The following is a 288358-nucleotide window of genomic DNA, read 5'->3' as shown; positions in this document are numbered from 1 at the left end:
CAGATTGCTCATGCCTTTCTAGATATACATGTCATTCCATGCAATGACACTCAACATGGGCTGTTCAGTGTCTGTAAATAGTCTGTATGCAGTAACTATGGTTCAGCAGTTCATCTTGCCGAAGCTCATGATTGAAGCTGGATGTACATTTGTATGAATAGTTGGTGGTACATATTAAATATATTTTAGTTGAAGTACTATCTTGTGGCTGCCTTGATTGAAGTAGAGTTACACACGTGTATAACATAAATATCCATTATGAGGGTTAGTCCATAACCCATGATATTCATATAATATCTATAGCGTCATTTCAAACACATTAGGATAGGATGTGGGTGAGGTAGCAGGGTAGGTCCGCTCAAGGCCATCCCACAGTAAGGCCAAGAGCAGAACTTTGGCCCTCTTCAAGGTATCTACCTACTAGGGGCTTGTATCTGCTTCCCACATCCATGCTTCATCTCTCAAGATTAATAGTTGATCATTATAGAGTTGGAGAGCAGATTGTAGCCGAGGCTTCTTAATTGCCCTATTTAAGCTCAAGAGCAGAACTTTTGCTCTCTTGGCTCCAGTGGCAGGCAACATGGACATCAACTCCGAGTGTCCTTTTTAGATGGCAATCTTCATGATTCCCCCTTTCCTTACACCTCCTTCCTTTTATACACGATGGGGGTTTACAGACAGACTTCTGGCACATGCCTTTTATGTTTAAGGATTGACTGATAATGCATAGGCAATATTAATGCTACAAGAGTAATTGTTAGATTACTAGACGCGGGTAATAACAGTTCTGAAATGCCAAGGGATGTGCTGCTTTCCTTTGCCAGATCTGGATATTATCATCATGTTTAATTCCTGTGTTTGCAATTCGCATGATATTGACAATCTCTCGGTCTGCTTCTTGTTGCTGATTGTTGTATTGGAGTCTTCCTTGATGAATGCTTGAGATATATTTTTCAGTCATCCCCATGATGATTATATTTGTTGTTGCAATGAATGAGTCTGTTCATGCCATATGCTCTGTTCTGCCCTTTAATGAGCAGCAATTTGTAATTGAGTACCGATTATTTATCCTTTGATTCACAGCACAATGTATCCCTTTCAATGCTTTGAATGAATCCTCCTCTATACTTTATTGCCTCTGAATCAACCTTTATTGACAGTGTAGTCCTTTCATAAGAACCCGAGACACCACTTTTCATATTTGAGAAAATATTTTATTCTTCAAATTGATCTTTCCTTGGATGTCCTCAAATGTAACTTCCTCCCCTTCATATCTTTCAATCTAGGGGACTCTTCATCATATCTGCCCTTTTGCAATGATCACAACTTTGTACAATGATCACACTTCTACCCTTTCTTTAAGAGTCACCTTCCTATTTTCTTCACATTCCTTCTATTAATCTTTCTTTAATTATTTTGCCTTCTTATATTTTCTTACCCCTCCACATGAACTCTCATTTTATATCTAATGTTAAAGGAGTTACAACCCTTACCCTTAAAGTTTAATTAATTTGTAATTATATTCTAATTTTTATAATTTTTATATTTAAATTATGTCATTATTATTTATTATTAAATCTTATTACAGGAAAAAAGCATTACAAACTCATATTTATATTTAGGACCTTGGAAGTAAAGTTTGCCGGCTCTCTTGTTTGGTTGAAGAAGTGGATCCTGCTACAGAGGGTTTAGGTTAGGAAAGCCGACAGATTAGCCCTCCTTTGATGCTGGAAATGATCTTGGTTGGGGCATTTTCTTCTTTCTGTTTCTGATGCCACATGTAAATCTCTTTATAAAATGTCATACGAGATGCATGCTTGAATGAAAGTTAAAAGAAAGCCTGAAGCTTCTTTTTTTAGAGGCACTCCTTTTATGTTACAAGTGTAGAGTAGCCATGCAAAACGAGAGTCCGCTATACTTTTGGATTGAGACTACTGAATTATTATTCATATCCTAATTTTTTTTTAAATAAAAATGATATTTTTATATAAATGTAGTGAGAATATATTTGTGAAGATTTTAATCATAAAATGGAGATACTGTTAAATAGAGAGTGGAGAAAATGATAATATAATTGTAAATATTTAATATAGAAAATGAGATTTAAAATTTTTTAAATAAAAATGATATTTTTATATAGATGCAGTAAGAATATATCTATCAATATTTTAAATGGAATATGCTAGATATTATTGATAATGGATATTTTAAACATAAAATGAAATCAATTAAAATTTTGCATAAATCACAATGGAATGAAATTTGTAAATTATATTTTGTATTCTAACACACCTTGAAGTTTCTCTAAGCTTTTGATCAATAGAAACAAATCTTTACAAAAAAGAAATCATAAAATAGTCTTGAACAAAAAAAATTTGATATAGAACAAGATAAAAGAACTAAAGCTCTCCAGTTCATACATTTTAAAATGTTGATAGAAGATACTAAAAAGACTTGTACTACCCACAAAAATTAGAGATAAAAATGAGAAAATATAGTAACTTTGCAAAATGATATGTTCTTATTTTCCATTGCAAGAAATATTTTATCAACAAAAAAGGATTGACAATTTTTTGGTAAAATCCGAGAGCAAAGCTCCCACATATAAGTCTATAGAATCAATTATATTAGTGATAGATATGAAGCCTGTTATGCTAGATTAATATTAATGATAGATATGAAGTTTGTTATCATAAATTAAATATAACCGAGTTTAGTGCCTTCTTGTGTTGGAAGATAAAATGCAAATAAGGATATAATAAAAAGATGAGGGGCAAAGAAAGAAGGCTTCCAATTTGTTTCTATAAAGTAATTGACAAGAGTAATGAAGTATAACTTAGGATTGAGTTTGGAGGGCAACTTCTAGCTAATTTAATTATTAATTAATTAAATATCATTATAACCGTGTAGTTGCACACTTTTGTACATGTAACAATGAGGGGATATATGTGATTCATTTTGTACATTTAAGAAATTTAGAGTAAAATAATAAACATAAATATGTGGAAAACAATAGAAGATGTTTTCCATATTAAGGAAAGTAGGAGACACCATTGACATAGATGACAAATGGCTTGGGAATTTTAAGGACACATTAAATTTATAATGTTTAGTTTTGTGTTGAAAGTCTAGAAACATTTATATTTTGGTAATGATGCTTTAAACATCGAAGGAATCTATGTTCATAATTTTATAACAGCAGAAAAGATGAAATATATGCATTAACTCATTTAATGTTCATTGTAAAAAGCCTGAAATAGAATAGATAAAACATGATAATAATTTATTGTAAGTTGGGGAGGTAACATGAGAGTCATTTCATTGGTGGTGTTAATTGAATAACAAAGAAATATATGTAGTGTTAATGGTGCCAAAGAATCCATTTGCAAAAAGAAATAAAATGTTTAACAAGTAAATTTAGTTCCAAATACTCTAAAGTATTTACACAAAACACAAGCAAACAATAACTCAATAGTTTGTTTTTTCTTTTTCTTTTAGAAAGGAATCATTGTGTTAGAATGCAAAGCAGATCATTTAGAAAAGTGATGTAAACTGGTACCTTCAAATAGAGAAATAAAATGTCAAATTTGATTGCTACAAATTACAAGTTTCATGTGAGAATGTTGTAAATAGAGAGGAAAATACACAGTTTATCCATCACACGCAAGACTGGCATCTTGAAACACATACAAGTTGATAATGTTTGAATATTGAAGCATCCAAAGATGTAATATTTGATTATTAAATACTTTATTTGTTAGGAAACAATAATTACAAACATGGATAATAAATCTATGATAGAGTAAGTTGTATAGAAATAGAAAGATTTTTGTTGTATACCAAATACAGTCTAATCATAAGGATAGTAGAAACTGCTTTTTTTTCTTTTAATTAGGAGAAAGTTTTGAAATCAATTAAAATTCTTAAGTTCTAATTTTTTATAAATCTCACAAGGGAAAGATAACACATAAGAACAAGGGTAGTGAAGCATTATTGTTAGTGAATATGATGAAATGATTGATGGTGTGACATATATGAACAATCATGACATGTTTTTTAATTATTCAATGTATATAATTGTAAAATTTTCAATCTTGTTCTATTATAAGCTAGCAAGTTTCATTTTTAGAAATTGCAATGAAGAAAATCATTGAGCACCTTGTCAAAATTTGGTATTCATGATAACTCTATAAAGTACAAAAATGTTTGAGAAATTTGCTTCCTTTCGAGTTAGAAGGTGGCTGAAGTTAAATAAAAAATCGTTTCAAACTTGCAAATTGTAAAAAATAATTTTTAAATTTTTAAAATGCTATGTATTCCATTCTAAAATGATTGACAAATCAACTATCCATATGTATGAATTGAATATTGGTTGGTGACTTTCTAGACTTTTCTAAGTAAATCGTCATGAATTTGTAAAGTTTCCAACTTTTGAAGAGTTAGCCATGGAGGAATATATTTATGCTACTAATAATCTAAAGGAAGCTAAACCCACAAAAAAAATGAATTAGGATATATAATGTACTTGTATAGTTTTCTTGAGAATTAGTTAGTAAAAGTGAAAGTAAAATTTAGTTATAGAATTTCTAGAAACATTGGAGCAATATAGTAATGGTTTGAAATAATGGTGCAAATTTTGTGTAGTTACATTTGTCTTTGTATTTTTGCATTGTGAGGGTAGTGATTTTGGTTGAATCGATGACAGTAGTTGTAGGTATGCTACCTCTTTCTTCCTAACAGTTGTGTAAGTGTTATTTTCCATTTTGTAGTACCTTTAAAGAGAATGGTGGGTGTATTCAAAGGGCATCAATAGATTTGACTCTCCATATTGTTGTAAATGTCAATCCTTGCCTTTATTTTCTTCTAATGTCTACTAGGGATTGTTTTAGTGTGAGTCCCTAAGATTTGTGTATTCTAATAGTCCAAGCCATAGCCACAATGGTAGTTGTGCATGGATGCCTCAAGTAATTGGGTTGATGCAAACATTGTTTGGATAGTCTGTATCCCATGGCGATCCAATGTAATTGCCATATATATTTTAGTAGATGTGGAGGGGATGAATTAGCATTGCAGACAATCAATGTAATTTGTCCTCATGATCTATTTGCAAGTCCTTTTTGTATCCATAAGTTTGTTGTTAATGTGATTTGTTGGCCTATACATAAAAGTACCTCTTGTTGAAGTTGATCATATTTAGTATATTTGTTGGACTTTTATGCAACAACTCTAGCTAAACTACAAGCTATTGGAAGGTTCAATTGTTTGAACATTCTTCTATTGTGTAGTTTTGTGAAGTCATTGGCAGCAAATAGATGCATAGCTATGTCTAACTCTTTATTTTGTTCAGAGTTTAACATTATGTTTGTCTAAGTCATGAGTGTGTCCCTATCATCTTTGAGCAATTGAGCATTTCTTATATTATGTAATATTTTCCAAAAAAATTGTTGGGATGTACTTTGTCCATTTTGGAAAAAAATTGTGTCCAAAGTAATTACAGTAGTAAATGTATGCCAAAGCATGAGTGATTTAGAGTATGAGACATATATTGGCCTATCCATTAAAGGTAGAAATTGGCCCAAGTCACCAACAAGAATGATTGTAATTCCACCAAAAGGTTGGTGTTGGTTAATGGAAAATGCCTCATGTAAATGATTGTCTATTTTCAATAGTATTTCTAGTCCTAAGAAGCTCATTTTATCTATTAGAATGTATTTGACATGTTTGAAGTATTCTTGGAGAGTTGTTAATGATTTCCTTTGTATGGGATGCATCTCTTTTATTGGTATCTAGAGACATGTTGATTGTTGTGGATTGTATGCTATATACAACCACCCCTCTAGGTGTTAGTGTGAGCAATGGGTTTTTGTCAATTTTTGCAACCTTGTTTATGCTTTGTCTAATGTACTCAATTAAGTATGATATTCTAGTGTTTTTTCATCCCTTTGATAATCAAGCATAGTGGCTCTTTTTGGAAGGGGTTCGTATGATGTTTAATGCATGGTTTTTAGGGACAAGTTGATAATTTTTATTTTTTGTTTTTGAGTGGATAGTTATGACATTTATTTATAAATTGCCTCTAGTTATAAAGGTTGTTGCAAAATCATTTAGGCAAAAAATGAATTCAACAATCCTTTAATACGAGACAAATATTCTTATGTAATTATGAAAGGAAAATGTAAGTACTAAGGCAAAGTATCAGTGCGTACGACAAAATGGGAAGCACATATGTAGAATTTAGTAGTAGATTTGGGAGATATGGAAAGAGAGGAACCTTTGGTCAAAATCTAGATAAGAATCAAGAGGACTTAGTTGATCAAATTGGCATGATCCTTGGATTCAGTCAATCAAATCAACATATTCTTGTCTTTTTCAATCTTTGAAATGAGGTTCTTTAGGACTATTAACACTCGATCTAATCCTAAAACCATGTGCATGTCACCACATCCTAGATGCATACAAAAAAAAGTGAATTTGGTTGGGTTGATGATGGTTTACCTAGGTCAAACCCCAATTTAGGAATTAACTTTTTAAATGGGATAAATTAAATTGGAAATAAAAACATGTTTCCATGTAGCATAGGCTAGATCTAGAAAATAATATTTATGTCTTCTTAGGCCTTCTTTGTGTTGAAATGTTCATGAAGATGTTGATGTTGACTTTTTAGAGTTGACTATATGAATTATTGATCATGGATGTCATCATGAATTATATAGATCTAAAAAATCTAGCCCTACTTCAACACCTTGGATGTCCCTATCATTTGAAGGGTTGAATTTAAGAGCAAGACAACATCGGATTATTTTTTCCTCTTCTGCAAGCTATTCATTACATAGTTAGAAAAAGGGCCTTGAGTCAGCACTCAAACCTTGGGTGACCTAGTCCTAGGATTCAATTACCTTGGGCAACATAGTCATCTCAAAAATGACTAAAATTGGGATCAAAGGTCCAAAATGCAAAGATGGAGTTACAACTTTACCAAAATGAGCATGATCAAGCATAGGAGTTTGTGAAAACTAAAATTAAGCCTAGATGAGCAAGAAATTATATGTAAATACAATTTATGATGCTACATCTATAAAGGCATGATCTATTTAGATCTACATGGATTGGCCTAACTAGAAGTAAAAAAAACTGTTTGAATTTAAGCACTAGATATGATGAAAAGGGATAGTCAAGGATATTCCTCAAAGCACTTCCTTAAACTCCACTAACATTGGTACATTCAACCTAATTCATTAGTTTCTTTTTTATAGATGTATCACATACTTTTTTATCTATATTGTGATCACATTCCTTCTAGAGTTTTCAATTGGTCTTTTTACTTGGAAGGAAACATATTACACATTTATAATGCACATTATATGTCTACATACTTTCTTAGTGGGAGACAAATAAAGAGTGTATTTTCATACACATGTTTCACTCATATTTATCACACATATGTAAGTATACAAAAGATACATATCTACTAAATTTTACATAGATCTCATTATTTATTATCAAAGTATGTCTAATTGTGTAAATACAAATGTATATCCACTAATGGAGAACACTATTCCCCTTCAAGTGTTTCATCCTTCTACAAAAGCTATCTTTTTGTTAAGGTGGACCGTCATTTTTCTAACAAATTTTTAGGTTTTTAAGGTTTTCTTAAAGGATAAAAAATTAGGGTTTATAGTTTGACTTTAAAATTGAGGTTTTAATTTTGAGTTTAAAGTTTAACCATAAATTAAGTGCTACATACTACTGTTACCAATGATTAAATTTGTAAGAAGTATTTTCTGAGTGAAATGAATATTTAAGTTTGATGGATTAGAAATATTATTTAGGTTTTATTACCAAATATTAAAACAATTAATATTCTTATGTAGGGATTGAAGAATATTGATTTGCTAGAAGGAAAACAAAATTTTGAAAACAAAGGGAAATAAATTGATGTTGAGAAAGTTAGAGATGAAATGAAGAGCACACGGGTTAGGAAAGAATATATTGACTCTACTAGGAAAGTCATACCAACCCCCAATGTGAAATCTTCATCAAATAACTAATAAGGTCTTAGATCTAATGGGGAAATATTAGTAGAATATCATGAGACCCAAAAAAATGGCATCATGGGATGATGAAATGGAAGATACAGTTGGAGATAGATTGTATATTGCTACATCTTGGATCACAAACAAAAATATTGAAGTTTTGGTGATAACTAAAGATTTATCAATTTACTGATTTGCAATAGCTTTGTTGAAAGATAGGATATAAAAGACAATTAATGATCAAAATTAGACATATCAAAAGGAGAAAATGAAGGTTTCATGACTCGTTATTCACACTATGACTTTGAGAACCTAAGCTTAGCTTTTTCATAGGCGATTTGGTGATTGATTAGTGCTACCAAACATATTGCTGAGAAACCTTGGAACTTTAAAAGCATTTGTCTCTTCAGAAATATTTTTGTTAGAGATTACAGATATTCAAAATATTCATGGACAAGCAAAGATATGAATTCAAGAAAAATCCTTATTAGTTATGGAAAATGATCCCCTTGATGCATTTTTTAATGTGTCGTACAATGTTCTTTATGTCAAAGACATGTGTGCATATATTCACTACAAAATTGGAAAGCTATGAGATTAAGAGATTCAAAATTAAATATTATTTGATGTCTTTTGATGGAATTTTGAAAGATGAGTATAAGAAATTGGAGGAAGCAAAATTTGCATAGTGTTAGGATTTATATGTGTTTGATGAACCATAATGGGTTCAAATTTTGTTAAGTCAAATTCACAACCAATTATTTTGGTTGGGTAATAAACCTATCAAGATGACAAAGGAGCTTATGGAAAAAGTTATTAGATTCAATGGAATTGGAGAAACCCTACTATTGAAATCATCAAAGAAGAGTGTGATTAAATAGTTGACTAAATCAAGATAGGACAAGAGAGTGATGATTGTAAAGATATTATGCAACTTGATGTGAAATTGGCATATACGATACTCGATTGTAAGGTATACAACAACTTGAACATAAATCCAATCTCAACAACAAACATACACATTACCTATCGAATGTTGAAGGGGGATGTAGAAATAGATGTATGTCAAATATTTAGAGATCAACTTATGGAGAATATTGCAAAGATAAAGAAAAATAAATCATATATATAGTCAAGTACAATTCACTTCTTGTTCACATTTTATTTGATCTCATGAACTACTTTCCTAGTCTAGATAAGATCACATGGGAGAAAGATACATGTGTTGCATTTCAAATCTAATATTGCAGGATCATGACTAGGTAACTTCTGAGATTCATGGACACTTTAAGATGTTTCAGAAATAATTATAGAAAAAGGAGTGGACATTGAATCACATTGCTAAAAAAAATGCAAATTTTGGTTTTTAAATAGCTGAAATTGATACATATTGTATGGAGGTAGTTGAACCTAGGACACTGTGGATAATGCTCATGGGATATGAAGTGGATCCCAACATTATCACTTCTTATTTTGACAATATGTTGAGTTGACCAGGTATGAGAAAACAAAGAGATTCAATACATACTCTGAGAAGTACCAAAAAGTCAAAGAAGAACTAAATGAACAAAGAAAGAAAAGGAAGGTCAAGAAGAGGATTGATAAGATTGTAGAGAAAGAAGGAATATCTAAATAATGAATAGAGTGGATTAGGGAAGCATCTAAAGAACTAGAAAAGAAAGTTTCTCCACCTATCACAAAGACTATGTATCCAGGTGACATCCACTAGGAGTCCACCAGAAGAAAAGAAGGCATCTACACCTTTAAGGAATATAAAAGTTGAATAAAAAATGAAGACCCCCAAGGAGAAAAGAGATAATTTTGATCCATCAAGGAAGCTACCAAAGATCAATAGCTTTGGTCCACCAAACAAGAAAAAGGATGAAGATAAAGTATCATCTACAAATTTCAATTAGTCAAAGAAGAAGATTTGTAGCAAAGGAGCAACAAATACAAATGTAGTAAGGAAAAAACCTACTAGAGTTGGTAAGAATTATAGTTTTACTAGAAAAGTCATTTATGATATCACAATGTTTGGTGTTTTGAAGAAATTGGTTAGTCATTATGATATGTTTGATGAGAAAGAGAAGGGAGAGATAGTAGAATCCATTATTACATATTTAAAATAAGTTTAGTAAACACTTGTTGAAGTAAAGAACTATATTCTTAATGAAATGTACAATATTCTTGAGGACAAAATATGAATAGCATTAGATGAAGATAAGAAGATCAGGGAAGGAGTAATTCTAAATATATTTGTGATTATTCATATCAATGATCTTGATAATATTCTTAACCTAGCAAAGAAGAAAATGAATACAAAGAATAGGGTAAATTGTTAGATAATTGGGGGGTTGAATCAGTTATGTTCAGCTATCCTACAACCCCTTTAAACACTTTAGTACCAATTAAACTTCATACACTTCAAAACTAATAACTCGGTGATCTCATTTAACTTCACAATTAACTCTAATTATCAATTTACACCAAATTGCCAACTCACTATTCTTGTTATTACTGAATATCATAAATATAACTTTACAATTACCTAGTTGTTACTGAGTTACAATAATGGAAAATACCATGAAAAAATAACTTGCAACCTAACAACATTTATACGTTTGGCACCAATATTTTTAACATGGAATCCATGTAAAGGGAAACCCCACCTAGGATTGGCAACCCAAATAATTTCACTCTTCTAAAGTGAGCTCCGGTAGAAGCCAACCTTGTTAAAGGTTTACATACACATTGTTAATGCAACCTGGTTAGAGGATTTACACCAAAAGATCATCTAGACCTTTTCACTCCTTGATCCTACCTAGAGTGGCCTACTCTAAAGGACTTATAAACATCACTAATTGATGTTACCATATAATATTTCATAGACTTATTAGGTCCGCTCATGATCTGTAAACTAGGATTTACAAGTTTTATAACTTATCCATAATATAGATTTAATCCTTGATCTAGGCAATAATTACATGGTATGTATTTTAACCATTTAAATTACAAGAAAATTTATGCTTTAAACATAATTAATCAAATATGTGTTTAATAATAATAAAAACTTAAGGAGTTGAGAGAATAAGAAAGAGTAGAAAGACACAAACAATTTGATATGAAGTTTTCCCTGTCAGGACTATGTCTTCAGATCCACTTCTCAATTTTGGGAACTACTTTATTAATGTTACCAAGTAAAACACCTTAATAGAACACCCAAGCTTTGAACTCGTTCATAGTCTCTCTCTTTACAATTTTGTTTGTATCATAACACCATGCAAGTTATCTTTCCTCGAAAAAATTCCCCTCTCAAGAATTACAAAAATTTATCTCCAACAATTTACAAATATTCTCCAAGACTAACTGCCTTCCAAGGAAAATAGCACCCCTTTTATACTAATTTATTTCCTTATTTGGTTTAAAACAAAAAAATTTAAAATAAATGTTTTTAACTTTTATAATTTCAAGTCATTCAAATAAAACCAATAACACTCCTCAAATAATAAAATCCAAACAAAACAAACTAACCCCTTAATATACATTGGTTTATAAAAATGATAATTATTGAAGTTGATTTTCTTTAGCAAACTTATAATTTTGGATTTAAAAGTTTGCTATGTTTAGGGTACGTTATATTTATTTTAACTACCCCATATATGGTGGGGATGGCCCAGGCTCCACACCCCACCAATCTTTGTCTTATCAACCATGTACATTTGAAAAAGCAATGTTTCCCAATAAACATACAAATTCATGAATGATTCAACGGAATAGGGGGTGAATGGAAAGCTAGAGGTTAGTGGTTCAAACTTGACAAAGACACATTTTTCTAGACGTGACTATCCTCTTTACAAATTGTACAATGGACCAATTTAAAAAAATTGAAAACATCTTTTTTTTTTGAAAATTTCAACATTTGAACTTCATGATCTACATAGTTTGTAGTAAAAAAAAACAAAAAAATTGGAAAAAAATCACCACATTTTCGTGAATCTAGAAAAAAAGTAATTTGACTTTGTTTTGTCTTTAGTGCATTTTATCTAGAGATTAGCCTATCCCTTTCTCCACTCAATTCCAAATGTGCCACATCATCATGTTGATAGGGATGATTATGCATGCTAATGTCATCATTGATATGTTTAGATGAGCCTAACTTCCACATACGATATCCATTTTTGACGAAACAGACACTATTGGAAAGCTCTTGATGAGCTCTTTAATTTGAAACCCATTTTTGATCCATTTTGAGATGCTTCAATCTCACCTCTTTTTATGAAGTGAACCCCTAGTTTGTTAGTTTGACCTAAACTTTGACCAAGCATAACTTTTGCAGATGAGCTCCTTTTTTACTCATTCAATTTGCACTAGGTTCAATTTTCAGAGCTCTTTATACTCATGTTGAATTTGAGAGATTTTGAGACTGTGAATTTTTGACTTCCCTAGATCCACCTGGATCAACTCAGTTAAGATATTTTTTTGCTACAAGTTTTAGAAAGTGATAGTTCAAATGATTTATTAGGTTTAGCACTACCTTGCTTGTTTAGATCTTTGTTAGATGTTTAATCTCTTTTTTATCTCTTTCTTATGGTTGATTCACTCCTTTACTCTTTCACTTTGCACTTAACTTTGCTTGATTTTCCTTGGATAGTAGTATGTCTACTTCCAAATTATTTTAGATTTTTTCACTTAACCACAATCATCAATCTCAGATTCATACCAAATATAATGAATCTAGACACTCAAAAAATACAACTTTCATAGAACTTTGTGCTCATCCTTATCCTTCTTCAATCTCCATCATCAAACCTCCATTGTATTTTTTCACCCATACTCTTGTAACAAACTTTGACTTTAGCCTTTGAATTTTTTAAACATTCTTTATTTTTATCTTAAGTCAGCCTTAGATTCCATTTTTATAAACTTTTTATTCCAATTTTTACTTAGTGAACATAATATTTATCTTAGATAATACATCACTCAGTTAACACTAAACTTTCTCTATTAACGTTGATCTTTAACTTGCTTTGCAAACTACTCGGTGACCATTAAATATGGTATTTAACTGAATTATCAACCTACTTTCTTTAGATCCTCTTTATTAATCAAATGATAAGGCACTCTATTGAATTAACATAATGTCTAATCAACTAAGACTTAACATCAATGACAATATAACAACTGATATGATTCTTTTACATATAGTCATAAAATTCTTAGCTAGATTATTAGTTGGGGCTAACAATCTCCCCCTTTAGCATTGAAGGAAACACATAACATATGATTTTATATTAAAAAATATTATATAAGCTAATCAAATGTATGCATTGAAAACAATACAACTATTCAACTCTCTAACTTCATTTAGGTTCTTTGCAATAGATTTCATCATCAGGTGTACTCAATCTGTATATTCAACAATAACAATTGTTAATATTTCTCCCCCTTAAGATATGATCTTCTTATGTTCAACAACATCATCATTTACTCTGACTTCATCAAAAAATTTATCTTTAACTTACTACCTTTGCATATTCTCTCCACACTTAGTCTTCCTCTCCTCTTCTATTCATATTCTCCCCCTATGACTTAATCTCTCTTACTGATTCTCTCCCCCTTTGAAAAAAATTCCAAAGGTAACTATAAGTTCCAATGTAAAACTTATAAAACCATGTAGATATTTTTGTGTCTTGCATATAGTGTTTACATCAATTTCATCACAACCATTCTCACAACTTTAAGAAAAAACTCCTAAAGAGTGAACACTTGCATCAACTCCACAAAGATATTTCAATTCATCCATGAATTGATGCAATATGCATCTTTTCTTAATGAATTTTGGATAGGGGAAGGAACCCCAGCTTACCTCTGTATGCGTGAATATGTGGCCTCTGCTAACACACACACTTCAACACGGTCATTGTATGCGGATTCATCTCGAAATGAACATTGGATTATTCATTCGAAAATCAGCCTGCAAAGCGACATGTTGCCTTCTATCTAAAGGGAATTGCTTGTCATATATCCTCAGATTCGAGGTGTTTAAGAAACCAGACCCTGTAAGAACGAAGGATTTAAAAAATGAAATTAATCTATATGATTATGCAGATTAATCTAGAATGAGAAATGCATTCTAATCTAAGAACAAGTAAAGGAAACTAGATTAATCATATGCATATTATGCTAAATGAAATTAAGCTAGAAAATGAATATGAAAGTAGGGAGCTCAAATGAATGCACAATCCAACAGCAATTTGATGCAAATTCTCATTCAACCTCCCTTGAAATGAAGAGAGGAGGGTCTCTTAAATAGACTTTCCTGGAATCCATCAACAGTTGAGATCGATTTTAATCAACGGTCAGGATTGAAGATGAAGTTCAGTCATAAAGGAAGATTCCCAAATTAAAGGGAGTTAACTGATATCTTTTGAGTAGAAAAAGGAGTTAACTGATTTAATTTGAGTAAAGTAAGGAGTTAACTGATTTAATTCCTTTTTTATCTATAGTGAACTGGGAATTTCCCTTTTTGAACTAAAGAGAGATTTTGTTGAGATATTTAATTTAATAAAATGAGATATGCTCTCATAATTAATTTTTCTATTTAATTAAATAATCCTTTAATTAATTAGAGAAACTTTTCTTATTTAATTAAATAACTTCATTTAATTAATTAAGAATGGCTTCCCATTTAATTAAATAACTTTGTTTAATTAATTAGAAGTAAGTACTCTATTTAATTAAATAATTTTGTTTAATTAATTAGAAATACCTTTCCCATTTAATTAAACAATTACATTTAATTAATCAAGATAGGCATATTTATTAAATTAAATAAATTTAATTCCATAGTACATTAGCCTTAGGATATAATTTAATTTAATTAAAGTATAAATACTTAATAATTAAATTATAATTAAATCAAGTAGGTTTAATGCGACTAATATGAGTACATACTATAGGAATTAAATAAGAAATATGATGAATACAGATTAGGGTTTTCTGCATCTGACAATTAAGTCAAGTAGCGAATAGCAAAATGAGAATTGCCTATTAGAATAGGTCTTTAGGATTTGTCAGAAATAGACCAGAATTGGTTGAGATGGCAATGAGCCAATTTTGGGGTATTACAACCTCTAGATACTCAAAAGCTTCCTTAGGAAATGGCTTAGTATATATTTATGCAATTTTCTCTTTAGACTTCACATATTCAAACCTAACTTGTTTTTCTTGTACTTTCTCCCTCAAGTAGTAATACTTGATTGATATATACTTTGTTATTGAATGCATCACTAGATTCTTTGATATATTTATTGCACTAGCATTATCAGAATAAATAGTACAAAATTATTTATCTCTTCTTGCATACCTTCTAACAATTTCTTAATCTAGACAATATTTAAACAATTGGTTGCAAGAACAAAATACTCATCTTCAGCTGTAGATTGTGAAATGAACTACATTTCTTTCTTAACCATGTAATTTGTCTTTCTCCTAAAAATAAATCTCTACCACTTGTTCTTTTTCAAACATTAATATTACCAATCCAATTTGTGTCAGTTTAGACTTTAAGTGTAAAGTCACCATCTTATTTATAACATAGTCCAAAATCTTCAATTCTCTTAAGATATTTGAATATCCTCTTGACAAAAATGTTGGAATTACAATAGGAAAGGTAAAATTCTGAGAAGAGCGGGTGGGGGGGGGGGGGGGGGGGGGGGGCGAGGTGGGGGTGAATCAATAGTTTAAACTTTGACCCATAAAACTTGCACCACACATCTATCTCATGCATTCAATGAGTAAACTAAAATAACATGTAAAGCATATACATCTAAATCATATGAATATGTAAGAATTCATACACAGAACACTAGATATTATTACCTAGAAACCCTCTAAGTGAGAAGGTAAAATTGGGGTGGGGATGACACCCACAAATCTTCACTACTACAACAATAAAGAATATCGAATGAAGGTTACAATGTTTTGACTATGAAACATGATCTACTCTGTGAAAGGTCTGCCCTATTAAAGGCTTACAGAGACTATTAGGTCTCACCTTGTTAGAGGATTTCAATAGCTTATTAAAAGTGTGCCTTGTTAGAGGACTTTAACTTACAACTAAGTAAGCACCCTGTTAAAGGATTTCATACAGCCTATTAGGACTACATTGTTAACAGATTTGACTGAAATCACCTATTAGAATGTATCAACTATCCTACGATTGGCACTTGCTTGCCTAATAGCAGATCACCTCTAAAAAATGTCTTCTTGATCCTTCTTGATCAGATGTCTCAATCCATAAAGAGTTCATGGTTTCATCCTCCTCAGGAAGACTTTTGTGGCTTAGGGTCAGGTATGAATCTACAACTGAGAATCATCCATTTTGCCACTTAATCCTTCTCATTTTTTGATTGGCTGCATGTAATTGCATAGGGAATCCAACTAGACATTTTTCGTTATCTCCAAAATATCTTAATATACCTTTAAGTTGGCTCAAAAATAGTTTACATAGTTGTTTGTGCCATTAAAAAAAAAGTATATCAAAACTATGTCACTTGCCATTTGAAGTTTCTGACACTCGGCATGCACTAATCTCTCTGTTGCGACTCAGCACCTGCATTGCTTAGTATCCACTGTTTACTCAACTCCTAAATCACTCAACATGGTCTATCTACTTAGCACTTGAGTGACTCAACACATGAGTGGCTTGACACTCATTGCAACTCAACATGGTCTAATATTTACATGTTGTGCTTGACATGTACTACTAGTTTGACATGAACTAAGTAAATAAGTTAAGTGTGTTGACACTCACTTGTCAAAACCAATTTGAGATCAACAATCTCCCCCTTTGACATGAGTGTCAAAAACACTTGAATATACATTAATATCCTTGATCTCTCGAGCATAACATATCCATGACTCAACTTATATACAAAACTTCACAATTTCAAAATTTTGCAATAACTTGTATACCTCAAAATTTGATAACTCCCCATGAGTTGATATATTTGTACTATAACCAAAAATCTATGCTCCTTCTAAGTAAATGTGTCTCTATTGATGCACTTTGAATTCAATACACTGATACTCTTTCATTTTTTTATTGCTCTCCCTTAGCTTTGTTAGTTTGTGGTGATAGACCAAGAAAGTACAAAAAAATTTGGGTCATGGCTGACGTTGTGGCCGATGTTGTACAAACTTAGGTTATTTACCTAGTTCATGCTAAACTAGTAGTACATGTTGAGCACAACATGTAAATATTAGACCATGCCAAGTCATAGTGAGTGTCGAGCCACTCATGTGCTGAGTCACTCAAGTGCCAAGCAGATAGACAATGCCAAGTGATTTAAGAGCCAAGTAAATAGTGGATGTCGAACAATGTAGGTGTATATTGACAACAAAGAGATCAATTCATGCCGAGTATCTAAGAGTTCAGGTGTCGAGTGACACAATTTTGACATATTTTTTTGTAATGGCACAAACAACTATGTAAACCATTTTTTAGCAGACTTAAAGGTAAATTAAGATATTTTGGAGATAAGGACGAATCTCTAGTTGGATTCCTTATGCAATTACATGAAGCTAATCAAAAAATGGGAAGGATTAAGTGGCAAAATAGATGAATCTCAGCCATAGATTCATACCTAACCCTAAGACACCAAAGTCTTCTTAAGGAGGATGAAACCCTAAACTCTTTATGAATGAATTGAGAGTGTAAGGAATTGAAGGAGTGAAGAGAGAAGTTTGCATGAGCAAACAAAGCATTCACGGTGACTTAGAAGTTATGAAGAAAGAGTGAACTGTAGAATCAGTTAGAGCAAAATAGAGGATACAGAAAAGGATATAGCATTGAGACATCTAATCAAGAAACATCAATAAGACATTATTTAGAGGTGATCTATTATCATATGAGCAAGTGCTAATCATAGGATCTATGTTGAGACATTCTAACAGGTGATTTTAGTCAAATCTCTTAACAAAGTAGTCCTAGTAGGCTATATGAAATCCTTTAATAGGGTGCTTAGTTATAAGTTAAAGTCCTCTAACAAGGCACACTTTTAATAGGGTGTTGAAATCCTCTAACAAGGTGAGGCCTAACAATCTTTATAAGCCCTTAATAGGGCAAACCTTTCATAGGGTAGATAATTTTTCATGGTTAAAATATTGTAACCTTCATTGGATACACTTTATTGCTACAGTAGTGAAGATTTTTGTGTGCCATTTCCACCCCAATTTTACCTTCTCACTTGGAAGGTTTCTGGGTAATCATATCTAGTGTTATGTGTGTGAATTCTTACATTTTCATATGATTTAGATGTATATGATTTACATGTTATTTTAGTTTACTCATTGAATACATGATATAGATGTGTGGTGAAAGTTATATGGATCAAATTTTAAACTATTGATTCACCCCCACTCCCCTTAGAAGTTTACCTTTCCTATTCCAATTCCAACAATTGGTATTAGAGCTTTGTTCTTTGAAAGAGAAGCTTTGAATTTTTGAGAAAAGATCTTGAAATGGAAATCTAAAAGTTAGGAAAGACTATTGAGAAATAGGAGATTGAAATACATATCATAATACATCAACTTAATCAAGCAAGAGAAGAACTAAAGCAATACTTGAAGAGAAGGAAGGAAATTGCCATTGCAGAGAATGGCACACAATACAAAGAGATAGACACTACTAAGCTACTTGTAGATGGAGACTCAAATGAATTTGATGCAATAGTTGTAGATCTAATGGAAAAGAATAGAGCCCAAGCTAAGGAAATCAGAAAACTCAAGTTAGAGCAAGAATCAAAAGCCATACTACTATATGAGGTAACTGAACAAAAGAAGAAAGCTATGGAAGACAAAGCCACGATTGAAGAAGACAAAAGAATTTTTTCCAATAGATTGGAAGAGAAATCAACAGAGCTAACCAAGATTTCCAACATGCAATTGGATACACTAAGTCAAATGATGAATGCCAACTATAACTTAAATGTCAAGGACATTGAGATAATTACATTGAAGTTGCAGAATGAACAATTGTAGAGTGACCTAAAGAGAGAAAAAGAATTCTTTTAAAGTTTCAACAAACCAAATGAAGCCACCAAATACTTTGAGCAATTATTGAGATCCCCTAGATCCAATAATGATACATCTAGACTGGGATATACAAGCATTGAAAAAGGAGAATCATCCAAAAGTGTAGAAGAAAGGAACAACAAAGGGAACAACTCCAAACCTACTTGTCATAATTGTGGTAAGAAAGGACATATTGCTAATGTGTGTAGGAGAAAGACTACAAATTAGAATTTCAAACCTAAGAACATGGTTCACTATCATAAGTACAACAAACAAGGTCATCAAGCACATGAATGCAAAACCAAGACCATGCATACACAAATATTTGAAGGATATTGCTACAACTGTCAGAAGTATGGACATAGAGATTTTGAATGTAGATCCAAATCCATGTGGTCATCAAATAAGAAAACAAAGGTAAGGAACAATGGTAACTCTTATAACTAGAATTATAATGCAAGATATAACTATCATTATTATCAAGAATATGGACATGTTCCTGAGAATTGTATTAGGACACACTTCATAGGTAATTACCAAAGGTGGTTGAGTCAAACCATGTGTTTCAACTATTTGAAGACTGGTCACATCAATAGGTATTGCCTAACAAATTCAAAGACACCAAGTAGTGAATTTGATAAAGGCAAAGGCAATGAACATGTTGAACACATCAGAGATGAGATGAACAAGTCATGGAAGAGAAAGGATGATTGCAGCACATCAAATGGAGAAGGGATCACTTCACCCAATGGGTCAAGTGATCACACCTCATCAAACTAGGAAATCAAGAGGTATGTGGGACTGATTTTTAAAGGCTATATCATAAATTAGTTCCAAAATGAGATAGTACTAAAAATATTGCATTAGCATGAATAAAGATGCAAGATGTTAGCAATTCAAGATAAATCTTTAATTTTTTCATGTTATTGTTGAGCACAAAAAGTTTTTTATATGTGCTGAGTGGAATGCTAGAAGATGTCGAGCTAGCAATTTGGCTAAGTTGATGTCAAGCTTTTAGTGGTTGCTGAGTGATTGAAATGTTAATGGATGCTGAGTGAGCCTGAAATTGGTTGATGCCAAGATTACAATTATGTGAGAACTCAACATTAAATGAAAGGTTTTCAAAGGGTATTAGATTAATTTTTAGCTCATTCTTCATCATTTCAAATTTGAGAAAGAGCAATCAAAAATTCATCCTTGATTTGTAAAATATTCTAGTAGTGATCTCACACCAGTTTGACATATTTCCTAAGGTGTTTATTTATCAAAAGCTGAGCTACACGGTGTAATTTTTTTAAACTCTAGTTTCACACAATGGTGTCTAGTTCAAAGAATGTTGAAGGCAAGGAAGTTTTAAATGTTAAATTAGTAAGTAATGATGTTAGGAAACCCATTTTCAAATCTATTCTTAACATTGTATATAAGTAAGACCCTTCTAGCGCATTGTCAATGATTCCACCAAATGTAATAATGGTACAAGATGTGAGAAAATTCTATAAGTTCAAGATTGGTAGCATTGGTAACATGGAAATCATGGATGCATACAACAGGTTATGTGAAAATGGTGTTTTAAAAGAAGAATTCAAAATTGTTGAGAGAAGGGATTAACACGAGCCCTAGATTTTCCACATGTGTTTTAGACATAATGGATAAGAATAGTGCTTAGCCGAACTCATGATGGTTCCTTATAGGTGGAGAGTGGACCTATTAAAATTACCAAGAGAATAATTCATAGGGTTATTGGCTATCTAACCCTAGATCAACCTAAGATACTAAGTGGTGATTCAAAGGAAGTGATTGAGAAGAATACTAGAGTTGTCTAGAATAAAAGAGGTATGACAATAGACACAATCATTGATCCATTGTTAAACCTTTTTGTAAGGGTTATATCACACAAATTCTATCAATCAATTAGATTGAATAGTGTACCTTGTATGGCTATTGATGTTGGATATAAGATTGTCAAGAAAGATCATACACATGATCTAGTAAAACTACAATTCCAACAATCTTCACCCAAGAGACCAGAAGTCACATTTTGAGTCTAGATAGCCAAATTTTTGCATCAAGTGCAAGACTACCAAAAATTTAGCTCAGAGTGAGAAGCATTTCAAGACATTGCTTCAACCACATAGTTAGTTAGTTGTATTGACAGCAAATGAGGCTAATATAAGAGCCAAACTAACTAGCATACAAGCAATCCTCACCCCACATATGAAAATATTGCACAAGGAGCTAGGCTATGCTAAAAGTCTACTGAAGAAAGACCCCAATCTTTCTACTTTAGATGGTCTATTCCACCTTGCTACCAAGCTTGCCATCCAACTCAAGTCATTGGATGTTGAATGTTATAACTAGGATGCAACCCTAAAGATACTACTGGATTTCCATAAATCTTTTTTGGAAAAACACACAATAAGTGTATATCCCATTTGACATAAGTGTCAAAAAGGGGGAGAAATATTTTTGGGTAGCATAAGAAAGGGGGAGCATAAGAAAAATAGGGGGAGATATATCATTGGGGAAGATATATTTTTGGGGGAGAAAGAGCAAAATGAGCAGATATAAGCTTGTTAGGATTAAACCACGGACAAAAAATAACACTTACATGCAAATATAACCAATAATAGAAAATAATGGATCACACAAAAAAGAACACAAGGCACCAAGATTTAATGTGGTTCACAAAATCCCTAGGCTACATCCACCAAATAGCAAGTTCAATTTTATTAATATCTAGTGATTACAACCTAATTATAATCTATAATCCCTTATAGCTCAATACCGTCCCAAGAACCAATTTCACATCACAACTTAATAAAAATACATAACCCTAAGCCCTTTTATACAAGTAATTTTACCCCACTTTAGGGTTACAACATGTCAGCCATATGTCAGCCACAACATCAGCCATGACCCAAAAAAATTTGAACCCCAAAGAATTTATATAGTATGTATAGTACTTTCCTGATCAGTCACCAAAAACTAACAATCTTCCACTTGGAGACTGATCAGACTCCACACTAAACAACAATCTCCCACTTGGAGACTTATCCTATAGCTATGTCACTACTCCATGAGGCTCCCACTGGATCAAACCACCCTAGACTCTATTGTTCTTTTATTCATGTTTAGTCTAAAAGACCAACCAAAGCTGAAGAGGATTTTAGCTTCTCCCTTGTTACTACCTTTGTAAACATATCTACTAGATTGTCATCTGTATGTATCTTATCTAGCTTTAATTGTCTATCCTCCAAAACTGACCAAATGAAATGGTACTGCAACTGTATGTGTTTGGTCTTTGAATATAGAGCTGAATTCTTTGCAAGATGAATGGCACTTTGACTATCTGTAAACAAATAATTATCCCTCTAAGGGTGTCCCAATTCTTTCAAGAAGACCTAAAGCCATATCATCTCCTTGGCTACCTCGGTAGTAGCTACATACTCTGCCTCTATAGTGGATAAAGCATTAACCTTCTATAACCTAGAATCCCAACTCATGGCTGCCCCAACAACAGTAAAGACATAACCTATAGTACTCCACCTAGTATCAATATCCCATGCCAAATCTAAGTCAGCATAGCTTTGTAAATCAATAGTAAAGCCCCAAAAGTGTAAACACTTATTAAATGATCCTCTCAAATATCTAAGAATCCATTTAACTGCATTCTAATGCTCAATTCTTGGATGACTCATATACCTACTAACAACTCCCACTGCATGTGCAATATCTAGCCTGGTACATACCATATCATACATCAAGCTTCCTACAACTAAAGCATAGGGTACCTTGGACATCTTATCCTCCTCTTTTTGTGTCTTAGGATACATCTCTTTAGTCAAATTCAAATGACCAGGTAAAGGTGTGCTAATAGCTTTAACATTCTCCATAGAGAAACATTGCAACACCTTCTCAACATAATCAGCTTGAGATAGGATCAATTTTCTATTTTTCCTATCTCTACAAATATTCATACCAAGGATTTGTTTTATTGCCCCCAAATCCTTCATAGAAAATGCATGTGCTAATTGGCGTTTCAACCCCTTAATGTGATCCATGTTAGACCCAGCTACAAGCATATCATCAACATATAAACATAAAATAATGTAGTTTTCATCATCCAACCTCTTAAAATAAACACAATGATCTGAATGACACCTATTGTATCCATTCTCATGCATACAACTATCAAATTCTAAATACCATTGCTGAGGTGCTTGCTTCAAGCCATATAAACTTTTCTTCAATTTGCACACTAAGTTCTCCTTACCTTTGACCGCAAATCCTTGTGGCTGAGCCATATATATCTCTTCATCCAAATCACCATTAAGGAAGGTTGTTTTAACATCAAGCTACTCTAAATGAAAATCTTCAGTAGCCACAAGACTTAACTGCACAACTTCATCATAACATTCAGGTTCATTAGCATCAGTAAGTAAAATTGAGTACAAAGAAGGAGAGAATCTTTGTAGAGGTCTAATTTTCTTTGTTGATCTTCTAAAATTTACCAATGTGTGTGGTTTTTTTTGTTTCAGTAGCTACACATCATGAGGAATCACTAGAACATCAGCTTTTGGAGCATCATCCACAACTACATAATCATCTTCTTTCTTCTCATGTTGCTGCAACAGATATTTCTACAACACTTTCTCATTGAATATGACATCCCTCATTGAATAGACTTGGGCACATGAGTGAATGTATTAATATGGATTTCTATGAAAGTTGTGTGTATGGAAAACAAAAGAGAGTGAGTTTTGTGAAGACTGAGAAGGAAAACAAAAAAGAGAAATTAGAGCTTATGCATACAGATGTATGGGGACTAGCTTAGTTATCTTCTCTTGGTGGCTTTCATTATTATATTACATTTATTGATGATGCAACTAGAAAAGTATGGGTTTATTTCCTTAGACATAAATATGATGTATTTCAAACTTTTGAAGAAATGGAAATGCTTGGTTGAAAATGGGACTAGTGTTGCACTTAGTTTATTATGTTTGATCTTTATGATGGATGTATATCTTCTATGATGATGTATCATGTGCATCATGTGATTATCTTTACTTTTATGTATCATGGATTAGAATAGGATGATGTATCTTATTTTACATATGTATATTCTTTTGAGCTTTTTCATACCTTGTGACATGTACAGTGGATGATTGAGCATTTGAAATGTAATGTATGAACATTGGACTTATCATTATTATTTCATGTGGATGTTGTACTAGATGGATTCATTAATGTTAGTTGTTTAGATGTAATTCAATGTTAAGGGATCTTAAAGAATGTAATTTGTTATGTATGTTATGTTTAATTTCAGATGGACATTGCTATTGCTTCCGTTATTATGCATAAGTTATATGTGGTAATTACTTTCATGTTAAAAAAATAAAATGCTACCAATCTTAGTGAAATTCTAGGTTAATTCTTTGGATCCCTTGGCGGGGCATTACATTTGGTATCAGAGCCCAAGTTTCTACATTGGGAGCTCTGGGTATATTTTGGAACAACTAAAACTTTGAACTATTAAGTGTATTTTTTTCAAACTTGAAACTAGGTGAACTGAAACAGAACTTGAACTGTTACTTGTATATTTTTCATACTTCAACACTTAGTTTCAAAATTGGAAAATCTTACTTAAACCTAAACATAGTAACTAAACTTAGCCTATTGCAAACATGTGCCTTTGATTGTAATAGTACTTTATATTGTTGTAGGATGGTATCTGGGACTAGGTCTTTTGTTAGAGGCCGTTAAAGAGGTCGTGGTCGTGGCAGAGCTATTAGTGTCCATGAGTCTGCCCACGAGGGATCAGCTCATGTAGAGAGCAGGGAAGATCTTGCACACTAGTAGGCAGCAGGAAGAGAGACATAGAGAGGACCAAGCTGAGTCTGAAGAGGTTGGTTTGAGATAGATAATGCAAACTATTCTAGAACATCTACCTCTTGTTCAAGAACAACCCAAAGTGCATCAGACTGAACAAGAGCATAGACCTAGGTCTAGGAGTCCTCAGAAGGATCGTCAGAGGTCCATTGTGTCCACTCAGATGAAGGATCTTTCAAGATCCAAGGTCAAGCCTTTCAATGGGCAAGGTTTTGGTTATGTGGCCAAGCAGTGGCTTATTTCCCTTGATAGGATTTTTGCATGCAAGATTTTGACAGCAATGTTAAGGCAAGATTTGCGATCACAAATTTAGAGAATTTTGGGGCCACTTGGTGGACAATTGAGGAGAAGAAGCTGGGAATCGATATGAGCAGTGTCACGTGGGAACTATTCTTAGAGAGTTTTCGTGAATGATTCCTACCAGAGGAATAGAAACAACAAAGGGTAGATGAATTTCATAATCTCAGATAGTACACTATGTCAGTGACCAAGTATGAGCGTAAGTTTTATGAGCTCATGTCTTTTTTAGGATTTAGTGAAAATTCAGCTCAGTTGACACAACACTTTATTAGGGGTTTGAACAACCATATAATTGGAGGTGTCAAGGTATTTGAGCCAAAAACCCTCAAGGATGTGGTACGTCGAGCTATCCTTGTTGAGCAAAGTGTCAACCTTGGTCAAGGAGGTTTTGTAGGAGCGCCAGCAGCTTTAGGATCTAAAGGCAATTACAATTCAGGTGGTAACAAGAAGCCTTCTTTTTCTAAGGGGAAACAGTATCAACAACAGTCTGAGTAGACACAGCAACAGAAGGGATTGAATTCTCAGACTCAAGGTGGTGGAAAAGGTTCTAATTCCAAGAACAACCGCAATGCTCAACGTAATAAACAAAATTAGCCCAATCATCCAGCTCAGAGTAGCCAGTCTTTTGCTAGCAGGAATAGTCGTCAGCAATCAAATGTACCACCAGCTTCGCATCAAGGAAGTAGATATTCACAAGATTGCTTTTCGAACTCGCTATGGGCATTATGAGTTCACAGTGGTACCTTTTGGGTTGACTAATGCTCCATCGGTTTTCATGAGTTTGATGAATGGTGTGTTCTGATCTTATCTGGATAGGTTTGTACTTTGTTTCTTGATGACATATTGATATATTTTAAGACTCAGAAGGAGCACGAGGAACACTTGTGGTTGGTATTGCAGTGTTTGAGAGACAATCAACTTTATGCCAATGCAGCTAAGTGCAAATTTTTCAAATCGGAGATTCAATATTTAGGGCATGTCATTTCAGGTGATGGTATTTCAGTGGATCCTGCAAAGATTTAGGTGATAATAGATTGGCCTACATCGACTAATGTGTCAAAGATTCGTAGTTTCATTTGTTTAGCTGGTTATCATCGTAAATTTGTCCAAAACTTCTCTAGGATAGCACATCTTATCACTTCTCTTCAGAGGAAAGGAAAGAAGTTTGTATGGACAGAGAAATGTGAGGAAGCTTTCCAGAAGCTCAAGGGGCTTTTGACCAATGCACCAATTTTAGCCATACCAGATCCAAAAGGTGTTTTCATGGTGTGTACAGATGCTTCTCTTGAAGGGATTGGGGCAGTGTTGATGCAGAATGGACGAGTGATTGCATATGAATCATGCAAACTCAAGGATCATGAGTTAAATTATCCTACGTATGATCTTGAGTTAGCAACAGTAGTTCATGCTTTGACAAGGTGGAGACATTTCTTGTTGGGGCACAGATTTGAGCTACATAGCGATCATCGTAGTCTTCAGTACATTTTCACCCAACCTAATTTGAATGCTCGCTAGAGATGATGGATGGAGTTTCTAGGCGAGTATGATTTTGGGGTTAAGTACATTCAAGGTAAGGAGAATATGGTGGCAGATGCATTGAGTCACAGGAGACATGTAGTATCATCGATGACTCTTAGTGTGGACTTGAGCAGTGGATTCTTCAAGCACTTCCTATGGATTCTTGGTATCAGGAAGTGTGCAGAGAGATTGATTCAGGAAGACCTTTGGAAGGTAGGTTTGCAAGTTATGTTTGAGAATCAAATGGCCTTTTAAGACATTTGGAGAGAATTTATGTGCCATTACTGGATGAGCTTCACACCTTGATTCTAGCAAAAGCCCATCATACACCTTACTCAGCACATCCAAGTGTCAAGAAGATGCATGTTGATTTGAGACGTTTGTTCTTTTGGTTGGGGATGAAGTGAGACATTGCTGATTTTGTGGCTAGGTGCTTTGAGTGTCAGAGAGTTAAGGCATAACATCAGCACTTGGCTGGACTTTTGTAGCCAAATCTCATTCCTTCTTGAAAGTGGGATATCATCTCCATGGACTTCATAGTATGATTACCTATGATTGTTCATTGTCATGATGCTATCATGGTCACCGTTGATCGGTTGACTAAGGTGGCACATTTCTCACCGATCAGGTCTTCCTACACAACAGCTTTTGTAGCTAATGTCTTCATGCGTGACATTGTGAGATTACATGGTATTCCTAGAAAGATCATTTCTGACAGGGATCCTATATTCACATCCACATTCTGGACATCGCTGCAGCATGGGCTTGGAGAGCAATTAAACTTCAGTTCGACATATCATCTGGAGACTGATGGTCAAATAGAGAGGGTGAATCAGGTTTTGGAGGATATGTTACAGATGTATGTGATGGATAGGCAGACACATTGGGAGGACTATCTCTACTTAGTGGAGTTTGCTTACAACAAAGGGTATCATAGTTCTATTGGCATGGCACCATTTCAGGCATTATATGGACGTCCTTGTCGTACACCATTGAGTTGGGACAACCTTGAAGATTGCATCCTATTGGGTCCTGAGATGCTTCATGATATGGAGCAATAGGTAGTGTGTATCCGTGAGCACTTGACTATGACACAGGATAGACAGAAGAAGTATGCTGATGCTCATAGGACTGATAAGCAGTTTGCTATGGGTGATAAGATTTTCTTGAGAGTGCATCCATGAAAGAGTCTAATCCGATACGGAAAGGGTTCTAAGCTAGCACCTCGCTTTGTGGGACCATTCGAGATTCTAGAGAGGATTGGCCCGGTTGCTTACTGCCTTACTCTACCACCCAGCCTAGCTCGCATTCATGATGTTTTCCACATTTTAGTGCTTTGAAAGTATATTCCTGATATTGTACATGTTCTTGATTGGAATGCATTGCAGGTAGAGGATGGGCAGCTGGCTTTGGAGCCAGTTCGTATTCTGGAGCAGCGGGAGTTGACCCTCAAGGGTCAAACCATCGAGCAGGTAAGGGTCCAATGGGACCCTACTGATGACTCTTCAGCTACATGGGAGGATGCAGCTAGATTGTAGGAGTTATATCCCTACTTGTTTGTAGGCTTCCAGGAGTAAGCCTAACCCAAAGGGGGGTGGATGTAGTGCCTACCCTCATTCACATCTTTTTCGAACATTGTTGCTATTATTATCAGACTATGTTGGACTAGTTTTATGTTGATGGATTAGTGGTATTGTTTTGAGACTATCAGACATTATGTTATGGATTCAGTGGTTACATGATGAGATCATTTAGACTTTACATTTCATGTATGCATGATGATCATTATATTGCTTTCAGTTATTGTTGATGATTAGTTAGATGGTTTATTATCTCATGTATTTTATTATGGATACTTACCCCATACTTGCATGTGTATAGTGTGCGTATTTTCATATTGTATGGCATTTTTGATATGGTTAAGGAAGGGAGTCGTAGTCACCTGCTTAGTCGAGATCTACACGATGCACCACTTCCCGCCATTGTCTATTTAGCTTAGCATTATATATATTGTATGTACATGCATAGTTTTTTTGTAGGTTGCAGTACTAGGTATCGACTTCCCTGAATTGCCAAGATGAGCGTACCCTATTATACTATCTCAATGATAAGAGAAGGGAGATAAATTCTCAAGTCCAAATCCCAAACCCTTAAACCAATTTTCCTAGTGAGGTAGGACAAGTATCTAGATATTTTACCCACCGAATGTGTTGGATAACATATTTTGTGATTTTTAACACTTTAGACTGATTTTGTGTGAATTGCTCTATGATGGGTTTTCATATTTTATCTTGGAGGTCTATGGTGAATTTTCTATTAATTAAGTCTTAATAAATAGATTTAATTAATTAATTATTTGAGAAAATTAATATAAAATATCATGATATTTGATATTTTGTTTATAATTAATTAAATGAGAATTAATTGAGGAAAAAGGAATTAAATAAAAGAAAATTAGAAATTAAAATTAATAATAATTATAAAATAATAATAAAGTAATAAATAAATAATAATAATAAAAGTTATAAAAAATTAAAATAAAAGTTATAAATATTTAAATAGAAATTATATAAAAAAGTAAATTGGAGTTATAAGCTTGCATGGGAATTAATGCACCTTTTCATTTCTCATATGTCAACAACATAGGGGTTAGTGCATCAATTAAACACATGGTGTCTACAACCCTATGGCTCATCTAGAAGGTTGGAAAAGACCCATGTTTAGTTGGTGACACCTTCTAGCTGTTTCTAGAAGCATTCTAGAGGTTTCCTGAGAGCTCTTTATATTCAGGCATTCCTAGAAGCTTAGACATAGCGTTGGAGAGCAATTGGAGCATTGGAGAACTTGAAAACTCTGAAGGAGGGAGGAGCTTTCTCTGCGGGTTTTCTGAAGAAGAGCGAATTAGCATCAGAATCTGGGTAGATTCTTGTGATTTTACTTATGCTATTTTCACATCTTGCATTCCCTGTCTTCTTCGTGTCTTCCATATGTCTTCTGAGATTTTTCCTATTTAAATTGTATGCATTCTCAATATGGGTAGTTAAAGTTTATTTGAGAATCTTATATGCATAGAAAAGAACATGGGGCTAGGGATTAAATTGTAGCCAAGCCATTAGATAAACTATTGAGTAAATTTTGAGATCAAAAGTTTATAGGAAAATTTTGAGATCTGGAATTTATATATTGTGTATATATATGTTTATATTTTTAAATCTGAATACATATATGCATATATATATAAATATAATTTTATATATATATGTGTGTGTGTGTCTGTGTGTGTGTGTGTGTGTGTGTGTGTCTATATGCTGTGATATTTGATTAAACTCTACACACACACACACACACACACACACACACACACACACATATACATATATACTTATATATATATATATATATATATATATATATAAAAACACATACATATGTATATATACATATATATTTAATTAAAAGTTGAATGACATATATTTCGTAGCGAGTGAATGTTAAATGCATCGCAATTTACATTAGAGGGAAGCATTTTTAAAAAAAATGCAATAAAAAAAAATAATAAGTAAATTTTGGAATGAGCGGGAGGGACTTATTTCCCCATCATCGTCGACGACAATGCCTATGTAGACTGCAGTACCATAGAGTACCTGCGGTCTGCAGTGTACCTGCGACCGCAGTGTGCCCTGTGATCCGTAGGTCATATATATATATATATATATATATATATATATATATATATATATATATATATGTTGTGACCGGCGGTTATTAAACTCGCCGTGTGTAATGTGTGGTTATCATATGTTTTATTAATTCAATTTTTTATGTAATTCATTTTGTAAATTAATAATTATATATGTATATGTATATATATATATATATATAATAAATAATTAATATATTGATAGATGATTGGAATTTAAAGAGTAATTCTTTAATAACAAATTATTTTATAATGTTGAGCAATATAGGATCAATTTAATCTTTTAATTTGGAAAGAGGAATATGAAAAGAATTTCAATTATTATTTTGAAAATGATGGGGGTCATTATCAACAAAATGTGTATACAAAAGACATTTAGAACATTTAAAAAATTGAGTCTAACGGTTTTTGGGGAGAAACGTTTATTTGTCAATACAATACATGGGTTAAGTAAAACGTGAAACTTCTCCACTTGATATTTAAATTGGAAAACGTAAACTGAGACCTTTACATTTAAATTCAAGTTTGTAAATTTAGCAAAACTAAAACATGTGTTTGCATTGTGTATTCTTTATGCTATTGTTTTGGGTTTTTGGGTTGACTAGTGTTGACCAGTTATAGGATGTCTACCAGAGGCTTGGGGGTTATGTGATTGTGATGTCATGATGATGTTTAATCTTGATCTTTATAAACCCAACCATGGTTATGTGATGGAATGCTCTATGTATGAGACACTTGACTTAACCATTTTTGGTCATTGATCAGTTATCCTTGGTTATTTTCTAGTCTCCATGATGGGACTAAAATGTGGATTTATTCTTGATGATGTCATGTTGTGACATGCTTGACTCAACCATTTTGGAGTCTTCGATTAGTATGATTGAGATATATTTTGGTTATTGAGAACCAATGGATACTTTTTGATTATCAGTGATACTTCAGTTGCCAATAGAGAGCTGTTGTGATCATGATTTTCTATGGATGCTTGCTCATGGAGATTTGATGCTTTTATGCATATTTGATGATTTTTATTATGGATTATCTTTTGTGAATTTGAGATTTATGATTCCATGAATTTAGGGTAGGATATTTGCATGTAGTGTCAAGAAGTGGCTTGCAATGGGGGCCGGGGCCCTAAGAGGCTGCCAGGGTAACTCATTATACGTTGGATTAATAAGTGATAACATTCACACCTAATACTAACTAAATGAACCTAAAAAGATAAGTGTTTTGGTTCTCGCCCATGCCTTGAGTGCTTGTATAGACTAGGATGGGAGTAGTGAGAACGCATGGTTGTGACCTTGCATTCCATAGTATGCCTTGTCAGTATGAGAGGATACTAGTGGCCGCATGAGATCAGTATGGACCCATGGAGTTTAGCTAACTGCCAAGGTAACTTGTACATGATACATGCGATGACACTTTTTCGCTTGCATAGTAGGTTCCTACATGTCATTGCGTGCCTCTAGGATTAGATGTCAGATTTTGTGTCTTGAACCTTTGAGTTAGTATGCTTTTAAGATTCCTGGGCTTATAGAGATTTATGCTATTTGGTTTTTGATAGCATGTTTGGGACTTGAGATTATCTCCTCAGCACAGTGGGAGTGGACCACTTAGGTACCACACGGTCGAGTGGTAGTGTTTTTCCACTCTTATCATTTGAGATTCATTGAGACATCGTGGCTGATGTGTCCTTCATGATGGTGGATATGTATCCTTTCATTAATGATTAGCATATGTTAGATGATGTTATCTTATGCTTATATTTGCATTACTTTCTACATATGATATAGTATATGTTAGGAGTGTCATTCCTACTATGTTAATACCAATGATCTCTTCGATGATTTGGAATGTTACGCACAGAAGGATGGCTAGGATCCACGATGGTCTAATGATGCTATTTATGGTTGGGAGGAATCGTGCACTTAGTTTATTATGTTTGATCTTTATGATGGATGTATATCTTCTATGATGATGTATCATGTGATTATCTTTACTTTGATGTATCATGGATTAGAATAGGATGATGTATCTTATTTCACATATGTATATTCTTTTGAGCTTTTTCATACCTTGTGACATGTATAGTGGATGATTGAGCATTTGAAATGTAATGTATGAACATTGGACTTATCCTTATTATTTCATGTGGATTTTGTACTAGATGGATTCATTAATGTTAGTTATTTAAATCTAATTCAATGTTAAGGGATCTTAAAGAATGTAATCTATTATGTATTTTATGTTTAATTTCAGATGGACATTGCTATTGCTTTTGTTATTATGCATAAGTTATATGTGGTATTTAATTTCATGTTAAAAAAAAAAATGCTACCTATCTTAGTGAAATTCTAGGTTAATTCTTTGGATCCCTTGGCGGGGCATTACAATTTGTATTAACATCTAAAGGATCTAGGATTTATTTTAGTGATAATTGATTCACCCCTCCCCTCTTAGTTACTTCTCTTGTATTTCCAACATTAAATATCAAGATATAATGGGTAATAAGAGGAGGGGGAAATGGTAGGTAGAAGACAATAAAAAAATCCATCGCTAGGAAACTTGTGTCATTAACTAAGAAAGTGGTACATGAGTGGCAAGGGAATTCAAATATTGACTCAACATAGATAATAAAGGAGAATCCAAATTAAGTCCTCTACCAAGAAGGCATCCATGAAGCATTTGATGGAACCATCAAGTTAAAGGCCTAAACCACCATTAAGGAGGTGATATCAATCTTATGACATGCATCATTGGTATGTTTTGATTGAAATACATATGTTACCAAACGATTAGTAGAAGGGTCCACATCGATGGCCAAATAAAGGGACATATCCAAGTATGGGGGGAGAGCCATACAATGTAAGGTAAGGTAAATAATAAACATTTAATTTCCTCCACTATATTATTATGGTAATGAACATAATATATATACTTTAATCATTTATTATATGCAATATAATATGCCATTGAATAGACAAGAACTATATAAATATAAATAATATATAATAGAATCAATAATTAATATCATTACTTATGGATTAAATGATTGAATGGATACTATATCATGATCTATGTATAACTTGGAGGAGGACATTCATTGTGAATTTCATAGCATGATCCAAGTATAACTTGGTGGAGAACATTTGTTATGAATGTCATATTATGATCCAAGTGCACTTGGTGGAGAATGATCCAAGTCTTAACTTGGTGGAGAACAATCCAAGTCATAATTTGGTGGAGGGAATTCATTAGGAATGCCATGGAATGATCCAATTATAACTTGGTGGAGAATATTAAGCATGAATGTTAAGCTTAGAATATTCGAGAGGGTTTTAATAATTTCTTAAGATCATTATAATGCATACATGATACATGCATAGAAGGATAACATAGTTTATTTTATTATGGATTTTCCAATTATCTTAACAATTATTAGTTGTCCTCATCTAACTCTAATAATGGGGACATTACAATGGTATTAGAGCATAATCCTACCATATTGTGGGGTTTTGGTTAATTTGCACATATAAGGAACAATGGCCAAACATCTAGCCCAAGAATTAAGAGGCTTTATGGAAAAAACTAATGAAATAATTGAGAACTCCAATAGTATACTACTTGAAGCAATACAAAAATTAAGAAGCAATCACAATCAGAGTGAAAGACGTAGTTCATAAAGGGATTATCATTCTAATCATAAGGAAAATGAACCCTGATAAATTTTGTTGGTTCCATGAGATAACTTATTGTAGAAGAAGATACAACTACAAATAGTGTGGAAGATGTTACATAGATATTGAATCCAAACATTTGACAACTTATCTCCTTTGAAGAATACTACAAAAGGAAAATAATAATAAATAAAAAGAAATCTCATGTAGATGAAGACCTTGAGGAGAAAGTAAATCTAGTAAAACTACCATGTTTTGATGGGCCAAGAGAGGAAACTACTCAATCATGGGTCCAAAGTTAGATACATGTCTACTGTATAGTCATATGATTGAAAAGGGTGCCATTAAGTTTTCCATACTTCATTTAAGATGATTGGACAACAAATGGTGGTACTACAACTATAATTCCTTAAGACTTAAGAAAATTACCACCTATAACAAATTCACACAAAAATTGATGAGTAGATTTGATCAAAGAGACCCTGAATGGTACTTCCAAGAGTTAACTCATCTTAAACAATAAAGGATAGTGGAAGAATTTTCTAGTTAACTCCAAGACTTTAGAATGATTCCAAATCTATTTTAAAGTCAACTCACTCATTTATTTATAGAAGGGCTTCAAGATACTATTAAAGCTCATGTAAAACCCCATGAACCCCAAAGCTTAGAAAAAGTCATTTGGAAAGAAAAGAAGATTGAATCTAATGGGCTCAAGAATCCAAAAACATCTTTCAAAAATAAGGAGTCAAGAAAGGACAATCAAGAAAAGAAATGTTGGTTGTGCCATGAACCATGAAATGTGGGTCATGAATGCCCAAAAAAAGACAATCTACTAAATAAATGATTATGTTTCAAATGTAAAGAACCATGGGAGCATAATCATCAATGTAAAAGAGGATAAATGAATAATATAACATTTGATGAAGAAAACCCCAAGAAAAAGACATTATTTGAAGAACAAGAGTGTGTGATATTAACTATTATTACTTAAGAGGATGGAGATAACCCCTTTGAAATCAAGGGTTCACTTTAAAGTTATCAAACCTACATTAGAAGGATTTATATTGCTTGAGACTAAGAAAATTTGAGAAGGGCAAACTATCATGAGCCCAAATGAATATATAAACATATTTCTTAAATGCATATTTAATGTTTTATCCTTAAAAATATTATAATTAATGTACCCAATGTTAAGTAATCATATACATAAAGAAGTTATCAAAACTAAATAAATTACTTATTGTATACACTTAAAAATTGTCAAGATAATTAATTAAATATTTTAATATTTAATTAACATTTTCCCTCTATTAACTTTAATTTTTTTAATTTTTTAAGTTAATTCACTTTCTACAAGTTAATTAAATATTTTTATATTTAATTAATATTATTCCTCTGTTAGTATTAATAAATTATTTAATTTATTAAACTAATTCACCTAAGTTAGTTACACTATCCTAAGTCTTCTAATAATCCTATTGACTTATTTAAAATTACTTAATTATCCACTCACTCAAATGATTGATTCTTCTAGTCCACCTAGCTAGTCCATGTCATGTGCCACCTCATAGGTGCACCAATAATTAATTTTAAATAGTAATTAAAAATCCTATTTATCCTCACCCATGTGTCCTATTTTATGGGGCTAAGAGAGGATATGTGTCCTTGATTAACTCAACATCTAAGACACATGTCTCTGGGTCATTAAGTCCTCTTTCTCTTTTCTTCTTAATAATAACTTTTAAAAGGGTATTGATTTCTCTAAGTTTGATCATGAATTGCATCACTAATTAAACTAATTATTATCACCTAGGACCTATGTTCATAATGTTTTATATGGGCTTATTAAACCAATAGTTTATCTATTGAATCTATTAAATCAAATAAGGTTGAATACTATGCAATATATCATTTTCAAATGTGTATTGATCCATGAACTATATTACCTAAATAAATATGAACTTGATCTCCTATTATAAATTCATGAACATATGTAATAACCTAATCTTTCCTTTGTTTCCATCATTGATTCAAAATACAAGGGTGAACCCACAATAGTGGGTTACACTTTTTCGGAGGAAGAAATTCCTCCAAAAATGTGCAACAACCAATTTTTTTATTGAAACTTTCAATAGAAAGTTTTATAAAAGTTTCAATAGAAGCTATTTAGTTTATATCAAAATATATTATGTGTGTATTTTCAATAGAAACTAGCTAGGTAGTTTCTACCAAAACTAGCTAGGTAGTTTCAATCGAAACTACCAAGCCTAGACTTGGTCTCAAGATAGCTAGCTTTGATTGAAACTTGCTAATTTAGTTTTGATTGAAACTATTAATAAAATTTCAAAAATTTAAAAGGCTCATATTTGACACCACATGTCATTTTTGGCAATGGAGTCTATAGTTTTGATCAAAAGTGTGCAACTACAAGCATTCGACTTGTCAAACTTCAAAAAGTGTATGGATTTTCATTTTTTTACCCTCTCTAATATTTTTAGTTAAATTTTATATATTTTTTGTATGTATTTATGTCTATATATCACACACACACACACACACACACACACACACACACACACACACACACACACACACACACACACATATATCATGTATATATAGTACATATCATGTGTATGAATATATATGTGTGTATGTGTGTGTGTGTGTGTGTCATTTACATATCGTGTGTGTAGATATATGTATATGTATATATAAATATGCATTCACGTACATATGTACATGTATATATGAGCATATATGTGTATATATGTATGTATATGTATGTATGTACATATTGTGGATATGCACATACTTTTAGATTTGTAATGTATAGACATGAACTTGTAATATATTAATTTTAAGTTCATATGTGTGTGTGCGCGTGTTTAAATTAACATGTATTAGTTTTTAATTTGTATATATCATATAAATACATACTACATGTATGTACATTTTATATGTTTAATGCAACGTAAATTCATTAAAAATATGAATTTAGTACTCACTTGACTTAAATTACACCAATGGAAAATTTGAAATTGAATGTACACAATTTTTTTTTAATACTTCACCAAAATTACACTTGACTAAAACTAAAAAATTTGAATAATAACTCTAAATTTACCAAGTGAGCACACAAGTACATATATAGTTCCCTAATTCATATAAATAACTTGCACATAATTTAGAACCCCTTAAAAAAATTGTATCATTAAACCATAATGAATAACATGAACCTAGGTCCAAGTTATGAGCCCTTTAAATGTATGCGTATATTTAAACTAGAGACCATAACAAGTTTGTAATTTAGAAATTCATGTGATATATGTATATAGATTTTTTGATATTTTGGGCCCTTAAGCCATCATTTTAAGATCACTTGAACTATATTTTCATGTGTATATAGAAATTTCAATAAATTAGATTATAGATTCTTTGAGCTCTAGGCTTTATTTATGAACAAATCCTAAACTAGGACCCAAGTTTAAGACATTTTATTTTAGGATCTCTTAATTTATTATTCAATCTAGTTTTGTATAACCTATTCATGTGTCCTAGTCCACCCATGTGATCTAGAATCTCTAGACTTAATCAACAATTATGAAGTTGTCGTGCACACACATGATATAAATTAACTAAGAATTGTAGTCACCTAAAAATGGTCATCTAGACTATTAGCTCCCTTTTCAACATTTTGGCTAAATTAATTTAATCACTTACCTAAGCCAAATTGCTAATAATCAATTTATTTGATTATAACCTATAGTTTGACTATGCTATCCTAAGTTCATTATTTGATTAAAAGAACATATACCATTTTAATTAAATAAAAGACCCCATTCTTCTAACCCACTTAAAGTGCACACATAAAGTCCTTTTTCTATTTTGCAATTAAAAGAAAAGGCTTTGTGACTTTTGTCTTATATGACAAGTCAACTTATATTCTATTGGTTGACTTGTGTGTGCACATGGATCACTCCTCTTTTTGAATTCTACCATTGATCATCCACCATCTTCATCTTGATCTCTACCATCCATACATTTTTAAAAGGGAGAGAGCTTTCCCCCTCAATCCATCCTCATTTTGAATATTGTTATGCTGCAGGTTTTCTAACAGGTTTCTTTTGAGCTTTGTGGAGAACTTCTATTTCTTATCTACATTCTCTCATACCATAGCATTTTAGCTTAGATTCATGTTGGATGTTAGTTTAGTTTCTATTTTGCAATAATCTATCGTACTTGGTGGGCCGACCTGGCGGGGTGACTTGGTGAGCAAACTTAAAGAGTCGACTTGGTGAGAGTAGTTGGTGGGCTGAGCCCGCCAAGTACTCTCACCAAGTCGACTTTGTGAGAGTACTTGGTGGGTCGAACTGGCGGGGTGACTTGATGAACGAACTTAAAGAGTCGACCTCACATAGCTTAATATTTGGATTGTAACACTCTCATCCATGCTTAGAATAGCTGCACTTTTCATATTCATTCTAGCTTAATCTTTATTTGTATTGCATCTTTGAGGAACTCCTTGGGACATTTGCATTATTGCATCTTTTCTTTGGAACCTCCCATTGCATGGTTTACTAGCAAGAAGAGTATCTCTAAGGCTCATTTGAGAGCCTTCTTATTCTTGAAATATACTCTCTTGCACTCTGTGGATAGGGAGCTCTAAGCCGCCATCCAAGCATTCCAAACTCATGGAATCATTTAGATAGAAGGGTTTAGAGTGGGCCACTTTCGAGTGTACATTTTTGGCGCCCTATCTAAACACCCTAAGTTAGTAACTACCTTTTTTAGCCGCTCAACTTCTTGGTGCAAGGATCGATCCTAGTGGACTACCCGGATCACCCCAAGATTTTACACTCACCATCTGTGTTCCCTTGGTTATGCTTATGGCATTTCCATGACAAAGCCAATATCTCTTGTGGGAAACCACTTGGTGTGAGGCAAAGGAGCATAAAGCGTGGGCCAAGTTGTTGAGTAATGAACCATGTCCTTTAGGTAGATATTGCTTGATGTGTTCTTGAATGAGCTAGACCTGTGAAAATATTTGGAACATACACATGATGATAATTTTAGGGATTTTTTTTAAGACGTCACATATGCTTGTATCATGCAAGGTTGCTTTGTCCCTGGCTTGATTTTTTGAAGAATACTCCATGTGTCACTATCTTGCTTGGAAAGAAATTATTTTTGAACATCAAATTTGCTATGCTATCAATTATTGCCAAACTTTGTCAACCAAGTCAAAACATCAAATGCAAATATTTTCTTGTGTTGCTTACTAAAGGGGGTTTCATCATTTGGCTATGATTTGTTATGTCTCTAGTGCTTAAACATGCTTAAAGTGGCTCTTTGGTCTAAAGTGCTCTTGGCCTTTTTGTCTTAATGTCTATACATGCTTGCTAGTTATCCTTTTGCTAAAATGGTTACCTTGATTTCTTGACTACACTCTTGGGTTGGGAAAGTTGTTCACTTGTTACCCTACTTGCTCTATCTATTTGGCTATTTTGGCATCTTGCCTAGCTATTGACTTGAGTCATTCATGTCATAAGTTTCTTGCACATATTTTTTGACAAGTTACTCTCTACTATCTTGGCAATTGAACACTCTACCTCCTATAGTTTCAACATCAAGTTATCTTCTAGACTATTTTATGCTTGGCTTTGCATCTAAAACTATGGGATCTAAACCTTGTGCTACCAAACTTCAACCAAATCTAGATGATCATGATATTCTCCATGTCACTAAAGAGTTTCAAGATCTATATGCACAATACAAAGAACTAGAAGAGACAAATGATCTTTCTTACCTTCATCTCTCTAAGCGCATGACAAAAATGAAGTCTAAACTTGAGAAAAGGTTTGAGGAGAAGATTGCATCGTTACATGAATCTTCCTTAAGGTCTTTATATGCATATGAGTCACCTTCTTTGAGGTCATCCTCTTCTTCTAGGTCTATATACTCTACTTCAAGACATCAAATGTCTTCATCTTCTAGATCTAAAGACCTCCTTAGAGAGAAAGCAAGTGATACCTCCTTTGAGCCTATGCCAAAATTTCATGATGGACCTATCTTTGATCAAGATAATGATGAAGACATGAATTCATTCTATTCACTTGAGAAACAACAAGAAGATCCTAGACATACTTCTAATAGAACTTTTGCTCCCTTGGAAGATTCTTATGATGACACTTTGCAAAAACTTCTTAGCAATAAGATCATCATGTTACTTAAGTCTAGCTCATATGTAAACCCATTATTTGATATCTATTGTGCTTATCATCAACATAATGAGCACAGTACTTCAGATTGCATTGAGCTAAAACATAAAATCCAAGATCTTATTGATAATGGAATTATTGATACCTTTAATGATTCATGTGGTGAAGATACTTCTCTTGAGCAAGATTACATTAATGAACCTATGTCTAGTAGCAGCTCTATTACATCTTCCACTTCTTCCAACACTCATGCATTTCTCAACACTTCAAAGCTTTCCAACATGCCTCTATCAAAAAAGGAACCTAATGCTTTCCACATTGACTATGTGTATCCTCAAGCACTACCTCTAAAAGAAACTCAAGCTAACCTTCACTTGGTTGCAAACCTTTTCCATGCTACTAATCCTAAACATCCTCAACCTTCATGTAGTACTATGCCTAATCCAAACACTACTCCATTCACTCTTCATTCTCCCTTGTCCTTAGAAGTGGCTCCATGTCAAGAGGACTCTGAAAAAGAAAAAGCTATAAATGTCAAGAAAGATCAAGATCAAGTACCCTTTCATGTCTTTCAATATCTTCCCCCTCCATATCCTATATCTTGTCCACCTCCTAAGTATGATGAAGATACCACTTCCATTATCTCCCTTGAGCTTACTGAAAATTATGAGAAAAGTTCTCTCCATATGCTATCCAAAGCTACTTGTCAAGATCAAAGTATCCCCTCATGTTCTACTTCTTCACATCCACTTCAAAATTGTGCTCAAGCTTCAAGTGCTTCTATTAAAAATGTTGTTCCTATCAAAGGTACTCATGAGTGTATTGATGGCTTTGACCATGTTGCTCACTCTAAAGATGTTGATGTCCCTTTTCACTATCCATTTGCATCTCCTCAGTCTATCCTTGGTCCTTATCCATCAAAGCTAAAGCCTTCAAACCTTCCATCTATATTGGGACCTTATGTTCTACCATCTCCTACATTTTCCACTCCTAACTCTCTCGTCATACCTCAAGATCAACAAAGACACTCATCCTTGATGAATTATCACTCATCTATCCATCTAAACTAGTCATATCATCCTTATTCATCCACAAATCTCAAGTTCTTTGGAAGTGAGAATAAACATAAGAATCCATTGAAAAAGAAAGATCACTATGTCCCATCTAATTGACATGTGAATGCCAAGAAGGAGAATGCACAAAAGAGACCACAAAGGTTCACTATTAAAAAAGCTAAATCAAAGAAAATATGGGTTCCTAAACCCATTATTGAAGAAATGTGTTTTGAAGTATCCAAAGGAAAATCTAAAGCTATATGGATTCCCAAGTCTCTTTTAAAAGACTTGAATATTGAAAATACTTCAAAGTTAACATTCAAGCTTCCAAAGGCTTCCATTCCATCTTCTTCCAAAATCTTCCTAAAATTATTCCAAAGCCTTCCACTCCACTTTTTTCCAAATCTATTCTACCACCTCATAGATCTAAACCTCAAGCTACTTCATCCATGATTCCTCCACCATTCCAATACCCTTAAAGGTGTGTGTTAATGTTTATCTTGTCCAATATTTCAACTACCCTCATGAAATTCTCTAAAGCTTACACTTACTTTCTATACATGAACTATTATCCTCCATATATTCTTCCTACAACCATTTCCCTTTCATCACCCTATCAACATCTTTGAGCATACCTTTCTATGGTCTTGGCTTATCATGGCTTATCTTTCCTATAGGAGCACTATCTAAATTCAAAAAGCTTGAGCTCTTTCTAAAAATTCAAAAAATAAAAAATTCAAAAAAAAATGAAAAAATGAAAATGTGCCTTGGTGAAAACCACTTCTTGTGGCACTTTGGTAGCAAAAGTAAAGAGAAATAAATTTATCCTGTGGTGGAAACTACTTCTTGTGGCACCTTGGATAAGTACCATGATGAAAACCTGGCAAAAAGGCATCATGCATAATTCTTCCATCATCCATCTATCCCCTCTTCTCTCTTTGATCTTGACAATGTTGAGCTATCTTTGCATATTGGCTATCTTATCCAAAAAAAATTCTATCGCTCACCCCATCCTTCTCATTCTCTCAAATCGTTCACATCTAGCCTTATTCTTATTTCTCTTTCCCATTGCTATACTATCTAGTTGACCCCTTGGTCTTGATCATAATAAATGAAACATGGTTCTCATAGGTCTCTTGACATGGCTACTCTTTTGGATTGCACGCTTTCATGCTATCTTACTCATTAGCTTCCATCGCTTATCTTATATGCTATCACACTTGTTGGCTTCACCACTTATCCTACATGCTATCTTTCTCATTACTTCCATTGCTTATCCAAAACATGCTTCATATGACTATTTCACCTCTTTCCCTAGCTTGGGTACTCTTTAGGAGTCAGTCCTTGAGGATCACTTTCACTTGCTTCATACTCCTTTTTCATCCATCTTTTCTTATCCATTGGCTTTTTTTTCCATCATTTCTTATACCCTTGCTAAACATTGGGAGAAAATGATGTGATCTTGTTTGAGGATTAGTGATCTCTAAAAACCTTCTAAAAAATCCAAAAAATCAAATATGATCCTGAAAAAAATCCTAAAAATTAGAAAATGTCATGAAAAAAGATCTTCTTCGTGAAAACCTAGCAATAGGCACTTTGATGTATCACCAAAAAAATCAAAAAAAAAAAAAAACCAAAAAAATTGAAAAAAGTTCTAAAAAAATCTATCAAGTGGTGAAAATCTAGAAACAGGTGCTACTTGAAACCCTTGCACCTATGTCTATCAGTCTCAATCACCTACTTTGCTACACATTTCCTAGCTTGGAATTGTTTCTTGTCCTCATCTCGGGGGCATAACTACTTAGCCTTTTTGAGGTATTCTTGTGCATTTGGGTTTCTTGGACAACTCACATAATAGTGTTTTTCAACACTTCCCCCACCTTGACATCAAGTGTTTTTCAACACTTTTCAGATAGTTTACCTATGGTCTCCGATGTCACAATATTTCTCACTATCAGAATCAAGTCTTGAAGAAATGGCCAAATGACTTACACACACGCACTTTAACACTTAAATGACTGAGCTATGCTGATCTTTATCTACTTTGTGTGCTGTCTATGATGATTTTTTTGCCATGTGTTCCCTCCCTAATAGTCTTTCGAGCATGTCATTGACTAGAAGACTGGGGGCATGGGACATGTTTTCTTGATTTCTACACTTTGTTTGTCTATAGTGTTGTAAGCATTTATGCTTGACCTATTCAACATTTTGACTTACAAATGTATCATCTTTGACTGTTTTGCAAGACCGCACTCAGGGTTTATCCTGGCGCTTATGCCTTAATACAGGTGTAATCCTGTTAAATTAAACTTAGGGAATCTAATCGCGTAGTTATCTTGACTTACATGTCTCTGATGCTTAGATTGGATTTCCACATACCTATCTAATATCGATCATATTCATATCCTCATAGTTATACTAGTGATGGTTGTATGATCTCATGATGTCTCTAATAAATGCTCAATGATGAAATTAAGAGTCTAAATGTTATGCGCTTCTTTCTGGTAAACCACTTTGCATATTAGCTTGCATTTTAGGTTCATTTTCTAGCTTAATCCTATATTCTTGCATATGGGGAGAGCTCTCTCTTCATCTTTTTTGTGGACATATCAGCTAACTCCTTTCATATATTTCTTTACTTTCTTCTTGTTCATGTCTTTTCACCTTCTTAATCTTTCACTTCATCTCTTTTCTATCTTATCATCACATTATATAAATTTTTGACCTCTTAAATAATTTCAACATCCTAGATTCATTTTGAAGATCGAAATCCAAATTCGAGTTCATCTTGATGGTCAAAATTGTCTTTCAAAATTCTACTTCTTCTGAGCAGTTAGTTGACCTTTCGAGGTCTAATCTCTTAATCATCACTGAGGCATCTTCATTTCTTCATGTCTTCATCATTTCCATACTTCATATCTACTTTAATTCACTGTTTCATGTCTAAAATCACCTTTCTACTCGTTTCGACCTAATTTTTATGATATATCCTTCAAGGTCAACTCTAGTCAAACTAGGGCATTTTATCAATTTTTTTTATAATCATTCTTGGGTTCTAATCATCTATTTGTCATCTTGGACATTGCTCTATTCTAATTTTCTCATGTCTAGCCAGTTTCTGCATCCCCTTACCTCATTTCAATTTCGATCCTGAGGGGGCAGAAATAGTCTATTACTGATTGTTACAACTATCTATTTCTTAGGAGCATTTGTTTGATCTTCTCACTTGTTCTCGATCTATCTACTTTGCTAAGTGTTAGAATTCTTCATGAATTCTGACATCATCTTTTCTTAGTGTTCAGTACTACCACTATCAGGCTGTACATTCAGAACTTGCTATCTATTTTTGCATTTCACTCTTCGAAATCAGACATCTATATCTACCACTGCCTACTTGGCTTCGATTTTCTTTGACATAATATGTTCCTAGATCGATCACACATTAGTCAAAGAGGGGCAAATGTAATCACCTAAAAATGGTCATCTAGACTATTAGCTCCCTTTTCAACATTTTGGTTAAATTAATTTAATCACTTACCTAAGTCAAATTGCTAATAATCAATTTATTTGATTATAACCTATAGTTTGACTATGCTATCCTAAGTTTATTATTTGATTAAAAGAACATGTCCCCTTTTAATTAAATAAAAGACCCCATTCTTCTAACTCACTTAAAGTGCACACATAAAATCCTTTTTCTATTTTGCAATTAAAAGAAAAGGCTTTGTGACTTTTGTCTTATATGACAAGTCAACTTATATTCTATTGGTTGAGTTGTGTGTGCACATGGATCACTCCTCTTTTTGAATTCCACCGTTGATCATCCACCATCTTCATCTTGATCTCTACCATCCATACATTTTTAAAAGGGAGAGAGAGCTTTCCCCCTCAATCCATCCTCATTTTGAATATTGTTATGCTGCAGGTTTTCTAACAGGTTTCTTTGGAGCTTTGTGGAGAACTTCTATTTCTTGTCTACATTCTCTCATACCATAGCATTTTAGCTTAGATTCATGTTGCATGTTAGTTTAGTTTCTATTTTGCAATAATCTATCTCACATAGCTTAATATTTGGATTGTAACACTCTCATCCATGCTTAGAATAGCTGCACTTTTCATATTCATTCTAGCTTAATCTTTATTTGTATTGCATCTTTGAGGAACTCCTTGGGAAATTTGTATTCTTGCATCTTGTCTTTGGAACCTCCCATTGCATGGTTTACTAGCAAGAAGAGTATCTCTAAGGCTCATTTGAGAGCCTTCTTATTCTTGAAATATACTCTCTTGCACTCTGTGGATAGGGAGCTCTAAGCCAACATCCAAGCATTCCAAACTCATGGAATCGTTTAGATAGAAGGGTTTAGAGTGGGACACTTTCGAGTGTACAAGAATAAGTTCAATTATGAAGTTGTCTTGCACACACATGATAGAGCTTAGGTTTAGAATTAAGATAAGGGTTTTGGGTCTAGCTTAGGATTATTATTCTAGGGTTAGAGTTTACATCATGGTTAGTACTTATGGTTAGAACTAGGATTAAAATAATGGTTAGGGTTCTAGAGTGAGTGTTTAGGTTAGGGTTTTGATTACACTTTTTCTTAGATTTCATATTAGGGTTTTATTGGGTAAATATTAGGCTTTTATTAGGGTTAATATATGCACACATACAACATTCAAATTTGAATTTTAGGAAGTAAAACACACATGTATGTTATATGTTCATTTCATGTTTAGGGTCCATATGTGCATGCTCGTTTTGAATGTTCAAAAATAAAATTCAAACTCATGTGTATGTTCATTTATGTTTTAGGACTTATATATATATATATAATAGATTTGATATATGTACATGTGCATTCATTTCAATATTTAAAAATAATTTTGATTCATGTGCATATATTATATGTTTAATTTCATGTTTCAATTTCTAGTTTGTTAAATGTCATTGTAATAAATGTCAAGTTTATTAAATGTCATATTTTTATTTTTATTTCATGTTTACACATTATACATGCATGCTACATACATTGGTCCACATGGAAAATCAACAACCTCCTATCTCCTTGAGCAACTTGTCCCCCTTGAGAAATAGCTTATCCCCATGAGTAGCAACCTATCCCCCCAAGCATTAGCCTATTTCCCTAGATCAATAGCCTATCCCACCTCATGAGCTCTATGATCACACTAACTAGGAGATTCAGAGACTTCATGAATCCCTAGCTTGTTGTGCATGCTCTAGTGTATATAGTAATACATGCTAGAGCATCTTATGTAGCCTTACATATATTTGAGATGAGGTTCATGGTGTTGTTCCATATTCTGCACTTACTATATAGTTTTTCCTAGTCTCTTCAGGTCTTACAGTACAACAGGTACATGGTTTAGTGCTCAAAGATAACCTAAAAAGGGAATGTTTCCCTAATGTAGGAGCATCCTTGGTTGACTATCAATTTTGCATGCTGGGTATGGAGGACTTAGTTAGTGAAGAGGTGGTACTCAGTCAATAATGAGTTGCTCTTGGTTGTCGAGCTAATAGAGGGACTTAGTTAATGAAGGAATTAGGCGATGCTTGGATAGTCAATAGATATTGTAATCTTGGTTTGCACTAGGAACTTGGTAGTAGTGTTTCTCAAGTTGGTTCGGTCAATGATAATATTATAATATAATTGAGAATTAATTATAAATAAAAAATATACTATGTAATAGTATTAAGAATAATGATATTACTATTATTATTATTAATATAATATATTATATGTCATAATGTTGTTATCAATATAATTACAAATACATTATGCACAAAGCAATATAATAATAAAGTTAGAAAAAATATTATTATAATATAATGTATGACATTACATTATAATATGAACAATAAAATAAAAATAGAGATATTATTTTAATTGCTAAAATATTATAGTTAAGAGAAAATAAGGAGGAATATAATGCTAGTTCTATAGAGACACATCCCTTCGAGCATGACCTAGCATAAGGCATAAAAGGTGAATTCCCTCATTGTAGAAAATATCATAAGATAGGGGACTTCTACAGTGAATAAGGAGAAGATACAAACATAGATTGAAAAATGTACCAAAGTTGAACAATTGTAGCTTTCCTTGGCAATCAGACACATACTCAAAGATAATTATTAGGAAAGAAAACTTACAACATCAACAAGGGAGAATTCAAAATGTCTTACCACAATCAATGAAGAATAATTGATGATGTCAGAGGCAAGGAATTGCACACACAAAAAAAATTATGTAAAATTGAATCTGATAAGAACTAGTATCAGTGAACACAACCAAATCTAATAAAATGGATAATAGAGACATAAGGAGCTAAACTTGTAAGACTCAAAATCCATGTGATCGATAGGGAGGACAAGCTATGCAGAAGTAACACTAAAAGCCACATTTTTAGAATGATCAAGAACCATGGTGGAGAAATTAGTAATAATCAATACTTAAACATATATAGTTAGCAATTTGCTAAAGAATGGAGAATCGATTTCATCAATAAAAAAATAATTTACTGCAGAAATTGTGTTACATATATATTATCAAATATTATATGTTTGGTAGAGCAATAATTATAGATTGACAAATAATTAGTTTTGGAATATATACACAATCTACAAATAAGGGGTATTGTGAATAGAGAGGTACGAATCCCATGAATGAGATGTATAAGATATAGCCACAAAAAGAGTACTAATCTATTTATAGCAATTGGAGAATATACCCACCAAGCAGAAAATGTCTACTCATAAAGCATTCAACCACAACATGGCAAAGAAGGTAATAACCAATGCTATAAAAATTATCGAGTAGTGTCCATGGAATCAATGAAAAGAGAGATTAGATAATGCCATAGCATAGAAGAAAATGATCTTACAGCGGGCGGAAGATGATAGAAGGGTAACCAAGGTTGGATAGAGCTGGATCAAGAAAAATATGGTAAAAGAAATATAAAATAAAATAAAATTTGTAAATAATGAATGACCCCCAAAGGGTTCATTACACTGGCAGAATGATTCATGGATGAATTTAACTAATGTAAGTCATGGCTTCAGTAATATCCAATTATCCCTTAATGTTGTTTCTCTTTACCCTTATATGGAGGATGAGATTATTTGGCATGCTAACCGTAGTGGGAAATTTAAAGTCTCTTCTATCTTTGCTCATAAGTATAAGAATAACCAACCCCTCTGGTCTCAAGCTTGGCTTAAGGGTCTCATTCCCAAAATTAACATTTTCTTTTGAACTCTTCTCCAAAACAAAATTTTGACTCTTGATAACTTGCAAAAAAGAGGTATAAATTTGGTTAACAGGTGTTCTTTATGCAAGAAGGGACTTGAAGATAGAGATCATATGTTTTTATGTTGCTCTTATACCCAAGAAGTTTGGACTGAGATTTTGAATTTTTGGGGCATGACATGGGTACTTCAAAACAATGTGGATCTTGCTATCAAGAGTTGGAGATGCCCCTCAAATGATCTTGATGCCCATTTTCTTTGGAAACTTACCCTCCCCCACCTTTGGTGGGGCATATGGAAAGAAAGGAATAACAAGATATTCAGAAATAAAGATCTTCCAAGATGGGTGCTTGGTTAGAATATCATCACAGCCTTCAAGGAAATTTTTATGTCCTAGAGGGACCCTGCTCAAACCTTCCAACTTGATCACCCTTTAAGTTCTGAAGGATCTAAGTTGAAAATTGATAATCCTAGATTGATTATAAAATGGCTTGTTCCTCCTAGTGGATGGATCAAAGGAAATTTTGATGGAGTAGCTAAGGGTAACCTGTGAAGAGCAAGATGTGGAGGTGTTCTTAGAGAGCATATGGGAAATGTTATTGATGTTGTTGTTGTCCCTATTGGTCACTCGAATAGTCATATTGCTGAAGCTACTACTGCCCTTTATACCACTATTTCAGCTGTCGATCTAGGGTACTCCAAATTATGGTTGGAAGGGGATTCTCTGAACATTATAAATATTCTTAATAATAAAAATTCTATCTCTTGGTCTATAGAGGCAACAATTATGAAAATCAAAACCTTATGTCAAAATTTTGAAAAGGTGGTCATTTTTGATACTTATAGAGAAGCCAATGGGTTTGCTAATTGGATAGCTAATCATGTAGTTCAAATGGGGAAAAAGATGAGGTGGCTTGATGACTTAAAAAAACATGTGGATCTTAAAGCGATTATTAATTATGATGTTATTCATTCCAAAGTGGGAAAGATTTGCTTGGATTAGAAATTTAATGATTTGCAAGAGTGGTCTTACGACTGTCAAATTACCATTCCCAAGGAGGTAAATTCATGTGAAGGCTATGCACTCTCTGCATGTATCCTCAAAATGGCATCCTCGATATTGTGTCACAAATAACTAGTCTCACTTCTACCTCTCTGCTATCAATATCTGGGTGTCTCTAGTTTTTTGTTTTCTTTGCAATATGGGAGGTGAACCAAGGAAGTAGGAACCCAAAAAATGTGATGATTGGAAGGCTAGGTAGGACGTTTGGAAGATCCTCCAGAAAGGGAAGGTGGTAAGCTACCTGGAGTAGTTGCATGGATTCAAACCCCATGTCACCACTACCTTCTTCAAAAACTAGGTGGACGAAAAAGTTACTTTACATGGAGTGTCTATAAAGCTTACAGAGTAATTCATTGCTGAGGTCACTGGACTCCCCATGAAAGCTATCAAGTTTTCAAAGCAAACCAACATTTCCAATGCAACCTACAAAAAATTCTCGAAGATGGAAGAAGAGGAATTGCTATTGGAAAAGAATGGTGACTTCTATGATGTGCAATAGATAAAAGGTATATGGCATAATGTGCTTGGTTGTTTTCATGAGTACTTCATCCTTGATGGAAGAAATAAAAGGGTGCATAAATTCCACTTTGTCTTCCTTAACCATTTCAGGTACAAGGATAGAATTTCCTTCCCTTTCTATTTGCATTTTTCTTTTCTCTAAAGTTTGAATGCCCATAAAAAGAAACAATCTCGACCTATATTACATGAAGGTCTAATTTTACTAATTGAGGGTTTTTGTAAAAATAAGTCCATTGCTTTGTCTCCATCCATTGGTAAGCATAAGAGTCCTAATCCCATAAAAGGTGAAATGGAAGAGAGTGGTAAAGAGAAAATTAAGGCTAAACTAAAACCCTTTAGCTCTCGAAGACAAATTGAGGAAGAGGATATAGAGGTGGAGAGCACTGAAGGCTCAGATAAGGATGCCCCCGAGGAAGAGAAGGGAACAGATGCTGGGGAGTTTAGCTCTAACCTGGATGGTTACCCAAATTCAAAAGACAAAAATGAGGATGGGAGAGAGGAGGATACTACTGAAGTGAATTCAGAATAGAGAAAGTCTAAAAATGAGGACACTCATATCGTGTCTGGGGGAGGTGATAAAGAGAAAGAAAATTTAATTGATGATCTATCCATCTTGAGTGAGGAGGAAAACATGGGGAAATCTTCCACTCCTATAAAGGAGATCGAGGGACATGATAAGGAGGGCTAGAGCCACCATATTCAAGTGGTGTCTAGTGAGGAGGAGCCATTGGATGGAGGGATTCATATTGATAAATTTGGCCCCTTACCACACACCACTACTGATGATGAGGGTGACTCCTCGGTGAGGGAAACCAAACTCTCCTTCCTTCACTCTGCTAAACAAAAAGTTGACTCTTTCCTTCAAGTCGATTCTTGGCTATATAATGAAATAATGTGGCTGAAGAAGAAAGTGGATACCTTGCAACAAAACTAGGAGGCTGACTGGGCTATTATTCATCAGGGAAAGTGGAACAAAAATGGAGCAAGTAACCTGAAGCATCTGTGTAGCTACGATGACATTGGGCAAAAGAGTTAATGAAGGAACCATATCTTCGAAGGGCCCAAGCAAGAGGACAAGATAGAGTTTGAGGAATAAAGCTTTGATTGCTACTACTTCTTTGGCTACTAACTCCATCCAAGACACGGCTAAAATTGGTAAGGAGGCTATGAAGATTATAACAGAACTGCAATAGTTTTTTGGGTCTTCTTTTCTAGTCGGGTTCCTATTCAGGTCCTATTTGCTGGCTACCACTTTTGGTTCCTATGTTTGGTCCTATTTTTTGGCTTTTAGTTTTTATCTTGTACTATAGGTTCTAGGTCCTTGTAAAACCTGGGTACTTTATCTTGACTTTTTTAGTGGTTTCAGGTCCCTGTAGAACCTGATGTTGGATCTACTTTGTAGTAGGTTTTTGGGCTCTTTCCTGTTGGATGGCTTGTTTTTTCCTTTTTTGAGGATGTGAAAGGGTTACGGGATCCCTTCAAAACCTGTTTTTACCATAATATAAAACAAGAAGATTAAAGGAAGTATTATCATCAACTTTTCTTAACCAAATAAATTCAATGCAAAATGAATACAACTATACAAGTCATGCACCATCTAATCATTTTATAAATATATGAGTGATTATTTCCTAAAACCATCATTAAAGAAGATAAATAATTCCTTATAGAACACAACAAAAAAATAAACAAGAAGGATTAGTTTGATGTAACCCACAGAACTATCCTCTAACTAATGGATTTACCCTATTATTTACATAAGCTTAGTATTTGTGTTTGATTCTTCTATTGTAACATATCAGGTCTATAATTTCCTATACATTGTCAACAATTAGATCAACACTGATGGTATCCATTGAGTTGAAGATGAGATAGCATTGTCCTGCATAGAAGCAAATATATTGGTTCCATCTAGTAGAGAACATGATACAACAAATGTATTTAAATTTTTAAAGGTGGACGTGCAAGAGTGGCTATTTGGCATGACTAGAAATCATGTGGGCTCTACCTATGCAGGTTTGAATCCTGGCATCCACACTCTACTATGATTTTGAAATTTTGTGGCATGTCATGATCTGCTGGCTATAATGAGGGGTCTTGGATAATGTTTCAATTGAGCTTTTTGTTTTGTAGGGAAATGCTCTTGAAATGTTTAAACATTATTAATATATTTGCACTTGGATAGAAACCTAGGTACAACCATACATTATTTGCTTATGATCTTGGGCTTATGTTAGATACAAACTCCATCTCTTGGAGGAGTTTTAAGTTTTACATAATTTTCATTTGATGATATGGTTGCAAGCTTTGGACTCGAATGTTTAGAAATTTTTGTAGTGAATTTCATACTCACATGGTCTAATTCTAGAGATGTTTACTTCTAAATGTAGCATCTCTCACAAGAGGTAAGCTGATTTACAAGTCTCATTTGTTGAAGTTAGCACTAAAAATTTGCAAAATCACATGATTCATAAAGAACATCCTTTATAAACCTTAGTTTCTTGAATTTTTTATGCTTTAATTTATTTCAAATAGCTTCTAATTCCTCTAGAGAGAATTCTACAGGTTCCTCCTGAAATTTTTTGGCAATGAAAGTGAGATCAATCTAGTAGGTGATGGGATAGAAGTAGCCAAGTTTTTAAAATGGAAATGGATGCAACCAAAGAAAGTTGTTGAACATGTGAGACATCTAGATTTTAGCTGAGGAATGGCTTGTGGTTGATCTCTAATTGACTTAATCTAAAGAGCATTAATATTTCTCCTTTATGTTTTGGATCAAGCTGTAGATAACAAGAGACCAGTTTATGAGTAAGTTCTTAAGACATTTGCTCCATATATAAATTCATAATCAGCTACACTATGTAAAATATAGGAATTGTGTAATCTACTTTCCTTCATATTCCACTACATCATTGTGTATAAAGATTTGACACCACATGATAATGTTCTTATTGCAAATGAGATTTTGTCATTTTGACAAATAAGCACATCAGTTTCAAAGTTGTTTCTATCTTCTAAAAGCATTTTATCAATATTTTCCTTTTGGAAAGGGGAATTTCATAATTTCTAAATGCTAGATATTATATGAGGAAATGTTTATAGTATCTCAGACATAAATTTCTTCATCTTTATTTATTTACTGGGATATAAACAAGACTTGTACATTCAAATACTTATCTTTTTCCTAAGAAATTGTTAGCATTTGTCCTAGATATTTGTTAATCACATATGGTGGTATCAAGTATAGGGATCATTCTTAAGCATCCTTTGTACATGGTCTTTAAGTTCAAGCTATGTAACTATATTACAATGATTTTATCGATTTCATTTAAGCTTGTGCTTTTTATCAGTCCCATTATTTAGTTTTTCAATTCTTTTTGTTTCGAAGTTCTAACCATAGCATTTATTGTCCAAAAAAATTTTAGTTTTCCCTTTTTGTTTCAAGATTCCAAGAAAAATATTACTTGTCCAACCCTGAGTGTCCACAGACACTATCTAGAGAATTGATTATGGTTTGTTATACATGTCAATTAGCTAGCCTAAGCCCTATATGCTTAGTTGGAAGTGGACCAAGGAGAGCTTCCAAAGAGTGATGATAGCTTAGTTAGCTATAAAATTTTGAAGATCTAAAAACCTATTGACTACATAACAAATCAAAGCCTAATTGGCTCTAAAATGCCAATGATCTAACAGGTATGTACAATAAATTAACATTGTCAACTTTTCTTTCCTGCAAAATATATCCAACTAGGCTTCTCTATGGCAAGTTGTTTTTGAACAACCGCTCCTCAAAAAAATATCTATAACCCTAAAGAGTTCCATGATAAACCTTCTTTTATTCCATTGATGGGACTTCTAGGAGAGATGATATCCCCCTAACAAGTCAATTGCCTAGTTGGCTACAATTTTCCAACAATGTTAACATCCATGCGATAAAGCAAAATGATTGGATCAAGTAAATAAAATGGCTCATGTGCTTGATATTTTGAAGGATCCAATACAAGAAATGTTGAAATTTTTAATGATCTAATAGAAGAAATGGTGTAGGAGCACCACACAACCAAGCACAAGTTGAAGTTTATGGAGACCTCAAAGACCCTCAATACAAATCAGGAGGATGGTAGCTGGGTCATCAAATCAATTAGAGGATCTTAAGACCTATAATGGAATTAAAATAATGCAATTCCTCTTCAAAAGAATTGACCTTATGGAATTTTCAAATAGAAGGTGAGTTGATTAAAATACCTCTAGTTGCTATTTGTGAAGCATGTTTCTCAGTAGACTTACAAAGCTGTCAATCAAATATGCACTTAGTCTAGGATAGGATTTCAAAGTTTTCAATATGAAAGTACTAAATAATGTAGTTCTTATTGGAGGTCAAGTGATAAATCAAAGAGGGAAATGTTGTACACCTTAATGAACAATATATAAGGCAAATTGAAGAAGTAATCACTTTTTGGAATGAATAGATAAAGAGAGTCTCATACACCAATTTGTTGTCTTGCATGGAGGTGACCTTAACAACTACCTTCATCTTTTTAAACTTCTATTATGTATATGAAATGCTAAAATGATTCAAAAATGTTGTTGTATCAGGTCCTTAATATAAATCTCCTTCTATTAAGTTATAATACAACAATTAGATATTATGGATGCAAAAAGGACTAATGGTTGGTTGTAATGGACCAAAGTTGTCCAAGTTTTAATAATATTCTTAATAAGGTTTCTAAGAGTTTAAGATAGGTTGGGGATGAGTCTAGGACTTTAGGAAACAATTAGGAAGAAGTCACATTTTCAAATAAAGCCATTTATGGTTTTAAAAAAATTTAGATTTTCAAATAATAATGGCTATCTTAGGGAACTATTATTTTGTTATGTTTTGATTTAAACATTCAACTCAATGCTAAGAGTTGGTTGGATTAGTTTTGGGAGTTATATTTGATCTGTAAACTCCTTGTTATGAATAACTTAGAATTTCAAGATTCACTAGGAAATGATGTTTCTTGTGAACTAAGAAAATAATACTTGATCTGATATAATAGAAAGATCGTAAATGATGTTTCTTGTGAACTAAGAAAATAATACTTAGAAATGTGGAAAATAACTAAGTAGAAAAAACATGCATTAGAAAGAACAAGAGGCAAAAGATTTAATTTCAGAGTTCACTAGACTCTGGCTACGTCTTCAGATCTACAAACTTGCAAAATCGATGTCATTATTATGATGCAAAACTTATAGTTTTGGGAGTTATATTTGATCTGATATAATAGAAAGATCGTAAATGATGTTTCTTGTGAACTAAGAAAATAATACTTAGAAATGTGGAAAATAACTAAGTAGAAAAAACATGCATTAGAAAGAACAAGAGGCAAAAGATTTAATTTCAGAGTTCACTAGACTCTGGCTACGTCTTCAGATCTACAAACTTGCAAAATCGATGTCATTATTATGATGCAAAACTTATATATCACCATGGCCTTCAATGGAGTTACAATATGCCTCTCACTTCCACACTATGATGACAAGAACTTGCTAGCAACATGTTCATGCATAGCTCCTTCACCATGTTTTACAATGCTAAGCAATAAAACTATAGCTCTCTCTCAATGGGCATTAAGCCTTTACAAAAATGGCTTTAAAATTCATGAAAAATCTCTCAAGGAACTCACCAAGCTTTTATCTCTCAAGAGACCACTTAGTTTACTTACAAAAAAACTCTCACTTCCCCAAAACTCTTTATCAAGAGTAAAATAACTCTCCAAGAATTTAAGAAATAAGAATACTTTCTCTTCTTACAAGAATTTTCTCCTTAGAGTTTTCTCATCTTTAGGATTGTCTTTCAAAGGAGAATAATTCTCCTTTTATACTTGATATTGGCTATATTTGGCTTAAAACCATATAACCAATATAATTACTATTTTCCTTATTTAAAATAACCAAATAACTCAAATTTCCCAATTTTACTACTATCCTTGAAAATGATGGCCCTTATAATTTCGGACTTACATTATAATATCCAAAATATAATAACCCATCCAAAATCATATCCAAGTAAATAACCTCCCTTTTTGGCTTTTATAATTTTAAACCATGCAAAATAAACCAACCCCTTAATAAATAACAATATATATCCCCTTTTTTTGTAAAATAATAATCATAATACTATATGGTTCATATAACCACATATTATATTTAGGAGTATACATTATTTTAAAACTTGTTATATTATTAAGAGCATAAAATGAGGATAATGATATCATGATGACATCATCAAAACTTGCATTTTTTCTCCAATTTCAAATGACTATAACTTTCACATATAAACTCTGTTTTTGACGAAACAAACACTATTGGAAAGCTCTGAATGAGCTCTTTAATTTAAAACCCATTTTTGACCACTTTAGAGATGGTCAAATTTTACCTTTTTAGTCAATCTATTTGACCAAATCTTTGACCAATAATATCAGGAGCAAACAGACTCCCTTTTGATGCACTTCAAATTGTGTTAGGAACATTTTGCCATAGATTGATGCCAATTTTGGGAGATTTTGAGTGGGTTGAATTTTTGAGGTCTTCAAGATCCACCTAGGTCAATATTGGATTCTTTTTAATAGAAAAGGGTCTCTATTACTAAAGATGAGAGAAGGTATCAAAATTGGTGTATACAATTTTGGGCAAATAGCAAGCAATAAACTATTCAAACATTGTAATTCCCATGATCTATCAATTCTCAATTTGATTGATTGAATTTAAAATGAATTGAAAAGGTTCTTAAATCATTTTATTTTACTTTAAATGTGCTTCCAAACATTGCAGTGACTCACTATTGCACCAATTACTGTTAACCAATTGTTTGTGTTTGAAGTATGTTGTTGCAGTAGGGTTTAGGAATAATTCAGAGTCATTCCATGAATACACATGTCTAATTTTATGGAATGGAAACTATTAAATTGTATTATAAATGATTGACCAAGCATTTTCAGAGTTGGATTGAATAGAAGTGATCATAGTGAAGAACAGTGAAGGAAAAATAATGAAAATGGTGGATCGGGTATAGCAGTGGCTAATCTAGTCAAACAAGGAGTGTGTTTTATGTTTGGGAACATTATGTAATTTTTGTTAGATGGTGAATCTATCTTCAATTTTTTATAGGAGAATGTAGAACCAAGAGATTGTGGAAGCCCTAGATAATAGGGTTTTAAGGCATAAATTGCGGGTTTTGATGCTCCAGACCCTTTAGAGTTAATTCCTTTTGCATATGGCAATTTTAAGGCATAACTAGTTACTATCTAGTATTTGGGCTTGATAGGATGTCATTTTTTGATACTTCCTTTGGAAAATTAGTGATTTCCATGCATTGAGAACAAGGGTACAATCATATATAATGGTATTGACACAAAACAAGCATATGAATTTTTTTGATATGTCATAGAACATTGAAAAGGGTATCTATAAATACCATCACCTTGTTAGGTGTCTTGGAAGAAGTCTAAGTTATTTGGGTTTTTCTTCTGCTGCTAGTCTACTAAATAGGTTTTTTAATAATTTGAGGAAGAGTTGTGTGGATTGGGGGTATTGTAATTGAATTGGAACCTTAGAACCCTTGAGTTTATAAAACCAAACCATTCATTTAGGAGTCTTGAAGATAGTCTTGACAAATCAGATCCTTGAAGTATTTGATATGATTGATAGGCTAGAGTGCCTAAACCTCTGAAATTTCCAACTTTCATTGTGTTTTGAATACCACCACCCTACTCAACTACATCAAGAAATGTTGAAGGATAACAAAAAATGATATATAGATGTGAACTAGAGTAACTATAGCTGATTCAAATTGTGGACATAAAGCTTAAACTACACATTAACTAAAATTATGAGAACTTGTTTACATTAATGTTATTCATTTGAAAAAAGAAATATTTTACTATAGATAAATACCATTTTATGATAGTGAGGTTGGATAATGAAGATACTAATATCATTTTTCTATCTCCTTTTAATAGTGTTTTCTCTTTGCTATGGGAACCCCAATAAAATAGGTACTGTTAAAAGGCATATTATGGCCCCAAGCAAGAAGATTAGATAGAGAAGTTGAGGCAAATTTTAATATGCAATAATAGATTGGTCATGATGTCAATTGGTTGGACTAGGTCCTAGTCAATATGCAAGTAGACCTCACAATCTCCAAACCAATATATACTATGATGGGCTCATGAGTAGAAGTAAACTAATTATGACCGACCCAATTCTAGTTTCTACAGACTAAGATCAATTTTGGGAAAATAGGTATATATATTAGTGGACCTCACAATCTTCAAACCAATATACTATGATGTGCTAATTGTCAGAAATACTAGTGACCCACCCAAATCTAATTCCTAGATACTAAGATGGATTTTGGATAAATAGATAAATATAGAAGTTGACCTCACAATCTCCAAACCAATATACCATATGCTGATAATAAAAAAAAATACACTAATTATGAACCACCCAATTCTAATTTGTGAAAACTTGTGTATTTTGGGTAAATAGGTAAACCATTCAAAGGAAACTAGACTTCCTCATGTTTCTTCTCCATGTTTGAAAACTCAAGAATGACAATTGGTTTAAAGATAACCTTAAATGATGTGTGACTCAGAAATAGGGGTGGAAGAGGTGGAAGCCTTTCTATTGGAGGATTCTAAAGAAGAGCTACGTTGAAAGGGAACCAAGAAGGGAAGAACTCACATTATGGTACCAATCCCACCAAATAGATCCCTACCCATCAATAGTACCAATGTCACTTGTGAAAATGAATATGCGAAGCAAAATATTAGAAGTATAATAAACTAACCTTGAATGCATATAAAAACTTTGAGCTAATGGCCTCCACAATCATCTAATAGTAGCACCTTTTGATAGTTGATTTCTCATTCTAACAAAGAGGGTAAATTAAGCATCAATAAAGATAAGATTTCATGATCTAGAATTTAAGATCATGCTATAGAAAGTACATCCACACTTGTTATTACAACATATGTCACATTAAATGTAGTTATAAGGGCACTATGAAATCAAAAACCATAGAAAATGAACATGAATTATGTTTGAGTAAGACCATTCTATTGAATTCTATAAACTTATATGCAAACCTAGAAAGGTATTTAAAATTAGATACAAAAGTAACAAATAAAACTAAACATACCCCAGCAATGTTATCAAATGAAGGCTACATTTAAACATTGCATACTCACACACTGATTTCTTTACTACTATCTTTGAATAGCAATACCAATTGTAAACACCAAAAGAGATAGAGGAGATATTAGTTTAATAAAGTTGGAATATGGAGATAAGTTTACAAGTCTTTCCTTGGTATAAAAAAACAAAGTAAATGGGTTACCTTGGTTTGGATGCAATAATGAAGGTTGCTCCAATAGTTCTCATCCAGTATGGTTTACAGATTTCCTATGGGGTCAAGGTTGTTCAAAGCAACTATCAAATAACTACTACAAACTAGAACACTAAGGAGGGCTATAAGTACCTAATTACAAATAGCTAAGACCAAAGACAAACATATACTCAAAATAAGGACTATTTTTATGGTGGCATGTGGACTGCAATACCATCTATTATCATATGAGAGTTAGGGTAGGAGAGAAATAGACACATTTAAAAAAATAAAAGGATAGGATAGGAACAACTTATCAACAAGATGGAGGCTGCCATTATCAATATTATGAGTAATAGAATATTGAAAATGCAAAAAGTGGTAGAAAAGATGACTTATTGGGATGAGAAGATGAGGGGTAAATAGATTTGGGTTTTACAATTCCTTGGTATGTTAGTTTGAGCTTCACTTGGTTTTGAGAATACTATAATATTATCTACTTAACAAGGCCAACCACATGAAGGTGGAAGCTCATCTGGCCTCACCTGCTCTCCCTAAAATCAATCTAAATTACCCATTATCATCTAATTACATACTTCATTCATGCATTCATTCATTCATCCATTTATGAACTATAACATTCAATCAATAAAATTACATAAAATTCATTAATATATATAAAATTCATTAATACAAAATACTAACATTCATTAATATGATATAATGCTTGCAGGTAAACAAAAATAGGGGTGAGTCAAGGTTTGGATGTTTTAGTCAAGTAGTTGATGACTACTTCTTATAATTGGCAGGTCAAAATGTCATGAATTTTCTCTATGCTAATCTAAGAAGGAAAACCTAGTGATCTCTCATGAAGAAGAAAAATGAGTAAACACGCACATTACATCTACAAAAAGTGTTGCATAGTGAGTTGGCTAGAAATGTTTCATAGTGAGTTGCAAAGATTTGGATTACACCACATTGAGTTATCTTGTACCACATCAAGTTGCAAAGGTCTAGTTCTCAAGACTTCAAAATCAAAGTGTGTCTTAGATTCAAGGATGGCTATGTATGTAAATGATGTTGATTTGATCCTTGTCCCATTCTACCAATCAAAGGAAGCCATGTACATGACCATGCAAATGCCTTTTGATATTTTTTGTCATGTGATGTTTTAATAATTAGTTAAGAGGTAGTTTTCATTAGTTTTTTTTGGATCTACCAATTACAACAACTTTCCAAAAAAAATCATGTTGAATGCATGGAATGTTATCAACCAAAATAATATTTGGTAATCATTCATTTAGTAGGAAAGAATGATTTGTTTGCAAGGCTAAAACCTTTATAATGCAATGCATTATTGTGATATTGAAAAAATTATGAGTCTCTAAAATACTAAAATTTAATCAATCTTGGAGAATCTGAATGATTTTGTTTTTTTGTTTTTTTACTAGTGTTATGTTTTCTGTAACTGTTTGAGCTTATCCTATGTTTTCTATTGCATTTTCAAAATCTACACTAAATTTGATGTCACTTTTCTAGTTGATGAGATCTTTGGGTTAAACCACCTACCTCTTCTCTCAGCTTCCTCTCCTCCATCAATAGAGCACAAATTAAACAGACTCCAAGCTCCAAAGGACTCTAAATTTTAAATGGAACTGCAAGAGGCAACTCATGACATTTGAGTGTTGGTAGTGTTATTAGGGATTACCGCAATACAATAATAAAGGAAACTTCCAAGAAACTCCCACCTAGAACAAACCATAAAAGAGAGGCAAATACTCTTCTCCATGTTCTCCTTTTGGCTAAATCATGTATCATTCAAAAGATTTATATTGAAAGATACTGATTATTATCATCCTTTGTATGCACAAAAGGCATTCAACACTGGAGGCTTAATAACATTATGGGAAAAGCTTGGGATATTTAAGGCTACTTTCCAAAATAAACTACTTCCCATTGCTACATGAAGATAACAAGGTGTTAGACCTTTAATCTAACATTGGTATCAATGAGAGAGTATCTAATTACTAATGAAAACATGTAGAGTTAATCTCATTGAGTTCTTTTCCATTCACCAAGTCTAAGTTTAGATGGTTAGCATTCTTAGAGATAATATGGGGGCATCAAGGCAACATTAAAGGCATTGATTAGAAAGAAAGTGAATATAGATAACTTTATTAAGGATTTAGGTGACAAGATAGAAAAAGCCACTAGGGCCATCAAGTTCCTATGGTATTGGGTTCACTAGTCAAGTTGGAGAATGGAGAAAATACTACTTCCTCCTTTAGTTTAGATAGCATAATTACAACATAGAAACTTCTTTTACTTATTAGGTGTGGAAGATAAACACTCAACCTCTCCAATACACATGGGCATACAACAAATAGAACTACTCATTTTGATTGCCTGAACTAGCATCAATTTTGAAGAAACAAGACCCAATTTGCTACATGGAGTTAGAAAAAAAATGAGTTCTTCCATTTGATTCTCAATAGTTTACATTATGAAACCAAAGAAGACTTCACCCTCTTTGAAGTTATGAACATTCCTTCTCTAACATTGTAGACCAATAAGGTACTTCTGTATGATAGTGGCAATACAATTCATCTAATCTTCTAGTAAGTTCCATGAAAATTCAATGTAATGCTTTCGAGTGCTTTGTTATCTCAACTATTTTCTTTCCTTTTCTTCAAGTAGACAAAGAAAAACTAAAAAGTCTCAAAGATTATCTTCCTTTGAGTTTGGATCAAGTTTTACCACTCAAGTTGTTGTTGTATTAAGAACATTTAGTTCATCTTTGCCACCATGCACTTCTTATTTAGGAGCATTTAGGAGCAAATTGTAGTTTGTCACACCATTAGAAATAATAACAAACATCCAGTTTTGGCCTACAAACTCTATAAACTTTACCTTATTGAATTTTTCCATCAAATTCACACCAAGATTTTCCAATGCTAGTTGAAACCCATATAAGCTCAAGTAAGTAGAATATTGTCTTATATAAGGACATACTTCTCCTATGAAAACATTGTCTCTTTTGAAAAAACTTATTTACTAACTTTAAAATTAGTTGTATGTTTCTTATGTAATTCCATGAAGCTTGTAACATTGATAAATAAATTGAAGTTAAAAATAAATATGATCTATCACTTGAAGATGCTTGTTATCAAGGACCCTCTTAAGCTCTTGCAACATTCTAATTCCATCAGTGTCAATGTTGGCCATAGCTTCAAGAATGAAAACAAAGGAGTGCATCATTTAAATGTAGTTTAAACTCAATGTGCCAGAATTTAGAGTATGTAGAGTTTATTAGATCATCTAAAATCCCCATCAAAAGGTAGATCATGCTAAAAAAGTTAACATATTTTCATATGAACTATTTAAACATGCTTTGATTTGTGCAAGTAGATCATTTAGAATCACATAAAATGGTAGATGAAGCTTAAAAAATTAATATAATTCCATATTAACTACTTAAACAAGTCAATTAAATCTGACCCATGTGACACTAAATATCAAATTGGGGAATTGATTCATCTAAAGGAAACCTCTTTCATGGGGTGATAAAAAATAATGAGATTTATGCAAGTAGAAGAAATGGGTGGATTTCACAACTTACAAGACATATCCAAAATAACATACTATAAAATATCTTCTTTAACCCAAAGATCCTTTTCATCCTCTATCCATCTCATCAGTTTGTGTTCAATAGTAGATCATGGCATGTAAATATGTGTGATATAGCCATTTTTTCTATAAATATACTTTATGAAGATGAAATATATTGGAGAATCTATGCATAAAATGATAATTCTTGGAGCTCTTATGGCATCTATATACTGCTCAATATCTATGTATATATTGTGGTGTTTGGGATATTTCCAAGAGCTACAGTACGAGGCCTTGAAATGATCATTATCAATCTCAGTATAGAAATGGCCACCTACAATGAAAGGAAGTAAACTTTGTTGAGTAAAGCAAGTACTTCATTACTTATTTCACCAATTTATTTTAAGAGGTACAAAATTAAAAACTAACACTTTCAAAACAAATGTAATGTATACTTCTTTTTTCATGGGTACTTGGCAATGAAATAACAAGAATTATCAACATACTATTGTGATAAGACCTATCTCAATATCTCCAAAGACTACTCCAAAAAAAGCTCCTATGTAGACTAAGAAATCAATTGTGTCCACTTGCTAGAGATGATAAGCTCTAGGGATATCAATTAATCCAAGCATGTCTGAAATTATAATGGAAGAAAGGACTACAAGGGGAGTGTAATGAAAGAGTGGAGTTAAGAAGAGGAGAGTTAACATCACTCCAATGAACATCACAATGTTTGATACTACTGTCTTACAGCTAGCATTGAAGTTTATAGCTAACCTTGAAAGGACACCTAAACCTCATGAAAGCAAGGCTATTCAGTACTAAAACACAAAAACTTTAATGCTATACTAAGTTCAAAACCTAAAACTTTAGGATTCCAAACAAATAAGAAGCCCGAAGACTTACCCATTGTGAGGTAGTAGGAGAAACATGAACCTATAATGTTCATAATGCTAATGGCAATCATCTCCTTATTACCATCAATATGGTAGTTCTTAATGAGCCCAAAAGTTCTACCAATTGCTATTCCTTCCTATTTTTATGTCACCCAGATTAGTCTAAATGAATATGACATATGAAGATATCATGAGAAATGGCCTTGAAGGAAACACTAACCTAATAAGGGAAACATCATTCAACTGCCTGCTATAGTATAGTCAGATCGGGGGCCTACCTAGGTATATCTTCTTTTGCCTTTGTGGTATGAGTGTTTATGTGAAGCACCCAGCTTTCTTGGCCACATAGAGATAGGGAACCCAAGAAGGGACTGGGCCAAATGCCTACCGAGAATTGGCTGATAGCCTAGACATTTAATTTTTTATGATGGCCAAGCATTCAAAATAATTATAGGCTCCAGTAACTCATTAATAAAAAGCTCACCTCTACCTCTAACTAGGAAAGGTCCTGTAAACTAGATAGTATAGAACCGAGAAATTTTTTTTCACCCATTATAAAGCTTTGTCTTCATCTACAATTTTCTATCATAAGTTTTCTCCCAATTGTTTGTCTTGTCTCTTTATTTCTTTTGTCAATTCCAACAGATAATTTGTTGTTTCTAAACATCTAACTAATGGAGTAGTAATTAGTAAGAGTTGATTAATATAGGAAAGTGTAAAAATATGTGTTTGATTTTCACTAGGGTTCATAGATCAAACTTATAGTAAACAAAAACATAAGTGAGCTACACTTTATTGCTTGAGACTAATCTACCTAACCTATGTTATTTTTACTAAGTTAAGTCTAGATCCAAGGCTTCCTTCTCATTTTTGGTTGGCTGTAAGAAAAAAACTTGAGCCATGTATATTCAATTTACACCCTATTTCAAATGTTAATGAAGGTTTTTAGATGTAAAAAATTGAAAGAGAGGATTATGCAAAATGTTTCAGCCATATGCATTTAATTTACACCTAGTTTTAAATGTCAGTGAAGGATTTTAGATTTAAAAAGTTGAAAGAACCAAATATTGTCTTTAATAAAGAGAGCATGCATGAAAAGGGGCACTGAACGATCTAGACTATAGGAAGATCCCCCCACTACTTCTCATTTCCAATTATCATTCAAACTCTTTAGCTAGTGTGAAATCTATGATGAAGACTTTTATTAGGGTTTCTTTCGATATAGAGTCCATACATAAAACATAACATATATCATAAGATGATATAGACTTTAATATTAAGCCTATTAATTAACTAGTTCTTATATGTGCAAATACCTTCAATAATTTAGATGGGAGCTTGGTAAATGTTTCAGTTATTATGGTTCCTGGGCTAAAGAGTAGAACAAAGTCATTATGGAGGAATCACTGAAAGCATCCAGCCGCTTCCTACTTCATAGTTATGGCATGAAATATCACAAGTAAAAATGATCAAAATTAGTAGAGCTAATGCAAAATCCCATGAAATCACTAGAGTTCATCCTCCCACAAAATCACCAAATGTAATGAAAAATTTATTAAACTCAAATGCATGCTTGAGCATCTTTATCAAAATTTTAACTTTGGATAATTTCAACTTGTGAGAACTCATGTTGTTCGTCAAAATTTTGACCAAAGTAGGAAATGTATTTTTTTTGCAACCAACACGGGAATGAAAACAAAAAATAAGGAGGATTTATAGCTTTGGTCAAAAAATTTGGTAGACAAACGGGTGCAATGTACTAGTACTATATCTATTACTACTTACTTGGCTTCTATTTTCTTTGATGTAATGTATTCCCAGATCGATCACAAATTAGTCAAATAGGGGCAAATGTAGTAACCTAAAAATGGTCATTTAGACTATTAGCCCCCTTCTTAGCATGTTGGCTAAGTTTAATTAATTACTTAGCTAGAACAAATTTCTAATAATCAATTAATTTGATTATAATCTATAGTTTGACTATGTTATCCTAAGTTCATTATTTGATTAAAAGAACATGTCCCCTTTTAATTAAATAAAAGACCTCATTCATCTAACCCACTTAAAGTGCACACATAAAGTCCTTTTCTAATTTTCAAATTAAAAGAAAAGGATTTGTAACTTTTGTCAATTTATATTCTATTGGTTGCCTTGTGTGTGCATATGGATCACTCTTCTTTTTAAATTCCACCGTTGATCATCCACCATCTTCATCTTGATCTCTACCATCCATATGACTTTAAAAGGGAGAGAGCTTTCTCCCTCAAAGGATCCACACTCTTGAGTATTTTTATGCTACGAGTTTAGTATTTGAATTCTTGAGAGCTCTTTGTGGAGAACTTCTATTTATTGTCTAGATTCTCTCATCCATGGTATTTTTAGCATATGGCCTTCTAGTCTAGTTGCATGTTAATGTAGTTCCTTTACAATAGCTTATCTCACATAGTTTAATTAGCATGAATGTAACACTTTCATTTCTTTATCTTAGTTGCATTGTGCATTTCATCTTAGCTTACTTATTGCATGTTCAAGAGTTCTTTGACACTAGCATTCTTGCTCTTGTTTAAAGAATCTACCATCTCATGGTTTACTAGCAAGGGCTATGTTCCTAAGGCTTAGCTGAGAACTCTCTTTATGCTTATTTGTATGCCTCTTGCACTCCATGACTAGGGAGCTCTAAGCCGCTATTCAAACTTTCCAATCTATGGAATACATTGGATAAAAGGGTTTAGAAAAGTGCACTTTTCAATTGTAAAATAGGACCATGAGCTCTACATCTGTAGATATTGTGGATAGATGACCAAGATAGCTTTGGGTAAGACTAAGTAGTGGAGAGGTTAGTTGGATGACCTAGTACTAGTAGTATGGTAGCCATGGAGAGAGATTAAGTCATGTGATGACACTCAAGTGAAGCTCCACCAAATGTTTGCATCCTGGCCATTGATTGGTCACTCGATCCAGGTGATCAAGAGATTTCATCTAACCCACATGTGGTGACAGCACAGTCAGCCACAAGATATCTCATAAGAGTATTATACCTATGGTCACTTTACCTTAGATGTGGAGAGAGGATGGTATGTTAGACTAGATGAGGGTAGATCTATGATCGATGCAAGCTCAATTTTTGTAACTTAGTGGGATTACTTGGCAATGGTAGTAGATGGGGGCTTGACTCCTGTACCTATGAAATGTGGCCTTTGTTACATCACAAAAACTTCAACATGGTCTTTATTTGTGGATTCATCTTGGAATGAACATGAGATTGTTCACCCAAGATTAGCCCTGTAAGCCAACCTATTGCCTTCTATCTAAAGGGATTTTGCTTATTATATATCCTTAGATTCAAGGTGTAAGCAACCAGACCCTCTAAGAATGAAAGATTTAAAGAAATGCAATTAATCTATGTGATATGTAATTACTCTATATGAAAGATGCAATTAATCTAAGAACATGTAAATAAAACTAGATTAATGATATACATTTTAAGAACTAGATGAGATTAAGCTAAAAAGTATGAATGTATGAAAATGTGTGAGAAAAAGTGAGTATGAAATTCAATAGCAATTCGATAGCAACAAGATTCAACCTCTATAATGAGGAACTAGGAGTTTCTTAAATAGAATTCTTGGAATCCATCAATGAGTGAGATCAACTTGGATCAATGGTCAGGATTGAAGCAAAGATTCAGTTAAGATGGAAACTTCCTTGTGCAGGTGAAGTGAATTGTTTCAAATCTGAGTGTGATGAGTGGTTAACTGAACCTTTCATAAGTATGAGAGCAAGTTAACTATATTGTTTCCAATTTTGAGAAGTAGTTCACTCAAAGTTTCTATTTTGAACTAAAGAGTAGAATTAGGAAGAATATTTAATTTAATAAAATGAGTTATGCTCTCATAAATACCTTTTCTATTTAATTAAATAATTTTATTCAATTAATTAAAGACACTTCTCTATTTAATTAAATAATTTTGTTTAATTAATTAAAATAGACATATTTAATAAATTTAATAAATTTAATCCCGTAGTACATTAGCCTTAGGAGATAATTTAATTTAATAAATTATGAATACTTTAGATTAAATTAAATTGAAATCAAATAGGTTTAATGTGGCTAATATGAGTGTGTACTATAGGGATTAAATAATGAGTATGATGAATGTAGATTAGGGTTTTCTACATCTGACAATTACGTCAATTAGCAAGTAGCAGAATGAGAATTGTCTATTAGAATAGGTCTTAGAATTGACCAAAATAGACCAAAATTGGTGATCATGGCAATGAGCCAATTTTGAGGTATTACATTTTGCCCCTCTTTGAATGAATGTGTGAGCAAGACGTTCAATTCAAAGAAAATTAGAAAGCATGATGCAAGGATCAAGAAATGAGATTGGTTTTGAGATTGATGATACGAAGACCAATTGATAAGCTTTTAAGGACTATCTCTAGAGCAGAGCTTAATCCCAAGGAATCCAAGTACAATACTTAGATACCTAAAATTGATAAACATTTAAAAGGTTTCTTCAGAACGAAGCTTGACCTTTAAGGATCTAGATAGAAACACCTAGATACCTGAGATTGAAAGCATTTAAAAGATTATCTCCAGAATGGAGCTTAACCTTTAAGGATCCAGATAGAACACCTAGATACCTGATATTGAAAGGATTTAAAAGATTATCTCCAAAATGAAGCTTAACCTTTAAGGATCCAGATAGAACACCTAAATACCTGAGATTGAAAGCATTTAAAAGATTGTCTCCAAAATGAAGCTTAACCTTTAAGGATCCAGATAGAACACCTAGATACCTAAGATTGAAAGCATTTAAAATATTATCTCCAGAATGGAGCTTAATCTTTAAGGATCCGGATAGAACACCTAGATACCTGAGATTGAAAGCATTTAAAAGATCATCTCTATAATGGAGTTTAACCTTTAAGGATCCAGATAGAACACCTAGATACCTAAGATTGAAAGCATTTAAAATATTATCTCCAGAATGGAGCTTAACCTTTAAGGATCTAGATAGAACACCTAGATACCTGAGATTGAAAGCATTTAAAAGATTATCTCCAAAATAGAGCTTAACCTTTAAGGATCCAGATAGAACACCTAGATACGTGAGATTTGATAACAGATAGCAAGATCAAATTATAAGTCATAGAACCATCCCCAAAATGAGGCTTGATCCTCAAGAGTCAAGGTTTAGATAGTCTTGATACCTGTAATCAAATAATGACAAGATGAAAAAGATGCTAGAAAGAGGGAACAAGATGCCCCTAGTGATGAGATGCCCCGAGCAATAAGTATTTAATAATGTAATCATCCTGCCCCCTTGGGTGCAAAATTGAAAGATGACACACCGAAAATGTGGCATAAATTAGTAGAAGAAATTTGAGAATGTTTGAAGAAATTAGAAGAAGATTCAGAGTTAATTTGCAATGATTTTAAGGTCCTGGAGACCAAGTTTGACCAAAAGTTGGCTAGATTTGACCATAGTTGACTTGAGTTGATTTTTTCAAAAATAAATTTTGAAAACATGAAGAATTTTGAGTTGAAAAGATTCCAAGAATTGCAAAGTATCAAAAAAATTAGGATTGCACACGAGTTTGATTGCATTGATCCCAAAATTTTAAAACGCATTTTTGAGCAACTTAAGTGTGTCAGATTTTGAATTCTATCTCAAAAATAGATTCAAAGAAGCCAAAATAGCCAAGAGGGATGATTGATCGATCATTTGTGTAGTCATTAAGAAACATGATACTTTGAAGAGATCAACAATCCCTCATCACAGAAGGTGAAATTAGATTTGCAATTGAATCGCATGCTTATGCAAGTGAAGTATGCAATGCAAGACTATATTAAATGCAACCCTAGGTTTGGTTACTGAGCCTTGACAATTTATCATCACTGGACATAGAACAAAGATTGTATGTTATATAATTCCCACTGACATTGCAATCATGGGAATATGAATAGACCATACATTATAGGTTTGTCGAATTTAAATGTAAGCATTCGAGGCACAAGAAGCCAGAATGAGCAGAACATTTGTCCCTTTTAATATAGCAAGTTAACATAAGCATCAAAGCATAAATGCTAGAATGACCAGAATGTTGCTTGCATGAAAAACACACCAAACACACAAGAGATCCATCTTATGCTAAGTATTAGTATTTATTCTATCTGCAAGGACCCTTGTGTTTGTAACCTAAGACATAAGTGTGCTAGATATACATGTAGTGACTCGTACATTCACTTAATAGGATGAGTATTAGTATATACTGTAGCATGAAGAGTTCACTCCAATAGACAACGAGAAGTACCAATGTTATATATGTACTCATATAAAAGGAGTCGAGGTACACCTGGCCATCCAATGTGAGATGGAGGCTCTTATAGTGGACACCCCTCTTATAGGAATATGTCAACAAATTGAAACTAAACCCCAAATAGAAAGCAAAGAAAAGATCATGCCCCCAGTCATTACCTCTCTAATAAAAAATGACATCATCAAGTTGCTTGAGGGGACATGATAAAGAGAAAACAAAGGAAACAAAGAAAGAGCTTAGTATATCCAAACAAGTATGTCATTTTGAAATTATTATTTGTCATGGGATTGATGTTAGGTGTCAGTGTCTAGAACATGTTTGAAAGAAATCTCTTCAGTAAAGTGACAATAGTAGGAAGATGTAGTTAGAATGATTGGTGACTGAGGTCAAAGAGGAAACTTCAAGATGAAGAACCTAAAAAGGACTAAGCAACAGTAGATGGACATAGTTAGAATGACTAGTGACTGATGCAAGAGAGATTTTCCATAAAGAATTCTAGAGACGTGACCCAAGAAATAGTAGGCAAACATAGTTGAAACAATTGGTGACTATTGAAAAAGAGATTCTATGATGAGAATCTTGAAAATGAGGTATAGTGGCGATAGTAGGCAGACACAGTGAGGACCACTGGTGATTTTCACGAAGGAGATTCTATGAGGAGAATCTCAAAAATAGTGACACTAGCAATAGTAGGCAGACATAGTGAGGACCACTGATGACTGTCATGAAGGAGATTCTTTGAGGAGAATCTCAAAAATAGTGATACTGAAGGGTAATGCCCTCGAACTATGACAAGACTCAATCAATGGATACATGAGCAGAAAGCAAGAAAAGTAGGAAAACAACTGTACAGGTAGCTAGAAGATGCACTGCAAGATGGAGCATTGGGAACAAGATGCACCTGTTTACCAGGTTTTCACCTTTTTGGCAGGATTTTATTTTTTTTGCTACCATGATGCCTATTTCTAGGTTTTCACCAATGATACTTTTTTTTTTTCAATTTTTTTGTATTTTTCTCTTTTTGAATTTTTTTTTTTTTTGTATTTTTGATTTTTTTTCACTTTTTTTGGTGTTACCAAGGTGCCTATTGCTAGGTTTTCACCAGGGTAACAATTTTTTTCAGGACTTTTTTGAAATTTTTTGGATTTTTTTAGGACATATAGATATGTACAAAGAGGTACTACTATCAAATCAACTATAAAACTACTTTAGGTGGAGAGTGTTGATAGGTTCCTTTAGCACTTCTCCCTCAGTTGTAGAAAGTTGATAGGCGCTAGATCCATAAACTATAGTAATGATGTAGGGACCAAGCTAGTTTGGTTCAAACTTTCCTTTTTGTACTCACTGTTGTTGATTCTTAGGGTTCTCTTGTAGGATGGGATCACCCAGCTAGAAGTCACATGGCTTGACCTTCCAATTGTAGCTTCTTGCCATTCATTGTTGATATGCTCACAAATGATCAAATGCTACTTGTCGACATTCATCCAGTAACACAAGCTCTTGAAGCTGAGCTATCCTATAGTCATCATCAGTGATAAGGCCCTTCATAGATATTCTCAAGGTAGGAATCTCAACCTCTATTGGAAGCACAAAATCCGTGCCATACACCAAAGCAAAGGGAGTCGTGCCTGTTGGGGTCTTGATGCTTGTCTTATATGCCCATAGGGCTAGATTGATCTGAAGATGCCATTTCTCCTCGATTTATTAACTGTGTGATGGAGGATTTTGAGGATTGTCTTATTGGATGCTTCAGCCTAGCCATTACCCTGGGGGTAATAAATGCAAGATCTAAGCTAAAAGCTCATGATGGGTGCAAGAGAGAAAAAGACAAGAAAATAGAAATTCTCTACAAAAAGCTTTTTGTATTCAAACTCCTTCAAAAATTGGTCTTCAAACCTGCAGCATAACGATAGCATAATCATGGGTGTCTAACATGAGGAGAGGGCTCTCCCTTATAAAGGAAATTATGGAGGTGAGAGGCTTCTCACAATCAATATGGGATAATAGAGCTTGATCCATGTGAGACAAAATTCCACCAATAAGGAAAGAGGAGTGGTTGAGAAGAAAGTGGTGATCCATGTGAGACAAGATTCCACCAATTAGAAAAGAGGAGTGGTTGAGGAGAAAGTGGAAAGATAAATCCCACTTAGATCACATTTTTAAGTGTAGAGAAATTAAATAAAAAGAATTTATTTTATTTCCTTTTTTCATCAAAAGAGATATTTAAGTGGGATTTTTATTTAATTAAAATGGAGCATGTTCTTTTTAATTAAATAGAAGATATTTAATTAAATTAAAAGAGAGGTTTTTCTCTTAATTAATTAAATGTGGATGAACTGTTTAATTAAAAGAGAGGTTTTCTTTTAATTAAATGGGGATTTTATTTTATTTAATTAAAAGAGAAGATTTTCTTTTAATTAAATAATACTTGGAATAAAATGATCAATCTTAGAAATGAAATAAATCGAATTTGATCAAGAAAATTGATTTGAATTGATTTAATAAAATATTACAAACCATTGATTCAGAAAATTTGATAAATTGATAAATTGAATAATGGGGGCCCATAGTCTAGGCGACCGTTTTTGGGTGCATACATTTGCCCCTCTTTGACTAATGTGTGATCGATTTGGGAACACATGTAGTCAAAGAAAGAAATTGAAGTGTGAGGTCAATTTGGGATCACAAAATAACCCAGATGTGTGGTCGACTCAGGAACACATCAGGACAAAGAATACAAATAAATTTTAACTTGAAAAAGTCGAGGATAAAATTGATAAAACTGAATCAAGGATTGAAATTGATAATTACTGTTTGCCCCTCTTTGACTAATGTGTGATCAATTTGGGAACACATGTAGTCAAAGAAAGAAATTGAAGTGTGAGGTCAATTTGGGATCACAAAACAACTCAGATGTGTGGTCCACTCAGGAACACATCAGGACAAAGAATACAAATAAATTTTTACTTGAAAAAGTTGAGGATAAAATTGATAAAACTGAATCAAGGATTGAAATTGATAATTACTGCCCCCTCGTGATCGAAATCGAAATGAGATAGAGGAGAAACAACAAATTGATAAATTTGATCAAATCAAACAAAAGATAAGGTTCTTGATGTAAGATGAAAGATATAAGAATCATAGAACCAAGGTAGATCATCAAGCATGAAATATTATGCCCCAAAGGTGATTTAGAAGAAAAGAAGTGGGGAAAAAGAAAATGGAAGATAAAAGTTTGAAAGATATGGAAAGAAATAGAAATAAGAAAAGAAAATGCTCCAAAAAATAATCAACTGTTTAAGATAGAAATTTCGATTGAGATCATTAAAAAAAAAGGAAATTAAGATCAAAATGTGACCACAATTGATTAAATGTCCACAATAAAGATGAAAGGAGAACCCTCTCAAACTCATAATGTAGCCTAAAAATGCAAACTAACATGAAGTCTAATAATGCAAGCTACATGAAATGCAATGGTGTACTTGCAAAAGAGCAACTATAACATAGGATTTTGTGTTCATCATTCATTAGAGAATGTAAAAGAACTTATTTTCATCATTGGGCCATTATTAACGGACATCGAAAAATCACACAATCATCATGACTAGTTACAAATGCAACTATGAAGATATGAATGCGATTTATATTGGATTTGAAATGTGGAAAGATTCTAACATAAGCATCAAAGACATAAAGGTCAAGATGACTTCGATGTTAGCTTACCCAATTTAATATAGAAAAACTATGCTCGCATCAAGGCATAGATGCCAAGATGACTGTAAGAATGGTTGTGCAAAAATAATCAAGGATGATGTCTCAAATCTCCTAAGTATTTCAAGGGGACAACAAAAGACACTCTAGAGTTCAAGACCACACCCACAAGCAAAAAAAAACAAATAAAAACATGTCCCATGCCCCAAGTCCTCTAGCGATGCATCCCGGAGAGACTTATCAGACAAGGACACTCAACAAAAATCAATAATAGTCAGCACACAAAGAAAAGATCATGACATAAGTCAAGCATTAAGTGTTGCATTTAAAAATTTAAGTGTGTTAACTGATACTGAGTTCTGAGGACAAGGATCAAATGCTTGCAGGAAGGTAAGATCACATGATGATACTGGGTAAGACCAAACCAATAAGTGTTGAAAAACACTCGATGTCAATGGGTGTTGAAAAACACCATTTGCGAGGTGTCCTAAAGACTCACACATCTAAGAAACCAAAGCTAACATAGTTATGCCCCCTAGACAAAGACCAATTCCAAACCAAGGTAACAAGGAAAAGGCATGGTGGAGAAAGGCTAAGTGTCGAGGACATGTGCTAAGAAATAGGGGTGCAAAGGCCTCAAGTAGTACTCGTTTCCAAGTTTTCACCACTTGGATTTTTATTTATTTATTTATTTTTTTTTCAGAACTTTTTATAATTTTTTTGTATTTTTGGAATATATAATTTTTTTGGAGATGCATCAAAGTGCCTATTGCTAGGTTGTCACTAAGAAGATCATTTTTTCAGGACATTTTTCAAATTTTTAGAATTTTTACAATATATCATTTTTTTGAATTTTTTAAAATATATCAATTTTTTTGAATTTTTTTTTCAGGATCAATAAATATGTACAAAGATGCCCCTAGACAGAATGGGCATTAAACTCTTAAGCAAGATAACATTATGCAGTCCCAATGTCTAACAAGGTGGAGGACATGATGAAGCAATAAGCTAATGGATATTATGGATAAGCAAGGAGTGTATGAAGCAAGTGAAAGTGATCTTCAAAGGTTGACTCCTCAAGAGTACCCAAGCTAGGGAAAATTTGTCATGCAAAGAACATTTGGACAAGAAATGAAAGGCCAGTATAGGATAATTCAAGAAGGCATAATGTAAAAGTGGGAAAGATGCAATCCAAAGGAGTAGATATGTCAAGAAGCTTCATAGCATCATATTTTACTCTTTTTTATTAGATCAAAACCAAAATGGTAAATGGGAAAAGGATAGCGAAAGACTAGAATGAATGGAGGAAAATCGATATGAAGGCTAAACATGAAAGGAATGAAAACAAGATCATAATAAGATATCTCAAAAGATAGCCAAATGTTTGTCTATAGGTCAACATTGTCAAGATCAAAGAGAGAAGATGAAATGAATGAAAGATGTAGAAGAACTACGCATGATGCCTATTTGTTAGGTTTTCATCATGGTACTTATCCAAGGCACCACAAGGGAGTGGTTTTCACCATAGGATGAATTTATTTCTCTTTACTTTTGCTACCAAGGTGCCTGATTACCAGGTTTTCACCAAGGCACATTTTCAAATTTTTTATTTTTTTTCTTTCTTTTTTTTTAAAATCTTTTTCAATTTTTTTTGGAAGAAGTCAAGCTTTTGAGATAATGCTCTTTGAATGTTTAAACCATGATATACAAAGGAATTCAAATGATATGCTCAAAGATGCTAATAGGGAAAGGAAGATGGGAGACAAAAATGGAGGATATGGCTTTATGCGAAGTAAGTGAGATTGAAAAATGGAAATGAAGGCAAGATCAACGTCAACACACACCTTGAAGGGTGGTGAGAGGATGGAGAAAATGTGAATGAAGGAATATGGGGAGTGGATAGAAAAGGTTGCAGTTTAGGCACATCGAATGGAAGAATGCTTTTGGAAGAAGATGAAGCGGAATTCTTTGGAAGCTTAAATGTCAAATTTAATTGTTGTTCAACATTAGACTCTCTCAAGAGATATTTTGGAATCCATATAGCCTTAGGCTTCTTTTCATTTCTTTTTGATGATTCAGAGATAATATCTTCAATGATGGATTTTGGAACCCATACTTGTCTTATAATTTTTTTCTTAGATATCTCTTTTGACTTAATGCCCCCATGTCGATTAGAGGAGACATGGTGGTCTTCTTTTTTATATGGATTCTTGAATTTCTTCTTTTTCTTGTATTGACCATTCAAGTTACTTCCAAAAGAATTAGGTCTTGTGGAAGAAGAAGGATGATATGACTGGTTTAGATGAGTGGGTGGATGAAAAGGATTCAAGAATATGCATCTACGTTGATCTTGAGGAAAGATAGGAGAGGGAGGGACATAAGGACCCAAGATGGAAGGAAAATATGAAGGATTTAGTATTGGTGGGGGAGGTCCAAGGATGGATGTAGAAGATGCAAAAGGGTAATCAATAAGTTCATCAACATCTATATCACAATCAAGGACATCAACATCTTTAGAGTGAGCATTAGGATTTTCAATAATATCATGAACATTTTTAATAGGAGAAACTTCATTTATAAGAGAACTTATAGCTTGAGAAGACTTAGGAAGAGTAGAAAGTGGAAGAACATGGAGTGGTAGAACAAGAAGATGGAACACTTTGATCTTGACAAGGATATTTAGATAGCATAAGTGTAGAGTTTTTCTCTTGATTTTCAATAGGCTCAACTTTGGAAGTAATAGCATCATTTTTAATAACCTTAATGAAAGTATCATCTTTGGAAGGAGAAAGTGTACTAAGGCCATTTTTATTGTCAATAAGCTCAGTGGTGCCAGCAATATCTTGATCTTGCTTAGGAGAAGACTTAAGACATGGTGGAATGAATGAGAAAGGGTGTAAGGGATCAAAAGAACCATGAAATGTATCAGAAACATTGTGAAAAGGATTGGAAGACATGGAAGGTTCTTTATCTTGATCTTTTTTTATATTCTTTTCTTTATCATTTTTAGAGTCCTCTTGACATGAAGCCAGTGCTAAGGAGAAGGAAGCATGTTGGAATTGTATGGAAGACTTTGGAATAGATGATGAAGGACTAGCTGAAGTAGGCATTATAGTGCATGAAGGCTTAGGCTCTTTAGGTTTAGCATTGTCAAAGGTATTTGTAGCCAAGTGAAGGTTAGCTTGAGTTTCTTTAAGAGGTAGCCCTTGAGGATAACTATAGGGAACTACATGAAAAGCATTAGGATCTTTTTTGGATGAAGGATTGGTAGGAGATTTGAAAGACTCTGAATCTTTAAGAGATGTATGGATAGTGGAGGAAGTAGAAGATGAAAGGGGACCATTAGAAGACAAAGGTTCAACATTAACATGATCTTGCTCAAGAGTGTAATCTTTATTTTCAGCATGAGGTTTCTTAGAAGAGGAACTCTTATCCCATTGATGTTGTATTTCAGCACAAAAAAATGCTTTCTCTTCGTCAAAAAATGCAGATTTATCATTTAGGTATTGTTCACAAAATTTATCAATGTTGTTTTCAAGATTTGATTCATGTGAATTACCATCAATATCTTTTCGTGACTCATCCCCTTTAAGCACAAGCATAGGACTAGGAGGACTTTTAGGAACTGTAGGAATGTAATAATCATCATCATCATAATCATTGTCACTATAGGCATTGTAGATAAGCATGTCGCAAGACTTTTCATGTTGTTCATTAAGATCTATCTCAATAAGAGGAATAAGACTCTTGGTAGAAGTAGAAGAAGAATGATATTGTGAAGAAGAAGTAGGTGAAGACCTAGATGGATGATATTTAGAAGAATCATGGTAAGATTTAGAAGATGAAGAATGTGAATGATATTTAGAAGAAGCATGATAAGACTTAGAAGATGAAGAATGTGAAGGATATTTAGAAGAATCATGATAAGACTTGGAAGATAAGGAATTTGAACGATATTTAGAAGAATCCAGATAAGACTTGGAGGATAAAGAATCTATATGATATTTAGAAAAATCATGATAAGACTTGGAAGATGGGAAATATTTGGAAGAAGGATATTGTGATTTGATCTTGCACATGATCCTAGCAAAGGTGTCTGATTTATCCATTTTTTTAATCACTTTTGTTGCAATGTTAGCATCCATGCATCTATTGGAGTGACAACACTTTTCAAATTCAAGAAGGAGGTGGATTTCATCTGAGCTCAAATGAGGATCCCTAAAAATATATCCAAGATCCATGGTTCTAGAAGAAGAAGAATCAAGTATGGAAGAAGAGAAAGAATGAATAGAAGAAGGTAGACTATATGATAATAGGAAGAAAAGAATCAAGAAGACATGAAGAAGAGGAAGAGTGAAAATGACAGATTAGAAAGACATGGAAGATAAAAAAGAAAGAAGACCAAGAGTCATTTTGGGAAATTTGATACCATTTGAGATCATTTGAATTTTGAGAAACATGTAATAGCACTTGTAATCAACATGAAAGAAAAGGCACTAGTTGATAGGATAACCCTAAGAAACGTTGGTACCAAACTAGGATAGTAAAAGCTCTCACTTGTCCAAAAGAGATGTGATAAGATAGAATTTTGCAATAGGTGTAAACCAACACTGCCACAGAGGTGCTCACAACTTTGGGTGAATACCCTAGCACATATGGACCAGGAGGATGATTGACCCAAATTATAAATAATTAAAATTGAACTTTGATGAAAGTGAATGGACAAGAGATTACTAAGACTCTCCAAGTGTAATATCAAAGGATCCAAGTGTATATCTTTCTCAATAAGGATAGTTTCTAACTTACCAACTCCAAACAAGGTCTCTTGTGAAATCAATGATTACTAATTCAAGAGGTCAAAGCACAATAACTCATGGTGCAAAAAGGCTTTTAACTATGAGAAAAGTAGCCTAATCCAAATAGGACCAACCTAGGGAGACTAGAAATAATGGGATAACAAAGTTATTCGATCGTAAAGTCTCAACTCAAGAACTTAGATTTTGTTCATTTTAAATATACAACTAGATGTATCAATAGATTCTTTATCATAAACCAAGCACGCTAGATAGAAAATAGGGATTTCAAGCAAACAGTCTTCAAACAATGAACAAGGGGCAAAGCAACCTTGCGCATAAGCAATCAAGTGACTTAGTTTATGCTAATCCGTAGGAGAGTTAATTGTTTATGTTCTCAAAGAGTTTCACAATCATTGCATACATCCCTAAAAAATAAAAGTTGGCCTCTCTAAGGTTTTTAGTAATGGTTTGACTCTGCAATTTTTATGATTCACAGGGGTGACCTCCAATCTCGGCGCACCGAGGTTTTGACACAGTCTGAGAACTTAATCTTCAAGAGCTGCTAGGGAGATTTGACAACCCATAATGAACCATACCCCATGGAGATTTCTTCAACGAGGACATTTATATAGCGATTGTTGCAACCACGACAGAAGTGGCTATTACCGCTTGAGGTTTCGTCCGCAGTTTGCCCTGTATAGGGATTGTCTGATATGGTTAACCCTCTCTAAAGGTGACTGACTCACAATAGTGGACCACAAGGGGACTTAGCTTTCAGATCCAAGGTTTTGACACCTTTTCACTTTTAGCCCAATCAAAGCAAGCAGATTAATCCGACACGCTAACTAAGATTATCTCAAGATCTATGATATCAACCCCTAGTGATCTGTCAACCTCTTCAGAGAAAGGATGCCTCAATCAACAAGTTGAAGATCCATCTATCTAAGAGATTCTCAAAGTATCCTCCCCACCTACAAGGAATCTGTCTTTGAGAGGAGTTTCACTAGGAACTCACTCCCTCAAGATCCACGAATAGTATTCATGGGGCCTAATTACTATGTGTGTACAGATGTTAATTCTCCAAAAGCAAATCTATGCAAGAATAATCAAAAAGCACAAGGTGGTACACTTAACGCTTTAACTAATACAAGGTGAGTCCAAAGATGTGGAACACTTAACCCCTCACATAAGCCAAAATGAGTCCACAACTCAAAGATTAGTGAGTTCTAGAAAGCACAAGAGGGTTGCCAAGTGGAGCACTTAACGTTTCTATCCTGTAGACCCCTCCCCTTTAATGTGGCACTGATCTTGCAACCACGGGGTGGAATGAGGGGCCGGTGGATTCAACGAGTCCAATAACCCAATATAGCTATCTAAATCTATCACTAATAATCAAGCTTGCTAAATAAAAATCAATGGAGCTTACAACCTAGTATCAATTATGCATGTGTTTGAAAAATAAAAGCATAAGAAAAACACACAAGCTAGACACGTGAGAGGTTCATTTTAAGGTTCTAAATCAAAGTGTTATAAGCCAAAGAAGAATATTGAAGTCCTCGCAACGCGCTTAGTAGATCTTACCTATTTTTAACAACTTTAGCACATTTTTTTAATGAAATCACAACTTGCTGCTATGCTGTTCCAAAAAAAAATAAAAAAAAACAGAAAAACTCAAAACAGTGAGCAGTTAGCAAAAAAAATCAGAAAAACACGAAAATCCCTGCAAAAAAAATACAAATAACCTAGTCAACATGATTAGACCTTTTTTTTGCTATGATTTCAAACCCAAAAATAAAAATTACAAGAAGAGACCCCTAATAAAAACTAAAGAGCTTTCGAAAAATGTAAGAAATTCAAAAAAACTTCTTCATTTGTGCCCTAGGGACCCAATTTTTCAAAATAGGCCAGATTCATCAAATTGAGTTTTTGATCTTTAATACGGCCTCAAAATTCAAAACACAAAGAAAGAACCACCCTTAGAATTCAAAAAGATTTCTGAAAATGTAAATTTTTCTGAAAAATATGCTAATTTGCGATCAGAAATGGCTTTTTATGAAAAATAAAGAGAAATTCATAACTCACGCAAATCATGTCAAAATGATCTGAAAATTGAACTGGGACATGTTGGGCACATAATCAACGCACAAAAAAAATTTTAGAACCAAAATCTAAGTGGTTCAAAAGATAAGATTGAATCTTTAAACCAACTAGATTTTTTGCCTGCAAACCAATCTATATATGGGTTGGCCTTAAAACCAAAGTGAAAAATTTACAAAAGCACTTGATTAGATCTAATATGCTGCTGTAAAAAACTAGAGATGAAAAATAAAAGCAAATGGAGCTAGAAACTTGATTCAAGCCCCATGGTGGGTGCCAAAAATGTGTGCTAAAATGTTGTCACACTTCTATGAATCATTACATGTAAGAAAACTCAAGAATGAGCCCTCACAAATTGATCCATAGCTCTCTACTCATAGAGTGCAAGGGTTTTCAATGGAGGCCCTCAGTTTGACCTATTTTTGTGCCCATGCAAGTACACCATGAGATGAGAGATTCAAAGAGGAAAAGCAAGAATGCTAGTCTCCATGATCTTCAAATATGCATGAAAGCAAGATCTAATCTATGAAAGAAAAATCTAATCTATAAATGCAAGATCTAAGCTAAAAGCCCATGATGGGTGCAAGAGAGAAAAAGACAAGAAAATAGAAGTTCTCCACAAAAAGCTTTTGTATTCAAACTCCTTCAAAAATTGGTCTTCAAATCTGTAGCATAACGATAGCATAATCATGGGTGTCTAACATGAGGAGAGGGCTCTCTCTTATAAAGGAAATTATGGAGGTGAGAGGCTTCTCACAACCAATATGGGATAATAGAGCTTGATCCATGTGAGACAAAATTCCACCAATGAGAAAAGAGGAGTGGTTGAGAAGAAAGTGGTGATCCATGTGAGACAAGATTCCATCAATTAGAAAAGAGGAGTGGTTGAGGAGAAAGTGGAAAGATAAATCTCACTTAGATCACATTTTTAATTGTAGAGAAATTAAATAAGAAGAATTTATTTTATTTCTTTTTTTCATCAAAAGAGATATTTAAGTGGGATTTTTATTTAATTAAAAGGGAGCAAGTTCTTTTTAATTAAATAGAAGATATTTAATTAAATTAAAAGAGAGGTTTTTCTCTTAATTAATTAAATGTGGATGAACTATTTAATTAAAAGAGAGGTTTTCTTTTAATTAAATGGGGATTTTATTTTATTTAATTAAAAGAGAAGATTTTCTTTTAATTAAATAATACTTGGAATAAAATGATCAATCTTAGAAATGAAATAAATTGAATTTGATCAAGGAAATTGATTTGAATTGATTTAATAAAATATTACAAACCATTGATTCATAAAATTTGATAAATTGATAAATTGAATAATGGGGGCCCATAGTCTAGGCGACCATTTTTGGGTGCATACAGGGTGGATTTGTGCCACCAAGTTGATGGCCCATTTTTGAAATGGCCATGTTGTAGTAGAGGGAATCAACTCTCTGGCTAGAGCATGGATAAGATTTCCATGTAACTAACACTACTTGTAGGACCTAGCATACTTGATAGCTTCTTGCTCCATTTTAGGCTAGTAGTAACTAGCTCTAAGGAGTTTGCAAGCTAGTGTCAGGCCATTGGAATCAACTCCACAAATCCCCTCATGAACATCAATTAGTGCATGTTTGGACTCTTTGGGTTCTAAAAACCTAAGGAGTGTTCCATCGAGACCTCTCCTATACAGATCGTTAGCAATAATGACATAGTGTGAAGCATTACAGATTAGATAATGTTTCTCATTCTGAGTTAGACCTTCTAGAATGGTTTGATTGTAGAGATAAGAATAAACTATGATTGTAGCAGGATGATTCTTGTCCAACAATAGAATAGATCACCTTAGAATTAGGGGTGTCATAGGCTAGGTAGTGTAATGCTTCCACCAAGAATTCATGTTGGAGGTCATTTTTAGGCCTCTGTAGTAGGAAGGCCAAAGTAGCCATGGCATCAACCACTTTATTATTTGCTCGTGGAACTTGTTGGAAGGTTATATGTGCAAAGTACTTCTTTAAGTCATGAACCATGCACTTTTAAGGAATTAGTTTCTCATCCTTTGTTTGGTACACATCATTAACCTGGTTAATGACAAGCTGAGAGTCATCAAAGATGTCTAACTGATCCACTCTCCATTCAGCCGCAATCTTCATGCCATTGATCAAAGCCTCATATTCAACAATGTTGTTTGTACAAGGAAACAAAATCTTGTACACTTTGGGCAACGAGTATCTCTGTGGTGTAATAAAGAGTAAGCCAACACCTAATCCTTATTGTGTGAAAGACTCATCGAAGAACATAACCCATGTGTGGTGTGTGAGTGTCAGAATTGACTCATCTAGGAAATCAATGTGCATTGGCAGAAGACTCTATATGGGTGCATTGGCCAGCTAATCTAGAATTGCCTATCCCTTAATAGCCTTGTGTTCAATGTATTGGATGTCAAACTCACTAAGTATCATAACCCATTTATCCAATCTTCTTGTGAGAGCTGCATTACTAAGCAAGTACTTTAGTGGGTCTATTTTAGCCATGAGCCTCATAGTGTGGGTGAGCATGTAGTGTCTCAACTTTTGGGAAGCAAAGACAACTGCCAAGCAAGCTTTCTCAATAATGCTATAATTTTTCTCATAAGAGATCAATGTAATAAATATCCCTTTCTTTTTTGTTATTATCTTCCTAAGCCAATAGGATTCCTAGGGATATTTCAATTGTGAGATTTATAAGAGCAAAGGCTTCCCATGGATAGGAGGCATTAGGATTGGTGGATTGACAAGACATTGTTTGATTTGTGTTAAGCTTTGCTCATAATCTTGGCTCCAATTGAATTTCACACCCTTATGTAAATTCTTTGTGAAGGTTGTGATTTATCCACCAATTGTGAGATAAACTTGCGAATAGATTGGAGCCTTCCTTGTAGTCCTCTCATCTGGTTGATGTTTTGAGTGGTGGTATATCCATTATTTCTTGTACTTTCATTGGATCTACCTCAATTCCTTTTGCAGAAACAATGTATCTTAGCAACTTTCCTGATGTGACCCCAAATGCCCATTTCTTAGGATTGAATCGAAGACTGAATTTTTCCATACAATCTAGGATGGGCCCCAAATCTTGTAGATGAGTATTTCATTTAGCACTTTTGACCAAGGTATCATCAACGTAGTCCTCCATGGTTCTATGCATCATGTCATGGAAAATTGTAGTAACAACCCACTGATATGTAGCACCAGCGTTCTTCAAACCAAATGGCATAACATTCCAACAAAAGGTTCCCCATGCACATGTGAAAGCCATTTTCTCCTAGTCTTCTAGTGTAATTTTTATCTAGTTGTATCTAGAAAAACCATCCATAGGTGAGTACATCTCATAGCCAGCCATCATGTCCACAATCATATCAATATTAGGGAGTGAAAAGTCATCTTTAGGACATGCAAAATTAAGATCATGGAAGTCTATACAAACCCTGATAGATTTATCATGCTTGGAAACTAAAACAATATTGGATATCCATTTAGCATAATGAATAGCATGGATGAAACCAGCTTTTAGAAGTTTCTTCAATTCTGCTTTGACAAGCAATGAAATGTGAAGATGCATTTTTTGAAGCTTCTTTTTAACTGGTTTGATGCTTGGTGCTATGGAGAAGTGATGCATGATAAGATCAGGATCCATTCCTGGCATGTCAGAGTATGTCCAAGCAAAATTTATTTTCTTCTCTTTGAAAAAGGAAATGAATTCTTCCTTCTCTTTAAGTGACTATGACTGTGCTAGATGTATCATATGAGGATGTTCTTCTGTGCCTAGGTTAATTGGTTGTGTTGACTCTATTAACGCTAATGATCTCTCCTAAAAGTGACTAGGAAGTGCATCAAATATCTCATCTATGGGTGCCATAGAGAGGTTTTCACCCTTGGATACATCTTTTTTTTTATAACTTTTTTGAGTTCAACACTTCCACGATGTGGTTTTCACCATCAAACCTTTTGCATTTTTTCTTTGTAATTATATGACTCAGATATTTGATGTCAGCCTTAGTCATGTTGACACTCTGCTCATTGATGGAAGACATTATAGGTTCAATAGCATTTAGGTAACAAGCAAGAGAATAATCATTCTGGAATGTGGGGATTTCACTAGATGCATTAGGGTTCCAGTCTATAAGCTTGGGATGTGTGAGTGAGAGAGTAGTGGCTAGTTCAATTACATTCACAGTATAGTCATTAAGTTAGAGTGTTCTCGATCAATTGAAAGTAGAACCTTGTTTTGCATCCTTGTAAGGAGTAAGTTCACCTTTCTTGATCATAAATTAATTGATGCAGATAGCTTGTGTGATCATGTCTTCAAAGGTATGTGGACCTTGAAGTTGGACTCTATATCCAAAATTAGGTAGGAGGTTATCAGTGAAAATGTCAAGCTTCTCCATTTCTAGAATTTTGTGGGAATACTTATTGTACAGTTGTCTCCACCATTGGAGGAATGTGAGAAAAGTTCTCCAACTTTCTGTTTAAGGCTGCATAGATCTCGAATATTGATAAGGTGTTGTATGTTATGAGAATATTACTGAACAAATAGATTGGCAATTTCATCAAACATCTTGATACTAGGATGTAAATGTGAGAACCACTCCAAAGCCTAACCACCTAGGCTTCTAGGGAATAAACACATGAGGTATGTTTGATCATGTATAAACAAAGTGCCAAATTCTCACAAGTGATCTTGGGGATTAGTGGTACCCAAATTACTTGTTTTACTTGGGTAGCTCTACGCCTCATGGGAAAGGCAACATGTTTATGCTTTTGTCAAATGGAAATGGACAAAGAGCATCTAAGGTGTATGTTTTCATGGGTTTCTCTTTCTCATGCATAATTTGAGCTAGTTGGTCTTGCATAATTTTCAATTGTTTCTGGAGTTTAGAAGTCTTAGTTTCTTCTTCAGGCATGATAATGGTTTCCACACTGAAATGAGAGGGTAGCTTAGCTCCTCTTGGGCAAGTTTGAGAAAGTACTTTTCTTTTTCTTCATTGAGTAGGATTCCCATGACTTTTTGAAAGTTTTTGTCTCTTTGACATTTTGTTGTGTTCAGGGAGTATTTCCACCTCTTCCTATTCCTCATTAGTTTCATGGTCTTTCTCTTTCTCTTTGTCATTCCTGGGTGGTTCTTGATGTTGACTATGACTACCATGTTTAGGTTCATGATTAGTCATTGTAGGAATGTGTTCAATTTCAGTGTGTTGTGTTTTAAAAGGTCCTCTAAAAAAAGAATCAAAAATCATGTTTGGTGATATAGGACCTCTACCTATCTCAGTATCTTCTCAATACAAAGGATTCCTAATTTGTTGCAGGTTTATGGAAAATCTTCACTAAATTTGAGGTGACGTGACAGGTGAGGGGGATCGTGAAGATGACTCACTAGCTGAACTAGATACAGATTGTGTAATGAAAGGTAAGTGGCCTCTTCCATGATTACGTCCCCTAGCATGGCCTCATCTAAGTCTAAGAGGATAAAACATGTTGTCACTCCTAGTTGTGATAGTCATAAACAAGGACAAAGGGCAAGAACCTAGACAAGGACTGCACTAAGATTGAGTCTCAATAAGTTAGGACAAGAATGCCATATACTAAGGCATGATGATTTTGATTTGAAGGCTAGAATAGCCAAAGGTTATGACTATTGTAACATGGAGTATGACAAGCACTAAGAAACAAGAATCCAAAGAAGTAAAAGGTAAGACTAGTCAGAATGGGGATCACAAATCTTTTTTTCAGCTAAATGCCACTATTCAAGACTATGCATGGATAGAAAAGTACAACTCAGTGCAGGCAGCTAACTGGATGAAGATCGTAGATTGGTCAAACTGACTAATTTGATAGTTTTAGAGCAGGATTTTGTGTGAAGATTCTCTGCAAGCCACACGAGGAAGTTCACAAAATCATGTGAAGACTCATGATAGTATTTTAATTTTGTGTGAGGACCTTTTCTATCTCATGTGAAGAAATGATATGATAGCTAAGATAAAGGCAAGATCTTGTGTGGTTATACACAAGATCTTGTGCGAAGACCTTAATCGGCTCATGCAAAAAAATAAATTCTCGTGCAAGAAAGTGCAAAAATCAGGACCAAATTAACGATAGTGTTGGATTTTGAAGGGATTTTCAGACTATTTGGACAAATTGGATAGATTTATCAGACAAATTTGATTGGAAAGACAGTGAGGTTAACTCAATAAGACATTGGACAATGTTTCAGGATTCAATCGAGGCAATGTGTTTGAACAAGATAGTGGGAAGCAAGCAATAGTCAAAAATAGTCATGCCGAGGGCAAAGCAACTCGATAGGATAGGGGAGTCTTGACCTTTGTTTGTTGTAGATAGTTTTGGACTTGTTTATGATTCGAGAAAAAACACACTTTTATCCCTAAAAACAAAAATTGGTAGAGAAGCCAAAAATGTTTTTCCCACATCTTATGTGCATGTGTGTACCTCACACAGCCATGTCACCCCCTAGAGGGTGCCCATGTTTTTGGTATATTCAAAGGACTCAATAGTATACATTGAACAAGTGCCCTTGTGTTAGGGGATGAGCATGTATACCACCTTCTGATGGGGACACAACCCAAGAACAAAATGGACACAACATAAAAGGGGAATTGTATTAACTAAAAAATAAGCTAGTACATTCAGTATAGAGAAAATAAACTTCAAAAAATGCCCTAAGGACTTACAATAGCATAAATGTGGAGATAATTTCTCCTTTTAGTACCTCCTCTCAAACTCCACTCCGAACTGCCTTTTACAATGCCAGAAATCTCCTTAAATAGACCCCAAAGGGTTAAGGACTAGGAGTACATTCTAGAAAGTGCTAGTAGGCATCCACCGACCAAATAGAAGGTTCTAGAAGTTGAGTTAGAAGTCAACACAAATCTAGAAGAACCTAGAAAGGGTCACCAAACTTTCTGGAGGCATAACTTTTGAACCGTAGCTTCGACTGACGAACCGTTTACATTTTCAAAAAGCTCTCAAAGAATTCTATATCCCTATGGACCAACTTCACTCATCCCCCATTTTTTGGCCCTTTTCAAGGTCATTTAATGCCCCTAACCTAACTTTGAAGCATTCTTAGGAGGTCTCCAAAACTTGAAAAATTGCAATAACTTTCAAGCCATTGGGCCTTTCGACCTGATTCTTTTTCTGGAATGTTCTAAATCATAGATACATTCATCTGGCGAATTGAAACCTTCTAGTTTACCAAAATGATGGCCCAATTACATGCTCCTATTTTTTAAGGATTTTCTAGCACACTAATAGTGGAATTGTGAGAGTTGGAACCTTTATTTGATCCAAATGGGTGTCCAAAAATGAAAACACATGAAATAGAAACTAAGCCTAAGTACATTTTTTTAGGTGAAATAGGACTGCCCTTATACCTCTGGATGCTCCTACATCAGACACCCAAGGTAGATTGAAAAGTGACCCTATCACTTTACGAATGGTAGAGGAAATCCCAAATAGGAAACCTCAACTGCTGAAATCCAAGTTGAGTCCTTGATCGGTCATCCTTTCGATTTGACCAAATACTCTTTATACCGCCTATTTCTAGTACTCCTACCCACACAATGATCTAGAATGTCTTCTATCTCCTCCTTCCTAGAAGAAAGAATTGGACATGGTTCTAACACCAGCTCCTCATCTGCACCATCATCATGATACTCTGTTAAATCTGCAATGTTGAAAATGGGAGAAATGTGAATACCATCTGGCAGCTCCACTTCATATGGATTTTCTGAGTCATGTTTCTTCAAAATTTTGCAGGGGCCAACTTTCTTCATTTTCAGCTTGTTGTAAGTACTAGCTGGAAATCTTTCTTTTCGTAAGTGCACCATGACTAGATCCCCTACTTGGAATTCCTTATGTCTTCTCCTTTGATCAGCCCTAGCTTTATACTCTTGACTCATCTTGGTAATGTGTGCCTAAACCTCCTCATGTAGACGCTTGATATGTTTAGCAAATTCTTTCGCTTCAGCACTTGTCCTCTCCCCTTGCTCTATCTTCCTCAATTCTGGTGCAATCCTTGGTCTATTCCCATATACAATTTGGAATGGTGATTTTCTAGTACTCCTATTTATAGATTTATTGTAAGAAAACTTTGCTCATGGTAGAATCAAATCCCATCCCTTGGGCTTATCCCCAACTAAACATCTCAGCAAATTACCCAAACTTCTATTTACCACTTCTGTTTGGCCGTCAGTCTGTGGGTGATGCGTGGAACTGAATTTTAGGTCTGTTCTCAACTTCTTCCACAATGTCCTCTAGAAATACCTCACAAATTTAGTATCTCTGTTAGAAACTATACTCCTTGGAAGACCATGTAGTCTTACCACCTCTTTGAAAAATAAGTCTGCAATATGGACAACATCATGAGTTTTGTGGCATGGAATGAAATGTGCCATTTTGGAGAACCTATCAACCACCACAAATATTGAGTCATTACCCCTTTGTGTCCTTGGCAATCTAAGAACAAAATCCATACTTATGTCCTCCCATGGCCTTGATGGAACAAGCAATGGCTAATATAGGCCAGTATTGTGACTAAACCCCATGGCAACTTGACAAACCTGGCAACTCTATACAAACTTCTTCACATCCTATGAAATTTGAGGCCAAAAATAATGTTCTCTAAGAATGGCAATGGTCTTATCTCGACCAAAATGTCCTACCATCCCTCCACTGTGTTTCTCCTTAATCAAATTTTCCCTCATGGAACTCCTTGAAATGCACAATTGACTACCCTTAAACAACATGCCATCCTGAATCAAATAAACTAACCACTTGGTTCTATCTACAACAATAGGTTCTTTACAAGCTTTCCATGCTTTAGAAAAATTAGGATCCTCAGGGTACAAATTCTTGAGTTTATCAAACCCAACTACTTCAACCTGCATTACTATAAGCAACAATTGTCTCCTACTTAGTGCATCTACAACCCTGTTAGATTTTTCACTTCTATGCTTCAACACAAATGTATAACTCTACAAGAACTCTACCCACTTCATATGCCTCTAATTCAATTTACCTTGGCTATTTAGGTACTGTAATGCCTAATGATCAGTATACAAAACAAATTCCTTTGGCAATAAATAATGCCTCCATTTTTTTAAGGCCTAAACTATTGCATAGAACTCTTGATTATAAACATAATACTTCTTCTTTGCATCATTCAATTTTTCACTAAAATATGCAATATGCTTACCTTCTTGGCTTAATACAGCCCCAATAGTGTTGCCACTGGCATCACAATCCACCTGGAAAACCTTTCTAAAATTTGGAAGTGCCAACATAGGTTGTTCTGTTACCTTCTTCTTTAGCAATTCAAAACTTCTCGCAGCTGTTGCAATCCATTTGAACTCTTTTCTATCGCCTCTTATTGTATCAATTAGGGGTGCACATATGCCACTGAAATTCTTAATAAACTTCTTGTAAAAACTAACTAGACCATGAAATGATCTTACCTCAGTAGAAGACCTTGAAGTAGGCCATTCCAAGATGGCTTTTACCTTCTCTGGATCCATTTTGAGACCTTCGAGTGATATAACAAACCCCAAATAGACTAACTCCCTTTTTGCAAAGATACACTTCTTCAGATTAATTAACAGTTTCTCTTCCCTTAGCCTTTCAAGGACACTATGAATATGCAGTAAATGTTCTTCCAAAGTCTTGCTGAAAATTAAAATATCATCCAAATAGACAATAATTAATTTTCCCAAGAACTTCTTAAGTACCTCATTCATGAGCTGCATGAAGGTGCTTGGGGCATTTGTCAATCCAAAGGGCATGACTAACCACTCATAAAGACCCTCCTTGGTCTTGAAGGCTATTTTCCACTCATCTCCTTCTCGAATCCATATTTGATGATAGCCACTCTTGAGATCTATCTTTGTTAAGTAATGAGCTCCACTCAAGCAGTCCACAAGATCATCCATCCTTGGCAAAGGAAATCAGTACTTGATGGTTATCCTATTTATAGCTCGAGAATCTATACACATCCTCCACTCTCCATCCTTCTTTGGTGCGAGTACTGTAGGTACTGCACATGGACTCAGGCTCTCTCAAATCAAGCCCTTCCTCAATAGCTCCTGAACCTATCTATTTAGCTCCTCTGTTTCAGTAGGAGTCATCCTGTGAGCAGCCTTGTTAGTAAAACTAGCTCTTGGAATCATATCTATCTGATGACTGATTTTCCTTATTATTGGCAATCCATCTAGAACATTATTAGAGATAATATCTCCAAACTCCCCTAGTAAATCTGAAACTTCAAGTGGTATTTCACTACTACCTTCTTTATCTTTCCTAGGAATCAAAGCATAGTACATATGTTGATGTTTCATGCCATCTAAAAACTTCCTTTCATCAACAAGACAAATCTTAGCACTGCTACATACCTTTTCACCTTCCTTTTTCATGGGCTTCAATTTGTGGCAAACTCCATCCTTTGTCAAAGAGTATGTGTTTGCATGTCCATCATGTACTGCATGTCTATCAAATTGCCATGGTCTACCCAAAAATAGATGGCAAACATCCATCGAAATAACATCACTGAGGACTTCATCATGGTAACTCCCAATTTTGAATTTCACTAAACATTGTTCACTTACCAGGACCTTATGATCATCTTTTACCCAAGCAATTCGATAGGGCTAGGGATGTTTCTCTCTCTTAAGCTTCAGCTTAGAGACCATCTCTTCTGATACCAAGTTATCAATGCTACCACCATCAATGATCACATCACAAAATTTATCCTCACACTTGCATCTGGTATGGAACAAACTCCTCCGTTGTCCTGGTTCAATCTCACCACTTAGTAGGACTCTTTCATTTACCAAGGTCTCTCCTCTTTCTTCATCCTCTGAATGTGATGATTGTGCATCCTCATCCACATGAGCAACCCTAGCTTGGCCCTCAGCTCTCCTATCTATCCTTCCTTGTCGTTGAGGGCATTCAAAGGCACAATGACCTTCTTCATTGCAATGGAAATAGGTACCATGCAAGCCTCCTCTTCCTTGTCCACATCATCTACCTCTTCCTCTTTGATTTCCAAAGTCTTGATCATGGGAGGGGTTAAAACCCTCATTCCTCTGGTTTTTGCTAGTACCCACATCTTCATTTTTCTTTTGGGTTTCATTGCGGCCTCCAGATGATCTACCGCTTCCCCTTCCTCCTTGACCGCACCCTCTTTGTCTTCCTTCAAACCTTTTATTCAGCTTCTCTTCAACTCGTAGGGAAAATTGGTATGCCTCTTCAATGATGGTCATTCTTACCAGACTTAATTCCTCCTGGATGCTAGGTTGCAACCCACTGATATAACGAGCAACCTTCTCTTTTTTTGCTTCTGCATGCCCTGCTCTAGTCAAGAGTCGGTAAAATTTCTCTATATATTCTTGGACTGATCTTTCTACTTGCTTTAACCCATGCATCTTCTTAAACAAATCAAGCTCATAGTCCATAGGAATGAACTGCTTCTTCAATTTGTCCACCATGCGATCTCACCTTGTGATCTTGTCCTTTCCTCTTCTGTTTCTTTCCAATTGGACCTCTTGCCACCAAATTTTGGCATGGCCTTTCAGTTTGGCTTTTGCAAAATTACCCCTATCTAGGTCTCTGATATCTTCATACTCAAAGTATTCTTCCAGTTCATTGATCCAATCGACCACCTCATCTGGTTTCAGATTTCCTGAAAATACACCCACTTCAATTGTAGGTCTTTTCCCAAACTTAGTAATGGCCCTAAAAATCCTTTCCTCTGCATGATTCAGAACTTCCCCATCAAATTCCCCTTCTAGTCCAATTTTATCTTCTTCGTTGTCATCCTCACTTTCATCACCTGCGGCCACAATTGTTCCTCTACGGAGCTCCTCCTGCAATGCTTGTACCTGCCTTTGGAGGGCTCTAACTTGCTCAAGATTAATAGCTCTGGCCCTTCTGCCATGCTCTCTTCAAGGAGGCATCTTCTTAACTTAAACCCACAACCAAACAGTCCTAGTGCAAACTGCCTCACAATCAACGCTCTATCTACACACTCAGGAAAACCTGCTCTGATACCACTTGATGGGGACACAACCCAAGAAAAAAATGGACACAACAGAAAAGGGGAATTGTATTAATTGAAAAATAAGCTAGTACATTCATTACAAAGAAAATAAAATTCAAAACATGCCCTAAGGGCTTACAATAGCATAAATGTGGAGATAATTTCTCCTTTCAGTACCTCCTCTCAAACTCCACTCCGAACTGCTTTTTACAATGCCAAAAATCTCCTTAAATAGACCTCGGAGGGTTAAGGACTAGGAGTACATTCTAGAAAGTACTAGTAGGCATCCACTGACCAAATAGAAGGTTCCAGAAGCTACGTTAGAAGTCAGTACAAATCTAGAAGAATCTAGAAACGGTCACCGAACTTCCGAGAGGCATAACTTTTGAACCGTAGCTCCGATTAACGAACCGTTTACATTTTTGAAAAGCTCTTGAAGCACTCTATATTACTATGGACAAGCTTCACTCATCCCCCATTTTTTGGCCCTTTTCAAGGTCATTTAATGCCCCTAACTTGACTTTGAAGCATTCTTAGGAGGTCTCCAAAACTCAAAAAATTGCAATAACTTTCAAACCATGGGGCCTTTTGACCTGATTCTTTTTCTGGAATGCTTTAAATCACAGTTACATTCATCTGGCCAATTCACACCTTCTAGTTTACCAAAATGATGGCCCAATTACATGCTCTTATTTTTTTGAGATTTTCTAGCACACTGATAGTAGAATTGTGAGAGTTGGAATCTTTATTTGACCCAAATGGGTGTCCAAAAATGAAAACACATGAAACAAAAACTGAGTCTAAGTAATTTTTTTGGGTGACACAGGAATGCCCTTATACCTCTAGATGCTCCTACATCACCTTCAAATGTCCAGTAGCATGCCTATGCTAATTTCTATAGGAGAGATTCTTCCCCCTCCTTGCACAAAGATTATGCCTCCTTTTAGAGTTGAACCGGGTGGCTTCTAACTAAAGGTTTTTACTTGGCTTCTATTTGTATTAATTCTTAGTAGCTCTGCAAGTGGAGTTGAGACCAATAGCCCATACCAACATCTGAAAGCACACACTACTGGCTTAGCAAGCCAGGGGCCAGTGCTGACCAGTGCATAGATAGAGCTTCCCCTTGATATGTGATATTAAGAATCAAGGAGAAGAAATTAATCTAGCTTTGGAGTCTTTTTCTTTAGAAAGCATCTTGATTATAGTGAGTTGGAATCTTTGGCAAAAGGAGTGTGCTCACTTGGGTCATTCTTGAAGGTTGGATCACTCCGACAAGCCCTCTAAAGGATTGACTCAAACTGGTGGTTTGATCGCAAGGGTCAAAGTTTCTGATTTCCCCCAAGGGGAAAGAGCATACTCCTCTACCTTACTTTATAGCCCAAACACACAAAACAAATTAATTATTGACTTAGCTTAATCAATCCAAACTTGCCTTTTCTCAAGATTCTAATTCCCTAAAAGGAAATCATCATCTCTTCATAGAAAAGGACCTGTAGTAGAGAACCACTAAGCTGCTTGCCTTCTTTGAAATGTCATTTTTCAGAAGTGTCTAGGTTTCTGATTCACCCTTGATCATGACCTCCAAGTGGTGAAGAGCATAATCCCCTATTCTTATGTCTTGCACCCTAGGAATTTCACAAACCCCTAATTAATCTATGTTTTGAAAGCAATAAATAAGACACGTTGTTTTGTGGGTTTAAAAAATGGTCTTCATCAAATGTATCTTTGGCAATCGTCATGCAAGAAAACCATTAGTCCATGTTTGAGTGGGTTGTATAAGGAATCTTTGATAAATCATCCTGCAGACAATAGTTAAGCTGCAAAAAATCAAAGAAACAGAGCAACACAGATTCCAAGAAAAGTATGTTAAGAAAATTGAGTAAATTGCAAAGTAAAAATGCTTGAAATAGAGGCTGTTGTTACAAGATTTCACGCGAGATCTCTAGCAAAGCTGTGCAAAATCTTTTTATGGCCTGTGTGAAGAAATAAGTTGCCATGCGAAGGTTTGTGTGCTCACGCACTTTCTTGCATGAACTAAAAAGAATCTTCACGTGAAGATTTAGAATCCTTGTGTGAAAATGGATTATCTCATGCAAAGATTCCTGAATCTGTACGGAACTGTACAGACAAAGAGCTTGAAAACTAATAAAAAAGTGCAAAGAAGACCTGAGAAATTGATTTTCTCGGCCCCACGGTGGGCGCCATAAATGTACCTGTGAAATGTGGCCTCTATTACCTCACAGACACTTCAACATGGTCTTTATTTGTGGATTCATCCTGGAATGAACATGAGATTGTTCACCCAAGATTAGCCTTGCAAGTCGACCTGTTGCCTTCTATCTAAAGAGATTTTTCTTATTATATATCCTTAGATTTGAGGTGTAAGCAACCAGACCCTCTAAGAATGAAGGATTTAAAGAAATGCAATTAATCTATGTTATATGTAATTACTCTATATGAAAGATGCAATTAATCTAAGAACATGTAGATCATACTAGACTAACCATATGCATTTTAAGAACTAGATGAGATTAAGCTAAAAAGTATGAATGTATGAAAATGTGTGAGCAAAAGTGAGTATGAAATTCAATAGAAATTCGATAGCAACAAGATTCAACCTCTATAATGAGGAATTAGGAGTTTCTTAAATATAATTCTTGGAATCCATCAATGAGTGAGATCAACTCGGATCAACGGTCAGGATTGAAGCAAAGATTCAGTTAAGATGGAAACTTCGTTGTGCAGGTGAAGTGAATTGTTTCAGATCTAAGTGTGATGAGTGGTTAACTGAACTTGTCATAAGTATGAGAGCAAGTTAACTAGATTGTTTCCAATTTTGAGAAGTAGTTCACTCAAAGTTTCCATTTTGAACTAAAGAGTAGAATTAGGAAGAATATTTAATTTAATAAAATGAGATATGCTCTCATAAATACCTTTTCTATTTAATTAAATAACTTTATTCAATTAATTAGAGAAACTTCTCTATTTAATTAAATAATTTCATTTAATTAATTAAAATAGGCATATTTATTAAATAAATAAATTTAATCCTATAGTACATTAGCCTTAGGAGATAATTTAATTTAAAAAAGTATGAATACTTTAGATTAAATTAAATTGAAATCAAATAGGTTTAATGTGGCTAATATGAGTGCGTACTATAGGGATTAAATAATGAGTATGATGAATGCAGATTAGGGTTTTTTGCATCTGATAATTAAGTCAAGTAGTGAGTAGCAGAATGAGAATTGCTTAAGAATTGATCAAAATAGACCAGAATTGGTGATCTTGGCAATAAGCCAATTTTGGGGTATTACAAACTCCAGCATACCGGCCACATTTTGTGAGTCATCCCTTCCCATGATTTACATATCTAGTTGGGTGGTAGTGCTTATGTAGCCAATGTTGGCATCATAGCGGTAGTGACAATAGCACCATAGCAACAACAACAACCACCACATCAACCACAATAGTAGCAACAACAAGGACCTAGATAGTATACCTCACAAGTAAAAATTCCTCCCTAATAGATGGGATATGATGCAAGTATAGGTGTTAGAGGGTTATCAGAGAGATGTCCACAAGGTGAGATGGGCACTTTGGGTGCCATCGACAGAGACACATGGAGATAGCATGTCGAGCAAGAGTAGCTAGCTGAGTACGGCAAGCCTAGAGTAGGTGATAAGGAGATGTAGGATCAGCCTACTCTTGATCCACATCAACATGCTTTGAGAAAGACTAAAGAGTGGCTAAGAGCAGCACAAAAACAACTAAGTGAGATATAGATACAACTAACAATGTGAGATATGTGCTTGGGGAAACGAGAGTGGGAGATCCAAGATTTCTACATAAAGCTAGAGAAGTAGTGAGAGGCAACTTGACTATAGAGTGCTTGCATAGCTTACTACTATGTAGAATACATTTTAGTAGTGCCTAAGGTGTCAGAGCAAATGCCCTAATTAACTAAGTATATGAGAGCATTAGATGGTGTATGGCAACTAGTGAGATTAGATGCCCCTCCTCCTCCTCCTCCACCTTTGGATGAGGGAGAAGGGAATACTTAGATTTTTCTCTTATGATTTTTTATTCTGGCTATCTATTGATTGGTGTACTAGCACCATTTTGTATCATTTTGAAATTGACAGTGTTCAGGTAGCACTCAATTTTATACCGATGTACACTTGACTCCATATATATGAGATTTTTGATTTGACTATCTTTGCATGTGTCACTTTCTCTTTTGTAGTTTTTTGTACATGAGATGTTAATGCTATTATTTATTGAATGCAAATTGATGAAATGTATGAATGTGGTGTAGATGAGATGAATATGAAAGTATGTATATGAAATGCAAAATGTGAAAGAATTAACATCTCATGCAAGTTGTAATTTTATTGATAATGACAGGTATCCTGTAAAGATCAAGAGTATGAACCAAGGAGTTGAATGCTTGTGCAGTCATGAAGAAACATGATACTTTGGAGAAACCAACAACCTCTCATGAAAAAGGATGCAAGTAAAGCAATGATAGAACTATGTAGTTATGCAAGCAGAGTATGCAATATAACCCTATAGGTTTGGTTACCAAACTCATAAATTATAATAATTGAGTGTTTAGCTAAACCCATAAATTTCATACAACTCTCACTAACATTTCAATCATGAGAATATGGATATGACACATGTCATAGTTTTTTCAAGATTAAATGTAAGCATTCGAGGCACAAGAAGCCAGAATGACTAGAATATTTATTTATTTTAATGTAACAAGGTAACATAAGAATCAGAGCATAAATGCTAGGATGACTAGAATGTTTCTTGCATTTAGACACACCAAACACACAAGAGATCCTTCTCATGCAAAGTAATCAGTAAATATTATGCCTGTAATGACCCTTGCATTTTTAACCTAAGACAAAAGTGTATTAAGTATACCCACAGTGACCTGTACGTTCACTTAGCAGGATGAGTATTAGTATTTACTATGGCATAGAGAATTCACTCAAACAAGAAGGAAAAAGAATCAATTTTACTTAAGTATCTATATAAAAGGAGTTGAGGTACACATGACCATCCAATATGAGATAGAGGCTCTTATAGTTGACACCCCTTTTATATGGATATTTCAGACCATTAGAGCTAAACCATAAAACAAAGAATTGATCATGCTTGCAATCCTCACTTCTATAGTCAAGAGACATCATTGAGTTGCTCAAAGGAGAATGATAAAGGAAAAGAAAAACAAGAAAAGAAAAGCTCAACATATCTCAAACAAGTTCAACATTTTGAGTTTAACTTTTGTGTCATAGGATTGATGTCAAGTGTCGATCTTCAGAACATTTGTAAAAGAAATCTCTTTAGTAGGAGGATGACAATAGATGGACTTAGTTAGGACAATTGGTGATTGATGTTAAGGATAAATCTTCATTGAGAGGAACCTTAATAGGAAATTGAGTGACAATAGATAGATGTAGTTAGAAAAATTGGTGACTGACGTAAAACATACCTTTTGGGAGAGAGATATTTGTGGTGAAGCAAGCGACAATAGGTAGATGTATTAGAACAACTAGTGACTAAAGCTTAAGAGAATTTCTTCATGAGGAATCTTTGTAGTGACATGAGTGAAATTAGGTAGATATAGTTATAAAAATTGGTGACTGACATGGAAAAGATCTTCTTCAAAATGATTCTTTGGAGTGACATAAGAGATAGTAGGTAGACGGTTAGAAAAACTAGTGACTGACACAGAAGAGATCTTCTTCAAGAGGAATCTCTAGATTGACATGAGAGATAGTAGGTAGATGCAATTAGAATAATTAGTGACTAATGGGAAAGAGATTCCTATGACACTATAGGGTGTTACCCCTAAGACTATGACAAGATTCAATCCATGGATACATGAGCAAAAGTAGAAAACAAAAGCAGGAAAGCAACTGTACAAGAGCCAGAAGATGTGCTGCAAGATGCAACATTTGAAACAAGAGGCACCTGTTCACCAAGTTTTCACCTTCTTGGTAGAGATTCTTTTTTTCTACCATGATGTTTCTTTGCCAAGTTTTCATCAATAAGACTTTTTTTGTTTTTCTTTTTTCTTTAATTTTTAATTTTTTTACTTTTTTTGGTATTCCCAAAGTGCCTATTGCTAGGTTTTCACCAAGATAATTATTTTTAGGACTTTTAAGTATGTATAGAAAACTTTTTAAATCATGTTAGCTATAGAACCTCTTTAGATGAAGAGTGTTGATTGGCTCCTTGAGTGATTCTCCCTTAGCTATTAAAAGTTGGTAAGACCAGATCCAAAAACTACAATAACTATGTATGGACCAAGCCAATTGGGTTCAAACTTCCCTTTTTATACCTATTTCTATTGATTTTCAGGGTTATCCCTCAAGACAAGATAACCCACTTAGAAGTCACGTGTCTTAACTTGCTTTTTGTAGCTCTTAGACATGTGTTTTTGGTAAGCTTGAAGATGATCACATGCCACTTGTCAACGTTCATCTAAATTCTAGCTTTTGAAGCTGAGCTATTTTGTAGTCATCATTAGTAATGAGGCCTTTCATGGAGATTCTCAAAGTAGGAATCTTAACCTCAATTGGAAGCACATTATCTGCTCCATATACCAAAGCAAAGGGCATTATTCCTATTGGAGTTTTGATACTAGTACTATACGCCCATAAAGTTGGATTAATCTTAAGGTGCTAGTCCCTTCTAGATTTGTTGATTGTGTGATGTAATATCTTAAGGATAACCTTGTTGGATCCTTTTGCTTGGCCATTACCCTAGGGTAGTAAATAGAAGAACAATGCTACTTGATTCTGAACTTTGAGCACAACTCCTTAAGATCCTTGTTTTAAATTTTCTCTCATTGTTATTAATGGAGGATGGTACACCATACCTACATATGATATAATTTATAATGAATAGAGCTACAATTTCTCCATTTTCTATAGAGAGGAACTACCTCTAGCCATTTTTTGAAGTACTTTGTAGCTGCGATAATGAGCTTGTGTCCATTTGAAGAAGATGGGTGAATCTAACCAACTAGATCAAAGGCCCATTGTTGAAATGGCCACAACATGATAGATAGAATTAGCTCCCTATATGGAGCATGAATTAGATTTCCATGGAGCTAGCATTATTTGCAAGACTTGGGGTGTATTTTATTGCCTCTTTTTCCATATTTGACCAATAATAATCAACTATGATAAGTTTGTAAGCTAGTGTAAGGCCATGAGAGTGAGATCCACAAATGCCCTTATGTACATTGATTAATGCACATTTGGACTCATCAAGTTCTAGATACCTAAGGAGAATTCTATCAAGACCTCTCCTAAACAAGTTGATAGCAATAATAACATACCATGAAGGACTACAGATAAGATGACATTTATTTGTTCTAGGTTAGGTTGTCGAGAATTGTTTGGTCATACAAGTAAGAGTGGATATGATGGTAGAGGGATGAATCATGTCTTATATTAGAATAGATCATATTTCATTTAGGTGAATTATAGGTAGGGTAGAGCAACATCTTCACTAGGAACTCATGCCAAAAATTATTCTTTGGCATCCATAGCATAGAAGCAAGAGTAGCCATTGCATCAGTCACTTTGTTGTTTGCTCAAGGAATTTGTTGAAAAGTGACATGAGAAAAGTATTTATTTAGATCATCCACTATTTTCTTATATGGCATCAAATTCTCATCCTTCATTTGATACACATTATTGACTTGGTTGATTATTAGCTATGAATTTTCAAACATATTCAATTCATCTACTCTCTAGTCAACTGCAATCTACATGTCATTGATTAGGGCTTCATATTTTGCAATGTTTTTGGTACAAGGAAATATAATCTTGTATGCATTAGGAAATGGGTACTCCTATGGTGTTATGAATAAGAGCCCAACACCATATCATTTTTGTGTGAAGGAACCATTAGAGAACATCACCCAAGTTTGATGTGTTAGTGTTAAAATGGACTCATCAATGTTCAGTGGAAGAAAACTTTGTATTGGTGTGTCTACTACTTGATCAGCAATTTCATATCCTTTGATAGCATTCCTTTCAACATATGTAATATCAAATTCACTTAGTATCATAATCCATTTAGCTAATTTCCCTATTAGTGCTACCTTATTAAATAAGTACTTTAGTGGATCAATTTTAGCAACTAGTTGCATAGCATGAGCAATCATGTAGTGTCTCAACTTTTGGGAAGGAAAGACCACTTTCAAGAAAGCTTTCTCAATGATGCTATAGTTTATTTTATAATAAATCAACATGTGACTCAGAAAGTAAATAGCCCATTCCTTGTTATCATAGCCTCTTAAGCTACCAAGATACCTAGAGATGATTCTATTGCTAAGATGTACAAAATGAGAGGCTTCCCATAGATATGAGACATCTAGATAAGTGGACTAGAAAGGTATTGCTTTATTTGTGTTTAACTCTGATCACTATCTTTGTTCCAGTCATATTTCACACCTTTATGCAAAGTCTTAGTAAAGGGTTGTGATTTATCCACCAACTATGTGATGAATCTATGAATGGATTGAAGTCTTCCTTGTAAGCCCCTCATTTGACTAATATTACAGGGTGGAGGCATGTCCATGATTTCTTAAAAAAAATTTGGATCCACCTGGATTCTTTTTGCAGAGACAATGTAACCAAGTAGTTTCCCAAAAGTGACACTGAATGCACATTTCTTGGGGTTCAATCTAAGATTGAATTTCTTGATATGATCCAAGATGGGTCCCAAATCTTGAAGGTGAGTGTTGTGTTTTTTACTCTTAACCAAGGTGTCATTGACATAGTCCTTCATCATCTTATGCATCATGTCATGGAAGATTGTTGTAACTTCCCTTTGATATGTGGCACCATCATCTTTTAGACCAAATGACATCACATTCCAATAGAAGGTGCCCCATGCACAGATGAACACAATTTTCTCCTAATCTTTTGGTGCAATCTTAATCTGATTATAACTAGAAAAATTGTCCATGAGTGAGTACATCTCATATTTTTCTATCATATCCACTATCATATCAATGTTGGGAAGAGGAAAATCATCCTTTGGACATGCTAAGTTTAGATCTCAAAAATCTTTACAAACTTGGATATATTTTTCATGCTTAGATACTAGAACAATGTTTGAAACTCATTTAGCATAGTCAATAGCTTGGATGAAACTAGCCTTGAGAAGATTCCCAATTTAGCTTTAACAATTAATGCAACATGAGGATTCATTTTTCCAAGCTTTTGTTTGATTAGTTTTACTCCTGGTGCAATAGATAAATGATGCATTATAAGATCAGGATCTAAGCCTAGCATATCTAAGTATATCCATGCAAAGTTTATCCTTTTCTCTTGAAAGAAGGAAATGAATTCCTCTTTTTCTTCTACAAATAAAGACTATGCAAGGTGTATCATGTGGGGTTGTTTCTTTATTCCCAATTGATTGGCTATGTTGGCTCTATCAATGCTAATGATCTCTCCTAAAAATGAATAGGAATTACATCAAATATCTCATCCTTAGGTGCCTCAAAGAGGTTTTCACCTTTGGATATGTCTTTCATTTTTACTATTTTAGGTTCCAATACTGCCACAATGTGGTTTTCACCACTAGACTTTATATTTATTTTTATTTTTATTGTGTGAATAAGATATTTGATGTCAGCTTTAGCCATGTTGACACTCTATTCATTGGTGGAGGACGTTACTAGTTTGACAATGTTTAAGTAGAAATAAAGAGCATAGTCATTTTGGAATGTAAGGACTTCACTAGATGTAGTGGGATTCTTGTATATGAGCTTGGGATAGGTGATTGAGAGAGATGTGGCAAGTTTTATGTCATTCATGGTATAATCATCAAATTCTTGGACAAGCAATTTGAGACTTAGTCAACTTCATCCAAAGGTGTGTTTGAATGCCTTTGAGTTCTAATGACATTAATCAAAGACTTGGTGACACTAGTTAGATGAGACTCATCTGACCTAACCCTAGAAGATTCACCTAATTTGAGCTAATTTTCATAAACATGAACTTGATCTATATCTTTGTTTGTAGTTGCTTTTGGGAAAGAATCAAATTTGTACTATCAAGAATCTATGCTAAATGGAGACATATTATAGAATTCTCTAGTAGTGATGGGAACCCATTCTCCACTTTCATTATCATCTTGATCTTTATAGAGGAATTTAAAAACTACTATATTACTAGACTCCCCTTGTTCCTATTGACTACGAGGAGTGCCAATAGTGTTTTCAGAAGAGTCACTATCAACATCCATAATGCTAACAGATGGTACAAAGTCATCAAGTTCTGCAAAGAATTCAGCAAGATCAAAATGAATTGGATAAGGATAAGTATCCTCATCATTAGAACTATCCTCATAATTATCCAACTCATTTTATAACTCATGTTTACATGAACTTTCAAACTCTGGTATAAATTTGTTAATCCCTAGATGAAAGGGGATCTTCTCAAAGCCTAGGCATGTTGTATCTTGAGACCTTCTAGCTATTTCTTTGACTGGATCAATCAAGCCATTATTTTTACATCCAATTAGACCATTCCCTTTGTAGCCAAATATTTTCATGATTTTAAGACCTAGACCATACTTTTTAGGAGTGATCTCATGAGACTATTCTATGAGATCCATTGGAGTTTCCACTATATATCCATACAATGATTGATCTATCTACATCTTCCTCCTCTAGAGGCATAGTAGCTTTGATAAAAGTACCATTGAATTTAGTCTAAGGTGATAGCACAAAATGTATCTTTGCTTTAGATGGTCTCCCATAATAATGGGGAGACCCAGGAAGAGATGTTAAAGATAGAAAAGGTTCTATGTGATACTTGCATGTTCTAGTTTCTATCAACTTGAGCAACTTCTTAATTTGTTTTAGCTTATCATCATGATGATTCCCTATTAGTAGGTACAAATCTTTCAATATATTTTAGCATGTTATAGGTGAAACTACTATTAGTAGGTATGGTGACTTTAGAGCCTTGGCATGGAAACTTGACACATTGATGGTAAGTTGAAGACACATCTTGCATCTCATGTATCTATGGTATCCCTAAAAATATATTGTATGCTAATGAAATATCAAGGACCTAACAAGTAACATCTCTTTCCATTAGACCAACTTAAAGAGGCAACACGACAAGAACTAGGGATTTATTCTCAACTTCATCATATGCCTTGATGGTTATTTTGTTATGCAGATAAATAGAATCTTTAGAATAGTCCAATTGCTTGAGAAAAGTAGCAGAATAGATATTTAGGCTAGCTTCATTATCAATAAGCATGTAATTGACACATTTTTGATGTATCATCACTTCAATGTGCAATGGTTGCTTATGTGGATGACCCAGTGAATTATCATCCTCTTTTGGAAAGGACAAGTAGTGAGGTGAGGTTAGGTGATCCACCATAGATTCAAACCTATCAAGATAAAGATCTTGAAATACATTTGCCTAATTGAGTTCTTTTTCGAGAATCTAGCTATAAGTAGGTGAGATTTTGAGTAATTCAAAGATCATTATTTGAGAACTTGTCTATTATAATTGGTCAATGATAATATAGTTAGTAATTGTAGAAGATGTTACAATTTTTGTACCTTTTCTAGATGGACCTGCAAGAGGATTGTCTTTGTGTTGATCTAACTTGAGAGATGAAGGCATAGGGTCTTTGAGGAGTATCTTGGCATAAGAACACATTATAAAATTAGCACAAGATTGTGATCATTCATGATCAATTCTAGGAGATGTAGAACCTCTTATGAAAAATGGTGTCTCAGTTTTGTTTTGTCCTATTTTCCTTTAACCATGATAACATCAAAATATTCAGGGTTGGTAGGCTCAAAAAAGTTGATCGCATCATCATCATAAGTGTATGTATAGTTGACCTTGTTATTATTTTTTTGTTTAGAGGTTTCTCCTTTCTCATAGGATGGAAATCCTTGTGATCCAAATTCTTGTTATGTCCATCCAAAACACTTTCACCATTGCCAATTAAGTCTGGAACTTTGTGACATAGGTTGGTGCAATTGCTGGTTTTTTGACCCTTATTCTAGTGGTATTCACAAAATAAAGTCTCATTCCACCATGGAGGTCATGGTTGTAGATCACAAGGACGAGAATTATCCAATGGATAAATGAGTTTATTTTGTGGCAAGGTCATATAGACCATATCCAGAGGTGTGTACTCTCATTTTTGGCATGTAACCCAAGATGAGTTCTTCATTTTGTTCACAAATGTCTTGTTATCAGGAGGAGATTTGTCAACAATCTTAGACACTTTGATGTTATCTATGAGATTGAAAGCTACATTAGTAGGTTTGGGAGTAATATTATCAATGATTTATCGTGGACAACCTCTTGATTCTTGTTCACATACTTGGATTTATCTTTATTAGAGGTAGATCCTTATTTGATGCCTTTATGAAGGGTTATCTCACCCTTTTTGACCATGAACTTCTCTATTCAGATAGCTTGTGTGACCACATCTTCGAAGGTGCATGGACCTTCAAGTTGAACTTTGTACCCAAATTCAGGAAAAAGATTATCCATGAAGATGCCAAATTTTTCTATTTTAGGAATCTCTAATGAATATTTGGTATGCAATTGTCACCACTTTTAAAGAAATGTGAGGAAAAGGTTCCACAATTTTTTGTTTGAGGTTACACAAGTCACATATGTTAACTGGATGTTGTATGTTGTGTGAGTACTATTGAACAAATAGGTTAGCAATCTCATCAAATGTTTTGATACCAATAGGAAACATTAAAAACCATTCCATGGCCTAACCATCTAGACTATGTGGGAATAAATGCATGAGATATGTCTAATTGTGAATGAATTCCATGAACAAAGCATCAAATTTCCTCAAATGATCTTGGGGATCAGATGTTCTAAAGTATTTATTCTACTTGTGTAATTCAACTCCTCTTGGAAAAGGAAGCTTTTCCGAACTTTTGTCAAAAGGGAATGGACAAATAGTGTCTAAGGTGTTGGTTTATCCTTGTCATGCATCATTTGGGCCAATTTTTCTTGCATGACCTTCAATTATTTTTGTAACTTGGATGTTTTAGTTTCTTCTTCATGTGTGATAATTGTTTCAATATTAAAATGATGGGGTAGTTTTTCTCCTTCTTGACTAAGCTTGAGAAAATATTTCTCTTTCTCTTCATTGAGAAATATATCTATGACTTTCTAAAAGTTTCTATCCTTACAACATTTTTCTATGTCTTTGGAAAGTATTTCTTTAGTTTCCTCATTCTTGTTAGTGAAAGGTTCTTTCAGTCTTTCATTCCTTTGGTAACCTTGTCCTCTACTATGCTGACCATTTCCTTGGTCTTGATCAACCATTCTAGGAATGTGGTAGGGTTCAGTGTATGTTGGTTGAAAAGGTCTTTTGAATAAGAATTTGATAGTTTTGTTTCGGGATATAGGTGTTCTGCTAGTTTTAGAATTTTCTTAATACAAGAAATTCCTAGTTTGTTGAAAGTTTATGAAAAACATTATTTGAACATGAGGTAGTCTAATTGGTGAAAGATATCATGAAGAATCCTCACTAGATTCACTAGATCAAGACCATTTATAAACTGGAAAGTGACCTCTGCTATGATTCCAACCTCTATCTCTACCTCGTCTAAGTCTATGAGAAGGAAACATGTTTCTACTCCTTGTGGAAACAATCATAGATAATGACTCAAAACAAAGTTTAAATAGGGATCACACTAGAACTTTATCTTAGAGTGAGATAAGTTTGTTGTATACCTAGGTATGAATAGTCAAAGAAATGGCTAGAAGAGTTGAGAGTTTTTACTATCGTGATGCAAGGTATGACAAATATAAGAGAGAAGAATAAGAAAAAAAAGTAAAGAGACTAGTTCATGTGTAGATCACAAGTTGTCAAATAAGTAAGAAGTCAGATTTGGACACTGTTGTAGCCAAAGAAATGACCAAGTGTTCTAGACATAGATTAGACTTGGATCAAGTTTTGAAGAGGGAGCTCACAATAGCTCACTATTTTTGATAATTTTGAATAGACTCATGTGAGGAAATGACTCTAGGGAAAGGAAACAAAGATAGTTAAGTGAGAAAATACCTCTAGTAGAGAAATTTTGATAGTTTTATGACAAAATCTCATGCAAAGATTCACAGAGAACCATGCAAGAAAGTACAATGAACTAGGAAAACTTTCATAACAACAATTTTAGACCTATTTTTTGCACAAGAATGTGGATAAAGCCACACGAGGACTTGATAGATTAACTGAAAAGACAAGATTGACACAAAAAGATAGTGTTTTGGCAATGTTTCATGTGAATATTCATAGACAATTATGTGAGGAACTATAGAGAACCCCAAGAGGAAATGTAAATTGATAGTTTTCTTGCCCAAAATTTTGCAAAACTACAAGTAAGAAAAGGAAAAAACTAACAAGATTTTACCAAACTTGAAGATATTTTCAATGGTTTTGATAGTTTCTGAATAGAGGACTAATAGTTTTTACAAGTTTCTAACAAATATCAACATTATTTTCAGATTTTGGACATCGTTTTGGTTTGCAAGTAGGCAATTGTTTTCAGACACAGGAAGCAAGTAGTAGTCACAAACAATCCAATTGAGGACAAAGAAACTTAGAAAGGTGGGGGATTTGTGACCTTTTATTTTTTTAGAAGATTAGGGCAAGTTTAAAGACCCAAAAAAGACAATCTTTGTCCCTATAACCAAAAATGGTAAAGGAAGAAAAACCTTTGTCTCACAACTTATGTACATGTGTTCACCTCACACAACCATTTCACCCCACTAGAGGGCACCCATGTTTTTGGTGTGTTCTAAGGACTCAATAACATATATGCTAAATGATCACCCTTGTGGCAAGGTTTAAGTGCTTATACCACCTTCCAACATCTAGATACATGTCTATGGTGAGTATCTATAAGAGAGATTTCCCCCCTACTTGCACAAAGATTATGCCCCCTTTCGGAGGTGAACTAGCTAGCAACTAACTAGAAGGTTTTTACTTGGTTTCCATTCATATTAATCCCTAGTGGCTTTGCTAGCAAAGTTGAGTCTAGTAGCCCACACTAACATCTATAAGTGCACACACTTGAATAGCGAGATTGGGGGTAGTGCCACCTAGTGCAATATATAGAGCCTCTTCTTGATATATGATATTAGAATGAAGAAGAGGAAATTAACATGGCTTTAGAGTCTTTCACTCTACAAAGCTTCTTTATTATAAAGAGTTGGAATCACCAAGGAAAGGTGTGTTCTCCCTTGGGTCATTCCCGAAGGTTGGATTGCTTTAATAGGCCCACTAAAGGTTGATTAGATTGGTGGCTTGAATCTAAGGGTTAAAGTTTTTGATTTTCATAATAGGGAAAAAAAATACTCCTCTACCTCATCACCTTAACCAAACACATAGAACATGTTCATCACCGAGTTAGTTTACCAATCCCAACTTGTCTATTCTCAAGATTTTAATTTCCTAGAAGGAAGTCATCATCTCTTCAGAAAAAAGACTCATTTAGGAGAACCACTAACTTTCTTGCCTCCCTTGGGTACCATCTTCCAAAGGCATCTAGGTTTCTGATTTACTATTTGGCATCACTTCCAAGTAACAGAGAGCATACTCCCCTATTCATTTATCTAGAGCCCTACAAAGTTCACAAGCCCTATTAAACCATGTGTGTAAGAAAGCAATAAAAAGACACAATGTTTAAGTGGGTTTGAATTCATTCTTTGACATGAAAATCTTTGACTAAGCATCATGCAATCAAATTTTTAGTAGTGCTTGGATGTTTGTAATAAGATGTCTTTGACACACAATTTGCACACCATTGTTAGGTTTTTGAAAATTATAAACTAAAAATAAAATGCTTTAGAACAAATGTTAGATTAAATCATCATGATAAAAAAAAAATTTGGAAATTACATTTTTACTTTACTAATGCCAAGATTCATGCAAAATTCTGCAAGACCCCGTGCAAGAAAAGGATGTGTATAGCGCAAGAAAATGCACAATTATACATTTTTTTGCATGAGAAGTATAGAACAGGGAATGAAACTTCAGTTTCTTCATTCAAGAAATAGATTTTTCATGCAAGAAACCATAGAAATGTATGGACAAAAATGAAAAAACATGAAAAATTTGTAGAATAAACAATAGATGACACCAGAAAATTAATTTCTTGGCCCCACAGTCGGTGCCAAAATTGTGAGTGCTAATTATGGGGTACTAATCAACCACACTTCAACATGATTCTTATATGAATAATCATCTTGGAATGAACATGGGATTGTTTTTCTAAAATAACCCAACAAGTCAATCTATTTCCTTTTAACTAGATTGATTTTTCTATTCACTCTCAGATCAAGAAGCTAGCAACTAGACATCTAAAATGAAGGATTTTAAGCTATATGAGATGCAAATTTAAATCTAGAAATAAAGAGAGCATTTTAATCTAAATAAATGTATTATTAAACTATATGCGATTAATATGAAAGAATAACAAAAATATGAATATAAATTTGTGAGTAATCAATTCAACATAAGTTTGATACTATTCATTTGCAACCTCTGAAATGAGGAATTGAGCGTCCCATAAATAGAATTCTAGAATTGATCAACAATCAAGATCAAATTGAATGAATGGTCGAGATTGGAAATGAGGTTTAGTTAGAATGGGAACTTCCCTATGCAAATGAAGTTAACTAATCCAATTATGAGTGTAATGGAGAGTTAATTGTTTCAATTCCTTTTCCAATTATAGTTCACTTAGAGTTTCCAATTCTAAATTGAAGAGAGAATCTAGAGAGTATATTTTATTTAATAAATTGAATATGACCTCATAAATAAATAATCTTAATTAATTGTATAATTAAACTCAATAATTAGAATGAGGATATATTTAATTAAATCAAATAAATCTAATTCATTAATGTATATTAGCAAAAGGGGTAAATTTGATATAATTAAAGTGCCATGACTTATAATTAAATTAAATTGATTAATAGGTTTACTTTTTCTAATTTGATTAGACTTAGGAATTAAATAGAGTATGTAATTAATGCGGATTAGGGATTTCATGCATTTGACACTTAGGTAAAGTAGAGATTGTCAAAATTAGAGTTGCCTAGTACAATAGGACTTAAGATTGATTAATAGACTAGAATTGGTTTAGCATGGAAATGTGCCAATTTTGGGGTATTACAATATATAACTATACATATGTATATCTATGTATATACATACATACATACATACATATATAGATATCTCAAAGGCATGACAACAAGATATAGATATCACAAGCGCATGGCAATGAAATGCATCAATCACAAGGGTATGACAATGAAATCCTAGATCTCCACTCATCTCCACAATCCATAAGATATCTCTCTATATATAGATACATACATATAGATACATACATATATACATACATACATATACATAAATACATATACATAAATACATATATATATATACACATACATACATACATACATCTACATATGCAATTTTATCACCTTGAAAAATTGTATTTGATCCTGGTAGCTAGGAACAACTGATTGTTCATTTTATTGTACCTAATCTGATGACAGTTCTACAAAAAGTTGTAATCAACCCAACTAATCAGCAACTAGACCAATTTAACTAGGTTATGGCTTGTTTCTTTCTAAAAATATCTACTATGATATATTTTTCTAAAATTTCTTGTCCATTTTTCCTAGTTTGCATTTTTTTTGTAGGATCTTGAGCTAAGCTAGTTAGGACGGGTTGAGTGAGCTTTATCATTTTATTATTTGGATTCTATAATATGGGCTTTGTTTTATCATTGGCTTTGGTCAAGTCATGATTTTAATGAAGTACCAAAGTGGTTTTTAGGGTGGAAATGACTATATAATGAAGAGGAAACTTGAAAACTTGAATGTTGAAATGCTAAAATGAAATCTATGAAATATATATATATATATATATATATATATATAAACATGACATAAATCATTCCCCATTTGTTTTGGTTGTGGAGAGCTATGTGTGAAAGAGGGTGGAGAGCTCTAAATGTTGATGGAGATTTCACTATCATTCCCTTTTGATTGTTGCATTTCATTACTGTGCCCTTGGTGGGGATCAGTGGAGACATAGAATTTTACTATTGTGCCCTTGTGATCCCTATGCCCTTTAAATCACTACAATATTTGGGGTCAAATTTTGATGGCAGTGTAATTTGAGGTGTTCAGGTCCAAATGTAGTAGTGCTTTCTCTATGATTTTCTTCAAGGGGAGAAGAGGTACCTATGCAAATTTTCTTTTATTTTCCTTCTAAATATGTATCTCTTTATATTTCCCCAGTAGGTGATTAGAGAATCTTCTCTTTATGTATATGTATGTGTATATATACATACTTACACATATGTGTGTGTGTTTTTATGTATGTATATACACATAAATATATATACATATGTTTATGTGTATATATATATATACATACAAACATACATATATAGAGATCACAAGGGCGTGACAATGAGATGTAGAGATACATATATACATACATACATATACACATACATATATACATACATACATACATACATACATACATACATACATACATGCATGCATGCATGCATCTAAATATGTAATTTTTCACCTTGAAAAATTATATTTGATCTTTACTCAATCACCAAGAGATAATATAATTTGTGAGTGTAGATTTCTGCATACTTAGTTTGGTATGAATAGTTTTGATTGAATTTGTCCGAGGAGAGTGAGTCTACTCATGATAATAATGGCTCCATGTATTGGGTCTTTAGAGGAGAGAGACTTACAGAAGATTAGATGTTGTTTATGGATATGGGATGATTTGTTTGTGTGAATGATTGATTGTGCAAGTTGAAAAAAATTAGGGTATCAGTTGCAAGTAATTTCATTAATTTGATAAGGGAATCATCATTGAAAGTGAGATGATCAAAATTTGCATGTCCATCCTTATGATATATGTCTCTATCTCATAATAGAAAATTACCTCAAGCGACAAGTGCCAAATTATAAAATATATGGAAAATTAGGAGAACACTCACCTATAATATTTTTGAAAGACAAAAATATAATAAAATTATAACTTGGTGGAAAAAACCATGAGCTATGCGGTTCCACATTGTGGCTATTCCACTATCTAGTATTAGAAACTCTTCACGTCAAATATGAAGATCTTGAAATTAAAAAAGATAAATATGAGAGATCTATATTTTTTTATTAATGCTAACAAATATACAGTCTAATTTTAAGAAAAATAATAGTCTTAACTGTATATGATTAGATAAAATAAACAAGACAACTAGCTATAGCTGTATAATTCTAGTATTAATGATTATGTTAAAAAAACATTCAATACAACAAGTATGAAGTAACATAAATGGATCATCTACTCATTCCTATTATTACTTAATGTGAATGTATTTTATCATTACCTAGATGATATTATGCATGAGATCTTTACTCAATCACCAAGAGATAATATAATTTGTAAGTATAGATTTCTACATACTTAGTTTGGTATGAATAAATTTGATTGAGTGCAAGGATAATTGCTTATGTGACTTCAAGACATGAATAATTAATTTGGCACAAGTCCTATGCAAGTGTGTATGTATCCATGTCAAGTAGTTCACATAATGAATTGATTTACATACATATATGCACATATGCATACAATCATCATAATCAATTATCCTTGAATCTGACCAAAGCTATTATATATGAACAAGAGATACATATTTAGAAGGAAAAGAAAAGATCATTAACATAGGTACCTCTTCTACCCTTGAAGAAAATCATAGAGCAAAGGCACAAAGATCACAAGGGAATGACAACAAAATCCTAGATCTCGACTGATCTCCACCAATGTTTAGAGCTCTCCACCCTTGTTTGGAGCTTTCCACCATCTTTCATGTACAACTCACCACAATCAATCGAATTAAATGGGGAATTATTAATTTTGTGTTTTCTTTTCTTTTTTGTTTATAATCCATAATCCACAATCCACAAGATCTCTTTATATACATAGATACATACATGAAAACAATAATGTACTTTCTAAGAGTTTACAATTGATCAACAAAATTAATGTTTTATAAGAAAACACATCTATAGAACTATTATCTCGGAAGAAAGAAAATGGTGTTGAAATAATACAAAAAGTGTTTGACACGAGAGGTCCTCAAGTGAGGGTGTTGACCAATCTTGAAAACTTGAGTACTAAAATGAAAGCTATCAATGATCAAACACCTATGCTAGTGTTACAACACACTATGAAGTTCATTTTAGATAAGGTAGAGGTAGATATTCAAAATTTTGATAATCAAAATTTAAGGCACAAGAGTGAAGGAGAAGGGGAGGCTTTAGAAAAGACTTTATGATAGAAAAAACAACTAGAAAGCATAGAGAATATTATGGGAGCCACTAGATAGAATTGAGGAAAGTGTTGTAGTAGGTACTATGACATTGGAATCACTTGCAAGTGTCTTTGAGAATTTATAGTCAAAATATCAAATTCTTATAAGAGTGTTTCAAGTATTGGCATAGTCTCCCAACGATGATCCCAAGTATCAAATGCTCATAAGAGTGTTTCAAGGTTGGGAACCACTTCAACATCCTTTGCATGGTTTAGAGGTAATATCATTATGGTAGAGGCTTTTGCAATGGAATGAACCTTATGATTATGGAATTTACATAGAAGCAAAACTTTCTTCTTCAACTCCTTACACTGAACTCTTCATTGAAGTTATTCTTCAATTCCTTGTATATGCAATTTTATCACCTTGGAAAACTGTATTTGATCCTACTAGCTGGGAATAGCTAATGGTTCATTTTATTTTACCTAATTTGATGATAGTTCTACAAGAATTTTTAATCAACCCAACTAATTAGCAACTAGATACTTTTAATTGGTTATGGCTAGTTTCTTTTTAAAATATCTTCTATGATATGTTTTTTGTAAAATTTCTTGCAAACTCTGCCCATTTTTTTGGGTCTACATTATTTTTGTGGAGGATCTTGAGTTAAGTCACTTAGTACAGGTTGAGTGATTTTTAGATTTTTATTATTTAGATTCTAGAATATGTATGCAGTTGGATCAATTTTTCCATTGTGTAACTAAGATGTAATAAGCACTTTAAAAAAGATATCTAAATATACATGTTAAAAAGGAGATGTAAAGAGACACATGTTTAGAAGGAAATGTAACCAACATTTACATACCCTTGAAGAAAAACATAGAGCTAGGGAATGGCAATGAAATCATAGAGAAAGGTCACAACATGACAACAAAATCCTAGGGCAAGGGTACAATATGGAAAAAAATTGCAGAGGAAGGGCACAACACTGAAATTGCAAAGCAAGGGCACGCCAATGAAATGTAGAGATATATCATAGGAATGAAATGCACCAACCTCATATGCATAATCACAAGGCTCATTCCCTTGGAAAATCCATAACCCAATTAATACATGTATATATATCAACTCGGCTAATAAAAAACTAGATGCATTTAACTAGTTATAGACTTTTTCTTTCTTAAAATATTTGCTATGATATGTTTTTGTAAAATTTCTTGCCAACTCAGCCCATTTTTCATGGTCTACATTATTTTTGTGCATGATCTTGAGGTAAGTCACTTAGCATGAGTTGAGTGAGTTTTATTGTTTTATTATTTGGATTTTGGAATATGTACATAGCTGGATCATATATGCAATATAAACTTTGAAAAAGATCTCTCTAAATATATAAAGAGATACATGTTTAGAAGGAAATATAAAGAAATACATGTTTACAAGGAAAATTAAAAAAAACTTACATGCATACCTCTTCTTGCTATTGAAGAAAATTATAGAGCAAGAGCATGACACAATAATTAAATTATAGAACAAGGGCACGACACGATGATGAAATCATAGAGCAAGGGCATGTCATAAAAATGAAATCGCATTTACATAGGTACCTCTTCTCTACTTGAAGAAAATCATAGAGAAAGGGCATGAAGATCATAAGGGAATGACAAAAAAATCCTAGATCTCTACAGGTCTCCACCAATGTTCAGAGCTCTCTAGCCTCATTCAAAGCTTTCCACCCTCTTTCACGTGCAACTCTCCACAATCAATCAAAACAAATGGGGAATGGTTAATGTCATTTTTTTATTTTTTTTAATAATCCATAATCCACAATCCACAAGATCTCTCTATATACATACATATATACATACATATACATACATATATACCTACATATATATATACATACATACATATATACATATATACATGAAAACAACAATGCACTTTCTAAGAGTTTACAATTGTTCAACAAAATTAATATTTTACAAGAAAATGCATATGAAAAATTATTAGCTTAGAAGAAAGAACGTGGTGTTGAAACAATACAAAAAGTTCTTGACATGAGAGGTCCACAAGTGAGGGTGTTGATCAATCTTTAAAACTTGAATGCTAAAATGAAAGCTGTCGATGATCAAACATCTATGCCAGAGTTAAAAAACATTGTGAAGTTGATTTTAGATAAGGTAGATGTAGATATTAAAAAGTTTGATAATCAAAATTTAAGGCATGAGAGTGAAGGAGAAGGAGCGGCTTTAGGAAAAGAATGAAAAAAAGTAGCTTTAGAAAGAGACTTTATGACAAAAACAATATCTAGACAACATAAAGGATATTATGGGAGCCACTAGATAGAATCCAAGAAAGTGTTGCAGTATATACTATGACATTGGAATCACTTGCAAGTGTCTTTGAGAATTTATAGTCCAAATATAAAATCCTTATAAGAGTGTTTCAAGTATTGGCATAGTCTCCCTATGATGATCCCAAGTATCAAATGATAATAAGAGTGTTTCAAGGTTGGGAACCACTTCAACATCCTTTGCATTTTTTAGAGGTAATATCATTGTGGCAAAGGCTTCTACAAGGGAGTTAACTTCATGATTATGCCATTTTCACAAAAGAAAAACTTTCCTTCTACTCCTTACACTCATCTCTTCACTAAAGTTATTATTCAATTCCTTGCATATGCAATTTTATCACCTTGAAAAACTATATTTGATCCTGCTAGCTGGGAACAACTAATTGTTCATTTTATTTTAAATAATATAATGACACTTCTATAGGAATTTTAAATCAACCCAACTAATCAGCAACTAGATCCATTTAATTGGTTATGGCTAGTTTCTTTCTAAAAATATTTGCTATGATATTATTTGTAAAATTTCTTGAGAACTTTGTCCATTTTTCCTAGTCAGCATTATTTTTGTGGAGGATCTTGAAGTAAGTCACTTAGCATGGGTTGAGTGAGTTTTATATTTTTATTATTTGGATTCTAGAATATGTAAGTAGCTGGATCATTTTTTCTACTATGTAGTTAAGATGTAATAAGCACCTTAAAAAAATCTCTAAATATACACATTCAAAAGGAGATATAAAGAGATACATATTTAGAAGGAAAGGAAACTAACATTTATATACCCTTGACGAAAATCATAGAACTAGGGAATGGAAAAAAGTCATAGAGAAAGGGCACAATATGACAATGAAATCCCAAAGTAAGGGAAAAACATGGAAACAAAATTGTAGAGGAAGTGCACAACATCAAAATTGAAGAGCAAGGGAATGACAACAAAACACAAAGATCATTAGGGCATGGCAACCAAATCATAGAGAAAGGGCATGATGATGAAATACAAAGATATATCATTGGAATGAAATGCAGCAACCAATCATGAATGCAGCAACCACATATGCATAATCATGAATGCAGCAACCACATATGCATAATCATGAGGCTCATTCCCTTGCAAAGTCCATAACCTAGTTAAATATACATATATTAACCCAGTTAATTAGCCACTAGATGCATTTAACTAGTTATGGCTTGTTTCTTTCTAAAAGTATCTACTATGATATGTTTTTGTAAAATTTCTTGTGAACTCAGCCCATTTTTCATAGTTTGCATTATTTTCATGCATGATCTTGAGGTAAGTCACTTAGCATGGGTTGAGTGAGTTTTATTATTTGGATTTTGGAATATGTATGCAGCTAGATCATATATGTAAAGCACCTTGAAAAAGATTACTTTGAATACATAAAGAGATACATGTTTAGAAGGAAATATAAAGACATATATGTTTACAAGGAAAATAAAAAACACTTACACACATACCTCTTCTCACCCTTGAAAGAAATCATAGAGCAAGGGCATGACATAATAATTAAATTGTAGAGCAAGGGCATGACATGAAAATGAAATCATAGAGCAAGGGCATGTCATGAAAATGAAATTGTAAAGCAAGGGCATGACAACAAAATATAGAGACCACAAGGACATAGCAACCAAATGCACTGATCACAAGGGCCACAACAACATTCACAACTATCCACCTCTTTTGCACACAACTCTCCACCTCTTCAGCACACAACTCTCCAAAAAAAAATGTTAAATGATTTTTGTGTTTCTTTTTTTGTTTTATTCTTACAAGGGCATCACAATTATGATGCAGACGTCAGTATTGCAATGGCATCGGGGATAATTGCAAAAAAACAACATGAAAATAACCACAAATTACACTTCCATCACAAATTTCTTTCATAATTCAACCCCAAATGTTGTAGTGATATGTCTCCTCATAGTCTATTCCTTCTTGCTATGAATATCCTTTTCATATAAGTCTAGCCTTGTTCCTCACAACTTCACCTTCCTCATTTATCTTGATTCTAAATACCCATTTGGTTCCTATCACATTCTTGTCCTTAGGTCTAGGAACTAACTCCCATGTATCATTCTTCACAATATGATGTAATTCTTCATTCATTGCTTGAATCCAATGATCATATTTACATGCTTTATCTATGCTCTTAGGTTCAACTTGAGATATTAGACATATCTCCTCATTTACTCTATTTCTTGTCATCACACCTTTGTTTTTGCTTCAAATTATTTGCTCAGGAGGGTGATTCTTTGTTAGATTCCTATTAGGAGTAGGAGTTGAGATCTCAACTCTTATCTCATCTCTACATTTAGATCTTTGCTCTTCAAACTAATTTCCATTCTACAAATCGTTGTTAGTCCCAATGTTAACTTCCACATTTTCATGGTTAACCTTTGGATCAACAATAGTTACCAAAGCTATCTCTTCTACTACTTCTTCATTAACTAGTTCAAGCTCATTAACTTTATCATCACAATCATTCAATAATATTTCCATACTTGCATTAAATTCTTCATCTTTATCAGAAAGAAAGCTCTTTCTACTTTTTCTTACTCTCATAGGACATCTAGATGAAAAATGACCAAATTCTTTCAATGTCCAACAAACAAAAATTTCCATACCTTCTAGTTCTCTTTTCATTAGTAGATCAATACCTTCCTTGATCTTCATGTTCTATCTATCTTTTCTTGTGCTTCTATTATTTTATATACAACAAAAGGATTTTGGATGAAGAATCTCAATGTTCTATTCTTTACACAAATCTAATAACTCACCAAGAATCTCCATCATCTAGGTGTCAAAATTTCCTCTATCTGACTTAGGACTATCATTTCTAAAATAAATCTTCTCTCATCTCTGAAAGCTATTAAGGTTATACTTCAAGGACTTGATGCTCTGATGCCAATTGTTAGAATATATAGTCCACTAATATAACTGAGGGGAGGGAGGTTCAATCAATTATCTAACTATTATCACAATTATCAACCTTAAACAAAATTAACCATATGATAAATATAAACTGAAATCACAAGAAGATACTCATGCATAATAACACCATATATGTTAACTAGGGAAACCCTTGATTAGAGGGAAAACCCCAATGGGGATGGTACCCACAAGATGCTATACTAATATAAATATTTCTTGCTAGAGGATGGACACTATTAGGAGTCTATGAGTACATTTAGTACATATGAGTCCCTATTAGGAGACTTTGAATCCCTATTAGGAGATTCCAACCCTATTAGGAGTTGTGTGAACCTTGTTAGGAGTTGTGGAAGATAGCTAGACCCACTACCTAAATAAATTCAAGGCAAAGACCAATGAACCCACTATCCAAATGATCTCTTTATTATTTCCTTGTAGAATAAAAGAAATGAAATGAAATGTACTTACATGCATTTAGTAAGCACTCTTCTCCTTTTTGTACTTCACACTTCATACAATTATCATAACATTCATGCTCTCTTTCCAAACAAGGAAAGCATCTTTCTTTTATACCATATCTTCATAAAAATTCCCTTAGTTGGCCTTGAGGCTTTCCCAATTAATTATAATAATATAATTAATTAATTAAAATTGTAATAGCATTGTTGGCTCATAGTCTATATAAAAATTCACATGTGTGATACTAGGGCTTGCATATCTTCTGACATCACCAATGGACTATGCTCTATCACTGTCTGACGATGCATCTTCTTATTACATCTCAAATGTAAGATAAAAAACAAATAGCAGGAACTACTTTCCCATTACCCTATCTCTAAATTTCTCTTTATAAATTAGGTACAACATATGTATGTATTTGACTTAGACTTTGTGCAATTGACCAAGTCATCAGGACATTGTGTCAAAAATGTCCACAACTATGCATACTAGATAATCAAACCATTGTCCATACCATTATGATATGTCTTCTACTCATCAAGTCTTTATAGAAACCATGTTATGTTGACATCAATGACAAACAAAGTCATGAATGCAACATGTCAACACTCTCCAATGCTTAGAATACTCTCCTAAAGTAGTATCATTAGCATTCATACAAACATTTCCATTTGATGAGAATGCCTTAGGAATGGAATTTGAAATAGGATCCTTTGAGTTTAGATGATAAATTGTAGTTTTTAGCCAACAAAAAGAAATCCAATAAGTGATTCTTTTATTTTATCACAACCATACAATTAACCTAAGCTAATGATAAGTAATTTGCAACATCAATAGTAAATCAAAAAGATGCATAAAAATCCAAGGAAACAAAAGGTGGAAACTATTTATAAGATATTGAACTCCACCATTTCCTTTGATGACATTAGCCTCATGATGTGTCAATGACACATGTCATTATAGGTGTTTGTACTTATTTTTCACTCTCAATGTTTCTAGTTCTTTTTTTCATAAGAGATATTGCATTCAATTTTAGTGTTCATGTCTTACCTCTTAGCATTTAGGGGGGCTATATTGGTTCTCTTCCATTCTTGGTTTGATGGAGTGAGCTATGTATTCAATATTTGATCCTATGTATTAGGTGATTGCAGTGGCTAGATACCTATGCATTTCAATGAGATTGATCATTTAATATATAGATATTCTTTCATTCCTATTTTTGGAGGCCATGAAGATACCTTCCAACATTTATTGATCAACTCTTGAAACTTATTCATCTCTACCTAGTCATGTTCTATACAGTGGAGGTTCTTCAGATCAACAATTTGATAGTGTTTACAACTTCATGCTTTAGTGGTTTTCTTCATGATCATCTTTTGTTCTTATCTTCTGGGATATTCTCTAGTTTGGAGGCTTTGTCAGTCCTTCACTATTTCCATTTAGCATTGTTTACATCTCTTTTTGAAGAAGGGTTTTCCCCATATGGTTTTCTCTATTTCTCCTAATTTAGAGACTTCGTTGTGCTTGGGTACCTCATCAGGCTTTGTTTCTAGGATCCAAATTTAATTTTAGTAGTAGTTTCTAGATTTTTAGCTACTCCCTAAGTTTATCTTAACAATGGGTGTTAGTGTAATAAAGTATTTTTCTTATCAATCAAATCATATTGATTTAATTATTAAGTCACTTATTATCTCTAGTTTACTTAAGCTAGACTTTGGGCATATCATAATTAATTCTTTTATTAATTATTATCATGCAACCTAAGTTTTACCTATTAGAATTTTGATCTCTTTTTATAAGGATTGATCTCTTGTAATTTATTCATTCACTTTTGATAATAGTAATTACTCTTTTTTCTCATCAAGAATGTCTCATCTATGGATCAAGGAATTCCAATCTCCATAGCTTTTTCTTCTCTCTTTTTATGATAGGTATTTGCATGTAGATGATTCTTGGGAGCTGTGGGGTTGATCCTTCATCAACTTCAACATCAACATCTTAAAACAGTTCTTTAGTGTCCACTTCTTGATAGAGAGTATCATTTTGTTGAATAATCATCTCTTTTCTTTTCTTTAAAAATTTCTTCAACTCCTCTCTAGATACTTCAAGCTGCTATAGTATGATTTGGATCTCAAGCATCTGATTTTTAATGATTTTTCACAATTTGTAAGCCTCTATCTCCAAGATCTTAACTATCAAGTTGTTAGAATTCTTCTAAGAGAACACAACTTTGATACCAATTGTTGGAAGCCTTATTGGGAAGTAAGATACTGAGAGTGGAGGGTCAATCAAGATATAAAAAAAATTTAACTACTTGAAACAAAATAAACTTACATTCACCATTTGCCCATCTCATATCTGGATCATAGAACATATAATCATAAACTATAAAAATGAAATAGATCTAAGTATTCATCACATCCATCAACATGAAAATAAATGTAAACACATAACACAAAGATGTGGTTACCCAAAAACCCTCCAAGGTGAAGGTAAACTTGGGGTGGGGGTGACACCCACAAATCTTCACAACTACAACAATAAATTATGCATGTTAAAGCTACAACATTTGATCACTTCTAGTGATCTACCCCATGAGGGGTCTACCATGTTAGGAGCTTACAATAATTATTTAATATACCTTGATTAAAGGATTTAAAATTGCAACTAAGTACACACTCTATTAGGAGATTTAAATAGGTCCATTAAAACCAATCTGTTAAGAGACCTACCTTGATCCATTTGTGAGAATGTCTTAGTACTTGATCCTTTGGTTAGCACTGTATTGCTAGACTATGGATCTTCTCTTTCCTTGATTGATTTGATCTCCTAATCTAATATACTCTATTCTTCCCTTCACTGTTAAGTTTCTCTATCTAATCATTGCTTCTAATCATCAAGCTTAGCCTTCCTTAATCTATCGTTGACTGGTCTTCTTGCACATACACTATAATCTTTATGATTTATAGCTTTATCCCTTCTTAAAAAGAAAATTGGAGAAGGCTCTAGATCATGATCAACAATTGATAGTTCTCCCTTTATTTTCTTAGTCCTTTTAATTTTTTGATTGGTTACTCTACATTCCTATGGATTAATGTCCTCTAACAAAATGTGTAAATACCTCCTTAGTTGTCTCTACAATCCAAAAATATTACATAGAAGCTAGAAAAAAAAATTACATAAGTTTTTGTGACATCACAACCACATATATTAAAACTAGTTTAGTCAACACTTAAATATCCTAATGCTCAGTCATAAATAATAGTCATGTTGTCCCTTGACTTCTGTATGCTCAATAGTAAATGACTCACTCAACATATACTATCTCTTCTTTTCCCATTTTCCTTTATCTCTACTTTGCATATATTACAACTTGGTCCATATTGGGGTGCTTGACATCCTTAGACTTATTCAGCTTATATTGAAATATAAACAAGTCCATGAATACCCAACCTTCATTAGTTGGCTCAGTCACACTGATGACCGACCAACTCTACCTAAAAAATGACTAAGTGTTAGACACTAATAGGAAACATGTTGTAGATATCAATGCCATCTTCATAAACTAATCCATAAATTATGGAAGAGATAAGATAAGGTTACTGAGTAGCTATTATTATTGAGGTGTTGATGGCTATAACAAGTTACTAAAAGCTCTTCAAGAGCTATTGATAGTTGTTGGTAAATAAAGACAAGAAGAACTATCTATTGGGAGCTCTTGGTAATTAATGTGCAACTTTATGGTGTGGATAAAGGCTCAAACAGTAAAATTTGATTGAAAAATTCTAACACTCTCCTTTTGTCCCAAGCTAGCAAAACAAACATACAGAATCATTCTTGATTAACTAAATCTAGATTCTTTCTAAGGTGCTAAAAATTTATAATAATTAAAGGCTTTTCTAAAATGTTTGCTAGTTGCTATTCAAACTAGAAAAATTCCATATTAATTTTAGCACTTTCCACTAACTTTTTAATAAAATGATATCCAATTTCAATATGTTTTCTTCTTCCATAATATAAAAGATTTTTTGTTAAATCTATTAAGGAAATATTATCACTACCTATTGTTCTTCCCTCTTGTTCTTCCTTTAAATCAACTAAGATTATTCTTAACCAAATAGCTTGATATGGTACTAGATTTGTTTCTATGTACTCAACCTAAGTTGTAGATTGAGTAGTTATGGGTTACATCATAGAAGCCCATGAAATTACACCAGAACACATATAAAACATATAAATGAAAGTGTTCTTTCTATCATCTAGACTTCCTTCCTAATCACTATCTATATAACCAAGTAGCCTATAATCATTTTTAGAAATATATAAAATATCATATCATTTGGTGTCATTCACATGGACTCATAATTCTCTTACCCACTTCCCAATCGATGTCTTTTAGAATTTCTATAAACCTGGAAATCAACTTAATGCATGCACTATGTTTGGGCTAGTTTTTGTTAAATATGTTAGACTTCCAAAAAAAAATTAAAATTATGTTGGATTCACATTGTTGCTAAAATCTTTCTTATTGAATTTAAGACCTACACTTGTTGGTGTTGACATTTCCTTGTTATTCAACATTATAAATCTTTCCAAAATCTAATTTGCATATTTTTCTTTTGAAATAAGAATACCATCATGTATTTATTTAACTTTTATACCTATAAAATATCTGAAGACTCCAACATTTATCATTATAAACTCATTCTTCATGTCTTCTTTGGAATCATCAATAAGACAAATATCATCCCCATTGAAAATCAAATAATCCACATATAAAAAAACCAATTAAAATTTTACCATCAACTACATTGATGTAAAGAGTAGGTTCACCATCACATTTTCTAAAACCATTACTCACTAAATATGATTCAATCTAGTTGTACATGCTCTTAGCACTTTTTTCATCCAATAAAGAGCTCTTTTTATCCTATAAACTTTCCTTGTAACACCCAACCATTGAACTCGAAAGGAAAAGAGTAATAGTAACTAAGTTTGGTGAATATTTATTTTTCATTATTTGTTTATCTAACTCTAGATGGAAGAGTCCTAATAGGTTCCCTATCATTTTTCTTTATCAACATTACTTAGTTTCTAAATTGTTAAGTTACAATTATATGAAGTATCTAATAAACTAGTAAACCCTAGTTTGTGAGTGGAAATATTATAATTTGACCACTTATGCAAGAAGGAATACTTTAACTAAAACATTATTTAAATTTTTATATCGTTATCTTTTCTTACTTTGTTCATTATTTACTAATGTATCCATTTGTCTTATATAATACTTTAGTGTAAGAATGATCACTTTCTAAATTGGATCTCATGTAAAACTCATTAACTTTTTCATTTTTGATAAACCATATAGACATTTTTATAGAAGTGAGAAATAATAGATTTCAAAGAAAAGAAGTGCAAGTAAATAAGAAAATATAAAAATCACTAGATACATAAGAGAGACACTAAATTTAATTTGGGTAAACCTTCCAAGAAAAAAACAACCATCCAAAAAACCCTAAGCAACTTTGTATCATAGTAAATAATTTACATTAAAAAAATATAGTTTTTACATAGGCTTAGATTTCCTTTTAATCAACTTGATTATCATTACCACAATTCTCACAAGCATTAATGAATATTACAAAACATAATATGATTCATTATCAAATTCGGTATGTTAACCGTAATAGTCAACCTACTTCCATTGTCCAACTATTAGTTACAATAGAGCTATCTCACATCACCACTACACTATGGACACTACTCCATAGTCTTCACTATAATGCCTTTTCCATTTGATCTTGTTTTTATAGTACTCGTGCTTTTAAGACCTCCTCGTCATACCACTTCACCATACCAATTACTATTGAACTTATTAAAAGACATATTATCAATCAATGGAAAAAAATATTTAGAAAGCTCAGTTAATAATACAACCAAGCTTTCCACCTGTCAGCATGCTTCAGTGTAGCCCAAGAAAAGTGAAAGTATCTATTGTTAATTGAGCTCTACCATATAGAACAAGTTCTTAGTGTAAATTGAGTCAACAGTGTGAATTGAGCTAGCAATGTTCACTAAGATCTTAGTTAATGAAGGCATCTAGGGTCACCTGAGTACTAGAGTATTACCCAAGCATCCAATGTTACCCAGGTGCTAAAATATCACCTGAGCTCACTGACTTTCTCAAGCATCAGTATAAAAACTAAGTGCATAGTGTGACCTAAACATTAACACTCAGCTGACTTGAAGGTGTTGTTGGTCTGAATTTTCGTATGATAGAAATCCTTTGCCTAGATATAGAAAATTCAGATTTGTCTCCATAAATTGATAAATGGGTTTCTAGCATGGTCATCCTTTTGTTAGCCTTTGAAAATTTTGTGATAACCCTATGTTTTAGTCCATTCATTTTTTTTTTCGAGTGTGAAATGTTTGAATTTTTTTAAAAAGATGAATATTCTATTGTCTTTTATCCTCTGTGCCCTTGAGCTACTTTTCCTCTCAGATTCCCAAGCCGTCTGATCTAATTAGATCAACCATTGTCATTTTCTCGCTATGAAAAAATGGGCACTCTTTATGTATAGATAGGTAGCGAGTGCCAAAAAGTTGTAAAACAGGACTATGAAGTGAAACACGAAAATTAGAGATTTGTGTTCTGGCCGATTGTCTAGTCGCAGACACCTGGCAAATGTTGTCAGAATGGAAAAAGGAACCCAATGGAAGTAGTCAGAAGTCGGCACCAGAATGATGATTATTCCAATGTCTCACAACCTCGCTATTGGAAAAAGTTTACATCTCATTATTAGCGAAGTAGCAAGGTGCCTCAAAATCAAAGGCATGATGGCATCAAAATTTATCAGTAACCATGATTTGTCCAGGTGACATGATTAGTAATAATTGCTATTGTCAGAAGCAATTGGTAGGAGCAATAACGATTTGATGGGTCCTAGTATTTTATGACGTCGAGATTTATTAAAATTGCTAGAGCTTTCTACCTCGCTATCAAAAAATTCTAGCATCTCGCCATTAGCAAATTAGTGAGGCACCATAAAATCAACCGCTGGTGGGACTTCTAGTAACGCGAATGATGACTAGGATTGAATTAAAGTCTTGATTGGGTGCTAGCAATGCAAAATCTCCTACGTCATCAATACTCTAGACCCATGCCCCATTGATCAAGTGTACAAGAGATCTTGATCATCAGAGCAAAGAAAAATCAATAGTCCTCACTATCTTGCTTTGAAAAGTTGCAAGTTGTTTAAGCTAAGTGACATAGTGAGTATGGGACCCACCACCTTTCCAGAAACTTCATGCAGTTTCTCCACCTTTGATTCAGTCTCAAATCAATGGCCATTGTTGTCTCACCATAAAGAGTTGCTCGAACAATACGTATAGCGAGGTAGTGAATGAGGACCCACCACTATTTTTCTAAGCAGTACATTAACATATCATGAGCAAGATCAAGATCAGATCGATGGTTGTCACTGCTTCACTATAGCAAGGTGCTAGTTCTTTATGTATAGCAAAGTAGCAACCTACTAATATGTGTCCTTTGTTACCAGTGGGTCCAGATAGAAGCACCATCAAGGAAAGAGTTGTGTACGTGGGTAATTTTCATTGGATCAACTAACCAACTTGTCAAGTGCAACACCTAGTTTTTTTTCTCCATATCCCATGATCGTAGGATTTTTAAAGATCGACAGTGTAGATTTAAATGCAGAATATGGTGCCACTCTATGTATTAATTAGACATGAAAGCTTCACATGTGAGGAAAAAATAGAGTATAATACAAAAGATTTCATCAGTTCGACCTTACGCGAGCAAAGATTTTGAGCTATTCCTAAGCAGAAGCATTTATTGAAGAAAATCTTGCTGGAGTTTGGCAAGCTTGTGAAGCAGTTTGTTTGTGGGAAAGTACTTTGATAATAAAAGGATTCATTTACAAAAAGTAGTAGTAGGCTACTTGAAAAAGTACAAGAGCCAAAAATTCAATTTGTTTCCTCATGCCCTAGATAAAATGAATAATTTGAAAAGCAAAGATGAATGGGCAAAGGAACTTGATGATTTATTCTATTTAAGAATGAATCAAGTCATTAATGAATTAGGGCATGCATGGTGGGACACAACAACAAAAGAAATGGTGAAGGCCCAAATATTCTTTGATTCTTTAAAACAAGAATTCATTACCATTAATAATGATGGTGAATATGTGCTAAAAAGATAGAGGGATATTTTGCAGTTCAATTGGCCAGATGATGCATTATTTGACAAGTCGATGGTTTGTTACCTTCAACTGCAGACCTGGGACCATAGGATGACGGTACAACTAAAGAAGGGGAAAAGGTAGAAGTTGTAATCACCTAAAAATGGTCATCTAGACTATTAGCCCCCTTTTCAACATTTTGGCTAAATTAATTTAATCACTTACCTAAGCCAAATTGCTAATAATCAATTTATTTGATTATAACCTATAGTTTGACTATGCTATCCTAAGTTCATTATTTGATTAAAAGAACATGTCCCCTTTTAATTAAATAAAAGACCCCATTCTTCTAACCCACTTAAAGTGCACACATAAAGTCCTTTTTCTATTTTGCAATTAAAAGAAAAGGCTTTGTGACTTTTGTCTTATATGACAAGTCAACTTATATTCTATTGGTTGATTTGTGTGTGCACATGGATCACTCCTATTTTTGAATTCCACCATTGATCATCCACCATCTTCATCTTGATCTCCACCGTCCATACATCTTTAAAAGGGAGAGAGCTTTCCCCCTCAAAATCCTCATTTGAATATTGTTATGCTACAGGTTTTCTAATAGGTTTCTTTGGAGCTTTGTGGAGAACTTCTATTTCTTGTCTACATTCTCTCATCCATGGCATGATGGCATTCTAGCTTAGCTTAGCTTTCATTTTTACATATAGCTTAAATCATATAGTCTAATAGTTGGATTGTAACACTCTGATCCATGCTTAGAATAGCTGCATTTTGCATTCTCATCTTAGCTTAGTTTTCATACTTGCATTGCATTCTTGAGGAACTCCTTGAGACATTTGCATTCTATCTTGTCTTTGGAACCTCCCATTATATGGTTTACTAGCAAGAAGAGTATCTCTAAGGCTCATCTTAGAGCTTTCTTATTCTTGAAATATACTCTCTTGCACTCCATGGATAGGAAGCTCTAAGCCGGCATTCGAACATTCCAAACTCATGGAATCATTTGCATAGAAGGGTTTAGAGAGTGACACAAATCAAGTGTACATTTTTGGCGCCCACCGTGGGGCTTGAATCAAGTTTCTAGCTCCATTTGCTTTTATTTTTCATCTTTGGTTTTTTACAGTAGCATATTGGATCTAATCAAATGCTTTTGTAGAATTATCACTTTGGTTTTAAGGCCAACCCATAAGTAAATTGGTTTGAAGGCCAAAAACTTAGTTGGTTTAAATATTTGATCATATCTTTTAAACCGCTTGGAGTTTGGTTCTGAAATTTGTTTTATAGGTTGAGTATATGCTCAAAATGTCTTAGTCCGATTTGCAGAGCATTTTGACGTGATTTTCAGGAGTTATGAGTTTTTTTTTTTTCATAAAAATCCATTTCTGATTGCAAATCAGCGAATTTTTTTTAAAAACTTACATTTTCAGAAAGGGTTTTCAATTCTAATGAGGGTTCTTTCTTTGTGTTTTGAATTTTGAAGTCTTATTAAAGATCAAAAACTCAATTTGATAAATTTGTCCTATTTTGACAAAATCGATCTCTAGGGAGAAAATGAAGAGATTTTTTTGAATTTCTTACATTTTTGAAAAGCTCTGTAATTTTTGGAAGGGGTCTCTTCTGTTTATTTTTATTTTTGGATACAAAATCATAGCAAACAAGTCCAATCTTGTTGACTAGGTCAAAATCAAAGAATAAAAATGAGAGCATTTGTGATTAACTTGCACTTGGTTGGAAGATAAATTGGATTTTTGAGGCAACTAACCACTTTTTATTGCAAATTTTTATGTTATTTCATACTAACTTGTGGTGCTAACAAGTTGTGATTGTAGGTTGCCATCCTTGTGAAAAAAATTGAAACATTGCATAAAAAGAACGCATGTCAAAGCTTCAAATGCACAAGGGCTACTAACGATTGTTTGCAAGGCTACCCAATGCATAAAAACCCAATTTTGTTTGTTCTTTACTTTTACATGTGTGGCATATACTAGTTGTGTATTTTTAGGCACATTAAAACTTACAATTAGAATCTTTTGGTGATAGGAGAGTATGCTCTTCACCCTTGTGGTGAATCAGAAATCTTGACTTACCATTTGGTTTTAAGAGTAAGAAGCAACTAAATCTTCTTGGCATGTTTTGGAAAAAATAATTGGAATAGGAGAGTATGCTCTTCACCCTTGTGGTGAATCAAAAATCTTGACTTCCAAAAGTTGATCCACTCTTTGTGTAGTTAGAATCCTTTAGAGGGCCTGCTCTCGGACAACTTGAGAGGAACGACCCAAGTGGGGACAAGCAAATTACCCAGCTCTTCCAACCCACTATAAACTCAAGGCTATCAAGGACACAAAACCTTGGTAGACGTAGTATTTATCTTCGCCTAGTGTGATCGCTTATGGGATTTCAACCATAGGGAGATCACTAGGCAAGAATGCTTAAGGTACTCTTGTGGTCGTGAGATCGGTTACTCATCGCAAAGTGAGGTGTCCCATAATTGGGAGCAAGAGGAACACTATGAATGGAAGCCCTATCTAAACATCCTAAGTTAGTAACTACCTTTTTTAGCCGCTCAACTTCTTGGTGCAAGGATTGATCCTAGTGGACTACTCGGATCACCCCAAGATTTACACTCACCATATGTGTTCCCTTGGTTATGCTTATGGCATTTCCATGACAAAGCCAATATCTCTTGTGGGCAACCACTTGGTGTGAGGCAAAGGAGCATCAAGTGTGGGCCAAGTTGTTGAGTAATGAACCATGACTTCTAGGTAGATATTGCTTGATGTGTTCTTGAATGTGCTAGACCTGTGAAAATCTTTTGAACATACACATGATGATAGTTATACAGCTTTCTTTTAAGACCTCACATATGCTAGTATCATGCAAGGTTGCTTTGTCCCTTGCTTGATTGTTTGAAGAATACTCCATGTGTCACTATCTTGCTTGGAAAGAAATTGCTTTTGAACATCAAATTTTCTATGCTATCAATTATTGTCAAACTTTGTCAACCAAGTCAAAATGCCAAGTGCAAACATTTTCTTGTGTTACTTACTAAGGGGGGTTTCATCATTTGGCTATGATTTGTTATGTCTCTAGTGCTTAAACATGCTTAAAGTGGTTCTTTGGTATTAGTGCTCTAGGTCTTTTTGTCTTCATGGTCTATGCATGCTTGCTTGTTATCCTTTTGCTAAAATGGTTGCCTTGATTTCTTGACTACACTCTTGGGTTAGAGAGTTGTTCACTTGTCACCCTGCTTGCTCTATCTATTTGGCTATTTGGGCATCTTGCCTAGCTATTGACTTGAGTCATTCATGTCGTAAGTTTCTTGGACATATTGTTTGACAAGTCACTTTAATCTCTCTCTACTATCTTGGCAAGTGAACACTCTACCTCCTATAGTTTCAACATCAAGTTATCTTCTAGGCTCTTTTATGCTTGGCTTTGTATCTAAAACTATGGGATCTAAACCTTGTGCTACCAAACTTCAACCGAATCTAGATGATCATGATATCCTCCATGTCACTAAAGAGTTTCAATATCTATATGCACAATACAAATAACTAGAAGAGACAAATGATCTTTCTTACCTTCATCTCTCTAAGCGCATGATAGAAATGAAGTCTAAAATTGAGAAAACATTAGAGAAGAAGATTGCATCATTACATGAATCTTCCTTAAGATCTTTACATGCATGTGAGTCACCTTCTTTGAGGTCATCCTCTTCTTCTAGGTCTACATGCTCTACTTCAAGACATCAAATGTCTTCATCTTCTAGATCTAAAGACCTTTGTAGAGAAAAAGCACTTGAGCCTATGACAAAATTTCATGATGGACCTATCTTTGACGAAGATAATGATGAAGACATGAACATGCTATTCACTTGAGAAACAACAAGAAGATCCTAGACATATTTTTGAGAGGACTTTTACTCCCTTGGAATATTCTTATGATGACATTTTGCAAACACTTCTTGAAACTAAGCTCATCATGTTGCCTAAGTCTAGCTCCTATGGAAATCCTTTCTTGGATGCTTATTGTTCTTATCATCAATCTAATGACCATGCTACTTTTCATTGTATAGAACTGAAACATAAAATCCAAGATCTCATTGATGATGAGATTGTTGATCTTGGAACCTCTAGTGACTCATGTGGTGAAGATACTTCTCTTGTGCAAGATTACATTAATGAACCTATGTCTAGTAGCAGCTCTATTACATCTTCCACTTCTTCCAACACTCTTGCATCTCTCAACACTTCAAATCTTTCCTACATGCCTCTATCAAATAAAGAACCTAATGCTTTTCATATTGACTATGTGTATCCTCAAGGGCTACCTCTAAAAGAAACTCAAGCTAACCTTCACTTGGCGGAAAACCTTTTCCATGCTACCAATCCTAAACATCCTCAACCTTCATGCACTACTATGCCTAATCCAAGTACTACTCCATTCACTCTTCATTCTCCCTTGTCCTTATAAGTGGCTCCATGTCAAGAGGACTCTCAAAAAGAAAAAGCTACAAATTTCAAGAAAGATCAAGATCAAGCACCTTTTCATCTCTTTCAAGATTTTTCCCCTGCATATCCTATATCTTGTCCACCTCCTAAGTATGATGAAGATAACACTTCCATTATCTCCTTTGAGCTTACTGAAAATTAGGAGAAAAGTTCTCTTCATATGCTATCCAAAGCTACTTGTCAAGATCAAAGCATCCCCTCATGTTCTACTTCTCCATATCCACTTCAAAATTGTGCTCAAGCTTCAAGTGCTACTATTAAAAATGTTGTTCCTATCAAACGTACTCATGAGTCTATTGATGGCTTTGCGCATGTTTCTCACTCTAAAGATGTTGATATCCCTTCCCACTATCCCTTTGCATCTTCTAAATCTATCCCTGGTCCTTATCCATCTAAACTAAAGCATTCAAACCTTCCATCCATTTTGGGGCCTTATGTTCCTCCATCTCCTACATTCACTCATAACTCATTCCTTAGCTCTCCTATAATACCTCAAGATCAACAAAGACACTCATCCTTGATGAATTTTCACCCATCTAAACATCTAAACCAATCATATCATCCTTATTCATCCACAAATCCCAAGTCCTTTGGAAGTGAGAATAAACATAAGAATCCATTGAAAAAGAAAGATCACTATGTCCCATCTAATCGACATGTGAATGCTAAGAAGGAGAAAGAACAAAAGAGACTACAAAGGTCCACTATTAAAAAAGCTAAATCAAAGAAAATATGGGTTCCTAAACCCATTATTGAAGAAATGTGTTTTGAAGTATCCAAAGGAAAATCTAAAGCTATATGGATTCCCAAGTCTCTTCTAAAAGACTTGAATATTGAAAATACTTCAAAGTTGACATTCAAACTTCCAAAGGCTTTCATTCCATCTTCTTCCAAAACTCTTTCTAAAAATATTCCAAAGCCTTCCACTCCACTTTTTTCCAAATCTCTTCTACCACCTCATACATCTAAACCTCAAGCTACTTCATCCATGATTCCTCCATTATTCCAATACCCTTCAAGGTGTGTGTCAATGTTGATCTTGTACAATATTTCAACTACCCTCATGAAATCCTCTAAAGCTTACACTAACTTTCTATACATGAACTATTATCCTCCATATATTCTTCCTACTACTATTTCCCTTTCATCACCCTATCAACATCTTTGAGCATACCTTTCTATGGTCTTGGCTTATCATGGCTTATCTTTCCTATAGGAGCACTATCTACATTCAAAAAGCTTGAGCTCTTTCTGAAAATTCAAAAAAATTCAAAAAAGAAAAAGAAAGAAAAGCAAAAAAAAAAAAAAAAAGAAAATGTGCCTTGGTGAAAACCACTTCTTGTGGCACCTTGGTAGCAAAAGGAAAGAGAAATAAATCCATCCTATGGTGAAAACTACTTCTTGTGGCACCTTGGATAAGTACCATGATGAAAACTTGGCAAACAGGCATCATGCGTAATTCTTTCATCATCCATCTATCCCCTCTTCTCTCTTTGTTCTTGACAATGTTGAGCTATCTTTGCATATTGGTTATCTTATCCATGATATTTTCTATTGTGCTCTCCCATTCACTCATAGCCTCTATCTTGAGCTTTATTTTTATTGCTCTATCCCATTGCTATCCTATCTAGTTGACCCCTTGGTCTTGATCATAATAAATGAAACATAGTTCTCATAGGTCTCTTGACATGGCTACTGTTTTGGACTACACACTTTCATGCTATCTTACTCATTGGCTTCCATCACTTATCTTATATGCTATCACACTTGTTGGTTTCACAGCTTATCCTATACTATCTTTCTCATTACTTCCATTGCTTATCCAAAACATGCTTCATATGACTATTTCACCTCTTTCCCTAGCTTGGGTACTTTTGAGGAGTCAGTCCTTGAGGATCACTTTCACTTGCTTCATACTCTTTTTTCATCCATCTTTGCTTATCCATTGGCTTGTTGCTCCATCATATCCTATACCTTGCTAGACATTGGGAGAAAATGATGTGATCTTGCTTGAGAACTAATAATCTCTAAAACCTTCTAAAAAATCCAAAAAATCATATATGATGCTGAAAAATTCCAAAAAAAATCATATACGATGCTGAAAAAATCCTAAAAATCAGAAAATGTCCTGGAAAAATGATCATCTTAGTGAAAACCTTGCAATAGGCACTTTGATGTATCACCAAAAAAATAAAAAATACAAAAAAAATTGAAAAAATTCCTAACAAAAATCTGTCAAAGTGGTGAAAACCTGAAAACAGGCGCTACTCTAAACCCTTGCACCTATGTCTATCAATCTCAATCATCCACTTCACTACACATTTCCTAGCTTGGAATTGTTTCTTGTCCTCATGTTGGGGGCACAACTGCTTAGCCTATTGAGGTATTCTTGTGCATTAGGGTTTCTTTGACAACTCACAAAATAGTGTTTCTCAACACTTCCCCCACCTTGACATCAAGTGTTTTTCAACACTTTTCAGATAGTTTACCTACAGTTTTCGATGTTGCAATATTTCTCACTATCAGAATCAAGTCTTGAAGAAATGGCCAAGTGACTTTCACACACGCACTTTAACACTTAAATGACTGAGCTATGTTGATCTTTATCTATTTTGTGTGTTGTCTATGATGATTTCTTTGCCATGTTTTCCCTCCTTAATAGTCTTTCAAGGATGTCATTGACTAGAAGACTGGGGGCATGGGACATATTTTCTTGATTCCTACTTGTGGGTATACATTTTTTGTCTATAGTGTTGTAAGCATTCGTGCTTGTCCTATTCAACACTTTGACTTATAAATGTATCATCCTTGACTGTTTTGCAAGACTGCACTCAGGGTTTATCCTGGCGCTTATGCCTTGATATAGGTGTAATCTTGCTAAATTAAACTTAGGAAATCTAATTGTGTAGTTATCTTGACTTACATGTCTTTGATGCTTAGATTGGATTTCCACATACCTATCTAATATCAATCATAGTCATATCCTCATAGTTATACTAGTGATGGTTGTATGATCTTATGATGTCCCTAATAAATGCTCAATGATGAAATTAAGAGTCTAAATGTTATGCACTTCTTTCTGGTAAACCACTTTGCATATTAGCTTGCATTTTAGGTTCATTTTCTAGATTAGTCTTGCATTCTTGCATATGGGGAGAGCTCTCTCTTCATCTTTTTTATGGACATATTGGCTAACTGCTTTCATATATTTCTTTACTTTCTTCTTGTTCATGTCTTTTCACCTTCTTAATGTTTCACTTCATCTCTTTTCTATCTTATCACCACATTATATAAAGTTTTGACCTCTTAAATAATTCAATGCACTCGATTCATTTTCAGGATCAAAATCCAAATTCGAGTTCATCTTGATGATCAAAATTGTCTTTTAAAATTCTACTTTCTTTTAAGCAGTTAGCTGACCTTTTGAGGTCTAATCTCTGAATCATCACTGGGGCATCTTCATTTCTTCATGTCTTCATCATTTCCATACTTCATATCTACTTAAATTCACTATTTCATGTCTAAAATCATGTTTCTACTCATTTCGACCTTATTTTTATACTATATCCTTCAAGGTCAACTCTAGTCAAACTGGGGCATTTTATTAGTTTCTTATAGTCATTCTTGGGTTCTAATCATCTATCTGTCATCTTGGAGATTGCTATATTCTAATTTTCTCATTTCTAGCCAGTTTTTGCATCCCCTTACCTCATTTCAATTTCGATCCCGAGGGGGCAGAAATACTCTATCACTGCTTAGGAGCATTTGTTTGATCTTCTCACTTGCTTTCACTCTATCTTCTTTTCTAAGTGTTAGTATTCTTCTTGAATTCTGACATCATCTCTTCTTAGTGTTCAGTACTACTGCTATCAGGCTGTGCATTTAGGACTTGCTATCTATTTCTGCATTTCATTCTTTGGAATCAAACGTCTATATTTATCACCGCCTACTTGGCTTTCTATTTTCTTTGACATAATGTGTTCCTAGATCGATCACACATTAGTCAAAGAGGGGCAAATGTAATCACCTAAAAATGGTCATCTAGACTATTAGCCCCCTTTTCAACATTTTGGTTAAATTAATTTAATCACTTACCTAAGCCAAATTGCTAATAATCAATTTATTTGATTATAACTTATAGTTTGACTATGCTATCCTAAGTTCATTATTTGATTAAAAGAACATGTCCCCTTTTAATTAAATAAAAGACCCCGTTCTTCTAACCCACTTAAAGTGCACTCTCTTGCACTCCATGGATAGGGAGCTCTAAGCCGGCATCCAAGCATTCCAAACTCATGGAATCATTTGGATAGAAGGGTTTAGAGTGGGACACTTTCGAGTGTACATTTTTGGTGCCCACCGTGGGGCTTGAATCAAGTTTCTAGCTCTATTTCCTTTTATTTTTCATCTTTGGTTTTTTATAGTAGCATATTGGATCTAATCAAATGCTTTTGTAGAATTATCACTTTGGTTTTAAGGCCAACCCATAAGTAAATTGGTTTGAAGGCCAAAAACTTAGTTGGTTTAAAGATTTGATCAAGTGAAAGGTGAGGAGATCCAAATCATTGACCCTGTCACTACTTAGACCCAACCAGAAGAAGAAGACAAGGATAATTTTTTACGTTCAACTGCAGACCTGGGACCATAGGATGACGGTACAACTAAAGAAGGGGAAAAGGTAGAAGTTACTTCCACAATATAGGATAAAGATGGTGAAAGCCCACAGGTGGAGGTTGATGTGCCATCATCAGAACAAACTTCATCATTGGTTAATTTGGCTGTTGCATACAAGGAAGGATCAGAATAAAGCCAACTCAATGACATTAAAGCAAGTTACAGAAGCCGACCCACCAAATGGAATGTTTTGATTTGGACATCTTTTGTTACCAACATTTTTGTCATTTTGTGATAGGTGTATATAATTTTTTCCTTGTAAATGACACTTGTCATTTTCTCTTAGCCTGAAGCTTGTTGCATCTCACACTATACAAGTGAGATTCCAGGTCTAGAGAAAGGGTCCAAATTCTATTTGTCTAAGTGATACTTAATCTATCTTTGGTCCATTATTTTGAATGAATTGGTGGTGTATTTTCTCTATCAGATCTTGAGAATACATAAATATAGAAAGATCTATTTTTCTTCTAAAGGTCATTCTGAGTCTATTGTAAATTGTATATAATTTTCAAGGAAAATGAATACAAATTATGAACTATCCCCATATTAGTTCTTTCTAAATTTTCTCTCCTTTTAATTACTTGGTTATCTTGATATTGTATAAGTAAAGACTTGTGCAATTGAATGCAATCCAGTTAGGTTGTATATCTGTTTATCACTGCTGTTAATTCAATGGATTAAGTAAAAGCTTTGGTGAATGTGATAAGGTTGCTATAGTAGTGGAAAGGGTTTTGAATGATAAATTCTGATAAGAATTGCTGATAAAATTTGTTGTAAGGCAACAAATTAGATCTAAGAATTTGCTATAGACTCTGAATCCCAATGGATTAGGCACTGATCAACTTTGATCCAGATGAAAGAGAAAAGTATCACAAATGGTTGTCAAAATGCAACATCAAATCAATTTTTACTTTTATTTCTTGAAGATTTTCAAAGTTGGCAAGTACTTGTCTGCATGGAATAGTTTAGCTTCAATTAGCCACTATTACTGAGAACACCTGCAGATCTATAGAAGAATTTTTGGTCATATATGTTATATGGGATGTGTTTATCAAGTTGTCAAGAATTGTGTGTGTATTTGAGGATTTGAGATGAGAATCAGAATGAAACTAAAAATAATCCTCATACAGTTTTCACAGTCTTGAATCATCCTTGGGTATACCCACCCTGGTTTTGCTAAGCCAGAAGAGTAGTAAACCACCCTTGGTTTAGTTGAAGTTTGGCCCAAATGCTTTGCACATGCAATTGTTAATAAGAATTGGCTAGTCTTTAGATTGTGTGAGTACTGTCATCTTGGTATTGAGCATTTTGTTGCTTAGTAGTTTTAAAACACCAACAAAATGGTGACTCTGCTGGGGAGTTGTCTGACACATCTATGAAAATTACTATAGTTTCTTTGGTCCTACTGTGTACATGTGTGCCAGGTTATCTAAGTTTTTCCTGTGGTTATAAGGGAATATTTTAGTGACAAATCTTGAGAATTTAAAGAGAGAATAGCCCAAGTACCATAGCTACACACTGATGTATCCAACCTATCCAAGTGTCTTATCTAACAAGCAAGAGTTGCAATCTTACGACATCAGTGATTGGTCTACGTGTGCTTGATATTTTTGTTTCTATTTGTGTGGTGTTTCCTTTGAGTCGGGAATAATTTTCATTGTGTATTTTCCCAAGAATAGGGTGGCGACTCAGTCAAGGTTTTGAAGCTAGTGCTTGTTTTAACAAAAGGTGAATATGGTTGATAAGAGAAAGAACACAAGAGCGTATATGAGAGCCAATCCTCTTGTACCAATGTATATTGATTTACCCCAAGGTGGTAGGAAGAACCAAAATAAGAAAAGGATAGATCCAAATCCTACATAGAAACCCAAAGGTAATGCATCCATCAATTCCCAGTATCAACCAGTATTAGGAAGAGAGTCTTCTTCACTCAGTTCTGAATCTGAAAGTATAAGACTCTTAGGAGGCATTTTTAGTACCCCATTACTAGATGAAAGAGTTTTCCAAGACAAAGATGTGTCTAGGGTTGGAATTTCTTCATCAAGGCCAGATCCCATAGTAGATATGAACTATAGACTAGGATTTAGGAGTTCATTTGATAATCCATTTAATCTCAGACCAACCCCATACATGGAGCCAAATCTTATAGATCTAGATGATCCTGCTGATTCATAAGCTACTTTTGTAGATCCTAAAGAATGCATTCTGAGATAGGAGTTTTGAAGAAATGGATTGTTGAGGAAGAAGCTAAGCGCATTCATCTTGAAAAGGAGAAGGAGCAAGCCACCTTGGATGCCATAATAGAAAGGGATTCTTTGCAAAGAAAGATGGCTACCTTGAAGGAGCATAATAAAAAGTTAGAAGAAAATACCACAACTCTCCATATTGATGTATTTGGAGATGTAGACAATCTAAGAGCTAAAGTTCAAGAACAAGAAAAACATCTAAATCAAAGATAAGAACTAGTTATTGCTCAAGTCCAAGCCTATAAAACTATTCAAGTGGACCCTATAGAGCCCACTGCAAAAGCTCTAGATAAAGGGAAAGGAAAAGCTATAGGAATCCAAATAAATGAGCCTCAAGCTATACTAAGAAAACCCATACAACCCTCCATGTCAAAATTAGATCTAGATTTGGAGAAGGCTAGAAAAGAGAAGGAAGATCTTGCAAAAGAACTTGAGAAGGTTGAGAATGAAGCTCAAGTTGTAGAAACTAGGAGAAAAATCCAATTCATAAAATCTAATTTTGCATTGGCTTCATGGCCCAATTTGTCCATACCACTTGCAACTCTTGAACCAACCAGTGGTCCAATAATCTTGACTCAGGGAATATCCAAATCTGCCCCTGCCTCATCATCCACTATTAGCACCCAAGTCCCCTTTGTTCAACCTCAACAATCCCAAGTTGCTCCTCTAAGACAAGCTAACATAGTGAGTACCTCAAATGTTCTTGGTTTCCAAAAGAAACTTGCATACCTGGAAAAGTATAGACAAATATAATTTACTAGTATTCTTGGTGCCCCACATCCCATATCATTTGATTTAAGAAAAAAAGTGGCTAAGTTCTCTAGGAATAATGCTGTTATTGGTGAAGAACATTTGAGAATTTTTATTGATATGTTGAATGATTATGAAGTTGAACATGAAGATATGGTAATGAAATTTTTTGTGCATTCATTAATTGAGGATACAAGGGATTGGTTTAGGAGGTTTCCTAATGATAGTATCACCTCGTGGAGTGACTTGGAGAAATTATTCAAGGAGCAATATGGAGACAACACTAATGCAGGATTCATGTTAAATGAATTCAAGAAGAATCCCAATGAGTCCACATTCAATTTCAATGTAAGATTCCAGAAAGGTATGTATAGATTATTTCAAGTTATGAGGTTAAATGAGGATGTCTATCTTACAATGTATTTCAATGCTTTTGATAGAAAAATGGCTTATCAATTGAGGGATAAGGATCCCAAGACTTTAAGGGATGCCTATAAAATTGCAATAAATATAGAGAATAATAGGAAGGCATTTGGAAAACTAGGTAGGAGGGATGATCCAAAGCTTTTTAACCCCAAGAATAATAACAAAAGGGAGGCTGATAAAACTCCTCTAGGAAAGAAGCCAGAAGAACCCACTATAGGCCAGGTTTTGGAATTTCTCAAGAAGATGAATCCCACTAATTTCAATAAGCCAAATGTTGCTGAGAGGAACCCTGTGAATAACAACAGTTTCAATAGGCATCCTAGAATACAAAATTACCCTTACACCACCCAGTGGAAAGATGGTAAGCCAATCCCCAACTAGACACAAAATGTGAAAGATAAGGGTACCCCAGATCCCCTGCAAAGGAACACTATGAATATGAATGATGATGTACCATGGTGTGTTGTATTTCAATCACCTCATTCTGCTAATTATTGTGCTTTTGCTCAGTCATTTGCCCAAGATCAAGGTGTGTAGCCTGAAGAAGGAAGTGAAGAGAAAAGCCATGATGATATAAGTTGCACTATGGTGAGCATGTGTGATGACCTTGTAGATTCTAATTCTGAGGAACCTAAAAATGATATTACCAGTTAGAGAATTGCTTATCATTTACATCATCAGCAAGTGCTTTTAGATGATGAAGGTTATGATATAAATAAGGTATGTGTTACATCCTCTGATGTAGGTCACATAAGCTTAAGAATGCCTTCCAAAGAAGAGATCAACAGAATCACAGCATAAATGATTTCTTAGGTCCATAGTAACTACAATTTGAGAAATAGAATAGTGAATAATGATGCAGGAAAGCCATCCAGTGTATTCATCAAAGATATCACCCATAAGATGAATGCTCAAAATAAGAAAGTCAATGTTGATGTGCCTAAGAGCAATGACAACAAGGGAAAGAAGTGGGAACCAAAAAAGAAGGTTCAGTTTAAAATAAATGAAACAAAAAAAATAATTGTGCAACCAAAGAGATTAGAACTCGATACTATCAAGCAAAAAATGGTGCCTATTTTCCAAAAGACTTCAACTCCAGGTACTCTTGTAAAACCCACTATTGTTGATATGATATCTATGTTTTCCCAGATTACTATAAAAGTGCCCTTGTCTGAACTTCTTAGAATTGAAGAACATAAGAGCAAGGCTTTATCATGGTTGGGTGGGATAGGAAACAATAATACTGTTGTAGATCAAACTGCTCCCCAACAAACCCCATTAGTAGTAGAGGAAGTGGTATCATATCCTAGATTCCCCAAATGTTTTTAGATGATTCCTCAGTGGCATTTATAGAAGATATTGACCCTTTTTTCCTCAGTTTGATCATAAAAGGGAAGACCCTAAAAAAATGTATGATAGACCTAGGGGCTTCTAACACCATAATGCCTTTTAAAGTAATGGAAGCCTTAGGGTTAAAAGTGGACACCAAGCAAGGCATATGTAGAGGAATGGATGAATGGATGCTAGGGAAGTCCCAGTCATAGGTACCATAAATGCTTTACCATTCAAATTAGCTACGTATCCTGAAGTAGAGTTAACCATGTTTATCCTCGTAGTGGATATACCCCCACACTATGGAATGTTGCCCTCTCACAAATGGAGTGTTGCAATGGGAGGAAGCCTATAGTGCGACTTAACCTATGCTACCTTCCACATTAGGGATAAAGCTACTAGGTTAAATAGAGAGCCAAGGATTAATCACATTTTAGGAGAACTTAACAAAGATGCCACTTGTTTCTTAGATACTGGTGTCAATGCTTTTAGAGCTGAATTGATTATTCAAGAAGTTGAAAATTTACCTGCTATCATTAAACATGAAGTTGAGTGTTGCACTAACTCACCAGTGTTATGGAAAATGTTTTTAGATGGGGTAAGTTCAAAAGAGGATGCAAGGGCAGGTGTAGTTTTTGTTTCCCTTGAGAAAAATACTTTCAAATATTCATTCACATTGAAGTTTTCTTGCACAAATAATATTGCAAAATATGAGGCATTGTTGCTAGGATTGAAAGTTGCCACACATCATGGAATTAAGAGATTACATGTCATAGGGGATTCTAAATTAGTCATCTCCCGAATAAAAGAAACTTATGCATCCAAGAATAGGAGATTAAAATAGTATAGAAATGTAGTTTGGGATTAGATAGAATCTTTTGATGCATTTGGTATCTCATGGACAGATAGGACTCAAAATAAGATGGCTGATTTGTTAGAAAATGTAGCAATCAAGCCTAAGGAGATATCATTTGTAGGAATATCTCAAATTGAGGTACAAAATAGGCCTTCCATACCTGATAACATTGAAAATTGGAAAGTCTTTGAAGATGACAAAGACATTACAAATTTTTTGTTAAATGAAGATAAGTACCATGGTTAGGAAATGGATTGCAGTGAACTAATTGAAACCATAGATGGTAAGAAAACCATTTTTGGTTAGGAGATTATGCAATTGAAAACCAATAACGTGCCTAAAGGGTTAGTGGTCTTGGAAAATATTTTTGATAACCAGGATAGAGTAAAACTAGGAGTTAAGGACCCTAAGCCTCAAGAATTAGAAGAGATAAACCTGGGTACTAATGAAGTTCCCAAAAAGGTTTATATTGGCCAAAATTTGCATGCTAAAATCAGGAAAACATTGATTGACTTGCTTAGAAAGTATAGACATGTTTTTGAATGGTCATATGATGACCTTAAGGCTTATAGGGAAGATTTGTTCCAGCATGTCATACCATTAAAAGATAATGTAAAACCTTTCAGACAGAAACAAAGACTAGTAAACCCTACCCTAGCTCCCAAAATGCAAGAAGAGTTGATGAAACTAAGGGATGGGATGATAATCAAACCAATTAGGCATTCCACCTAGGTTTCAAATTTGGTACTTATCAGAAAAAAAATTGGAGATATAACATTATGCATGGATTTCAGAAATCTGAACATTGCATCTTTGAAGGACAACTATGGATTGCCCAATATGGAAAGCCATGTTGTAGCATGTGACTAGTTTTGAGCTAATGTTAGTGATGGATGGTTTCTTTGGATATAATCAAGTTTTGGTAAAAGAAAGTGAACAATTCAAGACAACCTTCACAACCCCATGGGGAACATATGTATATGGAAGGATGCCATTTGGCCTAATTAATGGAGGAGCTACTTTCCAAAGAGCCATGGATGTGGCATTTCATGATTATATTGACAAATTTATGGTTGTATACCAAGATGACCTTATAGCATATTCTAAAAAGGCTAAGGATCATTGCAAGCATTTAGAAAAAATCTTTATCAAAGCTTTGGACTATGGAGTATCCTTGAACCCAAAGAAATGCACATTTGGGGTCATAGAAGGCAAATTACTCGGACATATAGTGTCCAAGGATGGGGTGAAAATAGACCTTGAGAGAGTAATAGTTATTGATAAAGTCCCCAAGCCAAAAAATGTAAAAGGAATTCAATCCTTCTTTGGCCAAGTTAATTTTCTTAGAAGATTTGTTACCAATTTTTCTGAAATCAGTAGACCTATCTCAAAAATGCTCAAGAAAGGAGCTTCTATAGATTGAATGGTGAGCCTTCACAAGCATTCTAGGATATTAAAACTGCAATAAAAAATGCTCCAATATTGAGAACTCTAGATTATTCAAAGCCTATGCATATCTTTTCTTTTGCATCCTTTCAAATTGTGGCTATAGTCTTGTTGCAAAAAAATGAAGAAGGGTATGAACAACCCATTTCCTTTTTCAGTAAGTTACTTCAGCCTTCTGAATTGAAATATGAGATAAATGAAAAATAGGCATATGCTTTAGTGAAGGTTGTAAAGGCTTTTAGGTGCTACTATCATTGTCTTTGTACCTAGTGCTATAGTGAAAGAAATATTTGCTCAATAGGAAGTATCAGGCAAAAGGTGTAGATGGATCAATAGGATCCAAGAATTCAATATTGAAATATAGATAACTAATTTGGTAAGAGGTCAAGGTTTGGCTAAACTCATGGTTGAATCTAATTTGGATGCAAATTAGATAAATGTGGCGGTCGATGACCTCAAATCAGACTTATTTGACATGGATCATTGTGATTGGTACACAAATGTTATATATTACCTGCAACACATGGAAGCTCCTCCACACTTTCCTGAAAATGAAAAGAGGAGTACTAAATTGCAAGCCATTAGATATATAATTGTCCAAGGTAGTTTATGGTGGATAAATTTTGAGGGAGTTTTTTTGAAATGTGTTGATCAAGAAAAGGCAAAAGAAGTCTTGGAGGAAATGCATGTTGGAGTGTGTGGAGGGCACTATATGGCCAAGACCACTACACATAAAGTGATGAGGGCTAGATTTTGGTGGCCCTCCCTTTTCAAGGATACCCAAAATATGATTAGGAAATGTGACCCTTATTAGAGGTATTCTAGAAAACTGAAGTTCTCAGGCAATACTCTGTTGAAGACCGTGGAGGTTCAAGCACCCTTTCAACAGTGGGGTATGGATTTCATAGGAAAAATTTTCCCCAAGTCTAGCACTGGCTATTCTTGAATACTAGTGGCTACTGACTACTTTACAAAATGGGTAGAGGCTATCCCCACAAGAAATGCAACAAGTAAAGTTGTCAATAACTTCCTACTAAATAATATTATCTCCAAATTTGGTTGCCCTCATAAAATTGTAATAGATAATGCAATATGCTTCAAGTCTAAGGAGTTCATTAAATTTTGTGATAAATATTGAATAACAAGGTCATCATCTTCTCCTTATCATCCACAAGGAAATGGACAAGTTGAATCCACAAATAAGAGTCTATTAAAAGTTATTAAGAGGACCTTGAATGATAACAAGAAAGCATGGGATTCGAAGTTATAGCTAGCAATTTGGGCTGATAGGGTAACTATGAAGAAAGCCATTGGTGTAGGGCCATTTGATATGGTGTATGGAATTCAAGCACAAATGCCTCAGAACAACTTGATGGGACTCTACAATTACATTCAGTTGTATGATGAAGATACTACAGATGAAATGCAAGAAAGAATGGATGAGCTGGTAGGACTGATAGAAACTAGAAGAGAAGCATCTCTTAAAAACCAAAAGTTGCAACTGCAAGTTAAGACACTCTATGATAGAAAAATTGTAAGCAAAAAGTTTGAAGATGGAGATCTAGTCTTAATGTGGAATGCCAAAATTAAGGATAAAGGAAAACATGGCAAATTTGATCCTATCTGGTTAGGCCCTTATTTGATCGAAACTACTTGGGGTGAGCATTCTCATGTACTCAAAGATCTATCAGACAATATTCTTGAATTAACAGTTCATGGATAGTTCTTAAAGAGGTATTTTTCTTGAAAAAATACTTATTTTTCCATGAATAGTAGTTTAGGGTTTTCTTGTCTGTGTATTTTTTTTCTTGTGCATAGTTTTCCTATGTGTGTTGTTCTCTTAGTAAGTGCTTGATCTGTTGGGAGTTTGTGTGTGGTCTGCTTCTCCCATAATTTATGAGCCCTCATTTGAATCCAAAGAATTCAATGTCTCTAGACAGAGCCACTATTGGTCTAAATTTTCATATGATAGAAATCCTTTGCCTAGATATAGAAAATTTAGATTTGTCTCCATAGATTGATAAATGGGTTTCTAGCATAGTCATCCTTTTGTTAGCCTTTGAAATTTTTGTGATAACCCTATGTTTCAGTCCATTCATTTTTTTTCGAGCGCAAAATGTTTGAATTTTTCAAAAAAGATGAATATTCTATTGTCTTTTATGCTCCACACCCTCGAGCTACTTTTCCTCTTAGATTCCCCAGTCATTTGATCTAATTAGATCAACCATTGTCATTTCCTCACTATGAAAACATGGGCACTCTTTATGTATAGTGAGGTAGTGAGTGCCAGAAAGTTGTAAAATTGGACTGTGAAGTGAAACACAACAATCAAATATTTGTGTTCTAGCCAATCATTCAGTCGCAGACACTTGGCAAGTGTTGTCAAAATAGAAAAAGGAACCCAATGGAAGTAGTCAGAAGTCGGCATCGAAATGATGATTATTTTGATGTCTCACTACCTTGCTATTAGAAAAAGTTTACATCTTGCTGTTAGTGAAGTAGCAAGGTGCCATGAAATCAAAGGCACGATGGCATCAAAATTTATCAGTAACCATGATTTGTCCAGGTGACATGATCAATAATAACTGCTATTGTCAAAAGTAGTTGGTAGGAGCAATAACAATTTGAGGGTCCTGGTATTTTATGGTGTTGAGATTTATTAAAATTGCCAGAGCTTGCTACCTCACTATCAAAAAATTCTAGCGTCTCACCATTAGCGAAGTAGCGAGGTGCCATCAAATCAACCATCGATGGGACTTCTAGTAACACAGATGATGACTAGGACTAAAGTAAAGTCTTGATTGGGTGATAGTAGTGCAAAATCTCCTACATCATCAATACTCTAGACCCATGCCCCTAGTTATCAAGTGTACAAGAGATCCTGATCATCAGAGCAAAGCAAAATCAACAATCCTCGCTATCTCACTTTGAAAAGTTGCAAGTTGTTTAAGCTAAGTGACATAGCAAGTATGGGACCCACCACCTTTTAGGAAACTTCATGCAATTTCTCCACCTTTGATTTAGTTTCAGATCAACGATCATCACTGTCTCACCATAAAGAGTTGCTCGAACAATACGTATAGTGAGGTAGCAAATGAGGGCCCACCACTATTTTTCTAAGTAGTACATTAACATATCATCTACAATATCAAGATCAAATCGATGGTTGTCACTGCTTCACTACAGCGAGGTCCTTGTTCTTTATGTATAGTGAAGTAGCGACCTACTAATACGTGTCCTTAGTTACCAGTGGATCCAGATAGAAGCACCATCAAGGAAAGAGCTGTGTACGTGGGTAATTTTCATTAGATCGACTGACCAACTTGTCAAGTGCAACGCCTAGTTTTTTTTCTCCACATCCCATGATCATAGGATTTTTAAAGATCGACAGTGCAGATTTAAACGCAAAATATGGTGCCACTCTGTGTATTAATTAGACATGAAAGCTTCGCATGTGAAGAAAAAATAGAGCATAATACAAAAGATTTCATCAGTTCCACCTTACGCGAGCAAATATTTTGAGCTATTCCTGAGCAGAAGCATTTACTAAAGAAAATCATGCTAGAGTTTGGCAAGCTTGTGAAGCAGTTTGTTTGTAGAAAAAATCTTTAGGAAAATATAGGGGGAAACAAGGATGGAATTCAAGTAAGTAAATCTACTATTATCTCTATAAGTGTTTTATTTTTATAAAGCATAACCAAAGATGCCTCCAAAGAAGGGATTTTCAGGTCAAGTAAATTATTTGGATAGAAATGTACATGATGACTTGCTTGAGTTGCTGCCTGAGTCTACTATAGAGACAATGCAAGTTAAAAGGTTGACCTCATTAAACCATACATTGAGGATAGCTGATGGATTGTATGACAAGGGTAATTGGGTTCAGGATGCTCAAAATTTGCAAACTAGTTTGAATTTGTTTAAAAAATGGTTTGCAGAAAGGAAATTGTATGCCCCACATGCCAATATATGGAATTTTGACTTGGGAAAGTTAGTTGTTCCTAGTGTATTCATAGATTATGACCTCCTTGAGGCCATGGCAAAGAGTTATGATCAAGCCACTAGGGTAGTGAGAAGAATAGATGGTGAAATTCTAATCACCATCAGCCCAGAAGAGATTAGAGAAGTTTTCTGTTTGGAACCTCTCACTAGGTATCATGTGCCCATTGATTTGATAGAATTAGAAAAGGAATATATGTCAAAGAAGGATGTAGTTAGACAAGGTGCACTGAAGGCCCACATTGGAAGAATTGGAACCCTACCAACAATAACATCATCCTCTAAAGAACCTTTTAAGAAATCATGCTTCAATGCCAAGGCAGTAGAGATATATAGGACCCTGTGTAGAGTTTTTGGAGAGGATGAAGAAGACTTTATTCTTGTGAGTTTTATGTATATGATCACTCAAATCTCCTCATTTAGTGTAGAAATAATTTTTTATTTTTCTTCCTACCTGGCTAATGAGATTCATAGTGGATTGGTGGGGATTGCAAAGGGAAAGATGGAGAAGGTTTGGGGCCAATACTCCTTGTTAATGCATATGTTTCTTTTTAAAGGTGTTACATACTTCAGTAAAGAAATGGTTTTGAATAGAGAACAAGAGGGAGAAGCATTTCTTGTTCAATTATGGAGTGCAAATATGATTGGGGAGGCAAAAAATGCTAGTTTTGTTAGATTTGATAGGTACTTTGCCTCCAAATTGAGATGCCTCATATTGACTGACAATCCAAGAATTCCTAAGGCACTAATGCATCTTGTTAGGCCTATGGACAAACTCCATAGTCTAAAAATTTCACATAATTGGGGAGATATCATCCCTTATTTAGTTTCAACTATCATCAGAGTTTATGGATTCAAAGGGACACCCCATGTACTACCTTACCAAGTGACCTTAAACGTAGGAGTGGCTGAATTTTTGTGGCAGTTGGGAGGAGTGGAAGAAGCCTCTTTGCACAAAAGGGAAACAAGATCAATTTTTCCCACTTGCACAACAGCCCACCAGTTTGTAATAACCAAGGAGGGTTGGGTCTTCCTCTACAAATTTTTGGATCAGTATAAAATGGCAGTATCTCACTCTCATTTTTGTGATGCAGAATATTTCTTTAATTCTGCTCTTAGGCATAGAATCAAGCTTCATCTAGTTCAACATGAATTTTATTTCCCTGAAGATATAATAAGGAATGAATACTCTTTGTAGGAGCAAGAAACAAAGAAAGAAAAGTGGAGAGTATATTCAAAAGTTTTGAATTTTATTAATTGTTTTCATAAAGATTACAACCCTCTTAGTAATGCTGTGACTACTGCGGATGGAGTGAATAAGCTTATGAGTACATTCCCCAAAATAATGGAGGTAATGAATGAGAAGAAGCAACATTTCGTTGATTCATTTCCAGATAAAGCTAGGGAAATGATGAGAAAATTGGGTTTCACTACCAATATAGGGGCAAGCACACTAGTTGTGCAAAGGAGGACATGATATACTATCATTTAGGGTCAAAGGCCCATTGTGAATAAAGGAAAACAAATAGTTGAATCTACTAGTGATGTTTTTGAAGAAAGACCACCTGAATCATCTCTTACGAGAAGAAAGATAATAAGGGAAGAGAAACCACATGATGAAAGTTACTCACCTTCCTAAACCCTTATGAGAATTGAGGAGCAGCTCACTGATGAGAAAATTGAACAAACTGGATCACGAGGGGGAGTCTTGGTTACCTAGGCAGAGATTGATGAAGGGAATCCCCAGGAGCCTCCCATGCCAAGTTTTGAGTTAACCATAGCTGATTTCAGGGGAACGCAATTAGACCCTATTTTAGAACAAGCCAGTTGTCAATTTTTGTCTGATGACAATTTTGTAAAATCTAGGGCTTTCCATCAGTTTGCTTGGAGGGAAAACATGCACAATTTTGAGGAAAGATGTAAAAATATGAGAACAAAGCATCCAGAAATGGATGAAGCCTCCATTCAGGATCAAATAAAGGAACAAATGATACAAGAATTCTAGAATATAACCCCTAAAGAGGGGAGATAGATGGTAAAGGCTGCAAATATTTTATTATTGCCCAATTGGGACATTGTTGATGCCTTGATTTTTAATTCTGTGTCAAATAATTTGGGATTGCAAGATCTAGATAGAAGGGAATTCTTGGGAACTACACTCAGTAATGACCAAGCTACTCTTGTTATGTGGTCATTAAAAAGAGGATCCAGGACTACTCCATCATAGCCTGATGATTCAGGACTAACAGGGAGTATCATTGTGAGGAGAGTTGCTGATACTTCACATGTACAAGTATCCTACATGAATGTGGATTATTCTCAATTTTCCTTGGCTACTACAGAAAAGGAAGGAAAGGAAATGATTGAGCTACAGAGCAAGTATGAAACAGTGGTGGATGCCTACAATAAAGAGGTAAAAAAGAGATTTGAGCTTGAGAACAAGCTATTGGGAAGGACCACTAGGCCAAGAATAACATACCCTTGCCCCCAGTTGAACCTTTCAAATCCACCCACCTCATAGAAATACTAGATACACCCCAAAAGCCATAATACTACATTGATGAGGATTTTGAAGAAGAAAAAGGCAAACTATGGGCCTTACATGTAGACAAGTAGAATTGGAATCCAACTATGAAAATAAACTAAGAAAAGCTCTCACATATTTGGGGGATAAATTTGAATGGCAGCTAATTTATGATCAGTTGGCCAAGGTGTTCTGGGAGGATTTGAAAGCTAATGATGAGGCTCTAATGCCTATTGTGAATAAATGGGTAAGAAGGGAGAAAGAAATAACATTTTTGTGTTTCTCTGTTATAGATGATTCTTTTGATCAAATTCAAAAAACATTTGATATTGTTTTTGATCTTGCTGACTTTGATAATAAAAGGATTCATTTACAAAAAGTAGTAGTAGGCTACTTGAAAAAGTACAAGAGCCAAAAATTCAATTTATTTCCTCATGCCCTAGATAAAAAGAATAATTTGAAAAGAAAAGATGAATGGGCAAAGGAACATGATGATTTATTTTGTTTAAGAATGAATCACGGCATGCATGGTGGGCCACCACAATAGAAGAAATGGTGAAGGCCCAAATATTCTTTGATTCTTTAAAATAAGAATTCGTTACCATTAATAATGATGGTGAATATGTGCTGAAAAGACAGAGGGATATTTTGCAGTTCAATTGCCTAGATGACACATTATTTGACAAGTGGATGGTAGACATGGCTCCTGGTGAATAGTTTGATGAAGATGAAAATGATAGTGATGAGGTGCAAGGTGAGGAGATCCAAATCATTGACCCTGTCACTACTCAAACCCAACCGAAAGAAGAAGACAATGATAATCTGTTACCTTCAACTGCAACACCATAGGATGCTGGTACAACTAAAGAAGGGGAAACGGTAGAATTTACTCCCACAATACAGGATAAAGATGGTGAAAGCCCACAGGTGGGGGTTGATGTGCCATCATCAGAATAAACTTCATTATTGGTTAATTTGGTTGTTGCATACAAGGAAGGATCAGAATAACAGCCAATTCAGCAACATTAAAGTAGGTGATAGAAGTTGACCCACCAAAAGGAATGTTTTCATTTGGACATCTTCTATTACCAATATTTTTGTCATTTTGTGATTAGTCTATATAATTTTTTCCTTGTAAAGGACACCTATCATTTTCTCTTAGCCTAAAGCTTGTTGCATTTCACACTATATAAGTGAGATTCCAGGGATAGAGAAAGGGTCCAAATTTATTTGTCTAAGTGATACTTAGTTTGTCTTTGGTCCATTATTTTGAACGAATTGGTGATGTATTTTCTCTATCAGATCTTGAGAATACATGAATATAGAAATATCTGTGTTTCTTCTGAAGGTCATTCTTAGTCTACTATGAATTGCATACAAATTTCAAAGAAAATGATTACAAATTATGAATTGTCCCCATATCAGTTCTTTCTGAATTTTGTCTCCTTTTAATTACTTGGTTATCTTGATATTGTATAAGTAAAGGCTTGTGCAATTGAATGTAATCTAGTTAGGTTGTATATCTATTTATCACTATTGTTAATTCAATGGAATAAGTAAAAGATTTAGTGAATGTGATAAGGTTTTTGTAGTAGTGGAAAGGGTTTTGAATGATAAATTTTGATAAGAATTGCTGATAAAATTTGTTGTAAGGCAACGAATTAGATCTAAGAATTTTCTATAGACTCTAAACCCCAATGGATTAGGCACTAATCAAATTTGATCTAGCTGAAAGAGAAAAGTATCACAAATGGTCGTCAAAATGCAACATCATATCAATTTTTACTTTTATTTCTTGAAGATTTTCAAAGTTGGCTAGTACTTGTCTGCATAGAATAGTTTAGCTTTAGTTAGCCACTATTACTGAGAACACCTGTAGATCTATAAAAAAAATTTTGGTCATATTTGTTATATGGGATGTGTTTATCAAGTTATCAAGAACTGTGTCTGTATTTGAGGATTTGAGATGAGAATCAGAATGAAACTAAAAATAATCCTCGTACAATTTTCATAGTCTTGAATCATCCTTGGGTATACCCACCCTAGTTTTGCTGAGCCAGAAGAATAGAAAACCACCCTTGGTTTTGTTGAAGTTGGGCCCAAATGCTTTGCACATGCAATTGTTAATAAGAATTGGCTAGTCTTTAGATTATGTGAGTACTATCATCTTGATATTGAGCATTTTGTTGCTTAGTAGTTTTAAAACACCAACAGGTGTAATTTGATTATTGTAAAGGCGCCTCTTATTTTGAAGTGAATTGAGAATAAAAATATTATTTGATGGCTATATAAGAAAGGTAAATTGTTTTCTCTAAATATGTGTTGACAATTGGCTAATAGTGATATAAAATTGTTTTCATTTATGGCAACACATGATGTACATGTGGATAGGAAACCTCAAAAACAAAGATACTTAGTGTTTGGTAATCAAAAAATTGTCTAAGTATAGAATTTGGTTTACAATAGTGTATTGTTCTATTTTTTATTATAAAAATAGATTTTATAGGGATCCTAAAGCCCAAAAGTTAATACATATCAAAAGGTTAATAATAAGCAACAAAATCCTAGCCATAGGCCATACATATCAAAAGGTTGATAATAAGCACAAAAGCCCAGCCATAGTACTATGACCAACGAAAAGGCTAGAACAAAAATTAGGAAAAAAGCCAAAAACCAAAAACTACAGAAACTAGATAGACCAAAAGACAAGAAATGAAAAACATTTGTTACTCCTTCATCTTTCTTTCCATCTCCTACATCATTTCCACTGCTTCATAGGCTTTCTGGGTCTCCTCAACCATATGCTCATGCTTCTTCTAACCCCAAGTTCTTGAAGGTAATGTCTAAAGTCATGTCCTCATCCATCCTATCTCTGGCTCTATCCTTTTCCTCATTATCCTCCAAGAAACCACTAGCTTTAAGCTTTCTAGCAAGAGAAGAGATATTTTCATTAAGAGAAGTCATAATTGGCAAACCTATGATTGTAATTTTCTAGATTCTAGATTCTTTTTTCCACCAATCTAAGGCCATCCCCCTAATCTATCAAATTTCCATTTTCTAACTTCTTCCTTTGGTTTTCCAACTAAACCACTCTTTCTTTAACCTCTTCTAGTTCATGGTAGAGCTATTTAATTGACCTAAAATTTTCTATCATATTATTTCTAGCATTATTTATCAAATTCACGCCACTTTTCCTTACATTATCAATAATAGCCACCAGGGTTGGATCAATGAGTTCTTCCATCTAGAGCTTTCCCTCTTTACCTTCAAGGATTTGAGGGTTCATGGTTTCTCTCACTGTTCCTATTTTTGATATTCTAAAATTAAATTTTTTTTAGGGCGTGCACCTATCCTTTATAATTGTCTCTCCACTCTCATTCTCTATCTTCTCCTTGTCATGTTTCTAAGGAGAGGAAATTGGGAAAAGAGGAACGGATTTGATCTCTGGCCCAGGATCCATTTTCTTCTCTAGGGACACTTCCTCCTCCTTAGACCTCCTCTTTTTTTTGTTGTTGGCTTCTCCCTCTTAACATCCTCCTCCTCCTTATTCTCTTCATCAATATCCATCCCATCCCCTTCCCCATTATACTCCTCATCTCCTTAACTACTAATATTAAACCCAATTCCCCTGGCACATTTCCTACATGGGGCTTTAGATGATGAAGGCAATTTCTTCTCAAAAGCCTTGACCTTCTTTCCTGATGAAGGGTTAGCATCTTCATCCTCTGAACTTATACTCTGAACATCATCCATGTTAGATGAGAAGTTTGAACTCCTTGTCTCCTCGAATGCTACAACTTCTTGGGTGGGGGTTTTTCTTCGAGATTGAGCCTTGAAATGATCATAAATCAAAAGTATAAAACCCTCATATAGGGCTGGATTTGAAGTGGGCTTTTTCTTGTGCATAGAAATATTCTTATACATGGAGGTATATAAACAAAAAGAAAAGAGACCTTAATCCCATAACAAAAATGATTGAGAAAAATAAAATGGTGTGTCCTAACTCTATCAAATCTCACTTCTAAAGATATATAATCAATAATAGCCCTCAAAACATACCTCCATAGTTTCTTTATTGAATCCATCTCATAGTATGTTTTGCTCTTGACTAGTTCCTTCTTTTCTTCTGTATTTTTTGCAAAATCTTTCATAGCATTCACAGACACCTTCTTATCTCTGTAAAACTTCAATCCTCCATTTGGAATTTTAGTTATATGAGAAATGATGTCTATAGTCACCTAGTACAAGACCCCATCAACTTTGACTCATCCATCTTTACACCAATTTACCTTAAGGTTAGTAATCATAGGGTCATAACCATGCAGCTTGGCTATATATCTAGCAATTCCTCCCTTTTCTAACTTCTCCCACACTTTAGTACTTTGCTTCCATTTTTCAGCCTTTCCTACTAGTTCTTTCTTGCTTCTTTCCCCCAACCTCTCTATAATCTCAGCACTAACAATTCTCATAAACTCCTTCCTTTGAAACCCTTTCTCAACCCTCTAAAAACTCTGGTGGAAACTACTTTAATTCTCACCACTTTGTCTTTCAATACCACTAAAATGGTACATACAAAAAATGACCCATAAAATGTGTTGATTTGACACTAATAACATCATCCAACTATTCCATTTGTATTTACCATTATTACACTTCCCTACACCCATATTCACATTTATATCCATAATTATCTTTGGATTTCCCCCATACTTCCCTAGATTTTTCCCAACTCAATTAGGCTTTTGCACCTATTGGAATATTCCCACCAGTATTCCAAATCATCACCATGTGTTTCTTTGCTGCCTCATTGGCAAACCAATTAGCCACCAAGTTTGCCTCTCAATATTTATGACTAACGTGGATGTTGTCAAATTTACCAAATGTTAAATATATTTCTTCAATAATGATAGCTATTGTCTAGGATGGTTGGATAGCCCCTTTAATACACCTAATGATATTATTTGAGCTCCCCTCCAACTATAGTTTTTTAACTCCCTTATCCAAAGCTAACTTTATTGTTTGGAGAGCTGCACTAGCTTCAACATAATGGTTTGTTCGATGTCCCAGTGGATAAGAGAAAGTAGCAATCCCTTCACCATAACAGTTTCTTATAATATCTCCACATCCCAAGGGACTAAGATTCCCTTTTGTTGTGCCATCAAAGTTTTCTTTATGCCATCCCTTATGTGGGAGCTTCCGTTTCACTTCATGTCTTTTAGTGCTCCTATCCTTTTCCTTCTCCTTTTTCTTAACCCCATCTTCAGTGTCTTCCCCCTTTCTAATTTGGTAATTTTCCTTCATATGCCTATTGATTTTATCTACCAAAATATAAGTAGGTTCCTCCCTATCTTTGAATATCCTATTGTTTCTTTCCTTCCAAACTCCCCAATAGAAGTGAGGCAATGACCAAGTGCTTAAATCCTACAAGTTTGAGCCTTTATACATGTTATTCTATTGCCTTGTTTTGTTTATAACATGTTGCAGACATCATATTATGACAAGTAAAGTTATATAGAGATATTACACATTTTGGTGATGATGTGTATAATTTCAAAAGTTTGTACAGACTATACAGAACAAAGCTAATCATGTTTTGATGATGTGGGATAGCGAAATTGAAGAAAATAATTACTTCTCCAATTAGGGCCAACATCCTAGATGTTTACTCTAACTTGAAAAGTTGAATTATGGTCTTAGTTGACCCAACAATAATTTGTGTAATGGCATGGTATTTATACAAAGAACTTCTTTCAATGAGGTGTGGGATTATGCTTGTAAGTGTTATCTTTTAAGATTGCAAAGTGAGCGAACTTTTGTGAAGGCAATATATGCAAATTTTTATATGAGCTATTTGGTGATCTAAGATTGAGTTGAAAAGATCAAAGATCAAACAAGGAAGAAAAATAATAGTAAATTACATGTTTGAGCAGTGAGCTCTTCTTATAGTTGAAATTTCATGTTTGGGCAATGGGCTCTTCTTTCAAACATTATACTACAACTCCTAATAGGGTTGGAATCTCCTAAGAAGGATTCAAAGTCTCCTAATAGGGACTACTTATATTGAATTTTCTTATTGACTCCTAATAGGGTCCATCCTTTAACAAGGAACTTATATATTAGTATATTATCTAGTGGGTACCATCCTCACCAGGGTTTTCCCTTGGCCAAGGTTTCCCTAGTTAACAAAATATGGTGTTATGAGTTATCTTTGTGCATTATTACTATTACTATTTAGTATTACTTTATATCTTTGTTATGCATGGTTTAAAGTAAGTAATAACATCCAGTTGGCAACTAAATTTTTTAGTTTACTGATTCACCCAACCCTCTCCCCTCTTAGCAATCCCTATTTCTAACAATTGGTAGCAAAACATACTTACTTTGAAAAGGCTTAGCAACATAAGTAAGATCCCTATGGATATGGAACAGTTGATGAAGAACCTCAAAGAATCTCTTCAACAAATTGATCTCCTTACTAAAGAAAGAGATAAGTTGAAGGATAGATATGAAGACTCCAAAGTATACATTGGTTAATTGAAGGAAAAGATTGATCATCTAAAATAAAAGTATGAATCTACTAGATTTGGAGGTAGTGATGATGACTATTCAAAGTTAAAGATAAAATATAAGATCTTGAAGCATGAGTTGAAGATTTCAAATCTAAAGTTGACTTTGAGAAATGATCCTACCAAAATTGAATTTGATTTAAAGACTAAAAATATAGATTTGAGAGAAAATCTAGCAAAGAAAACATATGAGTTTGAAACATTGAAAGAAGATCATGAAGAACTCCATAAGTACAATACTATTGTGAAAGGTGAATTGACATAGTGAAAAAGTAGCTTAAGAAGCTTTATTCTAGCAGAGAAAATCTTGATGATTCAATGTCAATACATAGACCTACTTATGATAAGACTAGTCTTAGTTGTCTAGTCAACATGTCTGCAAAGAAACCTGAGATGAGATTAGATTCAAAAGAAAAAGACAAATTTGATGATAGGATTAAATCTAGTCAATCTTGTGAGAAACCAAATAAGTTGAGAAAGACAAGGAAGTTAAAATCTTGGATGAACCAAAGCAAGTAAAGACTCTCAAAGAAACTAGGTATGAATTTAGAGGTAAGTGCTTTTTATGTAATGAAATAGGTTGTATGAAAAGAAATTGTACTAATAAGTCATTTAATCATGTTAAGGACTTTTACTCTCATAATTGTCATGGTATGGGTCATAATATAATTGATTGTAGAAAACCTAAGTATGATAATGATAGAAGAAATAGTAGAATGTCTAGAAATACTAACCCTGTAGATAGAAGAAGATCTAATGAAAGAAAATTTAGAGAAAGAAGATCTTATGGAGATAGAAGACAACTCATGTGTTATAAGTGTAACAACTTAGGACACATTGCTTGGAATTGTCATGCACCTAATAATCAGAAAAATATTAGAAGTAGAGCACCTATATGTCAGTTATGCAATAACTTCAAACACAAACTGAAGTACTACAGAATGGACAAAATTTTTAGAGATAGAAGGAATAATGGAAGAAACTTTGGGAACGAAAGGAATGATAGAAAGAACTAAGAAAGGAAATTTGAAATGAGCAGAAATACTAAAGAACAAAGAAACATTGTGAGTGAACTTTATGAAGAACTTAATGAAGCATTCATGAAATGAACAAATATCTCAAAAGAAAATTTAGATGATGATGAGATAGAAAGATCAAAGTCAATTGTTGAGTTTGATTCAATTAAGTTAAATTAAACATGTTCACAGCATCAGAATTTGAGAACTTTAGTAAGAAACTAAATTAGAGGTAGCAAAGTTGGAAAAAGGTGTATCTATTTGTGTTTAGATGGTACCTAAGCTTGTTTTTAATTTGGAGCTCATCTAAACAAGTTATGATGAAATTTATAGTTACTGATATTACAATAAAGGTTAATTCTACAACAAAAGATTAAAAGTATGTTTCTTCAGAGAATTTTTTGATGCAAAGTCTTGAGGATGTTTGTCATGATGGAAGGAGACTATAGCAAACCTTGGATGACATTTTAAGATTGGATAGATGATTATAAATAGTTATTTGGTTATAGAACATAATTTATAGCTTTTTCATATTTGTGAAGTACGCAATTAATGCAAGTTCAAGTTGATGGATAAATGGAGTACAAATTGAATTTTACTTCATTACAAACACATTTGAAGTGAAGAGCATTCATAAGTGACTTGTTTGAGTGATCTCAAAGAAAACCCTATTTTTAGAAAGAGGTATTTTATCATTTTTTCTACAAAATTGTTTGTTAAAAGATATTGTTTATAAGAATCATGGATATTTTAGTAGTACATAGTGTTGAGAATGAGGATAGATCTAAGTTTAAGATAGCTTCCATAAAACCTAATGATGGAAACCTTAATTTTGCATTGTATATCACTCCAAACAATGTAGTTTACCTTGAAGATGTAGAAAATCATTTGAATTGCAAGTTTGAATCAATTGGTAGTGAATATATGAATAAGGATATGGAACTAGTCTTTAACCATGACATGATAGTGAAGCCCAAATTTGAACATATAAAGGAATTAGACTTGTTTAAGTATCATTTCTGTCATGAGTTAGATATAGATGAATAGAATCAAATCATATTGAGTAGGATACATGATGGAAAATTGTGGATGCAAGATAATATAGTAGACATTTTTGTCGACCTTATACATGAGGTAACTAGTCTTAGTAAACAAGGTAGTGTACCCATAGGTGACAAGATGGTTAAGAAGAAAGTGGAAAGTTTCACTAAAGTAATATACAATGGAAAGGCTATGGCAATCAAATCTATCAAGCAAGATAATGTGAGATTTCTTAGTAGAATTATTGCTTATTCAGTTTTTGGAAGTTCTAAAATAGATGAACTTTTAGTAGGATTCATATATGCAACATATAAGATATGTGTTGAAAAAGAACAAGTATATCTGAGTAAAATTCTAAGAATGCAACTCTTAGAAAACCTTGAAAAGATTAAGAGAGCCAAGAATGGTGTGTTTAGATTCTAGTTATTGATAAATCACATATTCTTCAATGTGTTGAAGAGATTCTCTTACTTATTAGTAACAAACATAATGAGTAGTGACAAATGTGCTATGGAAAAGATTTCAAAGGTATGCAAAAGACATCTTGAAGAAAAAATATAGGATAATGGAAACCTAATTACAAGGACTTTTCATAATGATATGAAATAAAGATTTAGAATTTCTCCTACAATTTGGATAGATTCAAGGAAGATATTTGTAGATTGATTGATATAGATCATACATATATTCAAGCAGTGGAACCCTAGGAGATATTTTTAGATCATTTGAGCTATGAATTGAATAATGATGTTGTAGTCAGTTACATTGATTTTTTGTTAAATTCAAAAAGAGACAAAGCATAATATAGATTTGGTATGTATGATGAGATCATTTGGCATGCCCATTAAATAGCCTTGGAGAAGGCATCTCACAAGAAGATTGAGTCAATCATGAAGAAGGTAGATAGAATGATGGAGAGTGAATTAGAGGCTATAAGACAAAAAATGAAATAAGGTATTCTAAACATACAACCCTTGTAAATATCTATTGCTAAGACATCTTCGAAATAGAGCATTCCATATGCAATAGTGTCTGATGTTTAGCCGAATGAACATAAGAGAAATTCTGAAAGATTAGTTGAAGCAATGTGTACAAAGACAAAGAGAATCAAATAGATGGCCATAGGACTTGGAAAGAGATAGAAAAAATTGTTGACAATTGAGTCAAGTGATGAAGAAGATGAGGAATAGGAAACCAAGAAAGCAGAAAAGATGACTCCACCTAAGCAAGTGGTAGGTAAAGCTTGACAACCCTAGAAGTTGAAGATTGAGAAGATTAATACAATGATTGCCAATGAGGGGAAAAAAATTTAGTGAGCAAGTTTTATGATTTATATAATAATTTTGAGAAGGATTAGATTGGTATATCTATTATGAGATATATCATAACAAATGATCTAGGTTTGAAGGATATTGAAGGAGTAGTGAACCAGAAAGTCTATGAGAGACTTATAAATAAGAAGAATCTTGCAAGAGAAGAAGACCTTGAACTTTAGAAGTCTATGCTAAGAAAAATTTGCAAGATTGATGAAATAAAAAGATTGTTGAATAACCTCACACCATACTTGAGGAATAAGTTGAGGCCATTCTTATTCATGGTTGTTGAGAAGGATAATTTGAAAGATAAGATAGAAAAAACTATTAGTGAGATGTTGTCAGAGTCATAGGTAGCATCTCCTTTAGCTCCTAGATCCTCAAAAGTGTCAGTAAGACTATAAAGATTGATCAAACCAATGTTACTCTTAACATTGATGATACCAATCCATTTGGTGGTTTCAAACCAAATGTACTAGACACTAAAGCTATTGAAAATAAGTTGAAACAAATTGAGGAAGAGAAGAGGCTATTGGAAGTTGAAAACAAGAAGATAGAGGAAGCCAAGCATAAATTGTTTGAGAAAGACAAGAAAAGAAAGGAAGATGAAGAAAATGGAAGAATTGAAAAAGAATAAAGGAAAAGGAAAACTAAGGAAGAAGAAAAGAAAAGATTAGAAGAGAAGAAAGAAAGAGAGGAAAAGAAAAAGAAAGAAGAAAAGAAATAGAGCGAGGATGAGACTAAACCATCTAGTTCATCTACTCCACTCTCTCTTGCTAGTTTAGCTACTAATGATGATCATCAAACTAATTTGATTTCATCCTTATCTAAACTTATATAGAAGAATAAAATGGTGAAAAGTTTGTAGATCATTAATGCAAGTGACAAATAGCTAGCACAGTACTTTGATAGTACAACACACTAAGTCAAATCCCAAATAGACAGCACAAGTAGTGCTAAAATCTTTTGATGAAGAGCTCACAAACTTATTGAATGTTGTAGAGTAGAAGGCTCAAATTTCCCATGATGCTAACTTGTGTAGCACCATCTACCAGAATATCAAGCACAACTTAGTCAATCTTGATACATGCACAAAAGAACTTTGGAAATGTCAATAGGAAGGGAAAGCTCTATATCTTAAGTATACCTTATCATACAAACTAACTAAAGACTTGGATAGTTAGATATAGAAAAAGATGAATGAGCTAGAGGCTTTATCTAACTAAATCCAACATCCATCTAGCAAAGTTGATGATTTTGAGAGTTAAGTTGCCAATGTTCATAGTGAGATCATGAAATTAGAACTTCAAAAAGATCAGATATCGAAGAGAATATTTGATTTTAGAGAATCCATTACTCTAAAACTATCTTTTATTGAGAAGTAGCTAGAGGAATGTGTTAAGGCCAAGGACATATATACAAACTTTTTGTATTTAGATATCACTGCAATTGAGATTGCATCATATGCATTGTGTGCAATTCTCACATTAGTTGAGTCTACCAAAGAGACATGGACCAAAGGTATGGATAGTTTGAAGACTATTTTGTGTGCAATTCTCACATTAGTTGAGTCTACCAAAGAGACATGGACCAAAGGTATGGATAGTTTGAAGACTATTTTTGATGATTGTATGCAAATTATTTTAGCATAAGGAAGGACAATAGTTTTTGGATAGAATCTTGACATTTTTACCTTTGTCATTGATGTGAAAGGGGGAGAGATTCATGAGAAAATTGTATATATGAGATTGATGGGAGAGATAGAGATACAATGGAGAGATGCAAATGGAAATTTTAAAAAGTGTAAAGTATATTGTAAAGGGGAGCATATGCAAAAACTTAACTAATAAATGTAAGGTGTTATTCACTTTTATTTTTGTCTCTTAGCAAATTTTCCCTATGTTGTTGAAATCAATGCCAAAGGGGGAGATTGTTTAGAATTAGCTAATAGTGATAAGTAATTGTTGTCATTTATAGCAACACATGATGTACATGTTGATAGGAAACCTCAGAAATAAAGATAGTGTTTGGTAATCAGAAAATTGTCTAAGTATAGAATTTGGTTTACAGTAGTGTATTGTTTTTTTTATAACATGTTATAGACATCATATTATGACAATAAAAGTTAAATGAAGATAGTATACATGTTGATGATGATGTGTATAACCTCAGAAGTCTATATGGATTGTAAAAAATAGAGTTAATCATGTTTTCATGAAGTAGGACAACAAAATTGAAGGAAAGAATTATTTTATTTACAAAACAATTACTTGCCCAATTAGGGTCGATATCCTAGATCTTTACTCTAACTTGGAAAAGTGAATTATGGTCTTAGCTTACCCAATAGTAATTTGTGTAAAGGCATGGTATTTATGCAAAGGACCTCTTGCGATGAGAAGGTGTGGGATTATTCTTGTAAGATTGTGAAGTGGGAAAACATTTGTGAAAGTGATATATGCAAAGTTTTATATGAGTTGTCTAATGATCCAAGATCAAGTTAAAGATTAGAGATTGGACAATGAAGGAAAATAATAGTAAATTACTTGTTTGAGTAGTGAGCTCTTCTTATAGTTGAAATTGCATGTTTGGGTAGTGGGCTCTTCTTGCATACATTATACTACAACTCCTAATAGGGTTGGAATCTCCTAGTAAGGATTCAAAGTCTCCTAATAGGGACTGCTTATACTGAATTTTCTCATTGACTCCTAATAGGGTCCATCCTCTAAAAAGGAACTTATATATCAGTATATTATCTAGTGGGTGTCATCCCCACTGGGGTTTTCCCTTGGTCAGGTTTTCCCTAGTTAACAAAATATGGTGTTATGAGTTATCTTTGTGCATTGTTACTATTATTATTCAGTATTACTTTATTGCTTTGTTATGCATAGTTTTAAGTAAGTAATAATATCCACTTGGTGACTACAATTTTTAGATTATTGATTTACTTCCCACACCCCCCCCCCCCCCCCAAAAAAAAAAAAAAAAAAAAAACCCCTATTTCTAACAACATGCAAGTAGAAAAAGGAATAAGTATGAATGAAAAATTATATGAGAGAAATGTAACCAAGTGGAGCAAGCAAATACAAAATACAAGAAGCAGATAGAGAAGAGTAATTAGCAAGCTACCAAGTAGTATAAAGGCTAGAGAAGAGACACATCTATCATAGTCAAGTGAATACAATCTTGAAAGGATCTATATCAGCAAGATCAAGTTGCAAACAAGGATCATCCTACTGATTGCATCCTAATAGGTGCATCAGGAAAATCCTCTAACAAGATGGACCTAATAGTCCCTTGTAAGATCTCTTAATAGAGTACATACTTCATTTTATTATAAAATAATTTCACAAGGTGGACCTAATAGTCCTTCATATTACTAATATAGTAGATCACTAAAAGTGATAAATTGTAAACCCTAATAGCCCAACTTTATTACTAAGTAGTGAAGCATTATGGGTTTCATCCGTACCTCAATTTTACCTTCTCCTTGGAGGGTTTCTGGGTTACCAAATATTGTGTCAAAGTCTTATGGTATTGATTTATTTATTGCTTTATGATCATGAATAATAATAGATTAGAAAATTTAATAAAGTAAAACAAAAGTATTCTAAGTGAAAAGTTTTAAGTGGTTCTTGATTCACCCCCACCCCATCTCAATCACTTGTATGCCATTACATTTCCAATAATTGGTATTTAAGAAAGGTTCTCCTATTAGAGGATTAACATCTTGAGGTAAAGATTAGAGGAAATGGAAGTGTATAAATTAGAGAAACCTATCAATAATGACAAACTAGATCTACATATTGCATTGGAACAAGTCAAGAAACTCAAATCAAAGAGCAACTCACTCACTTTCTAAAAAGAAGAAAAGAATTGGCTATAAAAATGAATGAAAATCTATATATAGAAGAAAGAATAAAATACCTCTATGGATAAAGAAGTTTAGAAAAAGTAGAAGCATCCATAGTAGATCTAGTAGGAAGGAATGCCATTCTACAAGTAGAGATAAGAAAACTAAAAAAAGGGCAGGAAAGTCACTCAGTTAGACTATGTGAAGTCATAGAACAAAAGAAAAAAGTAGTAAATGACAAAGAAATGGCAGATGAAGATAAAATATTACTTGCAACAAGATTAGAAGAAAAGATCAATAAAACCCAATAGCTATCACAACATCAAGAAGATATGTAAAATCCACTAGATGATGTAAATCATGAAATCACCAATCTAAGAACAAAAAATGATAGACTCAAGAACGACCTAAGAGATGAAAAGGAACTCAATGATAGAAGGTTGAGGTCACAAGAAAGTGTGAATCAAATGTATGAACAAACTCTAAATAGACCTAATAGAACTACTAGCTTAAGGTATACTAATCAAGGAGAATCATTATACTAAGGAGCATAGAAGAACATAAAACCTACATATAGAAATTGTGGAAAAATAGGTCATACATCAAACCTTTGTTGGAGTAATACTACACAAGCCAAGTTCAAAGGTTATTTCTCTAATTTTAACAAGTATGGACACAAGGAAAATGAATGTATAACTATATCAAAGTTTGTAAGGAAACTATTTCACATGTCACAAGCATGGTCACAAACCTTTAGAGTATAAATCAAATCAATGAAATCCAAATTATCAACACTATGGAACCACACACAAAGAATTTATTGGTTGGGACTACAACATATGGGAAAGATGTCATATATGGGGATAATATGGCCACATCAAAGAAAAGTGTGTAAAAAATCACTTTAGGAAAAGACATACTAATGTGATATGTTATGTATGCAAAAAGATAGGTCATTTGGGAAGAAATTGTATGAATTAAAATACAACAAATTCTAGTGAAGAGAACAAAGGGAAAACAAAGGTTGAAGAGATTAAAACTAAAATAAATAAAAAATGGGTAAGGAAATTAGAGAAAAACACAAGCCAAGACAATGAAGCTATAGTCATCCAAACTAGTGAATTAGGTGAAGCATCCACATCTAACTAAGCATTCAAGGAGATGGTTGGAACTATAAATCCAAAGAAGGTCCTACATTAGTTCTAGATAAGCAAGAAAGAACAATGAATATCTACATACTAAGATACATTGAAACAAGTGGAAGGAGCTATATTTTAATCGAGTTGAATTCTAGTTACAGTAAAGTTGTCAAGTACCACCATGTTAAAATGGGTTGGAAACTAATTTTAACTGAGCTTCATGATGGACAATTCATGTCAAGCTCAAGTTTGAAGACCTTGATGAGTCATCTCACCTACCATAGCATAAAGAATTTATTTGGCCCTAAAAGTTGAAATTTTTATAAAAGATGGAATCAAGGGTTTATTCAATCACCACAAATTCAAAGATCAATTTGAGCAAAGCAATTTTAGAACCCCAAGCAATCAAGAGGGATTTGTTTAGTTGTTGAGAGAATTTGTAGAAGTACATTTTAGGAACATTACCAGTCAATGAAATTCCTCATCCACCGATCAAAATGACATCCAACTCTAGTATGAAAGTGAAGAAGGATTTTGATATGTTGGTGAAGAATGTTGTCTACAAGGTACCAAAGTTTGAGTGTTATCCTATAATTGCTAAGAAGAAAGACCACATGGGAGCTCACTTGGTCATCCCACTAAAGGTACTATCAATCTATGAAATTAGGTCATTTATCATCACAAAATTCAGGAATTTGGTTCTTTTCAGCTCAATGAGGCATATAATACATTGTGTGAGAACGGAGTGTTGAAACCTGAGCATAGACATTTAGAAGTTAAGGGTTTGACTCATGCACTATACATGTGGAGGAATTTTCAAGTGAAGTGGATTAGATAAGTTTTGATTAGGGTTCACAATATGTCTTTCTGGCTTAAGAAACTAGTAAATATGATAAAGATGATCCATCAAGTCACAATTTACCCTATGATGGATAGACTAAAACCACCAAAATTCTATCTTGAGGTGAGATTGCAAAGAAAACCCTAGCTAAATCGAATGGTAGAGGAATGAAGCTAAACAATTTCACAAACATGGAAATAAAGTTTGGAATGCATGTAATTTCCCACAAGATCTATAGCTTGAGTATACCTAACAATGTACCCTATGAGGTAGTTGACCTAGCATACAAGGTTGTGAAGAATAATTTGTCCTTCAACCTAGCCAATTTGTAGCCAAGTCAATTAGGAAAGAACATGGAGAGTATTTAGGAATCAAAGAAGAATGTTTGTAAGTTTTCTTCTCTTCTAGTATGTTTATTTTTTCTATGCAAAAGTTCTTTCCTTCTGAGGGTAATGTGGTCTAGAGCAAGGATAGACCTATCATATACCAAATCAATGATTTCATCAACAATTTTATTAGAAAATTTTGATGGCATTATGGACACAAATTTAAAGAATTTTAAGGAAAATATGAAAAATAGATATAGGATTCCTCAATAATTGGTTGAGTAGTATGAACAAGATAGTTTCTTCCTAGTTGACTGTGATAATAGTCATAGTCAAGTAGTCATACCTAGTATAGCATGGGTAAAACCTTTGAGGTATGAAGTAAATGTTGATTATTCTAAGGACATCATTGAGGCTCTATTGAATGAGCTAGTTGATCCTAAGGTTATGTATTTTGGCACCTATGGAACAACCAAAACTAGAATATCTCTTGAGATAGATATTCCTCAAATTTTGTAGAAAGGGAAGAAAAGAGTGGAAAATATTTAGATAAAATTTGATAAGAAGGATGACCCTCTTATGCCCACCAAGAGAAAAGGAGAGGATGAAAAAGAAGGGGAGGAAGGCTAGGAAGAAGAAGAGGAAGAAGAACCTCCAAAGAAGAAGGGGAAAATGATCAAGTATGCACCAATAAAAGCTACACCTAAGAAGGTAGCTACCATATGATCACCACTGCTAGAAAGTCAAGGAGGAAATTCAAGCTTCAAGAGGGTGATGATGAAGAGGAAGAAGAAAATACACCTATCATCCAACTGAAGAAGTCCCCACTATCTTTTGGGCAACAATTGAAGAGATTGAATGAAGTGGCATGGTTAGATTCAAATATATCATATATGAATCTAGGAGCAAGGAGAAGAAGAAAAAGATAGAAGATGCTTTGGTTGAGAAGATGGAAAGATGGAAATATGATCCTAATGGGTTGAAAATCCAAGCTCTAGAAGTCTTGCTTAAGGAAGTGACACATAGATGGTCAAATGTTGTAAAGATAGAAAGAGACACTAGAGAATAGACATTGAAAAGTGTCATGCCACATTTCACTAAAGAAGAACTCAAGGAGGCCATGACGAAGCATGAAAACAAGCAAACTCCTAGATTCAAATATTTTCAAATTTTGTCAAATAATATAGTAGAGGTTGTTCAGTCCACAAAAAAGTTGTGGAAAATTTTTTTGAGGAAGAGAATATGGTAGATAATGATGAAACACCAGATGTGTAAACAATTGAAGAATTAGATTTAGAAATGATGGCAACAATAGTAATAGCCTCTCTACCCACTTCTCTAGGCAAAACCATTGTTCCATCAAATACAAAGAAGAAAGGAAGTAAAGAAAAGGACAAAGAAAGTCTTACCTCCACCCAAGTAGAAACTAAGTGGAAGAATCTAATTAGAGAAGCATGAGGACATAGTTGACAAAGGAAGCAAAGAACAAAGCAAGAATCAACTAAGTGGTGAAAAGAAGAAGGATGAAGACAAAGGAAAAGAAATTGTACTTTCTCTAAGTGCCAAGGGATAGGAAAAAGAAAAGTTTACATAAGATATTTTCCTCGATGAAGAGATTGCTATTCCATTTGACTAGGATCAGTCAAATATCTCTATTGAAAAAATGGAGATTTTGAGCAAACTATGAAGGAAAAGGGCTCACTAGAGAAAACTCAAGGGAGAAAAGGAAAGAGGAAAGGTTCTTGAAGACATCAAGGACATATTTTTGGATGTGATGCAAGTTGAGGTAAATAAGGCCCCTATCATTTAGAAATTTATTGACATTGCAGATAAATTCAATAAAGATTTAGATGGCCAAGATAAACTTCTATAGAGGGAAGAAAAAAAAATTGAGAATAAAGTTTTGGAAAATGTAGCCAAGAGGATTGTCATTGATCAAGTGGAATTGTCCACTCTTACTGCTACATTAGAAGGAGTTGTAAATAATATTGTCTCTTTATTTGAAAAATTATGTGATACATCAAATTTAACCAAGGAAATAAAGGACAAATTGGCCAAAATAGATGAAGACTTGAAGAACAATGCTAGTCAGTTGGCACTTGACCTGAGTTCCAACTCCAATCATTTTATAAAGGTCAAATTTTTGACAAATTTAAAGGCTAAACTACTAAGGGAGGAAGCCATTATTAGGGAAACTTTAATAGATATTCAAAGTATGGTGCTTCCCCACATGGATGTAATGCAAAAACATCTTGCACATGCAAAGACACTAGTTCATGATATAAATTTCTTAGTTGTAGATCTCTTGATGGAGTTATCAGCTTAACTTCAAATTGAACAACACATTTTGAAGGTATTGAAAGAAAATTGGGATAAAACTCTCTCTAGTTTTGAAAGTGCATCATGATTTCCTCAATCATTTTTCTATAAGCTTGTAAAGATATTTTTATGGCATTTATAACAAAAACAAGGGGAGAAATATAGAAGAATATGTACAGGGGAAACATACATGTATATCTATATATAAAGAGTATGTATAGATGAACAAAAATAATTTTGAAAAACCATAATTCATTCAGTTGTGACTAAGCCACAATTTTTCAGTTCAAACCAAGTTCCAGACCCAAGCATATGGAAGGGGGGAGTTTGAACAAAAAAAATGATTATGGGTTTTTTGAATTGATGACAAAACTACACATGATAAGTATTTTTTGTCACTAATGCCAAAGGAGGAGATTTTTGAACCTATGGAAAAAAACGTTGTCAATTATTGACAAAAAACTTAAGCCATTCAAGAGGGTCAATCAATAATATAACCAAGCTTTCCTTCAGTTAGCATGCTTTAGTGTAGCCTAAGCAGATTGACAGTATCTAGTGTTAACCAAGATCTACCATATGGAACAAGTTCTCAATGTAAGATGAGTTAGTAGTGTGAATCAAGCTAGCAATATTCATTGAGTTCTCAGTTCAAGCAAGGTATCCAATGTCACCTAAGTGTCAGAGTATAACTTGAGCTTCTAGTGTTACCTTAGTGCTAGAACATCACCCAAGATCATTGGATTTCCTAAGCATCAACATAACACCTAAGTGCACAGTGTAACTTGAGCATCAATATTCATCTGAATTGAAGGTGTAATTTGATTATTATAAAGGCACCTCTTTTTTTGAGGCCAACTTAGAAAAATAAATTGTTTGATGGTTGTAAAAGAAAGGTAAATTGTTTTGTCTAAACATGCGAGTAGAAAAAAGGAATAAGTATGAATGAAAATGAATATGAGAGAAATGTAACCAAGTGGAGCAAAAAAATATGGAATACAAGAAGAAGATAGAGAAAATTAATTAGTAGGCTACAAAGTAGTATAAAGGGAAGAGCACAGACACATCTATCATAGTCAAGTTATTACAATCTTCAAAGAATCTATATTAGCAAGATAAGGTTGGAAACAAGTATCATCCTACTGATTGCATCCTAAAAAGTGCATAAGGTAAATCCTCTAACAAGGTGGACCTAATAGTCCTTTGTAAGATCTCTTTAAAAAGTATGTACTTCATTATATAGTAAAATTCTTTCACAAGGTGGACCTAATAGTCCTTCATACTCCTAATAGAGTAGATCACAAGAAGTGATCAATTGTAAGCCCTAATAGGCCAACATTATTAGTATAGTAGTGAAGCATTGTGGGTGTCATCCCCATCCCAATTTTACCTTCTCCTTGGACGGTTTTTGGGTTACTAAATATTGTGTCAAAGTATTATGGTGTTGATTTCTTCATTTCTTTATCTTCATGCATGATAGTAGATTAGAAAATATAATAAAGAAAAAAAAAAGTATTCTAAGTGAAAACTATTAAGTGGTTGCTAATTCACCCCCCTCCCTCTCAGTCACCTGAATGTCATTACATTTCCAATAGTTACCATCTTCATTATACATTAATCTTGATAGTATACCAAACTAATTTATCTAAAAAGAATTAAACATGATTCTATAATATGCTTTATACTACAAGCTTTTATGGTAGACTCGTCATATGGTGAGCCCAATTCCACCTCACCTCCACTATATGATGGACTCACCATATAGTGAGGCCCACCATACTTTTCCACTCTAAAAATCTCCCACTTGATGTAGTACAAAATTAAAAAGGATAACAAGAATCAAAGGCTTTAAGCCCCACTGAGCTCATGCACCATTTGAACTTAACTATGCTCATCGTCTTTATGAATAAATTTGTAACATTCACCTATGTGTAAACCTTTTCTATATTTACCTTTCCATCTTTGAACATGTTATGTTAAAAATGATATTAATGTGTTTTATTCTAGCATGAAATCTAGGATTATTCACCAAACATATTGCACTCTTCACAAAAAATGTATATCTTCCTACATCAAAGCCAACATTAGTACACAAATGCTTAAGCCAAACCACTTCTTGACATGCACAAGTAGATGTCATTTACTCCACCTCAGTTGTCAATAATTCTACTAAGCTCTATCATTTTCTCATCCAATTGATAGCACCACTATTCACCATGAATACATGTTGACTAGAGGATCTTCTATCAATGTCCCCATCCCAATTAGTGTCCACATAGCTTTGAATGTAATTTGATCTATTTGATGCAACTAAGTTACCTTGATAGTAAAATATGTACTACGGCATACCCTTCAAATATATCAAGACTCTTTTCAAGACATCCCAATGTGTCTTAGCTAGATTTTTGATAAATCGACTTAATATTCCCACTCTTGGGTAATGCATGGCCTCATACTGACCATTGCATACATGAGGATTCCAAAAACACTTGCATAAGGTATCTACTTCATGTCTTCAACCTCTTATGGATACTTTGACCTATCAATAACAAAGAGCTTCATTCCAAGGAGTAATGGAACTACTTGCTTCTTGCAGTCAATCATATTAAATCACTCTAGAACATTAGTAATATTTTTTCTCTAGTTAAGCCAAAGTTTTTTGCTAACCCTATCCCTTCTGATTTCCATCCCTAGAATAAATATTGCTAGTCCTAAATATTTCATTTCAATTTCAAGGACAATTGAGATTTCAACTTTGAAGTACCTACAAACTATATATCATATACATATAGACCAACAATGAGTTTTTTATCACCTTTAGCTTTATAGTACACACAATGATTAGATCTAGATCTCGTAAAACCCAAAGGGAAAAAAATGTATTGTACTTTTGATACCAAATTCTTGGTGACTATTTCAAACCATAAAGAGACTTCTTTAGCTTACATACCAAATGTTCTTTACCTTTTCCACAAAATACTTTGGCTAGGACATATATATCTTTTCTTCAAGATCACCATGAAGAAATGCCTTCATCACATCCATCTATTCAATTTCAAAGTCATTTGTTTTTGTAAGTGAGAACAAAAGTATGATGGACATTATCTTAGCTATAGGAGAAAATATTTCTCCATGGTCAACCTCTTCTTTCTAAGAGTAACCCTTTGAAACCAATATTTCCTTGTAATTATTAATCTTTCCATCTATACTATAATTCTTCTTAAATACCCACTTACATCTAACAAGATTTCTACCTTGAGGTAAAGGTACAATTTCCCAGGTTCCATTATACTCCAAGGACTCAATTTCATCCTTCATTGCTTCCAACTAGGAATCTAAATTTGGCACATTAACATCTTATTTAAAAAATCCTAGGATCATCAAAATTTGTAAGAAAAGCATAGGCATAATTAATATTCAACATAGAATGATTAAACCTTTTCAGTGACTATCCATACCTATTAGGTTACCACCTCCCCTAAGTAGATCTCCTCATTTCATGTGGTGAAGCTTCCTAAGGTTCAACATAGTGTTTACAATCATGTTCTTCTTCACTTTTATGACTACTTGAGCTCTTCCAATCCTCATTCTCAAGAAATTTTGGAACCTCATTCTTAGGTTTATTAGGAGTCTAAAATACCTCCCTTCTAGAATAAAAAGGGATTTCAAGTGCTTCCTTTCTCTTTAAGTCTTCTTTGGATGCTCTAGTGAGATAGGTTTTATCTCAAAAAAGATAACACTCCTACTATACAATACATTTTTAGTGAGAGGGTTCCATAATTTGTATCCCTTCACACCAATGTCATACCCAATGAAGATTCATTTTAGCACTTTGTTATCCAACTTGGACCTACTTATTATAGAGTATAAGGTCTCATCTTATGCCTCTTAATTCCATAATCTACACATAGTTCTTCAAAATATGCATTGCAAATTTTTTCACTATTATCCATCCTTAAACCTTATAATATTTCTCTCAAAATAATTTTCAACAAGGCTTTTTAAATTCATTAAAATAAATTATCACTTCTAATTTTCTTTTCAAAAAATAAACCAATGTTCTTCTTGAATAATCATCAATAAAAGACACATCATATCTTGACTTAGACAAAGAAGGAACATCGACTAGACCAAATACATAAAAGTCAATATTGTCCAACAAACTAAAAGATTTTTTAGAACTAAAATAAAATTGAGTATGGTTTTTCTTAGCATAGATGCAATGTTCACATAAATCAAATTCAAGGTTACAATCAATCAACCCTTCAAACAAGTTTTTATTCTTCAAGGTTTTTAAACATTTCTCAGCAATAAGGAAAGGCCTATAATGTTAGAGCATTGTTTTCTCAATAAGAAGTTGATCTTCCACATCATTTACACCATGTCTTGCAAAATTAGTTTCATCAAACTTTACAAAGACATTATTACAACATATAGGTTTGGCATCTAACCTATATAGTGTTCCAATGCATTAACCCTTAGCTAAAACAATATAACCTCTAGTCATATTACAACCATCCTAGAATAATGTTATGTAGACTTTGACATCATTCAACTTTCTGATCGAAAGTAAGCTTTGAGCTAGATGGTATATATGAAGTACTCCTTCAATTACTTTTATTCTATCATTGGAAAAATATAATAATCTAACTCTTCCTCTTCCAATGATCTCCAATGGTGAATCACATACCAAGAACACCTTTCTATCATTGTATGGTTCATACTTTGAGAACCATTCTATACGAAACATCATGTGGAATGATGCTCCCAAGTCAACCAACCAAAAATCATTGGACATTGGTGTTGCTAGCTACTACAAAAACATCAATGTTAGTTTAAGAACATTTAGTGTTAAAATTATAGTTCTTCTTCTTCTTTTTCTTCTCCTTGCAATCTTTTTGGATATGGCCTTTTTGGCCACAATTCCAATGCTTCACCTTAGACTTCTTTCTAGGAGTGGAAAATGACTCCTAAGATTTTGACTTAGTGTCCTTGTTCTTAGCTTTGTCCTTAGATCTTCCTTGTATAATGAGATCTTCTTTGGCCACTTGATACGACTTCCTTTGTATCTCCTCTGATAGCAGTCCAACAATGAATTTGTCCATTTTTAAAAAGGTAGTCATGATTTCAATGAACATCCCCAATTGAACCAATGAGTTAGGAAATGAGCACAACAATAACATAGAATGCTCTTCTTCACAAAAAAACACTCCAAAAGTTAATTTTACAATCACCATATTGAATGAGTTTAGATTATTTGTCAAATTTGTTCCTTTATCCATCTTCAAAGAGTATAAATTTTTTCTCAAGAAAAGCTTGTTTACCAAGAATTTTTCTTGATAAATGTCTCCCAATTTTTTTCATAGGGAATGTGAAAATTTCTCACCATGAATATTCAATAAAATCAAATATGTAGAACTTGGTCTATTAGTCATCCAACCTTTTGATCTACAAGATCTCAATCTTCATGCCTTACATCTAAAGGTCTATTTCCAAACACAATAATCCACAAATCTTGATTAACTACCATATCTTCAACTTTAAGTTTCCACAACTCAAAGTTTGTTCCATAAAAAATTTCAATGTCAATTCTTCCTAACATACCAGCCATCTCAATTTACAAACAAACTTTGTAAAAATTGTACTAAAACGAAATTGACATAAAAAAAAAAAAAAAAACTTATGTAACAAGGATAAGACAACTATTTAGGATCTGATAACACTTGTAAGGAAATTATTGGTGTGGAAACACTTTCCAAATGTTGAAATGATAGAGAAATAAGCAATAATAAATTTCAAAGTAGAGATGTGCAAGTAAAAAATAATATTAAAAACACTAGATACATAATAGAGACACCAAATTTCACATCGAAAACCCTTCTAGAAAAAATCCACCACCCAAATATCTTGAGAAACTTTGTATTACAATAAATAATTTATATAGAAAAAATATGGCTTTTGCACAAGGTAATGGAAAATGGAAATTTTTATTACCACAATTTTTGTAATACAAAGTTATATACAAAATTATAATAATTTTTTGCAATTTTTATTACCATAATTTCCTTTCAATCAACTCAATTTTTTTTACCATAATTTTTTTAACAACAAAACTTCAGAGAGCAACACCACACTATGAATGTGCTACTCCATAGCTATGACCATATTGTATTCTTTGTATTGTCTTTGTTATACTTGCTAGTGGAATTGTACTATCTTTAATATGCTTCCTTTGTTGTATGATCTTATCTTTATAGTAATTATGGTTTACATACCTCCTTAGTGTACCATTTTAGTATACTAGTTACTATATTCATTCTACATGAAACATGATCCTACACCAAAGTAATTTATCTCATAAACACAAAACATGATTGTATGGTACTCTATATGTAGCAATGTTGTATGAAATACTCACAATAAAATGATCATAATTCCACCTCATCTCTATGATACTATAAGGCCCATTGTGCTTCATCACTCTAACACAAACATCTAGTTAATATTCCTTACTTATTTTGCTTATTTATTTACAATGATAACTATAATAACTTCAACCAAGAACAAGTAATTATTTCAACCATTTCCAAGTTAGAAAATAAGGTATGAGACTTGGTAAATAAAAATCACTTACTACCTACTTAACTTGTATTGATCCATTTTAATGACACATTAAGAAAATTTCAGTCTTCACATTGTTTACTAGCCATATGTCATTCAATAATTACTTTTACTCTACAATGTTATGTTATGATATCTTTTTAATTTTCTTAGAAAATAATAAGATACTTTTACACATGATAATATCCTATTTTTACCTTCATCGAACCATAAACATTAGGAAATATGTGTTATTACATCATAATGCTCTTGAAATATTACAACATGTTTATTTTTCACTTAATTTATCCTAGAGACATCCTTATACCTTTTTCATTGCTTTCAATGTATTATACATATACATATGATTTCAAGACCCCTTTTAGGAGTTCATATTACAAAACATTGCATAGATTTATTCCAATAGTAATGGAACAATAGGGCTTCAAGATTCAAGAGAGATTCTTCAACAACTACTCAAAAGGGGTTCATACAAATTCATCCATGAAACACAAGCAATAACTTAAAAATATTTTACCACCCAACTATGTGGAACTATAAATGGTTCATTCCCCCAAGCTAGGAGACAAGACCATGATCCACATCAATTTTAAGGAAATCAAGGGCTAGGGTTCACCCTTCCCAACATAACAAGCATGAAGATAAATCTTAACAAATATGATAACACAACATAAGGACAACTAGAGGCAATAAAAACATGAGTGATGGCTTAGGATACTTCTAGGTTAGTGTTATTGCATACTCCTCAAATGTTGGGATCAACCTCTTGAACCATTGGTTGGGATCAATCTCCTGAACTAATGATATCCTACCACATCCATACCTTATACAAAATGAGATAGGGTCCTAGTACTCCAATAGGACAAGTAGGGGTCAAATATCCAATTATCTTAATTAATCTTACACCCAAACCCCCATATCCTATTTAGTTTATTAATTTTTCTACTTAACTACAAAAATCACATGTAGAGCCAACTTATATAGGGTCCTAGTCTCTAACACATAGGATTCCCCCAGTGACTACTTCTGGGTCCTATAACCTATGGTGAGACAGTCACCTAATGGTATTTAGTTATACACACAAAAATCACAAGAGTATACATGTTTAGGGAACATTTATAGGGTCATATTTACCTAGGTCAATCCACTAAATCCTAACTCATCACATAAGAAATAAAATGCTCACAACATGTAACAAGCACTTTGGAAGCAATAATAGAATCATTAACATACATGTAACACATCTACAAGAAATAAATTACCTTCGGTAATAGAAGTACAAAATGAAAACATTGTGTACCAAGCATTAAATAATACTCCCTCCAAATAATCATCTAGAAAAGATAAGATTCATGCAATACACATAGGCAATTATATTACCAACTTATAAACCAAGTCACATTTACACTCTCAAATTTCATACATGTTAAACTTCATGTAATGCCCCACCAAGGGATCCAAAGAATTAACCTAAAGTTTCACTAAGTTTGGTAGAATTTTTTTTTTTAATCATGAAAGTAAAACCATTCATAACATTCACAGAAGCAATAGTAACAATACAAGTGAAAGTAAACATAGCATACATAACAGGTTACATTCTTCATGGATCCCTTAATGTTGAATTACATCTAAATTAACTAATCATCTAACATCACATCCTCATGAAATAATAATGATACATCCAACGTATTTTAAAAATATACAAGTGTCCTTTAAGTGATTACATTTTAGATTGCTCAATCATCCACTGTACATGTCATGTGAATATACATATGTGAAATAAAGTATATCATCATTCTAAATCTAATCCATGATGCAACAACATAAATGAAACAATACATCATACACGATACATCATTATAAGAGATAACTATAAGTAATCAAAATAAATATCTAAGTGCACGGTTCCTCCCAACTGTAAATAGCATCATTAGACCATTAGGGTCCTAGCCATCCCTCCGTGCATAACATTCCAAAATTTACCAAAGAGATCATCGGTATTAACATATTAGGAATGTCACACCTAAACATACTACATCATATATAGAAAGTAATCTAACATGCAAATAAAAGCATATAACATCATCTAACATATGCTAATCATCAATATAAGGATACATGTCCACCATCATAATCATGAATGCATCAGCTACGCTGTCTCAAATGGATCTCAAATGATAAGAGTGATAAAGCACTACCACCTGACCGCGTGGAACCTAGGTGGTCCACTCCCACCGTGTTGAGGAGATAATCTCAAGCCCCAAATAGGTTAACAATCACAAAGTATAAATACTCTCTAAGTATAGGAATCCTAAAAGTATACTAACTCAAAGGTTTCAATCACAAAACTGACATCTAATCCCAGAGGCACACAATAACATGTAGGAAACCTACTTTTTAAGTGGGCAAGTTTCATCGCATTAATCATGTAGAAGTTACTTTGGTAGTTAGCTTAGGACTCCAAGGTCCCTACTGATCCTTATGCAGCCACTAGTATCCTCTCATACTAACAAGGCATACTATGGAATGCAAGGTTGCAACCAAGCATTCTATCTACTCCCATCCTAGCCTGTACTAGCACTCGAGGCATGGGCGAGAACACAACAATTATCTTATCAGGTTCATTTAGTCAGTATTAGGTGAGAATGTTTTCACTTATTAAAACAACTTACAATGAGTTACCCTGGTAGCCACATAGGGCCTCGGCCCCCATTGCAAGCCACTTCCTGACACTACAAGTAGATAACCTACCCTAAGCTCATGGAATCATAAATCTCACAATCACCCCAGTCCCATACAAGCAACTGGAAAGAAATACCAAAAGATAATCCACAATAAGAACATCAAATATCCATAATAAAAGCATCAAATCTCCATGAGCAACTGAAAAGCATCCATAGATAATCATGACCACAACAGTTCTCTATTGGCAACTGAAGGTATCACTGATAATCAAAAGTATCCATTGGTTCTCAATAACCAAAATATATCTCAAAATCATACTGATCGAAGACTCCAAAATGGTCGAGTCAAAACATGTCACAACATGACATCATAAATCAACATTTTAGTCCCATCATGGTGACTGGAAAGTAATCCAAGGATAACTGATCAATGACTCAAAAATGATTAAGTCAAGTGTCTCATACATAAGAATCTCATCTTCACACAAGAAGACTAGAAAACAATAACAATCAATAAATATAAACATTTCATAGAGAATTCCATCACATAACCATGGTTGGGTTTATAAAGATCAGAATTAAGACATCATCATGACATCACAATCATAACCCCTGAGCCTCTGGTAGATGTCCCATACCGGTCAACACTAGTCAACCCAAAACCCAAAACAAATAGCATAGAGAATACACAATGCAAGCACATGTTTTGGTTTGCTAAAATTACATAACTGAATTGAGTATGGAGGTTTTAGTTTCAGTTTCCAATTTTAGATATTGAATGGAGGAATGTTTTGTACATTTTTCCTAACCCATGTGTATGTTTGGTAAATAAAAGTTTCCCCCCTATAACTCTAAAAAACCGATCTTCCAATTATCATAATGATATTTTGTTTATATAATTATTATTTGAAAATGACCCCCATCAAATTTAAATAGTAAATTTTGTGATGAGAATTTACCAATTAAGTTCATAAACATCTTTTCTTGATTAACCAAATCAATTAATTAAATCTATATTGTAAGACTGTAATATTACAAAATAATTTATTATTATAAAGAATGATCCTTTAATTCAAATCATTTATCAAATATAATAAATATTAATTATTAATAACATATATATATATATATATAATTATTAATATTTAATAATATTTTAAAATGTTATAAGAATCCAATTGTGAAAATCCAATTTTTACACACATGGAAACAAAATCACAAAATACATATATCTTAACATATTATAATGTATGTTATTGATAACAACCTTTAAAAAAAGAGAGGGCGATTTATAAATTATGCTGGCCACTGTCAAGTGCCAACTACAGTACTTTGCGGATCGTAGGTACATTGTGGTTGTAGGTACCCTGCGATCTCGCAAGCCTGCAATACGTAAGAGTGGGTATGGGATTCCCACCCCCCATAATGCAATATGATATATATATATATATATATATATATATATATATATATATATATATATATATATTTAAATTAAACGTTTTACAAAAAATGTTTTGTTATCCACTGTGATTTGAATTTTTAATTATATACTTTCTGTCACAATTTTAACATCCAATTTATTATATATATATGTATGTGTATATATATATATGTATATTTATATTTAAATGTATATATATATATGCAAAGATTTATTAAGCATTACATCGTAACGTATATATGTGTGTGTGTGTGTGTGTGTGTGTGTGTATGTATGCAGATCTGAATAAAGATGTCTTTATCTACACAATTTTAAAATAAAGGCTTTCAATTTTAAGAATTTCCATAAAATATTTGTTCTCCAAATTTACCCAATAATTTATCTAATGGATTTGGCTATAAATTTAAACCCTAGCCTTGTAATCTCCTCAGATCTACGCATTTAAGGTTTTCTCAAATAAATTTTAACTACCCATATCAAGAATGCATACAACCAAAATAGGAAAAACCCTCAGAAAACATTTGGAAAACACGAAGAAGACAGGAAGTGCAAGATGCAAAATTAACATAAGCAAAATCACAAGTGTTTACCTAGACACTGATGCTAATTCACTTCTCCTTAGAATCCATAGAGCAAGCTCCTTCCTTCTCCAATGTTCCTGAGTCCTCCAACGCGCTCCCAAAAATGCTCTCCCTAAGCCTCTAGGAGTGCCTGAATATAAAGAACTCTTAGGAAGCACCTAGAATTTCTCTAGAAGCAACCAGAAGGTGTTGACAACTAAGCATGAGTCTTTTCCTACCTTCTAGATGAGTCATAAGGTTGTAGACACCGTGTGCTTAATTTGTGCGCTAACTCTTGTGTTGTTGACATATGAGAAATCAAAAAGGTGCGTTAACTCCTAGGCAAGCTTATAACTTTTATTTTTAATTTTAATTATTTTATTTAATTAATTTTCTAATTAATGAAATAAAATAAATATTAAAATTTCATATTAATTTTTCATTAAATTAAACCATTAATTATATCTTTTAATTAGGCTTAATTAATAAAAAATACGCTAAAGACTCATAAAATAAAATACGAAAAACCCACTATAGAAAAAACATAAAAAATCAAACCAAAAGGGTTAATATCATGAATTATGTCATCTGACACATTCAGAGGGTACTCAACTCAGATACTTGTCCTAATTTCCAATTAGGACAAATGGCTTAAAGGGTTGGGATTTGGACTTGAGAATTTATCTCCCCTGTCTTATCATTGAGATAATGTGATAGGGTAAGCTCATCCTGGCAATTCAGGGAAGTCGATACCTAGTACCTACAACCTGCATAAAACCCACGCATGTACAAGCACAATATATGCTAAGCTAGATAGGCAATGGTAGGAAGTGGTGCATTGTGTAGATCTCGACTAGTAGGTGACTAAGACTCCCTTCCTTAACCACATCAGAAATGCCATCCAAGAACAAACACGCACACCATACACATGAAAGTATGGAGTAAGTATCCATAATAAAACACATGTGATAATAAACCATCTAACTAATCATCATCAATAACTGGAAATAATGTAACAATCATCATGCATATATGAAATGTAAACTCTAAGTAATCTCATCACATATCAACTAAATCCATAGCACAATATCTGATAGTCTCAAAACAATGCTACTAACCATCAACATAAAACTAGCCCTAAAAGAGTTTGACAATGATAACAAAAATGCGACCTAGGGGTAGGCATTACACTTCATTCCTTTCCTATTTATGTTTCTAGGTGAGATTGTGTGAAAGTTTCAACATCAACATTTCGAATCATACTCCATAATCCATCATCAGGATGAGAGAGCTAAGAAAAAATATAATAGGTTGCAGACCCAAACATACTAGAAAGAAAAGGAGAGGGGGCCAGGGAGGATAGCACACAAGTCATGGAGATAGTTGATGCCTATATAGAAACAAAATAAATCATATCTAAAGAATAAATGAGACTTGCATGCTGTCCTCCCTAGCCCCCTCTCCTTTTCTTTCTAGTATGTCTGGGTTTACAACTTATTATATTTTTTCTTAGCTCTTTCATCCTAATGATGGATTATGGAGTATGATCCAAAACATTGATGTTGTTAAACTTTCACACAATCTCACCCGACAACATAAATAGAATAGCATGGATTGTGGAAATTTGTTACAATTAATTCATACCTTTCATTTATTCTTTAGATATGATTTATTTTGTTTCTATACAGGCATTCATATTTTAAAATCATATAAAATAGTAACTAAATATATCACTATAATCACAGAAACTTAAAACTAAAAACACATAAATATATTTAGGAGTCCCCTTGCTTTTAGATCCTACCTTGATTCTCATAAATGTCCATTCCCAAAGCCTAACTCACGCTTTGTAACAAAACCTCCCAAATTATTCAAACATATTATTCGCATCATTGAGAAAAAGAAGATGTTGATCATATATTTTTATTTATTCACAATTTTTGTTTTTTGTTTTTTTTATTCCATTTTTCTAAAGACTAAATAATTTTCATTTCCCCATTTGAGTTTACATTTTAAACTACTTATATATGTGGTTAAATAGTTTCATTCCCCTTTAGGTGAAAAGACACCACCTTTTAAACAAAAATAATTCTAGATCAAGAAATTGACTTAGTTTAAGTAATATACTATCATTTTATGAGTTTTTAGGTATATTAGGGGTATATTAAGGCTATTTTAGGGGTATATAATAGATAAATTATCCAAAAATGATGTAAATACCCTCTCTAGTACCTCATAGCCCATTATTTTATGCCCATCATTTTATTTAGGTTTTGGTCTTATATTCTTCTACATGAGTAACACATATTACTTGTAACTTTTACTCTTGAATGCATGTATTAACCATCCTTTGTATATTAGGGAGATTTAAAATTTATTGAAGATTTTGAGTCCTAGAAAGAGATTAATTAGGTATTAGTTTTTTACTTTTCTTTTAAATACTTATTCATTCTATTTTACTCCTTTAATTTTCTTTATTTTAATATTCTTATGAATTTTTCTTTATTATATAAGTAGATTGATTAATCACTCACATAAAATTAACAAACATGTACACAAATAATTAAATAAATAAACTATTCCAATATGTCTATTTATACAGACATATATGTGTGCACCCATATATGGTCATATAAATACACCAAACATTTATCATATTTAATTACACAAAAATCCAAGTATCTTGATCATGAACACATAATTATAAACACTAGCATCCACTAATTAAACCATCAAATTAAATCATAAAAAAATAATCCCTAGATTAGGTGACTAAATTCCTATCACATTTCTAAGGATATAAGGGTGCCTATATGGATCATGATGTCATTTCCTTATCAATGAAAAACTTGTTCAAGGATTTTAAGGCAAGCTTAGACTTGTGTGGTCCTATGGAGTCAATGCTTGGTACCTGCACATGCCTACATCACACACACATACTCACTCATAAAGTGATAGGCAAGGAATGAGGAGTGTGATATCATGTATATCTCTTGTAGGAGTGACTACAACTATGTCCTCTCATCTAGAATAAATGCTAAGAAGAGAGTACATATACATAATACATGATGTATTAGATGGGCTAGCTTATAAATCAAATCATAATCATTAAATACAACAATCATATCCATAGTAATAACATCCATATAAACAATATGTCTAACCAAGGTACTAAATGCATAGTGTAAATGTGTTCAATAGCATGATACTAAAATAGAAGTCTAAGAAAAATGTATAGCATGATCTATATTTTAAATCTACACAATATGTTTAATCTCATAAGAGTTTTGTTTCATAATGACATAAGTATCATACAAAATATTATCTAATCTATGATACTTGATAAAGATCCCAACATCATATGTAGGCTCCAATCAAATAATAGTGTCACAAGGGTGATATTAAAGATACAATCATACCTTAACTATTAACATGTTATATCATAATAATATGTGGGTACTATCTCATCATGTATCTATTTGATATTCAATTCCTCAATCCTAATCAAATTATTGGGCCTTTTATCTCAGAATAGATACTTTCATTGATCTAGAAGGTTGTGAATGTAATACTAGGTCTGGTTGCTAACAAATACTTACCTTTTAAGGATTCACTCAGGCTTTCTATTAGTCTATTAGGGTTTCTTGATTCCCTAATCCCTAGAGAACCTTTATTCTATCCACTAATCATACTCTAACCTAGTTACACCAATAGTTAGGGCTAGTTCTATATACAAAAGCTTCTTGACACCTCATTGCTAAGCTTGCTCCTGTGGATACTTGACCAAAACTTTCATCCATGTAGTATGCTGACTTCTATAAATGGCCTTGGAATCCCCTTGACCTTATGGACACCAATCCTACAATTTGAAACCAAGTTCCTTGCCTATAAATAAATATTTTTAAAAATAGGGCTACTAGAATTAGCCCTCCAAACTGTGTTTTTTGATTTTAACTCAAGATTTCCCCAAGGGAGGTGGAAAAAAATCAAGATATTCAAATACCCTTTTGGGAAAAATAAAATATTTTGTGGGTCTCAGAACCCTGAAGTGTCCATACACCCCAAACAAAATTTTCAGCCTACTTTTGAGGGTTTCAAGAAAAAGCTAACTGGCCTGACTAGGGTATGTTATTTCACCCTCCAAAAATCATCCTAGAAACTTTTCCCTGATAATGATTTTACCTTACTTATTCCTCCTTTTGCACCAACTGATTTGAATTATCCAAACACTTTCAAACCCCAAAACTTCTCTTCTTGATCTGTGATCTCCTAAGCAAGTGCACAGACTTGCATCACCTTAAATTTGATTTCCATGATTCTTAAGGCCCCAAAAATAGTATACATTATATACATAAGCTCTGCTACCATGTCCCTTGAAACCATGAAGAACTCAAGGAAGGAGTTCATTGGAGAGTCATTATTGCTCAAAAACTCAAAACTGGAACAACACTACCTAATTTGAAGAGATTTTCAAAACCTAACTAAATGAATAATTAAAAATTAACAACTTTAAGATAAAAGTGTTTTACAATAATAAGAAACAAAAATGCAACACTAGATTGTCACTATTCAATCCATTTGTTTGTACACATCAATAAAATACAACAAATTGTCTGGAAAGACTGTACATTTACTTTCTTAGTTTTGCTTATTTCAATTCCCAACCATTGGGATGTCCTAGAATGATGATTGAATAGGTTTTGAAAGAGGTTTTAGGTGGTTGATAGAACCACCAGACTCATTCTTGCACTTTGCCACTTTTTGCCAAAAAACTTGTCAAGCAACTTTTCTGAAAAAATGCACAAACTTGACAACTTTTGGTATCTATGAGAAAATTTTCCCTCCATCTTGGAACCTCCTAACTTTCCTAGATGTGATCCAAAATGATATTTAAACATGATTTTTCCTCTAGAATATCAATATGCAAGATTTTAGGCAATTTTTTCCTATTTAACAATTCTTGCTAATTGTTGCCCAACTTGACAACTTTTCCTTCTATTTACTTCCTACCTCCTCCATGAGATGTTAAGAGTCCTTAACCACACAAATGAGTCAAATCACCCCATAGATGACAAGGTGGAATAAAAATACACCTTCTTCACACTTCTCAAGGTTCTAGCTTACTATGTTCCAAGCCACAAACCAAAACTTAGAAACACACCACAAATATATACCTAACACTCCTAACTTATTCACCATCCTATCTTGGCTAGAGTTAGTACAAGCCCAAAAATCAAACCAAAATTGAAAACTAGGCCTAGATTCTCTTGCACCATACTCTCCCAAACAAGAAGAAGCTAATACATCCTTGGATTAAGGAAGTTTGGATCAATACCCAACCTTTCAAAATTTGTCTCTCTTACCTAAGTGGCATCAACATCACCATTTCCCAACCACTAGATAAGATGTTCCAAGTAATCCTTGGCTCTCATCTTCTTGTATATTCTTGAATTCAATATTTTGGCTGCTTGTAGAGGTTAAGGAGGACTAACCTGAAGGTTTCCAACATCATGTAGGATCTCCTGGACATTCTGATCAAAAGATGGGTCAGGTCCTTTATAAGCAACCAAATCTACAACATAAAAATTGGTGATATTCCTAGGTCTACAAGTAGTTCAATCTTATATGCATTTTCAACATACTTGGCAAGTATTCTTGAAGGGTCCTTGCCATCTCATTTGGATCTTGTTTGTTTCCCCTTTTTGCAATCTTTATTTGTTTAGGTGTCCCATCACTACATCCCCAATTGAAAATTGTAAATCCCTTCTCGAGGCATCCACTTAGTGCTTAACTCTATCAAAATCATTGATTGTGCAAAATATTCAACATAACTATTACTTGGGCTTCCATATTTCAATTTTTTCAATTCCAACACTTCTCTAGGATGTAAACCATAGACTAGCTCAAAGGGACTTGTACTTGTGGACCTATTTATTGTACCATTATAGGCATATTCAGCTTCTCCAATGGGTTGATCCCAAGTCTTCCCATAATCCTTAGTAAGGCACCTTAAGAGGTTGCTAAGAATTCTATTTGTAACCTCCATTTAACCATTAATCTATGGATGATAGGAAGATCCAAAAGACAAGTTAGTTCATACTCTCCTCTGTAGGGTTTCCCAAAAGTGACTCATGAATTTGGTGTCTCTATCGACATAATACTCATTGGTAGTCCATGAATCCTAACTACCTCTTTGAAAAATAGATTAGTTATGACAAGCATCATGGATAGTCTTGCAATGTACAAAGTGAGCCATTTTACTAAATCTATCCACAATCACATAGATACTATCATATCCCTACCTTGTTTTGTGTAGACCAACTACAAAGTCCATGCTAATGCATTCACACAATCTACTAGGGATTGAAAAAGGTTGATAAAAACTAGAATTTGAGGGTGTCCTCTTGGCTTTCTGACACACTATGCAACTATCAACATACTGTCTAATGTCATTAGTCATCCTAGGCAAAAATAAAACTTAGTGACTAACTATTGAGTCTTGTTGACTCCAAAATGACCACTAAGTGCCCCATTATTCTTCTCTTGGATTCAATTTTCCCTCATTGATCCTCTTGGAACACAAAGTTGACTACCTTTAAATAATAGATTATTCTACAATGTATAATCAACAAATTCAACATGAAAATTATTTTTAAACTCTTTTCATACCTTGTAAATTTGAGAAAAGTCTTCATGATCAACACAAAGATCTTTGAAACTAGCTATACCTATTTGTTGGAATTGGATCTCTTGTACTGTGAGGATTCCTCTACTCAAAGCATAAATTGCTTTGTTTTGAACTCCCTTCTTGTGCTTGGTTATAGAAGAGTAGGCCTACAAATATTCCACCCACTTCATATGCTTTTTTCTTAGCTTGTCTTGAGAATTTAGGAAGATAAGGGCTTGGTCATTTGAATACACCACAAATTCTTTTAGAAGAAAATAGTGCCTCTATTTCCTGAGAGCTTAAACTAGAGCATACAACTCTAGGTCATAAGAGGAGTACTTTTTGTTGGCATCATATAATTTATCACTATGAAAGGCTACTAGTCTTCTTTCCTAGTTTAGGAATAATCCAATGGCTACATTACTAGCATCACGCTCCACTTGGAAGAGTTTATCAAAAATAGGAAGTACTAGGGTAGGTAACTCTTTTATTCTCTTCTTGAGATGTCCAAATGAACTTTTCCTTCATGCCTCCCTTGATTGTGTCCAACATTCACATATGCCATTAAAATGTCTAATGAACTTCCTATAGTACCAATTCAATCCATGGAAATTCCTCACATACGATGAAATCTTAGGATTAGGCCATCTTAGAATGGTATCTACATTTTCTTGGTCCATTTTTAGGCTATCTTTGCATAGAACAAAGCCTAGATATACTAACTCTTGCTTCATGAAATCCCACTTCTCCAAATTGATCATTAGTTTCTCATCATGTAATTTTTTAAAAACAATCTATAGATGTCTAATATATTCCTTTTTAGTTTTGCTAAAAATCAAGATGTCATCTAAATAGACAAAAACAAACTTACCAATGTAATCTGCCAACGCCTCATTCATCAGCCTTATGAATGTAGATGGAGCATTGGATAAACCAAATGGAATTATAAGCCATTCATGCAAACCTTCATTAGTTTTGAAAATTTTCTTCCATTCATCTTCTTCATTTATCCAAATTTGATGATAACCACTTTTCAAGTCTATCTTAGTGAAATACTTGGCTTCCCCTAAATAATCCATTAGATATTCAATTCTAGATATTCAAAACCTATACCTAATGGTGATCCTATTTATTGCTCTAGAATTCATGAAAATCCTCTACGTTACCCCCTTTTTAGGTTCTAAAATAGTAGGGACTACACATTGGCTAATGCTCTTTCTAATTAAGCCTGGTTTAGAAGCTTTTGGATTTGTTTGGAAATTTCCTCATTTTTTTGAGGAGTCATCTTATAGGTATCTTTATTTGGTAGGGTAGCTCTTGGAATGAAATTTATTTGATGGCTAACAAATATCTTTGGAGGCAAGGTGATGGGTTGTCCATCACTTGCTGTAAGAATTTGGTATAGCTTTGATACCATGTAAGAATTTGTCTTAAGGCAAGATTCACCCAAGATTGTAGAACTCAAACACAAGAAAAATTTTAGACCAAAAAGGGGTATGATCAATATATCAGAGTATGTCCTCATACATTGCTTTGTATTGTCTATACAAACACACCAGAAGTGCCTATATATAAAGGCCTCTTAGGAAGCACCAAGAATGTCTCTAGAAAGAGCCAAGAGATAAGATAAGCATGAAAACTAAGCACATGTCTTATCCATCATTCTAGATGATAGGATAAGAATGATGAGGTGTATCTCAAGTGGAGATGTTGTAGACACCATGTGCTTAATTAGTGTGCTAACTCCTGTGTTGTAGACACTATGTGCATAAAAGAGGTGCGAACTCCTACGTTGTCAACATGACAACTCACAAGAGTACACATACTCCTAGGTGAATAATAAATAAATATTAAAATAATACATTAATCTAAGTAAACTTAAGTAAGTGTAAATAGTAAATACTTATTTACATCAGCACCCCCCCTTAAGTGCAACTTAGGGGAATGCGCTTAAGTTCACATAAACTAAGATTAAATGCATGATGGGTCCTAGCTACTAGGCCATGTGAGGTACCCATGTAGATAATGAAATGAAATCTCTCATAAAGTAGAGAAGGAAGGAAAACCTCATGGGAAAAACCCTCCCCCAAAAAGAGAGATAAAAATGGGATGCATGGATGGATGGAGTAATCAAGACCCCCCCATTATGACATACATCAAGTATATAAAATAGTGAAATGGGAGAAGGACAAAACCCCCAAAGAGGAAAAAGTCCCCCCCAAAAAGGAGAAGAAGGAGATAAGGTAGTCCCCCCCTCCTAAAAGTAATGTTTCGATCAGTGAGTGTTGCTCCAATGTAGAAGTTGATCCATGACCATTGAATGATATTCCTCCCCTTTGGAAGAAACAATGGTAAGGGTACTTGTGAGATGCTTCCCCTATATGTAGAAAGAATCTCTATAATGACTGGTGTCTTTGAAACTTATTCAATGTCCCTGTGTCAATACTGATCATGGCTCCTTCCAAAACTACTGAGAAGAACTGAAAATATAGCAAGGATTGTTGCAGAACCTATTTCAAATAATAATCTATCTCCTCAAATGATAGAGAAACCTCTGACAAGTGTTGTATATAAGTGTCCACAATCACACCAACCTATAAAGATTGATCATGTAGAGAATAGACATGAGGGTCAAAGTGAGCCCTTGCAACAACTATAGAAGGATCATCCTCATCGAAGAGAAGTGGTATACCATCAAAGAAGTACTCCAAATCTATTATGTGTAACTCTATAAATAGAGCTAAAATGTCTGGCAAGAAGTCATCATTTGGAAGACAAATTGTACCCTAATCTAGTGAAGTACATGAATCATTCATTGTGGCAATAGATGAAGAATCCACCTCAAAGAGAAGAGGAATTTCATCAATGATGTCTCCCACATCTTCAATGTGAGACTCCATAAACAAACCTACAATGTATAGAAGGAAGTTGTCAGATGAAGGTAAAGTAGGAAGACATGAAGTGTCCTATTGCACTAAATATGAAGCATCTATGGCTAAAATATGATTAATAGGAGAAATAGGAGCATCTAGAGGTGTGATCTTATCTAGAATTGAAGAAATCATAGCTAGAGTGACTAGATGTAGAATGTCCTCTAGAGATGGAGGAACACATGGATCTCCATATGCTTCCCAAATAGACATCCAAATATCATAAGGAAAACTTGCCATTCTAAGAAGAGCAAAAGATTCCTTACTCATACTATTATATAGAAAGTGATGAAGGTGCAAAAGATGTGTCCAATTAAAATGTGGTGGCAATGAATAGAGATAAGGAAGCAATTCTTGATGGTCTCTTAGATGATCAAGTATCAAAGCACTCCATTTGTGATAGTTCCTTGTTGTCAAATGTGGTCTAATACTAGACTGACATATCTAACAAGACTCCATGAGATCAATCAATGAACCTCCCAAAAATGTAAAAGAAATCAAAGAATTTGCCCCTCCCCCCAAAGTATGATTTGGCAGTTGGTAGCCACTTGCCAATTTAGGGCCTATTTTTAAAAATAGTATTTCCATCCATAGAACCTATAATTTGATTCTAGAAATAGGAAGTACACAAAAAAATGCACTTTCAAAAATAATAGAACCTAATTTGGAGTCTAGATGAGCCCATACTAAGCATTTTAAGTGGAAAAAATTGAGATTTGCAAGTTGCAGAAAAATTCAAGAACATAGATCTCAAACTTATTGCACCAATGTGTAGATCACGAAATCCTACCCCAAAACAAAATGAAAATTGCTTGCAAAAAGGAGTCTGTATGAGGGAGATATCACTGTTTGAAAATTGCCTCTATAGTTATGATCCATTATGTTTACAAGATTTTTTTATCTTAGACAAGGGGATCTATTATCTCCTTTCTTCCTCACTTCCCATGAATTTAAACAAGGTGGTCCATTATATCCTATTCTATTCATCCTCATGACTGAATGTTTAGGTAGATTTGTGGAAAAATTTGTTCAAAAGGGGGTTTTTGTGGGTTAAGACCTTCTTCTAAGGATTTGACTTGTTCCCATTAGCAATTTGTGGATGATCTGATTGTGATGGGAGAAGGCTTAGTAAAAAATGTGAGAAATATCAAAAAGGCTCTTGAGGATTATGGGTAGGCTACAAGACAAATTATTAATTGGAACAAAAGCTTGATATATTTCATTAATGTTAAATGAGAATAGGCAAAAAATAATTAAAATAATTATGGGTTGTGAGGTTTGCAAGCTTTCAACATCTTAGCTTGAGTTACCTTTTTGTCTGGACTTGCTTGGTTCCTTCTGGAGTTCCTTGATAGACAAATTCCACTCAAAGTTAGCTAGCTAGAAAGGATCTCTCGTTAATTAGGATGGTAAGATCATGGTTATAAAATCCACTTTACAGAACATGCCTTTATATGATTTGAGTGTTTTTAAGATACCTAGGAAGTGTGCTCTAGCTATTGAAAAATTCAAAAAAAAAGTTATGGATGGGTATGGAAAGGAAGAAAAGATTAGACTTCATTACAATTGATAAGGTTTATATGCCCATCAAAAAAGGAGGCTTGGGTCTAAGAAAGATTAATAGCATGAATTAAATTTTACTTGCTAAGCTTATTTGGAGATTATATAATGAAGATGAAGAAAGGAAAGATATATGGAATGATAAATATAATAGGGAGAATCATAGCTTTAATATTTTCCTTTGCAGTGTGGATACTCTAATGGTTTTGTGATTTGGAAGTAGACTTAGAAAAAGAAAATAGATTATTAATAAAGGGGTAAGATGGAAGGTTGGAAATGACAGGACTATTCATTTTTTAGAAGACATTTAGATTATTGATCATGCTCTATGTGCTAATCAAAAGTGGAATGGATATATGGATCAATGCAAGACTATTTTTGGGACTTTTGTTGCTGAATACTGTAAGGAAACTCAGGTGCAAAAACAACTTCCTACACTAATCCCTTAAGGAAAGTATTGTGCAAATTCAAAAAATAGATAGAGAACAATAATATTGTAAACAAAATAGATAGATATTATGTAAACAATAATATTGTAGTCAACCATGAATACAAAAAAATAGATAGAGAAAGAAAACAATTAAACACAAAGATATGCTAGTGGGGAAAAGCCTAAAACAACCCCATCCCTCCAAAACCTACACAATGTATTATCTTCAACACAGAATGTTACAACACACTTGTAATGCAAGTTTTTTTGGGACATAGAAGACCAAATTAGTAGCAACATACCATACCAACTATACACTTTCTCTACCTCCAATCTACAACCTAAAAATGCTTATATCATGCATTTTACCTTTTTAGGGAAACTTTCACAGAACAACTGTATTATAGTGTTACCATTCTCTAGAAAAATAGGAACTGAATTTTTTTTTTAGGGTGATGCTTTGAACCCTACGCATGAGTTGGAGACTCGAGTGTATCGTCCTCAATGATCAATTGCCACATGCCTTCATGTCTTCACCCATCACCAAATCTTACAGAGATAGCTCTTACACATCATAAGAATCTGTCATAACTGTTTCAGCCATGATCTCCTTACACACAATTCAAGATGTTGACATATACAAGTGGAGTGACACATCAACATTCCAACTAGACATGTATACTCACACTTAATTACATTATTTACCAAAAATACATTTATGAAACAAATAATAAGAATATTAATTATACTAGGTTGAGACACCTTATTCCTAAAAATTACTAGGAACATGATAAATGGGTGAACCTATCTAGAGTGGATGAGGTTCTTAATGACCTTAACAAAAAGCTGAATGCTATCTTTTTAGTTCATGAGGAGGATGCTTTAATTTAAATATATAATCCAAATAGAAAGTTTTCTATTTCATCTTTGTATGGTAATACTTTTGAAGACTATTATGCACCTTATTGGGCGAAAGCTTTTTTCAAAGGCTAGACACCCAAAGTTAAATGTTTTTTTGGATCTTATTGTAGGATAAAATCCTTACTACTAAAAATTTAATGAAGAAAGGTATGTATCTTGCTAGTAGGTGTTATCTTTGTAAGGAAAAGGAAGAGTCAATTAACCATTTGACTAATTATTGCTCTTAGACAAGAAGGTTATGAGAGAGGATTTGTAGACTTCTGCATGTGGATTGGGTCTTTCCCCTTAGTATTCAAGATTTATTATTAGCTTGGAAGTCTCCTTCTTGTAATTCTTTGCTTATTAATTTATGGGATTTCATCCTTCTGTATTTATGTTGGGGTGTTTGGAAGGAAATAAATGATAGGGTTTTCAAGGGAAAGGGGATTTCTTCCAATCAAATATTTCATAAGATCAAACACATTGATATTGAGAATATTAGGATAACTAGGAAAGGTCAAGAGCCTTGAGATGACTAGGAAGCTAAAGTGATTCAAAATTGGAACTTGGAAGGGATCAAATTCTCTTAGCATGCTAGTATGGATTAGATTTTGTCAAGAATGAAAATGAGGATAGTTTGGAGGTTATGGCTATTCCTATTGGGGATCAAACCAATCATGTTGCAAAAGCTAGTGCAATTCTCTATGGTCTTTTATTTTCCAAAATGATGAATTTGGAAAAATATGACTAGAAGGGGATTCCCTTAATATTATTAATTATTTTAACAAAATTAATAACCCTTCTTGGACCATTCATCATATTATTTGCAAGGTTAGTAATTTGATTAATTCCTTTGTGAATTATGTCATCACTCATAATTATAGAGAAACCAATGCAATGGCTAATTGGACTACGAATGTGGCATGCAAAAGCCATACAAAGATGATATGGAATCATGGTGACAACATCCCTAAAGATAGGTTGTCTTTGATAGACAACATCGAGGTTAAAAGTTTACAAAAGAGTTTTAATAATGATGAAAATGACATTAAGGAATAATTATGAGTTGTGGTTTATGATTATACTTGATGAGACCACTCATTCATTACCACACAAATTTTGGGTATTTCAACATAATATAATACTTTGCTTATATTTTGATACAAAGATTTCTATTTTATCTATGATTATTAGGACTGAGGAATTTTTTAGTTTGAAGATGGGTGCTAAGAGAAAGATGGTTGAACTTGTAGGTTGCAAGGAATGGAAGAAGAAGACTAAAATTTGGGCTATTTTAGAACAAGGGCAATTTATAGGCTTCACGAAGAAGTTAAAGGGCAGTAATTCGGCTACCACTTGTCAATTGATCAGGACATGGAAGAATGGAAGCATCTTGGTGGGAAACTAGGGAATGGAATAAATAGATGACATTATCCCTAAAGTCACCAATCTCAAGTTGGATGAGATTAATTTCTACTAAGATAGGAAGCTGTCTGATCATGTTGTTGATGTGTTTGTGGAGAGGACCAAGGAGAGAAATAGGTTGGTGAAATTTGGAAATTCTTATTTTAATCCTCACTCCATTTCTAGACCTTGGAGCTTTGTGATGTATGTTGTTATTGAATACCTAAATAAATTTTGGGCATGATTTTATGTTGGTTAATCATTTTAGGCATAGGGTGCGAATTAGTTTCCCTTTCTACTTGAGGTAGTCATTGGATAATACCATTTTAGCTATTTAGAATGACCCTGAGAGGGATCATGCTTGCCATGAGGGTTTGATGGTGTTGATCATGAATCTTCTTAAAGACAAAAAAGTGGACAAGCCTTGTATCAGTAAAAAAAAATTGGAGTGTGATACTAAGGGGAGTAATTAGGATGAGGATTTTGAAGAAGAAATAAAGGACGAAGATGAGGAGATGTCAAGAAGAAGAGGAAAAACCTCTCACCTAGGAGATCATCTACTAAGAAAAGTAAGGGTAAGGAGGTGGATTATGATATGGAAATAGATTTCAAGGAGGATCTTGAGAAGGTTATAGGGAAAAAAACCAAAAGTAAAACTGGTATTGTTACCAAAACCAAGGGGAAGAAGACTGAAAAAGCCTTGAACATTCCCTTTGATGATGAACCTCTTATTCAAAAGAAGGTGTTGAGAGATAATAAAGTGTATTCTCAAGGGAAGACTGATGACATTGGTATCAAGGAGGTGGGTACTAAAAGAAACACTATGAATATTCATGAGGAAAACCTTAATTAGAGCAAGGACTATGATGAACACGAGCATATGAAGGGGATCATTGGAAACCTAGGTGTGATACAAAGGGATATTACTAGTATGAAGGAACAAATGTAGGATCTCAGGGGGGATTTTGAGCAACTAAGAAGGACTACTAGAGGGGAGAGGACTCTTGGTTAGGATCCATATAGACTCTTCGAGGTTATTGGTAATATGGAAGAAATCAAAAAATTAATGAAGAGAGTCCCACCTTTGGAAGTGAAGAACATAGCTAATGAATAAATGATGAAGGATATGTAGAGAAAAATGGATGCCATGGGAAACATAGTTGACAACATGCAACATGCTATTTAAAAACTTGCTGACCAGAGTTTCTCGATATTGAATACTATTGCGGATAACATCAAAGTCTACTAGACAAACTGAATCAAGAGAGAATTCATAGGTCTAAGGATAGGATAGAGGATCAAGGCCCCATTAAATGCACTAGAGCCAATTTAAACAAAATAGAGGTTGTGGAAGACAAATAAATTGATGACTTTAAGGCCTGTACAGTGAACATGAATATCCTTGCAGACTAGGCTACAAATTTACTGAATACACTATAGCTATCCTGGTGTTGTCTTTTTGCTGGGTTTTTTGGTGTTTTTCCCCTATTTGTTGTATTAAGGCTTTTGCCTTAGTTCATTTTGTTTTTCTAGTACTGATGCATAGTTCCTCATGGGCAGTCTTAGCTATTTCTATTTGATATTTTGTAAAAGGTTTCGAGTCCTTTAAAACTTGTTTTAACTTAATCAAAACAAGACATTTAGGTGGGATAAAAAAATGGGTAATTTTAGCCACATTGAGGAGAGATTGGATTGATTCATTTTTAGAGGAGATTTATCTTTTTTTAATAATCTTGTGTCTTCTGCCATCCTACCTTTGGTGGATTCTAACCATTTTCCAATTATATTGAAAAATCTTGAAACTCCTAAACTATCTAGAAAACATTGTGAGATAGAGAAAATGTGGTCATTAGATCCTAATTTTTTGAAATTATTAGAATCATGGTGGAAGAATGAAATAGTTGAAGCTTCCAAGGTTTTCTACCATATTTCTAGATAAAAATGATTAAAGGATAAAATTCTTAAAAGGAACAATAACCATGTTGAAAACATTTTTAGAGACAAGTCAAACATTGAAAATGAGATGTCTAAATTAAATGAAGTCATTAAAGTAGGGATGAACAAAGAAGAGTATTTAAAATAAAAATAAAATAAATATTAGTGAGCATCAAGATGTATTGGCCAAGAAGAAATCTTCTATAAATAAAAATCATGGCAAATTTGTCTCATTGAAGGAGATCAAACTACTATTTTTTTTAACAATAGTACATTAAGTAGAAGAAAAATCAATAGCATATTTAGAATTATGTCTCCTAAAGGAGAAAATATAGAAAAACTTTAAAATATGGCCAAAGAATTTGTTTCTTTTTACTTTAAATAATTAAATAATAGGGAATACTCAAACTTGGTGGCTCAACAAGAACTATTGAAACCAATTCTAAAAGTGATAACACCAAAGGAAAACAAGTTTCTTAATTATTAAATCTTCCCTATTTAAATTGAACTTGAATAAGTCCCTTAGTCTAGATGGGTTCCAGGCCTTTTTCTTTCAAAAGTGCTAGCATTTCCTAGGACATGAGCTATGGGAGACAATTAAGGCAATCAAAAATTAAAGAAATCTTTTCACCAAAATTAACAACACTTTAAAAGATATTATACCAAAGAAGTCAAATTAAAAAGATTTAGGAGACTTTGAACCTTTGACACAATGTAACATTATCTATAAAATCCTCAAAAAATCTCTAGAAAATAGATTAAAAATTTGCTTTCTAAACTTATTTCTAAGCAACAAACCAAAATTTTTAATGAATTGTTACATCTTTGATGGGGTTCTATTCAACCCCAACTAATAAAAATTTAATAACTCAGTGATCTCATCCAACTTCACAATCAAATCTTATAATCAATTTACACCAAACTATTAACCCACTATTTCTATTATTACTTAGTATCATAGCTATAACTTTACTATTATCTAGTATTTATAGAGTTATTGTATAAAGTTAATATCATGAAAATCAACTTGCATCACAAAAAAATTCACACATTTCATATCATTGTTGATCCTAAAGGCAATCTAGTATTGTTAGTTAGTGCAAAACACTTAGTTATTTACAAGGTAGAGTTATTCAGTCAACACTATGATTGAGTGATTCTATACATGACAAATAATGTTATGTAAAGGAGATACATATAATAAATTGTTTCTAAGTAGTAGCTACTATTGACAAAATCAAGTATCATCAAGTACTCCTTGGTTGTAGAGTTTTTTAGGAGGTAACATATAAGTTGAGTGATACGAAGGCTATGAAAGATAGTAGAAGCTAAGTAAAATTAAGGCCAAGGGACAAGAAGAAGAAGTAGCATGTGTTGAGCATCAATAAAATATTAGTGTCAAGTAGTTCATAGTTTTGTAAAAATGCTTAGAATGACACAAAAATGATGTAAACTATTTTTATCAAGATGGAAGCATGTTCTAGAAATTGAGGAGTTAATCAAGGAGTTAATTATGCATGTATTTAAGGATCATTAATCCCTATGAGAGGTAATAAACCAATCCAAAAATTATAAGGACTAAATAAAAAAAAGGGATGAATCTAGATCATTGATCATGATCTAGAAGCTTCACCAAATAGATATTTAAGGAGGCTTTGAGACCTAATTCTTTTTGGTAGTGAATTAGAAGTTTGGATAAGAATCTGAAGGTGAATTTAGTAAAGTCAAGTGTAAAAGATTGGTAAAGTGATTGAGTAGTGCAGAGAGAAGCTATTGAAGATTTACCATAAAGAGGTGATATCATATTATAAAGAGAAGATATGTCATCAAAATTCAGAGTGCATAGTGAAATATCAAGCCACTAATACATTTTAACATACGTTTCAATGTAAATCTCTTAATAGAGTGGTCCTAATAGGCCTATGCAAATCTCCTAATAGACTGCTCACTAAATGGTGTAGTTAAAATTCTTTAATCAAGGTAAACTAAATAAGTCTTGTAAACTCTTAACATGGAAAGACCCTCACAAGGTAGATCATTAGAAGTGATCAAACTTTGTAGTGCTAATAGACACACTTTATTGCTACAGTGGTGAATATTTTATGGGTGTCATCCCCACCTTAGATTTACCTTCACCTTGGAGGGTTTCTACATTACCAAATGTTTGTGTGATCATGTGTAGATCTATTTCTCATATCTTTTATTGATGAAAGTAGATACTAGATCTAATATTACATTGCAGTGAATATTTTATTTGATATAAGGTTAAGTTGAGATAAGGGTTAATGGTGAAGATATCAAATATGGTTTATGTTTAAAGCTGTAAATTTTTAAAAAAATCCTAATTCACCCCCCACACCCCCCTCTCGACATCTTATTTTCCCTATTTTATTTTCAACAATTGGTAGTATAGCTAAGTTCTCTAAGAATAAGTCTTACCACGTGAGAGTCAAAGATATTGGAGAAGGAAGCCTATAAGTTTGGAAAGGTTATTGAGAATCAAAAGATTGATTTGCAACTTATATTTGAGTAAGTCAAGGCTTCAAGAGAGGAACTAAAGAAATCCCTAAACAGGAGGAAGGAGATGAAAATTCATCAAAATGACACCTAATACAAGAAATAAGGAATTAAAGATCTATGTGATGAAGGTAGATCTAGTGAAACTGATGTAGCTTTTGGTATCTCTAACCACTATTGTCTATTAGTGTCAATTGCTTATTCATTTACAAGGCAGAGTCAAATGATCATTATTGTGACTGAGCTACTCCATATAGGCCAAGTCATGTACATAAGTAAGTACGTACCTAGCTCTATAAAAGCCAAGTTTTTGTGTCATAAAGTATTTTTGTATACAAGCCAAGCTCATTAGTGATTGATTGAGCAAGTCATTAGCAACCAAGATAGTTATGAGAATACATGTGCCAAGTTACCTAGTATGTACTTCTTGCATACATTATACCACAACTCCTAATAGGGTTGGTAGAACTCCTAATAGGGTTGGAATCTCCTCACAGGGATTCAAAGTCTCCTAATAGGGACTCATTATACTAAATGTTGTAATAGACTCCTAATAAGGTCCATCCTCTAAGAAGGTATATTTATATTAGTACATCATCTTGTGGGCATCAATCCCACTGGGGTTTTCCCTTTGATCAAGGATTTCCCTAGTCAACATATCCAAAGTAATTTTATATGAGAATTTTATTATGGTTGTTGTTTGCCTTTGTTGAATGGTTAAGTTTGTTTAAAGAAGATAAATATTTTAATTTTTTTATAACTGATTCAACCCCACACACCCCCCTTAGTTATCTCGGCAGATTATTTTTTCTAACAAGGAGAAGACTCAAAATCAATTTACAGAGTAAGATGAGAGTCAGGGACTAAATTTATTTTAATATACTTGAATCAGGGTAAATCTCTTAATAGTGTGGTCTTAATAGATCTTTGTAAATATCTTAATGAAGTCCTTACTTTTTTGTAAGTGTTAAATCATCTAACAAGGTGATACCTAAAAGTCTCTTAAGCTTTTAACAGGGAAGACCCCTCATAGGGTAGATCATATTTTATGATCACATTGTAACCTTAACTGATTAAATTTATTATTATAGTAGTGAATATTTGTGGTGTCATCCGTACCCTAGTTTTATCATCACCTTGGAGGGTTTTTGGGTAACAAATATTGTGTTATGTGTTTTATTTTCATGCATGTGATTAATCATATTTATATGTTACAATAGATTTATATTGTAAGTTTTACATGCAAAATTTATTGATAGTTGTGAATGAATTGGTGAAAAGTTAGAAAGTGTTAAAGATTATGATTCAGCCCCCTCTCACTATCTTGTTTATCCTATTTACTCCATAAATCAATAATTAGTATTAGAGTGCTGGTTCTCTGAAAGAAGCATAAAGGCTTGGAGATCAGATCTTGGAGATAGAGGATTTCAAATTGGACAAGACCTTTAACAATCAGGTGATTGACATTCAACCACACTACAAAAAGTTGAGAAGGCAAGACAAGATGGAAAGGATTCCCTAAAAAGGAGAAAGGAAATTTTGATCTAGATAAAACAATTTTTGTATGAAGAAGTTGAAACTAAAGGAACACATGAACTAATCAATTGAAATGATAAAGCATCCATTGATCTACTTGACAAGAAAAAATGACCGAATAAAGAAGTGAGAGCACTGAAAAGAGAACATGAAATCCAATAGTAAGAATGCGAAGTGAATGAACAAAGAAAGAAAGCTGAAGAAGACAATACTATGGCTGAAGAAGACAAAAGGGTAATGACTACCAAACTTTAAGAAAGGATATTAGATGTACAAAAGCTCACTAATACTCAACTGGACATGGTGAATCAACAAATTCTTGCAAATCAAGAATTTAATTACAAGGATGTGGAAATTGCAAATCTCCAATCACAAAATAACATATTGAAGAATGAATTGAAAATGTAGAAGGAATCTATGGAAAGATTCAACAAATCAAAAGAAGAAATGAAGTAGTTTGAAGAACTTATGAAGTCATCAAGCTATTCTAATGGGTTAGGACATTCATGCATTGAGAAAGGAGAATCATCCATGAGTGGATAAATGAGAAATGCAATGCCAAAGGACAAACCAACATGCTACCATTGTGGAAAACTTGGTCATACCACAAATATTTGTCAAAGAAAACATGATATGAAAAATTCTAAACCTAAATTTACTAGTTACTATTTTTACTACAAAAAACAAGGATATCAAATATACGAGTGTACGTTAAGACTAAGGAATACATTAGCTACACCTAAATTTGAAGGATATTGCTACAACTGTTAGAAATATGGGCATAGAGCATATGCATGCAGATTATAGATAAAACCCTACTAGACAAATAAGAGAAAGAATTATGCACCTTAAAATGCATGTTCCAAATATCACAAGTTTGGACATCGAAGTAAGAATTACAGGAATCAAGTACATTCAAAAAATTAGACAAAGAATAAAGGAAAAGGGAAAGTGGACATTGAGAAAGTGAGGAATGAAATGAACCAGAAATAGAAAAAGAAAATAGAAGATGGAAATAGTGGAGCTAATGGAATTAAGATCATCCAATCCAATGGAGAACGTGATTATGTCATCTCAAACTAAGCAAGAGAGGTATGTATGGAACTATACACTTAATTGATATGCCATACATCAATTCCTTACATAAAATGTACCACAAGTTCATATCTACATATATAAGATGCATAAGAACAAATTTGTGGTGTAAGGAAATTGCCTATGTTGATCAAGAATCGCAACATGGACTGAGCATTTCAAGAATGATGGAGACTGAGAAAAATGGAAGAGAACAAGCTATAAAATGAAGACCTAATTGAAAGACATGAACATTAACCAAGTCAACTGGCTTCCACTCATCTAAGTAGGAAACATTAATGGAGACTCTAAATAAATGAAAAGAAGGTGAATAAAAAACTTGAAAGATATTATTTCATACCTTACATTCAAATTTTCAAGAGCATAGAGTGATTTAGTGATTTTAGCAATCAACAAAAATTTCAAGGGAGATTTGATCAAGAAGCTTGAATGACCAGAGAATCTAAACTGTGCTAAGTATCTAGAGAAGAAAGAACTTCAAAACCCTAACTATGATCATAATATCTTCATCAATTGCTAGAATGAACCAAGAGGTTAGTAGAATTCAATTGGTGAAGAGTGATGCTTGTCCTCCACCTAATTTTTTTGTTATTCTAGAGATTTCTATGAATGTAGAGTTAATGTGTATTATCTTTGATACCACCTAAACTCATTATGATCAATGATGTCAGAAGCTATTATATGTGCAAAATTAGAGTAAGAGATTATGAAATCAAGGAAGCTTATAAGACAATATGTAATGAAGGAATCTTGAAGGATGAATTTGAAATTGTTTACGTGAAAGGGTTAACTTGTGCCCTAGAGTTTTTGATAAATTTCAAGATCGAGTGGATTAAAGTTGTTTTGAGAAAAATCCATGACATGGAATATTGGCTATAGAATGCACTAGAGGAGATCACAAAGAAAACCATACACAAGGTTACAAGTTATCCAACCCTAGACAAGAAAAAGACCATGTGATGTTTGAGTCATGAATAAGTTGAGGAAAACACAAGAGCTGAGTGGAATGGATGTGGTATGTCCATTACAAGCATTTATGATCCATTAATTGAATTTATAGTGATAATCATTGCTCAAAAATTCTATCAGTTGAGGAGATTAAATAGCGTGCCTTGTATGGTTGTGGATCAAGCTTAGAAGATTGTGATGAAAGATCATGAGTATGATCTTGCCCAGTTACAGAAGTTACAATTTGTAGAGAATCTATCATCAATAAGAAAAGAAAAGAATTCAATGTGTAAGTTTGGATCCCTCGTTTTTAATATTTTCATTTATATCCACAAGTGCTTCCTAGGTATTGGAGATGTTTTATAGGAGCAAGAAAAACTAGTGACAAAGAATATCAATGAGTACATTACTCAATTGGGAGAAAAGTTTGAAAATGTAATCAATGCTTACTTTGATGGATTTAAGCAAAGGATGAAAAGAATAATGAGGATTCTTAAAGAATTGATCAAAAAGTACTACACTTACACATTTTTTCTTGTTGACACATAAATTTTTTTTGTACATGTAGTTAAGCCAAGGAAATCTTGGTTACAGAGTTTTTATGGTGAGGTAGATAGTGATATAGTAAGTGAAAATATTGAGGCACTAATGAAAGAGGAGATAGTTGCCAAGTCTAAATCTTTTGGTAGATATGATGAAGCCAAAGGAAGGATACTTGTGAATATCAAGATATATTCCAAAGAGAAGAAAAGGAAGAAAATGATTGAAGACCTAGAAGCTAAGTTGGGCACCCTAGGCAAGGGCAAGAAACCATTGAAAATTACACAAGGTCTTGGTGAAGATGAAGAACAAGATAGTGATGATGGGGAAGAAGAAGAAGAAGATGAAAAGGGTAAAGCCCTAGTTGTTGTTATTACATTGAGAAAGAAGGCTCAAGAAACATGAAAGAAGATGACAGTGACACCTTCATCACCAAACAAGCCAAGGACTAGGGTAACTTCTAGTGTCAAGCAGTTTGCAAAGTAGAATGTAGTAGAGACCACTGAGCCCAGTGCCCATAGAACCAAAAGAAGGAGATTGATTAGAGGACCACCTATCACAAAGATAAATACTATTGATGAGGTATGTGAAACCTTGGGAAGATCTATAAGATTATCTAGTTTTAGATATGTTAGATATGACACACTAAATAATGATGATAGAAATAAAGTTTAGGAGGATATGGTAGAGATGATTGCAAATCAAAAAAATCTGCTATTGAAATAGAGATGAATATAACCAAAGATATTTATGATAGACTAGAGAGAAGACAACAATGGGCTGAAGTAGTAGAGAAATAGATAAGAACTGACACATTAGTCAAAGTCATCAAGACACATTTTTGGAATAGTATAGGAGCATTTGTTTTGTAAATATATAATGTTTTGATATCAAAAAATAAAGAGGAATCTATACAATATCAAAGTGAGTTACTATGGAAGAGAATTTTTGGGTTAGTAAAAAACCCTAAAGAGATAGACACTATAAACATCGAAGATAATTACAATAGTGGAGAAAGTTTAGGTGTTCCAAGTCCACAAGGCAGCATGTCCCCTATACATGTCGACACCCCAATACTCTAGAGGATGATCAATCAATGCTCACAAACATAGAGGAAAATGTTGAAGACAAAGAAACAAATGTAAATGATAATACTATTTCAACATCTCATATAGAGGAAGACAAAGAATCAAATAAAGATGAACTAAGTGTGACTATTATTGTCTCAAGAATAGATGCACAAATATGACCAAATGGTGACACCTTCTCACCCACTCCAAATGCAGTGCTGGAAAGAAACACCTCACCTAGGAGAAAGAGAAAAGCAATAAAAGATATTTCATTAGATATTGATGTTATTTTGGATAAAATCATTGAGATACAATGTAAAGCATATTTTTGTGGATGCTTTTGACATTCAAATTTTGACGAAGAAACACCAAATAGAAACCAGCTTGTAAATTTAGTTAAACAAGTGAATGCTAGATATATGGAGTCAAATAAGAAGCTAATGGATTGGTCAACAAGAATATTTGAAACCAAGGTTTTGGACAAAGTTTTCGTAACTATTACAAAGAATAAAGTGCTACTACAAGAAAAAACATAGGTTATGATTGAATTGATTCAAAAGGTACACCATTTGTACACAATTTTGTCAGATGTGCAAAAATTTACTCAGAATATTTCAGCACAAATAAATTCAATTAGACTAAGATGAAGTCATTTGACAACATTATTTTAGAGGTAGCAGGATCAAGTATTGATCACTACAATAATCTACTGAATGCTCAAGGCACATTGGCTGAGCTTCAGGTAGCCAACAACAATATGAGATCCAAATTGATCTCTATTTAGGCAATGATGATACCTCATTTTGAGGTCATGTAGAGAGAACTACAAAAAACCTAGGATCTTATCATAGAAGATCACAATTTATCAATGCCTAATATTTTAATTGCTTTGGCAGCAAGATTTCATTTGTAGAATCACATTTTGGAGGTAGCAAAAACCACTTGGGTTCATACACTATCCATGATTACCATAGTTCACATAGAATTTATTGGAACATATTTGTTTCTTTGACTCATTCAACCCTAGTAGCAATGACATATAGTGTTCAAACACAAGGGAAAATGAGATATGTATAGAAGGACAGAGATGTGAAGATGAGAAAAGAGAATTGAAAAGATAGAGTAATGTCAAAAGAAAGGTAAAATAAGAAGTACAAATATATAGTGTATAGATTTGAATAAAGATGAAATGGTTTTCTTATTCATTTTTGTATTGTTTTTACATTGTTCATAAGTCACAAAACTTAGGGGTAGAGCTTGTTATCAGATTATATTGTAACGATGTAAATATGACAAAGTTTTTTTACCACTAATGTCAAAAGGGGGATATTGTTGGTATTTCTAACCACTATTTTCTACTAGTGTCAACCAATTAGTCATTTACAAGTTAGAGTTAGATGGTCATCACTGTGATCAAGCTACTCTATATAGGCTGTGTCATGTACATAAGTATGTACCTAGCTCTATAAGATCCGAGTAAGTTTTTGGGTTACAGAGTATTTTTGTATATGAATCAAGCTCATCAATGACTAAGAAAGTCATCAATGATCGAGCAAGTTTTGAGAATACATGTGCCTGTAGATGCTAAAAAATGGCTTGCATTTATTGTTTAATCACTTTTTCGTACTAACTTCTCCCATTTTCTCATTTCACTAATTTTTATCTTTTGGCCAACTTGATTATCATTCAAGAATATTTTGAAAATGTCCTTCATCATTCATATCCCCTTTTACATCAATTACAGATCACTTCAAAACCAATTCCTATTTTATCCAAACTTTTTGTAATCAACCCAGAATCATCCCATGAATTAACCCAAATCATTCCAAAGCAACCTAAAATAATCCCAAATCAACTTGGAATCATCCCAAAGAAACTCAAGATCATTCCAAGTCAACCCAAAATCAGCCCCAATCAACCCAAAACATGTGAGATATCTCAAATCAATCATCATCTGTCAAACCCTAGGCATTGTCATATCTCTCAATGCCTTGGAAACCTATCAAATCTTATCAAACCCATTAAATCTAACCTTAGTATTGTCATGTCCCTCATCACTAGGTCAAATATGTCATTCTTATCATCTGCTCATTAACATTGGCAAGTCCCTCAGTGTTAGCTTGTGGTATTACCTAATCAATTTAATAATATTGAAAATTTATATCAATGTGACTAAGATCAACCCTATCAATAAATTTCAATCTTGTGTCATTTACAATGTCCATTAAATATCACATGTTCTTAATCCATGTCATTTGTCCTTGGCATGCTATCAATCTTAATCAGTTAATCATTTTGATCATGGCTTTGATCTACCCACCATTGTCCTAGTCAATCTACATAATCATCATATTTCATCAAAGGATATCACACATTTATATAATCAAATTGACCAACCATTTACTAATTTATACTATAGGATTAGATAATACATAATCTAATCCTATGTTAATTCAATCATTTTCATCACACATTACTAATTAGTCTTGCTAACTAGCTTTCTCAATTATTTGATATTTATTAATTAATTGATTCATCTTCGCAAACTATGGGAATTCTCAATTTCCTAAATCCTATTTTCCACTTCTAATTTCCATTTGTATGGATATATGAATTTTTAATTCAAATATTCCACCTATTCTTGACACATGGACATGATGCATCATAGATATTATCCCTACAGTTGGCTAGAATATTTCATATTTGATATATTTTATTCCTTACACATGTATATAATAAGACTCCATCACCATAGATACTTGGCTACAAGAGGCTTTGAGGTGTCATATGCACATCATATATTCTCCTCCACTTTTAGCCATGTTGAATTTCATGTTTCATAGAATCTCATACTTGGCATATTGTGTCATGGTTTTCATAGATATTCTAAGGAATATCATGCCAAGTTGCACATTCCAAGTGATAAATGTCCATTCTCTTATTCAATTGTCTCCTTTAGTGCGTTGGTTATAAATTGAGCCATCTTCCTCTTATTTTTGATCTCTTAGAACATATGAGGCTTGAAACCACACTTCTATTACTCTCAATAGAATCAACATAGCATTCAACTTTTCTTTGAATTGTATAGGCACTATAGGCAATTGGACCTACATAAAATGAAGAAGAAAGAAGGATAGGGGAGCTACAATTGAAGAGGGAGTTTGATTTGTTTTATTTCCTTTATGCCTCAATTGGCTTTCATGGTAGATTAGAAGAGTTTAAGTGTATATTTATTGAGTTTTTGTAGTTGCTCATAGTATGCGAGGTTCTAATCCATTTTATAGTCCTATAGTGTTGAGTTACTCAGTATGTACTGAGCATAATGAAGGTTGAGCAAAAACAATGCCGAGCATCAAGAAATAACAAAGGCTGAGCTACACATAGTTTACATGAATGTTGGGAATGGAATAGAGTTTTAGGAAAAATGATTACCAGGCTGGCTTGGAAGGGATATTTAATTTTTGAAGAGGTTATTATAGAATATTTAATACTATTAGAGGTTGTTAAAGAACATTTATAGTTTTTAGATCATTGATCCCTATGTTGTGTGTTCAACAATTAGGATGAAGAGACAAAACATGAATCATATAGAAAACTCTTTACAAAAATATTTATATAGAGATGATCTTAACCTAGATCATATAACATCAGAGAAGGAGATGAAGAGGGTTTATGTGTGAACATAAAGCTATTAATAGAAAAGGATTGAGATTAGTTTAGAAGTCATTGAAGGGTTCTATTATCATCTATTAGACTAAGTGACCTAGTCATTGTACTGAATCGAAAGGGAAAGAAAAGCATATCAAATTAGGGGAGAGGATCAATTAGCAAGGAGAAGACTCAAAATCATCTTATAGAGAAAAGTGAGAGTTAGGTACTAAATTAGTTTTAATAAACTTGAATCAGGGTAAATCTCTTAATAAAGTGATCTTAACAGATCTTTGTAAATCTCCTAATAGAGCCCTTACTTTGTTGTAAGTGTTAAATCCTCTAACAAAGTGAGACCTAAAAATCTCTTAAACTTTTAACAAGGAAAACCCCTCACAAGGTAGATCATATTTTATGGCAAAAAATTGTAATCTTAATTAGTTAACTTTATTGCTACAATAGTGAAGATTTATGGGTGTCATCCCTGCCCGATTTTTACCTTCACCTTGGAGGGTTTTTGGATAACAAATATTGTGTTATGTGTTTTATTTTCATGCATGTGGATGATTAGATTTATATGTTAGAATAGATTTACATTATAAGTATTACATGCATAAGTTATTGATAGGTGTGCATAAATTAGTGAAAACTTAGAAAGTATTAAAGATTATGAATCATTCCCCCCCAGTATCTTGTTTATCCTATTTACTCCTCCATAAATCAATAGTATAAATAGAAGATCTATTGGATAAGAAAAAAATTCTAAATGTAGAGCAGGAGCACTAAAAGGACAACATGAAATACAATCAATAAGACTTTGTGAAGTGATAGAACAAAATAAAAAGGTTGAAGAAGACAATGCAATGACTACAAAATACAAGTGGTAGATGGCTACAATTCTTGATGAGAGAATTAATGAGGTACAAATTTTTGACTCATAACAAATTTGACATGGTTGATTAGTTACTAAGTTCCAATCATGAGATTTATAGGAAGGTGGAAGAAATTTCAAATATGAGATCTAAGAATAATCAACTAAAACATAAATTTAGAAATGAGAAGAAACCTTTGAAAGAATGAATAGATCTAGAGAGGCTATTAGACAACTTGATGAACATCTAAAAGCACAAAAAAGACCGCATGACACTACTCGATGAGGTTATACTGAGTTCATATCATCTACCGAACAAGGAGAGTCATCAAATCATGGAGAATAAAGGTTATACTGAGGTTATACCAAGAACAAGAAGCCTAAATACTATCACTCTGGAAAATGAGGTCATACAACAAACATTTGCAGGATCAAAAGTGGTAAGTCAAATCCTAAACCTAAATTCAATTATAATTATTTCAGTTGTAACAAACATGAACATTAAGCACATGAATATAGATCAAATACCAATAAGACACAAGCTATGTGTAGATTTGAAGTTTATTATCATACATGTCAAAAGTATGGTCACAAGGCACAATATTGCAGATGTAAAGAAAAAAACAATTGGACACCTAAAGGTCAAGGCATAACACCTAGGCAAGGTAATATCATAAATTGGTATTACAATAGTTGGGTCAAATGTCAATTTTGTGGATAGTATGGACACATTGTAGAAAATTATGCAAAGATACATCTTAGAGGTAGACCATGATACTAGAGGAATTTTGGACCAGTATGTTTTAACTGTCAGAAGGTCAGTCATCTAAGTAGAGATTGTATGAACTGAGCACCAAAGCCTAATATTGAAGAGAAAAATGGAAAAGTAAAGGTCAATACTAAAGAAGTGAGAACCCAGATGAATCAAACTTAGAAGAAAAAATTGAACAAGAAAATAGTTCAAATAATGACATTGTGATCACCCTATATAATGGATTAGGTGATTCCACCACATCAAACTAAGAAAAGAGGTATGCATAGAACTATATTTCAAATTTCTTGGTCATACATTTATTCCTAGGATTGTTTGTATAAAGTTATAAATCAACATGATATTAGATGCATAAGGAAAATTATGAGATTTTAATCGGATAATGTATTTTGGTGCCAAGTTGAAAATTTGGTGATAAATGAGTGTGAGTTTTGGAGTCCTAAAGAGACCAAGACAAAATGTCAGTTATAACCAAGTTGTGGCATTGACCAAATGGAAGTTTGGAAGTGTGATGACTAAGTTTAACAAAGATGGTTGAGATAGTTGTAACTCACCCACTATATGTATGAAACATTGAAGAGGCCCTAAATTTGAATTTCCACACTATATAGTGAATTTTGTGAATCATTTTATGCACCTTGTATTCAAGTTCTCTTAGAGAGAATTGAGCTTAAGTATTTCATGAGCATTTGTGAAAGTTTGTTTTGGCTTTTAGTACGTGCCTTCGGCTACATAAGCAAGTTGTGTGTAGTTGTGTTGAGGGTAAAAAACATATAAGTTTTTGGTCAAACTCTAGATTAATGGAATGGCATCAAGTTGATCCACAACTAAGAAGAAGATGGATTTATAGGTTAGTAATTCATAGTTAGTTAGGAATGATGCATGTCCCCCATCTCAATTCAAAGCTTATCCTAAAATTATGATGAAGGGTGATTCTTCGAGTGCCTTGTCATCAATCCCACCTAGAGTTATCATGATTCATGATGTCAGATCATGTTATATATGCAAGATAGATGAAGTAGGAGCTTTTGAGTTGAGAGATGCATATGATAAGTTATGTGAGAATAGACAACTGAAGGAAGATCATAAGATTTTTGTAAAGAAAGGGTTAACACATGCCCTAAATTTTCCAAGAAATTTCAAAATTGAATGGATCAAAGTTATTTTGAGCCATGTGCATGACATGAAGTTATGGTTGGGGAATGGACTAGTGGAAATAAAAAAGAAGATTTTTCACCGTGTTATAAGCTACCATGTTATAGAGAGGGTTATGACCATTCTTTGTTAGGGAAGAGATATTATTGAAGCCAACACATTGAAAGAGTTCAACAATAGAGGAATCGAGATACCCACCATTGAAGATGCAAAGATAGAATTTATTGTCAGAGTCATTGTCCACAAATTTTATCAGTCAACTTGACCTGATAGTGTATCGTATGTTGCAATAGATTTGGGATGGAATTTTTTAAAGAAGGATCACGATAATGACCTAGTAGATCTCCAACCTGCCCAACTCGTAGAGAATTTTGAAAGCATGAGGATAGTGAAGAACAACCTACATAAGTTTGGATCTTTGATAGTTTTTCTTTTCTTTTATGTGTAAAACATGTTTGCTACCATTGGTGATTTTGTCTAGAATAAGGTAATACATTTATCTAGTAGATTAATGAGTTCATTAGTTAGATTGGTGATAATTTTAAAACTATTATGATGGTTACTTTAAAGAGTTCAAGAGGAAAATGAAGAATTGGTCTAGGATACCACAATCTCTAATAGAAAAATATTATGATGATATTGTTGGATGAGAGGGTGAGGGGTGTGAATTAGGTTCTTAAACTTTTAATTTCAAAACCAATTTCATAAATTCACACGTAATTCATCCCATACAATAGATCCACCATTAAAATTGTAATGCTAAAACATAAATGAAATACATCACATCCATAAAAAGTTCAACACATAACACAATGGTTTGGTTACCTAGAAACACTTCAAGATGAAGGTAAAATTGGGGTGGGGATGAAACCCAGAAATCTTCACTGTTGCAACAATAAAGTTAACCTATTAGGGTTACAATATTTGATCATAAGATATGATCTACCCTATGAGGGTTCCACCCTATTAAAAGGTTAAGAGGCTATTAGGGTTCACCTTGTTAAAGGATTTTATACTAACAATGAAGTAAGGAGTCTGTTAGGAGGTCTACATAGGTCTATTAAGACCACTTTATTGAGAGATTTACCCTATCTCACAATTAAAAATAACTAATTCAGTACCTAACCCTCCATTTTCTTTGTATGCTAATCTTGGGTCTCCTCTTTGTTGTATCTCTAATATGATCTACTAATTTGATAACTTTATTTTGTCCTTCATTGCTCTAATTGCTCTCTCTAATTTTCTTTTAAAAATTTTCTTCACTCTATCTTGCTCTGACAAATTAATTCTAGGGTTAGAATCCTCCTTAAATAGATGTTTAGTGAAGGATCTAGATCTTGATCAATGACTTACCCTTCTTCATCTTTTTCCCTTTCTATCCCATTTTCTAATTTATTGAATTGCATGCCTTTGGATCATTACCTTCTGAAAAGACCCGTGAACATCTTCTTAGCTAGCTCTACAAATATTAAATATCACAAAAAAGTCAGCCAAACTTCTGAAATAATGTGTGAACATCTTCTTAGCTAGCTCTACAAATATTAAATATCATAGAAAAGTTAGCCAAGATGGTTTACATACATGTTTGTGCCATTACAAACTTATATGTTAAAACTAAACTACTTGACACTTGAATGCTCTGATGCATAGTCATGTATACTTGTTCATGCTACGACTTGACTTCTATGTACCCACTTTCTTAGCACTTAATAACTTGTCAACATGCTTGGTCTCAACTATATTTGTTGACACATACATCTGCTCGGTCACTATTAAATACTTAAAAATCACTATCTTGCTTGGTATAAGAATTGTATGCTCAACCTTTACTAAATACCTTGGTTACAATGATGTCATTGTAATTTTCCTAGTAAATGACTAAGAGTTTGGACATTAATCAACAACATAGGGTTAGAGATCAATAGATAAATGTTTCTTGGGTAAACATTGATTTTACCTATACCTAATCTTTGTATCTTTAGTCGTGAGCTCGACTAACCTCTTTTGACTAAATATCAATTCATTATAAGAGGATTAGCTTAAAATTGTGTTCTTTCCCAATGTAATAGCTCTAATGAGCATGTAGAATCTTTTGTAAACAAATCTATTTTAAATATAATGAATTAATTGTTTGCAAAATTATTTTGAGCTATGTGACTATTGTAGAAAGCTTAGTTTGTCTATGTGCAAGATCTTACGAGGCTTTTTCTAATACTTTATGCTCCATTCTTCTTTTAGGCCATTGTAATAATTTGTCATTGGTTTTTATGTCTTTTGCTTAAATTTTATCAACTAAATATACTAGTTGATCCAAAATTGTATTGTAATTATTCAAATCTCTGAATTCAAATGCATCTATAAAATTATCTTTAACAATATGTAATACCTACCTTCTCTTTTGATCTCTTCTTAGCTATTCTTGTTTTTCCTTACAACTCAACAAGGTTTGTAGCTCTTGCATTTTCTCTAGTATAAGATTGTTCAAATCTTACATAGGTAATGTATTTACCTTGTTAAGGCTTAGTGACTCATCATCTTCCTCACCTGAATGAGTCACATCTTGAGATTGTGAAGGTGTATCACTTGGTAGTGATAATTACAACTATTTTCCCTTTTAACTCAATCTCAATTTGGGTGATTCCATAATAATGGGTTCCACTTTTTGATCAATTCTGACACTGAAATCAATATTTTTGCAACAAACATCATGTTCAAGTGACTATATCTCCAAAACTATAAATAATTTCAAGATGACATAAACTAGTGATTTTGAGAAGTTTGTTCCTACTTTGTAACCATATTTTTTAATTTAAAAAAAAAAAAAATTTATGTCAATTTTTTTTATCTCCTCTGAAAAGTGGTACATAATAAAATTCAATATTTTAAGGAGTGATAGTCCGTTTGACACACACAAATTTTTTCTAGAAATGATAATGAAGTAATTCTTTTAGTGTTAGATTTGTAACATAAATATCCAGAGGATGCATTTGGTTTGATTTATTTTGGTTGAATAATGTATAGTTTATGAAGTTTTGAAGTGACATGAACTGTAATTCAAACATACGTTCCATTTGACACAGATAATTTGAAGTCAATTTATCATAAACCTTTTTTTTTTTTTTTGAATAGAAAGGTATCTCAATAAGATAGTTACTACATATTTTTCAAAATAAATTTGACCTAATTTACTAATTTTCCCAAGGTGTCAAAGTCAGTTGATGTTCAATCGGTAATGAACCTTTAATGAGTTAAACTCATATTTGAAAGTCTTAATGATTAAAATATGTATTACAATTATAGTCATTCGAAAGCTTGCTCTAAGTAGCACATTTTGACATTTTTTATTTTATAGTAGGAGATCATTCCCTTGTAATTATGGAAGTCAAAAGAGCAAAAAAAAAAAAAAAAGGTTAAATTTTTTCTAATTTTGTGTGTTCGTGCGAACATGACATTCACACAAACATACCCTCCAAAACTTTGCGGCCGCTAGAAAAATTTACGTGTATGTTTGAGCGAACATGTCTATAGTCAACGTGTTCATGCAAATAGTCTTAAAAACTCAAAAAAGTTGGCATTTGTAAAGCTATTTTCCATCAACTTGACCGGTAGTGGATTGTCTGTCTTTGCCATGAATTTCATTCACAAAATCAAAGGCATCAATGTGGTAAAAAATTGTACATCTAAATTATTTATTTATTTCTTTCATTAGTGAACTTGTTTAACAGATACATTGAAGTTAAATTAAAAATTATTAACACATTAATGATGTTAAGAAATGTATATTCTTATTTTGTTACTAATGGTCTCCTTGCAGCATGTGGCAATCATGGGATGAAGACATGATCATAACAAACTACTAATGTTTGCTTTGTAGGACATTGTTGAAGACCATTGTGTGTTTGTCAAAACCATGTGTGTGGATTTATTAGATTAAATAACACTTCATTTGGTGCTTAAAATGAACTTTTTATTTTTTGTCTGCCATGTCTACAGTTTTTAAATCCCTAAGAGTTGCATTGGATGTATCCTCTCTCCTCGCCATTCGTGAATCTTGGGTGTAAGATAAATCTATGTAACTTCTATAGGAGGCCTGCCTGGGACCAAGATACTCGATATTGGATATGCTAGGGGATGACCTCAGAGCGGTAATGGGCCAAAAGCTAGGTCAACATTCTAGTCGTTATATAAAACTCGATTATGGTGAAAGTCATGTCGATGGTATTGTTGAGTGATAGCTCTCCTCTAGTACCCTTATGGTGCATCAAACCTCAGTTCTCGGGGCTGGGAGACCTTCTGAGGAAGTTTATCACTCACTTGCTAAATGGAATGCCCATACTAAAAGCCATATTTTAGTGGCCAAAATCCTTTCTATCCACTGGTTCAAGGGGTCACCCATGCCCGTGAAGACATCCTACATTCTCACAGTCCTTAGTAGAGACAACAGTCCCTTGGGAAGTCATGCCCCTTGAGACACAGATCTTGGTAGCCTCAAGAAGTGAGTGCACTGTAAGGGGGAGCTTGTGGTGCCAAGGTCCTAAGTTGTCTACTTTGGATACACATTGTTGAACTTTGGTTCAAGTAGAAATTCAATTGATATAGTCCTAAAGCCTAGGTTATGGTGTGATTGTTCACTTTTAGCAATAGCTATTCTTGTCTTAATGTGTCTTGTGTGTGTGTAAAACATAATCAAGATAAAAGCCAACATTCAAATTTACACCTTGGAAACTTGCAAAACCTTGTCAAAACATCAAACATTGTCAAAACCTTGTCAAGATTTCACCTAGGTTCAAAAAAACTTACATATACCTCTATCATTAGCATAATCATATTCTTAAATGTCATTTTAGACTTACCCTAGTGGTATATACCCCTCATATTACATTGTTCAAACCCTAGAATCATTTTCACTATCAAACCCTATCAAATTGTCCATCAACCAACTTGTCTTCTTGATCACCTATCCTCATTTTGAATAGCCTAAATGTCATTATCAACCCTAGGAAACCATCCCTTGCATAGTCCACTTTGCGTACACCTACCTTTAGCATCCTTACCAAGTCTAAAACATAACACTAACTTTGTTTTTGCATACCTTCAAAATGACACCTTGCATTTGCACTTGCATAACATCCCTAAACACTTAAAAATCACAAAAACACTCATATCTTGCATACCCACATCTTAATTATCAAGTTTTGACCTCTTTTACCAACTGCACACTTCATGGGCATAGTTGGTAGTTTCAGGGCGTAGTTGGTAGTTTTAGGGTGCACTTGGTAATTAGGTGTTTCATTCTAGGTTCTAGAACCCTAATCTGCACTTCCACACCTTGCATTGCATCCCAAGACCTTAGAAAACACTCTAAATCACTCAAAACACTCAAAATTTTCATTTTAGGCACCCTGCAACCCTATATTACCAATTGCAACCCTTTTTTATCAACTGCACACTTCAAGTGCATAGTTGGTAGTCTAGGTGTGCACTTGGGAGGCATAAAGGTCATTTAGGTTTCCCTCCACTGCATCTGCATTTTGAGGTATCATGCCAGCACTCACTAGGACACAACCTTTGGAGTTGTCAAATGCAATAATGGAACCTATAAGGTCTCATCAAGAATCAACCATCAAAATCCTCCAAGGTGCATTTGAACACATCAATGTTAATCCCTTGTTTGACGAGATACCACCAATTCCTAAATATCCCAAAATTACGTTAAGACTTGATTTTAGGACTCACATCATTTGGAGCTACATCATTTGGAGAAGAAAGAAGGATATGACAGCTACAAACGAAAGAGGCGATTTCTAACATTATGTTTGCTTCTTTTGATAGCTGATGCCATTTTCTTTTATGCAGCAATTTATTCTTGAAAAAATAGACTGATATGTTTCCATAAAATGAAAAACAATTTATTTTTTAGGAGAAACATTCTAGTATTCATACCATGTTATTTGTCTGTGATTCAATGATGGCTTAAGAAGGATTTGGTGCTTTTCCACTTGTAAATAATGTGACTCATAGATTTTAGTCATATAATGAAGAATATTTATGCTTTGTTGTAGATGACTGCATTCTATTGATTTCTGTCAAACAATTTAAAAGTACCAACAGCGACAGACAAATTTGTACAGTGATTTTTTTATTATTGCGCAAAATTTATCTTGAGGCAAGGGATAAATTTTTATTTTATTTTATTTTATAATGGGAAAAAAGAAAGGAAGGCAAAAAAAATATGCAAGGAAAAGATCTGATGAAGTAGAACAAAGAAATATTCAGAAGACTGTGGCATGTTATCATTGAATTAAACAAGGTGAAGGAAATGTTGAAGAAGGCTCAATAGAAGCAAAAGTAGTGCATATGGGAGAGAGGTCAGGAACACTCCCTATGAAATCTCAAACAATGAATGTTGAAAAAGGTTCAAATAATAGAAGTCGAAGAAGGGTTAGAATCTTTCCCTGTTGAATCTCAAACAATGGATGTTGGAGAAGGCTCAAGATCGGTCCCTGTAGAAATTCTAGTAACAAAAATTAGAGAAGGGTCAGGATCAGGTAGAGGAACTGGTATGGATGAACTCTTAAATATTGTCCAATCTATAAAGTATGGTATTTCCCATAAGAATTTAGATCATTTAATTAAAATGGATATAGATAAATTGAAAAAACTTGTAGCTAGTGTTCAACCATTAAATTTGTCCAAGAAAAGGTCAATGAAGAAGAAGATAAGAGAAATTATGACTTAATTTGATAACACAGAAACACTTAAACAAGCCCAGTTGCTTTCACTTTTGCTTACACAAAAAAATTTGCAAGAGGCATTGAAATTGTTAGTTGTAAACACAACATCAAAGAAGAGAAGATTTTCTAGCATGCAAACTAATTTGATTGAAAATGTTAAACAAGGTTTAAGAAACATAGGAAAACACTCTCGAACTAAAGATAAGTCTGTGGCAAGAAAAGTGATGTTGATGTTTGTTGTAAGTAAAAATATGTCTCAAAATAGAAAAATATCTTCATTTTCATCTGAAATGGGTTTTAGTAGGAAAACAATGAGACAATATGTTAAGAGAATATTATTTGTGGATGACAGTAGTATGAAGGGCAACTGGGCAATCATGTGTAGAGCACCTTGTTCTGATAGAATTGAAGAGTTATTAAAAATTTTAGTCATATCATTTTGGATTGATAACACTCATCCTTCATCAAATGGTAGAGATGTTATCAGGCATAAGATTGCACTTGGTCAATATGAACATCATACAAAACATTGGTTGGACACAACACAACATGAGTTATATGTGTCATTTTGTAATGAACATCCTAATGTAAAAGTTGGGCAAACATTGTTTGAAAAATTGAAGCCATACTTTGTGAGGTCAAACAAAGTGTTTGAAACTTGTTGTTGTCATCATCATATTGAGTTTGATCTCCACTATTAGGTATTTTGAAAGTTTATAGAAGACATATATGGTTTTCATGCTGGTCCTCCTAGTAGGAGAAGTGAGTTTATATCATCCATATTGTGACAACATAGATGATCCAACTGGTAAAATAAATTGCATCAAAGGATTATGTGAAACATGTGGTGAATTGGCTCTATTTCCTTTGAAAACTAAAAATATTGATGTAACAAAAATATTGAATTGCAAAAGTTACAAGTATGTCAAGAATGAAACAAAGTTGGGGAAAGAAACAAAAGGGTTGGAATATGTTGAGAGGAATTGTCTGTTCTAACATTTATGGATAGATTTAAGAAATTGATTCAACCTTATATTTGTCATGCATTTTTTGCAAAGTGGCAAGCACAACAGTTTCAAACTTTGAGAGATAATTTTCCACTTGGAACAATTGCATGAGTTGTTGATTTTGCAGAGAACTATTCATTTGTTCATCAGAAAGAAATTCAATCAGATTATTACTTTAAAAAGTAGGTCACTATTATGGTACATGTTTTTTTATAGACATACACAGTTAGATTTGGATGGTGTTCAGAGTATAGTTCAAGCACGAGTAATTATAAAGGAATATCATTTCTATATAAGTGATGATAAAGAACATGACATTCACTATATAGAACATTGCTCCAATACATTCTTTTCTTATTTGAAAGAAAGAAACATAAATGTTTGGTTTGATGGATGTGCTGCACAGTTTAAATCATCTAGACCATTTTATGCATTGTGTAGATATCATCGCAATGAGAATATAAAACACATATGGAATTTTTTTGAGAGTGTCCATGGAAAAGGTGAACATGATGGCATTGGAGCTTGCATCAAACGTGCTTTATGAAAGTATCAAATGAATTATCAAGGAGTTCATGTAAATGATGCACATGATGTTGTTGAATGGTGTAAGACTCATTTTTCATTAGATGAGGTCGGGACATCATCAACAATGAGTCAACATGCACCATATAAAGTCTTCTGGGAGATAACAGGTATGGATGTGTACATCTGTTTAACTTTTATGCAATTAAATTATAAAATTTTATTGTTAAGTTTTATTTTTGAATTTTTTGAAGTTTAAATTTAATTTTTCTATATTTACAATTTAACGAACTTTCAGGTGTTAATAGAAAAAACATGCATGGTTGCAAGAGGATAGAAAAGACACGTTCCTTACATTTAGTCATGAGTACAGATAATTGCAATTGGACATTGAAGACAAGAGAATACTCATGTTTTTGTGATAGTTGCATTGATGAAAACTATGAAGAATGCATCAATTAGAAACATGGATATACAGGTGCATGGATTTTAGTACCACTTGAAGTTACAGATACATTTGATAAAGAAGATGAAAATTTTGATGATATTACATTGATTTCTGATGATTATAATCATATCTCTGGATTGGTAAAAGTGGGTGAGTATCATAAAAATTAATCTCAACTTTTTATTTAATTATCAATTTCAACTATCTTATATATATTGTACACATGCATTCATGTATACTTATTATGCAAGAGATGTCTTTGCAGTGATTGTTGAGCCTGGAAATCATGAAGGTGTCAGTTATTATTTATTGCGATGTACTGCAGAGAGGACAAAGTTATATGACCCTGAAGAAAGTGATGGAATGTTGTTCCCCATAGGTAAATTATACATATACATGTACATGCAAATATATATATATATATATATATATATATATATATATATATATATATATATATATATATATATATATATATATATATATATATATATATATAGGTAACTTCATATCCGTCAAATTTTAAAACACTTAAATTTGTGGTACAGGTTCTATTGTGATAGAGGGAACATATTTGAAGCAAGACAAAATAGTCCAACATGGAATACACTTTGTTGATTATCAACCTGACAACAAGGTTTTATAATACAGCCACCTGGTCATTGCTACAGGGCTTTGTCTGCATCCAGTCAAACTTAAGTGTGTACGTCACAAGTGGAGACTAGATAGTGAAGATCATGAAAAAATATTGCATGTTATAAGTGTACATAATGGTTGATTAGACCTTTGAGATTTATTTTATAATAATCTAAATATCAACTTTGGTGAAATGTGTTTCAATTGTACTACGGTGAAATTGTGAATATCAACTTTGGTGAAACTGTGTTTTTAATCTGAATATGTAAGTCTCAGTTATCATTACTTTATTTTAAAACTATAATATTAATTGTACTATGGATGAATTTAATAATTTAACAACTTGATATAGATAGGCTAGAAGTTAGTTTGAACTTACACAATTTCATTATCTATGTTACAATTCTTAAATATCAACTTCTTTTCAAACTATTGAATTTCATCTTGAATTAAATGTGTTTAGATTAATTGTACGATCATAAGTTCTTAATTTTCATTAATTTATTAAAAAATAGATTGAATTTCATAAGTGATAAATTAAATTTATTTTTCTACTTAATTAGATTTAGGGTTAGGTTCAATTGTACTCATTGTTAAGAATGAAATTCAATTAGTTTTATAGTTATGGTTTAACAAGATTAGCATATAAAAAGTAAGAACTTGTTTTTAAAAAGAATAGTGTGAGACTACTTGGAATCCGATACCTGAAATAGCATCACTATAGAATTTCCTAGCTAAGAAAAGGGTTTCCCTTAATCATCTACGATTCTCCATACTCCACCTTAAAAAGTTCCAAGGAAACTCAAGTAGTTGCAAACAATAAATATGGTGATTTTGTATCATTGTAAAATAGAATGCATACTTTCTAAGCCCACGGAGGTCCTCCAAAAGTTATAATTAAAAACCATCCATTAAAGAAGATCCAAAACATTATTATTATGATAAGCTTCCACGAAAAACCACTTTAGAGTCAATTCGAAGAAATTCATTGGATGACTGAAAATTGAACTCTCGTTAAAAAAAAAGTATTTTCTAATTGTAGACCTTTATAAAACTAGTTTGAAAATGAAAAAAATTACTATTCTTAGTTAGGGTATGTAATCCTTTGATTTGACAATTTAAAATCAGTAGAGAACTTTCTATTCTGGTTAAAATCCTTTTCCATTTTTCAAGTAGTTTATTAATGTTGAGCTATTTACATAAAAAATGAGCCTACGCATTCATTAGGAAAAATTATTAGCTGAGGCTTTTGAGTGCATTATTTCCCTCACTTCCATCAAAATGTGAGGAAACTCATAAAAAATAGATACAACATAACTTAAATGTATCCCAAGTCTATGAAGAGAAACTTTTGCTCCACCAATACCAAAAAATAGAGAAAGTACTCTGACACCATTAGGATATAATGCTTTCAAGACTGATAAATGATATGCAACTATATCTGTTTGGAATGAATTACCCAAACAACGCAAGTGATCGGTTGGATAAGAAGTTCCACGAGTGTGATCTCTATCAAATCCTAATATAAGCTCTATCTCATGAAGCTCTAGAGGGACGAGGTCACCTAGCCCCACCCATACCAAATTCCACTCTTCACACTTTTGAAGTATATATTTTTGCACACTATCTTCCAGTTGCCCTCATGAATTTTGAATCATTACTCTCAGGTGATCAATAAGGACAGTGCCACATCATCTTGAGTCTATGGAATTCAATTTTGTCCTCTGATCCCATGAAGGCCAATACTTTTTTATTTGTAGAAGTGCTTCCTGAATAGTCATGGGAATTTCTCTTCTATTGGAAGGTTATGCACATACCCTCTTGCTGTTCTGGAAGCTGAAAAGAACATTGAGTCCACCAACTCTGGTTCAACACTATTAAATTGTTCGAATATTGTCTTCCAAATATCCTTCAATATAAAAGAATCATTCTCATAGTAGAAAAAAGGTGGCCCTTGCATGAACGCATTGATTTCCTTTGAACGCTGGCCAATAGGTTTCCCAAGAACTCCAAAACCAATTAGTTCCTTGGGACACAAATTAGGGACTACATCACATACTTTAAACATTGCTTGCTTGTCTTGCATACCCTCTATGTATTTTTCATACTTCACCACTTTCATTATCTATGTTACACTTTAAAACTTACACAAATTCATTATCTATGTTACAATTCTTAAATATCAACTTCTTTTCAAACTATTGAATTTCATCTTGAATTAAATGTGTTTTTAATTGTACGATCATAAGTTCTTAATTATCAAATTTAGTTTATTAAAAAACTATATAATTTAATAATTTAAATAAACTGTACCATGGATGAATTTAATAATTTAAATTCATTTATCATTTTTTTTTCAAACTAGATTGAATTTCATAAGTGAAAATTAAACATGTATTTTTAAAATTGTAAGATTATAAGTTCATAGTTATCATTTAGGTTAGTTTATTAAAAAACTATATATTTTAATGTTAGTTTATTACATCTACGGTCATGTACTCTTAAAGTTTAAATTAGTTTAAATTAATATTTTTTTTAATATTATATTTAGTAGAATTTCTCTAAAATAATGTATTGGCTTACCTAATTAACATAATTTTATCCACATAAAACTAATATTTATCTTTAGCGGGTTAGTAATTGATAATTTAAGAAATATGTATCTTTCTAACTTCCTACTAATTGATAATTGATATACATGTACACACGTCTCAAGATCATGTTCTATAGATATAACACAAAAAAATACACATATGTACACATATACACGTCTCAAGAATAAACATCTACAAATCTAATATATCTCTATGTATCTGAAATGCAAACTGTAAATCTCGAATAAATACACGTATGTAGAAAAATATAAAAAGTCATATATACGTACATGTGATGTTATCTAACTAATGAAATACTCAATAATCAAATAAATAGTGAAAGTACATGCATGTCATCAAGGAACTAAAATACACGTGTACATGTAAACTGGACCTCCAATATATAAATGCATCAAAAAACATATAAATTTGATCTACTACTAGAGGGACCCCTCGAGATGCATACAAACAGAACAACCCTCTAATCGAGTCTCCTATACATCCTCTCGCCAAGGTGCATCAACCAAGCCCTACAAATATATATAGATATATACATACATGTGTTAGAGTTCTATCTTTAAAACATATATATACATACATGCATCATGTACATGTACATTCAAATTAAATACAAACTTGCATATATATATATATATATAGATATATATCTAGTTTTCAAAATATTTAAATAACTTTAAACAAAGTATTTAAAACTCAAGTACCTGAGCACTACTAGGTGCCTCAATAGAATCATCTCTCTCATGTACATGATTCTCTAAACCAACAGTATGCGTAACCATGTGCTCAGCGACCTGTACCTACATGATTTATTACGAGTTAAAGATTAAATTATATATATATATATCTGAACTAAATTTTTCAATAAATGAACATATTTTTTAATTTCATATATATTTAAAATTAAAAATAAATTATATATGTACCTGGGTCTCTAGAGGTGGAGGATGATCAAAAGACTCTATTGTATCATCTACTGATGCACCTAAGCTATAAACTCCATGTCCAACTGCAAGTAAATCTTAGTGATGTGGAATGTGTAACTAGCTGGGTACATTTGGTGTAGAATCAGTGCTGCCAGGTCTGAACAATAGGTCCATGTATAATGAAATACCCAGGCTCGAACTAGTATCAATCTCAGACAGGCCTCGCAACTGCTCACCAAAATCATCAAGACCCTCAGTTGTGATATGGACATCTCCAACTCGTATGCTCAAGTCATCTGTAGAGTGTCATGAGTCTGGTGCCGAATGCTGTGAGCTACGAATAGGTGTATCATCTGTCACTAGTGTGGAAGCTTGTGTCTGTGGAACTATGTCAAGGCTCTGATGCTATCTAACAACATCCATCACCGAGTGTATTCGAATCCTCTGTGTATCAGAAATATAGCTAATAAACTGCAACATATCCTCCAAAAATTATAGTGCCATATGCATATGTGTCTACTGTCCTAAAAGACCATGAATATTGCTTGGAAGTGGTAGCCCAGTAGCTCTATATGCATCATCAAAGGAGGCACCTAAAGTGCTACTAGATGCTTATGAAGATGGTCAACCAAGTGGACAAGGATGTCAACTATGAAGATAATGACCAATAGAATTTGATGTGATACTAGGCACCGCAGATGCAATGTGCCCAATAGTGTCAATTGCTTCCCTTTGGGAAGCAATGATGACTCTATCTGCAATAGGCACATGTGCAGAAGTCATAGGAGGCATCCTCGGTCCAAATAACTATCTTAGATCTGTAGGTGGCAGACGATCTACATTGTGGTACTGGTCTTGATCTGCAATTCGACCATGCCCTTGTTTGCAATAATCAGGAATATCCAAGTAGTTGATGTTGAGCCCTATATGGAACTCAGCGTACATTTGATGTGCAAAACAAAGGGGTATCTGGTCATTATTAGGATAATGACCATATGCAGCTAAAAATTGTGGATAGATCATGCTAGCAATAATACGGTCTCTGCATTGTGTGACTCTGTAGCCTCTAACCCTACCTTGTGTTCCCTCATAAGCTAGAAAGAGCTCTCTCTAGATGATGTCTTTGGGGGCTACCCTCTTAACATCATCGAATGATACATTTCTTGAAACCTTAGCCCTTAGCTCCCTAGATATGGAAGCTAATATGGCATGAGTAAATGAATGGTGAGCTCTAAGCCTAGTTGTCAAATCCTGTAAACTCCTACATATCATAGTACATATGTCTCTATAAAGACCATCATCAGAGGTCAATATTGAGTGCTAGAGTCTAGCAACGTTCTGCTCTAAAAATGCAAATAAAGCATTGATATTGATGCATGGAGGTGGTGCAGCAGGACCTCTAGTAGGAGATGTAAGTGCAGCCTGACCTGGAACAGGAGCCGCACTAGGAGTCACGGCAGGACCTACACCATCAAGAGCCGCACGAGGAGCCGAAACATGAGTTGCACAATGAGCCCTATGTCAAGGTACATGACGAGCCCCACCAGAAGCTACAACATGAGCTGCATAAGGAGCTACATCAGGAACTGTATCAGGCATTGCAACAAGAACTGCATCAACCTGTGTCGCAGCAGGAACTACATCAGGTGCCACACCAAGACTCGCATCAAGGTGATCGTGTGAAGCCATATCCGTAGAAATGTATGAAGAGCTAAACTACCTACTATACACAAAAAATTTTATACACATGTAATTGAACATACATCAAACATCATGGACCTAGATAATCGGTAACACATCCAGACCTAGATTAATTTGCATATAAGTATAAGATAACTTTAAAATTGAGAGTTTGGTTATGGTTAGAGTTAATTTATTGTTCTAGGATTTTAGTATACTTTTGGGGGTATTATTAGAGAATTCAATTAAAGGATAATAAATTATTTATATTACTCTTAAATGATAATGTTTCAAGTTGGGTTACATATATATCATTTAAAACAAGGGTGAATATGTCATGTCCCCTATTCAAATAATTAAAAAAAATAAACTTTGTTAAGGCAGGCAGGCTCCAAAAAGGTGAAATTTCGGAAAAAAGGGTTAATCTTTGGAAACCAATGGACTAATAAATAAAAATTATTATTAAATTATATTTTATTAACCCCTCTTGGACGTGAGTTAGGGTTATGCCCTCTTTAAAAGGGGTTTGGAGGCATTTTGGGCTCATTCTACATCTTGATTCTTGATAATTTTCTTGTTGTTCTTCAGAGGCTGCCAAACCTGTGGAGAAGGAGACCCAAGAACGGGAGTTTGAAGCCATTCCATGTGCATGCTCATACAGAGTTTGCCCTTGTGCTGAATAGTGTCGATTTGGGTGTTTTCGGGGTTGTTTTTGGTTTGAATTTGGGTTTTCAATCTTTGTAATATTGGTTGTTTGATTTTAAAGTTCTGATTTGAGGCTGGAAATATCATAAAAAATTAGTAAAGGGACATTACAGTGGTATCAGAGCCGTGATCTTGCCAGCCTAAGGGTTTGTAGAAGTTGCATGTCAGTTTTAACAACTACCCAGATCTTGCATGTCAAGTTTTGATAACTACCCAGATCTTGCATGTCATATTTTATGATTGCATGCAACTAAGTGAAAGAGAAAAAAGATATTTGCACCGAGAAAAGAATAAAGAAATTTTGATCAAAGCCCCAGTTGAAAGAAAAAGTACAAAATCCAAGGAAGAAAAAGGTATGGCTGATCCAGATGAGATGGCAAAGAAATTCTTCCAAGACATCCAAAATACTCAGAAGCAAACAGTGGATGGTTTGGCAGAAACTATAGAGGTTTTGCGAATATTGACAAAAAAATTACAAGGAATTGCATCTATTAATGAGAAAGGGAGCACTTCAGAGGAGCCGAGAAATGGGAGATCCACACCATCTAAATCAACCAAATCTATTTTCTTGCCTGCAGATGAGCCACCAGTACCAAATCCAGCCATTAATCCAGTGGAAGAGGTTACAGGTAATTTGATTACATTAAGAGCTACTTACAATGGCTTAGATGATGACTTTCGTAGTTCAGTTCCTTTTAGAGAATATGTGGATATGATGAACGCTTTGATGCCCAAGAAAGAGAATAGGAGGGAGCATGACACAAGTGGAAGAGAGCTCAAAAATAAAATAAGCAAGTTTACAGTGCCTACTTTTGATGGAACAAATAAAATTTCAGCTAGAGCATGGCTACAAAAATTACAAACTTTCTTCACACTTAACCCCATGAAAGAGAGTGATGCTATTCAATTTGCAAGTCTACACTTGGAAGATGCAGCCTATGATTGGTGGTATCATGGAATGACTACTCAAGGTCACGATCAGGTAACTACATTTGAAGATTTCAGTCAAAGGGTGATAGATAGATTTGACCTCAAGGATGATGAAGAGTACTTTAAAGAATTGTCAAAGTTGAAGCAAACCAAATCAGTTAATGAGTATATAGAAGAATTTCAAAAAGTGGCTGTTATGGTACCTGATATGAGTGAAAAGAGGATTGTTTATCTTTTTCTTGATGGTTTAGAAGATTCTGTTAGGGGTTTGGTTAAGGCTTTCTCACCCTCAACCTTACAGGAAGCTATCAAAAGAAGCTTGCAACTTGAAACTTGCGTGCCTATGAAATCAATCACTAATCAAAAACCCCCAAATCTTTGGCAACATAAGGGAAATTTTCAGAAAAAGACTTTCCCAACACTACCACCAAAAGATTTGAAAAATGTGGCAAAAAAGAAGGTAGATGAAGAGACTAGGAGTGAATTACGAAGGAAAAAGCTTTGTTTTACTTGTAGAGAACCATGGGTTCCAGGACACAGATGTTTGGGGAAAGGTCAAGTGCACTATATTGAAGTTGCTTCAGAATCTGATTCAGATGAGCATGAGGAATTTCATGATACTAAGGAGGAGGTAGAAGAAGAGAAAGTAAAAGAAATCAGCAAGGATGGTACTTTAGCAGCATTATCAGGAGTCCCAAGATACCATCCCTTCCGAATTCGAGGGGTACTAGCAGGGCAAAGGTTGACTGTTCTTCTTGATAGTGGGGCAACTCACAATTTTATTGATGATGGATTTGTCATGAAAAGAGGGCTTAAAGCAGAAGATTTTGAGGGATTCAATGTTACTGTAGCTGATGGATTCACTATGCCTTGCACACGAGTGGTGAAACAACTCAAGATGACCTTAAGAGATTATGAGTTATGTGATGACTTCTATGTGGTTGGTATTGGGGAGACAGATCTTGTATTTGGTGTTCAATGGTTGCACTCTATCGGAGGCTATTACATGAACCATCAAACTATGGAGTTTAAATTTCATTCCAATGGGAAAGAAGTCATATTGAGAGGGTTATCGAATGGAGCACCTAAGGCGGTCTCTGCAAAGAGGATGGAGAGGACTTTTCGAAGAGGACAAGTAACATGGGCAGCAGGAGTCATAATCCAACCAACAAGCTCTCCCAAGAATCAAGGTAATTTCCATTTTGAAATTCAAAATATTCTTGATAAGCATAGTATAGTTTTCAATGACTTGCCTCCAGGATTACCACCAGATAGAGGTTTTGAGCATGTTATAGAGTTAGAACAGGGTGCCAAACCAGTTATAACAACCCCATACCGCCATCCAAGAGGTTATAAGGAAGAAATTGAAAAAACTATTAAAGAACTCCTGGACATGGGATTCATAAGGCCTAGCTCTAGTCCATTTGCATCATCTGTGGTACTTGTCAAGAAAAAGGATGGTACAATGAGAATGTGTATAGACTACAGGGCTCTAAACAAGAAGACCATAAAAAATAGGTATCCCATACCACGCATAGATGAACTCATTGATGAGTTACATGGTGCTGTATACTTCTCAAAAATTGACTTAAGATCAGGCTACCATCAAATCCGAATGAGGAGTGAAGATGTGGAAAAGACTGCTTTCAGATGTCACTATGGGCACTTTGAATTTCTTGTTATGCCATTTGGACTCACTAATGCACCAGCAACATTCCAATCTTGTATGAATAAGGTATTCAGTCAGCATCTTCGAAAATTTGTTTTGGTATTTTTTGATGATATCTTGATATACAGTAAAACATGGGAAGAGCATCTAAAGCACATAGACATTGTTTTGGGAATCTTGGAGCAGCAATCCTTCTATGCTAAGCTATCTAAATGTGAGTTTGGTTTGACAGAGATCCTATATTTGGGACATATTATAAGCTCTAAAGGAGTACAGGTTGATCAACAAAAAATCCAGGCAATTTTGGATTGGCCTCCACCCACTAATCTTACACAGTTGAGAGGTTTCTTCAGGTTGTGTAGCTACTATAGGAGATTTGCCAAGGGATTTTCTCAGCTTGCTGCCCCCTTAACTGATTTGACAAAGAAAGGAGCTTTTGTTTGGACAAAAGAGGCACAAAAAACATTTGATAAGCTTAAGGAGGTAATGAGTTCATGCCCTGTGCTTGCAATTCCAGATTTTTCTTTACCTTTTGTTGTTGAATGTGATGCTTCAGGAGAAGGTATAGGGGCTGTCCTAACTCAAAGGGGACATCCAATAGCATTTGAGAGTCGAAATTCAAATCAATCAGAGAAAGGGTACTCCATCTATGATAAGAAAATGTTGGCAATCATGCATGCACTTCATAAGTTTAGACAATATTTGGTGTGTGGGAGATTCATTGTAAAGACAGACCATAATAGCCTCAGGTTCTTCTTGAACCAAAGGGATTTGAATGATCGTCAACAAAAATGGGTAAGCAAATTGCAAGCTTATGATTTTGATATTGAATACATGAAAGGAAAGAATAATGTGGTTGCTGATGCTCTCTCAAGAAAGCCCACTTTGTGTTCCTTATCATCTATCTCTGCTGATTGGAAAGTCTCCATAATTTTAGAGTATGCTAAAGATTCATTTGCCACCAAGATTTTGGATAAGTTAGTGGATGATAACAGGTACAAGGTTGTTGATGAATTGATTTATTACAAGAACAGGATCTTCTTAGTGCCAGGGTCAAAAACTAAGGAGAGGATATTGAGGGCCTTTCATGACACACCTTTGGCTGGTCACCAGGGATACTTCAAGACATACAGGAAAATTTGAGAGCGGTTTTCATGGAAGGGTGTGAAAGAGGATGTCCTTAAACACATTAAGGAATGTATGGTATGCCAACAAAGCAAGAGTGAGCAAAATTTTCCTGCAGGGTTGTTGCAGCCACTTCCTATTCCTGAACAAAAATGGGAAAGTATTTCCATGGATTTCATCACTGGGTTGCCCAAGGTTCAAGGTAAGGATTGCATATATGTGGTGGTAGATAGACTAACTACGTATGCACATTTCTTTCCTATCACATCTGATTTCAAGGCATCACAAGTGGCCGAATTGTTCTTCAAGGAAATTTTTAGATTACATGGTTTGCCTAGAAACATTGTTAGTGACCAGGATAGTAGATTCCTCAGCTCTTTCATTTGGCAGGAACTGAACTCACTCCCAGTACTAGCTATCACCCTCAAACAGATGGACAAACAGAGATAGTTAATAAATGGATAGAAGGATATTTGAGGAACTATGTTTCAAATCAACAACATGCTTGGGTGAAATGGTTACACCTGGGGGAGTATTGTTACAATACATCTCATCACATGTCTATTGGTATGCCTCCTTTTCGTGCTCTTTATGGTTACGATGCCCTTTCCTTTGTTGATCTAATACTTTCCGATAGCAGAGTACCCGCAGCAAGTGATTTCATCAAGCAAAGCCAAGACATAATAAGGTCCCTCAAGGATAATCTACAACATGCACAAAACCAACAAAAGATATATGCTGACAGAAAAAGGATTGAAAGATCTTTTGAGGTGGGAGATTTGGTATTTGTGAGGTTGCAACCATATAAGCAAAGCACCTTGAAGAGAAGTGGGGCAGAGAAACTCAAGCCAAGGTTCTATGGGCCTTATAAAATCATCAAGAAGGTAGGAGAGGTAGCTTATGAATTAGAGCTCCCACCAAACAGCAAAATACATAATATTTTTCATGTATCTTGCTTAAAGAAGGTCTAGGCCAGCAAACCATAGTATCTACAGAATTACCACCTCTTGATGATGAAGGGAAATTAGTTTTGATACCAGAAGAGATTTTGGATACAAGAGAGAAAAGGTTGAGAAATAGGAGCATCACAGAGCATTTGGTCAAATGGAAAGGATTACCACTAGAGGATGCAACTTGGGAAGGAGAACATATTCTTGAGAATTCCAACCTTCATTGTTTGAGGACAAGCAATATTTGGGAGGGGAGGACTTGTCATGTCCCCTATTCAAATAATTAAAAAAAATAAACTTTGTTAAGGCAGGCAGGCTCCAAAAAGGTGAAATTTCAGAAAAAAGGGTTAATCTTTGGAAACCAATGGACTAATAAATAAAAATTATTATTAAATTATATTTTATTAACCCCTCTTGGACGTGAGTTAGGGTTATGCCCTTTTTAAAAGGGGTTTGGAGGCATTTTGGGCTCATTCTACATCTTGATTCTTGATAATTTTCTTGTTGTTCTTCAGAGGCTGCCAAACCTGTGGAGAAGGAGACCTAAGAACGGGAGTTTGCAGGTTTCCAGGAAGTCTAAGGACGGGAGTTTGAAGCCATTCCATGTGCATGCTCATACAGAGTTTGCCCTTGTGCTGAATAGTGCCGATTTGGGTGTTTTCGGGGTTGTTTTTGGTTTGAATTTGGGTTTTCAATCTTTGTAATATTGGTTGTTTGATTTTAAAGTTCTGATTTGAGGCTGGAAATATCATAAAAAATCAGTAAAGGGACATTACAGAATAATTCATGTATGTGCATGTGTTTGAATGTATGTGCATGTATCTCAAATTTAATTTTTAACAATTTAGGATTAGGGTCAACTTGTTTTAATTTTATGTAAGCTAGGCCTCAATTAGGTTTTGAAATAGGGTTTTAGTGTAATTAGGCTCAATTTTAGGGTAAGATTTTAGACATCATGATATTGTTAGGCTTTACACGAACTTACATAATTTCTAGCATTAATTGTAGGGGTTAATATTAAGGTCCATGGTTAAGAATTTAGGATAAGGGAACTTAGCATATAAAGTTTATGATTTGGTTCAAGATTATGATTTAGGGTATTTATTATCATTTATAATCTTGGGTTTAGAAATTAAATTTTAAGATCAAGGTTAGGGTTAGGCTTTGGATGTACATGTATGTTATATTCATACCTAGATATACAAATTAATCTACATTCTTATATATGTATAATTTAGGATTTTCTCTTAAGACATGTCATTGAATTATATAGTTAATTATATACTTCTAATTATTCAGACATTAAAAATAATAACATATGTACATTTAAACATGAATATTGAAAACATATGTATGCACGTCTATATCTAACACATGAACATATTTACATGTACATTTATGAAATAAAATATACATTTTAATCTACATTCTAATGTATAATTTAGGATCTCCCCTTAAGACATGTGTTATTAAATATAGTTAATTACACTTAGTTATAAGATAAATTAAGATCAATAGTTAACATATACAAAAATTATACATATAAAAATGAGAATTTATTAAAAACATGTACATACATCTACTTTTAACCATGAACAATTTAGGATCTAGACCCTTAAGATATGTCATTTAATTAAACTTCTAAGATTAAGACATTAAAGTAAATTTGACATATATACATAAACATTAATATCAAAAATATACATGTCTACATTTAACATATATATATATATATATATATATATATATATATATATATATGTTTTTTAAAATTTATATTATTATAAACTTTTTAATGTTTTTCTAATTTTTAGAAAATATTTTTTCTAATGTTTTTCTAAATTTCATATTATTATAAATTTTCTAATTTTTTTTAATGTTTGTTTTAAATTTGTTTTCTAAATTTTATATTAAATTCTAAATTTTCTAATATTTTTGCAATTTTTTTAAAATTTGTTTTCTAAATTTTATATTAAATTATAAATTTTCTAATGTTTTTCTAAATTTGTTTTTTAATGTTTTTTTAATATTTTTTCTAAATTTTATATTAAATTAGAAATTCTCTAATATTTTTGTAATGTTTTTTCTAAATTTGTTTTCTAAATCTTCTAATGTTTTTGCAATATTTTTTTTTCTAAATTTTCTAATTTTTTAAAATATTTTTTATAAATTCGTTTTCTAAATTTTATATTAAATTATAAATTCTCTAATGTTTTTGTAATTTTTTTGTAAATTTTCTAATATTTTTGTTATGTTTTTTCCTAAATTTTCTAGTGTTTTTATAAATTTTCTAATATTTATTTAATGTTTTTTTACTTTTCTTAAAAAAATTGTTTTCAAAATTTTATATTAAATTATAAATTCTCTAATGTTTTCGTAATGTTTTTTCTAAATTTTTTTTCTAATGTTTTTCTTAAATTTTATATTATAATTTTTTTACTATTTTTCCTAATGTTTTCTAATGTTTTCTATATAATATTTTTTTGTTTTCTAAATTAATATAAATAAACAATAAAAATATTAAATTAACATTTAGATATGTTTTCAAAGCCATTAAAAACGTAAATAACATTCAACTATGTTTTAAAAACATTTAAAAAATACATTGAAAACATTAAAATATACTTTGATAACATAAAAAAATACTTTAAAAATGTTGAAAACATTAAATTAATAATATTTTGACATACTTGATGACAAGAATCAGAATGAAAGCAACAGGATGACGCTGACGGACGTAGCACAAATCACACGTTTGCCCGAATGCTCAAAATGAATAGTACTCACTGTGAAAATGAATTGGGAAAAGTTGGAAAAGTATTTTTAACCGTCGAAAATCCATGCATGATATGTTCGTGCGAACATGCTGTAATATGTTCGTGTGAACATATGTTAGTTATATGTTCATGCGAACATATCAGTGGGGTTTGCGTAAACGTTCAGTGTTTTGAATTTCAAAAATTTTGCAACTTTTCTAAGTTTGTTCGTCCCACTAAAGTGGAACCCATTATTGTGGGTTCGCCCATTTTGGTTGCTGGACTTGTGTAGAAATCACCATAGGTATCACAATTGTTTGTTTTGTAGCATTTGTACTTGATAATTGAATAAGAGCTTGAGTAACATCTTTCTCTTTTTGTTTTGGTTCTTCTTTTATTGATTTAGTGCATGAGTCTTCTTCAAAATTAGCCAATAATTATAGCCTTACCAAGTTTCTTGACACTTGTATCCTCTGTAACTGATGTCAAATTAATATCATCAGTTTTCTTATTTTCAAGCTTTGGATATTATACTATTTATAACAAAATTGGGTTAGTATAGAGTGTGATTGAATCTTTCATTAAACCTTGAATTTCCTCTTTAGTCAGTATATTTGGATTAGGTGGAGGGGTTTCAATGTCATCTTCTATTGTGATAGTCTCTTTCTATTCACATTAACTGACTAGTTTCTTGATCTCCATGGTCAACTTGGCCACTTCTTATTTATATTCATCTTTAAATTCTATTGCATCTTGGCATTCCCTCGCTTCCACAAATGGAGTAAGCAACCGAAATACTTCTTTCCATATCTGAATACTATCTTGCTCAATTTCATGAGCTTTATTTTTCAAAACCTTATATGCCCTATCTCTTGGCATAAACTTATTTAAAAAATTGTCAAGGGTTATAGACATACGATTCTTCCCCAAATATGGCGTAGCTTGTGCCAGTTTTGTCTCTTTTATTTTATTCTTAGTGGATAATTCCCATTTCCACTTTACATCCATTCTTTTGTACAATCCCATTGGAAATCTAGTTCCCAATTCTAGGGGTGTGCGACTAAACTTGATCATCATGTCAATCATGGTTTCTTCAAGCTGATCTTGATATACATTATTCAAAGAGTCATACTGAATATCTTTGAATCCCATAATACTTTCATATTCTATCAATTCATAACTTATCATAAGCTATTCTAATCTTGAAATCTCCAATTTCTCCAACTTTGCATAAATAACACAATCTTAAATCTTGAACAGTCAAGACTTTGGGTAGAATTCATGATAAAGCTCCAATATCATCAATAGTGTTTTTAAGGTTAACTAAATTTTTGAAGTTAGGCAGAGGACTTTGATCATTTCTTATGATTTGTGCACTATTGTCCTTTACAATTTCACTTCTAGATGCCATTTTGAACTAGGGTTTGAAACAAAAACCATTTATAAATATCTTCACTAAATATTTAACCTGACACTGAGAGTATACTTACTTTCTTTCACAAATTTGCTGATAAACTACTATGATGCTTTTGCTTTGGTTGTTAAAATTGCTTTGATTGCCTTGAAGTCTTCTCATGAGCTCTTTGATCGCTTAGTGAATGAAAATGAATTTCCAAATTTGATAAATAACTTCAAACTTTCATTTTAGGTCTACAATAAATGTCTTCATACTTGGTTGGTTTATGACAGCTAGTGCAGTCTCCACTTTAGCTTGGTCAAGGTTACTGATTCGACCATAACTAAGTCATTTGGTCAGTATGTTATCTTCCTTGATTACATAGTGTATAGTACAAAGTTTAGTCAATATAGACTATACCACTAATGCTTGGAGCTATATGATTTTATTTTTCTAATAGTTCTTAATGCATCTTTAATTATGCAAATATGAACTTTTAAGACTTCTATGCTAGGAACTGATGTAAAATATAACATTGAGTATACAATTGCTACATACCTTCTTTCTTTAGTGAGATGTGGTGTGATCACCTGATCCATCAGCTGGGTGATCACAATTTTTTATGTTCTATTGCTTCCAACTCTTACTATCTCTATCAATTTTTTCATTTCTTCAAGTTTTTTACTTCCTTTACTTTGTGCTAGTGCTTCCCTTCTAGTTTTGAAATTTCTATTGATTTTTCCAACTTTGAGATAATTGATACATATTATTTCTCCATTTAACCACTCTTGTAATTCCATCTAAAATGTTTTTTGATACAATTCTCTAGAATGTGTCCATATTCTCCATGATCATGGCAACTGTACCATGTATTTTAATCCCAATTGTAGGAATTACCTTTCCTTAACATATGAGTTTATATTTTAGGTAACCAATTTGATTTTTACTTGAATCTACACTCATGAGCTCTATGTCCACACTTTTGATAGTTTTATCAATTACCTTGGAATTTAGACACATTTCTGGTTGATTCATTGTTACTTGATCTACATTCATGTTCTTGATGTCTTTCTTTCTTTCAATTAAAATAATTTCCACTTGGTTTATGATTTTTCTTACCATTTTTGCTTCTGCAAATGTTGGTTGCATGACCAATTTCCCCATAGTGATGGCATGTGGGTTTTTCTTTGGATTTTGTGTTCCTTTATTCTCCACTTTTTGATGATTCTCCTTCTTCATTAGATGAAGAGTTCTTGTTTTGATTAAGTAAAAATAGGTTTTGAAAGGACCCAAAACCTTTTATAAAGAGTGAAGAAAAGTATCAATAAAAATCCAAGAGAAATTGTGGATCAACACTAAACATATAAACTAGCTAGAATAGAAAGCCCTAAAATAGAAGGTAGATAATAAAGACAACAAAAAAATAACAAAAAGATAGCAATAAAATAGCTCTAAAGTCTTCAAATAAAACAACTATAAAGTCTTCAATAGTCAGCACCCTGATCATCCAAAATGTTCATGTTCACAACAAAAGCCCTCAACTCATCGATCTCTATATCATCCATGACCTCTATCTTCTTTGATTTTTCCCTTATGTTCTTACAAGGGAAATGATCATCCTTCATCTCCTTTTTACCCTAGTTCTTTCTCCTCTACTCCATCTTATCCAATAGAACCTTGATATTTTCAACAATAGCTTTCAAAATGGAACAACTCTAGTCAGCAACCTTTTCCAAAGATTCTCAATGCCCTCAACTCTGCTATCCAAAATATCAATCTTCTTCTACATATCCTTTACCATTTGATCCACAACTTTGGTTTTAACTTCAAGAGGTGGGACTCTCTTCTTCATGTTAGTGACATCTCTAGTATTCCCAATCACATTCAAGAGCCTATCCAGATGTTGTCCTAAAGTCTTCTCACCCCTATTGGTTTTTCTTAGATGATCAAAATCCCTTTTGAGATTTTAAATTTACCTTCATATTGTTAATGTACCTCTTCATCACACCTGGGTTGCCAAAGATACCCTTCATATAAACATGTTCATTTGGGACAAAGCTCTAATTCAGGTTATCCTTGTCTAGGTCAAGTTTATCTTTCTTTACATTAGCATCATTATTATCTTTGTCCTCAACATCCCCTTGAGGCATAATCTTCTTAATTCTTATATCCTTTTCCTTCTTTTGTATTAGGGGATCCTCATTCGAGGGGATGTTCATGCATCTCTCAGTTTTCTACATTTTATTTTTGGTTTTAATTCTACTACCCAATTTTCCTGTGATAGTTTTTTACCCTTGCTCTTGTTCCCTTTTTCCTCCTAGTCTCTTGATTGATTCTAGTCTCTGTCTCATAGTCACCCTCATTTATTTTCCTACTCTTAGAATTTGAGCCCCCAGGGGTTAGCTTCTTTCTCTTTTTCTCCCTAACTTAGCTTCTTCCTCCTCAGTTTCCTCTTTATAGGCCTCTTTTGATTCATTTCCCTTAGTTTCACATTCTAAGGTATTTTTACTTAAATGTGGTCTATCTACTTTCTTTTATTTTAACAAACTCATAATTGGAACCATTAGTCCTTTAATGCAAGCATGATCCTCTTCTAGGTCATTTTGAAGGGTTAAAATGGTACTATCTAGAGATTTTCAATGATAGAAAGGGAAGTTTATCCTAACCCCATGCCTAAAGTGATTAACCAACATGAAATGGTGACCATAAATCTTGGTAAAGTGACCATCCAAGTTTATATATTCAATCAAAATAAATAGAATAAAATCCAAGGTCTAAAACTAGAAGTAGGGCAAAAGTAGGAATTGCTAATTTCAATAATCATATTTCTCTCTTTGGTCAACTCTACAAATTCATCCACAACTCTATTAGACATCTTCCTATCCATGTAAAAGTTAATCCCTTCCCTTTCCATACCTCTAGCTTCAAAAATTATTTCCTCCAGACATCCATTCTTTAATTTCCAATCAGAACGTTACCATTTTTCCATATTTTGATAAACTGCCTAGTGATGGATTGGTTATGTCCCTTTAGTTTCTGCAAATAACTCATAAACTTTCCTTGATCCAATATGTCCAATATCTCTAGTTTTTTCTTTCATTCCCAATAATTACTACACTCACACGTCTTTCTCCTACCTCTCATGTTATTGATTTTGCAAAAAATTATTATGCTCCCACAAATCTTGAGAAAGTTCAAGTTCTCGGCTTAGAAGTCACAACGAGCTTTCCTCTTTTGCAAAAATATTCACAATCCATGTGGTAATAAGTGAGTAGTCATATCATACTTAATCATCATCCACAAACCCCTTCTCCACTGCAGCTCATAATTACTTCTCAATGTCATTACCTTCATTATTAACACAAATTTGTTTGCTTCCAATCCTATCATACTCCATCAGAGATAGCCCATCAATTGGGTGTCATTGCCATCATTCCATATCATTTTCATATGACTTTTAGAAGCCACATTTACTTCATATTCAATTGCTTTATTAATTTCTCTTAATTATGAGTAACAACACACTTAATGAGGGTTGTTGCTATCCCTATTGGTCACTTGAATAGTCATATTACTGAAGCTACTGCTGCCCTTTATACTACTATTTTAGCTGTTGATTTGGGGTGCTCCAAATTATGGTTGGAAGTTGATTCTCTGAATATTATAAGTATTCTCAATAATAAAAATACTACCTCTTGGTCTATAGAGGCAATGGTTATGAAAATCAAAACCCTATTTCAAAAATTTGAGAAGGTGGTCATTTCTCATACTTATAGAGAAGCCAATGGGGTTGTTGATTGGATTGCTAATCACATAGTACAAATGGGGCAAAACATGAGGTGGCTCGATGACTTTCACAATCATGTGGATCTTAAAGCGATTATTAATTATGATGTTATTCATTCTAGAGTGGGAAAGATTTGCTTAGATTAGAAATTTAATGATTTGCGGGAGTGGCCTTATGATTGTCAATTTAGCATTCCCAAGGAGGTACATTCATGTGAAGGCTGTGTGCTCTCTACATATATCCTCAAAAAGGCATCCTCGATATTGGTCTCACTTCTACCTCTCTGCTATTGATATCTGGGTGTCTCTGGTTTTTTGTTTGCTCTGCAAAATGGGAGGTGAACTGAGGAAGTAGGAACCCAAAAAATGTGATGATTGGAAGGCTAGGCAGGATGTTTGGAAGGTTCTCTAGAAAGGAAAGGTGGTCAACTACCTGGAGTGGTTGCATGGATTCAAACCCTATGTCACCACTGCCTTCTTCAAAAACTGGGTGGACAACAAAGTTACTCTACATAGTGTGTCTATTAAGCTGACTGAGGAATTCATTACTGAAGTCATTGTTCTTCCCATGAAAGTTATCAAGTTTTTGAAGCAGACCAATATTTCCAATGCAACCTACAAAAAATTCTCGAAGACAGAAGAAGAGGAGCTGGAATTGGAAGAGAATGGCGACTTCTTTGATGTGCAATAGATAAAAGGTATTTGGCATGATGTGCTTGGTTGTACTTACAAATATTTCATCCTTGATGGAAGAAATAAAAGTGTGCACAAATTCCACTTTGTCTTCCTTAACCATTTCAAGTACAAGGACAAAATTTCCTTCCCTTTTTATTTGTAGTTTTCTTTGCTCCAAAGTTTGAATTCCCATAAAAAGAAATAGGCTTGACCCATATTACATGAAGGTCTTATTTTACTCATTCAGGGTTTTTCTAAAAATAAGTCCATTGCTTCATCCCCGTCCACTGGCAAGCATAAGAGTCCTGATCTTGTTAAAGGAAAAATGGATGAGAGTGTTAAAAAGAAAATAAAGGCTAAACTAAATCCCTCCAGTTCTCGAAGACAATTTGAGGAAGAGGAAACTGAGGTGGAGAGCACTGATGGCTCAGATAAGGATGCCCCTGAGGAAGAGGAGGGGATGGATGCTGGGGAGTTTTGCTCTAACTTGGATGTTTACCCAGATTTGAAAGATAATAATGAGGATGGGAGAGAGGAAGATACTACAAAGGTGAATTCAAAACAGAGCAAGTCTGAAAATGAGGACACTCATATTGTGTCTAGGGGAGGTGATAAAGAGAAAGAAAATGATGATTTAGCCATTTTGAGTGAGGAGAAAAACATGGGGAAAGCTTCCACTCCTCCTAAGGAGATTGAGGGACATGATAAGGAGCGCCAGAGCCATCATATTCATGTAGAGCCTGGTGAGGTGGAGCCGTTGGATGGGGGGATTCATATTGATAAAGATGGCCCTGTTCCACACACCACTACTAATGATGCGGGTGACTCCTCGATGAGGGAAACCAAACTCTCCTTCCTTCACTCTGCTAAACAAAAAGATGACTCCTTCCTTCAGGTTGATTCCTGGTTATATAATTAAATAATGGGGCTGAAGAAGAAAATGGATACCTTGCAACATAACCAAGAGGCTAATTGGGCTATTATTCAACACATGGAGGTGCAAATGGGAGATATCCCAAAAAAACTAAAGGATTATGAGCAAAATCTTAGACTACTCATTAGGGAAAGTGGAACAAAAATGGAGCAAGTTACCTCTAGCATCTGTGTAGCTATGAAAACTTTGGGTAAAAGAGTTAATGAAGGAACCATATCTTTGAAGGGCCCAAGCAAGAGGACAAGACAGAGTTGGAGGAAAAATGCTTTGATTGTTGCTCCTTCTTCGGCTGCTAACTCCATCTAGGACATGACTAAGATTCATATGGAAGTTGTGAAGATGATTATTGAATTGCAATAGTTTCTTGGGTCTTCTTCTTTGGTCGGGTTCCTGTGCAGGTCCTGTTTGCTGGCCGATTCTTCTGGTTCCTGTGTTTGGTCCAGTTTTCTAAATTTTTGTTTTTAACTTGTACTGTCGGTTCTAGGTCCTTGTAAAACCTAGGTATTTTATCTAGACTTTTTTAGTGGTTTTAGGTCCCTGTAAAACCTGATTTTGATGCTACTTTTCAGTAGGTTTTTGGGCTCTTTCTTGTTGGATGGCTCATTTTTTCTTTTTTTGAGGATGTGAAAGGGTTTTGGGGTCCTTGCAAAACCTATTTTTATCGTAATCTAAAACACACTTAGTGAAGGCATTGATCAAATTTATAGCTTTGCATATAATATTATCTCTATTACATGAGGGGGTAGTGACCTTGTTAAGACAATTGATGATATTTAAAGAAACTCCTTCTATCCATATTTTCTCCATATTCATACTATTAGCATATAAAAGTCCATAAAGGGTAGTACTAGCTTCAACTATGTGATTAGTTTTCTTTCCAATAGGGATTTCCATTACACCAATACTATGCCCATTTTGATTTCTAACAGTAATACCACAACCCACAGTCCCTAGGTTTTCCTTTGAGGCCCCATCAAAATTTACCTTATACCATCCCTTGGGTGGGCAGTCCCATCTAGGATAGCTTGTAAAACATCTCTCAATTTGAGGATAACTAGCCCCTTTCACATTCTAATTTTTAATGACTTTGGTTTCCCACTCATCTCTAGGCTCTTGGAATTTACCACTTAGCCTAACATTATTAGTTACCATCCTCTTAATCTTATGAAAGATCTAATTGGAATTTCACTCCTTACCCTTGAAGACCCTATCATTCCTTTCCTTGCAAACACCCCAACATAAATAAGGTAACATGTAATTCGACAATTTGTTAATCAAGGCATTATGAGATGATGACTTCCATGTTAAGAAAAAATCTTGAATACTATTAAGAAGAACACACTCCATTTCTAGTAGTCCAAAGGTCCTTTCTCATAAGTTTCTAGTGTAGAAACAAAGTATGGTCAAGTGATTGAATGACTCCTCCTTGTCCTTGCAAATATAACATATGCTAACAAGAGAAAGTATTTTAAAAAAAAAATGTCAGTAGTGAGCATTTTATCCTGCAATAAGATCCAAAAATGATATTAACTTTAGCAGTCATGCCCTTGAACTAGGCTTTAGCCTAGTAAGGTTCATGGAAATCATCAAAGGTATTACTATACAAAGAAGAGACAAAAAATAGTCCACTAGGATTAAGCATCCAAATGAGAGAGTCCTCCTCATTGACTAAAAAGACAACATTCAACATTTTGTTAAGGTCATTTAGAGAGTCAACCATTCTAGTAAGATTCACCTATTTTTCTCCTTTTTAGTAGTTAACAATAGATGGCCCAAAGGTAGTATTGTATTGCATCATATATCCATTCCACTGTTGATCAGAACTAAGGGCATGATCAAGAATCCATATATCATCCCAAAATTGAATAGTCCTACCATTACCAACTTGCCATCTCACCCCTTTATAGGTTATCTGCTTATTTTTTGGGCCTATTTTCAAATAGCTAAACCACCTTAAACATCATCATTGCTAAGGAAATAGTGGAAGATTTTGTTCTCCATATTATATTTATTATTCTAGATGTCTTTGAATTCTCTAACATCATTATAGAGTCTTTAAATGAGCTTAGCAATTAAGAAATCATTCATATTACTTATCTTTCTTAACCCCAAACCACCTTTTTAAATGGGCTTGCAGACCTTATCCCAGGGAATAATAAGGGACATTTTTTTTCCATACCAGTCCATAAGAAGTTTCTCTAGATTCTTCCTATGGGTACAATATATTTTCTAGGTATCTTAAACACACTCAAAGCATATAGAGGAATGTTTTCAATGGTAGATTTTACCACAATTATCTTACCAGCCTGGCTAAGGAGGGAGCCTTTTCAACCAACCAACTTGGTGTGGATTTTATGAATCAAAGAACTCCAAAAAGACTTAGGAGGGTCAAGGCAGAGAGCTAAGCCAAGATAAGACCCCAAAAAGCTACCCACCTCACACCTTATAATTCTTTGGATTTTATCTTGTCTTTTCACATTAGCATTAATGAAATAAAAAGTTTTTTTTCCAATTTATAATGTATCTTGTGGATTGCCCATAATATTTAAGTGGCTTCTTGATATTCCTAGCATTTTTAACTAAGGCTTCTCCCAACATAATCAAGTCATCCAAAAATTTTTGGTGTGAGCAAATTTGTTCCTTTGATGAAGGTCTTAACCCCACAAAATCCCCCCTTTGAACCATTTTCTCCACATATCTTCCCAAACATTCAACCATTAAAACAAATAAGACAAGGGATATAGGATCTTCTTGTCTTAAGCCTAGGGGAAGAATGGAGAAAAGGAGTTGGTGACCTATTAACCAAAATAGCAAAAGTGGCAGAGGAGACTAGCATGTGAACAATATCCAAGAATATGTTATTGAAATGAAAGGCTCCTAGTCCACACCTCAAAAATTCCCAATCCATCGTATCATAGACCTTAGACAAATCAAGCTTCAATAAAAACCCTTCTTTGTTTGATTTGGTAAGGGAGTGAATATTTTCATGGACTAAGATAATAGAGTCCAAAATTTTCCTTCCTAAAACAAAACAATTTTTATGTATCAAAATCAGAGAAGGTAAAAAAGTTAAAATCCTATGAGTGAGGAATTTGGAAATGATCTAATAAAAAGAGTTACATAAGCTAATGGGTCTAAAGTGATCCATACTAGCTATCCTTATCTTTTTGGGAATCATGCAATAAAAGTACCATTTAGTTCTTTTAGAAGTTCTCAAGATCCAAAGAACTCTTTAACCTCTTTGATAAGATCCTCCTATATGATGTGCCAATAAGTTTGGAAAAAAAGAAAGGGGAAACCATCCAGGCTAGGTTCCTTGTCTCCATCAAAGGAAAATATAACCGTTGTAATTTCCTCTTTAGAAGGAATAGCAATGATGCCTTTGTTTTGATATTTACTAATGCTCTTGGGAATATAGTGCAAGAACTCCTTCTATTTCTCCTTATCAATTTGTACTTCTTTACTCAAAAGACCATTGAAAAAACTAATAGCTTCTCTTTTGATATCATCCTCAATAATACTGACATTTAATTTTAAATTAGAAATTTTGTTAACCATTCTATGTTTCATAGTGGTCATATAAAAATACTTTGTGTTCCTACCCCCTTCTTTGATAAATTATTTTCTAGATTTTCATCTCAAATAAATCTTCTCCTTAGTAATAATATCACATAAATCAATCAATTTAGAATCCTCCTCCTCTATAGAAACTTTCTCATATCCCTCAACCTTAATACTATCCGAGGTATCACTTCCAATTCCTCAAGAATCTTTCTTTTGCTTTCAAAGATATTTCAAAAAGTTTCTTTATTCCATCTTTTAATAGTATCCTTGACATTTGTCAACTTCTTTGCAACTTTAAACATTGTAGTTCCCTCAACCTTAACCCTCCACCATTCTTTAATAATATTTTCCAACCTAGGATGTGAAATCCACATTTTTTCAAAATGGAAAGGATAGTTGTTTTGAATAGAGATGGGGTTAGCGAAAGGAAAAATGGGATAATGATCAAATCTTGCTTTGGCATGAGCCATTAAAGAGAAATTATTACTTTGAAACCAATCATTACTAATAAGAACTCTATCAAGTCTAACTTGTATAAGATCTTTACCCATTCTTCTATTCATCCAAGTATAGTATATACCTTGCAAGTCCATGTCATGAAGCATGTGTTTGTTAATGAGCTCCATCAATTCCATTATGCTGTCCAAATAGGGATGACTTCCCCCCCATCTTCTCATTCTCCTTCAAAGGTGTGTTGAAATCCCTAATAATTACCTAGTCCTCATCCGCATAGTCCCTCCTATGGTTAGTGTTAGCCATTTTTACACCCCTCCCCTTTGTTCCCTTGTCTTCATCATTGAATTCTGATTAGAGATATCTATTCATCGCGTCAAGATTACACAGTGTGCCAGACATATGTCTAAATCCTAACTGAAACCCTAGTTATCCCCCTTAATGACATATTTTTTCATTACCTTTTTGAAGGGTCAGTTTTCCCATTTGTCACTTAAGTTGGGTCCCCTTGTTAGGTTCATTCACTCTATGTGTTGATCCCTATGCCTTATTCATTTAAATTAAATCATGCATTTGTTGCATGCTTTCCCTAAGTCCATTTTCAGTGGGACCTAGTGGTGGTGATATAGTGGTGGCCATGCATCAATAGGTGGGAGTTTGGAGAACATCATAAGAGGAAAGTATAGTGAGGCCCAAAAGTATAATATCCACTATCAGATCTTCTAGATCTGATGATGCTTGTGTTCTTGTGAGGAAGAAAAAGATATATGGTTGGTCTAGTGATGACACCATGTAGTGGGAAACTATCAACATCCTAGGAAATCTCAATGAATTAAAGGAAGAAATATCTTATAGGGCCTACGATGAATCATGACCGTTGATCTAGAAGAAGATCAACACTCACCATATTCTTGCTTTCTAAAGTTCCGTGAGGGATAGCCAAGCAAGAATCCAAGCATTGGACAAGCGTCTTAGTGGGTCTTGATTTCTAAAGAAATCCTTCATTGCACTTTTACAAGGTTACAATATGAGTTAAAGATTCAACTTGTGAGGTTGTAATGAAGGGAAATAGTTAACCTTAAAGGGTTATCACAACATTTTATAATTTAGACAAGCATTGTGTCTAGTAGCCATGAAGTCATAATGTAGTTAAAAGAGCATCACAACATCGTAGGAAAAGGAAATGCTAGGTTCTAAAGTGCTATGAGGATGTGAGCGGTCAGTTTGATGGTCATCACTAGGTCACAATAGTTAATAAACTAAGGTGATAGATAGTTGTAAAGTAGTGATAAGGCATAAAATAAAGGTGTCATAGTTTTGTAAGGCCATGCAGTCAATGAAGAAATCGGGTTATGAAGCAATGATTAGAGGAAATGCATTGTTCTAGGTCAACATGGTAGTTAAAAAAGCAAGTGAGATGGAAAAAATCTCTAAAGATATGAGGCCGCATGGAAAATTTGACTATCAAATGATGACATGGCTGACCTGGCACTATTATGAATGTGGAATCAAAAAACTCTTTGATGGTGAATAGGTCCTTTGATCACCTGCAACCACCCTTTTTAGTGTTCTCCATACTTTATAAATGAAAATTTCATTCTACCACCACCATGGTAATCAATCTACCAGATAGAGTAGTTGTGGCCACTGTTTCTATCTTTTCTAGGCCCAAGTTGCATGCAAAGATAAGATTTTTCTAGCATTAGGATGTGCATCCAATCAGGTTTCTTCTGATAGAGGTGCATTAACAAATTATAGAAAGACACTTAATGAATCCAAGTAACCCTTTTTGTTACTAGATGCTGATAGCAAAAAATTTTGAGATTGGCATAGGAACTATGAGTTATGACCATGATATAACAAGTAACAAAAGTTAGGTGAATACAAGCCATTAAAAAACACCAAAAACTCTCTTATTTATAATAATGAACCTATACCTATAATGTTAATTCTTTTTAGGGGTTTCAACAAGAATAGAAAACCTATATACAAGAGAGGCCATTCATGACATGGGGCGCAACAGATAGTAAGGAGATATATTATATTAGGGTTTTCATGTCAAATATATAATCTCAAAATAGAGCGATATGGGTATGCATAAAAACCCTTAGAGTTATTACATATATACAAGGAATTTGCACAAAGATAAGATAATAAATTTGGAAAAAAATTATAGAAAATATAGTTCAAATCTTGAACCTTTAGATAATTTCTTTAAAGAAAAATAAAAACTCTCATTATTTTATCTAGTAAGAGAGAAAACTATAGTAACAATAGAGGGTTTGAACCCAAATATCCATAGAGCCACCATAGATATAAATGAAAATATATTGCTTCCAATAAACCCTCATTTTAAAAAAATGACATCTTGTTTAGAAAAAAAACAATATCAACATGAGAGAAGTCACATATAACTACCATAGTGAGGAAAAATTTGTTGGATTCTTATAGAAAAATTAGATAAATATCCTTGATTATGCATATATATCAAAGCTCTATTAGGATGAGCATGTTAGAAGTCTCCAAAAATGGACAAAAATGTTTAACAAAAAAATCATGGTAGTTATCAACAAAGTAGTATTATGCATGAGCCTATGGTTTATTTCATGTTGAAATCAATTTCACATACAAAACCTAATTGTCTTGTGTTGGCGATGGAACAACATAGTAGTTTCTAGAAAAATAAAGAAAATAAAAATGAAATGAGATTTTAGGGCTTTTTTCTATTTAGCTACCCAGAACCCTAAAATCATAAATATCCAATTCATAGTTCTATTTTGACTTAGAAAAATTATGTGCTAGTTAGAAAAACCATGGGCTAGTAAGACAAACTATATCTTTCAATCAATTGAAGAGGTTGAGTATGTAGTTGCAGTAGTAAAATATACTCAAATTATTTGGATCAAACAACTACTAGAAGGAATTCAAGAGAATGTAAAATAAATAGTGATTATAAGATGTAACAATAATAGTACCATTGACATATCAAAAAACTGAGTTACACACTAAAAAAAAAGAGCATATCTCTATTAAGTATCAATGTTTGAGAGACAAAGTGTAAGAAAAAGATGCAAGTTTGGAATATGCTCCAACTAACGAATAGTTAGTAGAAATTTTCACTAAACCTCTTCAAAAGAATATATTTGAGCATCTTAGAGGAAGGTTAGGGGTTATACCCCTATCACACATGAAGTAGAGCACATAGGATGTGTTGGTGCACAATATTGTTCGTTGACTTCCTACAAGCTTTCCTACTTGATGTTGGGAAACTCAACACAATTTTGGTCATTATAGAAGGTTTAATCTTTACTTGTTCAACCTCCACACTTCAGGCTCTATAGAACCTAAGTGGTTGTACCTTTACTTGTAATGGAATGAAGATTATTGGTTGGTCAGTATAATGAATCTATAACTAAGGATTAGAATCCTTTTTATAATGTCTCTACATCTCAACAGTGAGAAATATCCTACTATAATAATAGATTGAGGTCATTAAATTATCAACTAGGGATGTAAACTTGAAATTATGCCCTCAAAGGATATGCTTTAATCCATCTAATATGTCATTGTAACTATGCAAAAGAATTGTTGAAAGAAATACTAAGCTAGGGAATAGAATAACAATCTAACCTAGTACTCAAAAATAATGCTACAAGCATGAAACTAAACTATTTTCCCATGCTGTAGGAAAAAAATAACAATTTTGTTACCATATGGCTACATGAGAAATAAAGTTCTATTTTTTTTTTTAATTCTATTAAAATTGAAGACTCATTTCTACCTAGCTATAAACTAGGTTCACCTCTCACATGGGCCCCCACGAAAGAGTGAATGAATAACAACTTAGAGAATAAGAACTATAAATATCATTTCATTCATGAGTAATACATAAGTACATATTGTAGCAACATAATTTTATTTATCAAGGATATGAAAATATTGAAGATACAAAACAACATCATTTAATACAAGAATAGGTTGCACTCAATTGCACATGAATTAAGGAATTTATGGCTTCTAGATCAACTCCATAATGATTGATAACTACTTTGACTCAAGTTATAATAATAATCAATGATAACTGAAAAGCAATGGAATCATTATGAACTCAACATAGTCAACCAACTTCTTATCAACACTTTGTTTTCTGATGTTGAATTCTTCTTTCATTGTTAACTCATCATTTCCTTGCAAAGGATTAGCGTACAAATGCAAAATTTGCAATACATATCCAAGATAAAATTTATAATAAGGCTTCCTTAGAGTACCTTTTCTCTTATCACATGACAACAAGAAGAACTACCCAATCAATGCAAGATATAAAGATATATGATTCCATTCTATGTAACCATATAATATATATAGCATGTTCATCCAATCTTAGAAATGTCAAAGTGCGCACACATATAATAGTATAATTATAAGTAAACTGAATAAGTCCATAAAAAACTCATAAAGTTCCCAAGTCTTAGCCATAAAAACGTAAAAATATGAATCAAATAGCCCTTATATTGGCCTCATCATCTCCCCCCAACTTTGCTATTTCCTGGCCCTCCAACAAACTTGAAGTTCTTGACCCTGGCTTTCATTCTATAATCTGCAACAATTTTCTATCTTGTACCTCCTTCTACAAAGCTCTAGTAAAAAGCTTTTGTTTCCCTATATTTTTCTCATCTTCTTACCTCTCCTACCATATCATAATTATCCAAATTTTTGGCATTTTCCAACAAAGGAGAAATATGCATGGGTGGCTAGAAGGTCAGAGGAATCCAAGAAATATGTAAAAATCTTCCTAATGTTATGTAAAAAGGCCTCTTCTATTATCCATGATAAAATTAAGGGGTGAGATTGGCTCTTTGTTTCTAAGATCCTTAGTCATACTAGCCTATCACCACCATATTTATTTCATAGCCTCAGGCAGCTCAACCTCAACTATTTTAACTTATCCATCAAATGCTACATCTTTGAAGGGATAAATTGCATGGCTTTGTCATGTCCCCTTTTCAAATAATTAAAAATAATAATCTTTGCTAAGGGACTAATAAATGAAAATTATTATTAAAATATATTTTATTAACCCCTCTTGGTCATGAGTTAGGGTTATGCCCCTTTTTTAGGGATTTGGAAGCATTTTGGGCTCATTCCAAAACTTGATTTTTGCTCATTGCTTTGTTGTTCTTCAGAGGCTGCCAAACTTGTGGAGAAGGAGACCCAAGGATGGGAGTTTGCAGGTTTCTAGGAAGGGTAAGCATGGGAGTTTAAAGCCATTCCATGTGCAAGATCATGAAGAGTTTTCCCTTGTGCTAAATAATGCAAATTTGTGGATTTTCAGATTTATTAATAATATGTGAAGCTGTGAAGTTTTTGGCACTATTTCAGGCATACCTGATTTATTAATAAAATTAGAAAGGAGACATTTTAATAGTATCAGAGCTATGATCTTGCTAGCCTGAGGGTTTGTAGAAGTTTGCATGAAACTAAGTGAGAGAGGAAAGAGATATTCATAGCAAGAAAAGAATAAAGTAATTTTGATCAAACTTCCCGTTAAAAGTAAAAGTAAAAAATTCAAGGAAGGAAAAAGTATGGCTGACCCAGATGAGATGGAAAACAAATTCTTTCAAGATATCCAGAATACTCAGACGTAAACAATGGATAGTTTGGCAGAAACTAGAGAGGCTTTGTGAATATTGATAGAAAAATTGCAAGGAGTTGCATCTACTAATGAGAAAGGGAGCACTTTAGAGGAGCCAAGAAATCTAAAACCCACACCCTCTAAATCAACAAAACCTATTTTCTTTCCTATAAATGAGCCACCAATACCAAATCTAGCCCTTAATCCAGTGGAAGAGGTTACATGTAACTTGATTGCATTAAGAGCTACTTACTATGGCTTAGATGATGACTTTTGCAGTTCGATTCTTTTTAGAGAATATGTGGATATGATGAACACTTTGATGCCCAAGAAAGAGTACAAGAGGGAGCATGACATAAGTGGAAGAGAGCTCAAAAATAAAATAAGCAAGTTTATAGCACCTACTTTTGATGGGACAAATAAAATTTCAGCTAGAGCATGGCTACAAAAATTACAGACCTTCTTCACACTTAACCCCATGAAGGAGAGTGATGCTATTCAATTTGCAAGTTTGCACTTGGAAGATGCAGCCTATGATTGGTGGTATCATGGAATGGCTACTCAAGGTAATGATTAGGTAACTATATTTGATGATTTCAATCAAAGAGTGAGATAGATTTGACCTCAAGGATGATGAACAGTATTTTAAAGAATTTTCAAAGTTGAAGCAAACCAAATCAGTTAATGAGTATATAGAAGAGTTTCAAAAAGTGGCTATTATGGTACCTGATATGAGTAAAAAGAGGATAGTTTATCTTTTTCTTGATGGTTTAGAAGATTCTGTTAAGGGTTTGATTAAGGCTTTCTCACCCTCAACCTTACAGGAAGCTATCAAAAGAAGCTTGCAACTTGAAACTTGTGCGCCTATGAAACTAGTCACTAATCAAAAACACCCAAATCTTTGGCAACATAAGGGGAATTTTTAGAAAAAGAATTTTCCAACACTACCACCAAAAGATGTGATAAATGTGGCAAAAAGAAGGTAGATGAAGTGACTAGGAGTGAGTTACGAAGAAAAAAGCGTTGTTTCACTTGTAGAGAACCATGGGTTCTAGGAGACAGATGTTTGGGGAAAGGTCAAGTGCACTATATTGAAGTTGCTTCAGAATCTAATTCAGATGAGCATGAGGAATTTTATGACACTAAGGAGGAGGAAGAAGAAGAGAAAGAAAAAGAAATCAGCAAGGATGGCACTTTAGCAACATTATTAGGAGTCCCAAGATACCATCCCTTTTGAATTCGAGGGGTACTAGTAGGGCAAAGGTTGACAGTTCTTCTTGATAGTGGGGCACCTAAAAATTTTATTGATGAGGGATTTTTCATGAAAAGAGGGCTTAAAGTAGAATATTTTGAGAGATTCAATGTTACTGTAGCTGATGGATTCACTATGCCTTGCACACGAGTGGTGAAACAAGTCAAGATGACTTTAGGAGATTATGAGTTATGTGATGACTTCTATGTTGTTGGCATTGGGGAGATAGATCTTGTATTGGGTGTTCAATGGTTGCGCTCTATTGGAGGCTATTACATGAACCATCAAACTATGGAGTTTAAATTTCATTCCAATGAGAAAGAAGTCTTATTGAGAGGCTTATTGAATGGAGCACCTAAGGTGGTCTCTGCAAAGAGGATGGAGAGGACTTTTCAAAGAGGACAAGTACCATGGGCTGGAGTCATAATCCATCCAAAAAGCTCTCCAAAGAATCAAGGTAATTTCTATTTTGAAATTCAAAATATTCTTGATAAGCATAGTATAGTTTTCAATGACTTGCCTCCAAGATTACCACTAGATAGAGGTTTTGAGCATGTTATAGAGTTAGAATAGGGTTCCAAAGCAGTTATAACAACCCCATACTAGCATCCAAGAGGTTATAAGGAAGAAATTGAAAAAACTATTAAGGAACTCCTGGACATGGGATTCATAAGGCCTAGCTCTAGTCCATTTGCATCATCTGTGGTACTTGTCAAGAAAAAAGGATGGTACAATGAGAATGTGTATAGACTACAGGGCTCTAAACAAGAAGACCATAAAAAATAGGTATCCCATACCATGCATAGATGAACTCATTGATGAGTTACATGGTGTTGTATACTTCTCAAAAATTGACTTAAGATCAACGCACCATCAAATCTGAATGAGGTGTGAAGATGTGGAAAATACTGCTTTCAAATATCACTATGGGAACTTTGAATTTCTTGTTATGCCATTTGGCCTCACTAATGCACCTGCAACATTCCAATCTTGTATAAATAAGGTATTCAGCCAGCATCTTCAAAAAAAAAAATTGGTATTTTTTGATGATATCTTGATTTATAGTAAAACATCGGAAGAGCATCTAAAAGCACATAGACACTATTTTGGGAATCTTGAAGCATCAATCCTTCTATGCTAAGCTATCTAAATGTGAGTTTGGTTTGATAGAGATCCTATATTTGGGACATATTATAAGCTCTAAAGGAGTATAGGTTGATCAACAAAAAATCCAAGCAATTTTGGATTGGCCTCCATCCACTAATCATACACAGTTGAGAGGTTTCTTCGGGTTGTGTAGCTACTATAGGAGATTTGCCAAGGGATTTTCTCAGCTTTTTGTCCCCTTGACTAATTTGACAAAGAAAGGAGCTTTTTTTTGGATAGAAGAGGCACAAAAAACATTTGATAAGCTTAGGGAGGTAATGAGTTCATGCCCTGTGCTTGCAATTCCAGATTTCTCTTTACCTTTTATTGTTGAATGTGATGCTTCTGAAGAAGGTATAGGGGCTGTCCTAACTCAAAGGGGACATTCAATAGAATTTGAGAGTAGAAAACTAAATCAATCAGAGAAAGGTTACTCCATCTATGATAAGGAAATGTTGGCAATCATGCATGCACTTCATAAGTTTAGACAATATTTGGTATGTGGGAGATTAATTGTAAAGATAGACCATAATAGCCTCAGGTTCTTCTTGAACCAAAGGGATTTAAATGATTGCCAACAAAAATGGGTAATAAAATTGCAAGCCTATGATTTTGATATTGAATATATGAAATGAAAGAATAATGTGGTTGTTGATGCTCTCTCAAGAAAGCCCACTCTGTGTTCCTTAACATCTATCTCTACTGATTGGAAAGTCTCCATAATTTTAGAGTATGCTAAAGATTCCTTTGCCACCAAGATTTTGGATAATTTAATTGATGATAATAGGTACAAGGTTGTTACTGAATTGATTTATCACAAGAACATGATCTTCTTAGTGCCAGGATCAAAAACTAAGGAGAGGATATTGAGGGCCTTTCATGACACACCTTTGGCTGGTCATCAAGGATACTTCAAGAGATACAAGCAAATTTGAGAGCGATTTTCATGGAAGGGTATGAAAGAGGATGTCCTTAAACACATTAAGGAATGTATGGTATGCCAACAAAGCAAGAGTGAGCAAAATTTTCCTACAGGGTTGTTGTAGCCACTTCCTATTCTTGAACAAAAATGGGAAAATATTTCCATGGACTTCATCACTGGGTTGCCCAAGGTTCAAGGTAAGGATTTCATATATGTGGTGGTAGATAGACTAACTAAGTATGCACATTTCTTTCCTATCACATCTGATTTCAAGGCTTCACAAGTGGTTGAATTATTCTTCAAGGAAATTTTTAGATTACATGGCTTACCTAGAAACATTGTCAGTGACCAGGATAGTAGATTCCTCAGCTCTTTCTGGAAGGAGATCTTTCATTTGGTAGGGACTGAAATCACTCCCAGTACTAGCTATCACCCTCAAAAAAATGGACAAACAGAGATAGTTAATAAATGGATAGAGGGATATTTGAGGAACTATGTTTCAAATCAACAACATGCTTGGGTGAAATGGTTGCACCTAGGGGAGTATTGTTACAATACATCTCATCACATGTCTATTGGCATGCCTCCTTTTCATGCTCTTTATGGTTATTATGCCCTTTCCTTTGTTGATCTAGTACTTTTAGATAGCAGAGTACCTACAGCAAGTGATTTCATCAAGTAAAGTCAAGACATAATAAGGTCCCTCAAGGATAATCTACAACATGCACAAAACCAATAGAAGTTGTATGCTGACAGGAAAAGGATTGAAAGATCTTTTGAGGTGGGATATTTGGTATTTTTTAGGTTGTTGTGATATAAGAAAAGCACCTTGAAGAGGAGTGGGGCAGAGAAGCTCAAGCCAAGGTTCTATGGGCCTTATAAGATCACCAAGAAGGTAGGAGAGGTAGCTTATGAATTGGAGCTCCCACCAAACAACCAAATGCATAATGTTTTCCATGTATCTTGCTTGAAGAAGGTTCTAGGCTAGAAAACCATAGTATCTATAGAATTACCACCTCTTGATGATGAAGGGAAATTAGTTTTGATACTATAATAGATTTTGGATACAAAAGAGAAAAGATTGAGAAATAAGAGCATCATAGAGCATTTGGTCAAATGGAAAGGATTACCATTGGAGGATGCAACTTGGGAAGGAGCACGTATTCTTGAGCATTCCAACCTTCAATTTTTGAGGACAAGCAATATTTGGGAGGGGAGGAGTTGTCATGTCCCCTTTTCAAATAATTAAAAATAATAATCTTTGCTAAGGCAGGCGGGCTCAAAAAGGTGAAGTTTCAAAAAAAGGGGCTAATCTTTGGAAACCAATGGGCTAATAAATGAAAATTATTATTGAAATATGTTTTATTAACCCCTCTTGTTCATGAATTAGGGTTATTCCATCTTTTAAGGGATTTGGAGGCATTTTGGGCTTATTCTAGAACTTGATTTTTGCTCATTGCTTTGTTGTTCTTCAGAGGCTACCGAACTTGTGGAGAAGGAGACCCAATGATGAGAGTTTGCAAGTTTCTAGGAAGTCTAAGGATGGGAGTTTAAAGCCATTCCATGTGCAAGCTCATGCAGAGTTTTCCCTTGTGTTGAACAATGCAAATTTGTGAGTTTTCGAATTTATTAATAATATGTGAAGCTGTGAAGTTTTTGGCACTATTTCAGGCATACCTGATTTGGGTTTTATTGAGAAATGGCGGATCTTTGAAACATTCGTTGTTTGATTTTAAAAACCTAATTAGAGGCTTTAAATATCATATAAAATCAGAAAGGAGACATTTTAGGCTTTTTGTATCTAATGGAGTGATTTTTAACTAGTCACAATAGAAGGTTTTAGGATCTCTAGCTTTAGACCTTAAGTATAAGGGAATTTCTTCTTCTAATTCCCTATAAGACTTAGCCTGTTTTTCCCTACTTACTTTATTTTGCATCCATGACATTAGGGCTCATAGCTGAATATCCCCAACATTAAAAAAGGGATTTTGTTCTCTATTATTAGGTACTACAATGTTATGAAGAAAAAAGCTCACATAAAATGTTTTGTATGGTTGTAGGAGAACTATGGAAATCTTGAGAAAATTCAAGAGGTTCAACTAAGGATAGAGATTTATCCCTCATTACATGAGTCATTTGATAATTCAAGAATTGTTCTTTCAAGAACAATTCATAAATAGGAGATGAAGAATGATAACTCATGATTTCAGGTATCATTGAAGTTGCCTTGGTAATCTTTGTTTGTATCTTCTCTATTTCTTCCTCCTTTCCAAAAATATCTTGATAATGACTATCAATGGCTTGATTCAACCTTTTTTATTTTTGTTTCCACTACTCTTGTTCCAAACTCAATTGATTGGACAACTAAGAAATAACAAAGAGTAATGATATAAAATGGGAGGCACCTAGCATGGTATTCTCTTTGATGTTTCCTCTTGTTGTATTTAAAACATCAATCTCATTATTAACTAGAATATGAACCATTGGAGGGTATGTCTTACTATATTTTTCTCAAGTTTTTCAAACTATTGAGCAATTGAAGTTAGCTCATCCAAACCTTGTTTAACTATGTTTTCTACCACTTCATTCATGAAACTCATATTAACTCCAAAATCTTCTTCATAAAACTTTCTTCTTGATGCTAAAGGAGGTGATTCTAGTATGCCTTCTTCCATAGGAAAGTTTCCTTTTGACACATTGTCATTTTTGGAGTCCATAGGGTCATTAATAACTGGGGTTCCTTTGAAGATGAACCCTTCCTCTAAAACCTACATTTTAGTTCATAAGAACTGGAATCATCTTTAATCACTATCCATTCTTACCCCTTTTCATCTATAGAAGGTTTCTCTATTTCAACCTTAGGTGGTGAATCAAACAAATTTTGTTGACTATTACTCGGTTTGTTTATTCCTTGCTCAAATGGCTTAGAAGATTCAAGATTAATTGTTTACTAGGTTTGTTGTTCGTTTGCAAACAAATTTTGTTTCTCGCTATGACTTCTCCTTACTGGCATTTATTTTTCTTTTACATTCATTTTCTTCTTTTTGGAAATGAGTGAGGCTATAGGAATGTTCTCCTTTGTCTTTTGACAAGAATTGGAGGGCATTTTTCTGTCTTCTTGTTCCTTTCTTATAGAAGCTTTAGTTTTCAAAAACAAGGGTGTAGTCTTTTCTTTAGAAAATTTGACTTTCTTCTTTCCTTTAGCCTGGTCTAACCTAGACATAGACGCTGTAGGATAATCCTTAAGGTTTTTATGCCTAGAACCTTTAGAATTCCCAGAGGAAGATGGTGATTCCATTTCTTCAATTATTTTTCTAATTCGGTGTTTAATGCGAACCCATTTTCCTATTGTCAACCCTATAGGGCTTAGGGTTAGGTTTTCAAATTCTCCTAAATAAATTTTTTTCCATGACATATCTATTTTTCCCTTGATTCCTTTTCCACTATTAGCTTAATTAGATAATGTTGAGAAACAATGTTAAGATGATCTTCTTGTATGAGTGAAGCTCTCTTATTCAGAATATGGAATAGGAAGTTGGGAATATTAATGACTCAATTTTCATGGTGTAAGAAAGTTAACAACTTGAAATTAATAGAATGCATAATTTTTTCCACCCCTCACAAGTAAAATATTTTATGATATATGTCACACAATACTTGTAGGGGTCTGACAAAGATAATCTTTTTGTACCTTGTTTCTTATTGGCATCCAATGGTGGGTTTATATGCAATGTAAACTAAGCTCCAGTAGTTTTGTGATAATTTTTTTCTAAAAAATCTTCCCCTTCCTGTGGCAATCCCATGACTTCTGCTACAATTTCCTTAGTGAATGAGACCCTTAACCCTTGACCATAGCTACACCATTCCTCAATCTGCTCAATAACATAGTAGCCACTTCATCATCCTAGCTAGTAAGCTTTTGACTGTAGTCAAGCCAATCCCATTCTTGAAAATGTAGCTTGCATACTTGGTCCCTTAATAAGACATAATGAACTATAGGTTCGTGATGAACCAAACCTCCTCCCATCTTCTCAGAGTTCCAAAACATAAACAAGACAAACAAATTTGTAGCAATAGACAAAATTCAAGGTCACAACAATAGATTGTAGAAGAAAATTTTTGAAACATGGAGACTAAAAAGGCAATAATCGCAGGAGAAATGAAAAAAGGTTCTTGGAGTTAAGCTCTTATGGAAATATAATTGTAAATCTTCAACATATCACAAGTTCATTTCTCATAATTATGTCTTCATACTTTATGCACCAACCACCTTAGCAAATAATGTGAAAAATAAATAATTCTTTTAGATCTATCACATCATACACAAAACTAGAAATGTGACAAGATTTGTGAAGATTTTGGAAAGAATAACATATAAAACAATGATAATTACATTAAATAAAAAAATAAAGAATAATATCTTCCTCCCAACTTAATTGGTCCCACAATTTTACATGTGACAAGAGCACAAAAAACAAATTTAAAAAAAAAATAATGAAAAATATATCGTTGATAGTATGCACGAACCTAGAGAAGTGTTGATGGCACAAGAAGTTGTCATCCATTGGTGGAGAATGATGAGGTGGAATGGTGGAAAGAGAGGAAATTTTGAGGTGGAGATATGGAATTTATTATGGAGAAAGTACTTTCATAAAGAAAATATTTATTATGAAATGATTTAAACTCTAAAGAGAAGTACAGTCACAAGTAGAATGCCTAAGTCCAGATGTTGCAGGAGTTTCTTCATTAGCTTCAAATTGAAACTATTGTAGGAACTCTTGTTTTCTTTGAGGCTTATGATAGAGCTTAATACTTTATCCATTTACAAGAATTTTTAAATGAATAAGATCAATAATTGACAATTGAACAACACCATTGGGAAAAACAACAATAATCTCATATGGTCCCAATCATGTCATTTGAAATTTCCCAGGGGTATGTTGATATCTGAAATCATAAAGAAGGGCCTAGTCTCCAATTGCAAACTATTTATCCTTTATAAATTTATCATGCCACTATTTCCTTTGTTGTTGCACCATCTCCATATCATACAAGGAAAATTTTCTGCATTCATCTTGATGTGACTCAAAATTGTATTCCTGTTTTGAGTACCATTTTAAATTTTGAGTCAATTTGAGCCCGTATGAGTGCATTTTAATGTTTGTGTACCCATTTCTCATTTTGAGGCCTAAAAGGTGTTTTATGTTTCTAATACCTTTCATTCAACATATCCATGCATCCTATAATAATAATTTTCTATTACGAGTCATTTTGTGAAGTTTCATTTTGAGCAATTTTCAGATCTACATTTTGCCTAAGTGTGAAACAATGACAAGAAGCCTAGTTTTCAATTGAATATCTTTCACTTGGTTATGTTTCATGGCTCACCACTTCGGGAGTGTTTAGTATGTATATATGAGAACCTATTTTTTATTTTTCAAGCCAATTTGATATGTTTTGACTAGGTTTTGAATTCCCCAAAGTTTGTTGTTTATTGTTACCATGCTGATGTAAATTGTTCAGAATTTTGGAAGACCCTGTTTGATCAATTATAACTTTGACCTAGTTGACCCAAATGAGAAAATTCTTTTTGAAGTGCATCCTAGAGGATATGTTTCAGTTTTGAGCCTATGAAAAATCCATTTGACTTGTTTACAAATTTGATTCCAAATGCAACTTATAAAGTTTTAGTGGTATCAAGAAATGCAGATTGGCTAGTACCCCTATTCGAGATGTCATAACTCTAAACCCATAATTGTTTAGACCAAATAGATTATAACACTATGTTCTATTATGAAAATACTTCAAGTATGCCAATTTTTGACTCTTGACCAATTCATTTGCACAATTTCCTAGGTTCATTCATTTTGATAAAAATCAATGTTCTACAAGTGTTCTCAGTTTTGCAAATCCAAGCACCCCACTTCAAATGCTTGCCAAATTCTCCCATTTATTCATCATGAGCCTAAGTCACAAATTTTTATTCTCCTCATGAAAATGAACTAATGCCCTAGTTTTTGTGCCCTCAAGTACCCATTTGACTGGTTTTCAAGGCCAAAATCGAATGTATTTTCTTATTTTCTGATATGTTTGTTTGTAGATAGTTTTGAGAATCCAAATTTGCTAGTCAATATCTTTTGACCATGAATTCCTCATGAGACAAAATTTGAAAGGCTGCAAGAGTGTGGAACAAAGAATTAGTATGTTTAATTTTAGGGCTTAGTTCTTGGATTTAGTTAGTTTTTAAAGCCAATTTTAGAGGCTTCTTGGAAAAATGTTACAATTTGTAGAAAGGGATTTTTTTTTTTTTTAAAAGGTGATTCAGTGACCCAAATTGAATCTAGTCAATTTGAGGAATTTGATTAAGATTAGGTGATTGCTTGATCAGTTTGAAAGATCAGTTGTTTGAAAACAAGTTTTTTTTAGTTGGGCTCACTTTGGGGCCTGACTAATCTCAATTAGATGACTAGGGTATGGATTTGGGAATAAAGGATATTTGAGTAATGTTATGATTTTTTAATTACCACATCATTTTAACATCATCTTAGTATGAGTGTGTGATTGTAACAAACTAAATAGAGATATATCTCTTCACAACTTAAAAGTTATAAGAGGATTATGAAACTTGTGGAGAGACATACTTTTAGGCCTCAAATATGGTTAAGTCTATTTGGAAATATGATCAAGGATGGGCTAACATCCTTTCTGTGATATGGTAATAGGTGCAAAGTATCTAGGAGAGGAATGTTCAAATAAAAGAGGTGGCTTACTAGATTTGACTAGAGGTGCCCTGTTTTGAGGTGAAAGCATATTTTATATATGAAGAGGGAGGTCTAGATGCTCTTAGGAAGATATTTCTTTGTTCCCTATTGCCACGGTAGAGGTTGGATGGGGAGTTTGATGCTATAATAGGTAGTTTCAACACTAATTGAGGTACTAATGACTAATGGTGTATGGGAATAACCCTAATGAAGGGCTCATATGTATAAACAATTGTCGAATAGAGCATTCATTGTGCTCCTTGTTTAATCATGATGGAGAAGCATGTTAAATCTTGATGTTCTTCTATGAAATTTTTTGATGAATATGCCTTCACTAGGCCAAGAAATCTATTGAAGCTTCCAAGAAGAAATCATGTTGAAATAGCCATCCAAAAAATTTACGCACAGTCTAAATAATGTATTGAAAATAATTACGAAAGAAACACCAATAATCATAATAGGTTTGCATCCATATTTATCTGTAGCCATCCCCCAAAGAGAAGAAAAACCATGACAAAGGAAGAGCTGTGGACCCATCGTTGAATCAGGTTTCAAAGTAGTTGTAACCCTCATATATAAACGTGATCAAAGCCACTGATATGGAGAAAGAAACCAATGAAGGAATGAAATATTTGGTTAGAGCATTGTTGCTCTGTAATTAGCTTTGACCTTAGTGGTGGAGGCAGCATTGTGAAGAAACAACATTTTCAAATGTTGATGAGAAAGTGTTGAGGGATTTTTTTAATCCTGAAGGGGCATCCTCACTCAATTTGTGTTCCATTTTGTTAAGAATGACTATTTTCTAGAGGGGTTTCTAGTTTGTTGGATCATCAACGAGTAAGTTACACAGATTATTTTCTTTCACACTTGCCTCCCCAAGCTGAATGTTGCTTTTGCAACTAATGTCGATTATATAGACAATGTCCATCCAAGAGTGATGCCTAAAGAGTAAGATGAATCACAGAGATTGAAGTAGATGTCACAGTCAAAGCTAGGTTGTGAAACTGCTTTGAATGTGTCATTGAAGTGTTATGGAAGGAATTAAGGAAATTGCAGGAAAAATTATAAGCACCTCATTTTGCATTGAAGTATTCACACCATAAAGAAGAATTGATGTTAAGAAGATGAGCTAGAGTATTGGTGGCAAGAACATAGTCTTTAGGAAACAAATATCGCACATTGATAAAGTGGAGAGGTTTCCAGTTATTTTTATACACTCATACTATGTATTTGATTGCATAAATTTGCAAGCTTTTACACAAAGAGGGGACTCTCGCATATAGGGGCCCACTCATCCATGTAGCTAGAGGTGAGGTCAATTTTTTTTTACCCTGATTGAGAATGAAGTGGCATGTGGCATCACTCAGTAGGACATTGTGAGATTAGGAGGAAAAAGAATAAAACTTGTGATCTCATGCTAAATCATAGCATCAGGGGTGAGATTATGAAGTCTTAAGATGTTCCAATGGCATATGCTTGGAGGGAAGAAAAAGGAGACATAGGAGACATATGATGCTACAAAGGATCATGAGTTCATGAATCTAAAATTGAAGAGATCCCATGCTATGAAATTTAGTTGGTCATGTGATCAAAAGTATAAGAGTTACAATGTTACGATATTTTGAAGCATCAGGAGAGGTAAATTTAGGAATTAAGATGCTATGATGTCATCATATATTTAGGAAAGGAAAAAAATTGCCTTAAGATGTTATGCCAATACTATGAATCATATGGTCAGGGAATGCAAAATGGAAGCTTGAGATGTTATGATTGGGAAGCAATTCAAATGTTGTATAAGGTTGTGTGGGGCCTACTGGGATGGGATGGCAAATGGGGAGACGACAAGTGGTGTTTAGTGGGTAGAGGAAAGGATAAAAAATAGAAAATAAATTGAATATTCAAATTTAATTATTTCTTGAGTGTACATTCTGAAGTTGAGAAAATTTAAATGACCATGATTATAATGTATAGCTAAAACTATATAACCATTTAAAAATTTTAAATTAATGCCCAAGTCATGGCCTGGGGCCTAGTTTTTCAAATCAACACCAAAGGTAGTATTTTTATTAGAAATATGTAGCCTAATATACCATGAGAACTAAGAGAAGCTAAATTTTTCTTTTTTATAGTTAGAATTTTCATAGGTCTTCAATGGAAGGATTTATAAGTAGTTTTACAATTTCAGGGCATTTTTAGTAATAATGCAGATTTGATATTTCAACTGGAATAAAATTAGATTATGATTAGATTTGGAAGAAATTAGATAAATTAGATTATGATTAGATTTGGAAGAAATTAGATCCACTGACAGCTTCTATGAATGAAAGGAATGTTTTAAATGGGTAGTTACAAGTGATAAGTTTTTGTCGGTAGAAGCTGTTAAAGATTCACAACTGAGCATAGTAGAGGACAAGAAAGATCAGATTGACAACTCTGCACATTTTGGGTAGATATTTGATATCCTTGTAGGGGATGATTTTTTTGATTATTCTAAAGGGATATTTTTGCAAGTCAGTTGTCCATATTGATGAGATTTGGTTCATGATTAATGAGGGAAGAGACAAGTTCTACAACAGAAAAAGGAAGGGTTTCAAGTGGATATTTGGCAAAATTAGATCTAATCTAAGAGCTTCTTCTTGTCAACACATATCTTTTATTTTCTCATTGTAATGGTTCCAATTTTGATTCCATTTGCTAGAATTGTGATACCAAATGGGTTTCCAGTCTTTACTATTCTGACACAAGGTTGACTCTAGTTTTTTTTGCCATCATAGCATCCTTAGCATATTTCTTTTTTATGAATAACAATGTAGTGTTTTTGAAGCATTTAAATTATATAGTCATTCATTGTGTTTTTTCTGAGTCTCTCCATACATTTGATGTATTGGTTTCAAGGAAATTAATAGAAATATTTATTGAGAGGTTCATTATGAAAATTTTCTTCATTTTAAAGATTTGTAGTTTTCTGTGATATATGTACAAGATGCATATTGTCTAGTTGCAGCTTGGTTTTGAAGTTATATGTCATTGTGTATCTTGTTGTTTGGTTGAGGACTCGATTAAAATTGCTTGATATGCATTGAAAAATTTGTAGGGACCATAGGAGGATTTGATAAGTATGAGTTTCATTTTGAAGATAGATGTTTGTTTGCAAAGTGAATAGACAGATCAAATGTCTGAGTATGAGTATATTTTGGGTATCCTGGTGTATGTTTCTAATTTAGTTTATGCCCAATGGATAAGGGATTGATCAACTTGGAGATTACATGTTCTTATTGTTGCATACCTAGGTTATGCTGATATTCAACATCATTAATCAAATATATTTTCCCTTTCATGTTAAAGAGTTGAAAAGAGTTACCCTCACTTAGCTTGTCAAGTTCATAAGTCATGTTACTAGGTATCTCATGCCTATGTTGTTTGCATAAGCCTAAAAGATTCAGGGGTTTTTATCTACTATATAGATTCAATTATATGCTTTGAAAATGGTACCATATAAAGAATCTAAGGTCCACTCACCTAGGTCTTGCAAAGCCTAAAGAAGAAGAAGAAGAGTAAATAGCCTTATAATTGGAACTCATGTCTGAATAGGTACATTGAACATGGGAATTAGCTGCCCCTAGGTGTATGTGTTCTTATAATTAGATTATTAAAAAACTATTAATTCAAAAGCCAATACATCTTGTAACGCCCTGCCAAGGGATCTAAAGAATTAACCTAAAGTTTCACTAAGTTTGGTAGCATTTTAAAAATTTTTTTTACAAGATGAAAGTAAAACCATTCATAACAAAGTAGTGAAAGCAATAACAATATCCAACTAAAAGTAAACATAAACATACATACCAAGTTACATTCTTTAAGGATCCCTTAATGTTGAATCACATCTAAATTAACTATTAATGAATCCATCTAATACTACATCCACATGAAATAATAATGAAAAATCCAACGTTCTTAAATTACATTTTCAATTGCTCAATCATCCACTGTACATGCCATAGGGTATGAAAGGCTTAAAAGAATATACATGATACATCATCATAAAAGATATAAAAATCTATCGCAACAGATAACCATTTATCAAAAACATAATTAAGTGCGTGGTTCCTCCCAATCGTAAATAGCATCATTAGACCATCATTGGCCCTAGCCATCCCTCCATGTGTAACATTCCAAGGCACCAAAGAGATCATTGGTATTAACATAGTAGGAATGTCACTCCTAAATCATACCACATCATATGCAGAAAATAAATCTAACATGCAAATTAAAGCATAAGATAACATCATCTAACAGATGCAAATCATCAATATAATGATACGTGTCCACCATCATAATCCATGAATAGAATGAAGATAGATGTCAACAAAGAATGCATCAGCCATAGTGTTTCAAATGAATCTCAAATGATAAGAGTGAAGAAGCACTGCCACCTGACCATGTGGAACCTAAATGGTCCACTCCCACCGCGCTATGGAGATAATCTCAAGTCCTAAATAGGCTTCCAAATCACATATCACAAATACTCTCTAAGTCTAGGAATCCTAAAAGTATATTAACTCAAAGGTTCCAATTACAAACCAACATCTAATCCCAAAGGCACAACAAAAACATTTAGGAAACCTACTATGCAAGCCGAAAAGTGTCATTGCATAGATCATGCTAGAATTACCCTAGTAGTCTCCCAATAGACCTCGACCCCCTAGTGATCCCCATGTGGCCACTAGTATCCTCTCATATAGATGAGGCATACTAATGGAATGCAAGGTCACAACCAAGCATTCTCTCTACTCCCATCCTAGTTTGTACTAGCACTCGAGGCATGGGCAAGAACAAACAATTATCTTTTTAGGTTCATTAAGTCAGTATTAGGTGTGAATGTTTTCGCTTATTAAAACAACTTACAGTGAGTTACCTTGGTAGCCTCTTAGGGCCCCGACCCCCATTGCAAGCCACTTCCTGACACTACAAGTAAATAACCTACCCTAAGCTCATAGAATCATAAATCACAAAATACCAAAACATAATCCACAATATAAACATCAAATCTCCATGAGTCAACTGAAAAGCATCCATAGATAATCATGACCACAACAATTCTCTATTGGCAACTGAAGGTATCACTGATATTCACAATAATCATTGGTTCTCAACAAGCAACCAAAAAGTATCTCAAAGAAATAATACTAATTGAAGACTCCAAAATGGTCGAGTCAAAACATGACATCATCAAGAATTACATCAAACACTTCAGTCCCATTAAGGCGACTAGAAAGTAATCCAAGTATAACTGATCGATGACTCAAAAATGGTTAGATCAAGTGTCTCAGTTACCTATAACTCAGCTTCACTCAAGAAGACTAATTAGATATACCTATAACTCAGCTTCACTCAAGAAGACTAATGAGATATAACAATCAATAAATACAAACATCTCATAGAGCATACCATCACATTACCATTGTTGGATTTAGAAGGATCAAGATCAAAAGACATCATCATGACATCACAATCATAACCACCGAGCCTCTGGTAGATGTCCTATAATTGGTCAACAAACTAGTCAACCCAAAACCCAAAACAGAAACATAAAGAAAACATAAAATGCAAGCACATGTTCAGGTTTGTTTAAAATTGCATAATTGAATAAAGTGTGGAGTTCTCAGTTTTCATTTTCAATTTTAGATATCAAGTGGAGAAATTTTGTACATTTTTACCTAACCCATGTAATAGTTTAAAATTTCCCATAACTCTAGAATCGATTTTCCAATTATTCTAATGATATATTGTTTATATAAACGTTATTTGAAAATGACCCCTATAGAATTTTGCATTGTAGATTTTAACATGAGAAATTACCAATTCTTTTCATTATCATTTTTTTTTCATAATTCAAGTTAATTAAATAATTGAATTAAACCTATATTGTTAGACTATAATATTACAAAATAATTTATTATTAAAAGAAATGATCTATTAATACAAATCTTTTATCAAATATAATAATTAATTATTGATAACATATATACATAGTTACATATATATATATATATGCATATATAAATATATATATATATATATATATACATATATAAAAATATATACATATATACATACATAAATATAGATATATATATAATTATAAACATTTAATAATAATAACATTTTAAAAAACCATTATAAAAAAAATCAGAATGTAAAAATTGATTTACCAAACACATAACTCCCAACATATAATAATAATACCGTTGACGCGGTTCACAGTCCCTTGCGGTCGTAGGGCCTGTGGTGACAGCGGTACAGAGTACCGCCTATTGTCACAGTACATGCGACGTAGGTACTTGGCACTCATTGCTGATGGGGCACAGGCTTCACCCTCCCAATTTAATTTGTTAAAAAATAATTTTATAACATTTTAAAAACACTTTCACCATATGCAATTCGGATTTTATATATATATATGTGTGTGTGTGTGTGTGTGTGTGTGTGTGTGTATTTATATGTATATATGTATGTATATATATATATATATGTATATATAATAATAATGTATATAATATATATATAAATGTTTATTATAATAAATATTTTTATAATAAACATTTTTATAATATATATATATGCAGATTTGAAAATATAAACATGTATATTTCTACAGAGAACATATACAAATTTTTTTTTTAAAGGGCTTCCAATTTTAAGAATTTTTCTATAAAATATTTGTTCCCCAAATTTACCCATTAATTCTTCTAATAGGTTTGACTATAAATTTTAACCCTAGCTCCATAATTTCAATGGATCTACACATATGAAAGTTTCTTATATGGAATGTAACTACCTATGACAAATGCATACAACCAAGCTATGAAAATCCTCAAAAAACATTCAGAAGACACAAAGAAGACAGGAAGTGCAAGAAGTGAAATATCATAAGCCAAAATCAAAAATGTCTACTTGGACATTGATGCTAAATCACTTCTCCTCAGAACTGTAGAGCAAGCTCCTTCTGTGTCCAACGTTCCCCGGGTCCTCCAAAAATGCTCCCTAAGCTTCTAGGGGTCCCTGAATATAAAGAACTCTCAGAAAGCACCTAGAATGCCTCTAGAAACAACCAGAAGGTGTTGACAACTAAGCATGAGTCTTTTCCAACCTTCTTGATGAGTCACAAGGTTGTAGAAACTATGTGCTTAATTTGTGCACTAACTCCTAAGTTGTTGACATATGTGTAATCAAGAGGTGCATTTACTCCTAGGCAAGCTTATAACTTTTTTAAAAATTCTTTTATTATTTCCATTATTATTATTTATTTATTATTTTATTATTATTATTAAATTTAATTTCTTTTATTTAATTCTTTTTCTCAATTAATTCTCATTTAATTAATTATAATCAAAATATCAAAAAATCATGATATTATATTAATTTTTTTAGAATAATTCAAATTATTAATTAAATCTTTTAATTTTAGACTTAATTAATAGAGAATTCACCATAGACCTCCAAGATAAAATATGAAAACCCATCACAGAACAATTCATACAAAATCAATCTAAAGGGTTAAAATCTTGAATTTTGTCATCCGACACATTCAAAAGGTAAAATAATATCTCAGATACTTGTGCTACCTCTTTGGGACAAAAAGGTTTAAGGGTTTAGGATTTGGACTTGAGAATTTATCTCCCCCCTCTTACCATTGAGATAGTGCGATAGGGTATGCTCATCCTGGGAATTCAAGGAAGTTGATACTCGATACCTACAACCTACATAAAATCCATGCATGTACATATATATATATATATATGCTAAGCTAAACAGGCAATGGCAGGAAGTGGTGCATCATGTAGATCTTGACTAGTAGGTGACTATGACTCCCTTCCTTAACCACATCAGAAATGCCATATAATAAGAAACAAACATGCACACCATACACATGCAAGTATGGGGTAATTATCCATAAGAAAACACATGTGATAATAAACCATCTAACTAATTATCATCAATAACTAGAAGCAATGTAATAATCATCATGCATATATGAAATGTAGAGTCTAAGTAATCTCATCATACATCAACAGAATCCATAGCATAATATCTGATAGTCTCAAAAAAGTGCTACTAACCATCAACATAAAACTAGTCTAACATAGTCCGACAAAGATAACAAAAATGTGACCTAGGGGTAGGCACTACACATCTAATCCATTCAAAGTTGAAATTCATTCCCTTTAGGTAGTAGTAAGATCTAAATCTAATTCTAATGTTTTCCTTAAAGTCTTGTGCTCAAGCTCCATAGGAATCATAGCTGACTTACCATAGATAATTTGAAAAGGGGTGAATCTAGTGATGGTTTTCCATGTAGACTTGTAGGCTCATAGTGCTTCAAGAAGTTTTTTATCCCAATCCTTTTTATCAATTGACACTATTTTGGTAAGGATTCCTTCAAGCTCCCTGTTAGTTACCTCTATGTAGTCATTGTCATGTGGATGGTATGGAGAAGATTTTTCATGCCTAATTTTATATTCCTCCATCATTAAGGTAGCTATAAAATTTGAAGTGAATTGAGCACCTTGTTCAGATAATAATTCTGTAGGGACACCAAATCTAGTGAAAATGGATTCATATTAAAATTTAGCAACATTGTTATACATAGAGTGCTTCATAGGCTTAGCTTCTGCCCACTTGGTGACATATACAAACTAGAATATAAGATCTACCTTGTGATGTAGGTTCATTAGGTTCAAGAAAGTCAATTCCCCATTTATCAGAGGGTGTTACAATAGCCAATGGATGTGGGGGCATCTATCACATTTCTTGGTGTACCTAGCTACATCCTTGTGAAGTGTTTGCCAATAGTATCCTATGGTCAATATTTTCAAAGTTGTTCTTTTGGCAGAAAAATAACCTCCACATGGCTCTATATCATCTTAAAGTGGAACCAATTTCATGTTAAAAGTGTTTAGCCCTCAAAGTAAGTGGTATGGGGTCATCATGTCAAGTGCCTTGAATGGGTTTTTGACATAGATGTAGATTTTTCCCCTACTTTTCCCCCCTTTCCACTTTCCTTCTATACTTTTCTAGCATTCTAGACAAAAATCCCGAGATACTTGTCTTTTGGGTCAAGGATGACCTTAGGGTCAAGGATGACATTTTAGGTCAAGTTCAACCTCAACCCTAACCTAGGTCCAAATTTCAAAGTTCCATGATTTATGGATGTTGGGTTTAGGAAAGAATTATTTTCCCACTTCTAGGTTATCTATTTTGGTCTCCAAAATGATAAAATCTGAAATTAGATTTAATTTAGGTCCATTTATAGGGGTTAAGGTTAATTGGGATTTAATTCTCCCATGTCAGTCTTCTCTAGAATTGTGTACCCTAGATCTCTATATAAGGAAGCTTGTGTTGGAAATATAGATGGAGTAACTGAGAGGGGGGGTGAATAAGTTACCACAAAACAAATCCACAAATCTTTTAGATGTCTGATAAAACTAGTTATTGCTGTTACTTGGTAAACATATAGAAAAATGTTGTAACTCAATAGATGTAGTGTATGTTAGCTTATTACTAATCTTTAAGCATTCATAGTGATTAACATGCAACCACAAAATAAATAACATAAACACATAAGACACTAGATTTAATGTGGAAACCCGATATTGAAAAAACAACATGTCATAACACAATGAAATTTGAAAACAAGTCTTTTTCTGACAGAACATTGTCCCTCTTAGATTCTATGCCACAAACTTCTCTAATGTAGTAATCTCCCTCTACAAAGGAATTACATAGCTTCTTTTCCAAACAACAAACTCTCCACAAACAAACTCAAATTTCAAAAAGATATGATAGAAAACTTTCCCTCTTTGACAACACGTGCCAAAGAAAACACATACCAAATGAGTAGTAATGTAGCTTAGGTATTCATTCATATGCAATGTTCCCATGACTATGTTGCATCAATTCATAGATCTTCAACTTGGTTCCTATTGATGCATCAATAAAAATTTATTTTTAGTGAGCTTCAAATAGGGGAATGACCCCTAGCTTATCTCTTATATACAAGAATGCATCCTTAGGTAATGGCTTGGTGAATATGTTAGCAATCTGTTGTTTTGTACGGACATATTCCAATATGATCTCATTATCTTGCACCAATTCTCTGACAAAGTGATACTTTATAGAAATGTGTTTGGTTTTGGAATGCATCACTAGATTCTTTTATATGTCAATTGCACTTGTATTATCACAAAACATAACAACTCATTCTTTGATTTCAACTTTCATGCCTTCCAACAACTATTTGAACCAAACAATATTAGAATAGTTCACTGTTGCTACAACATACTCCGCTTCTGTTGTAGATTGGGATGTACAATTTTTCTTTTTACTTATCTAAGATACCAACCTTTTTCTAAGAAAGAATGTTCCACCACTTGTACTATTTCTATCATCAATGTTTCTTGCCCAATCAACATTAATAAACACTTTCAAGTCCAAATTCCTCCAAATTCATACCACAATCCATAATCTTCAGTGCCTTTCAAGTATCTCAAGATCCTCTTGATTGCCATCATGTGATTCTCTATGGGTTTTGCTGAAAATCTTGCCACTATACCAAATACAAGAGCAATATCAAGCCTTGTATGAACCACATACTACAGTTTTCCAATCATTGATCTATATAAGGTCTAATCTACCTCTTTTGAATCATCATCTTTGGTAAGATTTAGTCTAGTACACATAGGACTTCCAACTGGTTTAGAATCTTTCATACCAAACTTTTTGAGTATTTCCTTGATGTATTTAGACTAAGTGATGTAGATACCATTCTTGCTCTATTGAATCTGAAGACCAACAAAGAATTTAATCTCACCAAATATAGACATCTCAAATTCCTTTCTCATTTACTGTAAAAATTCTTTGCATAGATCATCATTCCCTAGAAAAAAACTATCATCAAAAAATATTTTTGCCAAAACAACTTGTTATCTAGTCCTTCCTTGATATAAAAGCTACTGTTATCATTAGTTCTCTGGAAACCAATCTGAATAAGATAGTTATGCAATGTCTCATACCATGCTCTAGGGGCTTGTTTCTGACCATACAATGCTTTGTGCAATTTGTATACCATGTCCTTTCTATCTGGATCAACAAAACCTTAAAGTTTCTTAATGTAGACTTATTCATCCAGAATACCATTGAGAAATCCAGATTTGACATCCATCTGATATACCTTAAATCCTTTCTATGCAGCATATGCAAATAAGGTCTTGACAACTTCCAATCTTGCAACAGGAGCAAAAGTCTCTCTATAGTCAATTCCTTCTTTTTGAGAGTAGCTTTTACATACTAGTCTAGCTTTGTTTCTTGATATTGATTGTAGCATCTTCATTCAACTTATTTCTAAATACCCACTTAGTTCCAATCACATTTTTATCTTTAGGCCTAGGTACAAGAGTCCATGTTTTTTTCTTCTCTATTTTCTCTATCTCTTCATTCATAGCCTCAATCCAACTTTCATTTTCCAATGCATCTTTGACATTTCTAGGTTCAAAATCAACAAGTAAACAAGTACCTTTTAGCTTACATCTTGTCATAGTACCTTCAAATTTGTCTCCAATAATCTGATCTAGTACATAAATCCTTGAACAAAGTTACACCTAATAGTGTATTTTGTAACCTTTAATAGGGTTGGATCCTAACAAGGCTCACTTTAGAAGAGTGAAAATCAGTAGCTAGTTACTTGGTGGTTTTTCCCATATTAGGTTTCCATGTTAAATCCAGTGTCTTATGTGTACATGTTATTTCTTTTATAGTTGCATGTTAGTCACTGTGAATGCTTAAAGATTAGTAATAAGCTAACATTCCTTCTCCTCTCATTTTTTCTAACACTAAAGAAGACTTAAGAACAAACAAGGCATAAGGTGATGAGAAAAATTTATACTCTTTCATGATCAAGCATTCAAGCATTAAAGAATTCAAGCAAGTGTCCATATTCAATCATTCAATTCATCAAGGAGATCCATTAGTAGCCATTGAAGGATTTAAGCTCTATGAAGCCCTCTTGTTGAAGATTCATCCATTTCCATTCAAGTCTCTTCCTAAATCCAAGATCCATTCAGGATTGGTGTTGAAGATCTAATGCAATTGATTTGAGACATTCTACATGTATTTGGAGCATTTGTACTTTTGGATTCAAGGATTCCAATTCTCCACAAGGATTTCCACATAAGCAAGGTAAATAGTTCCATTTACTTTGTTTATGAATATATTATTTCAATTATATTTCAAGGTTAATTCCAAACTAGGGTTTTACTAAGGCAAATCCCCCATCCAACAAAAAACTCCATTTTTCTTGCATGCATAGGTGTGGAACAATTATTTTAAGTGTAGGTTTGAGTACCTTTCTGATGAATTTTCAAGATTTGTGAACAAAATTTTTGTTGGAGTAGTGCAAGTCAAGGTCAACTTTTTGGAGTCAAGTTCAACTTGGTCATCCTAGGTCAAGGTCAACCTAACCTCAAAAAAGAAATTTTTTTTTGGGTTTTGAAGATCTTGCAATTTTGGTTCAAGACAATAAAAATTGATAGTTTCTAAGACCATTTAATAGGGTTTTCTAACAATTATTTTTTAGAGGTAAGTACCCTTTATTTCTTCATTTCAATATTAGTCATCTAGATTTACTTTACATATCATAATAATCTATATGCATGTGTAAAATGTGAGTTTAGGGTCTCTTTCATGTGCATTATTTTAAACCCTATTCAGCAACCATATTTTTCACTATACATTTTGGTGAACCTGACATGGTTACCCTCTTTTCTTTTGTAGAATTTGATGCCCTATTGTGTTTTATGGTGATATATTTCCTTACATATTATCTTGTGTGTTCACCTTCACTATACATTTAGGTGAACCTAACATGCTTACCCCCTCCCTTTTGTGTAACTAGATACCCTACTATGTTAGATTTCCTTTTATATTATCATATTGGTGTTAGATTTTTCTTTTATGTTAAATCTTGCATGCTAATTAGATTTCTTGAATTTATATTTCAAAAATTCAAAAAAATTGTAAAATTTCTTAAAAAATACAAAAACATTTACATTTTCATGCTTTTAGTATTTCAATATGTATGATTCCTTTTTTGAATACTTTGATGAGGCTTTTATTGCAAAAGAGGATAGATTCCCTAATGAGATACATGGTAGTGAGGATGAAAATGGTTTGGATAAGATCTCCATTGATTCTATTCCTATTTCGCTCTCCTCCAAAACCTCTCTGATTGACTTTTACCTTAAGGTTTGTGCATGGTTGCCTTCATGTTCCACTATTTGTAATATTGATAAACCTAAAATGGTATTTCTTAGTGTGTGTAACATTGCTTTGTCCTCTTTTGAATTACCTTGTAAGGATATATTAGAACAAGAAGATGACTTTGATCTATATCTCCCTCATATTTCTCTTTATGGACATAAGTTGAGGATTGATAATTCTTCTCCTAATATATTCCATTTCTATGAGCCTACTTTCAAATATAATTTACCTTCTTCCTCCTTTTAGGATCAAGCTCTAGTGAATTATGGCTTTCATACATTGTGCTTTATTGATAGGGATGATAATCCTCCTACTTGGGATGAATCTTTGGATTTGGATGTTTTTGATTAGGTAAAACAAGTTTTACAAGGATCCTGAAACCTAAAGTTTTACAGCAAAAAGAACGAGATGAAATAGACTAAACAAACAAAAAACAGCCACAAAAGGCCAGAGACAAAAGAAGGCCTAAAGCCAAAGAACAAAGGCCAGAGATAGAAAAGAAAAGCTAGGTGAACAGGCTAGCGGCCATCCATGTCCATGGCCTATAGGGTTTCTGCAGCATCATTGTCCTTCTTACTGGCCACGCCCTCCTGAATCCTAGTAGGAGTGTTCATCTGGTTCCCCTGATTCACCTAGTCACTAGCCTCTTTCTGAAATTCATCCCGGTTGAATCCTTGCTTTGTGTTCTGCTCCGCATCCCTCCATAACTTTTCAATCGAATCAATGTCGTAGTAGGTGTCAATCTTGACCAATTTTCTTTTCTCCTTATCATCCTTGACAAAGTCGTTGACAGTGTTGGTGGACATCTTCTTGTCCATGTAGAAGTTCAAGCCATCCTAAGAAAAGCTAGTCACCTCTGCAATAAGACCCTTAGTGATTTGGTGGGAAACACCATCAATTTTGACCTTGCCATTTTGCCAAGAATCAACCATAGCTTTAGTAACCCCCACATCAAATCCTTGAAGCTTCTCCATGAATCTAGTTATACCACCCTTCTGGAGCTTTCTCTAGACCTTCCTCTTCTCTTTCCATCTCTCCGCTTTGCCCCATGGCTCTCTTTTGATAATTTCTCCCACCATTGTAGTTTTCAGCTCAACTAACCGTAAACCACTAGCAGTATTGCCATGTTCAGAGTAGCAAAAGGCGCTAAGAGCAAAAATAATATTGTGCCTGTTTATTAGTTTATTTTTGGCTTCCTTTAGCTCATGTCTTTTGTACACATGATTATGGAGTGGAGGGGGTTTCGCATAACTCCAAATAATTCACTTTTTGAAGTACGATTTTGCAAATCCTATCATCATTAAAAAGACGTTATGTTGGTGCCATGGATTTGCTCCTTTCGGATTAGCTCAGTCGCTGCCATCAAAAATCATTGTTTCTTCCCCATGTCATCATTGAGTTACTAGCAACCACTTCATTGGCAAACCAGTCAGCAATCATGTTTGCTTCATGATAAATCTTTGGATTTGGATGTTGATTACTCTCTTCTTCATGAAATCATTGTGAATGAATCTACTTTTTGGGATGAACCCTTGGATAAAGTCATTGATTTATCTCCTCCTCTTGAAGAAGCTTTGATACAAGAGGGTCATTTATTAATGGATGAAATATTCAAACATGATTATAACTCTTTTTCTAAAACACACTCCCCTTATGTAGACATTTTAGTGAATGAAGATGACATTATAGATGCTTTACCTCCATTTGAGATTCCTTCTAGTGCTTTGGTATTAGTGATGATCTTATGGAGAATCAAGATTCCACTTCATCTTCTCCTAGGATGTCTTCTTTTCTTTCTTCTTAAGAATTTGTTCGTAGTGTCAAGATGAATAACATGGTTTATCTAGAACCTTTGTTGACTATCAAAGTTTGTCATCACATTACTATCAAAGGTAAATCTATGGAGTCTTTAGAGTCTTTTAGTGACCAAGGTTCTATAGCCCACATATATCATACAAGGACTAACCTTCAACCTAATTCAGTGGTTTCTACTTCATTTCCACCCTCTCAACCTGGTCTGCCTTCTCCACCCCATCTTCCTAGCAAGGAGTATGATTTGATAAACCAATTGCAAAATAACCCTACCAATATTTCTTTATGGGAGCTTCTTCATACTTCATGTACCTACTATGAAGCCTTGCAAAAATATCTAGAAACTCTTTCCACTCCACCTCCTAATCAAGAGAACATCAATAACTTCTTACAATACATGCATACTACCTCAAGTATTCCTCAAATTGTATTTACTCAAAAGGATTTACCTTCTAAAGAAGTTCAAAATCAATATGATGCTCTTATGGTGGCTATTACTATCAGTAAAAGTATCATTCATAGGACCTTGACTGATAATGGATCTAGGCTTAATGTTTGTATCATTAACATGCTCAAAGCAATTAAAGCTGATCTTTCAACTATTCAACCTAATAATGTTCCTATACATGGCTTTAATAACATTGCTAAGAAAAATTTGGGAATTATTACCTTACCTATCAAAGTAGGTTCAATAATCTTGAATACACCTATTCATGTTATGCCTAGACCTCTCAATTATAACCTTCTTTTGGATAGACCTTGGTTGCATGAGATGCATGTTATCCCTTCCACCCTTCACCATAAAGTCAATTTTATACATAACAACATGACGTATACACTTCATATGGATGATGTACCAAATCCTTGTACAAATATTGAAACCCACACTACTCCTATTTATAATTGTAACCATTCTTCTTCCAATGCTCTTCCTAGTGATGATTGGGGAACCTTGGATTTTAATCCAACCTTTATTGGAGAGTATAAGGTTTTTGATCTTGATTTTATGAAGCCATGAAGAGATTTTGAATAAATATTTTTTACTTCTCAAACTTTTCATAAAAGCTTTTTGGCTGCTTCGATCCATTGTGAAACTGTCAAACCTACTAATGATACATAGTGACTAATGAAGTTTCATTGAGTCCTTTTGATATGGCTTCTCATTATGGTCTTGGTTATCATTTCCTAGTTATAGGGATTCAATGGTCAAGTATGTGGTAAGCATAAATAGGGAATTCAAATGCCCTTATAGAATGGGAGGCATAAGCATTCTTATGGATTGGGATTTAATTCTTAGCAATGATTCAATTGTAACAACATCTCAAATAACACTTTAAACATGATGAAACTATGAAGGATTTTGACCAAGAAGTTCTTTTGCCTAAACTCCTTCATGCCAAGATAATTACTAGACCTAAACATAAAAAGAAACATAGTCCACACTTCAAGACTCTTCCTTTTTTTTTATATCATAGATTTCACGATCACTCTACTAATGAATGTCAAGCTTTACATTATAAGATTAGGCACCTCATCAATAGTAAGGTTATTTATAGATCATGTGGTAATGAGTTGTATTTAAATATTGTTTTCTCTAAATAACATTTATGATCCTATTATGGAACTCCATATTATGTAAACAATGTTAGCCTAATCTTTGGGGGCTTGTTGCTGTGTATACTATTGTGAGTGATATAGTAAGTCCCCTTTCATCCTTGTCCCTATGCTTGGGGGGCAAGGATGTCACCTCTTTCCTTTCTTTCTTTTTGGGATTCACTTTTCCTTAGTTAAGTAGTATCTATCTATTATGTGATATTCAATCATACATGAAAATTTTGGTTTGCATTGAGGATCTCCATCTTTGATTATAACCTATTTTGTTCTTGGACACTGTGTTTCCATGGTTGATAAATCTCTCACCTTGGAAGCTAAATAGCATGCTATCCCTCACAAGGGTTACTTTTTTACTTCTTGCATGATATCTCTTTGCATTCATCCCTTTGATGGCCTCATAGGAGCTATGACCTTCTTGGCTTGGACTAGGTGTTGGCAGTGGGTATTATATTGATGTTGAAGAAGGCTTTATCCTCATTCTTATCTTTCCTTAACATGTCAAAATAGTATGTATTTTTTCCATCTTAAGGAGGTAAACATATATATGGCCTCCCTCATTCTATATTATGCATTTTTTTTCTAACCTTTTATTTTGCAACATGCTAAATCGTGGAAGGTAATGCACATAAATTGCTAAATTCGGAAGAGACATGCATTTTTAATTTTCAATATGCTAAATCCTTTGAAGGCAACACACATAAGTTGCTAAATCCTAAAGAGATACACATTTTACAAATGATTTCTATGGTGATATGAGAATATGGATCCATGGGTACTTTATAAAGGCCATTACAAGATGCACTACATACATGCACAAAACTGCTAGAAGGAACACAACTTTATGATGTGACTATCAAGTTCTTTTTTGGTGGGCCATCCTATCCTTTTTGTTCTTCACGGTGAGATATACATATCTTACTGGGTGAGTTAACCACTCATTTCTTCTCCTTTTTTTTTTCTAGAGGTGTCTCTCTTATTGTAATCTTGGAGTTGAAAAAGACTTGAGTCCCTAGGGGATTGATGATCTATTTGTCCCTTTTATTTTAATAATATTATCTTTTCACTATGATCTACTTTACTAAGATTTTGCATCAAGTCCATACACTTGCTAAAGTAGGTGCTAAATGTATCATCTTAAAATGGAAGCACTTTCATGACAAGAGTGTTTAGCACTTCGAGTAAGTGGTCTAGGGTCATGTCAAGCACCTTAAATGGGTCTTTGACTTGGATTTGGCTTTTCCCCTATTCTATCCCCTTTTCCCATTTATTTCTATACTTTTTTTAGCATTTTGGACTGAAATTATGAGATTCTTGACTTTTGGGTCAAGGACAACCTTAGGGTCAATGATGACCTTTTAGGTCAAGTTTGACCCCAACCCTAACCTAGGTCAAGGATGACCTCAACCCTAACCTAGGTTAGGGTTGACCTCATCCCTGTCCCTAGGTAAAATTTTAAAATTCCATGATTTCCAGATGTTGAGTTTTAGAATAATTATTTCCCACTTCCGAGTTGATTTTTTTGGTCTCTAAAATGGTAAAATCTTAAATTGTATTTAATCTAGGTCCATTTCTAGGGGTTAAGGTTGATTGGGATTTAATGCTCCCATGCCATCCTTCTCTTGAAGTTTGTGCCCTAGATCTCTATATAAGGAAGCCTCCTTCTCTCATTTTCTCTAATGCTAAAGAAGAATTATGAATGAACAAGACATAAGGTGATGAGACAAAGTTATACTTTTTCATTATCTAGCATTGAAGCATTAAAGAACACAAGCAAGAACCCATCTTCAAGGATTGAATTCATCAAGGAGATCCATTAGTAACCATTGAAGGATTCAAGCTCTATTGAGCCCTCTTGTTGAAGATTCATCCATTTCCATTCAAGCCTCTTTTTAAATCCAAGATCCATTGAATATTTCTATTGAAGATCTAATGCAATTGATTTGAGACATTCTATGTACATTTGGAGCATTTGTACTTGTGGATTCAAGGATTCAAATCCTCCACAAGTATTTCCACATAAGTAATGTGAATAGTTTCATTTATTTTGTTTATTCATATATCATTTCAATTATATTTCAAGGTTAAATTCAAACTGGAGTTTGACTAAGGAAAACTACCCATACAAAAAACAAAACCATTTAGGTACATGTGTGGAATAATGAATTAATGTGCACATTTGAGTACCCTTTCTAATGAAATTATGGGATCTACAAACAAAATTTTCATTGGAGCAGTGCAGGTCAAGGTTTACTTTTGGGTCAAGGTCAAATTTTTAGGGTCAAGGTTTACTTGGTCATCCTAGGTCAAGGTCGACCCACCCTTAGAAAAGAAAAATATTTCTAGGTTTTGAAGATCTCACAGTTTTACTTTGAGAATGTGAAAATTGATAGTTTATAAGACCATTTGATAGGTTTTTAGCCGATTTCTTTTTGCAGGTAAGTACCCTTTATTTCGTCATTTCTATATTAGTTATCTAGATTTACTTTCCATATCATAATAATCTATATGTATGTGTAAAATGTGGGTTTAAGGTCTCTTTATGTGCATCATTTTAAACCATATTCATCAACCATATTTTTCACTATACAGGTTCATCATGACATGCCTAAAAGATATTATATATTTCATATTCTCTTACACCTCTACACATCACTTGATTAGGACTAGTGTAGAGCATAAATCCAACAATCCAAGAAAAATTTAAAAATTTCTCTATTAAAAAATTTCTTTGCTTTGGAGAAAAGTGAGTTGGCATGATGAAGGGCACTCTCCTTATTTCCATAAACACTTAATAGAAATAAAGAAATAACAAAAAATGTGAGAGAAAAATATGGACTTCTTATTTGTGTCACAAATGTGGCATTACAAAAGTCACAAGTATAATATACTAACCCACATGGGTGCCTTCATGGTAGTAATCTACAAGACAAGCTACGAACTATCACTTAGAGTTGTCCTAGACAATGTTTGGGCCTTTCTTAAATAGGGAATTTTATATCGCTCGAGAAGGTTCTAGAAATTGAAACTTAATACCAAGGACCAACATACCCTAACAATACATGTAGAGTTAGCCAAATACATCTTTGAAAATTATTTTATATATTTTGGGAAGACCAACTTTGGAAGGCCATAACTCACAGATCGTTGCTCCAATTGGCAATTATAATCAATTTTCAAAAATACTAGGTCTTGATCTATAGGCTTAGAATGGTGCAAGCATCCTTCTATTAAGTTTTCAGACCTGATTTAGGCATAAGGCTCCCAACAATGAGCCTAAATATTTTTCTACAAAATTTTCCATCAAAAATTTGCAATAACTTATTCAATACTTAAGCTAGAGCAATGAGATTTTTATGGTAGGCTTATAACTCTAAAATGAGCCTTTAAGTAGAAAATAAGAACATTTCAAGATTGTATGAAAAAATTACTAAAATAGCAAGTTCCCATAAATATTAACCACTCTGTCTACTAGTCCTTATTAAACTAGAAAAGACTGAAATGAAAAATATTTTTGGGTGATGCAAGATTGCTCTTACACCCAAAATGTTCTTGCATCATGTCATCCTCCCCGTGGTTAGATAATTTGCAAAGTCAGTACACCATGGCTTCTGTGCTGATAGTAGAAAAAGATGGTCATCTAGAAAATTGGCATCAATCAGTGCATGATCCTTAGGAACATGTAAATGAGATAGAAAGTTAACTACTACATTGGATTTTCCAAGTTCATCCACAATGCTGATATCAAATTCTTTCATAAGTAGCAATCATCTAGCTAGTCTTCATGATATGGTAGGTTTATTCATCAAGTATTTAATAGCTGAATGGTCAGTATGGATAAATATCTCATAACTAGTAATATAATTCCTAAGCTTACTTAGTGCATAAATAAATATAAGTAATTCCTTTTCTATCACAGTATAACTAAATTCTTATTTCTCCTTGCAAATTTTTACTGATGAAATAAATGCCATGCTTTATGAATCCTTCCTTCTGGCCTAGCATTGCTCCTATGGAATAGTTGGAAGCATTTGTGTGAATATGAAATGAAAATCCCCAATTGGGATCTCTCAATACTGATGCTATTGCAAGAACCTCCTTAAGCTAAGTAGAGTTGTCACAATTAGAACCCTAAGAGAACTCAAAATCCATTTTCAAATAGTCGTAGAGAGGTGTGGAAATTTGACTAAAATCATTGATAAATTGTCTATAATAACATGCATGTCCAAGAAAGCTTCTCACATCCTTCTACTTCTCAAGAGTAGGCAAAGCGTTGATTACCTTAGTTTTTTTGGATCTACCTAAATGCCTTGTGATGAAATGAAATGACCCAGTAGAACACCTTCCTCCATCATCATGAAAATTTTCCCACTATTTAGAGAAATCTTGAAGTCTTGGCATTGTTTAAGGACCTTCTTCAAATTGATTTTAGCTTCTTGAAAAGTGGACCCATAGGTAGTGAAATCATCCATGTATATTTCCATGCATTCAATAGAATTGTTAGAAAACTATTCATAACAACTCTTTGGAATGTAGCTAATGCATTACACAAGTCAAAAGATAAGACTAAGTATGAAAAGGTTCCCCATGGGCATGTGATCAAAGTAGTTTTCTCCCATTCTTTTAGAGCTATTTGGAGCTGATTATAGCCACTAAAACCATCCAAGAAAGAGAAATATTTTTTTCGAACTAAATTATTAGGGAATTGATATATAAATGACAATGGAAAATGGTTCTTTTTAGTGGCTGAATTTGATTCTCTATAATCTACAAAAAAATCCATTTTATTCCTTTCTTTAGCATGATGAGTAAGGGGGAAAGCCATTGACTATCAAAGATTGGGTAGGTAAAACTAATAAATAACCATTTCCACAATTTAATCTTAACTATGTCTCTTTAGACAGGGTTAACCCTTCTCTAAGGTTGTCTCACATGCTTCTATTCTAGGCTAATGTAAATCCTATAAGTACAAATCTTAGGATCCAAGCTCTTTGTCTGTATAATCATAGACAAATTTTTTTGATTCTCTTGTAGTAACTTTAGCACACTTTTTTGATGTAAAGGGGACAAAGCACTACTAACATTTAGTTCTTTTCCTAGGCTAACCTCAATCCTAATTACTTTTTCCATCATTGATATTTGATAAATTTTTGGTGAATGCATCTCATGTGGTAGTAATGAATGAAGAAATTGGGAGCATGATGAGTATTGAGGTGCATTTAGAGGTGGCAAAATAGTTTCCAAGGTATAGTCTTGTTGTGAATAAAACTTAGAATTGACTCCATATTCATTTGTGACAATGGATGCGATAACATCATCATCTTCTTGAGGGGTTACAAATGGACCTCTATTTATCATCATAAGTTGATGGAGTGAATTAAATTTTTTTTCATCATCCCCTAAATTAGGCCAAATTGCTTGGTCATCTTCTAAAAAAGGCTCAGCAAGAGAGTATAGGGTCAAGTTCTTATTATGCATCCCATTAGATATTGTCATCTTTCTAGACCTATAAGCTATATAAGAATCTGTGGAAGCTAACCATTATCTCCCAAGGATGAGATGATACCCACCCCATAAAATGCCTTTTGGGGAAAGGAAATTTTTTTTTGCAAGATATTCTCAAGAGTTTAGTGAAACTATAACATCCTCTACCATCCCATCCGATTTTATAGTAGAACTATCACCGAGCCGTAAAATGGTTGTTGTCTCTCTAAGGCCAATAATATGTAAGTGAGACAAAACTACCTTTGTCATTATGTTGATAAATGCACCTAAATAAACCAAAGTATTTTGTACTTGAATTCCATGAATAGTGACAAACTATAGGACTCCTTGGATCAATATATTTAGGTACTATCAACTTTTCTAACATAAGCTCAGAAAATTGTCCTAAGACATGAATAGTTTTAGGATCTTTCCTCTTTCTCCTTGGTTATTTTATGCAAGCTTCTTTAATGGCATTAATGTAAACATGAACTTCTTTTATAGCATCTAGTAGTGATATCCTCATAGTCATATGCTTCAACTGATCAAGAAAATCCTTACGGCTTGGTTTTGTATATGCACATTTGGGTCTACTAGCCTTTGAGGAAATAAGGGATCTTTTGCTGAAGGAGAAGCTTGTGGTGTGGGAACATCCACCTTTTTAGTAGATGAATCTTAAACCTCTATAATTATAGAACATTGAGGTGAAGCAAGATTATTTCCTAGCCTTAAATGGATTCCATTTAAAGACATAGCATAGCTTTGTTGCTGAGCTAGTGGCTTGCTATTATTAGAATTATGATTAGGTTGAGTTGACAGTTGGGTTTTGTTAGTCAAATTGTTATTGACTATAGGAGGAGGAATTACAACTTACTTTTGAGGAGGTGGCATTATGGCCTTCTGATTGGGTTGATTAGACTATTATTGAGGTTCGTGCCAACCTTGATAATGTTGTTGCCAATTTTTATTCCCACTAAAAACTTGAGGACCTATATTGTGATAACTTTTCCATTGACTATTGTTACCATAATTTTGCAAAGGCTCTTGTGGCATACTTGGTCTTTGGGCCCATGGCCTATGCTGAGAAACATAGAGAGCCTCTCCATTTTCATCAATAGCTTTGAATTTAGTAGGAATTGGTTGTGGCTCCAAAATTGTAATATTATTGCATTTGTAGTTTCTCTTCCTTTCTCTGCACTCTGGAAAATATTCAGCTAACATATTTTCAGCTTCTTCATTCTTCTTTCTTGCTTGCATACTATCCAACTAAGTGGTGACATCATTAATGATGTCCTATTTGAAATCAAATAGAATATTGAACAACTCCACCTTAGATACTCTTGAACCATTAGTCTTACTAGGCATGGACCTGAATCCTCTACTTTTCTTCATAATAGCTCTTGAGTAATTGAAGCATATACTTTGTATATCAACCTAGTTTCTCTAAGTAATGTCTCCTACTACCATTAGGTTTAAAGCCTCTATACTTGCATCATTTATACCTTTTAGAAAAATATGTTTCTATGATTCTTCATTCAATTGGTGTTGGGTATTGTATTGAAAGTTAAACATAAACCTTGAGACATAGTCCTCCAAGGACTCATCCTCTATCTGTGATATTTTGAAGATTTCATCTCCATTCATATCATGACCCCTACAATACTCCTTGTATTTAGCAAGAAGTATATTCTTCATTCCATCCCAATCTCTTACAAAATTGGCACCTAATCCCATGAACCATCTTAGAGTGACCTCTTTGAGAGTAGATGGAAATAACTTCAACTTGTGGGTGTTCATCATATAACCATAGCTCCTATAGAGGATATCAAATTCAAAACAAAGGTTTCATGGTCTTCAGTGATAAGGCCATAAGACTTGAGAAACACAGAGTCAGGTATGTTTTTCAAATAATTGTTTTCATGCAAATCAGGGATGGGGAAAGAAAATGTAGGCTTAGCCATCCTTGGTGGGGGAACTGGTTGTTGGAGTTGATAAATAATAAGAGCTAATGGGTTATTTTTATACTTAGGTTCAAAAAAAAGATCATTCAAGTGTAGTGACTCTTCAGATGGTGGAGGTAGTTGTTTTTATGCATCAACAAATGAATTTTCAATTATTATTCTTCTTGTTCATTCTTAATTTGGGGTCCCTTAGGTTTAGGATTAAAGATATCTTCTAGTTCAATTTGAATATTCTAAAGAAGGAATGTCCAGAGATGATATCTTCTTCTTCTAGGCATAAAAATGTGAAACTAAGCTAAGGTAATGACTTTAGGAATGGATTAGATTAACACCATCCCCAACAATGATGCCAAAAATGGTTGGTTAGTATAATGACTCTACAACTAAGGGTTGGACCCCTTCTTATAATGACTTTGCATCTCAATAGTGCTAAATAACATTCTAGAATATTGATGTGACAACCAATCTTTCTCGTTACCCCAACAGTTTCATGATCTCCTTAGGTCATACACTTGACCAAACAAGGTTTCTATTCACTGTATGCTCCTTAGGACTCTATTCAATAGATCCTACCCATTCAATTTGTGCACATCAATTAGGTAGGAAAAACTTGCTTACTACCTCTCATCAACACAAGTAACACCCCAATGCACATTAGACTTCCTAAATGGTTAGATAGTCTTCTAGGAATTTTTTTGGACTCTCTTCAAGACATTGAAGAAAAATAAACCTTGAAACCCTAACCAAGTTCAAATTATGAAGCAAAAATGCATCAAAATGCTTGAAATAGGGCTACAAGAATGAGCCCTCCAAATGTAGAAAAATCCAATTAGCTTGAAAAACTAGTTAACAAGGGGTTAAAAAAAATGGCCATTCCAAAGACCATTTTTAGATTCCTTTAATATTTTTAAGGTCTAATGGGTTCAAACTATTCATATAGTGTTGGCACAAAAATAGCTTTAAATTAAGGGTTTTAAGGGTTTTGTCAGCAACTTGATGCAAAGATAATTTTGGACACCTTAAGAGTTCCACCAAGGCTTCCCATTTGGATTGGGGTTACCTATCAATACCTCCTAACATAATCCAAACTTAAGTTGAAGTACTTGACATGTTCAACTAATCCCACTCCACTTGTTTTTCATTGTGATCCCTAACCAAGTTGCATGGACCCTCCTAGGGAATCAAAATATTACTCCTTGGCATTCCAAGGCCCCATATCCAATATAGACAATGTACATGGAGTTAGGTTCCAAATCCCATCAAGTCGTACAAAACCTACAGTGGCAAATGGCCTTATGACTTCATTTGTGCAAATAGTTTTGTTCAAAACAACAGACTAGTAGGGAACATGATAGCACTTTAAACTTTGCAAAATGAAAAACTAAACATGTATAGAATCTTAAATCTATCCACTCTAACACTTCCAAAATAAAAAGTTCCAAATCTAATCCATCTACATGCCAAGTTAATATAAAAGACTAAAATTGTTAAAGGAAACTTGCTGCTCAATCCATACAATGTACATACTAACTTCTCCAACCCCTTGAACATATTGAGAAAGGCCTAATATAGGTTTTCCATGAGTGCTCCTAACTCTTTTAGAAACTTAGAATGCTCCAACCAAAAAACTACTCAATTGCAAGGAAAGTTGTCAATGATAATATTGCTGATTTTGAGTAATTTGGTCTCAAACTTTCTTGCAATGATGTCAAACCATGCCAAAGGCTTTAAATGGTTGAAAAAAACATAATAAGTGTTGGAAGCATGATTTTTTATGATATTCCTATGGGGGAGTATTGTAGATATGTTACCATGATTATATGTTACTTTCATGACTAAGTTTCTCATTGATGTCAACATAGTAGTCTTCTATGGTATCTGACAGAAGAACAATAGAAAGATCAAGTTGGTATAGATGATTAGTTGAGTATTCTTACTATTTGAGGTTATGGGAGATAATTATTAGTATCTAGTAAATGCAGTTAACATTGGATGAAGAAATGATAAGTCTAGAAGAAGTTATGTAAGTTTTGGTGATGTCTATTCTAAGATAGAGTTTACAGAGGCACGTTGTGGTAAAATTGTTATATCTCCTAGCAAAATTGTTATTCTAAGAATCAAGGTTGAGGATGTGAAGAAGGCATGTTGGTGATGGTGTGGCTAAGTTTACTCATCATAATATTATCTATACAAGAAGATATTTAAGTTGCAAGGCAGAAGAGTAAAGTTATCACTAAGTGTAACATGTTCTTAATGTGGTCCTCTAATGATTAATTGAGAAGGTCTAATAGAAAAATTAGGGAATTGTTTTTTGGACTTGATATTAGGAAGGACATTTTACTTTATCATATAGAAGAGAGATATGACATAACAAAGTGATTGTAAGTAATAGAGAGAGCAATGTGAAGTTGAGCAAAGTAGAGCAGAAGTGAAGGAAACTTCATTGTCGAGGTTTGTTTGAGTGATATGAGGTTTGATTTTTGGATTCAAGGTTAACAACCTAGTCTACAAGGTCTAAAAGTGATTGGTTTGGTTGACATAACAAAGAAAAGAAGAATATAATAGTAAATTACATGTTTGAGGAGTGCGCTCTTCTTGTAGTTGAAATTCAATGTTTGGGCAATGGGCTTATCTTGCATACATTGTATTAAAACTCCTGACAGGGTTGGAATCTCCTAACAGGGGTTCAAAGTCTCCTAGTAGGGACTCATTTATACTAAATATTTTAATAGACTCCTAACATGGTCCATCCTCTAACAAGGAATATTTATATTAGTAAATCATCTTGTAGGCATCATTTCCACTAGGGTTTTCCCTCTGATCAAGGGTTTCCCTAGTTAACATATCTATTGTAATTGTCTATGTGCATCCTATTATGGTTTTTTTTTTTACTTTGGTTGAATGGTTAAGTTTTTTTAAAGAAGATAAATGTTTTAATTATTGGATAACTTATTCACCCCACCCTCTCAGTTATCTTGGTGGACTATTGTTTCTAACAATAAGGTCCTCCAAACACATTTTTGACCATTCTAGCCTCCAAAATCCAAAAATGCTCTATATAGCCAAATTGGAAATTTTGAGAAACTTTGAGCAACTTAGTGTACACACTGACCTTAGAAATAGACTAGCCACATTATTCACCTAGTGGTTTGGAAAGCACCACTACAAGCTAAAAACCCAAAGGGAGCCCCAAGTCCTCCTTTAGCCCACCTAGGTGCCCCTACACCATACTCTCCCACAAAGAAAAGCTATGTCACTCCTATGAATAGTAGATCCCTATTGATACCCAATTTGTTGAAGTCTTGCTTAGCAACAACCTAGGTGGCTTTTGAGTTATGTTTTTCCTTCCACTTGAGAAGGTGCTCCATGTAAGTCTTGTTTTTAGTGGTCTTCTTGGATTTGGAGTCAAAGACCTTTTCAACCTTCAACTTTTTGGAAGAAGGGATTATAGTAGGTTCCAAGTCATCCTAAATTCTTTGACTATTGCGAGCATCAATAGGTAGGGGTCCTTTAAATTGAACCAAATCTTGCACATTAAAAATTTAGATATGCCCAAATCTAATGGTAAATAAATTTTGTATGCATTTGCCCCATATTTTTCTATGATCTTACAAGGTCCCACTCTCTTCATATGCAACTTGGTAGGTATACCTTTTTTAAATCTTTCCTTGCTTAAGTGCACCATGACATAATCCCCAATGGAGAATTCCATGTCCTTTCACCTTTCATCTACCTTGGCTTTTAGCTTTTGGGTATTGTCTTGAATAGTATTCTTAACTTTCTCTTGTATCTGTTTCATTATTTGGGAAAAATGATCAGCATGTCCACTCCCATGCTTCATTCCTCCAAGATCCCTCAACTAACACACACCTCTAGGATGCACACCATAGATAATTTCAAAAGGGCTTCTACCTATGGTTTTATTCCTTCTATCATTATAGGCATACTCTTCTTGGGGAATAATGACATCCCAAGTTTTCCCATACTCCTTAGTAAGGTATATTAAAATATTACCTAGCACCCTAATGACCACCTTAGTCTTACCATCAATTTGAGGATGGTATGCTGAACCAAATGAAAAATTTGTGCCAAGTTTGCCCCACAAAGTCTTCCAAAAGTGACTTATCAATTTCACATCTCTATCTAAAACTATGCTTAAGGGAAGTCCATGAATCCTCATAGCCTCTTTGAAGAACATATTTGCAATGTGTCTTGCATCATTAGTAGTCTTTCATGGAATAAATTGTCCCATCTTGTTGAACCTATCAACAACCACATAGATACTGTCATAGCCTTGTTTCTAAGGTAAACTCAAAATTTTTTCTATGAAAGTGGTTCTTAAAATTTGAGCATACCTTTTAGGACTCTCCAAAGTCTTCATCCTCCTTATAGAGACTATTGGAGCTTTCTATTCCATTGCTATGTAGCTAAACTTCTTGAACTATCAACGCCCTCTTGCTCAATGCATCTACCACTTTATTCATTAGTATTTTCTTGTGCTTGATTATGAAAGTCAATTTCTACAAGTACTCCATCCACTTCAATTTCCTATTGCTCACAAAAAACTATTATTAGTAAAAACAAAAAACTATTGATGTAGCTTACAGCCTGATTATTAGTAAACACAAAAAACTATTTGGGAAATAGATAGTGCCTTCACTTCCTAAGGGACTATACTAAGGCATAGAGCTCAAGGTCATAGGAAGTATACTTCTTTTTGGCCTCATTAATATTTTCACTAAAGAAGGTTACTAACCTACCTTCTTGACACAATACCCCCCTATTGGTAGACCACTTGCATCACATTCTAGGGTGAAAATTTTCTCAAAACTAGGTGGTTGTAAAATAGGTTGGGTAGCTACTTGGTTCTTGAGTATTTCAAATGATTTTTTAGTTTCTAAGGTTCACCTAA

General features: G+C 33.6%; 1 protein-coding gene and 1 pseudogene across 1 annotated transcript in view; one reads left to right on the top strand and one right to left on the bottom strand.

Annotated features, from left to right (window-relative positions):
* LOC149578408 (uncharacterized) overlaps window positions 1-200 on the top strand; it is a 2232-nt gene extending 2032 nt beyond the window's left edge. The window contains exon 3 of the mRNA XM_089828929.1: window positions 1-200. This exon is cut by the window's left edge and continues 336 nt beyond it. The gene's annotated coding sequence lies outside the window, so the exon portion shown is untranslated.
* Window positions 201-62215: 62015 nt separating this feature from the next.
* Window positions 62216-224617, bottom strand: LOC149578407 (sulfate transporter 3.1-like; annotated as a pseudogene).
* Between the last annotated feature and the right edge of the window lie 63741 nt (window positions 224618-288358).

This window comes from Cupressus sempervirens, chromosome 1 (assembly GCF_028749045.1).
Source record: "Cupressus sempervirens isolate cs-2001-9-10 chromosome 1, ASM2874904v1, whole genome shotgun sequence".
In the NCBI taxonomy this organism is placed as follows: Eukaryota; Viridiplantae; Streptophyta; class Pinopsida; order Cupressales; family Cupressaceae; genus Cupressus; species Cupressus sempervirens.
The sequence above is the reverse complement of the archived record's forward strand: the minus strand, read 5'-3'. Positions and strand labels throughout refer to the sequence as shown.